At 43.4% G+C, this 228,001-nt stretch overlaps 4 protein-coding genes and 1 long non-coding RNA gene across 11 annotated transcripts; 1 reads left to right on the forward strand and 4 right to left on the reverse strand.

The window, feature by feature from the left end:
- The first annotated feature begins 58,050 nt into the window (after positions 1-58,050).
- RD3 (RD3 regulator of GUCY2D) lies at positions 58,051-71,532 on the forward strand. Of its 2 annotated transcripts, none has more exons than XM_043567887.1 (4): positions 58,051-58,380; positions 67,020-67,062; positions 67,585-67,894; positions 69,713-71,532. In XM_043567887.1, exons 2-4 carry the CDS (start codon positions 67,056-67,058, stop codon positions 70,008-70,010), a joined length of 615 nt encoding a protein of 204 aa, XP_043423822.1. In that variant the 5' UTR covers positions 58,051-58,380; positions 67,020-67,055; the 3' UTR covers positions 70,011-71,532. The 2 variants fall into 2 exon arrangements, with proteins under 2 accessions (XP_043423822.1, XP_043423821.1); XM_043567886.1 differs by having other exon boundaries at positions 58,052-58,380; positions 67,545-67,894.
- Positions 71,533-80,610: 9,078 nt separating this feature from the next.
- On the reverse strand, positions 80,611-93,590 carry LOC122475847. Its single transcript, XR_006295320.1, has 3 exons — positions 93,434-93,590; positions 86,667-86,764; positions 80,611-81,154 (listed from the first exon to the last, which is right to left on the reverse strand). It is a non-coding gene; the product is annotated as an uncharacterized LOC122475847 (long non-coding RNA).
- A 9,681-nt stretch (positions 93,591-103,271) lies between these two features.
- TRAF5 (TNF receptor associated factor 5) lies at positions 103,272-154,245 on the reverse strand. Of its 2 annotated transcripts, XM_043568952.1 has the most exons (11): positions 154,086-154,245; positions 125,415-125,633; positions 123,762-123,819; positions 120,850-120,951; positions 118,158-118,322; positions 117,370-117,447; positions 116,972-117,046; positions 112,092-112,184; positions 108,020-108,160; positions 105,719-105,887; positions 103,272-105,048 (listed from the first exon to the last, which is right to left on the reverse strand). In XM_043568952.1, the coding sequence occupies exons 2-11, from the start codon at positions 125,630-125,632 to the stop codon at positions 104,471-104,473; spliced, it is 1,677 nt and encodes a 558-aa protein (XP_043424887.1). In that variant the 5' UTR covers position 125,633; positions 154,086-154,245; the 3' UTR covers positions 103,272-104,470. The 2 variants fall into 2 exon arrangements, with proteins under 2 accessions (XP_043424887.1, XP_043424888.1); XM_043568953.1 differs by lacking the exon at positions 118,158-118,322 and having other exon boundaries at positions 154,086-154,229.
- An 11,233-nt stretch (positions 154,246-165,478) lies between these two features.
- Positions 165,479-219,207, reverse strand: RCOR3 (REST corepressor 3). 5 transcript variants are annotated; one of them, XM_043568749.1, is made up of 12 exons: positions 218,799-219,202; positions 218,343-218,399; positions 208,936-209,013; positions 206,263-206,315; positions 204,241-204,402; positions 202,698-202,822; positions 201,864-201,942; positions 191,524-191,742; positions 185,755-185,832; positions 177,195-177,252; positions 168,576-168,817; positions 165,479-168,110 (listed from the first exon to the last, which is right to left on the reverse strand). In XM_043568749.1, the coding sequence occupies exons 1-12, from the start codon at positions 218,971-218,973 to the stop codon at positions 167,766-167,768; spliced, it is 1,671 nt and encodes a 556-aa protein (XP_043424684.1). In that variant the 5' UTR covers positions 218,974-219,202; the 3' UTR covers positions 165,479-167,765. The 5 variants fall into 5 exon arrangements, with proteins under 5 accessions (XP_043424684.1, XP_043424683.1, XP_043424686.1 ...); XM_043568748.1 differs by having other exon boundaries at positions 218,796-219,202; XM_043568751.1 differs by lacking the exon at positions 168,576-168,817 and having other exon boundaries at positions 218,799-219,207.
- LOC122476269 (vesicle transport protein GOT1B-like) lies at positions 188,329-189,460 on the reverse strand. The gene is given in 3 exon segments (XM_043568753.1): positions 188,329-189,018; positions 189,020-189,043; positions 189,045-189,460. Coding segments are annotated over 3 exon segments (444 nt in total). The 5' UTR covers positions 189,297-189,460; the 3' UTR covers positions 188,329-188,850.
- Positions 219,208-228,001: the final 8,794 nt, after the last annotated feature.

Genomic DNA, 228,001 nt, shown 5'->3' on the forward strand with positions numbered 1-228,001 from the left:
GCTTAACCAACTGAGCCACCCAGGCATCCCAAAAATAAACTTATTCTTAATTATACAATTTATATCCAGATTCATTCTCCTAGTAAACAATTTAAGCGATACTGACAAGCTTCAAGGATGTTTCTCTGTTTTCTAGGAGATTTTGAAAAAATAGTGGATTTTGAATACCTCAAAGGTTTTCACTTTCTATTGCTCTAATCCTATGGTTTTGTTCTTTGATCTAATCACCATCCCCTTATGATCTTCAGTTTGGTGTGTGTCATTCAAGACATTTTGCTATGTGCACGTGTGTGTATGTACATATCTATGTGTTGATAACCTATGACTGTGTGTGTGTATACAGGTATTAAGTTAATATGAATACTATATTTACATAGGTATTCAAGCCCTATTCATATATATGTGTATGCATATATTACTAACATATAATTAATACCTTTATTAATTTATGCAAGATTATTTTCTGTGGAGATTGTTTCTCAACTGAATCAGTTTGCAACTTGCTTCTTTATGCAGCAAGATGCAGTTCATAGAGATTTACTTTTCCATTTGGAGCTACTGCATAGTTTCTGCTAGTGATCAGTTTATTTGGTCAGGCTTCTGCTGATGAGTATTGAAGGAGGTCTAGTTTTCCCCTCTTGGAGACAATGCTGCAATGAATTATCTTCATGGGTTTTTTTTTAATGTTTATTTATTTTGAGAGAGACAGAGACAGCACAAGTGGGGGAGAGGCAGAGAGAGAGGGAGAGAGAGAGATAGAATCCCAAGCAGGCCTCACGCTACCAGCGCAGAGCCCGACGCAGGGCTTGAACCCATGAAACTGTGAGATCATGAGCTGGAACCAAGAGTCGGATGCTCAACTGACTGAGCCACCCAGGTGCTCCTGCAATGAATTGTCTTTAATCGCATTTCCTTAAGCACATGCGTCTGCCTTTCTAGAAGGCTGATTTTAAGAAGTGTCATGGGGGGTATATACAGTTTAAACTTATTAGCTACTGCTGAATTGCCCTTCAAAGGGCCAATTTAAATCCCCACTGACACTGCATGAGAGTACTTGAAAAGTTTTCATATTATTAAACTAAGATTCTTGCCAAAACTTTGTGGTACTTCCAATTTGGCTTTAATTTGCATACATTTGAGAACCAGTAGATTGGAGTGTCTTTTCATGTCTTCATTGGCCACTGATATTTCCTCTTTAGTGAATTTCCTTTTCAAATTCTTTCCGTAGTTTTCTCATTTGAGTTGGTTATCTCTTTTATATGAATTTGTAAGAGTTTTTAAAATATATTCTTTTTGGGATGAGCACTGGGTGTTGTATGGAAACCAATTTGACAATAAATTTCATATATTGAAAAAAATAAAATAAAATAAAATAAAATAAAATATATTCTTTTTGGGGGCGCCTGGGTGGCTCAGTTGGTTGAGCGGCTGACTTCGGCTCAGGTCATGATCTCACAGTTCGTGAGTTTCAGCCCTGCAACAGGCTCTGTGCTGACAGCTCAGAGCCTGGAGCCTGTTTCAGATTCTGTGTCTCCCTCTCTCTCTGCTCCTCCCTGCTCACACTCTGTCTGTCTGCCTCTCTCTCTCTCTCACAAATAAACATTAAAAAAAAATTAAAAATAAATAAATAAAATAAAATATATCTTTTTTTTAAAAAAGCATATTCTTGATATTATTTGTTTCTCCTAGGCTGTTGCTTATTCTTAAATTTTGATATTCTTGTGGTATCTCTTCGTACACAAAGCATTTATATTTTTGAAGCAGACAAATTACATTTTTCTTTTACAGTTTTTGCTTTTTAAATCTAGTTTCAGTAGACATTCCAAGCCCCATGTAATGAAAATTTGTTATCATGTTTTATTTTAATATATAGGCATATAATTCACACATACATACACATATGTAATTCACATGGCATTTATTTTCAGGTATAAAATGTATTTTTTTAAATGGGTAGCGTTCAAATATATATTATGCACACATTCAATTATATATATATTCAATTTTGATCAAGTATTTTAAAGCAACTCACAGATACATTACTCATTATTATATATTATTTTTTAAAGCCTCATCAGTTCAAAATTTAAATAGAAGTATTTATATATTCCTACCTCACAAGGCTTCTTAAAAAAACATAACAACATATAATAATCATACCTGACAAAATTAGGAAAAATGTCTCATATGTCATCTAATACCCAGTTTAGGTTAAATTTTCCTTGATTGTTTAAAGATATATTTTCATGTTTGAACTGGGATCTAAACAGATTGGTGGGTATGTTTCTTGATTTTCTTCTAACCTGTAGGAGTTCTGTCTTCCCTCACCATTTTTATTTTTTATGAGTGGTAAGGAGATATTTTATGTGTGATATTCTTGGCTTCTATATTTTTTATTTATTCATATCACAATACAGATTGCTAGGGTTTTTTGTTTGTGTGTTGGTTTTGTTTTTGAGGTCTTGACTTTTCTTTAAAGGCTTAAGTTTTTTGTGTGTTTTTAAAAAAATTTTTTTTAATGTTTATTTTTGAGAGAGAGAGAGACAGAGTGGCAGAGAGAGGGAGACACAGAATCCAAAGCAGGCTCCAGGGTCCAAGCTGTCAGCACAGAGCCTGATGCGGGGCTCAAACTCACCCAGTGTGAGATCATGACTTAAGCCAAAGTCAGACGCTTAACTGACTGAGCCACCCAGGCGCCCCGTTAAAGACAAGTTTTTAAGTTTTAGGTTCACAGCAAGTTAAGAGGAATGTGCAGATTCCCTGTCTACTCCCCACCCCCAAGGCACAGCCTCCCCCATTATCAACACCTCACCCCAGAGTACATTTGTTACCATCAGTGAATGTATATTGAAAGATCATAATTACCCACAGTCCATAGTTGATCTTAGGGTTCATTCTTGGTGTTGTACATTTTATGGGTTTGGACAAATATATAATGACATGTATCCATCATTATCCCTTCACTTTTTCATGCGATTAATTTATTAAAAAAACTGATCATTTGTCCTGAAGAGTTACCTGTGTTCAAGGTGTGTGTCTGCTTCCTCACAATGTCATTTAATGTCCCCAGTATTTCCTGAAAAACGGTAGCTAAAGTCTTCATTAGATTCAGGTTCAAATGTTTTGGCATGTATACCATGACATTTTTTTTTTAAATGTTTATTTATTTATTTTGACAACGGGCCGGGGGGCAGAGAGACAGGGAGAGAGAGAATTCCAAGCAGTCTCCACACTCAGAGTGGACCCTGACGCGGGGCTGGACCTCACCACTATGAGATCCTGACTTGGGCCGAATCAAGAGTCAGAGGCTTAACTGACTGAGCCCCCCAGGCACTTCTATCATGACATTAAAAAATTTTTTTTAATGTTTATTTATTTTTGAAAGAGAGAGCAAGAGAGACAGAGCATGAGCAGAGGAGGGGCAGAGAGAGAGGGAGACCCAGAATCCAAAGCAGGCTCCAGGCTCTGAGCTGTCAGCATTGAGCCTGACGTAGGGCTTGAACCCACGAACTGTGAGATCATGAGCTGAGCCAAAGTCGGATGCTTAACCAACTGAGCCACCCAGGCTCCCCTATCGTGACATTTTTTAAATGGGGTAACTGGTGTATATGAAAGGAAGTGGGTTTTCTGTTTTGCTTTGTTTATATCCTAATTTTGTATTTGGCTATCTTGCTAAGTTCTGTGAGCAGTTATAATCATCTGTCAATTTTTTTATATTCTTTAGACAAATGACTATATTATCTGTTAATAATGGCATATTTTTCTTTTCCAGCATTTATACATTTTATATATTTATTGCATTGGTCAGAACATCCCATAAAATGTTGAAGCGTGGGGCACCTGGGTGACTCAGTTGGTTAAGTGTCCGAGTCTTGGTTTTGGCTCAGGTCATGACCTCACGGTTCCTGAGTTTGAGCCCTGCATTGGGCTCCACTCTTGATGGTGCAGAACCTGCTTAGGATTCTCTCTTTCTCTCTCTCTCTCTCTCTCTCTGTCCCTCTCCAGCTCATGCTCTTTCTCTCTCTCTCAAAATAAATAAATAAACTTTAAAAATAAATAATTAAATAAAATGTTGAAGCAGAGGTAATACTTAGTCTTTACTGACTTTAGTGGGATTGCTTTAGTGCTTTACAAAAATATGCCACCTTTGTTAAGTATTTTGGTTAATGCCTTTTAACAAGTTTATAAAGTTTTGTTAGTTTTCTAGGAGTTTGTTAAAAAATCATGAATGGACTTGAATTTATCAAAGGCTATTGTTTATTGTCTATTGAAGTGGTCATCTGATTTTCTTCTTTAATTTTATTAATATAGGAAATTATACTAATAGATTCTGTATGTGAACTATCTTTGAGTTCTCAGTTCAATCCTCACATGGTCTTCTAATACAATGCTGATCACAATGTTGGTTTCCCAACATTTTCTTTAAGACTTTTGCATCTATCTCATAAGTTATATTGGCCTTTAAATTTCTTTTCTTGTGATATCCTGTTTGGTTTAAGAATCAAAGTCAAGCTAGCATCTTAAAATGAGTGAGTGGTTTCCCACCATTTTTCCAAGCTGTGGAAGAGGTTATATCAGGAATATTCATCTCTTGAAGGTCTGCTAGAGTTGTCCCTCATAATTATTAAATATATTTTCTATCTATAGTCACATGTCTTTCATTTTTCTTAATGTTTAGTTTACTTTTTCTTTTTGTTATATTTGCCAAAATATCCATTACATTGAGCTTTGCAAATAAATCATTTAGTTTTAGACACAAGTGCAAATTTTAGACACAAGTTTTTAAATTATTAATTTTTAGTTTCAATCTTATTTTATTCCTTTTTTCTATTTCAGTTGAGTTTACTTTGTTTCTCTTTTATTAGCTTAGTTTTTTTAAGTTTAACTCACTTGTTTTTGAACTTTATAATTACTTAATGTGTATTTAAGATTATAAATGTTCTGACTACTGGTTTGGCTGAATCCTTGAAGATTTCAATATGCACTACTCTTATTCTGTATCATTTCCACGTTATATGTTATCACTATTTTGACTTCCTGTTTAATCCGAAGGTAAGTAGAATTGGGGAAGCTATATTTTTGTATGGTTTCAGATTTATTTTATTATAGTTACTGAATGAGACGTATGAAGTCAACATTTTAGAATTTGCTGAAATTTCTTTTGTGGTCATGATCATGAAATTATCAAGTTCTGCAAATTTCATGTGTATTCCATTTGTTTGTTGAGAGAAATTTGAGTTGTGTTATTAAAACCCTCCCCATACCTGTAATTACTTTTTGTCTGCTTGATTAGTCATTTTATGAAAGAAATGTGTAAAACTCTCCCACTATCACAAATATTTGTCACTTTCAGTTTTACTTTATATATTTCAATCTTGTGTTTTAAGCATATCAATAATCATCATTATATCTTCCTGAGAGATTGCTCCTTTTATTAATATAAAACATTTCTTTTTATCACTTTTAATGCTTTGAATTCTAGGTAGTCTGACATTTATGTTGTTACAACTACTTTCATCCTCTTTCTATTTGCTTGATATATCTTCTTCTATTTCTTTATTTTTTCATTTTCCTGTGTCATTTTTTTAAGTGCATCTCTAGTTTAAAGTCTATGGCTAGATACTTTCTAAAAATCCAGTTCTAGATTCCTTTTTTTAATGGGCAAATTTAATCTGTTCATATTTATTGAGACTACTGATGTATTTACAGTTAGGCATGCCATTTTGTGTATGTTTTGTATTTCCATACATTATAGTTTTGGTTTTGCTTTCTGCTTTTTGTTCCATTTAATTTCCTTTACTTGTTAGAAAGTTTTACCTTCTACTTATATTTTTGTAGGTACTTCAGTCCCTTTAAATATTTAACACATAATATTAAGCATACTTAAAATATTTTTTTCAACGTTTATTTATTTTTGAGAGAGAAAGACAGAGCATGAGCAGGGGAGGGGGCAGATAGTGAGGGAGACACAGTATCTGAAACAGGCTCCAGGCTCTGAGCTGTCAGGACAGAGCTGGACACGGGACTCAAACTCACGAACCGTGAGATCATGATCTGAGCCAAAGTTGGGCACTCAATCGACTGAGCCACCCATGCGCCCCAGCATATTTTATTTAACCATGGCTAGAGTTCAATCTTTTTAATTGAAATACAGTTGACATAAAATATTACATTAGTTTCAGGTGTACCTCATAGTGATTTGACAATTATATACATTACAAAATACTCACTGTGATAAGTGTAGTTACCATCCATCACCATACAGAGTTATTACATTATTTTTAAAAAAAATTTTAATGTTTATTTTTGAAAGACAGAGACAGAGACAGAGTGCGAGCAGGGGAGGGGCAGAGAGAGAGAGAGGAAGACACAGACTCTGAAACAGGCTCCAGGCTCCAAGCTGTCAGCACAGAGCCCAACATAGGGCTCCAACTCAGGAACTGCGAGATCATGACCTGAGCTGTTGTCAGTTGTTTAACCTACTGAGCCACCCGGGCGCCCTGAGTTACCACCACATTATTGACTGTATTCCCTATGCTGTACTTTTCATTCCCATACAGTTCAATTTGTCTCTAGTAAGTCCCTTGAACAGGAAACTTAGCACGTCTTTACTTTTCTCCTCTCTCATTCCACTGCAAAACCATCCAAGCTAATATTTTTTACAGTGTATTTCTTTATTTTGATAAAATATATATACCATAAATTTTACCATTTAACCGTTTTAAATGTTCAATTCAGCAGCATTAAGTACATTCACGTTGTTATGCAACCATCACTACTCTCCATTTCCAGAAATTTTCCATCATTCCAAACAAAAACTCTGTACCCATAAGACCATAATTCCTCTTCACCATTTTCCTCCAGATCTTGGTAACCTCTATTATATTTTATGTCTGCATGTATTTACATATTCTAGGTCCCTTATATACATGGAATCATATAGTATGTTCTTTTGTGTCTGGCTTATCTCACTTAGCATTATGTTTTCCAGACTCATCTGTGTTGTAACAGATATCAGAATTTCACTTTTTTAAAGGCTAAATAATATTCCATTGTATGAATATACCACATTTTGTTTATCTACTCCTTTGTTCATGAACATTTGGGTCATTTTCACCTTTTGTCTGTTGTGAATAATGCTGCTATGAATATTGATGTGCAAGTATATGTTTGAGTCTCTGATTTCAGTACTTTGGTGTATACACCTAGAAGTAAATGCAGGATCATGGTAATTTTGTGTTTAATCACCAAAATTGGGGAAATCACCAAAATATTTCCCATAGTGGTTGCACCATTTTACATTCTCACTAGCAATCCTCCAGGATATCAGATTCTCCATACAATCCCCAACACTTGGTATTTTCCATTGTTTTGATGATGTGCATCCTAACGGATATGAAGCAGTATCTCATTGTGATTTTGATTTGCATTTCCATAGTGGCTAGTGATAGTGAGCATCTTTTCATGTGCATATTGGAATTGGCATATCTTTTTTGGAGAAACGTCATTTTTCATTTTTTGTATTTTTGTTGTTGAGTTCTAGGAATTTGTATATATATGATTTTCTCCCATTTCATGGTTGCCTTTTACTCTTGATAAGTGTCCTTTGATGCACAAAAGTTTTTAATTTTGATGAAATCCAAGTTATCTATTTTTTCTCTTGGTGCCTGTGCTTTTACTGTCTATCCAACAAATCATCACCAAATTCCGTGTCATGAGGGTTTTCCCTATATTTTCTTCTCTACTAATTTTGGCTTTCACATTTAAGTCTTTGATTCATTTTGAGTTAATTTTTGTATACGATGTGAAATAAGGGTCCAATTTCATTCTTTTGCATGTGGATAGCCAGTTTTCCTAATACTATTTGTGGAAAAGACTGTCCTTTCCCCACTGAATAATGCTATGGCCTGAATTGTGGTCCCCCACTTCATATGTTGAAGTCCTAACACCCAGTACCTCAGAAAGTGAAAATATGTGGACAAAGGACCCTTATGCATTATTTATTTTTATAAATATTTTTATGTTTGTTTATTTATTATTATTTATTAATGTATTATTTATTTATTTATTTTTGAAAGAGAGAGAGAGTACAGGTAGGGGAGGGACAGAGAGAGGGACACAGAATGTGAAACAGGCTCCAAGCTCTGCACTATCAGCACAGAGTCCAACGTGGGACTCAAACCCTCAAACCCATGAACCATGAGATCATGACTTGAGTTGAAGTTGGACACTTAGCCAACTGAGCCATCCAGGTGCCCCTGGACAAAGGAACTTTAAAGAGGTAATTTAGGTTAAATGAGGTCATATGTATGGACCTTAGTCTGTAAGACTGCGTTTGGAGGTAAGGTCTTCAAAGAAATGATCTAGTTGAAATAAGGCTGATAGGGTGAGTCCTTAATCAATATAATGGATCAGATGTCCTCATAAGAAGAAAAAGAGACATTAGGAATATGTTCTCAACAGAGAAAAGGCCATTTGAGAAGATAACAAGGAGATAGCCACTTGTAGGCCAAGACAGAAGACTTAGGAGAAATCAAACCAAATTTAGTAATATTAAATCTTCCTATCCATAAACATGGGATGTCTTCCCATACCATCACCAAGGGTAACTATTCATGTTACCAGGCATAATTACCAAACTTATCAAGAGCTTAGTTCTAAAATTTTTTTTATTTTTGTTTTTGTTTCACTGTAAACATTTATATACACTTAAATATATATATAAAATACACAAAATACACATATATATGTACATGTACTTTTGGTGTGTACATACACATAAACACATGTATTTCACCTCACTACTTTTTTAAAAATATTTATTTTTGAGAGACAAAGTGTGAGTGGGGGAGGGGCCAAGAGAGATAGAGACAGAATCTGAAGCAGGCTCCAGGCTCTGAGTTGTCAGCACAGAGCCTGATGTGGAGCTCGAACCCACAAACTGTGAGATCATGACCTGAGCCGAAGTCAGAGGCTTAACCAACTGAGCAACCTAGGCACCCCTTACCTCACTACTTTTTGAAACTCATTCATCATGGATTCATATTTCTTCTTGTTGGAATATATCTGTAATTGTTTTAGAGAGAGTCTACTTTGGCTGGACATGGAATTTTCTGTTATTTCCCCTTAACATTTATAGAGGTATTGCTTGTTTTATATCCAATGTAGCTGATGAGGGCTCATGTCAATCTGAGTTTCTTTCCTTTGTAGGTAATCCTTTTTTCTCTCTGGAAGGATTTAAGATTTTCTCTTTGGTGCTCTGAAATTTTGCTACCATGTATCTAGATAGAGTTGGCTGAGAGTCAGGGCACAGGGTACAGAGGGGTTCAAGCCCCTATATGTCTTAGCTGCTTTCAGTATCCACCTCCTCTGAGGGTGGGGTCCTCTTGGTAGCACCCTCTCCTTTTTGAGAACAATGACCTTCTCTATAATCTCGTGTGCTTTCTGCCTTTTAGGGACTCCACACAATTTCTGGCCCAGAAGAGTTTCCTCTTCTTGTTTCTGAGTTTGATTATAGATTTATTTCATTTTTATTTTTTAATTTTATTATTATTAATATTATTTTTGAGAGAGAGAGAGAGCAGGGGAAAGGGGCAGAGGAAGAGAGAATCTTAAGCAGCCTCCATGCTCAGCATAGAGCCAGATGCAGGACTCAATCCCACCACCCTGGGATCACGACCTGAGCCAAAATCAAGAGTCGGATGCTCAACCGACTGAGCCACCCAGGTGCCCCAAAGTTACTTCATTTTTAAATTGTATTTTTCAAATATAAAAGCTAAAGCAATAAAACTTTTGGAAGAGAACATAAACTATCTTTACCATCTTAGGCTAAGTAAAGATTTCTTAAATAAGACACAAAAAGCACAAACTAAAAAAATTGATAAATTTTACTCCATCAAAATGAAAATCTTTTGTTCTTTGGAAGACATTCTCAAAAAAATGAAGAAACAAGCCACAGACAAGGAGAAGATATTTGCAAAACAAATACCCGATAAAGGACTTATGAGCAGAATATGTAAAGAAGTCTTAAAATACAATGATTAGAATCAAAGAGCCCCCCTTTTTTAAAAAGTGGGGAAAAGACATGAGCAGGCCCTTCATCAGAGGAGTATGAATGGCAAAGAGACATGTGAAAAGATGTCTAACGTCATTAGAATTAGGGAAACACAAGTTAGAACTACAGTGAGGTACCCCTACACATTGGCTGAAATGGCTAAAATTAAAAAGTGCTGGTGAGAGTCTAGAGCAACTGGAATTCCCCTTCACTGCTGATAAGAATGCAAAATTGTACAGTCACTTTGAAAAACAGTTTGGCAATTTTTTTAGTTTTTTTTTTTTTTTAATGTTTATTTATTTTTGAGAGACAGAGAGAGACAGAGCCTGAGCAGGGGAGGGGAAGAGAGGGAGAGGGAGGCACAGAATGCCAAGCAGGCTCCAGGCTCTGAGCTGTCAGCACAGAGCCCGATGCGGGGCTCGAACCCATGAGCCGTGAGATCGTGACCTGAGCCGAAGTTGGATGCCCAGTCAACTGAGCCACCCAGGCACCCCAACAGTGAGATTTTTAATATTCATACTACCAGCAGCCCTACCCTAGGGTGGTCTCCCAGGAGAAATCAAAATTTATGTTCGTGCAAGATCTGTGTGTGAATGTTTATAGCTGTCTTATAAGTAACTGTCCAAAGCTGGAAGCAGGCAGTTGGTGAATAGATGGACAAGTTCCGACACGTTTGTGTGGTGGGCTACTTCTCAGAAATCAAAAAAGAGCTTCTGACTCACACAACACAGAGGAATCTCACACACATTAAGCCAGATACAGAAGGTTCACATTGTCTAATTCCCATCAAATGACATTTTGGAAAAGCCAAGCTGCGAGGACAAACATCAGATTTGTGGTTGCCAGTGGCTGAGGGTTGGAGGAAGGGGAGGACCGTAAAGAGCACCACAGGACTTTGGCGGGGGGGCGGGGGGCATGAATGTTTTACATCTTGATTGTGGTGGTGATAACATACCTGCACGCACTTGTCAGAAGTCGCAAACTATACGCTTTGAGAAGTGTCATTTTTCTATGCAAATGATGCCTCAGTAAATACTGACGTTTAAAAAAGTTCGGTTTTTTTTTTCTGTGATTTTTAGAACTTGAGCCAAAAGGGAGAGTGGTAGCTTGTGCTCAGTTGGTCGTCTTGAAATGACACTCAGCCCACGATTTTTAAGCGGCACAAACATCAGCATCCACATCAGAGCTACCTGGGTCAGTGTTGCTTTCTGTTGGTGGTTGCCTGGACCAGGGTGACCAGCCGTCCTGGTTTGCCCAGAACTGAAAAGGTGTTTCTTGGGACATGAGACTTGAGTGCTAACATTGAAAGGCCTGCCTGGGCACAGGGGGAGGAGTTGGTCACCCAGCCAAGGCCTGTTTTTCATTCCTTTTTTAATCCACCTATGGTACCGGGCAGGGGAAGAGGCCCAAACTCGTTGACTGATGTGTTGTGGAAGAGGTGTTCAACAGGCTGGTGACCAGGTCCAGGTGCCGTACAAGCTGTGCGGCCCTCAAGGTCATCACGAGTCAGAACCGACCTTGGCAAACCCCAAATTCCTGCATCCTGCTTAGAGAACCATTGCTCCCAACAGGCTCAGTCTGGGGGTCCCGTGTCAGCCCCAAGACATTTCCTCTGTTGGCATATAACCCAACCTCTTAGCAGTTCAGTTTCTCCATTTATTAACTCAAGTTGGAGTTAAGAGTTAAGTTTGCTGCATGTTCGTTAGTCTTTGCAAAAGCCGTGGGAGGAAGGTACTGTTACCCTTGTTTTACAGAAGTAGTTACAGAGGCTCCGGGAAGCTAAGTACCTTGCCCAGAGCCACACAGTTATACAAGGCAAGTTGGGATCCGAACCCTGCCCTGCTTGTTCTAAGCTCAGATACTGAGGCACTTTCCATAATACCAGGCTAACATCCGGAAGTGGACAGAAGGCACTCAAGCGTCAGTTTTCTGTCTCACCTTCCTCCAAAAGGGAAGGAAACTTTTCTCCCCACAGGTGACTCTATCAATCAACAATTATGGTTCACTGTATTTAGACTTTCCTGAGTGAGAACTAGGGAAAAAGGAACTTTCCTGGGGGCAGGAGAGAGGAGAAATGGTGGATGGTTGTGACCGCCGGGGCAGGAGACAGAGGGTCCCGAAGAGGGGTTGCTCTTGGTCTGCGAGGGCTGATTCTCTAGTCTGGCCCGTGATCTTTCCGGAAGCTCTCTCCTCTCTGGTTCCCCTCTGCCACCAACAACCGTGCATTTGCAGGATGCCTCTGACCCGGGATCGGCCTGTGACCTGTGGTTAGTGACAAAGCAAACTTGGCTACACAGGCTCAGCCTGGCGCTCTCCCTAAGGCCCTGTGGCCTCATTAGGTGGTATGTGCCTGGCAGGCACTAGAGCAGGACATGGGAGGTCAGCAGCTGGCAAGAATCCTGCAACCCAGCACACGAGAAGGTAGGAAAGAATCCCAAACTCCTGAGCGCCTGGGGAGGGAACATTCTGCCTTGCTGGCTGTGATTTTCCTCCCCCCTTCCTTGGCAAAGTGAAGGAATTAGGTGCATCTCGGCAGCAAAGTCAAAATTAATTTTGCTTCCCTCTGCAATGAGAGTCCAGCTGAGCTGGACAGGGAGGGGCCCTAGAAAGGTATTTCCACCTTGGCCTGACATTAGGTTAGTAGAAACGGACTTTTTGTTCTTACTGGTAGGTTATTAAAACCCTCAAGGAATGTGCAGAAGGCAAATTTAGTTTGAGGAGCCCAGCAGGCCAGGGAAATGCTGAATAAATAGTGCAGCTGTTTGGGTGACGGCAGTGTTGGTGACAGGGAGCATTTGAGTGAGGGCTGCCCCAGGGCCACACCTCACGGCAAGGGGGGGCGGGGGGGGGGGGCTCCACCCCAAGAGGGTCTGCAGGCTGCTTCTGCTCAGCCCCAGTCCCTTCCCACAGTTCCTCCCCTACTCTCTGGGGGCCTGAGAAGCTCACTAGCCTCTTGTCCTTGGACTTGATCTCCACTGAAATCTCTCCGGGTTGAGTGCAGGAGGAAAAGGGAAGTTGATGCGGGGTGACAAGGGAGGTGGCAGAATGCCACATCCACTACGTTCTGATACTCTCTGGAGCAGTGAGCCTTTGTAGGCCCCCCAGTGCAGGAGGGCCTGTTGCTTGTAAAGGGTTTTACTGAGCTGCTGACTCAGAGGTACAGGGTTGATTACCCATAATCACAGCCCCGTGTGGTATTGCGTCTTGTCCTGTCCAAATGCAGAGATCTCTTTAGCCCCACATTCCCCTTGCCCCTTCTAAGTTAGAGTAGCATCTTCTAAAATGCAAATCCCCCTATCTCCCTACGCTCAATTCCACAAAGGCAAGAATCACCTTTCTAGAGGAAGTGTTCTCCCTCTTGGAGCCCAGGGGAGCTTTTCCAAGCACAACTATGATCATGTCAGCCCTCCCCCAGATCTTTAGCAAGACCTAAAAGCCCTGCTGATCTGGCTCCTGCCCACCTCTCAGCCCCACCTAACAGCCATGACCTCCACACCTACTCATTCAATTAATGCAACAAATAGTATTGAATGCCTACTGTGTGCTAGGCGTGGATATATGCATTGAGGATACTCACGTGACCCAAATAAAGTCCCTGCTTTTGTGGCATTTATATTCTAGAGTCAGGAAAAATTTATAGCAAGTTGGCTGGCAATAAAGCATTAAGGAGAAAAACAGAACAGGGAGGGGAAAAGGGGGTCCTACTTCAAAAGGATGATCAAGGAGGGGTGCCTGGGTGGCTCAGTTGGTTAAGTGTTGGACTTTGGCTCAGGTCATGATCTCACTGTTCGTGAGTTCAAGCCCCACATCAGGCTCTGTGCTGACAGCTCAGAGCCTGGAGCTTGCTTCAGATTCTGTGTCCCCCCCAATCCCTCCCTTGCTTGTGCTATCTCTCTCTCTCAAAAATAAATAAACATTTCAACAATAGCCAAACTATGGGAAGAGCTTAAATGTCCATCAACCAATGAATGGATAAAGAAATTGCGGTTTATATACACAATGGAATACTACTTGGCAATGAGAAAGAATGAAATATGGCCTTTTGTAGCAACGTGGATGGAACTGGAGAGTGTTATGCTAAGTGCAATAAGTCACACAGAGAAAGACGGATACCATATGTTTTCATTCTTATGTGGATCCTGAGAAACTTAATAGAAGACCATGGGGGAAGGGAAGGAAAAAAAAAGAGAGGGAGGGAGCCAAACCACAAGAGACTCTTAAAAACTGAGAATAAACTGAGGGTTGATGGGGGGTGGGAGGGAGGGGAAAGTGGGTGATGGGCATTGAGGAGGCACCTGTTGGGATGAGCACTGGGTGTTGTATGGAAACCAATTTGACAATAAATTTCATATAAATAAATAAACATTAAAAAAAAAAGAAAGAAAAGAGAAGAAAGGCCTTGAAGGAAGGATGGCCAGGATTTTAAAAGGATGGTCAAGGAAAGTCTCGCTTACAATGTGTCATTGTAACAAAGGCCTAAAAAGAAGGCAAGCCAGACATATGAGGCAAGCACATGCCAGGCAGAGACCAGCACATACAAAGGCCCGGAGGTGGGAGCATGCTTTCCATGCTCAAGAACAAGGAGGACAGTGTGGCTGTACAGAAGGGGATAGAAGACGGGATCAAAGAAGAACCCAGGCATTTGCACTTTGGTTTTATTCTGAGTGAGATGGCAGGTTTTGAGCTGAGAAATGGCATGACTTTGACTTAGGTTTTAAATGGATCCCCGCCTGCTTTTTTGACAATAAAATGAAGGAGGGAAGGGACAGGATTGGGGAGACCAGTTAGGAAGCTCTTGTCAGAATCCAGGAGAGGGATGAGGGAGGCTTGAACACAGTCCCTGTGGTGGAGGTGCTGAGTGGTGGCCAGAATCTAGATGCTTGGCAGGGCTTTCAGGACTGGGTGTGATGGGAACTGAGGAGTCAGAGATGACTCCAAGCTTTTGGCCCAAACAGCTGGAAAGATGGATTGACCACATACAGAGATGAGAAGACTATAGGAGAACAGGCTTTGCAGGTAAGAGCAGGAGTTTGGTGTTGGACGTGTTTAATTTGAGATAAATATTAAACATCCCAGAGAAGGTATCAAATAGGCATTTGGATGTTCAAGAATGGAATTCAGGAAACAGATCTAGCTGGAAATGTGTATTTAAGAGTCATCAGCTATAGAAGGTGTTTAAAACCATGAGCATGGCTGAGAATTGTCCTTATTTAAATTCGGGACCACCCACCTCAATGGGCTCTTAAGAAGACCAAGGAGTCCAAGGACAGAGCCCTGGGGCACTTCAATGATTTGGGGTCAGGAAGATGAAAAAGAGTCAGCAAAGGACACAGAGAAGGAGCAGCCAGTGAGGTAGGAGGAAAAACCAGGAGAGGGTGGGGTCCTGGATGCCAGGGAAAGAAAATGTTTCAAGGAACATGTGACCAGCTCAGTTAAAAAGTCCGGAGGGGCCAAGTGAGATGGGAATTGGGTATGTTCAATTCATACCCAGTTCAAGTTCAATGAGAATCAATGTGTTGGCCAGTAATTGGTCACCTTGAGGTGATGTGTTCTGTGGAGAAGTAAGAGGAAAAGACTGATGGAAGTGGGGTCAAGAGAGAATGGAGGATAGGAATTGAAGACACTGAGTACAGGTACATCTTTTGAAGAGTTTTGCTGTAAAGAAGTAGAGAAATGGGGTCAGTAGCTGGTATGGGACATGGAATTAGGAGAGGACTATTTTGTTTTTAAGGATTTATTTATTTATTTATTTATTTATTTTGAGAGAGAAGAGAGAGAGAGAGACAAAGCCAGGGAGGGGCAGAGAGAGGGAGAGAATCTCAAGCAGGCTCGGTGCTGTCAGCACAGAGCCCGACGGGAGGCTCAAACTTGCTAACCGTGAGATCATGACCTGAGCTGGAATCAACCAACTGAGCCACCCAGCACCCCGAAGACTATTTTTGAAAGATAAGGGAAATAGCATTATGTCCGTAGGCTAATGGGAGTGACATGATAGAGGGTGAAAATGTGATGATGAAGGAGAGAGACACTGTTGGAATAAAGTCCTTGGGTAGATGACAGGATGGGCTCTAGTTTCTAAGGAGAGGGTTTGGCTTCAGCAAGGAGCACTAACAGTGTCCAGAGTAACAGGGGGAAAGTGTAATATCTGGATACAGACTTAAGTTGGCAGATGTGGTGGGAGCATATGAAAGTTCTCTGGCAAGTCTTCTTAGAGAGTGGGAGGGCAAATGAACAAGAGAAATTAGGTAGGATTCCTGGGGAGCCCTAAGTGTCCACCTGACCTCAGTTGGCTGTGAATTTACAGTAAGGTCAGTTACCATCGTTGATGTTTTCTAGACACGTTTAGCTGTTGTGGTACAGGTGTTAAGTAGGTGGAGAGCTAGATTTAGCCAAAGCTGGCATTTTTCTAGAAGAATACAGTGAAGGAAGAGGGGGCAGGGAGTTGAGGGTATTAAAATGAGTGTCTATAGTGATTGACTAGATCATCTAATCGGGGTGAGACGGGCACTGGGGAGATGGAGGGAAAAGGAAGGATGGGTAAGTCTCAGGAGATAGAAGAATTATTGGAATTCAGGTACCAGAGGGAGTGAATTGGGAAGACAGGAGACACGACACTGAGATTATGGGGCATGATCACAGGGTGAGCAGCTGAAGTGAAATGGAAGACAAGATGACCAGAAGTGATGAAGGCGATGAAGGAGAGGTCAGTCGTGCCTTGTGTGCTGGATCGCCCATTGACCTCAGTCCCCCTTCCCCTCTGCGCTCTCCCCAGTGCTGCCGGAGCCAGAAGCCCAGAAACCACATTTCCCAGAATCCTCAGCCAATAAGCTTCTAGGTTTGTTTCCACAAATGAGAGTCACTTATGATAGACTTGGAAGTAGAAGAGAAGCAGAAATATTACTGTGTCTCTAGCAGGGCAGTGGTGGACAATTACATGAGCTTTGGGTTCATAGATAGAAGATTTGTAGCCGCCTGTAGGTGCTTTCTGTCACATCACCTGCCTTCCTAATAGAGTCAGATCACTGTGGAAGGTTTCCTGTGTTTCTTGAAACTTCCTGAATCTTGAAAGCTGGTATTAAATTTGAATTCTATGGCAGCTTCTCTGACTTGTCTTTCAGCCCTAGCGATTTGTTGTTTTTAAACATTTAACTTCCTGTATTAAATAGTTAATGCTGGAAATACCTAGAGGGGTTCTGCTTGCTTGCTTTCTTTATTGTTTTTTAATATACCAGATTCCTCCCACCAGAGAGCTTTTGTACCTGCTGTCTTTCCCAAACCCCTATTCAAAATGCTCTGCTCCAGTGCCCCTCTCTTTACCTACTTACTTTCAGCTCTGGGCTCAGTTGATCCTTCCTAATGGACATTGTTCCAATTACCTATTGCTGCATCATGAACCACCCCAAAATATATAAACAACAATCGTTTTACTATGGTCAGGAATTTGGAAAGGGCACAGTGAGGATGAATTGTCTCTTGTCCACATGTCTGAGGCCTCAGGGTGGAAGACATGAACAGGTGGCTGGTTGAGGGCTGGAATCATCTGGAAACATCTTAACTCACATGTTGGACACATCTTAACTCACATGTTTGGTGCCCGGACCGGGATGGCTCAAAGGCTGGGCTCAGTTGGGACTGCCAACTGGAGTCCCCATATATGGCCTCTTCATGTGGCTTGGAAGTATGTGGGTTGGATATCCTTACAGTATGGTGGCCCCAGGGCAATTGGACTTCTTACATGGTAGTTTGGGACTCTGGAAGACAGAGTTCCAGTGAACAGAGCGGAAGGGCTTTTATGTTCTAGACTCTGACATATTGGTACTTCCACTGGACTCTGTTGGCTGAAGCAAGCACGAGTCACCCGAATTCAAGGGGAGGGACATAGACTCTTCTCCATGGGAGGAATGTCAAAACCTGATATGTTTCTGTCAGTATTCTTCCCTTAGTTTGTATGTATTCATTATGATGAGCACATAAGTCAGGCGAGCAAAGCTGGCCGTGTGTAAGAGACTTTAAGGGCTAGTGAGCCAGAGAACGTTCACGCTCTCGAAAGTAACCAGCCACCTCTTGGCACTGGCTACTTGTTGCCCCAAGGGAAGGCATGCCCAGTGCTGCTAGAGTCCCAATTTTTCAAGAGGATCCAGAACTCAGGGTGTTTATGTAAAAGTTTCCAATTTTAAAAAGGCTGTGCAGGCCAACTGCCTGGAACGTAGTAGGCTCAGTAAAGAGAAGAAATAGAAAAGTATCTCACACGCCCACCACCATGCCCACTGCCATTCCTATCCTGAGTTTCTGCTGATAAAGAGAAAAAATAAAAATACCTCATAATGTGGAGTGTGGGTGGGACGTTCCCACCCCTTGGTCAGGGTGCTGTAGGAGATGACGGAGTGAGACAAGGAAACCAGGCTCCTACGTGGGCCTGACATGTGGTACGATCCACACAACAGCTCAAGGGGCAGGTAGGTCACCGTGCTCTTCCTTTGCTTCGTTTTTCTTCTAAATGCTGAAAATGATCTGAGGTGCATAACTAGTTGTCTGGCTCCTCTCACACAACAGGTTTAATCTCCTTTGTTTTGCTCACTCTGTGTCCAGGGCTTGGAGAAGGTCTTGCCATAGAAGGTGCTCAGTGGATTCCTCCTGGAGGAATGTCATGCGGGTGTTACAGGTGAGGCTCAGGGGGCCAAACACCTGGGGACAGGTCCCAAGGTAAGTGAGGAAGATGGGATTAAAAAATACACATACACACACACACACACACACACACAACTTGGTGCAAACTAAGACTACCATTGATGCCTCAATATGGAAGCTGTTCCTGATACTCTAGAGCCATGTGTTTGAAAACGTTTGAGCAATTTAAAAATGCATTTGTTAAAATCAGTTTCCCTACAGGATATTACAGGAAAGAAGGGGATTAAGAGATTTTGGTAATCCTTGGGAAACATTGCAAGCTTCATGATTCTCATCTATTTCAGGCAAAACTGTGAATATTTAAAAAAATTTTTTTAACGTTTATTCATCTTTGAGAGACAGAGAGAGACAGAGCATGAGCAGGGAAAGGGCAGAGAGAGGGAGACACAGAATCCGAAGCAAGCTCCAGGCTCTGAGCTGTCAGCACAGAGCCCCAAGCAGGGCTCGAACTCACAAACTGCAAGATCATGACCTGAGCCCAAGTCAGATGCTCAACCGACTGAACCACCCAGGTGCCCCCAAAACTGTGAATATTTAAATATGTGATGTAAATGCAGAGCCTGGGAATGGAGAGAGGGAGGAGCAGGGTTTTGGAAACTAAGCAGGGGTGCAGAAGGGCAGCTTGGCTTCCCTAAATTTGCCTAGAGGTTCATAGCAGCAGCAGCAGCAACTACTCTGTTTTCCATTCTTTTGTTCATTTTAAAGACATTTGTGGGGTGCCTGGGTGGCTCAGTCGGTTAAGCATCTGACTTCGGCTCAGGTCATGATCTCATAGCTAGTGAGTGTGAGCCCCGCATCAGGCTCTGTGCTGACAGCTCAGAGCCTGGAGCCTCCTTCAGATTCTGTGTCTCCCTCTCTCTCTCTCTCTCTGCCCCTCCCCTGCTCATGCTCTGTCCGTCTGTCTCTCTCTCTCAAAAATATATAAACAGAAAGAAAGAAAGAAAGAAAGAAAGAAAGAAAGAAAGAAGAAAGAAGGAAGAAAGGAAGAAAAAAAGAAAGAAAGAAAGAGAAAAGGGTCTCTCTTTCTTTGTTCCTTCCTTCCTTCCTTTCTTTCTTTTCAGGGGGAGCTCACCTGGCTCAGCCAGCCGGAAAGGCAGAAGTTTTGCAGTGTAACAGAGGTGCGGGGTGTGGTGCCAGCCAGGACAGATACAGCACAATGTCACCTCTGGAGAAGATGGCCTCAATAAGCAGCTGGTCGCCGGTGACCCGCCGTCCTCCCACACTGCCCACTGATGTCAGAGACGCTGAGGACGCAGTGGTGGTAGACGGTTTTGACATCACTGCCGACAGCATGCTCACAAGAGACCTGGAGAGAGAAAGTGAGCCCTACGCAGAGAAGAGAATATCCTTCCAGCCTTTTTTCTGCGGAACTGGGCTTTGAGCCAGACTTGCCTGACCCCAAGCCCTTTCACCCTCCGTGAGTTTTGCAGATGAGCCTCAAGTCCTTTTGCAACACCAGTGGATATTTTTCCCCGATAAACGTTGCTCCTTTCTCAGACAGCAAGAAGTTAGGACAGTTTCTGGGGCGCCCCCCACCCCCACCCTGCCCCAAGTCACACGCACCGTGTCTTCTATCTGCTTGCAATCCAAGGCAGAATTCCAGTAGCAATTCCGGGCGGCAACACTTCATCTCAACGCCCGTCCATTAAGAAGGACGCTGTCCCCTCCCCCCACCCACCACGCACCGGACGGCCGCCTGCACCTTTAACAGTGCTTGGCACACGGTGGGCCCTCAAGAAGTGGGAGTTCATGGAGCAGTAACCATGATTCAGCACCCACTGGGCCCCAGGTGCATCACTAGATTCTCTGTGAATAGATTCTCTGACAGCAACCCTCAAAGGCAGCCACAGGTCCTACTTTACAGATGAGGAAATTAAGGTTTGGGGAGCACAGTAGACTTGTCCACACTCACAAAGCTGGTTAGCAGTGGCGCTTGCATTTGAATGGAAGTAGCCTGCCTCCATAGCAGCTCCTGTGGTATAAACCACCCTGGGGGTGTACGTGTTGGGGGCGGCAGTATTTAAGTTGCTTGTATCCAGTGCTGAGGGCGTCCAGATCCATGCAAACATCTTTTGGTCCATGTGGGAGTGGAACTGGGAGGCAGCTTCCCCCGGCAGGGAGGGGTTTGGAGAAGCTGTGAGGAGGAGGAGTGAATGAGAGAAAACAGGTCAGGGCGGTAGGTGGGGCACATTGCAGGCTAGGTGACACGGGCTCAGCTGGGCCCCTTGGGTTTGGAATGGGAGGGCGATGAGGGAGGCGCCATATGCACAGGTCACGGCTGGGCTCAGCCCAACCCAAGCAGTTGTTGTTGTTGTTGTTGTTGTTTGATGGACCAGCCAAACTTGTCCTAGCAGCTTCCTGGCTTTCTAAGGCCTCCCCTGCCTTGTTCCTAAGTTACTGGGTTAAGAAAATAGGACATGTCCACCTGGCCAGCTTCTTAGCTGGAGCCTCAAGAAGTTCTAGCACACAGACAAGCAAAAGAGGAGAAAGGGATAATCTGTTCATTAAGTCATGGAATATTTATTGAGTGCCTACTATGTGCCAGGCGCCACTATTGGTACTTGAGATACAGCAGCAAACCAAAAAGATTGACGCCTCTGCCCTCGGGTTGCTTCTCGTGGGGAATGGGGAGACAGTCCATAATCACTGTAAGAGATAAGTAAATTAGATCTTAAAGACAGTGAAATAACGATTAAGTGAAGCAGAAAAACGGGGACCAGTAGTGTGTGTGACTGGGGCTGAGGTTGATTCTGGCTGCAATCCTAACACGGTGGTCAGGGCAAGTGAAGGAGTTATCCATGTAGTTCCACAGGAAGAGTATTCCAGGCAGAGGGAACAGCCAGGTCAAAGTGCAGAGGCAGGAAAGTGCAGGCTTTTGTGTTTGAGAGCAAGAGCTAGAGAGAAGGGGGTGGGGCAGGGAGGCAGAAAGAGATGGGGATTGGCAGGGTCCAGAGCAGAGAATGGAGGCCAGCTCTGAGCACAGACGTGATGCCATCTGACTTCTATGTGTAAAGGACACTCCCACTGCTGGGCAGGTAGAAGGTGGAAACAGAGACCAACTAGGGCCTGGTGGGACCCGAAGGTCACAGGGGAGGGCAACTTGGAGCAAGGGAGATACCGTGGTGGGGGGGGAAGAGGTTGATTTTGGGTATAGATGAGGGAAGAGCCAGTGGGATCGCCTGCAGATTGGATTTGGAAAGAAAGAGAGGAAGCAAAGAAAGCCTCCGGGTATTTGACAAGAGAAGTTGCAGTTTCCAGGGGCTGAAACCGGGAAGGACAGAATGGAGCAGGTTTTTTCTCTTTCTTTCTTTCTTTCTTTCTTTCTTTCTTCTTTCTTCTCTTTTTAAATGTTTATTTATTTTTGAGAGAGAGAGAAAGCACAGGTGGGAGAAGGGCAGAGATAGAGGGAGACACAGAATCCCAAGCAGGCTCTGGGCTCTCAGCTGTCAGCCTAGGGTTCCATGTGGGGCTCAAGCTCACAAGCCATGAGATTGTGACCTGAGCCAAAGTCTGTTGCTTAACGGACTGAGCCACCCATGTGCCCCATGGTGCAGGTTCCAGAGAGGCCTGGGGAGAACTGGAGTAGCCTCAGATCTACTTCATCTGAGATGTCTGTCACTCCAGCTGGGCATGTCGGGTAGGCAGGTAGACAAGAGAAAGGTCTGGACTAGAACTGTGTTTGAGGTGTCGTCCTTTAGACATTGGCCATGAGCCTGAATGAGGTCATGAAGAGTATAAGTGCGGACAGAGAAAAGGAAAAGGGCTGGGCCTTGGGGACTCTGAGAAGCCCAGGAGAAGAGAAGGAGCAACCAGGAAGGCAAGAGGAGAGCCAGGAAGGCTGGTGTCCTTGAGGCCAAGTGAAGAGAGAGCTTTCAGGAGGAGGGAAGGTCCAGTTGTACAGGGTGGCGCTGAATCCAGTCTTTCTGTCTTCGCAGGGCCCTGAGCTCCCTTCCCCTCCCCTATTCAATGGGAGCTACAATGTCCACTCCTGAGGGGTGCAGTGAAGATGAAATGAAATCGTGTCCTGGAAGCAAAGGGCATTTTGAAAGCTTTTATCAAATGGGAGTTTCTTTCTGGAGGAGAATTCAACCATACGATGATGATAAGAGAAATGAACTCATAATGACCATAATGCTGCTGCTGCTTATTTGTGTCTCAGAAAAACATGTCTAAGGCATTGCCCTTGTCATCGGGCAGCAGAGCGGCAGTCGGGAGGACCCCCGCGGAACAACGGGCAACAAATAGCGCCTGCTGGGCACAGGCTGGAATTAAGAGACAGAAAGGCCAAGGGAGGGTTTCCCACGGTCTTGGACTTCACAGAGGGTAGGCCCTGGGATGTGGAGATTTGGGTGGGCGGAAGGGAAAAGATGTCCACGTGAAGGGCAGGGTGTCCCGGAGGTACAGAGCAGGAACTGATGGGGGCCCTCAGCACAGCACTGCACCCAGCTCCCCTCGGGCACGCAGCCACTGGGAATGGCATAAGCAACCCCAGTCCTGATGTTGTAAGACCTGCCTCAGTGTCTTTGTGCCTGTCACCAGTTCTCAAAACCCCACAGTAGGAGCAGTGAGGCCAGGTGCCTGGGAGGTCCCACTGCTCTGGTGGCCAGTGGCACATCCTGGCATGGGAAGACCAGGGGCACCCTGCAGACACTTCAGGCACAGACACTATCACAGGTGCCGGTTTCTTGGTCCTTTGTCCTCTCCACTGGGCTTGGAAACCTTGCAGCTCCTCCCCTGCTCTGACTTCCCTCAGGCTCAGATAAGGAGCTATTTTTGCTATCCACCCCTCCCCCACCTGCCCCTCGGGTCCCCTGAGGCCTGATCAGAGCTCTCAGAAGGGAATTCCTGAAAGGCCCTGCACTTCAGGGGACAGGGAGGGGCCACCGGCTATCAGTTAAGGAGAGGATGGTGTGGAAGCAAGTGACTCAGAGGAGCCAACAAGATGGAGAGGGAGAAAGAGGAAGAAACAGGTGCAGGGGAGAGAAGGAATGGGGGTGGGGGAGCAAAATGGGACCCGCAGGGGCCTGGGCAGGGATGAGGAGAAAGCGGAAGAGGGCTGGAGAGGAGAGACGAGGAGGGAGGCAGAGTGCAGGCCCCCAGCAGCACCCAGGCTGAGCCCGGAACTGAGAGATCACTGCATGTGTGGGTGGCTGAGGCCAGACGGCAAGCCGCCCAGATGCCCAGAACAGAGGGTGTCCTCAGCCCTGCCCCTGAGCACGAGGCCCTCTGATGCCCTCCCCTGGGGGCCCCAGGCTCACAAGCCCAGCAAAGTATCCGGAGATAGCAGGGGTCATGCAGAGGCTTTCTGTCCCTCCCCAGCTTGCCCTCCGCGGGGCTGGGCCTCCCTAGCTCTGGATCTTTAGGGGTGTTGATGGGGAGCAACAAGCAAGAAGTTCTGGGCCGAGAGAGAGGGAGCAGAAGGGATGCAGAGGTCTAGAAGAAGGGGATGTAGAGGGATTCTGAAAAAGTGCTAATTTTGAAAAAAATGAAAATAGAGATTTTTAAAACATCGCGTCCCCCGCTAACTGGGGCTCCTAAGTACTAAACGGGGTTTACGACAGCAGCGTGTGTTTTGTGGGTTAGTCACATCGTAGCTTATCTGTGGAGCTGCTGACAGTAGAGGCGATCAGGAGGGGTGAGGGCGTGAGTGTATGAGAGTGTGCAGGAGGGTGTGTATGTGATGGTGAGTGTGTGGGGGTGAGGGTGAGTGTGTGTGCCTATGACTCCTCGGACTAGCAGGGTCTCTCACAGGCCTGAGACAGGGTTAGATGTGTCTGGCCGGGGGGCTGTCCTACAGAAGTCTTGCTCCCCAGTCCCTGCAGCCGCTGAGGAGGACTCGCCCCGGGAAGGAGGTGGGTAACTGCACTCCCGACGTTAGGGGGAGAAGTGACCCGCAGCCCATCAGGGGAGGGGACAGACAGCCCAGCCTGATACTCTCCAAGCACTAGAAAGAGGACTGCAAATAAAACAGAAAGATGTTCCCTCAAAGACTCTGACCCCATCCACCGTCGCCCCAGTCCAGGGCCCCTGACACCCCCGCTCCAAGCCGTTGGCAGCAGTGGCTGGTGGCGCCCAGTGGGGAGCACTGGGGAGGCGAAAACCCTGGTGGAAGCATCTAGGGGTGGGGACAGGCAATGGGGGTGTGAAGAGTTGGAGAGGTTTGAGGCCTTGTGGAAAGGAGGCACGGCAAAAATAGAAGCCAGGGACGGTTTATCGTGGTCCGTGTACACGTAGCACGGAGACACTGGGGGAAAGTCAGGGACATGCAAACGGGAACAATTAAACGCTATCCATTGTTTTCACTAGACTAACATTTACTGAACACATATTTGTCTGTGCCAGGCGCCGGGACCACTAAAATGAGCGAAACACAGGCCTGCCCAGTCCTTCGGAATTCACCATGCAGTGAGTAAGATGGGCGTAAAAATGTCGTCATGTATCATTCTTAAGTAGTGATGATGATGATAAAAGCAGTAGCGTGCTGAGCACTAGCACGTCCCGGGCACTGATGCAAGCATTCTACACATACTCGGTGTTAGGACTGAGGTACGAACGAGATACAGATACGGGAGGCGTCCAGAGCAGAGGCCTTTCTGCAGCCTGGGGCCCAGGGGTAGAAGTTCATTGTCCTCACTCTTCACCTCAGTCCTGAGGAGAAGCTCCTCCAGGGGAGAGAACAGCATTTTCCGCAGGGTTCTAGAATGGGTCAAGGAGGGCATCTGAATTCCCAGCAGCCCTCACCCCCACCTCCACCCAGACCCGCTGCTCTCCCCGCTGGCCAGTCTCTGACCTTCCTCCTGTGGGGCTGGCTGGGTCAGACTTGTCTAGACCAGAACACCCATTACCCAATCTCTCCAACCCATCTCTTCAACTGACGCCCTCGGGGCCTTGTGGGGAGAGCAAACCTTGGGAGGACTGGGGAGGCCGCAGAGATAGTGACAGATAGAGGCTTGAGGGTAGGGATGGAGGGGCTGCGGGGCTGGTGTCCAAGGCTGGGGGGCTGGACAGAGGACGAGCCAGCCAGCTCCCTGGTGCCCCACTCAAGAGCAGTCCCTTTGGGGAAGGCAGGGCTGGTAGCTCAGAGGTGGGTGGGGACAGCAGAGAGAAGTGGGAGGTGCTGGTATTTGCAGGGCTCAGCGTAGGAGAACAAATGTGTTCCCAGACGGTGGCCCACCCACCTTTTCTTCCCATTTCTGGTTCCATCCTGTATCTTGGGGGGCCACCAGTATCACCAGTGCCTATGTAGACAGCCCCACCCGCACACTGACACATCGCCAAACAGCAATGGGCGTCCTTGGGCCCAGGAAAAGGTTGTCAAGTTTGGGACATACTTGTATTAAAACAGTATTCCTTGTGTGCCTGAAATTCAAATGTAACTAGGCTCCCTGTATTTTATCGGGCAGTCCTAATCAGGGGTGTCCCCACCAGCCATGAGGTCGGCCCTCAGGAGGCCCAGGGTAGACATCCTCACAAGCCCTGCAAGCTGGCTCAGGGCCCATTGGGCAGTGACTTTCGGGTCCTCGTGCTAGAGCACGGCTGGGGGACACAGGCTCTGGGTGGGTACTTCTTGGCCCTGTAGTCTTTTTTGGCCATTGAAGAGTCATGTCCGGGCCTCCTAAAGCTCAGGAGCTAGATCAGGGGCCCCTCTCTGCCTGCTTACTGGCTGTATGGGATGAGCCTCAACCCACCTTCAAGTGAGAGCTCACTTCAAGCAAGGGGCGTGCCAGGACCTTTACTGGCCTCCTCGGTGGGTGCCTTTACGTCTAGATCCTCTAGATTTTCCAAGTCCCCGGGAGGCAGTGACTTCCGATGTTGGGAGACCTATGTGATAGATCCGCTGAAAGCCTGGGTAAAACACAGGCCACCCAGTTATATTTGAATTTCACACGAACAATGTAATAATTTACTATAAGTATGTCCCGTTCAATATTTGGGACAGACTTATACTAAAAAACGATTTCTTGATTATCTGAAACTCAAATTTAATCCGGTGTTCTGGTTTTGATTTCATCTTTCTTTCTGGTAAATCTGAGAGCTGGGACATTGGAGTGCCACAGCTAGGATCTGGCCCTAGCTTCTCTGCTTCTTGCCCGGTGAACCTCCCCAAGGGTCACTTTTCCTGTCCGCCCCCCAGGGCTGATGGAAGGATAAAATGAATAAGTGCCTGGCATAAGTGACAGTTGTTATTGTTGTCCCTGGCCAAGGTCCCACCGCTAGAAGGCTGCGGGGCTGGTAGCTGCCCTCCGGCCTCCAGGCTCAGGTTCTCAGTCTTCTTGAGACCACTCCGCAGCCCGCTGCACGCTCCTCGGACCTGAGACCACCCTGCCTGCAAGGACCCAGGCAAGGGTGCCAAGAGAGGCTCGAGAAGGAAGCATGTTCTGGTTGGGAGATCTCAAATTCCCTGATGACTGGAGAGGAGTCGTTGGGGACAAAAGGGAAAGGGAGGAGCTGACATTTATTCTGGGCTCAGTGTATGCCTGGCGTTTTGTAGTTTCTAATTTAATCCTCACATTCCTGGTCATTTCTCTTTTGCAACTAAAGATGTATTCATAGGACCAGAGGAGACGGCCCCTGATGCTACTCTGCTTGTACCCTGGCTCTTCTGGTGGATGTCCCCTTCCCAGTGAGCCCTTCTCTGACCACCATGCTTAAAATGGAAACCCGCCCCCATGGCTTGGAACTCTATTCCCCTTCTCTCCTTCCTTCTTTTCCAAAGCACCCTCATCAAATACAGTAAAATATTGGTTTGCAAGCATAAGTCGCTCCAGAAACATGCTTGTAATCCAAAGCACTTATATATCAAAGGAAATTTCAAGAATCATTGTTGTGATCGCATACTACTCATATGGCAAGACATCGCTTGTTTATCAAGTTAAAATTTATTAGAAATGTGTGTTTGTCTTGCAGAACATTCGCAGACCAAGTTACTCGAAAGCCAAGGTTTTACTGTGTATTAAATAGGTCTCCCTCCCCTCCCAGAATGTAAGCTCCACGAGAGCAGATTTTTCCAGTCTGTTCTGTTTACTGACATGTTCCCTGTGCCTGAAACAGAGCCTTGTACATATTGGTTGAATGAATTAAAGATAATAAGAATAACAGCTAACATTTATTTTGTGCCTACTTTGCCCCTGGAACTGTTCTAAGTACTTTACGTAAGTTCATTTACAAAAGTTCATTTATGTATCCTCATCCTCATATCACCTCTATGAGGCACAGAGCAGGCACAGAGAGGCTAAGTAACTTGCCCAAGGTCACACAGCCAGAGGGCAAGAGTTATGATCTGGTTGGCCTGAGTTCCTGGTGGAGGATCTTTTACATGCTCCACAGGTGTCCATCACCCTGGCATCTGCTCCTCTTGTGTGGCCCATTGGTGGCACCCCTCCCACTCCTCTGTCACGCTGGATTGTGAATGTTTGTTTACTGCTGACGTGGCCTCTTCGAGGGCAGGGGCCACTCTCCTTCATGTTTGTTTCCTCAATGTTCTGTACGGTGGCCGGCCCGTTGCAGGGCCTTCTCTCCATTCTCCCAGCTGGGGTTGGTTTGTACTATAAGCCTGGGGGGTGGGACGCACAGGTATGGTCACTCCCCACCCCCATTTTGCCACTGAGGAAACAGGCTCAGAGCAATACAGTGATTTGTTGCAGCAGGAAGAACAGACAGTAACCAGACTGCAGGCCACCTGCGTCAGTGCTTTCCTGGCCCCCGCCCCCTGGGGTGGGGATCCGCACTCTACAGCCCCACGGATTCTGGCTGCTGCCCAAGGCTTTGGTGGGCACCTGTCTAACCACATGTCAGAACTGGGCAAAGGCAAAATATTGGCGTGGCGTGGGGTGGAGTGGGGTGTGGTGGGGGTATGGGTGGGTGGGGTGGTAGGGCAGGGGTGGGGGTGGGGGGTGGGAGTGGGGGTGAAGTGGGGTGGGGGTAGACCAGAGGATCCAGCCAGGTTCTTTCAGTGGGGCTGTGGGAGCAGTGGGGGCTGTGGGGCTATGGGGGCAGCCTCTTGGAGCTGGAGCAGGTGAGCGGGTGAGGTATGCTTCCAAGCCTGTGATGCGTGCCTACCAGGTGTGCTTTCAAGCACACAGGATGCAAAGCAGGGTATATTTAGCCCGTGGTCGCTGCCGTGGTATGAGCTTGCTGCCCCGTCCCCCCTGTTGGGGAAAACCCTTTGGAAGCTTTTCTTCTGACTGAGGAATGTGTGACCACTTCAGTGTTGGTGGCACAGGGTGTGTACGGGGTGGGGGTGGGGGGTGTTGTCCAGAAAACCTGAAGACTCATGGCTCAACTGGGAAAAAAGGTAACAAGTTCCCAGGAAGAAATAAATATACCTCAGCTAGAAGCAGATGACGGTCCTTATATCTGTCCTTTTCCTTGGCACCTGAGGGGTGTTGTATGGACAGATGCATGCTAAGACCTGGGAATGGTGAGGAGAGGCTATATTTATTCATTCACTCACTCACTCATTCACTCATTCACTCATTCATTCAAAGAGTGTTTATTGCACTTCTGTTACGCACCCACCAAACACTGAACTAAGTAAGTGCTGAGACTATACTAGGGAAAACAATGTACCTATTCTCATTGAACTTGCAACATTTAAAGGAGTCTTGCTGGTATGTAATTATTCTTGGCTGTCAGTGCTCTGAAGGAGAATTACTGGATGCCTTGAGAGGGTAAAATAAGGAATTTCAGTCCAGGAGTCAAGGAGGGCTTCCTGAAGGAAGTGGTGTTTAAGCGGAGTCCTGGAGGGTATCTAAGAGTTCATTTGGCAACTTGCTGAGAGAAGGGAGAGAAAGAAGCAGAGCAGCAAGCATCCCAGGTCCTGGCCGGGACACGTGCTAAGACCTTGAGGTGGAATCAGGTGTGGCTTCTGCAGGCCATGAGTCAAGGACTCCATAGTGGCTGGTGTCAGAACTCTCATCTGATCAGGGGACACAGCCCCTGCCCACAAGCATCTCCTTGTCTGATGGAAAAACAAGGGGAGTTCAATCATGAGAACAGCTTTCCTGGCAGCAGAGATGTGAGGTCTGAAGCAGGGGTATTTGCCACGGAGGAACAAGTGAGTTTGGGAAGCCTTGCTGAAGATGGCATGTTTCTGGTTTTGAAGGTGGGAAGTTTCCTGATTTGGCAGAGGGTGTAGGAGTTTGAAGAGCTGTGTGCAAGGCTGAGGAGTGGGAACAGGCATTCTTTAGATTCGAGTGGGAGGTGAGTGAACGTTTTCAGTTTGGATGTGTATATTCTGTCTCTCCAATTAATTTCAATAACTACTACATATTTCCCAATGACTGTGTGCCACGGAAGCGCTGATCTAGCTTATTTTGCCCATACAAATAGCCCTTTGAGGTAGACATGACCATCCTATTTTACCGATGAGAAAAAAGGCTCAGAGGATTAAGTGACCTGTCCACAGTGACCCAGAGAGGAGGCGGCAGGACCAGGAACCAAAGTGTGTCTGTGCTTGCCCTTCCTAATGACCTGACACTTTAGTGATTGTCCCTGACTGCTTTGGGGGGTCCTTCATATTAGCTAAAACCACATTAGTCATTTGCAGGCTTTGACTGGTGGCATAACTGTGGTACTCTGACCTGTTGGCTCACACCCCACCCCTCTTTCCAGCCTGCAGAGGAGCAACTTAGAGTTCTTTATTGGAAAAGGCAAAATGCTGGAGGATGTGAGGCCTGCCCCAGATCCCAAAGGAAGTTGGAAAGAATCTGAAACCGATCTTTCCTCCACCCTATAACCACTGCCGACCAATCTTGATTGGTATCACCAAAACTAGTCGCTTTTTTTTTTGTTTTATTGCTATATCCCCAGTCCCCAGCATAGAGTATGGCACCTAGTAGACATACAATAAATTTTGTTGAAATCAATCTCTGTGGGTGGTGCGGGTGTTAAGGGGAATTTGACACACACAATCTCTGACCCCTGGCAGATCATCATCTAACTGAACATCATGCGACACACACATGCACATGCAGACACACACACACACACACACACACACACTCACATGCTCACAGGAAACCAGTCTCGGACCCAGCTAAGACACGGGGAACAGCTGTTCTCTCCCTGGCCATATACATTTAAATAGTATTTACCTATAATACGATGGACTTAAGTGAGACTTGAGCCTGCCCACTAATTTTTCCCAGCAGTGAAATTAATCAGAAACAAAACACAAACCAAATAAACCAAAACAATATCATCTGAAATTTTTGTTGCCTTCTTTTTTGGCAGGGAGCAGGAAGGGTAGGTGGTGAGTGTAACTTACCTAATGAAGTTGGCAAATCTTGAGTATACAGCCAGATGGATTTTGAAATACGTGATGTATACATACACGTGTGGAACCTCAGCCTGGATACTTGTATAGAACATTTCCAGCACCCCAGAACTTCCTCATGCACTCTCCCAGAAAACACCCCGCTCCCGGGCAGAGGTTACTGCTAAATTTCACTTTGCCTATTCCTGACCTTCACAGAAATGGAATCATATGGTTAGAGTCTGGCTTCTTTTGCTCAACAGAATGTCTGTGAGGCTCGCGCTTGATGCTATATGTAGTGGTTTCCTCTTTTTAACTGCTGTATGGCATATGTAATGCTGCATAGCAAATGTAATATATAGAAATCATATATGTAGGTAATATAAAACAAATATATAAAATTATATACAAATTGATTATATAACCCATTCATTTATCCATTCTCCTATTGATGGACATCTGGGTTGCTTCCAGTTTGGAACTATTACAAATAGAATTATAATGGACATTTCTGTGCATGTTTTTGGTGAGCATAACCACTAATCTCTATTGCTTATATACAAGGGGTGGCACTGCTAGGCTTATGTTTAACTGTAGTGTGTTTGTCAGCAAGTTTTCCAGGTTGTACCAATTTATACTTCCACCAGCAGTATGTGAGAGATTGGAGGGTTTTTAAGGTCAGGAATGGGATCCTTCTTCCCATCTAACTATCCTGGCCATTTCCCACAAGACAGGACTAAAAGATTGGGTAGGATTTTAGAGCCAGGATCTCCATGTTCTGGTGAAGCTCTCACCAGAACCTTAGGGGAATCAAGGCTTCCTTGTGGAGCCAGGGAGTCTGGGGGTGGGAGGCTGAGGGTGGCCAGTGGGCTGGGTGGGGATCTGTTGGGTAGGGTTTCTCCATAGTTAGCCCATGAGACAGTCCACATGTTCTGAGAGCTGCTGTGAGATGCCCCAGTGGATTGGGCTGGTGTCCAGGTGACATCTGTTAGTGGCGACATCTCCAATCTGCCTACAAATAAAAGGTGAGTGGTTCTATTTATTCTGGAATAAATTTATGGCTGGAGATTCACCTACCGCAGTAGGTCGTCTGCAGTCTTGTTCCTTCTTTCCCAATTTTCTACTCAGCTCCCTACTTCCTCCCTTCTACAAGAATTTAATAGCTGCATCAAGGAAATGGGTCAAGCACTCTGGTCCCAGGGAGAAGGGAGAGGTGGGCAAGATATTCCCTGATGTCTGTTGCCCCATTGAAGAGGCTGAAGGACTAAAAGCCTTCGACTCCTGTGAGAGGAAGCAGTGACTAGACCTGGAAGGATTATGTAGAGGGCTGAACAGAAGATGGGCTTGTCCTAATTAACTTCAAGAGGTGCTTTCCAGGGACACTTACCCTCTTGTCGCCACTGAGTCAGTGTGGCATGGTGTTGCCCATAAAGTGTCCAGAGTCAAAAAAAAAAACCAAAAAAACAAAAAGAAAGAAAAAGTCAGGAGGTCCTCACTTGGTGGCTCACTTCTGCCACTATGACTTAAGAGCACTTGGGAGAATGAAGTAAAAGGTCCCTAAGGAGTCAGTCAAACCTGGATTCTTGTCCTGGTTCTGTCCTTTACTAACAGCATTGAGGCCTTGAGAGCGACACTGGAGCTTTCAGGCCTTAGCTTCCTGGCTGGTCTGCTGATTTAACAGAGGAGGCACATACAACATTAGCAAAAGGCACAGGGTGGGTGCTCGCCAGGGCCTCCTTCTCAAGGGGCGAGGAGAAGTCAGGTGTGGGGAGGAAGTTGGTTTCCCAGGGAGCCCCTGCCTGGGCTGATCCAGGAGGCTGCCAGTGTGGGGCTGGGGAGACCATCTGCCTGACTTTATGCAGACACCTTTTTGACTCAGAATTCTCTTTCCTGAGAACAAACAGATAAAGGGACTTGGAGGTCAGCGAATGGACCAGAGTTAGATGTGAATTGGAGGGGTGGACGCCAAGCTAAGTTGCAAAAGTCTTTGCAAGGAAGAGAGAATTTCATCACTTGGTGTTTGGGCATCTATTTGTTGCCGTAGGAATGACATGCCAGGGGGAGGGCCACTTAGGCCCACTTGTCTCCCACCCCTGGAGGCCAGGCCATGAAGAAGGTGCGGCTGGTGTGGAAGCCACAGGTTCAGTCCTCTATAAGCACTGCATTTAGGGGGCAGATCTGAGTCCTGCTCACTGGTCACTGTGAACTTTGTAGCCCAGCCAGGCACAGGGCATGCAACCTTTTCCCCAAGGCTCCAAGCCTGGCATTCTTATTTATTCCACCTTCTAGAAAGCCTTGGTCTGTCCTGGGGACCCACCTCAAGTGGCTTCCTTCCCTTGGCTACAGAGCCTTTGAAACTGGCTGAAGCATTTCCTGTCCCAGGCTGAGTCAGGCTAACGGGTGGGCCAAGCTTCCTCCCTGCCCCGCTGCTGTCTCAGGCCTGGCTTGAGTCAGGGCCAAGCTTGGGAAGGCAGTAGGTGCGGGGGCCTTCCTTCCAGTTCAGGGAAGGGGCTGGGGACGAGGAAAGGGCTGGGGACGAGGCAGGGCCTGGCTGAGCACGTACCGCTGGGGTCAGGCGTGGACCAAGTATGGGGGCAGAGGCACGCAGCCAGGCACTTGGAGAACCGGGGCGCAGAGCTCCATATCTGTCCCTCCAAAGCAGCCTGAGATAGCTCCCTGTGGGCGCAGGACCCACGGCAGCTCACTAAAAGAGCCAGTGTAGGTAGCTTTCAGCAATTGCTTTCCATTTAATTCTCCATATGCTAAGTTCTAAATTTGGCTGACTATCAGCTCAAAGCTGATACCCACTTGGCTTTTGCTTCCTGTTTTGTTTTGCGTTTTGTTTTTCAACAAATAAAAATCGTAAATGATTAAGGTGTACAACGTGATGTTTTGATATGTGTATCCATTGTGAAATGATCATCACAATTAAATGCCACTCGGCTTCTTTATCAGGAATCCCACTCTCTGGGCTCCAGGGGCCCCTACCTTAATGATAATATCGCAATGGCAGTCGTAATCATAGTAACAGGGGTTCAGCCAGGCCATCCCACCGGAAGCAGAGAACACTCTTACCCCTTCCTGTCTGGACAGTCTTTGGGCTTTCTGGCAAAGTGCCAAGGGGTCTAAGGCTTGGGATGGATTCCCAGGCCAGGCCTGTCCTCTTCCATTGTCCCCATCACTGTTTTAGGGTCTGAGCCCACAGAGAAGTCCCTCCTGAAGATGCTGCAGCCAAAGTAGCAAACATCTTGTTTGACAAACTACCAGATGTCAGGCAGTGCACTGGGAGGGGAGTGGCGAGGATGAGGGAGGGTGAGGGGTGAGGGGAGAGCAAGCAGTAGAAAGGTTGCTGAGGCTGTTGGGTGAGGAGAGTAAGTAACCTTCCACTTCAGGGCCTGAAGGATCGTGGGACCCTGGGGTGGGGGTGGAGGGACAGAGGATGAATAGGCGGGAGATGTACTGATTTGCATGCTATTTTTGCCGGGCATTTGCATGCTCTTCATGGACTGTCTAGAGCACAGCACAGGGAGGTTCCCAGGGGCCCCATTCTCTCTCCTCCCTCCTTCTCTGAGGTGCTGGGGTCTGCAAGCCCTGGATGGGGAGAAGTGGACTGCGGTCCCCCTGGGCCACATCCCTGTCTGGGCAGGGGTTGCAGGGGTGGGGACCATGTCAGGAGCCCTGAGTCTGAGCAGAAGATGGGACCCCCATGGTGGGGAAGCCGGGGTTAGGAGACGGTGTGTGGGAGAAGGGGAGCGTCCCTACTAGGAGCAGCCGGGTGCAGGGATGCAGGGTGTCTCAGGATGAGGAGCTTTCTGGCTCCAGGCTTGTTCCTAGACCAGGGCCCCAAAGGAAGGAAGCCAGATGAGGCGTCTCCTCCCCAATCCTTATGAAGTTTTGTTTCCTGCAGCAAAGCCGGCTTTGACATCAAACGCCTTTCTTTCCCTGTGGTCCTGCGCACCCACCAGCCTGCCCTGCTCCAGCCTCCTCCCTAGACCACCTCTGTATTCACTCCTGGGGGTTCCAGGCGGGAGGGAGGGACCAGCAGGGAGTGGGCCCTGAGTCCCTTCCTTGTGCCTTCACAGTGGCTGGCTGGGCCCAGGATCAAACAAGAACAGGGGTCCTGGGCAGGCTTTTGGGTGGACCTGGGGTGCCTGAGCCCTAGCTGGCTTCTGACTGGTCAAGGGTGGTTAGTTCCGGAGGGCCCTGGGGCAGGACTCTAGGTAACCTGGGAGGAATTCATCCCCACCCTGGGCTGTGAAGATCCTACCTCTTTGTACTTTTTCCTTTCTGGCTCTCAGTTTTCTTTGCTCACTCTCTTGCCAGCTATTTGATTTTTAAATCATGAACATATGATTAGCACCCTGTAGCCCCGTTAGCCTTTCCAGAGCACTTTTCTCACTGATAATCCCGGCCTGTGCAACTGCTGCCGACAGGCCCACTCCATTTGGGGGTGGGGAGGGGGAGCTTCTATCTCAGCTCCTGGAAACAAGTCTCCGCCCGCTGAGGAGCAGACAGGGGGCAGCAGGGCAGCTGGAGGGCAGCAGGAAAAAGCACTTAGGGCTGGGGAAGGCTTGGCGCCCTGGTGAGGCCTCCTCCGGCCCCAGAAAGCAGGATGGTCAAGCCACACCTGGGGAGAGCCTCTCCTGGCTGTTGACTCAGCTCCCGGGGAACGGCTTCAGTTCATCTCTCCTGAGGGGAGGCCGGCCTAGAAGAGGCAGGAGACAATTTATTCCACAAAAGAAACAACCTCGCTGCCCGGCATGCCCGCAGGGTTGGCGGACCCAGGCGCTCTTTGCACACGCATGGGCTGGAACATGCCCAGGCAATGTGCACGCTCACAGAGGCTGGAAGGCATGTGTGGGATCTGTCCACACTCACAGAGGCTCTGTGCGTGCCCAGTTTAGGAAACACCGGCAGACTCTAGCTAGGTCGTGCTCCGGTGTTGTTTGGCTTCAGGTGAAGTTCCATCTTGTCCTCATTGGCGCGAGCAGGACACCGCTCTGCTATCGTGCACCGTGGGGCTCACGTGACCCACCCCTCTTCCATTTTGCACCTGACAAAACTGAGACCAAGTGGGGTGAAGCGACTCATCTAAGGCCATACAGCTGAGAAGCAAATTTTATTTTGAGTTACAGAGTTTAGAGTTTGGAGGTGACAGAGATTTGGGGGGTGACTTGAAGCCGGAGCTTGCAGGAAAGGGACACAGGCTTTTCAGTTCTAAAGTCCTGAGCTCACGTCCAGCTCCAAACGTGTGTCCTTTGACGAGTTACTGAACTCCTCTGAGCTCCAGCTCCCTTTTCTTTATCTTTTTATTTTTTTCTCAAAAATGTTTTAATGTTTATTTATTTTGAGACAGAGAAATTGGGGGGGGGCAGAGAGAGGGGGAGAGGGAGAGAGTCCCAAGCAGGCTCCAAACTGTCAGCACAGAGCCCTACACGGGGCTCAAACTCACAAACTGTCAGATCGTGACCTGAGCCGAAGTCAAGAGTCAGAGATGCTCGACCATCTGAGCCACCCAGGCACCCCTCCCTTTTCTTTGAAGTAGGAGTCATCAAACCTACCCTGCAAGGTTGTTGCAAGGCTTGGGAACCATGTGGATTAGGAGCCTGGCACACAGCAGGAAAGCAATCGACCACAATACTATTTCATGCTACCTAGCATGGGCCGGGCTCTAGACTGGGGTTGCTGGGGAGGCTAGGGTGTCTGGGTGGGTAGAATGTGGGGTAAAGACAAGAAAAAACCGGTATGTTATGGGACTGGTGTTATAGGGAATACTGAACAGAGACACATGGGTGGTGGTGGTGGGGTCTGGGTGGGGCCACTAAAGATTTCCTGAATTTTAAGGATGAATATAACTTACCTAGGCAAGGAAAAAAGGAAAGGACATTCAATTCCATTGAGGGAACCCTAAGGACAAAACCCTAAGGACAAAGGCCAGGGAGAGTCTGATGTGGTTGATATGGCTGGAGGGGCCTGGAGGGTCCACAAGGAGGTGTGGACAGAGGAAGGTGGCTTTGGCCTGAAGGGCTGGGGAGTCTCTGAAAACAGACATATGCCAACACCAAGAGCTCTCAACAGAAAAGCAAATTTAGAAAATAATGAACTTGGCTTCGATTTACTCTTTTTTTAAAAAAAAACATTTATTTATTTTTGAGAGACAGAAACAGAGTGTGAGCAGGGGAGGGGCAGAGAGAGAGACGGAATCAGAAGCAGGCTCCAGGCTCTGAGCTGTCAGCACAGAGCCCAACGCGGGGCTCGAACTCAGGAACTGAGAGATCATGACCTGAGCCAAGTCAGACATTTAACTGAATGAGCCACCCAAGCGCCCCTCGATTTACTCTTTTCTTCTCAAAGAGTTGCTTCATTGTTTGCTACAAACCTTTCACTTTTAATACCGGTGACTGGCAAATGACAGTGTGGGCACCGAACTAGTTTCCTTGGGTAAAAAGAAGAAATTCAAACCTACCTGAGAAATGCAAGTACCTACCCATTTATCAATGGCTTCATAAACCACTGCTTTGGGTCTTTAGCCTGGAGAGCCCCCTGAGCCCCACAGCTAGAGATTTGCTCTCCTGATGTTACCAATGTATTGTACACATGGAGGCTGGTGCTTGTCAAAGCTGTGTTGGGTGAGGGACACCTGGGTGGCTCAGTCGGTTAAGCGTCTGACTTCAGCTCAGGTCATGATCTCACGGTTCTTGAGTTTGAGCCCCGTGTGGGGCTCTGTGCTGTCAGCACAGAGCCTGCTTTGGATCCTCTGTCTTCCTTTCTCTCTGCCTCTCCCCCGCTGGTTCTCTCTCTGTGTCTCTCAAAATAAATAAATAAACTTAAAAAAAAACTGTGCTGGATGATAGTGGGTGTGGGGGAAAGGCTTTTCAAAGTGTGTTGTTAATTCAAATTGATTCAACAAATATTTGCAGGGCCCTGTTCGAGATGTTTGGGGATGAGGGCTGAGATACAATGAGGTTCGCTCCCACATTCTAGGGGCCTACGGTGGAATCACACTGGCACTTTGTGGCTAACACCAAGTTTTCAGGTGAGAAACGCTCAGTCGTCCCGACAAAGCCGGCAGAGTAACGAAAGCCTGGCATTTTCTTTTTTTTTTTTTTTTAATTTTTTTTTTCAAAGTTTATTTTATTTTTGGGACAGAGAGAGACAGAGCATGAATAGGGGAGGGGCAGAGAGAGAGGGAGACACAGAATCGGAAACAGGCTCCAGGCTCCGAGCCATCAGCCCAGAGCCATCAGCCCAGAGCCTGACGCGGGGCTCGAACTCCCGGACCGCGAGATCGTGACCTGGCTGAAGTCGGACGCTTAACCGACTGCACCACCCAGGCGCCCCAAGCCTGGCATTTTCAAGTCAGACTACACCTGGGCGTAAAGCTGGGCTATTTGAAATCAGGCAAGTGACTTTGTCTCTTTCACGCCATCACGAGTAAAGTGGAGGGCCAGAACCTACTTCACAGGTTGTTTTCCGGGATTAAACGGGATGACGAATGTGAAGTGCTTGCCATCAGGACATACACAATAAGCCCTCAGTAAATAGTTACCACTGGTATCAGTGATCTTTGGGACAAACTCAAAAGCTGAGTGAGGGAGCAGAAAAGAGGCTTTCCTATGGTGAGGAGGCTGGTAATGAGTTTAAGGGGAAATAGTCCAGATCATACTTCAAAACCATTGGAGGGAAGGTTTCTCCAAGGCCAGGATTGGGCTTTGTTCATTTTGTATCTCCGGTGTCTACACACATAATAGACATTAATAGTGAGCCCTGAATGAATGGTTCTTAGCTCTTGGTCAGGATCCAGGAGAGACAGTTGGGTGGCACACTGTTCCAGGAAGATACTGTTTCCATGGCCAAGGAAGGTCAGTGGAACCTGGGACATCATCAGGAACTGGGTCATTTGTGAAATAAGCAAACAGCATGGAAGCCCAGTAACACATTTCTGGAAAGAGTGCAGAGAGCAGAGAGTTCAGGAGATACCAGTCTGGGGGCAGGGAAGGAGAGGAAAACCTTGAGGCAAGTACCCTGGAGGGTCTGTGGCAAGAAAAACATCCTTGTTCCACAGTTCACACCTTTGACCTTAACCTTCATCAGAGAATCTGCCTGACTGTGTACCAGCAGCTTATGCAGTTCACTCTTGCATTCAAAGAATGGTGAGGGGCCTCAGTTTCCCACTCAAGAATAGGAATCTAGGGTGCTCAGGACGGTCTTCGATCTGACCAGGGAAGAGGCAGCCAAGGTCACAACAAGAACTTCCCAACGGCCAGTCTAACAGAGCTGGGAACACTCCCAAAATTGGGATGCTTCTTTCTCTGGTTTTGTTGGGGGGGGGGGTGGACAGGGAGGATTCTGGGATGTTTGGGCAATGCTTCATCCTCATATGCTCACAGATTCAGAGAATCTTATAGCTGGACAGAGCTTTGGTCCATGCCCCATAAAACACTGAGGACAGAGTCCCAGGGGCAGGCAGTGATTTGATCAATGAAGCTGGGACCAGAACCCACACCAGCTGGTTGTTTCATGGGTCGGTGCACACAGTTTGCAAATGACTCACACATATTATCTCCGAGCTCCTAACTGAAACAGCCAACTGCCTACTTGACATCTCTTTCTGAATGTCTTAAAGGTTCCTCCAGCTCAGTGTGTCTAAGAGTGAACACTTAATCTTCTCATTCTGGTTCCTGGCTCCATGACTGGTGGCTCCACCTACCCAGTTGAGCAAGCCAGAAAGAAACCCACACACACTCTCTTTCTCACACCTTCCGTATCCAATTGGTTACCGAGTTCTGCTGATTTTATCTCCCAAATACTTCTTTAACCACCCTCTCCTTTTCTCTACTTTCTACATCATTACCCTAATGTAAGCTACCCTGACCTTTCACGTCTTAACCACCGCAATAGCCATCTACCTGCTAAGGGCACCCGAGCCCATTTTAGACCATCCCTCACAAGGCCATCACATGACCTTCACAGAGCACAGATCTAGATGTGTCACGCACACATACACTAACTTGGGGGAACTTCAGTGGCTTCCTTTCATCTTTAAGATAAAGCCACAATTTATTAACATGACTTCCAGAGCCCTACATCGTCTGGCTCCTGCTTGGCTCTGCCACCCGCTCGCATGTCATATGACACATGCTCCTCCTTCCTCCACACTAGCTACACTGACTTCCCACAGTCCCACGCCATAGCCTCTCCAGCTTTCCTGTTCCTCTGCAGGAACAGTACTTTCTTGTTCCTCTGCATCAAATGCTCTCCTCCCTCCCTTGGCCTGGGTAATGCCTTTTCATCCTTGAGATTTCCAGCCCAAACTCCATTTTGTCAGGAAAACCTTCCTGAGTGGGTCAGAACCCTTCTCGGTCACGTTCATGTAGCAATTGTCACAGCTCACGTTTTACATTAGCTTGGTGAGTATTTGATGAATGACTTCTCCTCACTATTCCATAAGCTCCATGAAAAGAAAGACCGTGTCTAGTCGTAACTCAAGCACATTGCTTAGTGCCTTGCACATGGGAGGCACCTAAATATTTGCTCACTGAACAAGTGAATTAATGAATGCTCCATTTTTTCAGACTTTCTCCAAAGATGACACGATGAAGAAAAATCACCACTTTTTGTCCACAGATGGCCTCCTGTGCCTCTTTCTGAAACAGGATGGGGGGTTCGACAGTGAGGTACACATGAATTTGGTTGTGCCGTGAAACTTACATCCTAGTAGTTTCTTTTGTACTTTCCTAAAGAAGATCACCATGTTCTGGTAAGTGTGAAGAAAAACAGACTCAAGTGACATGTAAAATATGACCCTACTGCCATTTTTAAATGCATTGAAAATGAGTAACAGCAAATAGTAGGATACAAGTGACCTTCCTTTCTTTTTTTTTTTCCATTAAGTATTATTACTTGGTAGAGAAATAAAAAGTATAAGCACTTTTCTGAATGTATTCACACACACAGACACACACACACACACACACACACACACACACACACACTGGTTTAAAAAATGGAAGGTCATGTGTTCAGATACCCAAGAATGGAAACCATATTTCCCCTCAGCCTGGGACCTTTCTGAAAGCAGAAACCATTTCACTTCCCCTGCCCCACCCTCTCCCCATTTCGTCCAGCACTCTTAGTTTCAAGTGATGGAAAACCAACTCAAATTAATTTAGGCAAAAAAAAAAAAAAAAAAAAGAAAGAAATGTAGATGCCTCCATAGCTGGACAATTCCAGGCATGATGGCTCTCAGAGCTCAAGGGATTGGTCTTTCTCTGTTCTTTGCCCTGGCTCTCCTCCCAGGGTGGCAAGATGCCACCTGTAGTCCCAGACTCCTATGTTGTACCAGAAGAGACTGTTCTCCCCCAGGAAAAGTCTTGATGCTGATCCCTGCACCAAGAGCTGTGGCCAGAGTGGGGGTGGGGTGAAACCTCTTACTGGCCAGGCAATAGCTTTTGGCGATGGGACCTGCAGGAATCTTATAGGCTACAGGTGGGTGCTTCAGAACTGGAACACCTTTGCCAGAATAAGGGAGAAGGGATGATGGACAAGCAAAACAAAAAGCAACTAGCACACCCTGAGCACCCAGCTCTGCCCACGGTACGTGCTTGACCCATAGCACTGACTGGCTGGAACCATCTGGGGAGGAGACATGAGGAGGGTCGGACAGCAGGACCTCGCTGGGTCCCACACCAGCTGCTGAACTTCCATCTACTTCCATCTACTTCCATCTGTGCCAACAGTCTCTTCTGAACAACCAGAGAGAAATTCTGAGTCTATGCACGTCCCAGAAACTGATGAGGAGGTGGAAAGCAATGTTTGCCAAGTTGCATGGAAAATTGCCCTTGAGCTTCTCCAAACACTGTATGCCCAGGAGGCCGAGCTTGATAACCGGTAGGACTGGGGCCCAGACTGGCTAAGCGGGCCACTCAGGATGGCCGGGAATAGCTGGTGCCCTGCTTCCCTCCCAGCAAGCAGGGCCCGCGGGCTGGCAGGTGCTCTGTAAGTGCGGATTGAGCTCTCAGGGATAAACCTCTTATGCAACACGTTGAGGGTGTAAGATGAAGAGGAAACATGATTTACGTGTTTGGGAAGTTCCTGGCCAGACGAAAGGAAAGTAACAAGACAAGATCGAGTCTGTACTTTGGGGCAGAGACACTGCGTGCTAGCCACCTCTGCCAGGGACTAGGTCTGCCCCACACCGTCTTTGCTTGCCTTGTCCTTTCTATTATTTCTGCCCTTGTGGTCCCAGCCCCTTTTGACCACACAGCCTGGTTCACTACCCAGGGCACCCAGGAGCCCCGGGCACAGCGCCTGCCCCTGATAAGAGAACCCCGCCTTCTCACGCTGGCCCAGCCCCACATCTGCCTGGAAGGTATCATCAGGCAAGGCTGGTACAGGCTCTCTTGGCAGAACCTCTGCTGGAGGGAAAGGTCCAAAGGTCATTTTTCCTGGGCCAAAATGTGGAATGAGATTGATTCCTGCAGGTGCCACATAGGGGAGCCTTCTGCAGGCTTCACCATTTCCAAATACTCATCACTGAGGCCTGGAGAAGGCAGGCACAGGAGAAAGTTAACAGAGAGGCGGGGGTGAGGAAGCAAGAGCAGATGGAGGCGAGACCCTAAGACAGTGCCAAGACCCTTGAGCTGGCCGGGCAGACTTGGGGCTACCAAGTCATACCCTGCTCACCAGTTCCCGGCAGCTTCCACGGGAGACTGGGCCTGGCACTGTCTGAAGTCACAGCTTGCCGGTGAGCTCCAGGGCCCTGATGAGGCCCTCCGGGTGAGCCACCCTCCTCTGCCTCACCCCTCTTCCTGTGTCCCCCACCCTGTAGCACACTCCTCTCTGCTCCCTCCTGTGTTATTCTTCCTCCTCCTCCTACTCCTCCCCTGAGCTGGCCTCCTCTCACACAGGTCAGGAGAGGCTGGTGCCAAGCCCGTCTGAGCAATTAATTGCCAGTGTTTGGTGTTTAAGACCGGCAGGCACTCCCACAGGGGTCCTTCTTGATCTTTCTGCTGCCACTGAGAAGACGGATTGTCCTGTTCCAGGCAAGTGCTTAATAAACATTTAATGAATGAATGAACACCTGTTATCTGATTTGAACCCCACAGCAACCCTTTAAGGCAGCCCAGACAGTTACCATGAGTGCCATCTACAGCTGGGGAAACTGAGGCACAGAGAAATTATATGCCACACATAGGTATGCAGTGGCCAACTGGGGTCAGAATCGTGTTCTCTCAGCACCCACAACTGCACTACTGCCCACTGCCTGTCCCTGTCACCCCCCTGCACCCTCTCAGCCACTCCTTGGGCAGAGAGCCTGACAGGAGAAGGCACAGGGACCCTGTGGACTGATTTGCACCCCAGTGGCTCTGGGCTGTGGGGACAGTCTGGGCTGCTCTCTCTGCTTCCTGTTAAGGTCTCCTCCCTGGGTCCACAGCATTCTCAGCTCCTCTCCCCCTTCACCCCACACCACTCGGTGCAGGGACAGCACCCGGGATCAGCTTGCCCAGCACAGTCCCATCAGAGCCTCCACTGCAGTTCAAGCGAAACCTGGATGGACATGGCAGTGATCTTTGACCTGTTGGCCGGCAGCGCCAGATTAAAATGTTAAGTGACCTCCTTGACTTCAAATCTATGGGGGAATCAGATAAAGTAGGATTTCCTGGGACTTGGAGGTGGGAAACGCTAGAACACTTTTGCATCTCCACTGGTGGCCCTATGGCCCCCACAGCAGAATGGGGGAACTCTTCTGGGGCCCAAGAAGACTTTAACCTTGGGAGTGGATGTCACAGAAGACCATCTCCAGGTGCTGGGGCTCCTCTGCCCCTCCAAAACCTACTACCAGTTCTTGTGTGCCAGTTTCTTTGCCAGGAGGCCCTGAATCTGGTGGAGGAGGGGTAATGATGTGAACTACATGCTTCTCATTGTCCACTAACTTGTCTGGTCTTTTCCAGGACAATTGGGGGGGTGGTGGTTGATAAAGGAGCTACTAGCCACATGTGGGTATTTAAATTCAAATCCATAAAAATGAAACAAAAAATTCCCCAGTTGCACATTCAGAGCACCTGGAGCGCTCAGCGGCTCCTGGGTTGGACAGCACAGATACTGGACATTTCCATAACTGCAGAAAGTTCCACTGGACAGGGCTGGGCAAGAGGCTGACCTTGGCTCCCTGAATAACTTCACAGGCCCCTTTTTGAAACTGGGCCTGTCCAGCGTAGGGGTGGGGTGTTGGGGGATAGGGCTCAGCCCACCCAGTCATCGCTGTGAGAGTGTTCAGGCTTTGTGGGAAGGCACCACCTCCCCCACTCAAGGTCACGCCCTCGGGGCGGTCCCGGCGGGCGCCCCTGCCGGCTGGGAGCCGCAGGGCCAGTGCGGAGGGCCAGGGGGCGCGTTGCCCTGACGAGCAAAGGAGGCTGGCTGGCCGAGCGCTCGGTGAGCCGGGGAGGCCCTCCTCCCCGGGGAGGTCAGCGCTGCAGGGAGCTGGCCGAGGCCGAGCACAGCGCAGGGTGACCGCACACCTGCGGAGGGCGGCCTGCGCCCCTTTCCCCCCACCCTCCCACCCCCGGGGCCATCCGGACTGGGGGCAAGCACCCTGCTCCCTCCGAGCCCCAGCCGTCCCCGTTAACCTGGAAGTTATTAATTTTTTTCTCCCAGCTAGAGGCGAAAGTTCCACGGGACTCAGATGGGGTGAGAGCCTCGGAAGCGCACTCGGAAGCGTTTTACCGCGGGAGGCGGAGGCCCGGGCGGGATGAGGTCACGGGCACGCGGCTGGGGTGGGGGGTGGAGGGAACTCCGGAGGAGGTGGAATGGAACCGTTAAGTTCTTTCCTCTCTTGCTCCTCGCACACCGCCCCCTCCTCGGCGCCCTCCTCCCGGGCCAGCCCCCCTCGGGGCGCCATACGGCCGGCTTCATCTTACCAATTGTCCATCCAGCTCCCGCCTCCCCGTGCCCCCCGCAGGGCGCTTCCTCTAAATGGCTGATTTCGTCTTCCCCATTTGCTGGATGAACAAGTTCAGAATGCTGGGGTGAGGTGCCCAAGGTGTCACAGCTCAGAGGCAAACCAAAGGTCTTGTAGACCCAGGCCCACTGTCGCTTTCTGTCCCCACACCTGCCCAACTCGCGTCTACACCCCAGTCTACCAAGTGAGGAACTACAGGAGTAGAGGAAATAAGGGTCAGCACCTGCTCAGGAGCCATCACTACAACCTTAATCAGTCAGAAAATCCTGCCAAGGATTCATGTCAAGCTACATTATAAAATGCTCCTTTGGGCTGAAAGCAATTGTTAAGTGAGGCGCTCCGTCCCAGAAATCCCTCTCCCGACCCTGGAGCCATCCCATCTGTGGCTGAGACCTTAAGCTATTGGTTCGCAGGCCTTGCCTTTGCGGGGGTGGAAAGACCAGGGAAGGAACCCATTCACAGAAATGAGGATAAAAGCTTCTGAAATGAAGCTGAACGTTCCGAGAAGTAAGATGAGGTTTCCCAATCCCTAGGGTAAAATGAGGCACGCAGGCGCCTGCGCACTCCGAGACAAGACTGGGCCGATTCCATTCTATGTGGGAGGTGCTGCCCTGATCCAGCATCATCCTGGACCCCTGGGCACAGCCTGCACGGAGGTTCGCGGGGAACCCAAGGTTCGTCCCCCTCCTCGCCACGAGATGTCGCTGCTGCTCACAGTTAGAGGGCATTGGGCTGGACCAACTCCGGATCTGACTTCTGGGATCAGAAACTCTGGGGGTGGACCCAGCCATCTGTGTTTCTAACGGACCCTCCAGGGGATTTTGCTGCACACTCATGATTGAGAAGCACTGATATAGGTCATCCTGCAGGCCCCGCTGCCTCTGAGGTCTTGCCCCTCTGCAGGTGGTCAGCCTGTCACTAACCTGCAGTCCCCATCTTGCTACCTAACCTGGGCAGGACCTACGTTCTCAGAGCTTCCATTTCCTCTTTGGCAACCGGACAGGGCTTTTAAGAGGCCAGAACGAGACAGCGTCTGACAATGTGTTTGCAGCGGCAGAGCACTATGCGGTAAGGGTGCGTCGTGGCCGGTGCTGTTTTATTCCCTTCATGACAAGCTCCAAACAATTGAATGCAGCTGGTTCTGACGATTCCATCCTCTCTTTTGCCTTCTCTCAACACCCCTATTTCTCTCCCCACCCAGTATCCCCATTCAGGGACCCAGGGAAAGCCATGCTCAATGCAGCATACAGCCTGCTAATAAAAGCTCAACTTTCATTGAGCACTCCCCATGTTCTAGATCCTGAGTTACCTGTTTTCTCTATTTTCTTTTGTTTAATCCTCACACAGCCCTATGAAGTAGGTGCTGTGAGGGACAATGACAAGGACACTAAGGCACAGAGAGATTACATCATTTTCACAAAACCATCTAGCTAGCAAGTGGTAGGGCTCGACTTGAACTCAGGCAGCCCAACACAGTGCTCATGTTCTCAAGGTTGCTCCCAAAACATGGTTCCCAGGCCCCTGTGTGGTGAGCCGCGGTGTGGAGTGGTGGAAAGAACACTGGGTTTGGATTCACTTTCTAGCTCTGTGATCACGGGTGAATCACTGAACCTCTGGCCACATGCACCCCCTCAACAAGGCTGGGTCCTTCCTCAAACCAGCATTGACTTGGCATTGCCCTCAGATCTGTAGACCCTAGCAGTCTGCGATGGTTCCCTTGCTTTGCAATGTAAGAAGTTCCAGGTTTGTCTTGTACTTTTCCTGCCTGGACCTAGAATCAGCCTCTTCTCCAAGAAACCCTCATTAGTTTTGAGGATAAATGGCATTTCAAGATCACAGTCCAGGCCTTAGCATCCATTTTTTAAAAATTTAATTCGTGTGTTGCATGTGTGTAAATATATGTAAGTAGATAATTTTATTAACCAACGTTCTGAATGCTTCTGTGCATCAGGCAGTTTCTGAAAGAAGGCAGATTAGACTTTACTTTTTTTTTTTTTATGTAGGCTTTATGCCCAGCACAAGTGCAATGCACGGCTTGAACTCACAACACTGAGATCAAGACCTGAGCTGGGATCAAGAGTGGGATCTTAACCGACTGAGCCACCCAGTCACCCCTGGAAAGGGGGTGAATCATAAACAAACAAATTATTGCCACTAAATTTCAGGACCCTAGAAGAAGTGGAGGAAGCTATTCTAGGGCACTCATGCAATGAGGCCTCAGTAAACCCTTGGGGACAGAGTGGCATTGCACGTGATGGGTAGAATAACCCGGCCTCCCAGCTGGAGCCTAATGCTTGGCTGCCTCAGTGTCTATTTGGCTGGTGAGAGAGAGATGTTTGAGTTCAGGATGATGCCAGGTAATGAGGGCAGGTGACTCCTGTTGCCATGGTTACCGGCTCAGGTGGCCCTGGGGACTAAGGGTAGGGCAGGAGGAGTGCAGCTGGGTTTTCTGAGAAGCCTCTCTAAGTAGCCCCTTAGGTGTGGTGCCTGACTTCTGCATCAACAGGTAGAAGTCTCAGGGGCCAGCAGGGAATTCTGAGCACTGCCGTTGACCCTGCTCTGCCGCCACCCATCAGACAAGGGAGCTGGGGGCGGTGGAGTTTGCCCCAGTGAACGAGAGGACTGAGGAGGAATATGGGATAGGAGGTACAGCACCTATAGGTGAACAGCAGGGCTCTAGGCCAGGGTGCATGGGAGTGAGAAGGGTGTGCCTAGCATTGGCTCCATTTCTCAAAAGCCATGGTCCAGGCTCCATAAGAAACAGGTTCCTTCCCTGTTTCATCAGCCTGAGGGGGCCTCTGACCCTGTGCAGCCATCACCAGAACCACAAGTGACAGCTCCGACCTCTGGCATAATGCAAAGGGACTGGACGCCAGTTTAACTCTGAAACTTTCAACAATAACTGCCTGAGCCTCAGCTTATCACTGGCACAGGAAGACACTAAGAATGCCGTCGCGGGGCGGCTGTGGGACTTAGATGGGCTGATGTGTCAGCGGCCTTGAAGAGGCCTGGCTATGGTAGACTAGGCCCTTCCTCCTGTGTGCGAAGCAGCCACTATGAGAAGATAAGGAGGGAGAGAACTGGAGATAAGGTGCCCAACGGCATCTGAGGTATGGCTGCCAGTCTTACCCAATGCAGCCTTGACACTTGGGCTTGCACAAGCAAACAAGGGCCGGAGTGATGGTTTCCCCAAGTTTCAGGAGAACCCTGCGGTGAGTCTCAGCCTCCTCTGCCCCCATTCTCACAGAGTGCCCAGCCTGGGCCATGAAAACAGCATCTCTCCAGCCAGGGAGCAGACTTACTCTGTGGATACTCTGTCAGGAACCTCAGGGTTTGGTCTGAGAGGTGATGGTTCCTGGCAAGACAAGAGGAGACCCTGGCCGGGCCCCTCTTCACAGCCGGGACAGCCAGTTCACCGCCCTGCTGCCTCTCACAGAGGGAAGATCTGCTTTATTGAGGTGTCTTTTGTTAGAGAGAGCAAAGGAGTTTGGGGCCATGGGCTCTGCCTCTGAATGTGCCAGTGCAGTAACACAGAGAAACTGACTCTGGGGGTCCCCAAACCTGGAACTAGCTGCTGGCTTATTGAGGTGGCTAATCTCAGCGGTGCATCTCCTCTAATCCTTACAACTCTCCAAGGAAGGTATTATTGCCCCCAAATTATGGCTGAGGCTCAGAAAAGTTGGGACACAAAGCTAGGATCACACAGCAAACAGGTATTGAGTCTAGGTTTGAAACTAGAGAGACGTTAAGTCTTTGAAGAGCGCCCCTCCTCATCCATAAAGCCATCTGCCTCTATGCCAAGCTCCCACGAGGACAAGGATGGTTCTGGGTAACTCATCCCAGACACCAGAAAGCAAATGTTTTCTGAGGCTTCCTGAACTCAGAGAATGAGCGCTAGGATTCTCCACAGCCCCAACACTCAGGAACCTGCCTTGCCCTCCTCCCTGGACTCTGGAGGAGGAGGATGGTTATTTGTTAAGAAAATGAAACAAAGGAAGTCAAAGGGTTTTACAAATAGACTGGCCTGGTGGGGGGGGTGGCGGGGGGAGGGGAGTGGTATAGCTCAGAGGTAGAGTATTTGACTGCAAATGGACAGGCCACTATGCAAATACAACATGGTTGCAATTTACTTTCCCTGGTGGGCATAATGCCTCTCCAAGGAACTCTGAGGTTGGGTTTCTGTGGTTAATCCTTCTTTAGTGAAGTCCTAAAGTAGATTGATCAAGCCCCACAATCACAGTCTTACACAACTTTCCACCCAGTACAGTGTGCACCAAATAGTTTATTATTACACATTCCCTGAGAGATCTTTCCCAACTTTAGATCCAAAGGGACTCTTTTGTGTTGACAGATTTAACTGTTAGGTGCGTGTTGGTTTTTAGCCTGTTAAGAAAACCAGGACAGGCAGAGAGTCTGAATTCTCTTACCCTTTGAGGAAATGGGCAAGCTCAAAAGAAGCCCTACAGTTCCCTCTGGGTTTCACATACGTCAAGAAAATAGTGTGAACTTCATGGAAACTGAAAAGCTATTGGCTAGAAAATAAATGAATAAACTTCTTTTTTCCTTCAAGAGCCCTTTTTTAAAAAAATATTATACTCTAGGTTTAAAAAAATTTTTTTAACGTTTATTTATTTTTGAGAAGAGAGAGACAGAGCATGAGTGGGGTAGGAGAGAGAAAGAGGGAGACACAGAATCTGAAGCAGGCTCCAGGCTCTGAGCTGTCAGCCCAGAGCCCGACGCCAGGGCTCGAACTCACGGACCTCAAGATCATGACCTGAGCCAAAGTCGGACGCTCAACCTACTAAACCACTCAGGTGCCCCTATACCCTGGTTTTAAAGGGCAACGTAACCATTATTCAAACACCTTGGAAAGAATCCCTGCACATATGAAGTCATATTCTTCATCTAGGCTACTAAATTAATTCCAGCACAACACCAGGGGGTTCTTGGGTGCAATAAATTGGCCTTTATCCCCGCCTTTATCCACAAGTACACCCACCACGGTGGGCCCTGCTGTTTCTAGGCAAATTTTGGCATAATTATCGTCTTACGGCGGGATAAAGTCTGGGAGGTTGATGCAGCGTAATTTGTAAGTAGCCGCTCCATTGGTAGACAGCTAGATTGCTTCCAGTATGTGTCAGAACAAGCTTCAGAATCTTGGCTTTTCAATTCCTGTTCCCAATTTCCTCCCCAGGAGGTTTCCAGAGATCCCAGGCAGCTGGCACAAGGCACTCAGCTTCCACCCAGAAGTCAAAGGGGCCCCTTGCCCCAGTGAGAAGCATGTTGGGGCCTCAATACCGGCTTGTAGCCTCTCTGTGTTGTTGCCTGTCTGTGGTTGATTGGATGGCTCTGCTCTTCTTTCCTGACTGGTTGTTTGGCAGGAGGAAGTTAAATTAAGCTTGTACCTTATCTTCTGAGAACCAAGGGCACAGGTGAAAGGAACTCTGGGGAGCCTGCTGCCACCTTCGGGCAATTTCTAGCAGCCAGCACAGGGTCTTACACAGCACAGGGCTCAGCCTCAGCTGACATCCTGACTTCTTCACCAGCCCTGGATTTCAGATTCAATCCCCCACCCCTCCTTGTCCCTGGGGTCCCTCGTTCATCAACTCACCAAGTACATCTATCTATGTGGAAGACTGCTGAAGCACCTTTTCCAAGCAGCCTTCCAGGATTATGAGAAGAGCAAGTAACATGGAATTCTACACAACACACACACACACACACACACACACACACACACGCACATACACACACACACACACACACAGTACTTCCTTATCGCTCCAGATAAAATACTTGTAACACAGAGAAAATGAGATGTGTCTGGTGCTCACGACCAAGGCTTAGGGCGTACATGCCCATCTGATTTGTGGATGCCACAAAGGCAGCAACGGGCAGGGGAGTTTTGGAGAAAATGAGCAGAGATTATCATCCTGACTTTGTTACCCACTCACTGTGCTGTGAGAGCAAGTTGCTTGACCTTTCTGAACTCATCTCAGCAAGTGTGGGAGTAAAGGGCATCTAAGCCCCTGCTGCTTTGGGACCCTCAGTTGAGCAATCCGGGGGCAAGAGAGTACGGTGTGGGAGAGGGAGTGGGAGCTGGGGAGCCAGGGGCTACTCTCTGGGGGTGTCCTTGGATCTCTGCAGGCCATCAGCCCAGCGGCACACAGCCTTGCTCCCCTTCTCTGGCTGGAAGCCCCCGAGGGCACAGATGAGCCTGCCTTCTCCACCTTCACCCTCAGCACTGAGCCTGGGGCTGGCACAAAGTACCTGCTCAGCGAAGCTTTGTTGGGGAGATGAATGGGGGCCAGGACGCGCAGTGAAGGCCGGTTGTGGTAAATGAAACAATACACTTGGAGTTCCCAGAGGGCTCGTGTAAGCTCTAGCCATTTATGAGTCTATCGTAAAAGACCTTGAGGGAAAGACTTCCAGAGAGAATTGTTCTCGGGCCTCTGTGTGTGACAGTAAGGCATCGGCTCTGACTTACGGGGAAAGATTGTACTAGATCAGCCTCTCTGTTGTCCTTGGCAGGTCTTCTCTGTACAAAGCCACTGGAGGAGGAGACACTCTGCTGATGTGGGAACCCCACGGAGGACAGGGTCACTCAGACCTGAAACCTCTCTCTGTGGCTCACTGCTCAGTGTCACCGAATGGGCGAGCCCAGCCCTCAGGGAGGTGGCGGCAAGAGAGATAGCCACTTATATGGAGGACAGGTGTCCAGGAAGCAGCAGGGCAGAGGGCCCCAGGCATCAGAAAAGGGACCTGGTTGGTGCTGGCAGAGAAGAGTCAATGTCCAAAAGGGGGTTGACAGGGTTTGCAGTGCAGGGTGTAATACCCCCCACCCCCCACCGTTCAGCTTGTCCATAAACCCTTCAGTCAACTCTGGTTTAGGGAATAAGTATTTCCAGAGACTGAGGCTCAGCCCAGTGTTCAGGGTTGCAGAGACAAGAAGTGTCTACATGCTGGGGTGGCTGCCGCAGGGGTACTGGTCCTGCCCCCGTGCTCCAACAGCAGTGTCCCCACAATGACCTGCACCACCTCCCTGTTGCTAATGGTGTTTCCTGTGCATCATGCTACTGGACCTCTTGGTGGCATTTAATGTCACAAACGACCCCTACATTCTTGACTTTTCCCTTCTGTCTCTTCTAGAAGCAGAGCCCAGGACATGGGTGCAGATCCTGGGGCTTGGGAGGTAATGGAGGAGGCAGGAGTGAGGGCACAAGAGAGTGAGACAGGAAGAAAGGAAACCAGCCTAGGGTGTGTTAGCAAGGTCACTGCCGAGGGCAGCAAGGTATGATCCCTGGGGACCCCTTGGGAATTGTAACGTCATGCCTTCCAAGAACTGTCAACCTGATGGACGGGAGTCTGGAGCATTTATCTGCCAGCTCCAACCCCCTGTAGGTTGAAGATTGTCCCCAGTGACACTAAATGCCCCATGTTTGGGGACTACACTTGTATGTGGGCCCAGGGGGCCTCCTCGGTCTCAGGCGGTTGTGAGCTCGAGCTAGGATGTTGTCAGTTAAAGGAACATCTGACTTCAAACAGAACTGGACTCCAGAGCTGTGCTCAGAGCAGAAGAGGGGCAGGGGGATGCGCTGGGGGCACCGGAGGCATCGTTCCTGCTATCCCTGACCACCTTTCCCCCGTGTCTCTGGGGTGCTTCTCCGGACCTGTTGTCAATAAATATCTGCCAACTCTGCTTGATCTCCACTCCTTTTTCTAAACTTTTTTCTTTAAGTTTATTTATTTTTGAGAGAGAGAGAGACAGACAGAGCACGAGTGGGAAGGGGCAGAGAATAAGAGGGAGACACAGAATCTGAAGCTGGCTCCAGGCTCTGAGCTGTCAGCACAGAACCCGACGCCAGGCTCGAACCTACGAAATGAGAGATCATGACCTGAGACGCAGTCGGACACTGAACCGACTGAGCCACCCAGGCGCCACTCCACTCCCTTTTCTAAATGCTCACATACTATTTAATACAGCCCAGGGTTTTGCCAGGGCCCTGGGATGGTGTCAGAACAGTATGGAGACACATGGCCAAGGGACGCTTATATTAGTTTCCCTGTGTTCCTTTGTACGAGTTTAGGCAGGACATGTTGCCAGGCCTCCTGGCGCTTTCTCAGCCTGCTCCTCTGGGGCCCGGGGGTCCGTCCCAGGCGCTCTCCTCTTGTGGTCCCAGCCCCTGACAACCTCCCAGATCTGTATCTTCGACAATCACCCCATCTCTGTCTCTTCCACATCCACACAGCTAGAGCTGAGCCTGGCTTCCCCGTGGGTGTCATGTCTCACCACCATCCATCGAAGTCAGAGCTCCCAGACAATCCCCCATCCCTTGTTCTCCACGCCCAGTCCATGCAGCCTCCTGGTGGTCAGGCAGGGAGCTAATCACTGGGCTGCCACCATTGCTCCGGACTCACTGATGTCCTTCCTTGGGAACGGACTTCAGAATCCAGTAAGATCCACATGCGATGTTCAGGCCCACATGGGACAATCTGTCTCATCCTGCACAGTCATACCTTCTCCCAGGCCCCAGGGCACCCCTCCCCCATAGTCTCACGTGGTGCCTACCCCCAGGGCCCCCATCTGCTTGTGCCCCTTCAGGTTTGGTTCTCTCAAATGCAATGCCACATGGCAGGCCCCCTCTTCCCATTGATTTTCCATGACCTGGCCTCCTCCCAAAAACATTTCCAGGTTGAGAGGAAGGGGCTCTCTGGCTTTCTTAGGCCGACCCTGCCTGGACCTGGGAGTAGAATGGCCAGGCTCCCAGACCACCCTCCAGAGGCCCCCCGGCTTTACCCACCTTCCCTGGCATGTGCACCTGAGCTCCTCACAGTCCATTCCTGCCTGGCTTGTGCCTGGTGCCCGTGTGTCCTTGAGCCTGTGACAATTCATCTCTTGGGGCTCTTTCGGGTTCCAGAAAGCCCAGGGACAGGTCTGTGACATTTGCTTAGCACAGGCATCAGGCTCAGGGTGCTCTAATAATAATCTTTTTTCTTAAATGTTTATTTGTTTTTAAGAGAGAGAAAGAGAGCATACATAAGTGGGGGAGGAGTAGAGAAAGAGAGAGAGAATCCCAAGCAGGCTCTGCACTGTCAGCACAGAGGCTGATACAGGGCTTCATCCCATGAACTGTGAGATCATGACCTGAGCTGCAACCAAGAATCGGACGCTCAACTGACTGAGCCACCCAGGTGCCGCTCTAGCTATCATCTTTAAATCACATGTATAACAAACATGCAGTTAGCATGTGCTGGGGCTTGGGCTCCTTGCCCTTGAGGAACTTGGACTCTGCAGGGATGCTGAACCAAATGCTCAAGAAACAGTGTGAAGCACAGCTGATTCTCATTATTTGAGATAACGATAACGTTCTCAAAGTCACTGCAAATGCTGGAATAGCAAATACTGAACAATCGCTCCTGGGGAAATACAGGGTTAGTTTCCTAAAAGCCTCTGGTCATGACATCTTTGCCGATCAATCAATATATAACCTTGTTGCATGTGTATTACCGTTTAAAGACACTTTACTTATATATAATGTCGATTCATTAACATTGAACTCATGGCCAACAGTGCCATAACTCATGCTTGAACTAAGCTTACGTAATGTGTATTTTCTCTGTGAGGCACGTCACAGTGCTTAGGAACACTACAGAGCACTTCAGCACTGTACTTGGGGCCTTTTCAAGCAGAGAAATCACCAACAAAAGCCACCAAGTATGAAAAGTGTGGCACTAACTAGACCATGAAAGGGACACATGTTTATAGTAGGAGAGCTGAGACAAGAAGGCGGAGGGTGGCTTTGTTCAACCTCAGCTGGGAATGTGCTCACCAGGCAAGTCAAATTTTTCAATGCTTTGTATGGGTCCAGAATGACCACAAAAGTGCTGTGAGCATTGATTTGGGGATGACAGATTTTAGCAAGTAGGAACATTTGCAAATAGAGAATCCATGAGTAATGAAGATCCAGTGAAGTTTCAGGTTGTGGAGAGGATGGAGCAACCAGGAAGACAGGAAGGATTACTGGGGTTTACCACTGGAGCGAAATTTCAAGGGGAAGTGAGACTCCCCCAGGCGGGCACGTGTGGGGCAGAGGGTGCATTGTGCGCAAAGTCATGAAACAATGGGGAGTGAGGTAGTTAATTTCTTTGGGATGAAGATGGGAGACCTGGGAGGGGACATGTCGGGAAGAGCTCTGATCTCCAGGAACCAAGGGAAGGGCAGAAAGGTCCCACATCCGTTCCTTCTCCGTTAGGGTAGGGCCAACTGCTGTGGCAGAGACACTCCACATGGCTTGACCCAATGCATTTCTTGCGCTATTAGAGCTCAGCATAGGTGACTGGCAGGCGGCTTTCCACATAATTTTTACCTTGGCTCCTTCCAAACTGTGGCTCTGCCATCCTTCAGAGCCTGAGTCCTTGCTGTCCATCAGCAAGCGGGAAAAGATGGGAGGTGGAGAATTACACTGGAGACTTCCATAAGTCTTACAGTCGCACACATCCCTTCCACCCACATTCCGTCGTCATGTGGTGCTCCCTAGATGCCAGGGAGGCTGGGTAATGAAGTCCCTGGGTGGACAGCTGCTTCCCAGAAATGTGCCTACACTTGGAAAGGGGGCATGGATCTTTGGTGGGTAGCTAGATGTTTCTGCCACGGGCTCTCAGGTCAGTCTGTCAAAACACAGGGCAGAATCTAAAAGAAGTTGGTAGTGATTGGATTCTATGGAAATGAGCCATCTGTCTAGCACAGAGTAGATGGTCAGTTAACGCGGTGAATGAATGAATGAGAAATGCATTATGTCTCTCTCCTGAGTTCTGTTTAGCCTAATGTAGTTTAGCCTGAATGAAGCTAGAGGGAGGAGCAGGGGAGAAGGACAGAGAAAGGGAACAGGGGCTTAAGCCAGCCAGCTGGGAGGAGGAAGGCGAGCATTCACGTTTTTCCTGTAGTCAGATACAATGCTGCCTTTCCCTGGAGAAGGAAATGGGGCCACAGGAGTGGCAAGAGGGCTTCCTGGAGAGAAGAGGTGTGAGTAAACACGAGTGTGGTCTGTATCTATGAATATTATGTTAGTTTAATCCAATCTCATTCAGGATTTGGGCTACATGGACTTTCTGCAGGACTCTGAAAGCCCCATGCATGACCGAGCGGCTAGAAGTGGTTTGGAACACTCCTCACAGCCTGGAAGGAAGCCAGGGAGGAGGAAACAGGAGGAGAACCCCCATAAGGGCAGCCTGACATCTGGGATAGGGGATCTTCTCCAGTCTCCTCATGGTGTTTAATCTAGCCTTGCGCTCAACAGCTTCCTAAATCCACATCTCCAATTTATTAATCAAGCGCCATCTGTGAGGCAATGTCATGGGCCCCACTGGTGTTTCTCCATCTGAATGGCTGCTGAATATTTAACTACGCTTCAGCAACTTCCATTGATGTCAAATGAGAGAAAAAACAACCACCACCTTCTCTGTCTAGTACAAATTCACACTCAGCATGGATAATCACAAAGCCTCCACAGGCTAACAAATCAAAATAAATTAGCAGTCAACACAAACGCCAAGCCCTCTTTGAGCTACAGTGTTAAGGCAGCAGGCAAGGGAGGGACGGAGGGAGGGGATGACCGTCTCTCCTGGTCACAGACATCACTGAAAAGTGCAAGAAAGGAGCCAGCTGTGCCAGGAAGGAAGATACAAAAAAACCTGGTCATCTGTGTGCATGTTCTCCAGAGTCACAGGTCAGGGGTCCTGAAGCTCACCCCTCACCCCTTGCTGCAATGAGATCTTCCTTTTGATGGCTGACGACATTGACCTGTATAACCTCATTTACATTACTTGTGAGTGTGTGTGTGTGTGTGTGTGTGTGTGTGTATTTGAGGGTGAAGTATTAAGACTAATGTATGGCTCGGGGCACCTGGGTGGCTCAGTCGGTTAAGTGTCTGATTCTTGATTTTGGCTCAGGTCACAGTCTCACGGTTTGTGAGATCGAGCCCAGAGTCAGGCTCTGCTTGGGACTCTCTCTCCCTTCTCTGCCCCTGCCCAGTTTGTATGAGTACACGCATGCTCTGTCTCTCTCTCAAAGATAAATAAACTTTAAAAAAGAGAGAGAGAGAGAAGGAATGGCCCAGATCCTGACTTAAGACTCCTGCTTGAGAAGATGGATGAGGGAGGCAGACTCACCTAGGGGATGCAACCACAGAGCAAGCACCGAGTGGCACAGCACCCAGGGAGAAAGTCAAAACACGCAGGCAGGCAGGTGGACAAGCCGAGTCAGTTCATCATAGTGTAATTTCTCCTTGGCTATGCGTTCTGCTTTATTTTCAACACAGTTAGGACTAGATGTGTCCAGAAGGCACTCCATCAGCTGGTACTTGGCACAGCATCACCTGAGATCTATTATAACGCAGCTCGGTGCCCATCACTGGAGGTCGATGCCGCTCACAGGGCGACATGCCTGCGTGTCTGTGCCCACTAATGTCTGGGGGGGCGCACAGCCTGGATACACTGGGCCCCTAACCAAAATAGTCTGCAAGCGATAAAGCGTCCAGAGCCTGGAGACAGACGGGAGGCTCAGATGCAAGTATCAGATACGGGAGAAGGGCAACAGAAGACTCCTGCCAGTCCCGCATTTACCTCAAATACCTCAAAATCCATCCCCATGATCCATGTTCCCTCTTCTCCCCAGATTATTTCTCAGCCTCACCTCTCCTTGAGAAAGTCAGCAGAACTTCCTGCCCTTGAGCTTGCTTGAGGGAAAGAAAGAATTTCAATTAGCAAAGAGGAGGACAGGTGGTGAGGCAAAGGCGAGGACATGGCTCTTCAGGGACAGCCCCCAGAACGTCCCCTCTCCTGGTGGAGGGCAACACGTGGGAAGAGGGGAGCTTCACCAAGATGGAATCATCTGTCCCCAGCAGATGCGCCAGCCAGAGCGCAGTAAGGAATGCTATCTGGACACAGGTGCCCTGTCACCACCTGGGTCTTCCCAGGCATCTGTGGCAGGTCAGGCGGGCTCCCTCTACGGATAATACAGCTCCAGGTGAAAGAGGCTTAGGTGGGTCGCCATGGCAACGCAGATCAGAGGTTGGCCCGCCTCTGAGGTTCAGGAGGAGGAGCTGTGGTTCCAGCCTCCTGAGATACACACACACACACACACACACACACACACACACACACACGCTCCACTAACACCAGCCCGGGCTGGATCCCTCCTCTGGTCAGGATTGTTTTCTCTCTCAGCACAACTTCCGAGAGACAGAAAGAGGGAAGAGCATGAGGTAGCAGGCAGCAGCAGAAGAGAAAGAAAAAGAAGACGTTTAGAATATAGTCTTCCCTCCACCCCACCCTGCCCTGGACACTCTCTTCTCCCAGGCTGGGAAGCAGAAAGGCCCCCCACAAGAACTTTCACCTCCGGAGAGGGTGACCTCAAAACGCCAGGTAAGAGGGTGGTCTCCCCAGGAGACTGTGGTTTCCCCACCTGAAATCTGGAAGCAGGAACCCGGTCCCGAAACCTTTTAGACATGAGAGCAGAGGCTGAGAGCTGGGAGGGGTGGCTTCAGGGCTGCAGCAGGTTGGGGACAGCCTACCGAGCAGTCTGAGTCCAGGGTCCAGATGGCCTCAGGGAGGCCTCATCGGTCCTAATCTGTTCCACAAGGGTCGGTGGATTCCGCAGTATCTTTAGGGCCGTGGCCTGTCCCGTGGGAAGCCATAGGTTCATCTGCTCTGCAAGCCCCAGCATTTTCTCTCCTGCTTTGCTGGGGAGGACCCAGTCAGGGGGAAGAAAGGGGAAACCCGCCAGAGATTTCTCTCTTCAATTTGAGAACTGCGACTTGAGTACCCACGAAGTCGGTGGACCACCTCCTCCATGACTGTGGTCAGTAGTACCTGAGCATTTGACCCCTCCTGGTTGCACGTGTGCCTCAGAACAAGGAGGACTCACTGCCATTCATTCATTCATTCATTCATCCAGGAACCACTTATGAGTTGCCTCACATGCCAGCAGATACAAGAGATATAGCTCTTGCTCTCGACAGAGCTCATAGCTAGCTGGGGGAGAGAGAAAAAAACAATCAAAAAAGTGAGAAATGTATTTGTCACAGATGCCATGATATGATAGGCTCTCATGCCGGCACCAGCAGGCACCCAGTTTACCTCAGTGGGGTCGGTGAGGGGCAGGCTGCAGGGGGCCCACCCTGGAGGTGAGTCTTAAGAGATGAGCAGGTGTTTGTCAGGTGAACGGAAGCCCACAGATCAGCAAGTCAGCCCGAGTCACTCCTGGCTTGGTGGATTCCAGGTTATTTTTCTATGATGCCAAAAAGAAATAAGGTCAGTTTGTAATCTGTGAAGTTGGCCGTGGGCCTTGGCAAAAACAGGGCTGGAAGGAAGGTCACAGCGGGGAGCGTTTACTCTCTGCACCTGCTTCGAGGCCTCTGCCCAGATAGAGGGTCTGGCTTCAGCAGGGCCATCCTGCCTGCTCTGTGAAGCAGTGGGCGATTTGGGACAGCCCAGCAAATTACCGCTCCATGCCCATGGGCCTGGGGGACATGCGAGGCAGCCTCCGCCCTGAGCAGCAGACACCCAGTTCAGCTGTTGGAGCCCTGCATCGGAGGAGGGGCCTGGGCGTGGCTCCCTTTGTACTGAGACAGCTGCTTCCTGGCCAGGACTGCACGGCCCCTCCCTGGTTGGCCAGGGGGCTGGTGGCCTGATCTCAGCAGAAGCAGGTGAAGCTCTCATGCCTGCTGCCTGGGTATCGGAGGCTGGCTCCCAACTCCGAGGGCACACCCCTGAATGTTCCCACCAGAGACATCCCCGATCTCCTCTGGAACCAGACCCCTCCTCTTGCCCTTGAGCATGGGGATGGTTTTTCTAGACTATCTAACGAGCCACAGCTGGTGGTAGTGTCTCCCAGGGAGCCATGGAAAAGATTATCCTCAGGGATGTTCAAAAATAAGCTGAAGGAGGAGCTCAGAGAGTGTGGGGGTGGAAAGGGTAATGAAGGGGAAGGGAGGGAGGAGAGGGAAAAGCAGAGAATGAAAGGGAGAGGGCTTAGCTGAGTGATGCCAAAAGGCAGAGAGAGCATGGGAGGGCTTTCCTGCTGGTGGGGGTAAACTGAGGCCCCCCCGCCCGAGCTTTCCCTTCCTCCAGGGGGCTCAGCTCTCCCAATGTCATGACCAGAATTCAGGGTTAGGGCAAGGCCAGGAACAAGGTTGGAGTCAAGCTTGCACCAAAACCACGGACGGGATCCTTTAGTTTTTATGGTACAGACAGACCCTTTTGGAAATCTGTAAAGGCTTTGGACATATTCTTAGCAAAATGTTTCTAAATGCATAAAATTAAGTCCATAGTATTAGGAAAGAAACCAGCTATACTGAAATGTAGTTATATATATATATATATATATATATATATATATATATATAATTTTTTTAAATCAGTTTAAGATATGGTAATATATGTGCCTCTCTATCAACATGTAAAAGAATAAAATGTAGTGGCAGGGTTAATATCACGATTTCACAGTAGTGATAAACATAAGCCATATTTTAAGAATGACAGCTTTCAAATGTTACGAAAATACCTGTGATCCCTGCTGGAGATAAAGTCACCCATACAGCTCTGGCCGGTGGTGGCCTGCATTCATAACTGACAGAAATCCCACATTTCAGTTAAAGTTAGTGAAAGTAGAGATTTTTTTTTTCCTACCTGAATCCATAAACCTCGATGTCTCTTGTTAGTTTATAAAGCACTTACGTGAACATCCTTTTTTGCTCTTCACAGTACAGTGGAGTAGGTACTCGTACCACCCCATCTTACAGACAGGAAGACTGAGGCTGGGAGCAGTGAAAGGGACTTGGACACAGGAAGCCTCTGGCAGGGAGGAAAAGGCATAGGAACTCGGGCTGTCTCCGTGAGAGCCCCCAACCCCGGCCCCCAACCCCGGCCTGCTTCCTCTGAGCTGGCGATCACCCCATCACCGGAGGGCAGGGCGGGTACGCCCTCCATCGAGCTGTTCTGCCGGGTTACAGCAGTGCCCTCGCGGAGGGGGCTACACCGCCACCCGGCACGGCCCTCCGCAGTAAGGTCCTTGCCCCTTGCCCCTCTCCCTGTTTTCCTTCCCCTCCTGAACGGGCGCTCCCCTGATGGAGCCCCGAAGCAGGCACAGTGCAGGCCCCCTGCACACTCCCACCTGTGTGTGCGGGGCCTCATAGGTCAGAGACCGGCCTGGGCCTCGGTGTCCACACCGCAGACCGCGGCTCCCCACTGCCGCGCCCACGCCCCTCCGTGGAGAAACCCTGCAGCGCTTCAACAAATCTGACGGAAAGCGGGCAGAGGGGCTGAGAAGTCGTGCCCACCGGGTAGAACGAATTGGGAGGGCTTCCTACAGAAAGTGAGTTTTGAACTAGAGTTTTCCCCCAACTTTTAAATTGTGAATATGCTCCAAGATGCAGGAAAATTGAAAGACTAATGCAGTAAACACACATAAAATCCCCCTAGAAGACGGACCGTTACTACTTTGCCATAGTTGCCCTGTCTGTGTGTGTGTGCGCACATATATAGATGACATTTTTCTCAGGGACTGGAAGGGAGGACATTGCAGACATCAGGCATGGGCACATCAACATGGCCTCCTAAGTTGGGCTATTTGTCCACACTCCCCTACAACCATAACACCACTTTTATACTTAAGAAAATCAACACTCATTCCCTAACCTCCAGTTCATATTCAAATTTCCCCCAGAGTCCTGTTTTAAACAAGGATTCAATCAATGTTTGTGCATCAGAGGCAGGTGGTAGGTGCCGTTGACTGAATGGGAAGCAGGTATTCATGATGGGAAGGTTCTGGAGTCACCACGGTGCTGGCGAGGCCTGGCGGTGAGCGGGAGTGTGAGGGGACCTGAAGCTTACACTGAGGAGTTTGGCTTTGCCACAGAGGGAGGGGGGTTAATCCAGATTTGGGGGATAGGGAGGAGTCAAATCCACATTGTGCAAAGTGCCCAGAGAAGATGACTTTTGCCGTTCTGATGAACCCTCTGGGTGTCTTTGTCACACCACATTTGGCCATCACGTTCTTCCCCAGTCACAACACAAAGGGGGCTCGGCTGTGGGTCAGGTCCTGGGGTTGCTGTGAGCTAAGCCAATGACCTCTGGCATCTGGGTAGCCAGCCTGACTCTCTATCCTGGCTGTCCCTGCGTCTATCCCTCTTTCCCTCCTTTGCCCTTTTAAGAACCTAATCAGAGCTGCTGAAGAGCCTTCCGGGACAGCAGCTGGCACCAGAGACAGAAATAGCCCCGGCAGAAACCTGGTCTCTGTCAAAAGCTCCGGCCCCAGTGAGGGCTGGGGGAGGAGCATGGGGGGGGGGGGGGAGGAAGATTCAGAACCTGCCCCCTGCCCTCAGGGGCCCCCACCATCTGGACCAGAGACGCTGAGAGCCCACAGAACCCAGGACCTAGGTGAGGTCACCCCGCCCATCCCCTGCCATCTGCCGTGGGGTGAGCACCTGTCTTGAGAGGCCAGCTGGGGTCAGGGGCACAGCCTTGAAACCAGGGGAAAGGGACTCCACCCGGGGTTGTACTTTCGGCCGCATTTTGGCCTTCTTCTGGCCTCACCCACCTGGAGCAAGGAGTCTCGGGGTTAGGAAGACGTGCACATCTTGAGGTCACTTCCCTCCAGATCAGGCCTTAAGTTCTGAGACCCGGGACTCCCTGGCCAGACAGTCCCCAGCCTACTTCCAGAACGTGAGCAAGTCCCCTCCAGGGCCCCGTCCCCTCAGGGTGAGCCACACCACCAGTGTAAACAATCCCAGGTCTGTGGAAGTGGCAAAGAAGTGGTTGTTGGTAGGCGTGCGGATGGGCCTTGGACGTGAAGGCTGGGGTGTCCCCACACCTTTGCCAGGCCCCTCAGGGGGTGAGAAGAGAAGGGGTCAGGCTGGGAGCCAGAGCCGGCTCAACCCACGCCTCCGTGTTCTAGCAGAGCCCTCTCGGGAGCCCAAGATTTCTCAGTTTGAATCTGAGCCTCCAAGTTGTTATGAAGGTACGGTTGACAAGGAAGCAAAACATATTTTATTTAATAGTTCATTAGCCCAATTTGTAACTTACGGATATTTAGACGCATGGAATGTGAGGTTCCATCTGCGATACTGCCCGAGTCCCCTAGCAAATGCGTGGTGCCCTGGCCGGGCCTGGAGTGGCCTTGCTGCCGCATTCTGGAGACCAGTTTGGGGTGGAGAGGAAAGTCTTCAGTGCCTCCCAATCCCCTCTTTCTGTGGAAGGCCCTCCAGGCCAGGCCCTTCCTTCTCCTGCTGCCTCCTTCCAGCTCAGGTCAAATCCAGGCTAAGAAGAAAAAAGGCTCTTTGAGGGGGAAATGCTTGACCCTAAGGTGAGTCCCTCAGAATAGGTCTTAGGAAGGGTGAGAAGTTTTGGAGTAGAAAGGGGCTCCCAAGGGGGCAGGGTGGAGGGCCAGTGGGGAGAGAGAGAGAGAGAGAGAGAGAGAGAACAAGGACTAAAGCACCACAAGGCAACCCCATCCATCACTCTGGGATTAATCCAAGTAAGTACTGTACTCCATTTACTTATGGACACTCGCCATAGGCCAGACCCCTGCTGGGTGCTGGGTAGGATGATACCCAGGACCTGGTTTCTCACTCGGTCTGGACCGGTGCCAGAGATCTGTTGTGTAGCAATGTGCTTACAGTTCACACTCCGTACACTTAAAAATGTTTCAGGTGGTAAATGTTATGTTATTTGCTTTTTTTTAATTATTTTTTAATGTTTATTTTTGAGAGAGACAGAATATGAGCAGGGGAGGGGCAGAGAGGGAGACACCGAATCCAAAACAGGCTCCAGGCTCTGAGCTGTCAGCACAGAGCCCAACGTGGGGTTCAAACCCACAAGCCGTGAGATCGTGACCTGAGCCAGAGTCAGACACTTAAGCAACTGAGCCACCCAGATGCCCCTATATTATTTGTCTTTTTTTTTTTTTTAACCACAATTAAAGGAAAATGGAGTGGAGATTGGCTCAGAAGGACCAGCCCTGGGTTGCCAGGTAGGAGGCAGCAGCTATAATATATCTGGCAGATGGGCAAGGCCTGAACTAAAGGAGGGAGAGAGAGCGGACAGACTTAGGAGAATTGTAATATTTAAATTTGAGAGAATCAAAAGGAATTGGATGCAGGACTTGACAGATGAAGCAAAGGGATGAGGTGATGCCCACTGGCAAGCAGGGGCTACGGAGAAGCAGCAGCCAGTGGGGAGGGAAGTGGGTTACGGTGTGAGTGGAACCTGCAGGGGGAGGTGTCAGGAAGCATCTGGTCATCCTGACCTCAGGTTGAAGAGACAACTGGCGTATGGATTTTGATTTGGGAATTATCTCCACTGTCAGTGGAGACGTGTGAACGGATGAGGCAGGTTGAAATGAGATGGACAGCCTGAGATGGAGCGCCAGGGAACAGCAACAACCCAAGGAAGGCCAGGGGAGGAGTGCCCATAAGGGCTCTGAGAGGGAGTCCCACGAGGCAGACGGAGGCAGGATGTAGACCCAGGGTTGTGCTCTAATGGAAGCCAAGGAAAGATTATTTCCACAGGGAGGAGAGATCAGTGGGCTGGGCTGGGCAGCCTCAGGTGAGTTGGGACATGTGCTAACCAGTCGGCAGGGGTGTGGCGGTGGGGGGTTGTGGGGGTGAGGGTGTATGTGGCAGGTTGCACTAAGAGACCATTCAAGGGCGTCACATCCCTCTGCCTTGAGCCTCACCAGTCTCTTTCTCCTCCAATCATCTTCCAGGGATGGGTGCCCAGCATTCAGGTGCAGGTGCAGGTGCAGGTGCAGGATGAACTGGTGATAGCGGGGTGGGGGGGAATGTTGGGGTGCAGGGGTTGAGGGAGGTCAACCAAGGAAGTCTTCCTGGGGAAGGAGGGCCAGGGCCAGGTTTGGAAGCATCATTGGGTGAGGCTCCATGGGGCAGAGAGGGAACTATTCCATCAGGGGGTCCCCACATGACCTCTGACCCCACAGCTCAGCCAGTGTCTCATCCTCAGGAGGGATCTCTGAGCGACAGGAGAGTGTGGTGCCATGGGGGCCAGAGGAGACTGTCCTCCACGTGGCCGCTGACAAACGCCCCCTCACTTGGAGAAGGTCAGATCTGTGGGGACTTGCTCTTTCACCATCACGCATGCATGCATTCTTTAATCATTCATTCCTTTGTGCATGCATTTATTCACTCATTCATTCGCAGTACTACCCAGCACCAGGCATGGAAGGATGATTAAGGCACAGTCCTTGCCCCCATGTGACACAGAGCAGGGGGTGGTGGAAGGTAAATTGTCACACTCCATTAAGTGTCCCTGGTGCTATGAAAAATGTCTGTACAGGATGCTTTCAGAGTACCAGCTGGAAAGTGGTCACATCAGGAAACGCGTGTCAGAAGAGTTGCTGACCCTAGAGCTAAGTCCCCAGGCAGAGGAGGGAGGGACACTGGAGAGAGAGTATGGAGCTGTGGGTGGCCAGCATCTTCGGCAGCACCTACGGGACTGTTCGTCCATCTCTAGTTGGGGTGCCCTTCATGAGGCACCATGAAGACACCATTCACTCTTTTGATATTAAGCATCAACCTGACCCATGCACTTTTGAAAACACAAACACAGTTACAAGGTGTCCTTTTGCCTGATTCAATCAGATCCCTTGGCCTCAGACAGAGGATCCTGGTGCTCACGGCTCTCAGGACAGAACATAGCCCACCCCCCCACCCCCAAACCCATTTCCCCACACTACAACCCAGCCTCAATTATTCTGAACACACGAAGCAGTTAAGGGTGCAGAAGAAAAGATCCTAACTGTCCAGACCCCAAGGACAGGGTCTGATGGTCTGTCCTTCTCTCCCAACCTCCCAGGAAGGGATCAGGGTGTAATCTGAGGCCCCCACTCATGATAGACTTAGGCTGAGTGGAAGATGAAGGTTTTAAATTTCCTAAATATAATGGTTGCTAGGGATTGTTCATGAATAAAGAAGAGGTTTGATTTTGTGCCACCCCAGAAGGCTATTGTTACCCCATAATACTTTTCCTCTTTGTGTCTGATTCTCCAGCATTAACAATTCATTTCTCTGCAGGGTGGTGGGAGGGCTGCCTAAAAATGTGTGTGTGTCCATGCCTCATGGCCATGTTGTTGAGGCTGAGTTCATCAAATCACTTTCCTCGGCCTCTGGGGGGTCTGGGCAGGAAGAAGACCATTGGTGCATGGAACAGAGGGTCCCCCAGAGGGGGAAGGTCATTGAAAAGGCAGTTGGGGCATCTTAAAGACCCACTTCAGATTTGGGCCCAGGAATGGCCCTCACCTTCACTGCTATCAGAGGAACAAACCCACCTCTGACAGGCATTGCAGTGTGTCTGAGATGGCAGTTCATGTATCCATCCAATCATGTATCCATCCATCCACCCACCCACCCACCCACCCATCCACCCATCCACCCATCCACCCATCCACCCATCCATCCATCCATCCATCCACTCACCCACCCATCCACCCATCCACCCATCCATCCATCCATCCATCCATCCATCCATCCACTCACCCACCCACCCACCCATCCACCCATCCATTCATCCATCCATCCATCCATCCATCCATCCATCCATCCACTCACCCACCCACCCACCCATCCACCCATCCATTCATCCACTCATCCATCCATCCATCCATCCATCCACTCACTCATCCATCCATCCATCCATCCATCCATCCATCTATTCATCTAGTCAGTCAGTCACCAAACCTGTATTGCACAAGACCTTGTGGATATATGAGTTAGGGTTTCTGCTTCTGCACCCGACACTCCTTGTATCATGGCTGGGTTCGCCACCTGGGACACCTTCTCCATCAGTCCATGTGTCTGAAGCTCGCATTCCCTCTTCACCCTGCTCTCGTCCACAAGCTTTCCATGACCCCTGTCATCACCCAGAGTCACTCCTTCTGCTCCCCATCAATACTGATGCTATGCTTCATCAGTCACGTTTACCTCTTTCTATTGATATCTGCTGGAAAGCAGGGTCCCCGACATGCTTTCTTGCTTGTGTTCCTCCCACAGGTGTGCACACAGTACCTGATTAAGGCTTCTGAATAAATGAATGGTAAGTTGTGTCTTTTGCAGGGTGATGTCAACCCCATACAGTTCCAAGCTTCCTTCAGCAACAGGTTGGGGCATTAAGAAACTCAGGGTGTTTTCCTGTCAGGTTAACATAAGATGTAGATGTGTATTTTTCCCCCTTAAATCATAGTGATAAGACTGTGCTCAGCCATACACAGTATATTTCCTTCTTTGTTTGGAATTAGCAGAGATTCAGGAGGGCAGTGTCTCTGGGCTCAGCCATCTGCGTGCATTAGGGATCGTTATAACGTGAGACTACTTGTACGTGGTGTGCAGAGAGCCCCGAGTTTATTCACAACTGCTTCTCACGACAGCCCAATCTTGTCTTACAGAATTAGAAATGATTGCTCAGAGAGGTTAAGCAACTTACTTGAGGCCACCCAGCTGTGAGGGCGGAGCAGTTCTTCTCTCGCTGGGGTCCCAGCTGTCCTCCCTCCCCCTTGTTCTCCCCACCTTAACTGACAGAGGGGTCCAAGGAAGACGCACTCCTGCCCTGTCTCGGCAGGGCCTGGGGGGGCCATGTCCCTCATCCCGTGGCTTCGGTGGAATGAAGGCCCCCCGCGGCCGTCATCCCGGAGGCCGGCTGAGATGGTGCTGGACACGCTCATGATGGAGCTGGCGGGACAGATGCGAGAGGCGGAGAGGCAGCAATGGGAGCGCAGCAACGCGGTCAGGAAGATCTGCACCGGGGTGGACTACAGCTGGCTGGCCAGCACACCCCGGCCCACCTACGACCTCAGCCCTGGCGAGCGGCTGCAGCTGGAGGACGTCTGTGCCAAGATCCACCCGTCCTACTGCGGGCCCGCCATCCTCAGGTAACCCCTGCCGCTGGCACCGGGCCCAGCCATTGCACTGTGGGCTCCAGGGGTGTGGCTGCCGTGGCGGTGGCCTGAGGCCACTGGACCGGGAGCCGGGGCACCCAGATGACCCAGTTACCTGTTAAGAGGAGCAAGGCAGGAGGCCAACCCTGAAAGATCCCAGCCCAGAGCTGGGGGTTCAGAAGGAGGCAGGAGGCAGCTCCCGGAGGCACAGCAGTTTTGACGGGAGAGAACCCCGGGCCTTGGAGCTTTCTGTTCTCCCCGCCTGGCTTACATTTGCCCTGGATTTTAACGTAGCTGGCTCTTCCTCCTTCATCAGTTCATCTTCTATGTTACCTTCTTAGAAAGGCTTTCCAGGTAATCTCTCCAAAATTGAGTTTTCAATTATCCTATTTCAAGCCAGCTTTCATATTAGCTTGCCTAAGGGGGCTGTGCATGCACGCGTGAGTGCATGTGTGCGTGGGCTTGTGCTGTGTGTGTGCATGTGCGTGCGTGTGCATGCATGTTTGTACAGCGTCCGGAGGCCTGGGGCACTGAACATTTAGAGATTTAGAGCGTGGGTACCACAATGCTCATGAATATAAATGTAACCTTGCTAAAGCTTGGACCCACATGGCCCGGTCCTAGTTGGATTCATGTGATGTGGAAGAACTGTGGTCCCAACAACCAACAATAATTTCCAAAGTCACTCAAGTTCTTTAGCTGCACTTCCCCAAGCACTCGTAAAGGAATACAGATCCACGGGAAAGCATCTGAACACCCCACTTAGTCTCCCCACATCTTTAGTCCCCCGTCTCTTTAACCAACACAAGCATCTATTGTACACCTTTTTTTTCTTGAAAATTCTCCTTAAAACTCCTTCTTCTTCCGTCCTAGCTATACTCCTTTGGATTTTGTAGTCTTTTCCACCCCCGGCCCCCTTTCTTCCTCCAGGATGAGAATTCTGACCCTCTCCCGTTTCTCTTGTTCTGTACCAAGGAACCCCCCCTCCCCCGCCAAATGTACCTACTTCCAGAAGCACCTGGGGAAAGGGGTGGGGTGAGTCGTGGCGGGTGGGGGGGGTGCGGGGGGGGGGGGGTTGCTGACAGAATTCAGGCTGGTAAACCAAACCTCCTAAGTGAGGAGGAGGCTGGGGACACACATGTGTTCATGATTGTCCACTCACATTTCCTGTCTCACTGCTGAAAAGTTTGAGAGGTCCTGATTCTCGAGGTGGTGGAGGAAACTAGATGTTGAATGGACTCGCTAATAACTGTTATTCATTTTGAGCTCTAAGCAAAGACATTTGAGGCAGAGGAAAACCTCACCCGGTGGGTAGCATGGAGCTATGGAGGGAGTATCGCAGGCCGGTGCCATCATCAGATACACACTTGGGAGAGATCGCTCTGGCCAGGGGGCAGAGAAGGGTGGGAGAGGTTAGCCAGAAAGCCTCACATTGGTGAGGCCGGGCCATGCTAACACGGAAGTGGGCTACCCTTAATACTCTGGCACCGAGAACATGAGGTTAATGTCAGGATCTTCACCTATGGTAGCTCTTTAAACCCCACAGAAGGGTTTATGACCCCAGTTTACAGATGAGGAAGCTGAGGCCCACAGAAGCCAGAAATAGCCGAGCGGGGAGCTGAACTCAGGATAGGCTGGAGCAGTGGGGGAGGTGGGGTGGTTTCTGATTGACGTCAGAAGCGGGGAAGTGGCTGAACTGGGAACTGGCCCCTGGGCGTGCACGGGAAGCCCCCGGTGTTAGACCCCCCCCCCGCCACCTGCCACGGGCCACGCCTCGTGACTCACGCACAGCCCTGTCCGCTCTGCCCGCAGGTTCCGGCAGCTACTGGCCGAGCAGGAGCCTGAGGTGCGGGAGGTGTCCCAGCTCTTCCGCTCGGTGCTGCAGGAGGTCCTGGACAGAATGAAGCAGGAGGAGGAGGCCCGCAAGCTGACGCGCCAGTGGAGCCTGCGGCCCCGCAGCAACCTGGCGCTGGCCACCTTCAAGACCCGCGCGCGCATCTCTCCCTTCACCAGCGACATCCGGACCATCTCGGAGGACGTGGAGCGGGACACGCCGCCGCCGCTCCGGACCTGGAGCCTGCCCGAGTTCCGGGCGCCCAAAGAGGACTGACCCGTGCCCTACCCTGCCCGGGAGCCGAGAACACCTGTGGGAGGGCATGATAGGCCGGTGACCGGGTCCGAGTCCTGGAACCTCCCCACCTGCCCTCGACAAGGGGCCCAAGAGGTGGCCCCGTCCCAAGACAGCCCTGTAAGATGCAGCAACCCTCTGGCCCACACTCTGCCACCAGCCACACGGCTCAGGGTCAGGGCTTGGAGCCGCAGCGGGCCCCCCCTCCCTCCCTTGCGAAAGTCGAAAGTCCTCTGCAGCGTCCCCTTCCCTGCCTCGCAGAGATTCAGGGTTTTGGCAGACAGACCCCGGCCCCATCTGTCCGGAAGGGGAAGACTTGCCCTTTTTGCCAAGACCTGGGTTCTCACCCCCAATTCAAGGATGTCCTACTCACCCCCTCACCCTGGGTAATGTGGGACTTGTTGGGTGATGTCCATTCTTTGCTGTGACTGGCTGGTCTGGCCACTGCAGATGGGTCACAGCCCCATGGTCAGGCAGAGCTGAAAGGGACCACAAAGGCCAATAGGTCCACTGTCCTCAGCTAGTGAAATGCACAAACGGAGGCTCAGAGAGGGCCTCATTCTTACACCTTAAACTGCAGCCAGTGAGGTTGTTCCTGTAGGCATAGTCTCTGCCCCTGAGTCCTTGAGTGCTGGGCTATGATGGGACAGACCCAAGGGCCATGTCTCCACCTCCCTGTGGTCTGACACATCTCTTACCTTGGAATTGGCATGAGGGTCTAAGGTGGCTGGGATCAGAAGTAGGCTACCCTTGCCCCACCCCAGAGTGTCATCATGTAGGATGTAGCCAACACCTCGCAGCTCCTTCCAGAGGCAGAGCTTCAAGGCCTTCCTACTCACTGCTCTGAGAGCCCAGGTCTCTGATTCCAGGGCACCTTCTGTATCTGGTCACACATGCTCTTTGGCTGTCCTCAAGGAAAGTGATGCTTAAACCCCTAACTGGCCTCAAAGAACCAAGTGAAAGTTCTAGAAGAGCCTCCCTACAGGCTTCATTTGGTGTCCTTCCATTTCTAATACGGTTAAGACCTTTATAATGGACATGTGGTGCTCCGGTGTCTGGAAAGTCTAGTGGCTTCCCCACATACGCAGGGCTGAAGTGGGGTGTGGTGGGATGGTGGAGGAAGTGTCTGTCCCCAACTATCAGTGCATGCTCAGAAAATGCAAGTGGATCTTAATATTAGTCTAAATAAAATGCCAGGAGATCAGTCAACAGGGAAAAAAATCCATATATTCCCTGACCAAGCTCAGTAGAAAAAAACTTTTTTAATCATCTGGTTTGGGATTATTTTCATTCAAGTCTGGACAGAAAATCATAAGATGGTGGAAAACCCCTTATCGAACACTGTCAAGATGAAGGAGTTGTCTCATTACATAATTGGTGGCAGTTGAAAACCACTTAAATAGAGGCACTGGGGTGGCTCAGTCTGTTAGGCAGTCCAATTCTTGATTTCAGCTCAGGTCATGATCTCATGGTTTGTGGGTTCGAGCCCTGCATGGGGGTTCCATACTGAGTGTGGAACCTGCTTGGGATTCTCTCTCCTCTCTCTCTGCCCCTCCCCCTGCTCACACTCTCTTTCCCAAAATAAATAAAATAAACAAAAAAAAAAAAGAAGAAGAAAATCACCTAAATAAAAATATATACCTCAAACATCTTACATATTTTATGTTAAGACGTAAGAAAAAGTTCATTCAATTGCCAAGCTGTGTTCATTATTTTGTGACATGTGTGGATTGTCTGACGGGAGATCCACACTTCAGTTTTATTGGCCTGTGTGTACTTTAACCATACCAATAAGAATAATGGGCACAAACAAGTTTGGAACAAGCAGAAGTGACCCTTGGTGAGCAGACAACTCAGTTGGGAGGGGCGGGAGAGTTAGAATAGGATCGACTAGCTGTGAGCTTTCTGGATACACGGGATGTGGGTCAGGGTGTTTTTTCTGAGGGAAGGGAGTGTCAGGGTCAACCTGGTTGTGGAGGAGATAATTCAGAGGAGGTCAGTTAAGAGAATATCTACTGTTTTCCTCCTTTCCCACCACCTTACATGTCCCTATCCTCCCCAAAGAAAAAGAAGATCTGAGACTTTCAATGCTGTGTGCTTCTTTTTAATGTTTGTTTATTTTTTTTGGGGGGGGGAGGGGCAGAGAGAGGGAGAGAGAGAGAATCCCAAGCAGGCTGCCTGCTGTCAGCACAGAGCCTGATGCAGGGCTTGAACCCAGAAACCATGAGATCATGACCAGAGCAGAAACCAAGAGTCAGATGCCCAACCGACTGAGCCATCCAGGCGTCGCAACATCCTATTCTTTTTTAAGGTGAAGTAACGGGCCGTCCGTGAAAGCCTTTCCTGCCCACTTCGGTCAAGACAGAACCCACCAGCCTCAGACACCGGTTGTCCTGCAGTGGATTCCAATCGCTCCTCTGGATTCAAGTCATGAAAAGAGAGTAATGATCTCTGACTCAATTCCTATGTTTAAATCCCCAATAAGAACAAATAAAAGAACAGGGGCGCCTGGGTGGCTCAGTGGGTTGAGCATCGGACTTCAGTTCAGGTCATGATCACACAGTTCCTGAGTTTGAGGCCCACCTCTGGCTCTGTGCTGACAGCCCAGCCTGGGGTTCTGTGTCTCCCTCTCTGTCTCTGCCCCTCCCCCACTCGTGCCCTGTCTCTCTCAAAAACAAACATTAAAAAAACAAAAAGAACAAATAAAAGAACAAAACAGTTTGAGAGCCTCCTTGTGAGCGTGTGGTAGCGGCGGTCACAGTTGGGCAGGACGGGTAGAGCACGCTCAAGGCCCCGCAGGGCGGCCCTGGTCCCCTCAGCTCAACACCACCAGAGGGCGCCAGTGGGGGCTTGGAACCCTTGGTGATTAGATTTTATTTTACTTCGCGGAGTTTTTAAAAATCCTATTATGAAAATTTACAAACAGAAGAAAGGGATAGCGAAAGGTGTAAGAATCCCCCATATGCCTGTCACCAAGGCTTAGTAGTTATTAACATTTTGCCATATTTGCTTTAATCTATTTTTTGGTGAAGTATTTTCAAATAAATCCCAGGCAGGATGACATTTCACCCCTGAATACTTCGCTCTGCATAGCAAAGGAATAAGGGAAGTTTCCTGCGTGACTCCAGCACAGTACTATCGCTCCCAGCAACATTAACAGTAATTCCTTAATATCATCTAATAGCCAGTCCATATTCAATTTTCCCTAACCATGCCCAACAAGTGATTTTTGCAGTTTCATTTCTTTGAACTGAGGATCTAATCAAGCCTCACACATTGACACAAAATTTATAATTTGTTTTATACTTGGTCAGATAGCATTTATTTAATTTCACAATGAAGAATTGCTTAAACAAAGTGTTTATGGAACATTAGTGTTAATATGCAAGAAGTTAATGACTGCACATAAATGAGAACAACTCTGTAAATTAGCCTAAGGACGCTCTTTACTCAGATCCTTGTTATTTCCATTTGATTAAAATTCTTCCACAGCAACCAAGATTCTCTAATACCTTAAAAAGTAATGTTAAAATATGGATAGTGGCAATATATCTAATTTGACTTTTCATTGGATGAAAATGCTCTCCATGTCTGTGTACTTTATTTTCTGAGACATGTTTGCAAATAGCAACCTTAAAGCCTCCTCTTTTCTTTCCATACACTAAAATGTATCAAAATAACTCGGGGGGGGGAATCTCAAGACTTCTAATAGTAGGTAATAAAAATAGTTTTTATTGCCATTATTCAACATGTAGTGAAATTTTGGTCTGTCTTAATATTCATATGGCTCCCCAACATAACACAAAATGTTATTTCAAAATTTATTTATCGACAACTCATTTTTAGACAGTTATTTTAAAACAATTTAACACCTCACATCATTTGTTAAATGGGGAAATTGGCATCTGTTCCTTTTTACGAGTGTTATTGCACAGAGTATTAAATTAACATGATTCTATTTAGTCAGGTGTTAATCTAAAAATAAAAACATTGACTAAAAATCATGACTTTATCGTATTCAAGGCAAAAATAACAGAATGATTTTTTAAAGTTTCTAAAAATGTCTGAGAGTTTTTATATTCGTGAGAAAGGCATTCACAAGCCAGCAGAAGTTGGAGTGTTTTCTAGCACATTTGATTGTATTGCGTTCCAGTTATAATTCCCTTGCCAGAACAAATGCAACATGCCCAAAGCCCTGCAGTCAAACTTGGAAGTTCTCCAGCCCAGTCTCCCCTCCCAGCTAGGATTTGGTGTGGGGAGAACTCCATGCTGGGAACAAGCTGTCGGTCTCTGTGTAGCTGAGTCCTGAAGTTAACAGCTTTAGCATCTACTTCTGGTCCCTGCTCGGGACTGGGGGCCTCTGCTCGGCTCTCGGGCTCTCGCCAAGTGGTCCAGGCTCCAGAACACAGGACAGAGGGGATCTAGTTGAGGTTAGCCTGTCCTTAGTAGAAAAGAAATCAAGGTACCAGGCAAAGAAACCACCCTAATGTGCACAAGGGACGGGAGGAATACATCTTTTATCCAAATAAGCCAGTGCACCGATATTGCTAAGGATGGAAATGGCTCTGTCTTCAAGCAAATTCCTTTATTAACATTTGAATGGTCCTTTGCAGTTTACTTCCTTTATCTCCACTTGATCTTGACCATTGGGTGAGGTGTATTATGTTTTGTCTCAGGCTGTAGGCAAGTGGCCTGCCTAGACCTGGAAGCCACGGATCCTTCCGTTGTGTCACTGCTCCTCGGTGTTATAGAGCCTTACACCGTCTCAGTACAGCCTCCCAGATCCTGATCGCTGTACTTATCACACAGGGATGTAAGTGTATGTGGTGTTTCTGTTCACTGCTTCCCCTTCTGAGCCATTCCGCTGCCTCCAATACTCTGTGAAATGCTTAAGCGCAGGAACCGGGCCTTTCCTCTCTCGGGCTCTACCTTCTGGATGCAGGTAGGCACTTTACAAACGTGCTGAACAGATGGGTGCGTGTGGACACCAGCTTGGAGGGCTAGGACCCCGTAGAGCTGTGGATGAACACTAAGGCTTTTATGATGTATCCATATCATTCAGTGGATGAAGTTCTATGAGGCCAGGGTGCATGTCTGACTTGAGTGTGTATCTCCCAAAATATGCCTGGCACATAGTAGGTGGTGAATGAAATAAAGCAGCGACACTTCTCATAATCCCTGGATGAAGCCATGGGACATCCTTCCTCATCTGCTGAGGAACTTCTCATTTTGGTTGGTTTTCTCTCTACCACTCCATCTGCTCTTAAAAGGTTTCCTATCTTTTACTCATAAACAGATTTTGCCTTGCCTCGGGGACTGGAGGTGAGTTTAACAGTGCAGATAAAATTGTGGGGACTTTGGGGCTGCTGGAAATTCTGGGTTATAGTTCTCGCAAAACGGTTTTCCCCTTACATCTTTGCAAATCACTCACTTCTCTGAGGCTCCTGTTCCTCATCTATCAGATAAGCATAGCTATGCTGTCTACCTCCCGGGCTTGTGGTGAGGTTAAAATAAGATCAAATGCATTGCAAACTATAAAGGAACTTTCAAATTTAAGATCTGACCGTTGTTCGTGACAGTTTTCCTTTCAATTAGTATGGATAATGGAAAGTCGATGGGACACACTGAAGATCATTTGTCACCTTCCTTCCTCTGGGATATCCAGACTCAGCTCTTTAATCATTGCTCTTGAACCTGATTGCCCTAATCTTTTAGATCTGTGGTTCTCAGGCTTGGCTACACATTGGATCATCAGGAGAGCTTTTATTCCAGTGCCCAGCTGCAACCCAGACTCCATAAATCAGAAACTCAGGATGGGTCTCAGGCATCAGGTTTTCTAAAACTCTTCAGGCGATTCCATTGTGCAGCCAAGGCTGAGAACCACTGTTTTAGGTTACTCTCGAGGTGGGGGGAGGGGGGGAGCTCAGGAAATTCTCTGTTGTCACATCTGAATCTATCTGAATCTAATACGTGCCTAAATAACTTCATCTCAATAGGAGATGAGTGCACTTTGGAACTATTACATTGGCCTTATGTTAGGTTAGAGACAGATGATTGGAAGACTGTCACATAGATGTTTATCATCTTTGCTTAGCAATGTTCAGGAGATGCTTGGAGAGGACATGAGATATATCTTTTAAAGAATGCTGAAAAGACCAGTTTATAGCAACTGAAAAGATGGAGAGAATGACGGATTCTGAGTTGTTTCATATAAACCTGGAAGCATACAATCGGGTAGGATGACAATTATCTGGTGTGTGTTGTAGAAAACTATTCATGAGGCTGTGTGTATGTGTGTGTGTGTGTGTGTGTAAGAGAGAGACAGAGACAGAGAGTTGAAATCCAGTAGGTGGCAAGACCAGGAGGCAGCTGGCAACAGCCAGTGGGAGGGGGGAGGTGCCCTCGCTGGTGACACTCTGACCCATGAGGCTTTACAGCAGTCTTCAGACCCAAGTCGGTCTGGGAAACTGAGCTGGGTCTCACCTGCAGAAGACGCATGAAGGCCCCCTGGTGGTCATGGGAAGCTCAGCCAGAGAGTCTATCCTGTGGGCTGTGGGTCCCCATGGATGAGCTGGACACACAGGTCTCTCCCCTACCCCCCCCCCCCCCACCACCAACTGGCCACAGCCAGACCACCTCTCCTCTCCAACCACAAGGCTGCCTGGGATGGCTCTTGGCCTGGGCAGGGGCAGATGCTGCTCCAACATCATATCCTCTCCTTTTGTGTGACCTGGGCCCAGTTATTTAAACTTGTTGAGTCCTGGGGCGCCTGGGTGGCTCTGCCGGTTGAGTGTCCAACTTTGGGTCAGGTCATGATCTCACGGTTCGTGAGTTCGGGCCTCGTGTCGGGCTCTGTACTGATAGCACAGAGCCTGGAGCCTGCTTCGGATTCTGTGTCTCCCCCTCTGTCTGCTCCTCCCCTGCTCACACTCTTTCTCTCAAACATAAGTAAAGATTAAAAAAAAATTTAAACTTGTTGAGTCTGTTTTCTCATTTGAGTAATAGTTTTTACATGACCCTGTTGCTGTGGGGATTAACTGAGATTAAGGCACATAAAGCTCCTGGAACCAGAAGGGGATTACTCTGAGTCCCTCCCTCCATGCTAAGAGGCACCTTGCTTTCTACCCGTGGGCTCTTGCTTTCTACCCACTCACCTGCCCTCTGTGTCCTCAGGGCCCTGTCCCCAGGCTCCATTCTGGGCACCTCCTTCCCATCTAACAGCACATGATATTTCTGTCCTGTGATCCATTTTTTCATTGACCTCCACACTTCCCCTGGGAGGTAGGTGAGGCAGCAGCACCATTGCTAGTATGCCCAACACCAAAGAGCACATCATGGCAAGAACAGCAAGAAAACAACCTGCCATCTTGGGACACTTACTATGTGTGCTCAGCACAGTGCACAATTAGGTCATTTTATCCACACAAACAACATGGCGAGGCAGGTATTTTTATCCCACTCTACAGAGTTTAGGCAGTTTGTGAGTTTTCCAAAGTTGTACAGAGAGTAACTGCTATACCAGAATTTGAACCCCCTTCTCATCTGCTGTAAAGACCTCCCCACCTCTCCAGCAGCGACCTGGATTCCTGGAAAACTGCTTTTCTTCTAATAAAATCCTATCCTCTAGGAACAGCCTAGCACACTCACAGTTGCCACAAGCACAGTGCTGGGCATTTCAGTAACACCTTCTCTTTGCTTGGAAACATTTCTGCTTAGGATAACTAAATGTCTAATGCAGAATAACCCAGGATATGTACTCTCATGACTCAGTCCTTCCATGGCCAGAATCAGGTAATCCCCAGAAAAATATCAACCCTGGCTATTCTCCTAAGAGTGCTTCAAGGGGGAAGGAAAGCATAGATTCACTCTTTTTCTTCCCCTTTCCTGTTCACTTGGGTGGAAACAGTACTTGCTTAGCCCTGAAAATATGTATTTTTAAATGTTTTTCAAGTGGTTCTATGATAAACCTGGATTTTCAGACTTAAGGTCCTGACCTATTGAGTGGTTCATGAAATCAGTGTATTGAGTTGTGACTAGGAATTTGCTTTTCTTAGCAATAGAGTAGAAAATATCAGTGTGTACCTCACATAAGTATTACTTCATGAAACTTTTGCCTTGGTTATGTATCCGTGAATATGTATATATGCATATGTATATGTATGCTAGGTCACAATGTAAAATGTATTTCTAGGGGCACCTGGGTGGCTCAGTCGGTTGAGCATCCGACTTCGGCTCAGGTCATGATTTCACAGTTGGTGGGTTCAAGCCCCGCATTGGACTCTGCTGACAGCTCAGAGCCTGGAGCCTGCTTCAGATTCTGTGTCTCCCTCTCTCTCTCTCTCTCTTCCCCTCCCCACTCACGCTCTGTCTCTCAAAAGTAAATAAAAATGTTAAATTTTTTTTTCTGTGTCATTCCAATTTTATTTTTATTTATTTATTTTTTATTATGAAATTTATTGTCAAATTGTAAATTTTTTTAAATGTATTTCTATGAGTCTCAGAAAGGATTTGGAAAATGCCAACTGTTTGTTGTGTAGAATTGCCATTAGGATTTATTATATTAACAGTTCTTATGTTTTTTGTCTCAGGACACTTCATTCTCTTAAAATTTATTAAGAAGCCCAAAGAACTGTTGTTTATAAGGGTTATATCTATCAATATTTACTGTATTAGAAATTAAAATTGATAAATTCAATGTTTACTAACTTCATTTAAAATAACAACTAGAAACCCATTACACATTAACATATTTTTAATCCTATATATATATATACACACACACACAAATATACATATATATATATAGTATACACAGAGTATATACATAGTATATATGCATATACATAGTATACAATATGCATATTCTATAATATGCATATACTATTGCATATTAGTATATTAGTGAGAAGAGTGATGTTGTTTTTACGTTTATTGAATATCTGTAATGCCTGGAGTAAACACACTGACCCCAGTGAGCCAAGGGAGTGAGGGAGAACCGACAACTTGCTTCTGGCCAAAAGAATGTGGCGAAAGTGATGACAGAGTCACTCCTGTGACTGTATTAGGTTATATAAGACTCCATCATAGCAGACTGGAGTGAGATTTTCCTGCTGGCTTTGGAGAAGTAGTTACAATGTTGTGGGAAGCAAAGACCAATGTTGTCACATGGCAAGGACCTGTGAGCGGCCTCTGGTTGCCGAGAGCAGTCCCTGGCCAACAGCTGGCCAGAAAACAGGGACTCTGGCGCTACAACTCCAAGGCACTGAATTCTGCCAACAAGCAGTGCACTTGGACAAGGACCCCTGAGCCTCAGATGAAATTGTGCCCTCGGCCAACGTCTTAATTTTAGCCTTGCGAGACCTTGTACAAAGACCCTGAGGAGCCCATCTGAACCCAGACTCCTGACTCACAGAAACTGATATAAACGGGTGTTGTTTTCAGCTGCTTTGATTGTGGTTATTTTTCGCACAGTAATGGGAAACGAATACGTATGACTACTTATACCTGCTTCTGCATTCAACCTATTGTGATAAGACGTTTTAACTGAAGTATCTGAAGAAAATTCACCCTCTCACAGATACGCACTTAGAAGAGGGAAAAGTATTTTATTAGTTTTTTTTTTCAATCCTGCTGGGAGGGGGAACTAGGGTACTATTATAATGGGTACAGAATTTCAGTTGGGGATGATGAAAAATTCTGGAGATGTAATGGGTGGTGGTTGCACAACAATGTGAATACACCTAATGCCACTCAACGGTACACTTTAAAAAATGGTTAAGGGAGCCTTAAGAGGTGGCTCAGTTGGTTGAGTGTCCAACTTTGGCCCAGGTCATGATCCCGCAGTTTGAGCCCCCCATCGGGCCCTGTGCTGACAGCGCGGAGCCTGGAGCCTGCTTCAGAATCTGTGTTTCCCTTTCTCTCTGCCCCGCCCCAGCTCATGCACTCTCTCTCACCCTCTCTCTCTCTTTCTCAAAAATAAATACATTGAAAAAATTTTTTAAATGGTGAAAATGGTGAATTTTATATTATGTACATTTTACCACAATTAAAAAAAAAAACAAATTATCCACAGTTCAGAGACCAAAACAGTTAGTTGCAATGTGGAATATGAAATCATAGCAATGATTTTCATACTCTGTTCCACTAAAATCCATTAGTCAACTTCGTACTTCAAATGGCTTTTACTGGTCCATGATTCTGTAACATCGTGCATTGATTATCTGAGAAATATTGGTCTACTAAGTTATGCAGATCTTCTAAAAATTAACTCCCTTAGTTATACAATATAAAAAATACATATTCATTAACATCATTACTAATCTCATCAGAAAAGTCATTAAGTTTGGATAAACTGTTAACCTCATGATGTAAGACAAAGAGGGAAAATGAGTAGTGGATACAGATTTACCAGAATTCTGGTTTTTCCTTGAGAGCTCAACTTTTACCATTGGCAACAAGTACAGTACTGTTTGCTATGTGCTCTTACATAGAGATTTAAAGTGTGATTTTAAGGCCCTGACGGGGAAGAGCAGCTACTGCCTGAACTGTTCCACAGAAAATGGAAGACAAGATGAAAACCATCTTTGTTGCTTTGATCATATTTATTTTGAGAGTCATTGGACATTGTTTTGCTTTCAACAGATTCCTTTACTAAGGACTTGCAATTCTGTGTATCAATCACACTGAGTTTAGTATCATTATATGAAACTAGGTTAACACGTATTTTTAAAAATAAAATTTGAAAGGAGACAACTGTTTACTGAATGCCATCTTTCTCAAGGTACAGAGGTAAAAATAACCCAACTGGCATTGTCTGATGGTTTGAAGTAGGTGGGTCTGCTCTACTAATCTTGATAGAGATATTTAAGAGATGGCACTAGGAATCTAAATTTTAAAGTATATTTACATTGCATGCAATCAACAAGCAAAATTATACACAGTTTTTTCCTTAACAAATTGGACACTGTGACTGTAATCATGACAAACCAGTGAAAATGCAAACCAATCACAAAATAAACTCTTTAAACATGATGTGCACAATGCCTCGGAAAGGTTTAACATGTGGTTGTTTCCTCCTTTTGTTTCTACTTCTTTTTTTTTTCTTTTTTTATGATTCATCTTTTGTCCTAAAAAGAAAAAAATAATCATTTGCTTCAATAAAAGAGATACATAGACTTTCTTTATTTAAATTTATTTACTTTTGAGTAAGGATTATGTTCACATGGTTCAAAATTTAAAAGGTTAAAAAAGTCTCCTTTCCACACCTATCAACCATCCACCTAATTTTTCTCAAAGGCAACAAGTTTTGCAAATTTCTTGTGTATCAGAAACATTTGTATCCAGTTATAGGCCAATAGGTACAAATATTCTTTCCTCCACCACCATTTCCATAAACAGTAGCATATTTTATACACCAATCTGTGACTTAATAACTGGAAGGCCATTCCTAATCAGTAAGAAAAGGATTCCTTAATATTTTTTATGATTGCAATGTATCCCATTGTAAGGATATTCCAGGATCCCCAAGAGCACGCTCACTTCTGACATGGATTGAAAAGTTAGGGATTCCCAGCATGATGTGTGACAATATGCATGGAGTATTGCCAACTAGAGAAGCTCACCCAAGCCCTGGTACCCAGAGTTTTTATTAGTGCTCTGTTACATGGACATGACTGACTACCCACATGGCTGGTCTCAATCTCTAGCCCCTCTGGAGGTCCACCTGAAACTGACTATCAGCCTATGCCCCATCCTAAATCACATGATCCAAGGCCCCTAAGCAAACAAAGACACTACCAGGCAAGACATTCCAAAGGTTTCAATATTACCACCCAGAAGTCAAGGGCAAAGGTTAGACCTCTCTTTGGGCAAGGTTAAATTCTTTACTATACACCTGTATTATAATTTACGTATGTATTCTATTGTTGATTGATATTTGGGTTCTTTCTGTATTTTGACTGTTATGACCAAAACTGCCATAAACATTCTTGTACATGAAGGTATACTGGAATAAAAGTGCATGGATTTACCCAGAGAATATATCTAGGAGTATGACTGCTAGGTGTTTCATGTGTATTTGATATAATTTATCATTGTTTATTTCATGGCTTCTGGGTTTTGTGAGATATACACATCTCACAAAGACCTTCCTCTCTGATGAGGGACAGAAGCAGAAAAATGTTTACCCTTAGCCCAGAAGGCTGACCTAAAGCCTGCATACGTTCAATAAGGATCAAAAACGTGCTGCTTGCTCTGTTCTTTAAGGGTCTCCTGACTGCCTGTATATCTCACCGATAGTTAATACTGAAGAATGATAAGCACCAGAGGAATCTTGCAAAAGTAGTTTTACAAGTAGAAATTCAAAGAAATTTGAAGAAACTTTTGTAATCTGATACTCCCTGCATGGGCCCTTCCCTTTGATTACTGAGCACATAACCACCAGCCTCACACAGCACAAGTGCAGCTCTTTCTGCCCACAGGTCGTGTCCCCGTGCTGTTTAAATAAACTTAGTAAGTTGTGTCGTAAATGTCTCCAGAATTCTTTCTTGACTGTTGCACTCAATGACCCTGCATTACTCTCCAGTTGATTATTTTAATAATCTCCTAGTGGTTTCTTGCAACTCTTTTTGGTTTCTCTTTTTTTTCTTTTTTTCTTTCTTTTTTTCTTTTTTTTTTTTTTTTTTTTTTTTTTTTGCACTTAGATATTTGATCCATCTGGAATCTACCTGAATACAAGTTTGAAGTATGGACCTGGCTTTAATTTTTTTTCCAGATAGCTAGTTGTATCAACACTATTTCTTAAATAAGCCAACTTTTCCCTACTGATTTGAGGTGACTCATTTATCAGATATCAAATCTGTCTGTATTTTTTTTCTTGTGTTAGTTCATTGACCTGTCCATCTAGCCATGTGCCAATATTTTTTTCTCAGGTACAGAGGTAAACAGACAAAACTGTAAAATATTTAAAGGGTACAGTGTGATTATTAGATACATGTATACATTGTGAAAAGATTCCCACCATAGAGTTGATTAACACATCCATCAACTCTCAGGTTTACTTTTTCTTTTTTTTTTAAGTGAGAGCATTTAAGTTCAAACTTAATTATAGCCACAGTATCATCAACTGCAGTTACTATGTAATAGATTAGGTATTATTCTTACTGCAACTAAAAGTTTGTATCCTTTTACCAGCCTCTCTCTCTCTCTCTCTCTCTCCCCCAACACCTGGCCCCTGGCAACTATTTCTCTGTTTTTATGAGTTCAACGTTTCATTTTTTAGATTCCACACATAAGTAATACCATGCAGTATATGTCTTTCTCTGACTGGCTTATTTCATTTAGCATAATGCCCTCCAGCTTCACCCATATTGTCACAAAAGGTAAGATACACCCTGTATCTTGGCTATTGTGAATAATGCTCCAATAAATATGGGAGTGGGGCACCTGGGTGGCTAGTGTCTGACTTTTGATCTCGGCTCAGGTCTTGACCTCGGGGTTATGAGTTCGAACCCTGCACTGGGCTCTGTGCTGGGTGTGGCGTCTACTTAACAGAAACAAACAAACAGGGGCGCCTGGGTGGCTGAGTCAGTTAAGTGTTCCTCTTGATTTTAGCTCACATCATGATCTCACAGTCTGTGGGACTGAGCCCCGTGTCGGGCTTCCCACTGGCTGTCAGTGGAGTCTTCTTGGTTTTCTCTCTCTCCCTTTCTCCCTAACCCTCCCCTGCTCGTGCACGCTCTCTCTCTCTCTCTCTCTCAAAACAGATGAGCTTTAAAAAACAAAGAAACCTGGGAGTAGAGGTATGTCTTCAAGACAGTGATCTTGTTTCCTTTGTTTACATACCCAGAAATGAGATTGCTAGATCACATGATAGTTCTATTTGTAATTTCGTTAGGAACTTCGATACAGCTTTTCATAGTGGCTGTACCAGTTTACATTCTCATCAACAGTATACAAAGATTCCCTTTTCTCAACAACCTTGCCAGCATTTGTTATCTTATCTTTTTGATAACAGACATCCTAACAAGTAGGAGGGGATACCTCATTGTGATTTAGTGTTTTAAAAATATTTTTATTTTTTATTTTAGAGAGCACACGTGAGAGGGGGGAAAGGGACAGAGGGAGAGAAAGAGGGATTTTTTTTTTTTTTGAGAGGGAGGGAGAGAGAGAGAGAGAGAGAGAGAGAGAGAGAGAGAGAGAGAGAGAACAGGGGAGGGACAAAGTGAGAGGCAGAGAGAGAATCTTAAGCAGGCTTCATACCCAGTGCAGAGCCTGTGGGGCTTGATCCTATAACCCTGGGATAATGACCTGAGCCAAAATCAAGCCAGACGTTCAGCCGACTTAGCCACCCAGGCACCCCACTCTTGCATTGTGGTTTTGGTTTGTATTTCCTTGGTGAGGAGTGTTGCTGGACACCTTTTCATGTACCTGTTGGCCGTTTGCATGTCTTCTTTGGAGAAATGTCTATTCAAGTCCTCTGCCCATTTTCAAATTGGTTTTTTGGGGTGGGGTTTATTTTTTGGTTTGAATGTATGAATTCCTTTTATAAATGTTAAATATTAATACCGTATTGGACTGGATGTGTGGTTTGCAAATATTTTCTCCTCTAAAGGCTCGAGGAAAGAATCTTTCCTTTCCATTTCCAGTCTCTCCTGCCCCCAGATGGTCCTTGGCTTGTGGCACATAACTCCAGTTGCTGGCTTGATAGTCACATGATCCCCCTCGTTCATATCTTCTTACAACACCCTTCTTCTCTTCTTCTCTTCTCTTCTTACACCATCACCAGTCACTGGACTCAGGTTCCTCCCATCCCCCTGATTCCAGTGTGATCTAATCTTAACAAAATACACCTGGAAAGACTATTTCCAAATAAGGTCCCATTCTAAGGTTCTGGGTGGACATGAGTTTTGAAGGGGATACTGTTCAACACACTATAGTGTGTATACATTCCTGATATATTGACCCTATTATCATAATGAAATGTTCCTCTTGGTCTCTAGTAATACATCTCAAAATCTAATTTGTATGTGTTTCATTAGCTTCATAAAATCAATTAAAAGGTATTCTATATCCTTTCATATTCTGGAGGAGATTATCATATATAATATGGGACTCACCTATTCCCTGAAAATCTTAAAAGAACTAAGTGGAAAATCTGCCTATCAATTTCTGTTTTGGATAACATTTATGACTTCTCCCATGAAGAAGTTTTGTTTTGTTAACTCTTTGAGTCAATCTTGGCACTTCAGAGGTACTATACTGCAGTGTTTCTCAATGAGAGTTCTATTTACATTTTGGATGGGTCAATTCTTTATTTTTCAGGATCATCCTTCACATAACAGGACAATTATTTTGGGCCACTAACCACTAAATGCTAGTAACACTCCCCAGTCATTAGGAAAGCTAGATCCATACTCCCATGCATTTCCAAATAGCCCTTGGGAGAGGTCATTTGAGAATCAATGGCATGGTAGTTAAGAAGGTGGACTACAGAGCCAGACTTCTTGGGTTTGAACACAAGCTGGGACACTACTGAACAAAGCTTAGCTGAATTACTCAATCCATCTGGTATCTCGGCTTCCTTATTTGTAAAATCAGAATAGTAATGGCACCTATTTTTTTAAAATTTTTTAAATTTATTTTTGAGAAAGAGAGAGAGAGAGAGAGAGAGAGAGAGAGAGAGAGCAGGCAGGGGAGGGGCAGAGAGAGAGGGAGACACAGAATCTGAAGCAGGCTCCAGGCTCTGAGCTGTCAGCACAGAGACTGATGCAGGGCTTGAACCCACAAACTGCGAGATCATGACCTGAGCCAAAGTCGGACGGTTAACTGACTGAGCCACTCAGGTGCCCCAGTAATGGCACCTATTTAATTATTGTTATGATGATTAGTTAATACACCTAAAGTTCTTAAAATAATATCTGGTACATAGTACGTGTTTGATAAATATTAGCGAACATTTTTCTACCAATTTGTCATCTCAACATGTTTTTATGTGACTGGATAATATTTTGAAATGTCAACTTTTCTTCTCCTTTTGGCTCATCTTTTTCTTATCTCTCCTCCCTCTTATTCCTTCTCTTATTCCTTACTCCTTGTAGGCAGCTAGGCAGCTGTGAGCTCATTGTTTTAGGGAAGGGATAAAGCAGGGTAGTAAACAGAAAAAAAAGAATTCTTCCTGAATTTGATTTCTAAAACTGTAAGCCATTAGGAGAATAGAGAAGGTTCCATATATAGATACAATATTTGGGAGAAATATAACTGGAGAGAATTGGACTGAGTCTCACTTCCCCATACCCCCACCCCAAGCTGCAACAAGACTAGAAAGAAATTTTCAGACTAAGGAAGAAGAAAATAGATATTGTGGGGAAGTGATAGGAGTATACAAGTTGATAAGCCTCAAAAAGATAAACCCTGTACTCTGATTCATTGGACACCAGAGAAGTAGTAAGGATCCATGCAAATACGAGGAATCTAAGGCCAGGGGAAAGGGAGGCTATACTCTGAGCTGTGGGATAGTAACATGATACCAGAGAAAAAATGAGCAGGAGGACAGATTATGCTGACCAGGCTTTAAATCACCTTGCATTTGGTATCGCTGCATGGCGTGACATGGAAGTAACAGAGAGAGAGCCACCATACCTGATGGGACCAGGCAGACAGGAATGAAGACATCTCAGTAGCAAATGGCATGGATCAATGGCAGGACCAGACAGAACAAAGGACATCTCAAAAGGTACCTGAATGAACAGATAACGATGAAGTCTAGTTGAGTATCTTCCCCCAACCCATGCTGTGGAAACACAAAAACCACTCCCTGCTTCCTCATCTCTCTATCCCCATCCCTCAAACTCCAAATTGGCAGACAGCAGTTCATCCCTCTCCAGTTGAGTGAAGCCTTCGAAAAGAAAATGAGAAGAATTATAGAAAAATAAATTTGGATTTCTTGTATCACTGGATTGTAGACAGATTTATAGGTCTATGTAAGCAGAGTCATTCATATTTTCATGTTCTCTTTAAGTTTTTAGAGCAATATATCTGTTGATATATCCTTAATTTTTTAATTTTTATTATAATAAACTTTTTTTAGTCTTTGCATTTGCTTATATATTTTTTTCAAGTCAGTTTGTCAAAGGTTTGAATGGGAAAGCAAATGGGATGGAGACAATTGTTTTTCATCATAAACCGTCCACACTCCTTGATCTTTTAATCATGTGCATGCATTATGTTGCTGAAGGTTTTAAACTATGTTTTGAAAGAATGAATGGCAAGCAAGGAAACAGAGCCAAGAAATATAAACTATATTTTATGAAACACAGTTTTATGAAAGCAGAAAAATTGGCATTATGGCTGGAGGGACTGTCGAAGTCGAGGGTAGGATTTTAAGAGAGATTCTGGACAAACTACAGTGTTTTTAACTTAAAAAATCTACTTTTAAATTTGCATACAGTATGAGTGTGTGTGCACACAGTACTATGCATTTTAACACACGCATAAATTCTTTTAACAACCATTAACAGTATACAGAACAATTCCAGTATCTCAAAAAATTCCTTCATGTTACTCCTTTGCAGTCAGACCCTTTCTACCTTTAAACCTTAGCAACCACTGGTGTGCTCTCTGTCCCTTTAGTTTTGCCTTTTCCAGAATACCAAATAAATGGAATCATACAATATGTAACCATTTGAGATTGGCTTCCTTTGCTTAATAAACACATTTGAGTTGCTGCATGTATCAATAGTTTCTTCCTTTTTTTTTAATGTTTATTTATTTTTGAGAGAGAGAGAAAAGAGAGAAACAGAGCACGAGTGTGGCAGGAACAGAGAAATAGGGAGACACAGAATCCAAAGCAGGAGCCAGGCTCTGAGCTGCCAGCACAGAATCTGATGTGGGGCTCGAACCCACAAACTGCGAGATCATGACGTGAGCTGAAGTCGATGCTTAACCGACTGAGCCGCCCAGGCGCCCCATTAGTTTGTTCCTTTTTATTTCTGTATACTATTCCATTGTATGGATGAATCACAATGTATTTATCCATTTACACGCTGAAGAGCATTTAGTTCATGTAGTTTTTCTTGTTTAGTGTGCTAACATGGTGAATTACACTGACTGATGTTCAAATGTTGAACCAGCTTTGCTTTGGGACATTTTGGACAATTACTAAAAATGCTGCTATAAACATTTATGTACATATTTTTGTGTTAACATATGCTTTCATTTCTCTGAGACAAACATACAGAAGTGGAATTGTTGGATTATATGGTAAATGTATGTTTAACTTCATTATAAGAAACTGAACAACTGCTTTCCAAAGTGGCTATACTATTTTGCATTCCTGTAGCAATTGTTCTGGTTTCTCCACATATTTGCTGGCACTTAGTCCTGTTACTTATTTTATCCATTTTAATAGATGTGTAATATTTCTTGTGGTTTTAATCTACATTTCCCTAATGATTAATGATGCTGAACATCTTTTCATGTGCTTATTTGCATCTGTGTATCTTTAGTGAAGTGTCTGTTCAAACTTTGCCCATTTTTTATGGAGTTGTTTTCTTGTTAGGTTTTGAAAATTCTTTAAATATTTTGGACACAAGTCTTTTGTGACATTTAGCCATACCTTTCATCTTCTTTTTCTTTTTCATACCTTTCATTTCTTTGTAGTATCCTTCATGTAGCAAAATATTTTAATTTTGGTAAAGTCCAATTTATCAATCTTTTCTTTAAAAAAAATTTTTTTTAATGTTTATCCATTTTTTGAGAGATGGAGAGAGAGCATGACTGAGGAAGGGGCAGAGAGAGAGGGAGACACAGAACCTGAAGCAGGCTCTAAGCTCTGAGCTGTCAGCATGGAGCCCAACACGGGGCTTGAACCCATGGACCGTGAGATCATGACCTGAAGTCAGACACTTAACCAACTGAGCCACCTAGGCACCCCAAATCAGTCTTCTCCTTTAAATATGGTGCTTTCGGAATTGTATCTAAGAACTCTTTGCCTAATCCAAAGTCACAAAAATTTTTTTCTCTTATGTTTTCCTCAAGAGTTTCATATTTTAACTTTTACTTTTAGGTCTATGATCCAGCTTTGATTTAATATTTATATGTGGTGTGAGATGTAGGTCAAGGTTCATTTTTTCACATGTGGATATCCAGTTTTTCCAGCACCATGTATAGAAAGGGCTGTGCTTTCTTCATTGAATTGCATTTGCACCTCTGTCAAAAATGAGTTGGCCAATGTTTGTGGGTCTATTTCTGGACTCTATTCTATTCCATTGGTCTATGTGTCTATCCTTTCACCAACACCATATTGTCTTGATTACTATAGCTTCATAGTATGCCATACAACTAGATTGTGTGGATTCTTCAACTTTGCTCTTCACTTGTAAAGTTGTTTTTGCTATTCTAGTTCCTTTATCTTTCCTTATAACTTTTAGATTCAACTAATTTATACGTACAAAAATCCTGATAGGATTTTTATTGCAGTTGTATTAAATGCATAGATCAATTTGGGAAGAACTGACATCTTAACTATACTGTCTTTTAATCCATGAACACTGTATGGGTGTCCATTGCTTTCTTCCATTGGCATTTTGTACTTTTCGGCATAAAGATTCTGCACATATTTTGTTAGATTTATACCTATTTCATTTGTGGGAGAGAGGAGTGGGTCACCTTTCAATTGTTCATTGCTACTGTAGAAACACAATTAGTTCACCTTTTACCCGACACCCTACTAAATTCATTTCTTAACATTAGGACCTTTATGTAGATTTTTGAGCTTTACTACATAGACAGTTATGTCATCTGAAAATCAAGATAAATTTATTTCTTCCTTTCCAATCAGAATGCCTTTTTTTTTCTTCCTTACTGCAATTGCTTGGACTTCACCAAAATATTGGGTATGAGTAGGGAAAATGTACATCCTTGTCGGGTTCCCAATCTTGGGAGGAGGGAACATTCAGTCTTTCCCCCATTAAGTGTGATGTAACTCTAGGTTTTGTGGATGCCTTTAATCAGAGTCCTTCTATTCCTAGATTGCTGTTTGTTTTTTTTTTAACATTGAGATATGAAGACAGCTACATACGTTATAAATGTTATGGTTATATTCTATTTGTTTGCTGAAGTAAAAATGCACAATTTTTTTTTAATTTTTTTTTCAACGTTTATTTATTTTTGGGACAGAGAGAGACAGAGCATGAACGGGGGAGGGGCAGAGAGAGAGGGAGACACAGAATCGGAAACAGGTTCCAGGCTCTGAGCCATCAGCCCAGAGCCTGGCGCGGGGCTCGAACTCACGGACCGCAAGATCGTGACCTGGCTGAAGTCGGACGCTTAACCGACTGCGCCACCCAGGTGCCCCAAAATGCACAATTTTTAAGATAGAAACAAATGCATAGAAAAGTAGTGAATACCATCTCTTGAAGAGACTACTAAGACCATGTCAAATGCTACCACCCCTCCTCATTCTTCATTATCTCTCTGCCATTTTACCAATGTGGTCTCTTTGATGGAGTAGGAGTTGGGATGCTGAATTGCCAGAGCAGTTTTGCTTGGAAAGCCAGAATCTGGCCAGGCACATCTCAACTGCTCAAGGAGTCCCAGCCTGAGAGTCCTCTTGTGAAGTCCTCAGACGATGGTCATTACCATAGCTATTAAAGAACCAATGACCTCTAGATGGGTTGGATTCTTTTTTGGGGCTCCAGACATGAATTTGACCTCATCTTGGATGAACCAAATTTATTTATTTATTTATTTATTTTTATTTATTTATTTATTTATTTATTTATTTATTTATTTATTTATTTTTAGGAGCACAGATGAAACCTCTTGGGTTTGTGATGCTGAGTTTTAAAAAATCATGGATGTTGAATTTTGTTTAGTAGTTTTGTTTTTGTTTTGTTTTTTGCATCTATTCAGAGGATCATGTAGTTTTTCCTGTTTAGTCTGTTAATGTGGTAGATTATACTGATTTCTGAATGTTGAGCCAGACTTGAATTCTTAGGATAAATGACACATGGTCACAAAGCATTTTTCTTCTAACATGTTGGATTCAATCTGCTAAATTTCTTGAGGATTCTTACATCTTTGTTCATGAGAAATATAGATTTGGTTTTGTCTATATTGGTTTTATCTGATTTTGGTCTCAGATAATTTTGATTTCATAAAAATGAGTTGGAAAGTCTTCCTTCTTCTATCTGCTGGAAGAGCTTGTGTAGAACTATTATTTTGTCTTTCAATGTTTGGTAAAATTCACCAGTGAAGCCATCTGGACTTTTACATACAAATTTGATTTCTTTAATAGTTACAGTACTATTCAGCTTATCTGTTTCTTCTTGGGTACATTTTGGTAGCTTTGATAGTGGTCTATTTCATCTGAGTTGTTGAATTTGTGAGTATATAGTTGTTCACATTATTCCCTTATTATCCACTGGGTCAGTAATGATACTCTCTTTGAACACGTATACATCAGGAATGACACAGTACGATCAAAAACAGATAAAAAAAGAGAAAGTATGTAACTACGGCTGCAGAGGCCTCAAGCCTTGTTATCATTGACTCCTTCCTGTCTTTAAATTCTATATCCAGTCAGGTACCACATCCTTTTGATTTGTCCTTGCCAGTATTTCTTGTAGTTTCCCTCCATTTCCATTACTGCTTGGCACAGCCCTGTAATATCTCCTAAACTATCTACCTAAATTATTCCACTGCCTGCCTAACCAGTCTCACTGCCTTTTCCCACTTTAATTCACCCTTCATACTTCTGCCAGGCTTTATTTCTTAACTTCCAATGGTTCCACTCTGCCTACAAGATAAGGATCCTCTACGTCTGGTTTAGTCTTGCCTTTTGAATTGCAGTCCATTGTATCCTCCTAAATCAGGGGGGTCTTTAACATGCAAGCTTTGGAAGGGAGGGATGGGTCATGAATCTCCTAAAATTAGAGTATAAAATGTGATATGAATGTGAACTTTATTTCCAAGGCAAGGTTCCAACCATTATCAGATGTTCAAAATGAAAAAGAAAAAAAAAGTGCTAGGAAAAGCCTTCAACCTAATCTTTGTTTCTATAATGTCTCAAGAATACACTATTAAAAAAAAAACAACATAATACAGCCTCTCCAACAGTTCCCACATCAGTAGCAATCACTCATTTCTCTGAACTTAAGAGTCACATAGCTTTAATGATCTAGCCTAACCTTAACATTTTACAGATGAGGACCTAATCTAGCACTTAACAAATTTGTCCAAAGTGGCTCCTGTAGAACTTTTCTGTGCAACTGAGTGCTGGTGTGCTATTTTGTTGGTCTTTTTTTATGAATAAATTTCATATTTCTCCTTGAGGTCAGGAACTAAACCTCAGAGTTCTTTATAACTCCAATTATCTTTACTGTCTTACATAAACTAGCTGCTCAAATGTTTGCTGAGAACAGTGATAATGAAAAAGTCATACTGAGGCAAAGGAAGAGGGCTGGTTAGCAAGTACTGGGTTAGGAATGCATTTTTAAGAAGCATAATAAGCACATTTGGAGGACACAAAATATTAGTAAGCTCAGATCTTAGCCTCTGATACAATGTGAACTCTCAAGAGTCTGCGCGAGGAGAGCTCTGACAGTTCCTAGACAGAGGCCAAATTTCCACAAACAGGGATGCTCAAGACAGCATTCAGAAACAATTCCTCAGAAGCAACTGACAGGGGGATGTCCAGGTATTGTTAAAGAGAAAGGATTACAGCACCTGCTTTTGAGTGAGCTACACAATGGATTCGAATTTCAACTCCACCTTGAACAAATTATTGTCATTATTGCTATGTCACCTTGAACAAATTATTGAACTTTCCTGTGCTTCGGTTTACTCATTTGTATCTCCCTAAAGATTGTTGCAGTGATTAAAATAATGCCTGTGAAGTGCTTAGGTCAGGGTCTTAACGCCTAAGGCACTCCTTCATTAATTGTTGCTATTATTTAATGAGAAGAAGGGTTTGGGGACGGAAGGAGAGCGCTGTGCGGAGAGGGACGGTCCGTTCCGTCGGAAGCGGGAAGATTCCGTAGCAGACAGGTAAGGTATATTCAAAGAAGGGCGAGGAGTCGCGTTTCCACGGTGTGTACCCGCAGGACCCCTCAGTGGCAGCGAGAGGAAGAGCTGGGAGAAGTGTCAGACCAAGAACACACCCTCCACAATATATATACGAGAAACCAGAGATCGGCTAAGATGAATGCAGCTTAGGAGAAAGGTCTCATCTTTTAGGGAAACCTGGAGCTTTGGAAGCGGCCTCATTTGGGAAGAGGAGGAGGGCAGCCCAGGGCGTGGCCGAGAGGTCGGGAGAGACGTTGAGGGGGGTGGGGGAAGCGGGAAGGGGAAGAAAACGCCAATGCGGCCCTTTTCCAGTCACTGGACTGACTGCGACCGTCACTTACAGGAAACTGTAGGGGAAACGACCATTTTGGGCGGGCTCGACACTCTCTGCACGACGATGCCTAGGAAACACCGAAGCAAAAGCCACGGAGCCGGATATTCTACCACGCGGTCGTCGCGCGACTGGAACGCGCTGGGGCAGCAGCCCAGGAGGCGCCCCGCCCACGCCGCAGAGGGGGGCGTGGCCACAGGCCACTTCCGGCCGCGAGTCCTTCAGCCGGGGCTGCGGGCGCGGGGGCGGTTCTGCACTGGCTGTCACGCTCTTCAGGGGGCGTTTCCGCACGCCACGTCGGGAGCCTGGAGCCGTTAGGCAGATTGTCGCCAAATGCAGCCTTTTTCCGGCATTTGTTTGGGATTCCATTTCAAATTCTATAGTGGATTGCTGCCAAATGGCAGAGGTTTCCTGGGATTTGGTTTTCCATAGATTCGTTTGCCCAGATTTGATACCAGTACAATATTGAGATTTCTCATCCAGCACTGTGGATATTTCTCCGTTAATTCAAGTCTTCCCTCGTTATTCCGCTGGAGTCTTCCAGTTTCCTTGGTGTTTTGCACATGTCTTTTTAGGTTTTTTTTCCTGGAAGTTTTTGTTGCTGCTTTGGTTTATTTGCTCTTCCTAATGGACTATTATTGTACCCTAGGATACTTTGGGGTTTGGTGTGTGGATCTATGTGGTCACTTCGCTGAACCTTTATTTTCTAATAATCCTCTTGGATTTTGTAGGTAAGATTTCATCTGTAAATAACAATTTTGCATTTTCTGAAGAATCCAGCACAACGCTGTTTACTAGCCTCAGGGCTTGCTTACCTCTTTCCGAAGTTACTTGGATTGCATCTTAAAGTTACTTGGATTGCATCTTACCTTTCGTTCATGATGGGTTTTTGAAGGTTTCTGGCACTTACCTTTTTAAAAAATTAATTGCACTTTGTTCTTTTTCTAGTTTACCAATTCGTTTTATTGCTTCCTAAAATCAGAAATGGGTATTTATTACCAAATACTTTCAGTATTAGTCTTACAGATGATCATATAGCTTTTCTCCATTACCCTACAGTAATAGAAACTACAATAATAGATTTTCTAATGTTGAGCCATCCTTACAGTCCTGGTATGTATTCTTCCAGTACATTGCTGGATGAAATTGTTGTGTATTTCATATAGGACTTTTGTGTCTAGGTTCATAAGTGAAATTGGCTTATGGTTTTCTTTAGTTGTCCTTGTCTAGTTTTGATATTAGTTTAGGGTAGGTCTCAAAACGACGCAGATTAGTTTCTTTTTATATGACCTGGAATAGACCTAGTGTGTGAATGATCTATTCCTTAGGTTTGAGGAACTCATCTTCAAAGCCACCTGGGTGTGGTGCCTTTTTAAGAGATAAATATTTTTTTCCTAGAAGAGTATCGATTTCATTTACGTTTTCAATTTTTTTGGCATTAAACTATCCTTGTGTCATGAGCATGCTATGAAGGCACACACCCGGGTTGTGTCTTTCCACAGTGTTCACTTTATTCAGTCATAAATCAAGGTTAACAATTATAATGCAGGTTCAGAATTTCAAACTCAATGACATTTCACCAAGTGATTAACCTGGCTTCTTACCGGTACACAGAGCAGAACTACATAAGACAAGCTACACGGTAAACAAGATAACACAAAGGATAGGATGTTAAAGAACCAAACACGAAGTCAGTCTGGGGCACGCAGTTGAGATGAGCCTTGGTCAGGTCTGGGTCAGCAGCTCTTAGCACTTACTGCTTATGTTCAAGCAGTGAGGGCTCTCAGTTTATTGGGAAATCAATTGGGCAATCTTCAATGGCAGCTGCCTTTTTTAAATGGTCAGACATAGAGGGGTCAGTGTCTGGAAAGTCTGACATTTTGCTGCAAAATTCCTCCCTTTTTAAAGGGATTTAAGGGGAGCCTGGGTGGCTCAGTTGGTTAAGCGTCTGACTTCAGCTCAGGTCATGATCTCATGGTTCTTGAGTTCGAACCCCATGTTGGGCTCTGTGCTGACAGCTCAGAACCTGGAGCCTGCTTCAGATTCCGTGTGTTCCTCTCTCTCTGCCTCTCCTCCACTCATTCTCTGTCTCTCAAAAATGAATAAGTTAAAAAAAAATTTTTAAGAATAATAAAGGAATTTAATCAGTCTGGGGCCCCTGCAGACCTCTGCTTCTGCCTCTTACCAGTTCTGGGGTGTCAGCTGGTGGTGGTCACCATGATACCTGTTAGCTGCAGTACCTTTAACTGCTCGTGTCATTGCTTGACATAGGTTCCTGCTTGACATGAGTGACTCCATCCCATTCTCTACACTCTGGGATTAGCATTTTTTGATTTCACATTGTTCTTATTCATTCTTACATAGTCAATTGAAGTCTTTTTTCTTTTTCTTGATCAGATTTTTTGAACCACGTTTTGGTTTTTGACTGATTTTGATTTTTTATAGATAACCTTTATCTAGAAGTTTTTTCTCTTTCATTAATGTGTGCCTTTATTAATTTCTTATTTCTTTGGTTTTTTTTGTGTGTTTTGTTTTTGTAGAATCTTGAGTTGAAAGCTTATTTTCTTTAAAATATTTAATAGGAAAGGGGCACCTGGGTGGCTCAGTCGGTTAAGCATCTGACTTCGGCTCAGGTCATGATCTTGTGGTTCTTGAGTTTGAGCCCCGAATGGGCTCTGTGCTGACAGCTCAAAGCCTAGAGCCTACTTCAGATTCTGTGTCTCCCTCTCTCTCTGCCCCTCCCCACTCGCACTCTGCCTGTCTCTCTCTCAAAAATAAACACACACACACAAATGAAATATTCAATAGGAAATATTACAAGCATAACATTAGAGAATAATATGAACACCTATATACCAACCACTTCACTTTATCACATTTTAACATTTTTCCATATTTTCTTCACAATTTACTGTTATTCAGTTATAGCCTCTTGTGAACACTTCTGCAATCTTTCTCCCTCTCTTCTTCCCTAAAATGAACTCCTTCCCATGAAAGCTTTTATACATACATACATACATATATATGTGTGTGTGTGCATGTGTGTGTATAATGTATATATAGCTATATAAGTACCTGTAGTATTATTTTGTAGGTTTTTAAACCTAATATTAATGTTACCATTGTGTAACTTGCTTTTGTCATTCAAAGTTATGTTTGTGAAAGCTATCCATATCATTTCATGTACTTCTTACTTTATCATCTTAACTGCTGATCTTTACATACATTCCATTGTATGACTAGGAAGCAATTTATCCATTCTCCTGTTGCTAGTAATTTAATTACTCCTGGCATTTGCCGTTACAACACAGTTAACGGACATTCTTTAACGTATCTTATTAGGCACATCACAAGAATTTTCCAGTGTATGTCTAGAAGTGGAACAACAAGGTTTGCACAATCCAACTTTATTTTTAATGCCAGAGTCTTCTCTAGTGTTTGTGCCAGTTTACCCTGCCCCCAACAGTGTAGGAGTTTCTGTTGCCTCATGATGTTGCTTCACATCCATGCCATCCCTTGTTTGTTGTTTCCCAGGGTTTTTTGTTTTGTTTTGTTTTGCTATTGTAAACAATGCTGGTAGTAAACTTCATTGTATGTGTCTCCTGGTACACATGCGCAAAAGTATCCCTGATACATAACTAACAATGGAGTTGTTAGCTCTGTTTTGTTACAGATATATGTTTAAAAAGCATATACAGGGGCGCCTGGGTGGCGCAGTCGGTTAAGCGTCCGACTTCAGCCAGGTCACGATCTCGCAGTCCGGGAGTTCGAGCCCCGCGTCAGGCTCTGGGCTGATGGCTCAGAGCCTGGAGCCTGTTTCCGATTCTGTGTCTCCCTCTCTCTCTGCCCCTCCCCCGTTCATGCTCTGTCTCTCTCTGTCCCAAAAATGAATAAACGTTGAAAAAAAAAATTAAAAAAAAAATAAAATAAAATAAAATAAAATAAAAAGCATATACATATGCCCCCATATTGGAGATATTTCCTCTTTTAATAGTAAAACTTAAACCATTCATATTTATGTGCTTAGATTTAATTCTAACTTGTTTTTCTATATGTTGTGCTTCCTGTTGTTTTCTTCGTTTTTCTGTCTTTGGTTTGATAAAGTTCCTTTTTCCAGATTTTTTTTTCTTTAGTAGTTTGAAAATTTTATGTTCAATTTTTATCTAGTGGCTACTTTTACTGTATTTTAGCTTATTTAAATTTGTACTTTTATATAGTCATGTGGAGTTTATCAGCATTTTTATGAGGCAATCTTATACAGTGTTAAGAGTAGAGACTCCCGGGGCGCCTGGGTGGCGCAGTCGGTTAAGCATCCGACTTCAGCCAGGTCACGATCTCGCAGTCCGGGAGTTCGAGCCCCGCATCAGGCTCTGGGCTGATGGCTCAGAGCCTGGAGCCTGTTTCCAATTCTGTGTCTCCCTCTCTCTCTGCCCCTCCCCCGTTCATGCTCTGTCTCTCTCTGTCCCAAAAATAAATAAACGTTGAAAAAAAAATTAAAAAAAAAAAAAAAAAAAAGAGTAGAGACTCTGAGGCCAGAATGCCTAGATTCAAATCCTGGCTTTCCCATCTATTAGCTGTGTAACCTAGAGCTTATTACACAACCTCTCTGTGCTTCAATTGCCTCATCTGTAAAATGGGGATAAAATAGCATATACCTGATAAGATTATTGAGAGGATTAGTGTGTTAATGTATAATAAGTATGTAAAATTCTTAGGACAATGCCTAGCATGCAGGGCATAGATCTGATCACTACTTTTCTCATTTATGTAATGGACATAATACCTGATTTGTTATAAAAATAATGCATTATTGCATATATACTATGCAGTTTGTTTGTTTATTTATTTATTTATTTATTTATTTATTTATTTTTAATATGAAATTTATTGTCAAATTAGTTTCCATACAACACCCAGTGCTCATCCCAACAGGCACCCTCCTCAGTACCCATCACCCACCCTCCTCTCCCTCCCACCCCCAATCAACCCTCAGTTCTGTTTTTAAGAGTCTCTTATGTTTTGTCTCCCTCCCTCTCTAACCTTTTTTTTTTCCTTCCCCTCCCCCATGGTCTTCTGTTTATTCAGTTTAATATAATGAGTACCTTCTATGCACTTGAACTAGTATGCTTTTTGGCTTCAAGGAGTTCATGATCTAGTAAAGACACAGACCTAGAAACACAGGTGCATTATGACATAACCTTAATACTGTTTCCATGTCCTCTCTTGTCCCCTTCTTATCTATGTTCCATACAGAGCAGTTTTAGAACACATTAATCAAATCGTGTATTCCCCTGCCAAAATCATGTCCACTTTCATTACACTTTACATAAACCACAGTCTCCTCGCTATGACTTTAACATTAGACTCTGGGCCCTGCCTCCCTGTCTAATTTCATCAAGTCCCACTCTCCTCCCTTCTGGTGGCCCCTGCCACACAGGCCTCTTTTCAGCTCCTTAAACCAACTCTCTTTTTCCTCAGTGCCCTCTGCCCAGAATTTTCATCCCACCTGCTCTGACTCATCATGGCTGACTCATCTTTCAGGTCTCGGCTTGATTCAGTCAGGTTCTTAGTTACAGACAACAGAATCCAATCTGGCGAAGATTGGGACTTTGTTAGTATTATGTAGCCCCCGAGTCTCCAGGAAGACCAGAAGCCAGATGCAGGTGCAGCACAGCTGGGTCCGATACCCAAACACGCTAGAGGCTCTAGTGAAAATCCACTGCTGCCACCACCACCTGCACCAAAATCACAACTTCTCCCAACACAGGCTCTGAAAGTAAGGATGAGGGAACCAGTCCCTTCGGTACACTCATCACCCTCACCACTGGGTAGCCGGAGTGGCACATTTCTTTGTTCACCTTTTTTTCCCCTAATGTGTTTATTTATTTGTTTTGAGAGAGAGCACCTGCCCTAGCGGGGGCTGGGGGCCAAAAGAGACGGAAATAGAGAAAGAATGCCAAGCAGGCTCCAAGCTGCCAATGCAGAGTTGGACGTGGGGCTCGAACTCACGAACAATGAGATCATGACCTGAGCTGAAACCAAGAGTCGGAGGCTTAACTGATCCAGCCCCCCCAGGCACTCCTCCTTTTTCATCTTGCAAATGTTTCTTGCAACAAAAAAGTTGAATCTTTCCAACTTTATCGTTCAAGTTTAAGTTTTGCCAGACCATGCCTGATTGGTAGGGCCTAGGTCACATATGCCTGTGCTGCAGAGGGGGTCAAGGAGGCGAGTCTTGTCACATTAAATTCCTCAGGTATTATAAGCGTGTCCAAAGGGGCTGGACAGTCAGAAAACATGTCATGTGAACACTAAATAGCATGTTACCTCAGCAAAAGGCACTCCCCAATAACCCTAAGTATGCACATACTCTCTCCAGCCCAGTCCTATTATTCTTTCCCTGTACTCTGTCATTTTCTTCAAGGCTTTTATCACAACTTGTATTGTATATTTGTTCAAATGCCTTATGAATCCTGGAGCCAGAGTCTAGTCTCCATGTGGAGTTTCACTCGTAAACGTATGACTCAAGCAGCCAAAAATAATTTAAAAATGTATTTCAGTCTTCAACATGGATCTCTTAGAAGAAAAAAACATCAAGGGGGCTCCAGTCACAATTCCCAAAGGTTCTCATAGGTTCATATTCCCTTTTCTCTCTTCTTTCACTTTCCTCCAGTCCTTGTGTGCGTTGGTTTATCATTTCTTCATAAATTTTGCCCCTAGGGCTCTGTCTTCAAATGTTTTCTGCCTGCTCTCATCTTGCATCACAAACATGCAGCACTGGTCTGTGAGATACATTTTTCTCAGAGCACAGGGTGAAGAAGTGGAGAGGCAAAGTCCTTATCGGACAGAGAAGGCTGAGAGTATTTACACATTGAACATTCTGGCTCACCATTTGTGACTGACCTCCAGATTATAAATTTTATGAAGACAGGGACAAGATCTGTTCTATTTGTGCCTAACACAAAAATGTGACAAATACATAGCCAACTAATGCTTGTTTTCTAGAAAAGACAGAAGTCCAGGGGCGCCTGGGTGGCTCAGTCAGTTAAGCTTTAAGCGTCCAGCTCTTGATTTCGGCTCAGGTCATGATCTCACAGTTCATGAGATCGAGCCCCGTGTGGGGCTGGCTCTGCACTGGACAGCATTGAGCCTGCTTGGAATTCTTTCTTTCCTGCTCTCTCTGCCCCTCTCCTGCTCTCTCTCTCTCTCTCTCCCTCCCTCTCAAATAATAAACATTTTTTGAAAAAAGAGAAGTCCAACAACTGGAGTATAGACCAGGAAGTCTACAGCACAGAGCCGGAGCTCTCGGCCTAGCGAAGGGTCGAAGGTGGTGAGTGGGATGTACAGTAAGTGAGGACTAGTTTGGGAAGACATCCTGGAGATGAAACCAAAGAATCTTAAACAGAAAGACTTCATCATGCAAAGAAAGAGGTAAGGATAGTGAAGAGTATTCCAGTTAGAAGTGCAGCACCAGCACACAGAAATGTCCAATGGCTTGGGGTGCTATTGCTAAATATGAACTAGGAGGACTGTCAGGAGGTGGGTTGGGGGGGTGGGGCATGCAGAGGCAGGCATGCAGAGCCTTGGCTTTGGCCTTTGGGTGATGTGGCCACAGTGGGTGTTGCGAGGAGTCATTCTCAGATTTTCATTTCAGAGAGATTACTGGGTGGCAGCGTGAGGTTAGATGCAAAGAGGTGAAAGGAAAAAGTGTAGCCAAAAACGTGGGCCTGCAAACAGGACAGTAGTGGGCAGTAGAAACAGGTAGTAGGAATAGTTTCAAGAAATTACTTGGAAGTCAAATTGGCAGTACTGGGTGGGTGACTGGATGGGGAAGGGGAGGGAGGAATCTAGAATAGTGTCCAAACTTCTGGCTTGGATGATGAGGTCATTAGCCGGTGTAGAATAAACAGGAAGCATCACAGGTGGGCAGTGGCGGGGAGAGTGGGAAGATCTCCAGTTCAGTTATGGTGAAGTGTACTTTAAGGTACCTGTGGGACTTGAAAGATCAGATGTGCAGCAGGTACTTGGTATTTGAGCCTGCAGCTTAAGGCAAAGGCTGAGGAGGGAGTGGCATGGAGGGAGTGGACTGTGAGCTTAAGAGTTGGCTGTGGGGTACGCTGCGAGGGGCCACCGTTGGCAGGGTGGCCCTGCTGACATTCTTTGCCTTCCTACCTCCCTTGGTACTTCTCTTCATCTCCTCTCCCTCCTCCCCTAAAATGTGGTGTTCTCAGGGGATTGCACCACCTGGGTCCCCTACTATGCATCCATCAAGGCTTTCTCTCCAGCCCAGAATTCTTAGGTACAATTAAGACCCATGTCTCCAACCACTTTCTAAGAGAAAAGAGGTAGTTGGCAGTGTGGACCGATTGCCCAAAGCACCACACAAAGGCTTTGTGCTCTCTGTTCTGTTTAGTTGTGCTCAAGATTGGCACTGTGAATTGGAACTGGCTGTGACTATCTCTTGTTTCTCTGAAAAATCAAATTTGGATATCAGGGGTCAGAGTTCAGATCTGTTAATATGCATTCATATGTAGAGTACCTCCCCACCCTACCTTAATCCTGTACATGCCTTTCTTAACTTCCCTCTTACACCTATTTTTTTCATCAGGAATTGAAATCTAACCAAAATAGAATAAATTTAAATATTTGTGATATAGAGGCACCCCGCTGGCTCGGTCAGTAGAGCATGGGACTCTTGATCTTGGGGTTGTGATTTTGAGCCCTATATTGAGTGTAGAGATTACTTAAAAAATAAAATCTTTAAATATTTCTGACATAGAATAAAAATAACTGCTCAGATCGTAAAAGAGGAAAAACCGTTTACATGGATCCACTTCTATAAAACAAAAATCACAACTCTTATTTTTGAGAAAGAGTCCTTTTTACTCTGTAATACCTTGTTTCATGATCACTGTTTCAATGATGAAGGGACTCTGAACTCATAAGCAAACCATGCCATGATTGAAGCTTTTTATGTAGAGAAGCTGGTTAGAACACAAAACCAGTATTGGGGCGCCTGGGTGGCGCAGTCGGTTAAGCGTCCGACTTCAGCCAGGTCACGATCTCGCGGCCCGTGAGTTCGAGCCCCACGTCAGGCTCTGGGCTGATGGCTCAGAGCCTGGAGCCTGTTTCCGATTCTGTGTCTCCCTCTCTCTCTGCCCCTCCCCCGTTCATGCTCTGTCTCTCTCTGTCCCAAAAATAAAATAAAAACGTTGAAAAAAAAAAAAAAAAAGAACACAAAACCAGTATTTTGATAAATTCACTTTAAAATGTTTTTCATACCCACTTAAAACTAATTACAACAATATGATCTTCTACTCCCAAGGACTTGGACTGGATTAGGAACATTGAAAACAAACACACAGAACCACTGGGTCTGGCTGTGTGATCTACAGAAATGCTTCCTGAGTGTGTGTGAGGTCAATCTGTTGACCATCAATTGTGCCAGAGTTCACCAGCAGCTACAGTGTTGTTCTTTAGTATGTTTCCATTGTGAACTTATTTCTTTAAGTTTAAGTCTTTGGGATGATTTCTGCAAGATGAGTCTTTAGCATCTTGAAATTTTTCAGAGAAGAGATTAAGAAAGTCTCAATTATTTCCAGAAGCCACTGGTATAAAAATCATGTTTCTTCTATCAGATCGACTGCTCAAAAGCTAAAGGTACACGGTCCTCATTCGGGTAAGCTGCATTAAGTGGCCCTCAGCCCAGGGCACTTTATCCCCACACACTCAAGGGAGTCGGCTTGAATGTCAGGAAACACTGAGTTGCATAACAACAAAGGAGGGCTCAGGAAAACTGGGATTCACTCGACTGGTACACACAGCCTCGTAGATAGACCCACACAGACAGATGCGTAAGAATAGAATCATTTCTGTTCCTCACAAAGTACTCACAACTTCAACAAGAAAAGTCACAGGTTTATATAAATGCCCATTTTCATATCAGTTTATGAATTCAGAAGTTCTTTCAAAAAGAATAGGAGATACTGCTTTTAGCAATCAGTTTGGGATGAGAATACTTCTGACACCATAGGAATAATAATGGTGTTCTCCCTAGGTTTAAATTCCTCTTATCCATTTATGACATTTTTCTCCAACATGTACTAAATTCTACCCATCCTCACAGTAACTTACTATTATTACCAACATATTTTTAAACTAGGTGTATACATACATATACATGTACATACATATCTACTAAATTGAACCTTATGAAACTGTTAATACTTGACCTTTTCTGACCTATGAAAACAGCTTTTTTTCACATGGTTGTACCTAATAAAATATGAGCTTTAGTTGGATGACTATATCTCCATATATATGTATAAACTATCTCTCCCTCTCTCTCTGCACACACACACACACACACACACACACAGAGTGCAGTACTTTCTGTTTACTTCAACAGGAAGAATGAAAATGCTTCCTCTATTCACCAGTTCTAACACAGCCTTGCAAAACTGTACTTGGTGACTACTGGTAATTTTTAATGAAAATATTTAGAGGTGTAGTAATTTCCACAAATTTTGTATTTGACCAAATAAAGTCTGGTCCAAACTGGGCTTATGGTCTTTGAAAGTACATCACCCAACTACTTAACTGGAATAGTCTACCCTGGAAGATGGCTTTTGCAGGCTTATGGTCAGGTCTAGAATCAGCAGGCCAAATAATAAAATACCAAAGCATTTTCAATTCTTCCTTTGTGTCCTCAGTAACATTTCACATAGTGCCTACCATGAGACGCTATGCTAAGCACCAGTAAAACAGATATGCCCCAGACCTCGCTTTCAAGAAACTTAACATCTTTCAAGAAATATAAAAATATAAATAATGAGAGAATATTCTAAGGTTTTAAGTTTCAAACTGGGATAGAGTAAAACGTAAAAAGAAGATAGCACTTGAGAAGTTTTAAACTGCCTTCAAACACCAAGTGCCAAGAAGCCAAATACAAATGTGTACCAAGTTCAATGTCAGTCCATATGATAATCACAGGTGTCCTCCTCCATGGTTCTGGACCCAACAAGTCCTTCATCACCCCCAGAAACAGGGACTAGAGATCCTCTAGGTCAGTTAAATCCACGGCCACTTTCAGGAACACGGTGTCATCTTTAATGTAGGTGTTCTTGGCGCTCTCCAAAGTGGAATGAGCCACGAAGCGGGGGCAGCCAGACGCAATGTTCATCTCTCCATCAGGTCTTTTAAAGCTACTGCTATTGGGGTCAGCCTTGAAGGTCTCCATAATGTGGTTCTTTTTGCCACTCTGGTCCAAAAGCATCAGGGTCACCCTCTGCCTGAATGGCCACTGCAACAGTGAGTCAAACTCCCCTCGCATCACCACGAAGTACAGTGACAGGTGTGTCCCCTTCCCGGACCCATCCCCGTTTAGGTATGCTCTAGCACAGAGCCGGTAGCCGCACCGGCTGGTGTAGAAGGGCTGGCTGAAGATGGACACCGTGTGCCCATCGAGTGCCTCCCTCTTCTTCGTCTTATAGTCTGTCACCTTCCAGATGAGCTTTCCGTTATAGCAGGCACCTTCTAGCAGTTTAAATCGCTCTTCGTTTTTATTCAGCTGTGCTTTATGAATATTAATGTGGGCATCATGTTTGTTAGTCTCCCCTTCCAAAACAACTGCAAAGAAAGAAAGAAAGAAAAAAAAAAGATTCCATAGGCCTTAAAGTTGTCTTTAGAATTTGCCCAAAGTGGAATTGTGTTATCTGAAGAGAAAAATAAAATTCTGACATCCTAAAGATGAACTGAACTCAATGTCCACCAATGGATCATTTATATGAATAATTAACTCAGTGACTCTCATGTCTTGGCAAAAGTAGCACCAAGGAAACCCAAATACACACTCTTGAACTGAAGCTCACCAAAGCATATAGAAGACACACAGCATTTGACTCATGTGCATTAGCATGGTGAGGCCCATTATTTAATAACTGGGATGCTTTTAAATAGCCAAACCCTTTCAGATTTTCCTATACTTCAAACAATATTTCCACCACATCTCTCCCTTAGTTTTTTCATTATTTTCCACTCTTCTTCAAAACCACCACTCCCTGTGTTTGGAATTTCCTGGCCCATTTCTACCCTTTGCCTGTTCCAGCCCCTGCTCATCGCCGTCCATCATTTTCCCCCGAGTGGCCAGAATCTCATGCTGTTCTGTTTCACAAATACCAGATTCGACCATTGTTTATCCTGGACAGCTGCGACTCTCCATCTGGCCAGGTGTTTGCTTGTTCCAGAAACATATGCAGACAACAGAGTCATCCAAAGAGAAGTAAAATACGTGCCATACCTAGTCTTTGATCATTGGTTTCTAGCAGAGTAATTTTCTGCTTCACTGTATCAATCGCTTCCACCAAAGGCCTCAGATCAAATTTATTTTGTTGCTGGTTAGCCACTTGTAATAACTGACGCACTTGAGCTTCTAGCCAAGCGGACTTGTCAATGAGACTGGCAAGAGCCTTTCAGTACAACATGGATCATAATGTAAAAAAGAAAAAAAAGTTAATATCTTAGTAATTCATTGATATTGAATTTTTTCAACCCAAACATTTCACATTTAATTAATCAATTGATGCAATGAAAAATGCACAGTCTGGAAGAGAAAATTCAGTGAGGTTCACAGAGAGATGAACTACCTAGTATCTTCCTCCTCCTTCCGGTCACAGCTCCTGTTCCAAATTTTTGAACTTCTCTTCATCTGACTTATACTCCTCCCTCAATTTCTATCCATTTGGTGCTCTAACCTATCGTTATATCTTTGTTCTCCTGTTGTCTCTCCTCTTGCCTTAATCACTTCCTTCCTTCTCAGGCTATTCTGATCCACGCCTGCTCTGTTAGAAGGCAGAGAATGAGCTGGAAATAGACCCATCCATTCTGGCCTGAGCCCTACAAGTGGTCCAGAAGTGCAATGAGGTAAGGCTTGAACTTTAGATTCTCTGCCTGGGTAGAAGAGAGTAAATAAAACTAGACCCATACTTCTCTTCCACACTTGCCCTTCAGGACCTTAACTCTGACTGGTTTTGTGTTAGAAAAAGGTCAGAATTGAGATAATAACAAATAAAGATATCCTTTTTTTCTACACACACACACACACACACACACACACAGTGTGCTGACAAAGTATGGGGAAATTACATGGCCTGCATTTTTCTGGGATAGTCCACATTTCAAAACTGCTACCCATACCACAGGTCTTAAGATCCTTTTCACCACAGGGGCGCCCGAGTGGCTTAGTCGGCTGAGCGTCCAACTTTGGCTCAGGTCATGATCTCGAGGTTTGTGAAATCAAAGCACATCCCCCCTCCCCCCATCAGGCTGACATGATGACAGTGCAGAGCCTGCTTGGGATTCTCTCTCTCTCTCTCTCTCTCTCTCTCTCTCTCTCTCTCTCCTTCTCTCTGCCCTTGCCCCACTCATACTGTCCTTCTCTCTCAAAAATAAACATTAAAAATTTTTTTTACCATAAATTTTATAACTACAGTAAAGATACTACTCATTAGAAATTTGTTTATGGTTACTTAACATTCATGATTTGCAAGTAATTTTTGATATATTTTAGTGTTTAAAGCATTTTATTCCCAGGGCACCTGGGTGGCCCAGTGGGTTAAGAGTCCTACTTTGGCTCAGGTCATGATCTCACAGCTCATGAGTTTGAGCCTTGCATCAGGTTCTGTGCTGACAGCTCACAGCCTGGAGCCTGCTTCAGATTCTGTGTCTCCCTCTCTCTCTGCTCCTCCCCTGCTCATGCTGTTGCTCTCTCAAAAATAAACATTAAAAAAATTTTTTTAAATAAATAAAGCATTTTATTCCCAAGGGAATTAATATTTCACTTTGTTGACTATGGATACACTCAATGAATCTTACATAAAGGAACTAATATTGGCCCAACATCAATTATAACCCTAATTGCCATAAATTATATAAAGTATTATGTCAATTCTGTTAATACCTTAGTTATATTATTATAATTAAATATAACATAAATAAATATAATATTATAATTACATAATTATATTAGTTAACTTACTGACATTGTTAAATGTACTGGGGTTATGTAAAAGAAGATCTTTATTCTTATGAAATACATAGTGAAGTGTGTACAGGTACAGGGCCATAATATATACAGCTTACTCTCAAATGCTTCAGAAAGTGCATACACATACAGCAACAGAGATGTAGAGAGATATGGGACAAAATACTAACAATGGGTGAATTTGGGCGGAGAATGCACAGATTTTTTTTTTTTTTTTTTTTTTTTTTGAGAGAGAGACAGAGAGAGAGAGAGAGAGAGAGCATGTGCACAAGCAGGGGAGGGGCAGAGGATCCAAAGCAGGCTCCATGCTGACAGCAGAGAACCCAATATGGGGCTCAAACTCACCAACTATGAGATCATGACCTGAGCCGAAGTCTGACACTTAACTGACTGAGCCACCCAGGCACCCCAAGAATACATGGGTATTTTTAAGCACTATCTTATTCTTACAGCTTTTCTTTACATTTGAAATTATCTCCACTTAAGAAGTTATAAGAAAAACCCTGACTGCCAATTGAAGGTCAAATCTTGGCTATGAATAGAGAGGCCATTTCTCACCTGGATGTTTGAGAGGAAGCTTCCATTTTTGCCGAGTAGCTGTGCAAACTGCTTGAACTCCTTTTCGAATTTCTTTACTGTTTCTGCTAACTGCTGGATTTTACTTTCTTTCTGTTCTAGGCTCTTATATAAATCAGAAATCTAATAACAGAAATGGGAATGAGATCATTTAAGTGTATGTATACAAGTTCAAATAATTTAAATACAAGTCTAGAAAAATATTGTAGGTAAGAAAGTGTTTCTAGAAAAATAAATATACATGTAAGTAATGAGTCACTAAATTCTACTCCTGAAAGCATTACTACACTATATGTTAACTAACTTGAATTTAAATAAATTTCAATAAATAAATAAATTAAATTTTAAAAAAGAAAAATACATACATGTATTTCTAGGAAAATATTTACAGGTAGATTTCTATATAATATTTGTAGGTGCTTCAAAAAAACCAGATCCACAGATTTCTCATCAGTCTTTTTCATAGCTTAACCAGCTATGATGGTTCATCTAATGATAGTGACATCACTTGACAAAATTTACTGAACTAGTTCTCTTCATTCATTCAGTATGCACTTATTAAACAACCACACAGTACTGATCATCACAGCACAGCAGATGCTATCTGCACAGTATCAATAGTAATAGCTGACATTTGCTGAATGTCTGTCATACCCTTGTATTCATTAGCTCTCTTAATTCTCAAAAAACCCTATGAGTTGGGTATGATGATCAGTTCCGTTTTATAGATAGGGAAACAGAGGTGGAGAGTTTAAGTGACCTGCCCAGCAGACAGCTAGCTTAGCAAGTGGTAGGCAAAACATGATATGCTCTTAGAATCTGTAATTATTTCAGGGAAATAACCAAAAGCTTTCGTGTGAGCCTAGACAACCCTCCTCCTATCGCCTCATCCATTCAATCAGCAATACTTACCAACTTTAAACTCCCGACACACAACAAAACAAACAATTCTTATATCTACTTCTCATTTCATCTCATTTCGTTTCACACTCACTGTAGCCTTATTTCTCACCTGGGCTGCTACAATAGCTTCCCACCTGGTCCTACACCATCCCTCGCACTCCCGCCAGATGGGAAGCTCTATGGGAATTGGGATGCATGTCCCACAGTCTGCTGTAATCTTGGCAACTGGTCTAGTGCCTGGCATCAGCAGGTATTTGATAAATATTTTTAGTATGAACGAATGATGCTCTCCCTTTCTTTACACTTGTTTTTCTCCAATTCATCCTTCATGCTGTAACCAGAGACAAATCTGTCTTGTCACTCCCCCCCCCCCCCCCCCCTTAACCATCCTTAGTGGCCTTCTTTTACAGACCCTACAGGGTCCTACATGATCTGCCCCTGGCTACTTTCTCAGCCTGCTGCCTATTCCCATCCCACCTGTGCCCTGCCCTGCAAGCCTACACACTTCTATTGTCCATTGAGTCCTGGTCTCTCACACACTTCCTCCTCCATCTAGAAACTACCACTTTTTAAGCCTCTACTCAAGGACACTTTCTCTCAGAAACACTTCTTCACTAGTATCACCTACCTAGGTCATCTCTCAAGTTCTAAGACCCCCTGACTACACTCTAGCATTTAACTTACCTTCATTACTCTTATTGCTTTTTTGGGTTGTTTTGGTCTTTTCCTCCACTAAACTATTGAGGCTACATCTCCCTTATTTCTTCATCCCCAAAGCCTTGCACAGTGCCTGGCACACAGAGGACATTGGATATGTGTTTTATAAATGAACAAATGGTTGCAACAACCATCTGCTCTCTGGCCCCAGAATCTTCCATTTAGATCCTGAGAGCTGATTTCCACCTACATGGTAGACATATCTCCTTGATAAGTGTCTTCTCCCTCTACTTGTCCTGCAGTGTCCATCTCAGATAATAATTCCATGTTCTCTGCCTTCTAAACTTACAGCTTGCCATTGTGACCTTGGAGTGTCTCTCAATGCCCTTCCCATCCCCAGACACAGCCTTGGCTGAGCCACCAGCACCATCACTTCCAGTATCTTGCCTTCACCTAGTACTGAACTGCTTATTACATTGCCACTGTGCTAAGAGCTTAAATATATTAGCTCATTTAACCCTTCCAACAACCCCATTTTATGAATGAGGAAATTGGGGAAGAGCGGAGTTAAGTAGCTTGTCCAAACTCATACGGCAAGTGTGGGGCCAGGTCTCAAAACCAGGCATTCTGGCTCCAGAGCCCTCACTGTTCAATTGCCAGGCTCTACTGCTACATTGCCTAGTTCGTGACAACATCCTTCTGCTTGGTCCCCCTGTCCTCATGCTCTCCTCTCCCTCTATCCATCTTCTGTGCTACCACCAGCTATCTTACTGTTTAAAGCCAAACAATTAGCAGCCAAGTAGTGGTCTTCGCCTGCCCCCACCATCCAAAACTTTGCTTCACGCCACTTTGCTTTCATGAAAGACCTGCGTTAGTGCCTGTTTCACTAACCGAAAGAAATCAAAGAGGATCTTCGCTTTTATGAAATGGTAGTTGCTTCTTTGCTTTACACGACATTGGCTTATGAAAGGTTCCATAGGATTGCTCTGTTTCCCATTGTGTGGGAAACCTGTATTTTCTTATCTCGAAACCTCCATTAGCTCCCCTATTACTGACAAACATTAGTTCAAACTTTGGCCCTTAAATCCTTTCTGAAACAAAGCAGATATGAATGAATAAAAAATAATAATTGAATGTACAGTATCTGCAACCTCTTAGCTTACGTGGAAGGCCACTGCAATCTGCACCCAGCACACCAGTCTCCAGCTCTTTCTGGCTCATGTTCAGGAGCCTCACCACCCCAAAACCCCCGTTCCCTGAACCATCAGCCTCTCTCATAACTCCTGGTCTTGGCACAAGATTTCCTTTTCTGGAACGTTCTTTCCCCACAACATTTAAGTTGACAAATCTTTTCTTCCTTCAAAATGAAGCTCGGATGTGCTACCTTGAAGAGCTTTCCCCAAATCCCACAGAGCAAACTGCTGCAGCCTCTGTAGTCCAGACTGAGTAACAGCATATCCTATGGCATGGCAACTTATCTATTTGCATTTTTGCGTTGTGAGTCCTTCAAGGGCAGAAGCTGTGTGTTTCTTGACTCAGAGCCCCTAGCAATGCACCTCATAGCTGATGTATGGCAGGTGTTTGTTGAATGAGTGGATGGATGGATGGATGAGGCAAGTGGTACAGAAAGAACTTAGGAATGGTTATCAGGCAGTGTGCCCTCTACCAAAGTCACGGTCTGAGTGGTCTTCGCACTTTTCTCCAGGGTCTGACCTTGGAACTCACATACCTACTTTAATATGGAATTAGACACCATAAACTAATTGGCAATAATAGAATTCAGCTCCCTCTCTTCCTGACATGGGCTTGAGAAGTCTGATCCTCTGAGATGTTCTAACAAAATAATTAACTTTTATAATAATTACTCAATAGAATCAGCATTTGGAGTCCATTATGAATATTCCAGGGACTGTGGCAGGCATTTGCACACATAATTTCACTTGGTAATCACAACTCAGTGAAATACATATGTATGTATGCATTTATCAGGCTGCAAAGCTTTTCATAGGCAGGAGTTAAGACTTACTACAAAATATATAAAACCCAAAATGCCTAGAACAGATAGTTAACTATTGCTTCATGGTAAGATTGGTCTAATTAAAAAACATCAAGCGCCTGCTAGTCACCTACTAGGTGCCAGATATTAACCAAAAGGCGTGTGGATAGGCTGCAGAGACAGTGTGGTATTTCTAGACTAAGAATCAGGGGACATGGGTTTGAGAGTAAATTCTACCACTTACAAGTTACAAACACATCAAAATTTCTTTGAGCTTAGTTATTTCATCTGCTGAATGAAAGGGTTGGGTCCAGAGATCTCAAAGGCACCTTCCAGTTCTAATATTCTATAATCCTATGGGTCTGCCTGGCCACTTAGTAGAAAACCATCTACCTCCAGTAGACATGTACTCAAACAGAGGAGACGATAAAAAGCCAACGATTACCAGCCCCAGTGGTTGTGATGCCTCCCCTTATATCTGAATTCTTGAATATTTACCTGCTCTTCTAACTGGAAGTTCTTTTCTAAAACCAGAAGCATGTGGTCCCGTAAGGCTGAATGCTCATGCTCCAGCAGGTTCCCCCGTTTATCCTTCAATGTGAAAAGGAAAGGAAGTCAGGCTGCTGAAAAGCTCCAAACATGAAGGTGGTGGCGAGATATTCTGCTAAAGCAGACCTTCACAATTTTGCTTGCTTGTCCGAAGGTGAGTTGCAGAAGAAACAGTCCCTCCAGGTCCCTTTCCCAGCCACAGGATTCTACAGTGCCCATGAGACAATTTTAAACTTACAGAAACAGAGAATCGGGCCACTGTCAAAATTTCAATGTGGATTTCCTTCCTTGTGCTGGGAATGTGTGACCGTGGGTCAAGTGTAGTTATCCTCTGTCAACTACTCCCACACAAAACCTATCTCTTTGGCGGGTTAGCTTCAGATCAGTTTCAAGCCTAGGTTAGTTCTCTCTCCTACCAAGCACACATTTTCATGCTGTCTTCTATCAAAGGCCACAGGCATGCAACCTGATTGTAATTTCAGCCCAGGCAAATTTGTTGCCCTCAAAATCAAATAACAGGTTTATAAGAATAAAGGGTTACTTCTTCCCTGATGATTAAAATACCGAATTGCAAACTGCCTATATTACTAGTAAAAGCAAATGGTAGATGTTCTGGGTGATCTGTGGACCAAAGCATACACTTATCAACAATTTTCCTTCAGTTTAGGATTGGCCCCTTTTCCAGAGAATACCTTTCCTCCTCCTTTTCTTCCTTTTCATCCTGGAAGGTCTAGACTACAGCCCAACTGGGAGTTTAGGCCTAACTATTAGGAAGATTCCTTTCAGAGCTGCAAAGCAATGCCATATTTCATGCACTAAAAAGATAAACCTTATCCTTTTTGTAGCCAAGACTGTCACTGGTTTGATATGTGAAAGTCTGTGGACTCCAATGATTTTTTTTAAAGGGTCCCACAATATGCATTTTTTAAAATAGGTTCTTAAGGTAAGAGAAATGTAGGGGCACCTGGGTGGCTCAGTCAGTTGGGCATTTGACTTCAGCTCAGGTCATGATCTCACAGTCCGTGAGTTCGAGCCCCGCGTCAGGCTCTGTGCTGACAGCTCAGAACCTGGAGCCTGTTTCAGATTCTGTGTCTCCCTCTCTCTTCCCCTTCCCTTCTCATGATATGTCTCTCTCTGTCTCTCAAAAATGAATAAACGTTAAAACAAAATACTACATGGCAATGAGAAAGAATGAAATATGGCCTTTTGTAGCAACGTGGATGGAACTGGAGAGTGTTATGCTAAGTGAAATAAGTCATACAGAGAAAGACGTACACCATATGTTTTAATTCTTATGTGGGTCCTGAGAAACTTAACAGAAGACCATGGGGGAGGGGAAGGAAAAAAAAGGGGGGGTTAGAGAGGGAGGGAGCCAAAATATGAGACTCTTAAAAACCGAGAATAAACTGAGGGTTGATGGGGGGTGGGAGGAAGGGGAGAGTGGGTGATGGGCATTGAGGAGGGCACCTGTTGAGATGAGTACTGGGTGTTGTATGGAAACCAATTGGACAATAAATTTCGTATTAAAAAATTTTTTTTTAATAAAATTAAAAAAAAGAGAAATGGATGCTCATGTGAAACAATACAGCAAGATATAGAATGAAAAGCAAAAGTCCTCTTCTTTCCAGCACCGCATCCAATTTGCTAAGTCTCTCACTCACCAGAGTCAGTGAAGATATATACACATTTTTAACTCAATGAGATCATAACCATATTTAATTTTTAAAAATACATACCTCATTCTTTTTATCAGATGCATGGTATTCCAAAATATAAATAATATATTATAACATATAATAAAAATTATATAGCCAGTACTTTAGTGATGGACTTAGAGGTTTTTAGTTTTTTGTTGTCTTTTGCTACATAAACAGCTTCGTGTGAGGGTTTGTATATGCGTGTAATCATTGCATACTTAGGAAAGAATTTCTGAGATAAATTCCTAGCAATAGAATTACAAAGCCACTGTATGGGCTCACTATTTTTTTTTTAACAAAAAATTTATTTTATTGTATTTTATTTTTTTTATTAAAAAAATTTTTTTAACATTTATTTATTATTGAGAGACAGAGCATGAGCATGGGAGGGGCAGAGAGAGGGGGAGGCACAGAATCTGAAGCAGGCTCCAGGCTCTGAGCTGTCAGCACAGAGCCCGACGCAGGGCTCGAACTCACAAACCATGAGATCATAACCTGAGTGGAAGTCGGATGCTTTACCGACTGAGCCACCTAGGTGCTCCTGTATTTTATTTTTTTTAATTAAGCTCTGGGTGCCTGGATGGCTCAGTTGTTAAGCATCTGACTTCCACTCAGGTCATTATCTCATGGTTCATGAGTTCAAGTCCCACGTCAGGTGATCTCATGCCCCGCTTTGGGTGACCCCTGCTTCTCTCTCTCTCTCTGCCTTTTGCTCACTTTCACCCTCTCTCTCTCTCAAAAAAGAAAAGAAAAGAGAAAAGAAAAGAAAAGAAAAGAAAAGAAAAGAAAAGAAGTAAGTTCTATGCCCAACATGGGGCTTGAACTCACAACCGTGAGATCAAGAGTCACATACTCTACCAACTAAGGTAGCCAAGTGCCCCTCACTTTTCATAGATATAACTAAACTATCCTCAGAAAAAGTTGGGATATTGTAAGTTGTTTTAATCTTTGTCAATTTGATGGTGAAAGTTATATTTCTTGTTATAATATACATTTAGGAGTGAGATTGAGTGCCTTTTCTTACATCTGTTAGTCAATTGAATTTTTTTCTGAAACTACTCATATATTCCTATGCCTACTGTAATGATTCTTAATATATTAAGGAAAATATCCTTTTTTGTCTTGTCATATGTTGTAAATATTTACTTCCAGTTTGTGGTTTACCATTTGATTTTATTTATGGTATTTTTAAAAATCATATAAAAGTTTAAAATATTTGTGGTTAAACATCAAAATTATAGCTCCTGGTTTTGTGTTAGTCATCTAAGAAAGACTTTTATATCAAGAATAAAAAAATCGGGGCGCCTGGGTGGCTCAGTCGGTTAAGCGTCCGACTTCAGCTCAGGTCACGATCTCGCGGTCTGTGAGTTCAAGTCCCGCGTCGGGCTCTGGGCTGATGGCTCAGAGCCTGGAGCCTGCTTCTGATTCTGTGTCTCCCTCTCTCTCTGCCCCTCCCCCATTCATACTCTGTCTCTCTCTGTCTCAAAAATAAATAAACGTTAAAAAATTAAAAAAAAAAAGAATAAAAAAATCCACTCACCTTTTCTTCTAGTATTTTTTATGATTTTTAAAATAAACTTTTTTTAAAGTTTATTTACTTATTTTGAGAGACAGAGTAAGTGGGGGAGGGGCAGAGAGAGAGAAAGAGAGAGAGTCTCAAGCAGACTCTGTGTTGTCAGTGTGAGGCTCCATGCAGGGCTTGAACCCACAAGACCATGAGACCATGACCTGAGTCAAAACCAAGAGTTGGGTGCTCAACCGAGTGAGCCACCCAGGTGCCCCTAAAATAAACTTTTAATTTGGAGTAATTTTAGATGTACACAAAGTATGAAACAATACAGTGCATGGTATATCTTAATGCCTAAAAGTTTGATCCATCAAGAATCTGTTAAAATGAGGTAGAAAGCAAACTTTCTTTTCTTTGTATATTTTATAAATTTATTAAATAACATTTTTAAAGGTGTTTAACAGGTAATAAAATACATTTTATTTTTTTATTTAAAAAATATTTTTTTTAACATTTATTCATTTTTTGAGAGATAGCACAAGCAGGGGAGGGGCAGAGAGAGGGGGAGACACAGAATCCAAAGCAGGCTCCAGGCTCTGAGTTGTCAGCACAGAGCCTGACTGCAGGGCTCCAACTCATGAAATGCGAGAACATGACCTGAGCCGAAGTCGGACGCTTAACCGACTGAGCCACCCAGGCGCCCCAATACATTTCAAAACATGATTTCAAATCAATTCCATCTCAAAATATGTGGTAATAGAAGGGGTACCATAAAACCAAGATTTATAATCATCAGAAGGATGACTCCAGAAAGTCTCAAAATCTGGTAGAGGCAGTGGAGTCTGAATTAGAAATAATTACCATGATGGTTAATTTTATGTGTCAGCTTGGCTAGGCTACGGTGCCCAGTTGTTTGGTCAAAACTAATCTAGATGTTACTGTGAGGAACTTTTGTAGCTGAGATTAACATTTACAAATCAGTTGACTTTAAGTAAAGCAGATTACTCTACGTAATGTGGGAAGTCCTCATCCAACCACCTTTTAAGAGCAAAGAATAAGGTTTCCTCAAGAAGCACTTCTCCTCGGGGCGCCCGGGTGGCTCAGTCGGTTAAGCGTCCGACTTCAGCTCAGGTCACGATCTCGCGGTCCGTGAGTTCGAGCCCCGCGTCGGGCTCTGGGCTCAGAGCCTAGAGCCTGCTTCCGATTCTGTGTCTCCCTCTCTCTCTGCCCCTCCCCCGTTCATGCTCTCTCTCTCTCTCTTTCTGTCTCAAAAATAAATAAACGTTAAAAAAAAAAAAAAAAAAAGAAGCACTTCTCCTTAAGACTGCAACATAGAAACTCCAGCCTGAGTTTCCACAGTGTTGGTCTGCTCTGCAAATAATCAGATTCACCAGTTCCCACAGTCACATAAGCTAATTTCTTAAAATAAGTCTCTATATGTATATGTAGGTATGTATCTCCCATTAGTTCTGTTTCTTTGGAGAACCCTGACTGAAATGGCCAGTCTAAAAGTTCTCCAAAGTGAATGTCCTTCTGCACCCTGAATGGAATCAAAGAGTGAAATAAGCCCGCCAAATAAACGATACAGTAGAAGGCAGGGGCAGAAACAAAACGGCATTCCATACCTTTACAGTACAGCCATAGTGCTTAAAAGGACAGTCTTGTTCAGCTTCAGGACACACAGCGAGGTGTTCATCCACCTACGAAACAGACAGCCTCACGCCACAGAAATTCATCACCAATTCTCCAACTGCCTGATAGAACGGCAGCGTGCAGGGGACCAAGGGTGGCTTGGGAAAAAGGGAGGGAACAGAACGGGAAAAGCCACGCTGAGGCCTGGCAGAAGGAGAGCTGTGGTAAAAACCAAGAATTCTCAGGGAAAAGGGAAGGGAACACAGAGATACGGCTGTCGTGGGGTTATTTAAACCTTGGGCGTCTGCCTGTGGGATTTTATCAAACACATACCACATTGGTTACTAAAACTTTACCTTACGTAAAATCTAAGAGAATCATTTACAGTTACCTCAGATCTTGGAATCATCTGCAAACACTTGTTAGGACAAGATACTGGGTACTCAGGACACAAGTTTTCCTCATGATTCTGAAACAGAGAAAGTGTGATGAAACAGAGCCAAACTGTACTTCCCAGGGTTCCCTACTATGGCCTCACAGGGTTTATGCATAGGTCTCTGGGGATCTGTGTTATGTGGCTTGCCCTCTACAGGAAGGTACAGCCTAGTTCCAAAAAGGACTAAAAAAAGATGGCCGCTTTCTTCACGTAAATTAATTCAATTTTCCAATTATTCCAAAAGGTCAGAGGGCACAGGACTCACTGAGGGCAAACTTTGTGAGTCATCAGTATGGCTCCTCTGGTACATGTGAAAAGTACAGCAGACTCTCTTTTTCTGCCTACGTCCTGCCACTCCAGATGGACTGAAGCACCCTGAGGACACAATATCGTCACCTCCTCATGACCCAGCACCTAGCACTGCTCCTTGCACAATCACACTTAGTAGGTGTTCAAACAGTGCTATCACCAATGATAAATGAGTAGTGTCCTACCAGCAAGGCTTTCGGCTTTTTACAGAACTCTAAGATAATTCTTTGCACCTATTTCTGTACAAAAATAAATTCACTGTGACCACTCAGGTAGAATTTAGTCCCATAAAAGACAATCTTTCTTTCTTTCCCTTTCTTTCTTTCTTTCTTTCTTTCTTTCTTTCTTTCTTTCTTTCTTTTTTCTTCCTTTCTTCCTTCCTTTCTCTTTCTCTCTTTCTTCCTCTGTCTCTTTCTTTCTCTTTCTTTCTTTACCTGTAGATTGATTACTACCACATCTTTTTTGCAATAAAGGCATTTTTCCTCTCGAAACTGGCAATATGCGCTCAAATGTTCTTTCAGATCTTTCCGAAGGACTGGCTTCTGACAGTTCTCATTAGAACACTGCACGGCTTGAAACGGGCATTGCTGGAGGTGGTCCTGCAACAGATAACACAGGCCAGTGGGCCCCGCTGACCAGGGCGGCGGGAGGGGAGCCAGCTGGAAGCCTAGAGAGGGAGGGAGGACACTGGGGGCAGCTGGGCAGACAGGGCTGCAGAGGAGAGGGCACGGATGGGGCTGCCCAGACGGAGGCTGTGATGGCTAGCCTTGTTTGGTAGGAGTTAGGAGGACAGGGAAGATGGCTGAAGAAGGAAGCACGCTGAGTCTATTTCAGATTATCTAGTAACATGCCCGAATTTGCAGGGCAGTTCCTAAACACTTTCCTTAGGCTTGCTGAGTAATTTACCAGTCCTGCAAGGGCATTTTTAATTTCTTCTGTGCACCCTCCATCCCCACTGCCAGCACCAAGTACTAATCTCTGCATGGCAGATGGTAAAAGCTGGGACGGAGGGAAAGAGCAAATAAGAGTGGGGCATATCCTAAGTACATGAAGGAAGGAAAAGGATTAAAGGAAGAAAGGGGAGGGAGAGAGAGCTGTTCCAGAGTGGTCAAAAAAAGCAGATGGGGAAAAAAAACCAAAACCAGAATCACAGGCCCAAGAGAAGCTGGGAGCGGTCAAGCTTGTTAGTCAGGAAATGTTCTTAATCAGAATACGAGACAACAATAACATGGACAGTGTTCGTTCCAGTATTCTTTATGGTATCAATTTTGAAAAGCAGGTGGTATATCTTTTTTTTTCTTTTTGAATGTTTATTTATTTTTGAGAGTGAGAAAGGAAAAGGGAGCTAGTAGGGGAGGGGCAGACAGACAGCGAAACAGAGGATCTGAAGCGGGATCTGAGCTGACCCTGACATGGGGCTCAAACTCAGGAACTGTAAGATCATGACCTGAGCCAAAGTTGGACACCTAACACACTTAGCCATCCAGGCGCCCCCAGCAGGAGATATATCTTAATAAACGCTTTGGATCACTGCAAGTTATTGTGATGCTAACAAGTTATCAAAACCCTATTGATGTTATTCCCGGCAAGACCCCTTACAATACTGTTGGCAAGCTCCGGCCTGTGGGCCAAATCTGGCCTGTTACTTGCTTTTGTAAATAAAGTTTTTCTGGAGAACAGCCATACTTATTTGTTCACATACAGCCAGAGGCTGCTTTCCATCTGAAATGGAAGAGGTGAGTGGCTGATACACAGATTGTATGGCCTGCAAAGCCTAAAAAATCTACCGACTGGCTTTTGACAGAAACACTTTGCTGACCCCCTTCCTAAAGGAGAAAAACCAACCAGTTTTTCTACAGGAGGTAAATAAATATTACAGCTACTCTCCTTTACCTTTAGTAATAAGAAACAAATAGTGACCGTTGAAATCCGTATCTTCTCCAAAATTCACTGCTGCTACCCCTCCACTCTCACCAAAATAGTGAACATCCATCAGGATTCTCCTGCCTGAGAACCTTCACCTCACCTTTGGAAGCCAGGGTGGTGGTGGGGGGAGGCAGGAATGAGGGGAAATACAAAAGAAACAGGTGAAAAGACACCAGCCACTCTTCTCTAGAAAGTGTGGATCTGGTCACAAAAGCTGATGGATGGATGGTCCATTTGAGCCTCATTTCCTTTTCAGCCTTAGTGACAACAAAGCTGGAAAAGAGGCCTTGCTCCAGGGCCTATCAACCCAGGAGAAGTTCAGTGAACCTCCAAAGAAATCCTGGGGTTAACAAGGAAATCATTTACTCATTTATAAGCTCAGTGCCCGGGGGGTTCGGAGGCAAGGTGGAGAAAAGGCTGAATCACCTGAAATGTGTTCCAAAAGATGTGGGTGGGAGAGCAAAATTTCAGCAGCCCCCAAGCAATTCTCTGGAAGCTAGAGATGCCCGCTTCTTATTCCTGCACAGTGTGATCAAACCTGATACGGGCCTGCCGTGGCACAGCCACATTTCCAGCTTCCCATTTATCGAGCTTCCCCAGCTGGCTGGAAGAACCAGGTAGGGCAGTTCCATGTGAGAGAAACTCCCCTTCGCTACCCCTACACCTTGTGTGTTTGCAGCTCACACCAACGCTTTCCCTTTAAATCACATCCTAGTTCTGCTCTGCTCTGTTATATGCCTTGGATCATAAACCAACGGGCTGGGACCCACAGCTGCTGGAAACACCCACCAGCATCTGCCAATGCTTTGGGGCAGGGACCCTTGCAAATGTGTCTTTGTGCAGACTGCCCTGGCTCCCACCCTGGGGACCCCAAATCTTTTACAGTTCCCCAAAACTGGCATGTCCTTTTGCTCAGCATGTCCCACAGCTTCTCTTTTGGGTCAATGACCCCTAACCCACAGTGTAGGTCTAGCCCATATAGTATGCCCTCCATGCAGTCCATATGAGATGGACCTCTTCACCCACACTTAGCTCTTGGAGTGCTGCACTGTAGCCAACTGTATTGCTAGACAGGAATTCTCTGAGGGCAACCCAATGAACCCCCTATCATGCTTTGCCCAGTAACTGTCATATAAAGGTGTTCAATACATGCCACTGGAAAGATAGCCAAAGCAAGTATTGGTCATGAGTAACACCCACCTGGTATCGCCCCAGAATAATCTTGGCATTACATGAAGGAGCATTTTTGCAATACACATATAAGTTCAGGACTTCTCTTTTGCAGCAATTGTCTTTAAACACCTAAAAGAGAAACACAACAGGTCTCATACACTCCAAAGCTTCAGAGCAATGTGAATGAAACTATTATTAATTTGGTCTTCAGATACATCTCAAAAGTCAGGTGAAGGGGTGCCTGGGGGGGGGGCTCAGTCAGTTAAGCATCCAACTTTGGCTCAGGTTATGATCTCACTGTTCATGGGTTCAAGCCCCATGTTGGGTTCTGTGCTAACAGCTGGGAGCCTGGAGCCTGCTTCAGATTCTGTGTCTCCCTCTCCTCTCTGCCCCTCCCCAGTTCACACTCTGTCTCTCTCTCTCTCTCTCTCAAAAATAAATAAACATTAAAAAAAAAAAAAGTCAGGTGGAAACTTCCAGACAGTGGTTGGAATGGAAAGATCAGATTCGCCACCATAAAAGAAAAGGCTTTCTCAGATACGTATTTCCAACAGGCCACTGAACATACAGGCCAGGAAATTCAATGCTCAGCACAGTAGGCTGCAAGAGAATCTCATGGTGCACTTGACCTCATATGCTCAAAGGTCAGAAGGTGGGCTGCGGATGAGGGTGACGCTTTCAGCTTCCTGTCACAGTATAAAAGTTTGTATTAGTCATCAGGTACTGTCACTGAAGCTGTGAGGACTTGCTATTTCAGCACACACCAGGGGTTGGCAAACTTTCTCCATAAAGGATCAGATAGTCAGTATTTTCAGCTTTGCAGGCCACAATGCAATGTTTTCTTTTGCAACTATTCAACTCTGCTGCATACAATACTTAAATGGATGAGCTTGGCTGTGTTCCAATAAAACATTATTTATGGACACTGAAATGTAAATTTCATGTAATTTTCACATGTCACAAAACGTTATTCTTCTTTTGACTTTTAAAATAAATTTTTTGTTGGGGTTTCTGGGTGGCTCAGTCGGTTAAGCATCCGACGTTGGCTCAGGTCATGATCTCACGGTTTGTGAGTTCGAGCCCCATGTTGGGCTCTGTGCTGACAGGTCTGAGCCTGGAGCCTGCTTCAGATTCTGTGTCTCCCTCTCTCTGTTCCTCCCCCGCTCAAACTCTCACTCTCTCTGTCTCTGTCTCTGTCTCTGTCTCTCTCTCAAAAATAAACATTAAAAAATTTTTTTAATGAAATATTTTTTTGTTTTGAAATAGTTTACACACTCATGAGATGTGCAAAAGTAGCACAGAGTTCCTGTGTACACTTTTTTGGATTTTTTTCAATGACTTATGTGAAAACCATTCTCAGCTCATGGGCCAGACAAAAACAGGTGGAATGCTAGATTCGCCTCAACATATCTCATGTTGTAGTATGTCAACCCCTGGTCTAGTGCGTGAGGCAAACACAAGCATGGCACTGTCCTCTACTAGGCATTTGGAAAACACAACATAAGAGCATAGACAAGGAGCATGTACATTAGACATGCTCAGGGAGCTTCCTGGAGGATGTGATGCTTGAACGTCCTGTAACAGAATTGTAGAGGAAGAAAACTGAGCTTAAAAGAAGTTTTTTTTTTAATTTTTTAATGTTTATTTATTTTTGAGAGGGAGAGGGAGAGAGAGAGAGAGAGAGAGAGAGAGAGAGCGCACACGTGCACAAGTGGGGGAGGGGCAGAGAGAGAGGGAGACAGAATCTGAAGCAGCTCCAGGCTCTGAGCTGTCAGCACAGAGCCCGATATGGGTCTCGAACTCACAGACTGTGAGATCATGACCTGAGCCAAAGTCAGATGCTCAACTGACTGAGCCACCTTAAAAGGAAGTTTTAAGGGAGAAAATCTTCATGATCAGGGGTTAGGTAATGGTTTCTTAGATGCAACTAAAAGAACAAGTGACCAAAAGAAACAAAAGACAAGTAAGAACTCATCAAAATGAAAAGCTTTCATGCTTCAAAGGATACCACCAAGAGTGAAAAGACAGCTCACAGAATGGGAGAATATTTGCAAATCATACATTCGATAGGAGCCTTGTATCCAGAATATATAAAGAACTCTTAGAACTCGACAATAAAAGACCAATAATCCACTAAAAAATGGGCAAAGAAATTGAGAAGGCATTTCTCCCAGAAGATACACAAATAGACAAAAAATGAAAAGATGCTTAATATCATTAATCATTAGAGAAATGCAAAGCAAAGGTACCCACTAGAAAGACTTAATCAAAATGATGGCCATTAACAACTTTCGGCAAGGATCTAGAGACATTAGAACTCTCACAGTCTGCTGGTAGGAAGGTAAAATGGTGCAGTTGCTTTGAAAAATCGTCTGAAGAAGCTCCTCAGAATGTTACACATAAAGTTACCATTATGGCCCTAAACAAAATTACCATGCAACCCAGCAATTCCACTCCGAAGTATACATCCAAGAAACATGTACACTTTACTTTGTGTTATTATTTTCCAGGAAACACATACACTTTAAAGGTAAATTTTATGGCATATGAATTATACTTCAATAAAGCTATTGTTAGACATAATAATAAAAGGAAGTTTTAGAAATTAACTAGAGGAGAAAGTGAATTCCAAGAAACAGGATGTTTAATTTCTCCAAGCAACTTAATGTACCTGGAGCTGGTGTTGGAAGGGGGTAAGGAGGGAGCAGAGTAGAAATTTGGTTGGGGGCAGGGGGAGAGGCATCAATAAAGACCCAAACAAGCCTCTGAAACAGTGGTAGGAGTAGGGTTTGGCCTGACCCCACACCAGAGGAAAGTGGACTCTAAGAAAGGCCCCCCTCTCCCGCTCTACTGCTCCAACCTCTATATCCAGTTCAACCCAGGACACTGGTTTCTCCATCACTCAGAGAGCCGCTAAACCAAAGCGGTGATTTTCTTACCTCCTGAGATTTGATAACCTCCTTATCTACAGGGCAGAGTGGGACTGCATTTAATTCTCTGGAGAGAAAAATAAAAATAGAGCTGGAATTAAGAGTTGACCTCAAACGCTCTTCCAAGAGCAGCCCCAGCACTCCAGCCATGCTTGACCCCTTTCAGCTCCCCTGAACAGACCTGGCCCTATCTTCCCTCCTTCCCTCCTGCTCCCTCCCCCAAGAAGGGTTGTGTCTCTCCCCCACCTCCCACTGCAGTTTCAGCACCTTCCCAGTCTGCCAAAAAACTCCCATTCATTCTCCAAGATGCAGGTCAAATAGTCAGTCCCCCAGACAGAGTTAAATGTCCCCTGCCGGTGCTCCCACGGCAGTCTTTTGCTTATCACACTGTGCCACAACCTGTCTCTTCACTAGACTGGAGCGTTCTGGAGGGCAGAGAGTGGGTCCTGTTCCACACTGACCTCCAGCTCTTCCTCTCTGTACACTGAAGCTTAGTTTAGCAAGGTGCCTGGAACACACAGGTGCTGAATAGACAAACCCATGAATAAACGAGAATGTGCTGTAATAACCCTCTTTCCAAGCTTGGTAGGAAACAACTTACTTAGTGCCCTAAAAAAAACCCCAAAGCCTGCTTCCATAGCTTCCCTGGTCTTCTCCCTCAAAATGGTATGACCCAGGTTTTCCCACTGCCCTAAGTGGACAGCATCCATCGCAGAGAGGTCCATTCTGGATGCGACACCACCTCTGCCTTAAGGCAAGGAAAAGTCGGAGCAACAACTACACAGACCCCTGTGAGATGCAGGTCCTTCCCAACACAGACTGTGCATCAAGGTTTGCCTCGCATGTGGTCTGAATGTCAAGAAAAGGTGACTATCATGAGCCCTGAGTAATGTAGAGGATTGTTGAATCATTACATTGTACACTTGAAACTAACAGAACACTGTACGTTAATTATGCTTGAATTTTTTTTATCTTTTTACTTATCGTTCATTTTTTATTATTTTTTCACACCATCAGACTTATTATTCTTGCTGATTTAAGCAGAACATAAAACAAATATGGATCCCAAGGCTTACTTTCAGAGCTACCAGCATAGATAAATTACTACAGCGATCCAATCTGGAAATCCCTAGTTACCAGTAAATCACTGCATGAAAGAGTAAATGAGGCCCTCTTTCCTCATGGGTAGGATTATAATGTTTCTTAGATTTTCTTGAAAAAGACTTCACATTTTCTCAAATATACAGGAGAAGTATACTTCCTCTTTAAGCCCTACAGTACCATTTATGTGCTTTCGTCTTAAATATAGAAAAATTACAAATTTTGAAATTGATTTTATGAATGTCCACATTCTAGATAGAACTCTCCAACCTGTACAATATTAGATATTAAACATGGATTCAAAAGAAGTTACTAGGAATTGAATTTCTTTTTAAAGGGAAAAAAAAGGTGACTATCAATAAGTGAGAGGCCAAAAAAAAAGGTTATTCCTCAGGCTCTCAGAGAGAGCCCCTGGGAGAGCCCCTCCTCGAGTTCGCGGTTCTGCGGCCAACCACAGCAATTCCAAAAACCACAATGACAGCCGAGTGGCCACGTTCGACACTTCCATCCCAGGAACAGCCACGCCTGGTCTGGCCAGAGCTGCAGGCCCTGCCCACTCACCTCAGGGACAGGATGCAGTGCTGACAGAAGCGGTGCCCGCACCCCGTCTGGTGCGGGTTGTGAAGCACTGAGTGGCAGAAGGCACATTTGTAACGTTCTTCCAGCTGTTCCACAAACCGGTACTCCGTGTTGGGCTCAAAGTCCAGGGAAATGGAGTTGCCGGAATTCTGGCGGATGAAACCACAGGGGACCCCTCCTTGCTCCTCAGAATAAGCCATTCTGGGGGAGGGGGGTCGAGAGAAGGAAAGTTAAGTGTGCAAATACCAAAACAACTACAGCCATCAGGTGTTGTAGTGGTTGGTTTCCTAACTAGTGCACTGTCACCCACATGGTCATTCTGTTATGACTTTGTAGCAACAGTGACGACCTCCAGCCACTGGAGGGCTCCTGCACAGGGGAGATGTCTCCGGGGGTGGTCAGGAGGGAGGCTGGACCAAAAGACTTGTAGCAAGATTTTATGAGACTTCAGCCCCTCGTCCATCAACCTTTTACAGATGTTAAATTATCCTGTCAGTTTGGCCACATGCTCGGACCAAATAACTATGTTCTAAGCAAACCCTTATTATGGAATTTTCTTCCGTTCAGTTGAGAGAATTGAAACAAATACTTTGTCAACATTTTTCAGAAGCAGGAACCTTTTATACCAATACATTTCTTGCAATATATGTAGCCACATCATTTCTCACCTGCACTAAATAAGCACATTAACTGCTCTCTCGTCCAATCCATTCTCCATACTATAGCCAGAATAGCATTTTCAAAATGCAAGTATGATTGAAGGTTCTCTCCTCTCATCATTCAGTGGCTTCCCAGGATCTTAGGGGAAAGTCCACAATGCTAAGAGAGCTACAAGACTGCATGCTCCCCACCCAGCATCATCCCAGGCCTCTCCTCCCCTTGCTTTCTGCACTCCAGCCATATAGGCTTTCTTTTCATTTTTCTAATACATCAAGCTGTCTCCTGCTACAGGGCCTTTGCATAAGCTATTGCCTCTATCTAAATGCTTCCCCTAACCCTTTGCAGTCTTCTTCCCTTCACATTCATGCTTCAAACTTCAAGCATCATATCCCCAGGTAAGTTTTCTCCTTTCCGCCCTCCTCTCCCCTCCCTCCGTCTAACAGCAGAACACCCCCTCATCAGTCTATAAAACATGCATGGCCTCCAGGGAGAGGCTAGGGAATAATGGTAGGTGGGTGGCCAGCGGTGAGTGTGTTTCATTGTATAATTCTTTTGAATTTTTGAACATGAGTATATTACCTCTTCAGAAATAAACATTCAAAAACAAAAACTAAACATCCACTGTTCTATCTGTCATAGAATCAAGTTCTGAAATTCAGAACCGCATTTGATTTTAAATTAGACATGCAGGTCACCTGGGTGGCTCAATTGGTTAAGCGTCTGACTCTTGATTTTGGCTAAGGTCATGATCTCATGGCTTGTGGCTGTAAGCCCCGCATGGGGCTCTGCGCTGACAGTGTGGAGCCTGCTTGGATTCTCTCTCTCCCTCTCTCTCTGCCCCTCCCCTGCTTGCACTCTCTCTCTCTCTCTCTTTCTCAAAATAAATAAACTTTTTAAAATAATAAATTAATAAAGAAACAAGTAAATGAATTAGACATGCATTTGTGTATTTCATTTATATCTGTGCCCTTCAATGACACATAGGTCACATCCGATCTTACTCATTGTTGTGTCTCCAGCCCTTAGCACTGAGCCAGGCATGGAGAACTCAACTCTTTGTTGAATTATTATCATTGGAAGGACTCTTTGAAACTCTTCAGCAGGACAGTTATAACTAGTGTTGCTCTCTAGCACAGTGATCCTTTTAACTTTTTATAAGGATTTTCTCTACTTTTGAAATCTGATGAAAACTCTAGACCTTCCCCCCAGAAAAGAGCACACATACCTGGTCTCGGGACCTTTAAGGACCCTCTGAACCCACCAGTGGTCCCCAGGTTAACAACAGCCTTGCCTCCCCTCAAGGCAAGCCTTGCCTCCCCTGGAGTAAGAATACTGTCACTTTTGGCACAGTGCGGGGAGTGGTGCTTCCAGGGTGTCTGGCAGTTGGCTAAAGGATGGGAGGCAATCGAGGGTGGTCCCTGGAGGTGACAGCCTTCCACATGGCTAGGGAACAGGAAGGCTTGGCCTTCAGGCTTGCTTGCTTTGGCTTGCTCTTGAGATCCCTCAAGATTTCCCTGCAGCTGATGAAGTCAACTGGGCCTGAGAGCAGCTGCGCGGCCTGACGGTGCGGGTGGGAGATGGGTGCCGTCCAACACCCAGCTCGGCTTGAGTCAGCTGCGGGTCTCTCCCCCGGCTGGAGCGGGCTGATATGGGGTGTGGCCGCCACGAATGGAGCAGAGTAAGCAACTGGCCTCTTTCAGCAAATAAAGCTTTCTCTTTGGAGGAGCCCCGTTCAGCAGAACAGGGGATTTTTTTATTTTAATCCTGGGGTTTGAGACCAAAGCCCCACCTTTTCCTCTCTACGTTTCCTGCAGAACTTCAAGGGTGGTAGGTAAACAGCACAAGATGTGATTGTTTCCCTTTTAACAGGGCTTACTCTTGAGATTTCACAAGCCTTAATTATGAAGGTGAAAAGGCATAGTACTTGATTTACATGCACAACCCTAATCCCCAAGATTCACCTTTCTCTCAGAGAAATGGAAAAACCAACTCCAAACCTCCCTAATCTGCCCTGAGTTCTCTGGTCCCAAGGGAAGACAACAACTCATGTCCCACGCCCATCTAGGATTCTCTCCTAAGACCAGGCTCATGTCTGTGTCACAAAGCATCTAAATTTGGACTCTCAGAGATGTACCCTAAAGCAACGGGCTTGCTCAGCTCCCAAAAGAGGGCAGTTAAGATGTAGTCTGAGTTCAGTCTGAGTTCCCTTCCACCACATTCTATCCTCTTTCCTAACAAAAAATTTAATACACTCTTCTGTGTGTCCATCTTTCTCTACAATAGCAGTTCTCAAACTTTTTGGTCTCAGGACCCTCCCTTCCCACCCCCCCCCCACTTTAGACTCTTAAAAACTGAGGACCCAAAGACCCAGAATAGCCAACACAATACTGAAGGAGTAGAACAAAACTGGAGGATTGACACAACCCTACTTCAAGACTTACTCTAAAGCTGTAAAATCAGGATGGTGTAGTAGTTGTGAAAGAACAGACAGATAAGTGGAACAGAACAGAGAGCCCAAAAATAGACACACATAAATACAGTCGACTGATCTTTGACAAAGAAGCAAAGGCAATACAGTGGGGCAAAGACAGCTTTTTCACAAGTGGTGCCAGAACGACTGGACATCCACATGCAAAAAAAGAATCCAGGCACAGACTTTACGCCCTCACAAAAAGTAACTCAAAATGGATCACAGACTTAAATGTAAAATGCAAAACTTTTAAACTCCCAGGAGACAAGGGAGAAAACCTAGATGACCTTGGGTATGGCTGTGACTTTTTAGAGACAACACCAAAGATGCAAACCATAACAGAAAGAATTCATAAACTGGATTTCATTAAAGTTTCCTACTCTGTGAAAGACACTGTCAAGAAAACGAGAAGACAAGCCACAGACTGGGAGAAAATATTTTCAAAAGACACATCTGATAAAGGACTGTTTTCCAAAACGCACCTCACCCGGGAAGAAGACAAAGAAGCACATGAAAAGGCGCTGCACATCATATGTCATCAGGAAAATGCAAATTAAAACAACAATGAGAGGGGTGCCTGAACGGCTCAGTCCACTAACATGGTTAAGCATGTGACTCTTGATTTCGGCTCGGGTCATGATGCTGTGGTTTGTGGGATGAACCCTTGCATCAGGCTCTGCACTGACAGCATGGAGCCTGCTTGGGATTCTCTATCTCCCTCCCTCTCTGCCCCTCCCCCACTCGCCTCTCTTTCTCCCTCTCCCTCAAATAAATAAGTAAACATTAAAAAAGAAAAGCAATGAGATACCACTACTCAACTACTAGAATAGCCCCAAACCCCAACACTGTCGATCCCAAATAGTGGTGAGGATGTGGAGTAACAGGAACTCTCACTCGCTGCTGGTGGGGATGCAACACTTGGGAAGACAGCTTGGCAGATTCTTACTAAACATCTCTTACCATCCAGGAATCCCTCCTTGGTATTCACCCACAGGAGCTGGAAACTTATGTCCACATAAAACCCTGCACACGGATGTTTATAGGGACTTTATTCCTAACTGCCAAACCTTAAAAGCAATCGAGATATCCTACAGTAGGCAAATGGATAAATGGTGATACACCCAGACAACAGAATATTCTTTAGCACCAACAAGAAATGAGCTACAGCGGTGCCTGAGTGGCTCAGTTGGTTGAGCGTCTGACTTTGGCTCAGGTCATGATCTTGTGGTTTGTGAGTTCGAGCCCCACATCAGGCTCTGTGCTGACAGCTCAGAGCCTGGAGCCTGCCTCAGATTCTGTCTCCCTCTCTCTCTGCTCCTCCCCTCACTCACACTCTCCCTTTCTCAAGAATAAATAAACATAAATTTTTTTTTTAATGAGCTATTGAGCCATGAAAAGATGTGGAGGAATCTCAAATACATATTATTTAGTGAAAGAAGCCAATCTGAAGAGCCTACATACTGTAAGGTTCCAACTATACAACACTCTGGAAAAGGCAAAATTATGGAGGCAGTAAAAAGATCAGTGTTTGCCAGGGGGAGAATGGAGGCAGGGAGAGATGAATAAGTGGAGCACAGGATTTTTAGGGTAATGAAAACACTCAGTATGATACCATAATGGTAGATACATATTCTACATTTTTCCTAAAACAACACCTTATCTGACTAAGGACAAATCCTCCAAGAGAAACTTAATTATTATAAACCATCTCTCCAGAAGTTTCATCAACCAGGAAAGAGGAACTCATCACAGGAGAAGAAACTAGAAGGTGATACCCAGACAAACCTGGTCACAAACTATCACAACTCTTCTAAGGGATCATTCATCTTTTCCTAAAAATCACTCACTCCCCACTAAAAAGCCTTCTTCCCCCTCCCTTTTCCCTCTTACAATGAATCCTGAATTCCAAGCCACCTCAAAGAGCTATCCATTTTTCCCTGGGTATCTCCCATGCATGCATGAGTTATATATGTTAATAAACTTGTTTGTTTTTTCTCCTGCTAATCTGTCTTTTACCACAGGGGTCTCAACTAAGAACTCAGAAGAGTAGAGGGAAAATTGTTTTTCCTCCCCTAAACAATGTAGGTTCAGCAGCTGTGACAAATGCACCTCTCTGGTGGGGAATACATGCACAATGGGAAGGCTGTGCATGTGTGGGGCTGGGGGATCTGTAGGAAATCTCTGTACCTTCTGCTCAATTTTGCTGTGAATCTAAAACCACTCTAAAAAATAAAGCCTCTTAAAAAATTGAGGACCCCCAAGTTTTTGTTTATGTGGGTTCTCTCTGTTGATATTTACCACTTTGAGTTTAAAACTGAAAACTAAAAAAAATATATTTCTTGGGGGTTCCGGTTGGCATCTGACTCTTCATTTTGGCTCAAGTCATGATTCCAGGGTCCTGGGATCAAACCCTGCATCGGACTTTGTGCTAAGCATGGAGCTTGCTTAAGATTCTCTCTCTCTCTAAAATAAAAAAATAAAAAATAAAATAACATAACATAAAATAAAATAAATACATTTAAAAATAAATAAAGATTAAAAATGTCTACTTCTTTATTAACTCACTTTAAGATAATGAGCCAATTATATGTTAACATAAAACATTTTTATGAAAAATAGCCATTTTTCAAAACAAAAAAAAAGTGAGAAGAGTGGCATTGTTTTACATTTCCACGCATCTCTGGGCTTAACAGAAGATAGCTGGGCTCTCATATCCAATTCTCCCACGCGCAGTGTATTACAGAATCACACATCATGAAGCTTTTGCAAAACACCACTGTATGCTCAGGAAAGCAGAGTAAAGATGGCAAATGATATCTTAGTAGTATTATGAAAATAGTTTTGCTCATGCAGATCCCCGGAAAGGGTCTCAGGGAGGCCAGTTTGTACAATTTGCCAATTTCTGTGCCCGAACATACCTGAACTAAGTAAGAGCCCATTAGCTGCTTTCCTGCTAAGAATTGCCCCAGCACCCCCAGGGGCCCTTGCTCGATCAGGCTGCTGGGTGGGCCCATGTCTTGTCAGTCTTTGTGCTGGGTGGCCCAGCACAGTGACCTCACAGACCATCTCCTTGCTCCTGCTGATTGACCAGCAGAGTCCTGAGGACCCGATGCCCCACGCTCCCTCTTCCCACCTTTGTGTCTTGCTCAGCTGTAGTCAGCACGCAGAGGTCATCTACTGACCCTGTGCACTCTCTAATCTGTTATCTTGCCCAGTATTTGTTCTTATGAAATTGAGTTTTTATCTCATTAGATATTTTTTAAAAAATAAGCACTTATGTTTTGCTACACCATAGGCACTAGATGTTTTTGGACAGTATTCTTGTATATAAACTGAACTGTGGTATCTCCCAGGACGGGGTCTGTCTCCTGCCTCTGAAGCTTTTTCAGGTGCATGACCAGTCCCCAAAATGGAATCAATTCAAGGTGTTTGTTCACTGACACAAGACAGTCCCAATAATAGAACTATGAGGGCTGCTGTTTCTTTGTCTAACAAATATATTTCTCTAATTAATTGAACATTTCCAGTGAGTACTCTGTCATTTATTTAGTGGAAATAAATAAGAGTTACATTTTATTAAAATCTTTCCCCTTTGGGTATAATAGCTTATGTAACAGGAATAGTAAAAAGAGTTCAGTTCTCACAAATAAGAAAAGAAAAGTCATCAAAATCACTATCAGGGCTTGTATACCTCCTTATTGGAGTAAACAGTGCCTTTTTCCTTGGGAGAAGATATTTGCAAATGACATATCTGATAAAGGGTTAGTATCCAGAATCTATAAAGAACTTAGCAAACTCAATACCCAAAAACCAAATAACCCAGTGAACAAATGGGAAGAAGACATGAATAGACACTTTTTCAAAGAAGACATCCAGATGGTTAACAGACACATGAAAAGATGCTCAACATCAGTCATCATCAGGGAAATACAAATCACAACCACAATGAGATACCACCTCACACATGTCAGAATGGTTAAAATTAACAACATGAGAACAACAGGTGTTGGTGAAGATGTGCAAAAAGGGGAACCCTCTTGAACTGTTGGTGGGGTATTCTCTCTCTGGAGAATAGACTGGAGATTCCTCAAAAGACTATAAATAGAACTACACTATGATCCAGCAATGGCACTATTAGGCATTTACCCAAAGGATACAAAAACACAGATTCAAAGGGGTACATGCACCACAATAGCCAAACTGTGGAAAGAGCCCAAATGTTCACCAACTGATGAATGGATAAAGAAGGTGTGTGTGTGTGTGTGTGTGTGTGTGTGTGTGTGTGTGTGTGTTTGTGTGTGTATACATACAATGGAATATTACTCAACCATCAAAAAGAATGAAATTTTTGCAATGACACGGATAGAGCTAGAATGTATTATGCTAAGCAAAATAAGTCAGAGGAAGACAAATACCATATGATTTCACTCATATGTGGAATTTGAGAAACAAAACAGATGAACATATGGAAAGGTGGTGGGAAGAGGCCAGGGAAACAAACCACAAGAGACTCTTAACAACAGAGAACAAACCGAGGGCTGATGGAGGGAGGTGGGTGAGGGATGAGTGATAGGTATTAAAGAGGGCTTGTTATGATGAGCACTGGGTGTTGTACGTAAGTGATGAATTGTTGAATTCTACTCCTGAAACCAATATTGCACTATATGTTAACTAACTAAAATTTAAATATTAAAAAAAAAAAAACAACAGCAGTGTCTTTTTCCTGCCATTGATGGAACTCACAGTGTGGGCCTCCTGCTGAAAAGTTATTGACTCAAACCTAAAAATACAACAGAAAATCACATACAATATGCCTTATAAACCTCATTTTTTAGCTTCATAAATTACTGCATCTTTTTCTCAAGAATTTTCTAGATATTCCAAAGGCAAAACTGTAGATGTCAGGATTTAAGTTCTTTACTTACAAATTTCTTCTGATTCATTTTTGGGGAACACATAATGAGCAGTCTAGCATTCTGAAGCAACAGGAGTTTAGGCTTTAGTTACAAGAGAAAGGACACACATCTAGCAGAATTCAGTCTCAGGTTTAAAAAAGGAAAGTAGGTCCTTGTCTACTTTTCTTTAAAAAAGAAAAGTAGGTCTGTCTGTCTGTCCACACTACTTCCACAGGACCCCAGACATCTTGTTTAGATGAACGAAAGAGCGTTTTTATAAATCATTTCAGACTTTGTAAGATATAAGGCCAGGAGCTATGCCTCCAGAGTTTTCAAGATCTGATTCTTGGGAGTTACTAGTTACTACGGATGAAATTCCAGCGTGAAAATGGCACAGGCCCAGAGACCTGGGCTCCATCCCTGCTCTGCCACTCACCAGCTACGCAACCTTGAGCAAGACACCCTGCAAAGCAACCTCATTTACACATGCCTGCATGGACTCAGCATGCACATGTCCTGGTTTGGGTCCCAAGAGTGCAGAGATCTGTGATACTACATCTGCTGTTGGAGGGTCTCCAAGTCAAGCAGAGGCAAACAGACACAAGAATGATGCATTATAACACCCTTGTAGCAAGTACCACAAAAGAACTGTTTGAGCCCAGGTGAGGGGTAGCTAATGCTTTCTGGGGTGTCTGTGCTGCTTTCACAGAGAAGAAAACATCTCACCTGGTCTTGAAGAAGTGGGGAAACATTTTCTACATGAAGGAGATAAAAGAATTTTTCAGAGGATATCATAAAAGTTCTGGAATGGTTAATAATTAACTGTAGGTGAAGTGGAATTAAGGGAACATGCCAGTTATTTGCCTGTTGGTTCTCAGGTCCACTCTCTGCTCCCCTGCCCTGGTCTGCATCACCACGTGGGGTGAGGGTTGGCCCCCAATGCTCCCTGGCTTCTGGCTAGATTCGGATAATAAGAGACACTGTCAAGACATTGAAATGTGGAGGGAGAAGCCAGAGTATTTCTCTCCCATCTCTTGGAGTTGGGCAGCATCTCAACAGTGACTGGGTCTCCTCCATGGCTGAGGGTGGTCTCCAGCTCCTAAGCTCTAGAGGGGGTGGGCAGTCTCCCGCATGACTCATCTCCAAGTTCCCTCACCCCGAGTCTCCTGTTCGGCTTCCCAGCTTACCTGTATAAGTTGATTCCTGTGTAACTAAATTCCTGTCAGAAACCCCTAAAAAGGTCGCTGTGAGATGTAAGTGTGGAGAGAGAGGGAGAGAGAGGAGGAGCATGGCATGAAGAGCCCTTAATGAATGCCAGTCAGGAATTCCAAATTTTACCCCAAGGTTTAGATCTTTTTAGGGATGCTGAACATACAGGACAGGCCCAAACAGGGAGTTCAGGGGAAGAGGCTGATCTAACAGATGAAGAAGGATGACAATGGCCTGATCCAAGGCAGGGACAAAGAGAAGCCATGTTTGTGAGGCATTTCTGAGACAAAATGCAGAGAAATGGGTTAGAAATGGGTTCCGTGGAAGGGCCGAAGGAGAGGATGGTGGAGGATGACTCCCAGGTTCATCTGATAACACCAATGGGAGAGGATGAAGGAGAGAAGCAAAGAAGCAAGGATGTGGGTAGGGGGTATATCCAGGTTGAGGTCCCTTAGGGACAGTCTTTTTTAAAAAAACAATTTTTTTTAACATTTATTTATTTTTGAGACAGAGAGAGACAGAGCATGAACGGGGGGAGGGCCAGAGAGAGAGGGAGACACAGAATCTGAAGCAGGCTCCAGGCTCTGAGCTGTCAGCACAGAGCCTGGGGGGAGGGCCAGAGAGAGAGGGAGACACAGAATCTGAAGCAGGCTCCAGGCTCTGAGCTGTCAGCACAGAGCCTGATGCGGGGCTCAAACTCACGGACCGTGAGATCGTGACCTGAGCGAAGTCGGACGCTCAACCGACTGAGCCACCCAGGCGCCCCATAGGGACAGTCTTAAGAGAGTAGAGGTGAGTCAGAAGACAGGACAACTAACATCTCTTCCAGAATAAATGGCGTGATTCCTAGGAATGGCCACATTTCCTTTGTGGTATATCGATAAGTGGTTTTAAATTGCCCAGGGCATTAAATTTTTTTTTTTTTTTTACTTCACAAATAATTCAGTTGTCATTTTAGTGATGGCATTTGACATAATAGGTTTAGATCTATGTCAGGAAAATAAGATCTGGAGAGAGAAGACATCCCAGAGAGACAGCAATGGGAAAATTCCTTGGAGCCAGTATTGAAGTCTGCCCTTCCCACTTATACCTGTGGCTACAGCACAGACCTTTTTTCCTCCCTCCTTGGGATTGAATGGGTGCTACTTCCCCCAAAGTAACCCCTGTTCAGCCTCATGTGACCCTCCACACCTTACTAGGTCTGAGATCCTTTCTGCTAATGACTTTTGGGGTCCAGGGGCGTTGATAAGTGTCTAGCAGTGATGGGGAAGGGTTTGAGGACTGTGGGAGAGGCCTACAGCCTTCCCCAAGGCTCCTTTGTAAGGGAGGGTCCTGAGATCTGCAGAGTCAAGAGAGGCTGCCTTCTCTCACAGGTGGGACTTACAGGGCCAGGTAACAAGGTGGGGGCACAAAGTCTGGGCAGGAGCCTCAGGATGGTCCTTGAGCCATGGGCAATGGAGGGGTAACACTGCACTGGCCAATGAGACCTACCAGTCATAGGATGGGCTAATAGAAGGCAAACTGCCCATTTCTCAGCTCTGTTCAGGCTTCACCAGCATAAGGAGCCAGCTCCCTGATGGATGCTCACATTCAGCAAGAAGGGGCAGGTGCCAGGATGTTATTCCCCAAACCCACCCGAGAGCCAACAAAGTGTCCTGGGCTAAAATTAAAGGAGAAGAGATGTGGTTAGTAAGGAGGAAAAGTTAAAATGTCAAATCCCAAGACGCAGCAACCCGAGGAGACTCTGGAATCTGTGCCCTGGCTCAGACAGCCAGGTGCCCACCAGTTAGAAGGATAGGCAGCTCCCTCTCTCAGTTACCTGGCCTTTGAATTCTGAGATTCTGCTCTTCCAAGAAGAACAGCTACTACCAGGAAAGTGAAAAAAGAAGAAGAGGAGGAGGAGGAGGAGGAGGAGGAGGAGGAGGAGGAGGAGACCAAAGAGGAAGAAGAATAAAGGCATTTTATCTAGTACATTATCCTCATTGCACGAGGGAGAAGTGAGATGGATTTCAAGTGCTTACCAAAGCCTGCATCTTCAATGGCTCAGAAAGATCTTTCCTTGGAAGATGAAACCCCTCAAGAAAACTGCTCAGCCTCAGCTCCAACCCCTGATCTTCTCTTCCTCTCCACTGTTTCCATAGCTTAACACAACAACAGTACAACTGCACTGTGACCTCTGGGAGAAACTGGTTTTATTTTCATTGACCTTTCACCATGCAGGCTAGGCAAAGAGGAAGGGCCTTGGAGAAATACAGAAGTAATGAGGCCATTTTCCATCAGGCATAATGTGGGAGGGAGACCATGCAGAGGCCAGGTGACACCACAACAGCCAGATAATTTGTGACAACAGCTCACCAAACCCACCACCGATCCACGTGACGGCTGGCGTTGGTACTGCAGAAGCAGAAGCAGAAGCAGCGTGTATTTTCTTTTCCTTTTCTTTTCCTTATGCTTTCCCAGAAGAGGGTTTTCTTGGATACAGGATGAATGATGTGGGTAAGATTTTAATTCCTGTGAAGAGAAGTATGACTTCTCTCCAAGTTGTCAGGAAACTCCTGGTTCCTTGTTTTCCTGGGAGTGCAACAAAGCACCGCTGGTGAAGAAAAGGGGGTTCAAGGGCTGAAGGGCATCCCCGTGCCCTTCCTGGGGCACCCATCTGAAGGTACCCCATGGCAGCTGCTCCCTGAACATCAGTCTCACTCACAGGGAAGCCTCAGAACCCTCCAGAGTCCACCTGGCTCCAAATGATGCTGAAGCAGACCTTTCAGATTTGCTCTCAGAAACTTAGACCAAGAGAAAAAAAAAAAAAGAGAAAACACTACTGCACTTGCCACGTGAAAGTTTCTTCTTTAGGAAGCTTTGACTCTATCTCTCTGCCCCTAGCCTCAGCTCCCACTCTTTCAAAGCCCTCCCTGCTGTCGGGGTTCAGCTCCTGGGCGAGCTCCTAGGGAGAGCTGTGTTCATTGATCCCCAGATAGAGCCAGCCCTATGCCTGGCACACAGCACTCAGTGTTGGCTAAATAAGGGACATCTAAGATTAACGTGAGGCCTTATTGGAAAGGGGCTGTCAGAAGGAGGGCCACGAAGACAACCTAGGACAAATCTGAATGAGGTAGACAGAGGGCAAGGGGACAATATGAAAAGATATGAATGGGACCTAAGGGCTGGAATTGGATCTGGGTCAGGATTACACGCAGTGAGTCTATGTCTAGGCTCAGAGCCAGCTAATTTACATGCATAGTCTTGTTTTAATCTTGACAGCAGCCCTAAGATGTACGTACATCATTAGCATCCCCAATTTGTTGAATGAGGAAACTTGGAGAGGTCCTATGGCCAGGAAGCAGTGGAGGCCTTCAGGGGATAAGGAGGAGCTGGGGGTTCCTCTCTGCTTCTCCAAAGTCTGACAAGAGGCAGTGTGGTATGTTAGCTAGCACCATGGACTCTGGAGTCGACCTGCCTAGGCAAAAATCTTGATTCTATCCCTGAATAGCTGTATGACTTCGGGCAAGTTACTTGGTCTCTACACTTCACAGTTTCTTCATCTATAAAATAGTGATAATGATAATGATAATTACCTTGCAGAATCTTTAAAGATTAAATAAGTTAATACTATACATTAAGGATCAGCTGGCCCACCACTTGTTTTTGTGAATAAAGTTTTATCCGAACACAGCAATGCTCATTTGTTTACATATTGTTTATGGCTGGGGTTTTTGTTTGTTTGTTTGTTTGTTTGCTACCACAGTGGAATTGATCAGTTGTGCCACAGACCACATGGCCCAAAGCCTAAAATATTTACTATCTGGTTCTTTACAGAAAAAGTTTGCTGACCCCCCTCTGCATGAAGAGCTTATTAACGGTGGACACAGGAAATACTGTGATGACTATTATTATTATTAAGCATTTGTTCCCAGCCTCCATCAAGGTCCCCTACCCTGGGGATGACCTGACTGCCTGACATGTGGGGCATGGTATCAGGCTCTGGGGGCTGGGGAGGAACAAGACAGAAAGTGTTCAAGCCTGCTCCTGTGGGGCTTACAACCTAATGGAGGAGACAAGGGAGTAACAAACTACGGTGAGTCCTTTGAAGAAAATAAACAGGATGTTGAGATAGAGAAACAGGAGCAGCCACTTGGACAGGAAGGGCTCACGGAGGAGGGGATACCTGAACAGCGAGGGGAGGAAGGGGAGGAGCAAATGTGAGGAGTAGCAGGAAGGACTCTGCAGGCAGCCGGGACAGCAAGGGTTAACGATCGGTTCTGGGAAAGGCCTTGCCATGTTCAAGAAACAGAGAGGCCAGTGTTGCCTAATGTCAGGGACAAGAGGAAGAGCAGCAGGAGATAGGGCCGGAGCCAGATCACATGGGCCTGGTCGCCCACGGGAAGGAGTCGGGTATGTTCTAAGAACACAGCAATGGGAAGCAGCATGAGTACTTCAAGGAGCCAATGGCAGTGTCTGCTTTGGAGCCTAAAAAGACCATTCCAGATGCTGCACGGACAATAGACTTTGAGGCTGGGGACAGGGGTAAAGCAGTCAGGAGGCTGATCTCTATGTGGGGACACTGTAGCCATCAGGGAGAGATGACACAGAACTGAACTATGGTGGTGGCAGGGAAATGGAGCAAATAAATGACTGCATATGAAGCTTGGAGGCAGGGAGGACTGGAGGCTGATGCCAGGATTTGGACCTCAATACCTGGGGGGAGGTGGTTCTGTTCAAGGAGATGGGGAAGAATGAGGGCAAAAGGAGGGACATGAGGAGTTGTTTGGGACCAGAGGGAAAGAACCTCATCCCTTTCCTGAAGACAACCCTGCAGGTAGGAGACAATGACCTCAACCACTCCCCAACATCTCTTCCCCTCCCCTATGCAACCTGCCTAAATATTCCCATTTCCTTCCCACGTTTTTTCATGCTTGTGTGTGTTCCCTCACTCACTGCTTTTCTGTGAATGCACTTTGCTTTTGCTATATCCCTATATTCCTACCCCGCTCCGGTCCCCTTGTCTAGACACAGAAGTGATGGTGATAAATGACAGTTCTGATCACAGAGTTGAGTCTGGAGAGCCCATCCCCCCCACACACCCCACTGTCCCCTCACCTACAGTCAGCACTCCCATTAAGGCTTGAATCACAACTACTCCCTTGCAGGTGGGCACAGCACCTTGCTGATTCATCTTCACTTATATGCATAAGTTGAACCCATTTCCATGATTTCTTCAGATACCACGCCCTCCCCCAAACAGGGTGCTACTCCCCCTCATCGAGGACCCTTCACTAAGCTAACTGCTCTCTCTCCACCCAGAGCTGCCTTTCTGTTGTCATTTTTCTCACTTCTCTGTTTCCTCCTCCAAACACATTTTCCTCCTCACTTCACCCAGTGCGTTATTCTGAACTCATGCTTACACTGGACTATCTCCCACTAAATGTTCATTCATTCAATCACTTTGTGTAAATCTTTCCCTCGCTGAGGACCTACTGCATGCAGACACTGATGGGGAAGCAGAAATGCAGCACGGTGGGCCTGGATTCCCTCCACCCCCACTCCCACCAGGCAGCACCTGCATGGGCCACTTAGCCCCCTCCCCTCCCTTCCATTCCTGGCTGCAGCAGTGCCTGCAGACCTGTGTCCCTCCTAGGGTCCCATGGGCATGTCCCTGAAGCCTTGCCTGCTCTCCCAGTTCATCTGTACCCTGCCCTTGAACAAGGTGGGGTCCCCGAATCATCTGAGTGTTGGGCGGGGACTGGGGGAGTGGGTAGGTAGTTTGGAAAAGCATATTATATTCGTTCCATGACCTAAACTGTAATCACACAATCAGAGCTGCTGATTAGTCTGTTCTAAATCATGGCCGTCCTGCCCTTTATGTGGCATTTGGTACTTCCTCCTTGAAACCCCCTGATCCCTTGGCCCTGACCCCCCCACCGACCACACTTCTGCAGGGCTCCACGTGGGAGTCCCCTGAGACTGGATCAGCCTCTGTCCCTCATTCTTGCCAAACTCCCACCTCTCCTCATGGGAAAGGCCTCCTCATCCCAACCGGACTTACTTCCACATGTGGGTGGGGATCCCCACTTCATCACATGCTGGGGTGTCAGCTCAGCCTCACAGCTCTCTCGCCCTCTCCCTTCCCAACCATCCTATTTTCTCATAGACAGGGAGACCGCGATTCCAGGGGCCGGACAAGCAGAGCCGCATGGCAGTCTGGATACATGGCCAACAGACAATAGTTTAGATCAGGCTGGGAATTTAGAAACCTTCACCTGGCCTCACCCTTCTTAGCCCAAGGGTGCTCAGAGGAAAAGGGAGGGACCTGAGACCATCCTAGACAGGCTACAGAACAGACGTGCCAAGCCACCTTGGCTTGACCTTTTAGTGATTTTTAGCTACCAAAGGCCAACATCATTCTAGCCATGCCTCATCCCCCACACATGCTTGCGCACAACTGCCTCTGTGCTAGGTTCACATCTCCAAAGCTGACCACAGACGTGTGATGCACTGCCCACTGTCTGAGAGTTGGGTGAGGCTGTGGCCGGGACATGAGCTGATGTTCTGTGAGAGGCAGACAGAACAATCTCTCCTGATCAGCAGTGAGGCCAGCTCTGGCCCAGGCCCAGGGAGGAAGCAGATGGGACCAGAGATGGCCCTCTCGCCCAAGCTTGAGGGGAAAAGCTTCCTGAGGTCTGCTACCCCAGGTATACCCCAGTTGCCCCACCCACACATGGGTGGGCACCCTAGAGTCTTGGTCACAGAACGCTGTAGTCCCTAGTATAACACTGGACATCAGGTTCTTGAGATCAGGACCGCAGAAGAGGGAGAGAAGGAAAGGAGCCCAGGGAGGAGACCCAAGAGAAAGAGAAAGAATTTGAAAGAATGGCTTTCCCCCACAAAACCAAGCCAGTCAACTGTGACAGGGTTTAAGAGATGAGTTAGACAAGAGTGTCACAACCTTTTAAAAACAGTGAAACTCATCAAACCAAATCTTATGTAGAAATATCAGTAAATAAAAAAGTATACAGGGGCACCTAGGTGGCTCAGTTGGTTAAGCGTTAAACTCTCAATTTCAGCTCGGGTCGTGATATCCCAGAGTCGAAGACAGCCCCATGATGGGCTCTGCTTAAGATTCTCTCCCTCTCTCCCTCTGCCCCACTCCCCCACTTGCACTCTCTCTCTCTAAAATAAAAAATAAATAAATAAAAATTGTACAGAGGAACTATTTTGGTTGAAGCAAGGCCTGTGGGGTTTCCTGTGGTCTATACCCCTCTGGCAACTTTTTTTGGGCAATCTTAGGAGTTCCACAGTTTGATTTTTCAAGATGATAAAAATAACACCAGTTACACACACTCTGGTACTTAGCAGTTTCTACTTTTTTTTAAATTTTTTATTTTTGTAATGTTTATTTTTGAGAGAAAGTGGCAGGGAGGGGCAGAGAGAGAGGGAGACACAGAAGCCGAAGCAGGCTCCAGGCTCCAAGCTGTCAGCACAGAGCCTGACGCAGGGCTTGAACTCACGGACTGCAAGATCGTGACCTGAGTCGAAGTCGGAAGCTCAACCAACTGAGCCACCCAGGCGCCCCAGCAGTTTCTATTTTTACATACAACATCATACCCGGTCCTCACACTAACCCTGTGGCAATATCATCACATTTCTGATGAAGTTCCTGAGGTCCCAAGCTGTCAATCGAATTGCCCCAAATCACACGGCAGGCACATAGTGGTGCAGGAATGTGAACCTAGGCTTCCTGACACCAAGTCCAGTGCTCTTTGCTCTGTGTCATAGCTAGAGGGAAATGGACCACATCCCAACCAACACCAAGGTGGAGGTCTTGAGGAGAGGCAGGACAGCCTAGAGACCAGCTCTGGACCCAGACCGCTGGGTTCAATTCCTTCTGCCATTCACTTACCTGTGTCCTCTTTTCCTCATCTAGAAAATGGGAGAATAGTAGCTGCCTCTATGGCTTGGAGTTAAGATTGAAGGTGTTGATCCACGTAAATTACTAGCACACAGTGCCTGCCACGTAAATAAGCACTAAATATCCATGCATGTCCATCCTTCACTCCTAGTCAGCACTTATTCAGTGCCTGCTGTGTGCATAGGCCTGTGCCTCATTCTACTGCGGGAGAGGGTGGAGTGGGGGTCGACCCCCAGTTACCAGACAGTTCCTGTCCCCAAGAGGTTTTCAGTCTAGGTGGGGGCCATGCCTGTATACAAAGTACGCCAACAATGTGCTCTAAGAGTGTGCCCGGGAGCATGACAAAGATGCTGACTTGGATACTTTACCCCAGAGAAACAGACCTCTGTTTCAGAAGCCTATTTGTTACAATCTTTTAGCCTACCCTAGTTAACATATTTCAGAATCAGGATCTCTCAGTAGTAGCCAGATTCTACAGCCAGTACCGTGTGAGATGCACACAACTAGACCATTGGGCCAGCTTCTAGACTCCTCCTCCTCCTCCGCACTGGCTACTCCTCATGTCCCCATCTCTCAGAGGGCCCAGGCTGGTGCTGGACCTCTTCTCTCTGGTGAGCTCATCTTGGCTCCTCCCTGAGACGCCATCCCTGACAGTGCCCCGATGTCTACCTGCAATCTGGACCTCTCCTCATTCCAAGTGCCTAGTCCATACCTCTGTGTTTGTTTACCTGGCACCCCACCCAACCTGCTCCTCCCATGGCCTTCCTCCACCTCAGTAAAATGCTGTCACAATCACCCTTTTTTTGGGTCCAATTGCTTGGACCAAAACTTGGGAGTCACTCACCCTTGACTCTTCTTACTCTGCACCCCACAACACAAATCCTCTCGGCTCTTCTTCCAAACATATCAAACCCTGTTCCCTACTTTCAGCACAACCGCCCTGGTCTAAGCCAGTGTCATCTCCCTATGGGGAACAGCATTAATCTCTTAGCTGGCCTCCTGCCCCTGTCCTTCCCTGTACAGCCCAGTCATACTCCAGCAGCCAGAGCTATCCTTTTAAAAACAGAAGTTAGACATGCCACTCCTCTGGGCTCCAATGGCCCCCATGTCACTCAGGGTTAAAGCCAGTGTCCGTTGAGTCCAATGCAATCTGGCCTCATTTTCTAGCACTCTCCACCTGTTCACACACTCTAGTCTCATGGCCTCACTTTTTCTTGACTAGTGCAAGCGCCTTAACTTGCTGTCTGTCCCCCTGACACCTGAATGGCTTGTTCCTGCACTTCAGGTATCTGCGCAAACGCTCCCTCTCAAGTGAGGTCTCCACTGATCTCCCCAACTGCAAACACAACCATCCCTAACCACACTCCCCATCACCTGATGCATTCTTTTCCAGAGCACTCCCCACCATCAGGCATGTTGAGGTTTACTTCTTTACTGCCCCTCTTCCCCAGGCAGAGCGCAAGCTCTCCAGGAGGCAGAGGTGTCTCCTTTGTTTACTGAGGTGCTAATACTTAGAAGGGTGCCCATGACAGGCATACCATAAACACTCACAGAAAGACTGAATGACTGCCTTACCGTATTCTGCAAAAAGCAGGAAAGCTTCTCTCCTACCTATGCTGCTTCCCGGTACCTAAAACTTCCCATCTTAACTGTTTATCAGTCCTAAAATTCCACCAGTTACAGCTAGACAGAGGAAACTTGAGGGGAGCCTGGGTGGCTCAGTCAGTTAAGCATCTGACTCTCGGTTTCGGCTCAGGTCATGATCTCGCAGTTCGTGGGTTCGAGCCCCACATCGGGCTCTGCACTGGCAGTGTGGAGCTTGCTTAGGATTCTCTCTCTCCCCCTCTCCTACTCACGCTGCCTGTCTCTCTCAAAACAAATACATAAACTTTTAAAAGATTAAAAAAAAAAGGATGGCTGACTTGGGGAGAGGTAGTCAGTGTCAGGAGGGGAGGGTCTATCCATACAGGGCTGGAAGAGCCAAGTCTGAGCCATGGTCCTTAGTCCTACTAACATGAACCAGTCCCTGGTAAGATGTCATAGGGGAAGCCAGGTACCTGGGAAGGAGGGGAAAATGTTGAGGAGGATTTTTAAAGGTAGACAAGGCCAACAATTCAACTCAAGAAATATGTATAGGGCCCTCACCCAGGTGCCTCACAAGGTGCTAGACAGGTGAAATCACATTTGCCAGGGTCCTTTTCTGGAGGCTTCACCATGTGAACAGGTAACAGAGTTGGAGGCCAGGTTTTCCTTTTCAGCTCACTCTCTTGTTTTCACTATCTATTTCAAACCTTTCTCTTCTCTGCAAACCGTGACCACGCCCCCCCCCAGGCCTCACCCAGAAACTTCACTTCCTATTGCACACAAAAAATAGAAGTCTTCAGACCAGAAAGACCTCCACTTCCTGCCACCAGACCTATGTGTCTCCCTGCACGGGGGCCCCTGCTCTGCCCTCTCCCTCTCAGAGCGTGTTAGAGGTGACCTCTGAATGAAGCCAACTTCTCCACCTGTCCTGGACCCCTGCCTCCTCAGGGAGCTTCACATCCACTGTCACCCACCCCCCTTCCTCATCGCCAACCTCTCTCTTTCAGCTGGCTCCTTCCATCACTCTCACACAACCACGATCTCTCTAGAGATCAAGCAACACTAAAAATCCTCACTCTCACATTTCTCGAAAGTTCGAGCTCTCCTTCCTCTCACCACCAAACTTCTTCACTCACCCTCACCCTCAACACAGTGGAGGGACTGTCTCCCCTGGCCTCTCTTCAGTCCGGTCCTCAGCCGGCTCGGGCCTGGCTCACACCCTCACCAAGCCACCCAAATCGGTGACTGCTGGCTCACTAACGCCAATGGTCCGTTTTCAGTCTTCATCTTACCTGGCTTCTAAGCAACATCAGACATTGTTGCCCCCTCCATGCCCTTCCCCAAATACACACAGTCTCCCTTTAGCTTCCCTGAAACCACACTGTCCAAGAACAGAGACAATGTATGAACTAACAACTCCCAACTCTCTCTCTCTCTCTCCAGCCCAGACCTCCTCTGCATCTAGACCCACATGAAGGCTGCATGCTGAGTGCCTTCTTCCGATTGCCTTGCAGGAACTCCAAAGCCAAAGCATCTCAAACTGAACCGATTTCCCCTCTCCTAAGTTGCTCTCCCCAGAGCTACCTCTTGGTAAAGACCCAACTCTTTTATCTTCCTGCTGTTGCCAGATAACTGGCATCATCCGGGCGATGCCTTCTCTCTCCTCCCCCACATCCCATCAGTCACAGAGGCCCCCTGAGTGTACCTGACAGGTACACTCCGCCTCCTTCTCTCCACCCCCACGACCAACACCCTGATTCAAGCCACCATCCCTCTCACTTGGGCCACAGCACAGCCTCCTACAACTGGTCTCCCTCACCCACTCACTCCTCCAGAGCATTTTCCACACACCGCCTGACTGAGCTTCTGAAAACACCAAGCTGTGTCACTCACACGATCTTTTCACAGCCTCCCATTCCTCTTAACGTTCCAAAACCCTAATGCATGCTGCAATGGTCCCGTCCAAACTCTAGGGTCATCTGGAAGCCCCCCTCCTCCCCTACCTTTTATTCTCCATTCTCCCTGGTCTTTTTGCCATTCTTTTTTTTTTTTTTTAAGTTTTTATTTATTTATTTTGAGAGAGAGAGAGAGAGAGAGAGAGAGAGAGAGAGAGTGAGCAGGGGAGGGGCAGAGAGAGAGGGAGACAGCAAATCCCCAGCAGGCTCCTAACAGTCAACACAGAGCCCAACCCGGGGCTCGAAGTCACAAAATATGAACTCATGACCTGAGCTGAAATCAAGAGTCAGATGCTTAACCAACTGAGCCACCCAGGTGCCCCTGTTTGCCATTCTTCATACAAGTGGCAAAACTGCCCTCTTTACAGCGTTCACCCCTAAGGCCGGTCTCCCTTTGCTCAAGCTGCTGTCTCCACTGGAAACATCCTGTCCTCCCCTTCCCCTAACCTCTTTCTGAGCGAAACTCACTGAGGCCCAGCTTAAGCATCACATATTCAGCCAGGCCTTCACATGCCTCCTCAGCCACGCTAGGTCCCCTCTTCCAAATTGCATGCTATTTACCATGCTGTACTTCTCCTTCATAGCATTTACTATGACTGCAATTCATTTTTGTATGTCATTATCTGTTCACTATTAACCTGAACCAGCAAACAGAAAGCAGGCCTGGGGCCACGTATTTTTAAGTTGCTGGCACACAGCGAACGCTCAACTATCTGAGTGAATTAATAGCTGCCATTTTGGGGGCCTACAACGTGACAGATACTGTGGCTAGAAGCTTTACATGGGTTGTTCCACTGTGCACAGCAACCCATTGAGGTGTGGGCACCAGTTTTATTTTCCTATTCACATTCTACCAATCAGGATTATATAACGTGTTCAAGGTAACACAGCTGGTAAGTGCTGGGTTTAATATCAGACTGGTCTCCTCTCGAAGCCACTACACCACACTTCCCTCTGTACTCCCACAGTGTTCACTCAGTGCCTGACACACAGTAGGTGCTCAACCAAGAGGGATAGATAGAATAACCCACTATCAAGGGTGTAGGCCTCACCCTTGAGGTCTACAAAGAAGAATTACAATTCCCCTCTTCCACAGGAAAGAAGAAAATGGAGTGAGAGCTTCAAAGGGTCACCCAGCAGTAGGTGGCCATGCTGGGCTGGATCCTAGGTCTCCTGGCTCCTATCTAGAGTGATTTTCTCTACAGCATAAGCATAGCTAGGCACTATTGGGTGGAATTATGCAGGCAAGCTGTGCAGAAAAGAGGTAACATAGCAGGCCTGAGACTGACATCCTTGGGAAGTTCTGTTTCCAAGGATGGCCCTTGGTTAACATCTTAGAAGGTGGATTTGGGGCCAATTCTCCTAACTAATTAGGGTGGCTCACTGTCCCCAAACTGTTTTGCAAACAATGTGGTTATTCCTAAGCACCTGTTTTTCTTCTGGAAGTCTGGAATGTTGGTATACGTTAGGCAGAGGGTGCCTACATGACCAGTCCTCAATAGAAACCCTGGGCACCAAGTCTCTAATGAGCTTCTCTGGTAGACAACATTTCACATGTTGTCACTATTCAATGCTGGAGGAATAACGTGGCCCTATGTGATGTCAGTGGTGGAGAGGACTCTTGGAGCTTGCACCTGGCTTCTTCTGGACTTTGCCCCATGTGCCTTTTCCCTTTGCCAATTTTGCTTTGGATCCTTTCATTGTAATGAATCATATCTGTATAACTATACACTGAATCCTGTGAGCCCTCAGAGAAAATCATTGAAGCTGGGTATGGTCTTGGGGAAGCCTTCTTAACAAGAGATGAATTTGGGTTTTCCTTCAAAGGCAGGGGGCATGAATTAGTAGATTAATACAGGAGGCACTCTAGGCAGAAGAAATGATGTGAAGAAAGTTAGGAAGAGGGAAGTCAGGTGTAAAAGGCCTTACAGCTGTTTAACACAGCCTAAGCAGAGCTGACATTGAGAGAATCAAGCACTATGATTGTAAGGTGGAAGAAATGGATACTAGAGAAGTCACATTTGCTCCAATGATCCAGCATCAATGAGGTGAATCAAGTGAAGTCACACATATGGAATTAATACCAAGAAAAGAATGAAAGAAGGTAGTGTCTGTCTGTCCATGGCTAATATCCATGGCATTGGACATTTCTCAGAAAGGTCTGCCAGAAGTGTCACTGAGCAGTTGAAGTAACAATCCAAATTATTGGCTTTTCAAATAAACCACTTCAATATGGGGGCTCCAGGATAATCTACTTCCCATCCATTAAAGGCAACTATTCACTCCTTCCTTTATCCCTTTCAAATGCCTTTGCCCAGGGTCCAATATCCCCTCCCATCTCTCTGGCCCACTTCTCCTCACTCCTCAGGAGGGCTTCCTGGAATAACCCCACCCAACTGGTGAATCACTTCTTTTATTCTGCAACTACTGAGCACTTAGGCCTTCACTTTATGTTAAATTATTTGCCTTTAACCCAGGGAAGCAGGGTAAATTTGCTAGGTTGTAGCCTAGGTATCTGCCCAGCCTCTTCCTCAGAATCTTAATGTCATGAAGGCAGAAGAGGGACTTTCATGACTGTTTAGCTTCACTCCACCCACTTACCTCCATCCTCTGGCCTCAAGGGCCCTCTACAAATGCAAATGGAAGGCTCAGAACACAGCCTGGCTGTTCCCAGCCACCCTCCTTAGTAAGGGAGTGTGGAAAAGGCTCTGGCTGGCAGTTCTGTACCCAGTCAACCTCACTCCACATTTTGCTCTGCTTGCATAGTTGGATCCCATTAAAGGACTTCTCTGCTCCTGGTGATCAAGCCAGTGCCTGTATTTTCCTTCCCAAATCCATTGTATTTCTTCTGCTGGGTCCCTGTGTCACCTTATTACCAGCACAACTATCCCTCCAAGATGGCGGCTGCTGTACCCACACATTATTCTAAAGGCTGGAATCCTGCCCCTGAAACCCTCTCCCTGGGTCTGGGCCTCCATTATCTTATGCCTCCTGCCCTCCTCTCTGCCTTCTGCCTGCCAAGGGCTTGTCCCAGCTTATCCCCACCATGTCCAGTCCCATCCCAGCCCACCTACCTGGCTGCTGAGCTCTGCTCGGTCTAGATTGCCAAGTGTCAGCAACAGGCTAGTTTAAATGATGGGCTCCCTCGGAACTTGGCAGTTCTTTTGTTTGTCTGTTTTTAATTTAATGTGAATGCCTTTAGGCTCCACACACATTTTCCATCTCCCCAGAGACCCCACAACTCCCTATTGCTATCAAACACATAGAAGAAAAACAGCTTTACTGAGTACCCGCCAGACGCTAGGCTCTGTGTATATTGGCTCATTTAATCCTTCCAGCAACCCCAAGTGGGTGACATTACTATCTCTATTTACCATTGGAAACAGAGCCTCATGGAAGTTGGGCAACTTGCCCAGATCATGCAACTACAACCAGCAAGTCATAAATTCAGATTTGAACGCAGCTTCTGAAGTCCACACTATTTCCACTATGCATTTAGGCGGCCCCTCTGCAACAGTGCAGGAGAGGAAACGGAAAGGCAGGAAAGTGAGTGAATGCACAATCAAGGTAATACAGGAAAGAGGTCGAATGGATGTGTCGAATGGACGTGAACTCAGGGTGCCGCCCTGGGGACCAGAACCGGCCAGGGGAGACAGGCCAGAGGTGACTGTGGGAGAACAGTGATGTCTGCACAGGTGAGGGAGAACTCAGAGGAAGGCACGGCTTGGGATGCGTGTCTGAGGGGCTCCGGAAACATCATGGCGAAGATTCTGTGTGTCACAAATCAAACTGGCCAGGAACAGAGCTGGGTGAGAGACAGAGCCTTTCCTGAAGAGTGTTGGTTTGAGCCATGGGAGGACAGGAGGGCTCTAGGGAGAGGAGCACAGGGGTTAGAGGGCCAGCCTGAGGACACAGCCTGGTCCTCATATGGGCACTTGCAGGGAGGGAGGAGGATGAGAAGCTCAAGGTCAATGAAGGGAACGTCAGTGGGGACAGTGGGGCACCCTCCAAGGAGATGGGCAACAGCTGCAGAGCAGGCTGGCGACTGAGGATTACCAGGCCCCAGAAACCTTCGGGCAATCTGAGCGGCAGGGCAGGTGCACAGCGCAGAGCGAGGAATACATAAGTGCAAGTGCTGGCTGCTCTTTCCAGAAGCTTTTCAGTGAAAGGGAGAGAAGAGGGGTTGCAGAAACATGGGCTGTTCCTGTTTAACAGAGGCTGAGCTAGTGGGGCAGAGGAAGAGTTCAGTGGTAAGGGAACGATGGATGGAGCCCGTCAGAGGGAGAAGAGGGCTGCATCAGGGGCATAGGTGGAGAAGGTGCTCTCCCTCCCATGGGTCAGGAGAGTACCTCTTCCCTGAGAGGAAACAGACCATGGGGGAAATCCCAGGGATGTTCTGGACTGGAGAGGAGAGAAGCTGGTGGAGCGCATGTCCAGCAATGAGGCATGGGCAGCTGCTGAAGGTGAATGGGTCCCCCTTCCCTGTTCACACACTCCGGAAGGGGCGCTCCCTGGGCTCTGTCATTCAACATGGGGTTCACAGACCCTGCAGGTATCTGCAGAGGTACCCAGTTCTGGCCATGGCACCATCTAATCATGTGTCTGTTTTTCTTCTGGAAAACAGACTCCTGCCTCCAGATAACAATACGGAGAATATACTCCTCACTGCCGCTTCAAGCTGACTTTGAATTTTTCTGTCAGGACTGGTAAGTATTTTCACTTTTATTTCCTCTCTGGTCCTCCAGTCCACTTCCTCACAAGACAGGGCCTGCCAGGGACCATGTGGGTCAACTACTGTCTGACCCTCCAAATAAAGCTTTCCTCTGGGCAAAGCAACAAGCTCAGTGGGGCCCAACCCTGGCCTCAGCAGGGGCAGGAACCCTCCAGCCCTGAAGATCACTTCTGCCCTGGTGCCCTCTACCCTCAGCACACACACAGATGCCCACCTCGATCTGCTGGGGTGATGACTCCTGCCCCAGAGTAGCCCCAGTAAAAGCCACCATCTGCACAGAAAAAGCTCTTCTGAGACTGGGTCTGCCACAGCTCCCCTCTTCCCTTGGTCTATTAGCCCTTAAAGACCCCCAATCAGTGACAAAGGTGTCAGGTGGCCTTTGATGAATGCCTTTCTGGTTCCCTCACGTTCCTCCTGCCCAGAATTCTGGCTTCCTCTAGCCAAAATACCAGGAGAAGAGCACAGGAATTAGAGTCAGGCGACTTGGGCTGGGGTCCTGGGTGGTCCCTACATTCTGTGAGATCTTTCCGGTCACTTCTGTGCCCTAGCTTGCAACCAGGGAAGTGGAAGGAACAGCAACCTCCCTTTCCCTTCTCTCAGGGAGGCCATGAGAAGTTAATCAGGTCAGAAAGGCTATTTTCAAACCGCACAGGGCTGTTCTGATTCCTGGGGTCTAAGCAAGTCCTGCTGACAGCTCAGCCTCTCTGTCCAGAGCCCCACCAAGCACATGTTCCCCAGCCATCAGTCCCAAGGGAGACACATCTCAAATGAATTCGACACAGACATTTGTTTAGGCCTACTCTGTCAGATTCCAGGACCCAAACCAGAATAGACACAGGTCTTGCCCCGAGTTCACTGAGTTGGGGTAGAGCTAACAGAGCAGATGTCTGTCCATGTGGCGCCCCAGGCAGAGCCTCCAGGGGACTCTGCTCTGTGTGGTTGGGAGCACACCAGACATGTGTTACCAGAGTCCAGACTGAGGAGGAGGTGGGTAGATTTAGTTGTCTGAGAAACCAGGGTGGGGGCCTGGAGCAGAGGAACCAGGCACCTTAGAGACCCAGGCCCGGCCCAGCAGTGGAACCTAAAGGGTTATTACACTCGGGACTTCACCCTCACCATCTGGGAGATGAGGAGAATAATCCTGCATTGGCCTGACTCACTAGAATATCAGGGAGAACAAAATGAGAACAGCAATGAGAAGACGCTTTAAAAAGGAAAGAGCTTTATAAACATGGAATTATTTTTTCTTCGGGGTCCTCTGCTGAGAAGCTGAGATAATCACAGAAGGTCTGATTGCCTAAAGGCTGACGAGCCTAACGGGGCTGACTCAGAGGCATCCAGCTCCCTCGCTCTGCAGATCGCCCCCAATGAAATATCCCAGTTACAGACTTAGTACTTCCAGTGGACGGGGCCTCCTTCTCCTTTCCGTACTCTTTCCGCTGCCCTGCCACCCATAGCCAATGGGTACTCAGGTGATGCTTGCTGACAGATGGAAACGCTGCCCATCCTACCCTCAGGGCCACGGACCTCAGCCCAGAGGACCTGAGAAAGTCACCTCCTCCATCACTGCCCCTCCAGCAGGTCGTCCAGAGCTGGGCTCACACAGGTGACTTTCTCCTGCCTGTGTCCAGGATCTGAGGGCCTACCCATCCCACACAGTTCAAAACAGAATGGTAACGAAAACAAGAAAGCCTCGACAGGGGCTAGATATTTTCTGCTTCCATCTCACAACCAGCTTTCCTGCAGCAGTGACCTTACTATGCAAATCAGAGCAGACCACAGGGAGGAGTGGTCAAATAGTTTTCACCCGACCATCAACTGCACGAACTCCCTTTCATCGGCCATGTGACAAGGGCAGACAGCCAGCAGCAGCACCCTGGGTTTGAGAGGCCCTACCGAGCCTCTCCCGGCCTAAAATTCTCTCTCACACACGTAACTGTTCTATTCCCAGAAGCACCTCCATTTTTTTGCATTTTGTCTTCCAGAGCCCTTTTAAACCGTGAACATCTCTAGAGGAAGAAACCGTATTCCACTGGCCTTAGTCACACAGCACCTGTGCCCAATAAATATTTACTGAATTAAATTGGTTACTAGATGCCTGTCCTCAGGGACACGGGTCACGGCCCAGGGCTGTGGAGGGTGGGGCTGCAGGGGCAGCCTTTTCCCAACCTCACCGCTGGCCTAGAGCGGCCCTGCCAGCCACGGGGGCGATAACTGAGTTCGAGAAAGTAAATCTGAAATAGCCAAATATGGAAACTCTGCAGGAGGGGGCAGAACCAGCCGAGAAAGTCGGCAGCGGGCAGAGCAGCCCAGTGGAGTCAGCGACAAGAGCGAGGCCTCGGTATTCACAGAAAACCTTCAGAACTGCCAAAACCCTGCAGAGCGGCGGCAAGGGGGAAGCGATCTGTTCTGGAAAACCCAGATTCCACCAATCCTCTGGGTGTCCCAGGGCAACTCACCTCCCTGAACCTTGGTATCTTCCAAGACCCCTCCGAGCTCGGTTTTGGGTGTGTGTGTGTGTGTGTGTGTGTGTGTGTGTGTGTGTGTGCTGTGTTGTGTGTGTGTGTGCTGTGTTGTGTGCTGTGTGGTGTTTCTAAATGAGCACGCTCAATCGAACAGTTCGTGGAGGTTTCCATTCATTCCAATATTAAAGTTTCATTCCAGAGGGCTCCGGTTGGAGAAGTCCTGCAGAAGTGGAGGGGGCGCTGAAGGGTGCGAACGGAGAGCCTGGGGTTTGCAGTGCGTGCGTGCAGGGCACGCCTGGAAATCACCCCTCAACCTGAACCTGGTCCCTCCAGGCCACAGCCGCGCTCTGTAGCAGCTCCCCAGCCCAGACCCCCGGTCTCCGTCCACGACACACCCTTCTCCTGCAAAGAAAACCCGCTCGGAGCCGCGGAGCCTGGCTCTGACCCTCAACACCCAATTGCACCCCCTCGCCCGCAGCAGCGGCCACCAACCCAGCAGGCTCCCCCGGTCCCCCAACCCCCACCCCGCGGCCGCCCGGCGCTGGTCCGGGACGCGCTAGACGCGAGCGCGGCGGGCGGCCAGGCCCGGGACCCCCACAGCCGAGCGCCAGGCGCCAGGAGGTGGTTGCGGGGCCCGTGCCGCTGTGGCGCTTTCGGTTTCAAAGCAAACGGGACGAGCCGAAGAACGCTCCTCGGTCCCCTCACTCCAGCTCTACAGCCTCGGGGCTTATCACCGCGGCGCGGCCACCGCCCCGGAGGCGACCTGCCGGGACTCACGTGTGGCTCGGCGCGGGGGTGCTCAGCCGGCGCTAGTCCGCAGGCTCGCGGCTACTCCAGACAGCGACCGGCGACGAGGCGGGGGCCAGGCTCTCAGCCCCCCAGCCCTGCTCGCGGAGCCAGACCGGGGGAGGAAGGAGGGCGGGCCCGGGACCCGGGAAGGGCGGGGCCTGGGGCGGGGCCCGGAGCAGTCCTGGCGAGGGGCGCTGGCCCCAGGAGAAGGGCGGACGCGCAGGAAGGTGTGGGGTAGGACGCGGAGAATTACTGAGCAGTTAGAAATCTAACCTAACCACACTGGAATCACAAGTACCTACAAATAAAAAGCATCTCAGATTTTCCTCAAGTGCCTTTGAACTGTACATATCTTACCCTTCAACCTGGGACAACCAAGCTGAGCCAGTCCTTTCCTGCTTTGACTCCCTTAGCTCAAGGTCTGGTTGGAACCAGTCCTTCCCCATCTTCCTCAGCAGTAGCACAAATTTGTCCGCCCTCCTCCTTGCTGCGTGTCTAGCAATCCTTTAGAATTGTTGAGGTTGACCTTGGACCAAGGGCTCCCCAGACATCTCTTTGGATCTTCAAAACAACCTTGTGAAGTAGGCCTGTTCCTCCTCATTTTACCTATGAGCTGAGGTCCAGAGAAGTGACCTGAAGTGAGGTGCCCGAAGGTGGACACTCAGCAAGGGCTGTAGCTACAACTTAAATCCAGCTCTCCTGACTCCTAGACACAGGCCTCTTAGAATACTTCTCTCCAGGAGTGTTCTGAATGGTATTTGTATGTTGTATGTTCTGAATGGTATTTGTAGGCTATATAAATCTGAATTTGTATTGGTATGTTCTGAATGGTATTTGTAGGCTATATAAATCTCTGTGGAGGTTGATGGAGCATGAAGAGCGAGATTTTGGAATGAAATAGATCAGAAGTCCAATTCTAGCTTCCTCACTTTCAGTTAGGCAACCGTGGGCAAGTACTTGATTGCCCTGAGCTTTGATTACTCATCAGTAAAAGGGGAGAATTAGTAAAATGCACAACCCAGAGATGCGTGGGAGCCAGGCAGAAAGAGACAGGAAGGAGGCCCAAGGCTGCAGTCACGGAGGAGGGGGAGGGACACTGGTGCACTACAGAGCTTGTGTGGGATCTGGAGGAGCAGCCAGGCTCCGGCTCAGGCTCAGGTTCCATGCCATCCTGTCCTCCCATGGTCTCCATTTTTCAACAAGAGCCAGAAATCCAGATTCCAACTTTTGGGTTGGTGAGCCAGATTAACCACTCCAGTGGGCATTGCTTTGGAACTCTAGACCCACCTCACAATCCTGTGTGAAATAAATGAGATAGCATTCCTATATTCCTGACACAGAGTAGGCGCTCCATAAACCTTACTGTCTCTCCCTGTTCCCTTATACATCTTCTCTTATCGTTGCCTACTTCCTGACTCGTTACCCACCACCCCCCCATACCCTGACCAGCATCTACAAGTCATTGTTGATATGTTTTGTAAGGGTATATCTCCTTTCACTGGCTAGAAACATTTGCAGGTGTGCACTGGGCTCCTTGTACTGTCATTGACTATGATTCCATGGTTTCTCCCCCCTCTTCTTCCCTATCAACTGAATAAAGCAGGCAATTTGTCCCTAGAATCATATCTGAGTTTTAAATACAATGAAATCAGATGCTGGGACAGATAGAGAATCTTTAGTTGTGGGGAGTGGGGGCTGCATGACTTCAGGGCTAGGAAGTTGAGAGAGAGGAATTTTCAATAGGTGTTACTGTTAGAACTAAAGGTCATGTTCCCAGCTCCCCATGTTGATCACAGAATCCTGGGCAGAGTGTCTGGGAGAATAGAGAAGACAGACCCTGGGAATAGACCAGTCTGATGGAAGAGATATGATCCCTTTCTTCAAGGATCTTGAAGATGGAGGGGAAGGACAGAATGTAAATGTACATAGAAAACCAATATTAAATACTTGCAGGTTATAGCTAACATTTATTGTCTTATTATACACCAGGTACTGTGCTCAGTGCTTTGTTGATATCAACCCATTTAATCATCAGCCCTATTTTATAGATAAGAAAACGCATGTCTTGAATAATTTGCTCAATTGCAAAATTCTTAGTTTGGGAAAGGTGGGATTTTAACGTTGGAAGTCTCGTTCTAGGGCTCATAACCACTACACTGCATGTAAATTCAAACAGAACAACTTTAAGAAGGAGATGAATGTTAGCAATTTTATGTTCTGAAAATATTTGCAATGTTACAAACAGAATCCAGTCTTCAAACTAAATCCATCTAATAAAAATAAGGGCAAGATTGGTATATACCAACTTTTTACACCGAATAAAAGAGCTAAACTTTTTATCTATCTCATATAAACACTCTAAATTTACCCCCAAACTTCAGAAAGACATGGCTTTCAGCTGTTTAATTTGCTGGATAAATTAATAGGGTAGGTGATTGTAGCCCTGGTTGTCAATGGAAAGATTGTGTTGATGGAGAGGGGAGGACGCCACCTACTGGAACAATAGATGGATGTATTACCTTCCTCAAGCTGCCCTTGTGTGACAAGACTGATCCATACAAGCAGTTAGAGCAGAGTAAAAGGTCATACCTTCCAACACCTAGAGATCAGTGAGATGAGAAAAAAGGAAAAAAATTCTTCTTGAGACCTAGATTGCATCTTTAACTTCCATTGTAAGTTACAATGGAAATTCTTTGCCCATAATGGAACCACACGCGGAAAGTGTGATATAGCAGCAAACCACTCTCAGGCAAAAAGCAAAACCTCAGGGTGCTGAGCACATAGAACGCTCACTTGCTCGCTAAGTAGGTCCTGCATCGAGGCAATAAATGAATGAATATCTGTGGGTTTTCTGAATTTAAATTCTTGACCCAGTGATATGTGGTCCCTTTGCTTTCATCAAATAACCTTTACCTCAGTTCTGCCTGTCAGTGAGCCCAGCAAACACCACAAGAGAGGCAGGAAGTGCTGGGAACAGGGAGCTTCTCCCAGGATGGATATAATTTTAAAAAACAAAACAAAACAAAAGACTTGTTTTCCAGATACTGTTTTTCCAGAGGTATATCCATTATCTGGTAGTACCAGAATTTACTTATCCATTCACCTAATGAAGATCATCTTGGTTGTTTCCCATTATGAAGTAGAATTAATTGGCAGTTATGAATAAAGCTGCTATAAATTAGTATGCAGGTTTCGGTGGGATATAGATCTCCATATAGTCTGTATTTGTTCCAGAGGATCACTCTCTCAATATACACATTCCTCCCTCTCCTTCTCTGTTCGTGGTTTGATTGTGTGATTGTCAGCTCTTTTGTTGCAACAATTAGATTTTTATTGTTTTAAAATTAGGCCTGCCAGGGGCGCCTGGGTGGCGCAGTCGGTTAAGCATCTGACTTCAGCCAGGTCACGATCTCGCGGTCCGTGAGTTCGAGCCCTGCGTCAGGCTCTGGGCTGATGGCTCAGAGCCTGGAGCCTGTTTCCGATTCTGTGTCTCCCTCTCTCTCTGCCCCTCCCCCGTTCATGCTCTGTCTCTCTCTGTCCCAAAAAAATAAATAAACGTTGAAAAAAATAAAAAAAAAAAAATTAGGTCTGCTGTCTTCACTGTTTGCTTGGCCAAATGTGGATTCTGTCCATTTTGACAGTTCCTTTAATAAGATTCACACATGCAATTCCCATCAGTGCTTGGAAAAACATTTTAACATGTTAACTCTGCATAGTCACTGTAAAGTATACTAAAATAAAATAAAATAAAAGTAAAATAAAGTAAAATATATCTATATATGTGTGTGTGTGTGTATATATATATATATATATATATGTATATATATATATACATATATATATATATATATTAAGGTTATTATTTAGCCTTAGGAACCATGAAGTAAGATTGTGGGTTTGATTGGCACAATCTGGTTTTGTTAGACCTTGTAGTAGGTTGGTAACAAGGAAGACCATTCATTATTTGATATTTCTCTCTCTCTCTTTTTTTTTTTTTTGGAGAATGGCGCCTACTCTATATGGAGAGATTTTAAACAATGCTCTTGTAACCCTGGTTATCCACATCCTCTGTTTTACAAACAGGACAGAAGCATTAAGAAGGAAAGGCATATGCTCAGAAAGGGTTTAACATGGGGAAAACTGACAAATTTCAAATATCTTTGACTCTTACAACACCTCTGTAGTCCATGACCTTGCCTCTCTATCCTGAGAAGTTCCATATGATCCTCAGCAGTCACAATAAGGGCCTCTCATTACGGTACACCATTCTGGGGCTGCTGCAATCACTGCACACACTTTGGTTACGTTTCCCCCCCCCCCCCTTTTAAACAAATTTACTGTCATACTTTCAATACCACAAAATCCACCCAATCAATGAATTTTAGTAAATGCATACAGTTATGCAACCATAAAATTTTAGAACCAACCCATCACCCTATGTGTCCTTTTGCGTTCCATCCCTACTCCCAGCCCTGGACTCAGGCAAGAGGGGATCTGCTTTCTGTTTCTATAATTTTGCAGTTTCTGGAAAATTTATTTAAATAACTACACAGTATTTTGTGTCAACTGGCATAGTGGTTTTGAGATTCATCTAGTTTGTTGCATATACCAATAGTTTCTCCCTTTTCGTTGCTGTTTAGTATGTCATTGTATGGATACACCACATTTTCTTTATCTCTTCACCATCTGATGGGCATTTGGATTATGTTCGGTATTGGGATATGAATAGCGCTGCCATGAAGATTTAAGCACAAGTTTTTGTATGCACATACATTTTCATTTCTCTTTCGGTAGATACTGAGGAGTAAAATTACTGGATTGTATTGTATGTGTACCTTTATTTATTTCTCTTTTTTTTTAATGTTTATTTTTGAGAGAGTGAGAGACAGAGCACGAGTGGGGGAGGAACAGTGAGAGAGGGGGACACAGAATCTGAAGCAGGCTCCAGGCTCTGAGCTGTCAGCACAGAGCCCAACGCAGGGCTTGAACCCACGAACAGTGAGATCATGACCTGAGCCGAAGTCGGACGCTTAACCAACTGAGCCACCCATGTGTCCCTGTATGTGTACCTTTAATCTGTTAGAAATTGCCAGCTTTCCAAAGGGGTTGTATCACCGCATCATACTGCATTTCTACCAGCCATATGAGAAATTTTCGGCTTCTCTGCAAACCTGGCAATGGTTAGTACATATTGTCAATCTTTTTAATATTAGCCATTCTAGTGGGTATTCTAGGTACCTTATTGTGGCTTTACTTTGCATTTCCTTTATGACTAATGGTGTGACATCTTTCCATGGACTCATTTGTTATTTGCATAACTTCTCTATCCAAATGTCTATCCAAATTTTCCGCCCATTTGATTTTTGTTGTTCTTGTCTTCTTATTGTTGTAAGAGTTCTTATTATTGGGTTCTTAAGAGTTCATTATACGTTCTGGATACAAATCTTTTATCAGATACATGTTTTATAAGTATTTTCTCCCTGCCTTTTTATTCTCTTAGTTGTATCTTTTTGAAAAGATGTTATTAAATTTTGAAGAAATCCAATTTATCATTAATTTTTTCTTTTATGGATCATTCTTTTGATAATGTATTTTATTCCAGGAGTTTATAGTTTCAGTTCTTACATCTAGGCCTATGATCCATTTCAAGTTAATTTTTTTGTGCACAGTGTGAAGTAAGGATCAAGGTTTTTTGTTTTGGGGGCGGGGTTCTTTTTGGCATACAGACATCCTATCCTTTCTGCCATTGAATTACTCTGGCACCTTCACTGAAAATCAATTAACCATATATGCGTGAGTGTACTTCTGGACTCTATTCTGTTCCATTGATCTATATGTCCATCTTTACACCAATATCACAGTGTCTCTATTACTGCAGCTTTATAACAAGTAATCAGTTAGTGTAAGTCCCCAGTTTTGTTCTTCTTTTTCAAAATTGTTTTGGTTAATCTAAGTTTCAGGTTGGCATTTGTTTGTATAAATAAAGTTTTGTTGATAAATAGCCATGTCTGTTGATCTATATATTTTCTTTAAAAATTTTTTCTTCTTATTATTATTTTTTTTTATTTTTAAGAGAGAGACAGAGCTTGAGCTGGGAAGGGTCAGAGAGAGGTGGGAACACAGAATCCGAAGCAAGCTCCAGGCTCTGAGCTGTCAGCACAGAGCCTGACATGGGGCTTGAACCCACAGACCACAAGATCATGACCTGAGCCAAAGTCAGATGCTTAACCAACTGAGCCACCCAGGCACTCCTGATTTATATATTTCCTATAGCTGGTTTTGAACTACATGGGTAGAGATGAGTAGTTGCATGCAACAGGTGTGGACTGCAAAGCCTAAAATAGTTACTGTCTGGCCATTTATAGAAAAAGTTTGCTGACCCCTGGTCTAGAGCCTTTACATCACCATGTAAATTTTGGAAATAATCTGACAATTTGTACAAAACAAACTTGCTAAGATTTCAATAGAGATTGGGTTGAATCTATGAATTTGAGGAGAATTACCATCTTAACAATATTAAGACTTCCAATCCATAAACATGGTGTATCCCTCAATTTATTTAGGTCTTCTTTAATTTGCCTCAGCAATATTTTATAGATTTCAATGAATAGGTCTTCATGTCTTTATTAAATTTATTCCTATTTTACTTTTTGATACTATTGTCAACAAAATTGCTTTCTTAATTCTATTTTTATTTTTTATTTTTTTTTTTCAACGTTTATTTATTTTTGGGACAGAGAGAGACAGAGCATGAACGGGGGAGGGGCAGAAAGAGAGGGAGACACAGAATCGGAAACAGGCTCCAGGCTCCGAGCCATCAGCCCAGAGCCCAACGCGGGGCTCGAACTCACGGACCGCGAGATCATGACCTGGCTGAAGTCGGACGCCTAACCGACTGCGCCACCCAGGCGCCCCAATTCTATTTTTAGATAATTCATTGCTAATATATATGTAATTGATTTTATATCGAGCTTGTATCCCATGACCTTCTTAAACTCATTTATTATTCTAGTAGGTTTTTGGAGATTTATTTTTTACATGCCATCGTCCACAAATAGACAATTTTTAAAAATAAATTTTTGTTCTTCCAATCCGTATGCCTTTATTTTTCTCACCTTTTTGCATTGCTAGAAGCTCCAGTAAAATGTTGAGTAGAAGTGGTGAGAACAGACATCCTTCCCTTGGTTTCAATCCAAGGAAAAGCCTTCAGTTAAGTGTGATGTTATTTACAGGCTTCTTGTGGATGGGTGCTCTTTATCAGGTTGAGGAAGTTCTCTTGTATTACTAGTTTTCTGAAAGTTCTTATCATGAATGGGTGTAGGGTTTTGTCAAATGTCTTTTTGTGTCTACTGACATGATCCAATGGTTTTTTTTTCCCTTTATTAATATGATATACTACAGTGATTCTCAGCAGAGGGTGATTTTGCTCTCTGGGGGGCATTGGGTAATGGCTGGAGACATTTATGATTGTCGAACTGTGGAGGGGGCTGGTGCTACCGACACCTGCTGGATAGAGGCTGAGGATTCTGCTATACATCCTACAGTGCATAACAAAGAATTATCTAGCCCCAAATGTCAATAGTACTGAGGTTGAAAACCCCATTACATTAATTGATTTCTGACTGTTAAATGAGATTTGCATTCCTGGGATACACAGGAATGGGTTATGTCATGCAATTCTTTTAGGATACTGGTGATTTTATTTAATATTTTCCTAAGGATTTTTGCATTTCTGTTCACTAGAGATATTAGTCTGAAGTTTTCTTATCTTCATTTGGCTTTGAATCAGAATAATAATGCTCTTATAGAATGAGCCCTGTATTTTCTGAGTTTGTGTGGGTTTGATATTATGTCTTTAAGGGTTTTATAGAATTCATCAGTAAAGCCATCTGGGACAAGACTTCTCTATGTGTGAAGATTTTTAAGTTACAAATTCAGTTTCTTTACTTAATTTAGATTTTCTCTATCTTCTGAGACAGTTCTGGTAAGAATGTGTCCATTTCATTAACCTTTCCAAATTTGTTGGCATAAAGTGGTCATAATATCCCTTTACTAGTTCTTTTAGTTTCTGTAGGTTATACAATGATGACCCCTCTTCCAGTTTAGATTTTGGTAATTTGTGCACTTTTTATTCTTGATCTAATGTATTTTGTTGATCTTTTTGAGAACTACTGGTTTCAGAGATTTTTCTCTATTATTATCTCATTTATTTCAACCATCTATTTACTCTTTTCTATTTCAGTTGAGTTTACTGCTTTTTCCCCCGAGCTTTCAAGGTAGAAGAAAGCTTAGATGACTTATTCTTTCTTCCTATGTAAAATAAATACTTAAAGATATAAATTTTCTCCTAGGCACAGCTTTGTTGCATCCAAAAGATTTTTAGATACTATGTTTTTACTTATTTTCGGTTCAAGATATTTTCTAATTTCTCTTGTAGTTTATTTTCTGACCCATAGCATATTTAGAAATGTGTTTAATTTCCAGACATTTGGGAATTTCAGAGATTTGTTGCTTTTTTAAAGAATGTTTTCAAAAGTTTACTTATTTATTTTGAGAAAGAGAGACAGAGTGTGAGTGAGGTAAGGGCAGAGAGAGATGGAGAGGGAGAATCCCAAGCAGGCTCCACACTGTCAGCGCAGAGCCTGATGAGGGGCTTGAACTCATAAACCATGAGATCATGACCTGAACTGAAACCGAGTCAGAGGCTTAATGGACTGAGCCACCCAGGCCCCCTCTGTTGCTTATTTATAATTCCATTGTACTTAGAGGACATTCTCTGGATGATCTGAATCCTTGTCCACTTATTAACACTTGTTCATGGCACAGAGCATGGTCTATCTTGGAAATATTTCATGTTTATTCTGTTGCTGGGTAGAATGACCTATGAATTTCAATTAAAGGTAAAGATGTTGATAGTGTTGTTCAAGTCTTCTATATTCTTACTCATTTTTGGTTTTCATGTTGTCAATTTATGAGAGATGGTTATTGAAATCATGGACTTTAATGAGGATTTGCTTATTTCTTCTTGCAGCTCTAAGAGGGATCCTCTGATGAATGGGCACCTTTTCATTATTAAATGACCATCCTTGATAATATTCTTTCCTTTGAAATCTTTGACATTAGTCATTCCAATTTTCTTTTGTTAAGATGGGAGATAGTCATCTATTTCATTAGTTTTCTATTGCTGCATAACAAGTATTGCCCCCAAACCTAGCAGCTCCAAACAATACGAATTCAGTTTCTGTTGTAAGAAATTAGGGCACAGCTTGGCTGAATTCTCTGCTTCAGAGTCTCTCATAGGAGGCAATGCAATCATCTGTTAACAAGACATAAATCACAATCTTTTAGCCTAACCATAGAAGTGACATCATCACCTTTGCCATTTCTTATTGGTCAGAAGCAAGTCACTACATCCAACCCACACACAAGGGCATGAATACTAGGAAGGAAATCTTTGGGGGCTGTTCCACATCTGTGCCTCTAATCTGAGGTTATTATGGGATACTTCTGAGAATGTTTTCCTGTACTTTTGCCTTCATGGAGTTGGGAAGTTCCTTAATTCTATGAGGTTTTGTCATAATCTGTCTCCATCTGCTGGTCGTACCTCCCCTGGCTTTCTAGCACTGCTAAGTGTTATTTTGATTTTTGTTATTTCCTGTCAGTTCAGTAAGATTTTGGAAGGGAAGAAAAATAAACTGAGGATTGTAGAGGTGAAGTAACTTGTTCAACAGAGTTGGAAAAGAGTCATCACAGTAGAGGGAGGATTTTTTTTTTTTTTTTTTTTTAATGTAAGTCAAGCAACAAGCCCTTCAACGATTGTTTTAAAACTCTTGGAAAAGCTACAGCATGTGAAAAAAAATGGTCTCGGGAGTAGAGGCCTCTTGAAGCCAAATCCTGCCAATCATGAAAGCTGTTCTGGGCAGTAAGCTAGGTAGGTACTTCAAGAAGTAACTTTTGTTGTGGTGTTAATTCAGGACCTCCTTAGTTTTGGTAACTGCACCCCATATATTTAAATAAGATTAGACCATATAACAGAGAAAAAAGACATTATATAAAGCATCCTGGGAGGTTAGCCTTTCTGCCATTTATATTGTGAAGACTGCTCCTAGATCTCTCCAGTTCGCATTCCCAGCATCTTTTCCTTAGAGACTCTGCTCACCCAAATTCCAACTTTAGGATTCTGAAGTTTCTATTAACCACATTGTAAACACCCATTCCCTTATCAGTAAACAATGGTCTACTTTAAATCTGGAAAACATCTCAACCCAACACCAATTCCTGGTCTTCATCATTCTCCCTTAGGTGTGCCAGACTTTTGCAAGTAAAGGAAGGGCAAATAAAGCCACATGGCCTTTTGATACAAACACACATCCAGGAGCAATTCAGTAATTTACTTCCCAACTCCATTGCTACTAAAATTTACTGCTGCAGAACATTCCTTCACTGAGGTAAAGTTATGATACGGATTGAAGTTAGGAGGGGTTATAGGTGACCTATTTTGTCCTAGGAGAAGGCAGTTATGTACTCCCAGTAATGCTGCGAGAAAATGAGGTCGCTTCTTACATTTTATATCACGTGGTTTCTCAGACTTGATTATTGGATTCTTTCTGCATTTACTTATTCAGTTATCTTCTTATGGATATCTATAATGAATGCCTAAGTTAAAAAACTAACAGATGTTAATTTCTTTTTCTTATGTTTCCTAGTCCAGATGTATTCATCATTTTGGAGAAACACAAAGAGAAACATAGATCTTGCTCTGAGTTCTAAGTTGGATTATTAGTAGCTTTGAGGAGACCATGATACTCTAGTGTTAAGTGAGCAGCCATTATTAACATGTCTGAGTAATATTCCTTGGATAGCAGGAAGAAACATTAAAATACTATAACATATTTACCAACTAAACTTGGTGCTTCAACAAAAAACTTGCAATATTATTTTTTTTAAATCATGACTGTTACTTTTTGCTTATTCCCTACATTTATTCCTAAAAAGAATGCTGGCCTATATTAATACAGAATTTTATATTCTTTCATCTTTATTCTACATTTTTACTCACTTAATTGTAAAATTATTAAGGAAAAGTTATGATCAAAACTTACCTTTACCTCCATCCATATTACACTGCAATTAAAGAATATATAAAAAATATTTTTTCATTAATATTACCAGGCATATCAATAGTGTGATTTATTTTTAGTTATGTAATGAAAAAAAATACTTGGGTGTAGATTTTTCAAAAATGATAACCTTGACATTATGAAATGGTCATTAAAATATTTCTAGATTTTGCTTTTTTATAAAAATCAATAGAATTTCACAGTGAAGAGGTCCTAAATTCCTCATACAGCATGAAATTATATAAAAATAGAAGACATAGACACCTTTAACTCTTTAATCCTTTGATTAAGCAGCAAGCATATCACTCTTCCAGGCCAAACACTGCTTAAACAAAAAAGAAAATTAATGGCGTGCAAAATATTTACAAAATATGCAAAGCACACAATAAGACATCTCACTATATACATGTGTCATATTACTAATGAAGCTCAGATTTTTCTACTGTGTGCTCTAGTGTATGTAAATAAAATCACAGCACATCCCTCAGATACAGCATCTTGGCCCACAGGTGGGATAGAACAGATTTTTAAATGAATCATAATATACTTAACAGCTGGACAGATGCTGGTGCTGACCAACGTGACTGACATGTCCCACACACTGTATACTGAAGGTCTACTGACGAGAGACAAGACAATAAGAGCTGTATAATATGCACATATGCAAGACAATCTTTAGAAAAATGCTTTAGATATTTTCTTTTAAGATATATAACTGCCCCCCCCCTCCCCTCGTGGCTTTTAAAGTAAAAATAAGTATAAATTCTTGAATATTAAGGATTTTAAATCAGATTTTTATCTAGTTACAATCCAGGGGCAGGAACTATTTAAGATGATCCAATGAGAAAGAAAAGACACACCCTGGAAAAAGTTTGTGCCAGAACTTAAGGTCCTTCTGAAGAAGAGTGATCTAAAACTTCAAAATTGAAACTAAACAATGAATTTAAATCTACAGCTCTTTTAAGGCTTTAGAGCCAATGGTAAGGATTATTTTTCCAATATTGAGAATATATGACTTCTCAAAACATAAATTAGGGCCTTAGATGTTGTCAAGTAGTTTTAAATATGAGAATGTAAATGTGCAAACATTTAGCCTTATGTTTCACTAGGATAGTAATCTAAGTGATCTGTCCCTTTGCACAAGTCATGATTCCAATATGAAATCACTGTATCAAAAATATTAGTAACACATTGTTGAAATACTATTACTTGCAAAATATTCTTTGTAGGTACTTAATGATTTATGAGTTCAATTAAGACTTGAAATGTTTTTGCTTCTTTATAAAAAGGGGTCTCAGCATTTTAAGTTAACAGCACAATTGTTGACAATATACTGATACATCTTTAGATGACACAGAACAAATTCTTAAATTTATTTTATGAAATAATGTTGATGATTTAACCCTAAACCAAACCCACAAGCACAGGTCGGCTGCAAGGAATACACAAATGTATCCAAATAGTACAATAGAGATTTATCAAGAAAACACCCTTTATATTAAATGCAGACCATATTAATAAGTATGAGGGCAATTTTAAGTCGGAACCTAAACACAAAAAGGGTACTGTAAATAAATGCTTCCATAACCACTATCTCCACGTTACTGACAAAATATAATTCTCTTCTAACGTCCCCGAATATAGGCAACTAGTTAAAAGCAGATAGCATTTAGAAACATTAAAAAAAAAAAAAAAAAAGTCAAAATTAACTCCATCTTCAAGGAACTTAAAGACACCGTACTTCAACAAATTAAGTCCTCATTTGTACGTAAAATTATTATTCCGATCCTCTTATTACTGATAGATGATGGGTCAATGACCTTTAAGCAAGGACTTTGTACTAGGACCCTGAAGTGTATGTTAAAGGGTTAGTAGGTTCAGTACATTCTTTGTGGTTTCATATAATTGCTTTGCAATTGATTAAATTGCTTTCTTTTAAAGGAATATATTAAAATTCCTTTGGAAAAAAAAGCAAGATTTTTTGAAAAAAGGGATATGCACTATAATTTCTTAAATATGCATTAAATGAACATATGTCAAAATCTGAAATGCAGGCTATTTATTCTTGCACTCCTAACATAGGAAAATGTTGTTAAAAATTAAATTAAGGAAGAAAGAAAAAAGTCAAACATCCTTAAGAAACTTAAGGAGTTTTCACAATTCCTAAGTCAATATTCCTGTACTAAGAGCCTTGACTATGAAGAGGCAGAAATATAAAGAATCTCAATAAAATAAATACAGTAAAAATAAAACAAGAAAACCTTGGTATATAGAATACTTAATCTTTTTTTTTCTTTTAATGAGATCATGTCACTGAACGTATACTCTACAAAGGAGGCTAACCGTAGGCTTTTTATCGTATAACATTTAGTTCAGTTGCATGAACTAAAAAATTTCTTAGACATCCACTTATGCTAGCCCACTGCCACAGAACTAGTTCGCAGCCTCAGTATCTAGGAAGGATTATTCTGTCCTCTTTTGCATCAGTCTGATGAGCACTGGTATAACGGTAGGGTGAAAAGTTACTGTAGCTCTGTCCAATTTAACTCTAGTGCAGTGAGGACTGTGAATCTGTCTGAATTCCGATAAGTGACGGTGGCTGTTGACCACCGACCGTGGACAACACTGGTCTTGGGTTTAGACGGGGTGGCATAGAATTAGCAGGGCGAATGAGAGGTGGTGGAGGCTGATTTAAAGTTGGCCGGGGCTGGATGAACCGAGCCTGCTGCTGGAGTGGAGGAGGCTGCCGGTGAAGAGCAGGGGCAGCAGGCAGTGTTGGACGAAGAAGTGGTGGAGGCTGGTTCAGAGTGGCAATGGGGGCTGTTGGTGTTGGAGTGGATGATGGGGCAGGAGGTGATGGACCCAGAGTCCGAGGAGCCTGTGGGGTCTGTGCCTAGAGGTGAGGAAACAAAAATACATGTATGAGATGATAGTTCCTAATGAACTTAATACAACATAGTTTGGGCTGTCACAGGAAAAACAAAACAAATCAAAACAAAACAAAAACGTAACACCAGTGTTTTTTGGAAGCACAAGCTTCTTTTATTTTAAACAAAACAAAACAAAAACCAAAAACCAAAAAAGCAACGAAGCTACCAAACAGGCATCTTTATTAGTAAACAGCTTAACACTGGAAATAAAAATAAGACTATGAAAGAACAATACACTCTCCATTCTTCTGGGATCAGAACTTAGCATGTCATTAGGACTTAAGAGTCACGAGAGAGGCACCACTGAGTAAGTGTATTGTCAACCTTTCATGCTCATTTAGCTAGTCCTCTGACAAATTAACCTTACAGAACACCACACAAAATGATTCCTCAACTCATATGAGCTCAAATTCCATACACAAACACACCTCCTCTTCTTCATCAGTGCTCTTCCCTGATGGCACATTAGAAGCACTTTTTGTCTCCTCCCCTAAAGCAGAAGCATCACCATTAGAAGCCTGGGTTCCTTGTTCTGCTTCCCACTCCTGCAATACCTCCTCTAAGTTAAACCGACGCCTGTAGTTTACAAAGAAGTTCTTCACTTGGCCAACAGTCTTGTTGCCAATTACATCTGCAATAGCTTGAAAATCTTTACCATATTTGCGGACACCTGGAAGGCAAAGTAAATAATACACCTGTGAAGGATCAATAAGGAGAGCTGTGTGTACTACACATCATGCACACACAAAAGATACCAGCAATGAAAATCCTTTCTCATAAACTCTGCTCATTTCTCAATTCTGAGATAGAGACTAAGATATCAGGGTCACAGATGAAAACTATCAATTATGTCATTTCATCGAGCCAGCCACTTGCCTTCAACTGAACAATCAGGAACTTACCATTTTTTACATACTCAGTTATTTTCTCCAATCCTTTCTTGAACTCTCAAATACAGTCCATTTATTGTAAAGCATTGAATTCTTTGTTCCATCCTCAATTCCACATTCATTTATTTCCCTAGTAGCCAGTCACCTAAATTTGAGCAACACCGTTTGTAAACAAAACTGGATGGGAATAAGCCATCTCTTTTATCCCCTCAATGGACTGAGTGAGTAGTCTTAGAGTTCCCCCATTAAGAAAAGCGTTATAATTTGGTTTTAATATAGGCTTCACTATGATTACTTGCCTAATCTCACCAGGGTACCAACGTATAGAAATAAGAATTTAAACACACACAAAAAAGAACCATCACAGTGTGACGGACAAAAACAAGGGAAGCTATTTTTTGGAGGTAGCTGGATTTCAACTCCTCTAACAGTTGCAAAAGCTGTGCATGTGGAGGAGTCCCAGCGGCACTGCAGAGAGGGCTTGTTGGGCTTATCGTCACTACTGTAAATTTCGGAAGGACTGCACATTCAGTTATTTGAGAACTTAACTTTTCACTATGGAAGTTTTACTATAACAAAAGATTACATTTGATTTGTGAACTTGAGATAGTCAATTATACTACAGAATTTGAAATGACTTTCTGTAATCAGATGGGTAATAAATTGCTCTTAAGGGAATTGTAAAAGGAGGTTCACTGACTCATTCTAGAAAGAGATGCACTTAGCTCAAAAGATAAAAGCTGTCAAAAATTTTGATTTTACAATTTGATAACTACTGTTTAAAATACAGAAACAGTAACTCATTAATTAGACATAAGAAAGGAGGAAAAAATGATACTTATGATATTAAAGTCCGTAATTTAACCTAAGCAACCAGAATCATGGGGCTTTAAATAAATTCAACATGTATACAATCACAGATGAGAGAATAATATGAGGATATGTTAACACCCCAGGAAAAACGCTAGGCACGTTCTTAGTGGTACCTATTGGTATCATCTCCCCAATTATCTTCTTAAAGCAGCATCATGATATGACAAAATTCTTGCTTTTAATTTCTGCCCTTCTTTTATATGGAGAACTTGGGAATGAGTATCTCCTGCTTACATTCAACTAGCTAGGCTTGACTCCATGGTGCGTTCCTTTATCTTAAAGGGCATTCTGGGCAAGAAGTTTGAGATTATTAAGCTATAGTGATTTTTAATATAGAGTTCTGGGTTTATAAACTATGTTCATTTCCTCTGTTCTCAAAGGCAAAGACATATGCATGATAATAAATTATGACACTTGACGTTCTTTACAGCATTTAGCAATATAAATTCTCTTTAAATCCATGAGCTAATGTCCAGTTTAAACTCTGGAGTTGAGTATAAATTCTAATGGTGACTAGGTTCCACTGAGGGCTTATTTGGCAATAGAAATCCAAGGTTATTTAATATTAGAAATTACTTCTATATATTCAAGTACTTCTCTATTACTTATACTTTGAAAATAAATTATTTGAGATTGCTGCACTTGAAAATAACTACTCTTTAGAAATCAGACACAGTGTTCTATCGATGTACTAATTTTCAAGGGATATTTAGTTTACATTTTAGAAATGACCAAATCTACTGAATACATGAGTTTAGAAATGAAAACTTCAAATAAATCTAAGATTAGTTCTTCTGTATTCTAGCAAGAAGTCACATTAAAATTAACTGAGTCCAAGTATGAAGATATTATAATGCTCAGAACACCTATTTCTTTAGCAAAATATATTCCAAAATCTACCAGTAAGTTGTCCCCATGTCTGATTCCATTTTATAGCTGTCCCCTTTTTTGATTTCCCATTTTCTCTTGCTCAATGGACTTTACCGTGTCACCAACATTGTCGCACTTCCAGAGTTACAGACCCCTCAAAGCAAAACTACTTCCTATAGGAGCCTTAGTTTTCCCAGATACTCTGGATATCAAGGACCTTTTCCAAGTCACCTAGGTTCTGAGTCACCCAGGTATGTTTATTATTAACTCATGGATGCCAGTCTTATATAAACTACTTTGCAAAATTTTAAGGCTCAGATCAGACCTCTGGAGTCTGGATGAGGATCCCACTCATGTCCGGAGAACAAGTGGGCCTTCAGGGATATTAATCCCCTCAGCCTGCAGGACAGCTGGGCAGGTTCTGGAACAGCCAGAGCTCTTTGGCAGTCCCTTCTGGACAACAGTAGTCTCATCTGTTTTCCCCAGTGTGTTGTGACAAATTTTGTATTTTTTTTTTTTGTATGCCATGATGTGAGAAAGGTTAGGAAGTACTGTTCAATGAAATATAAGTACACAGAAAGTGTTCAGGAAATAGAATTGATTTTTCTTCCCCAAACAAGAGTCACATATAGCTAATTTCTTTATCACCTTTACACTCCCCATGATGCCGGCTCAACAGCCTATTTTGGTTAGAAGGTGGAATTCTTAAGTTTATACCGTAGCTGATTAACTAGGTAAACTCTAGTGAAACACCAACTGAAGACTTAATGGGGCAGCTCCTTCAGAAGAATCCCCAGCTAGCCTTCTGGAGGAAAACCTAGCAGGGGCAGTCAAAGCAGAGGAACTAACTTTAACAACACAGGACATCAGAGCTACTGTTGTGCCGATTTGTACCTTGAAGAAGGGTGATCCATTCTTTTTTCATAATTTATAATAGGCAAGGCCATCTGATTGATTTATCAGCAAGGGAATTAAACACAGTGATTAAATCTCTCTCTTTCTATAGATGAAAAAGGCTTATTAGGTCCATCTGAACCATGGTTTTAAATTAAACTTCTCACCTTTAGGGCAAAAAGTCAGTTTTTAGTTTTTTTTTTTTAACGTTTATTTATTTTTGAGACAGAGAGAGACAGAGCATGAACAGGGGAGGGTCAGAGAGAGAAGGAGACACAGAATCCGAAACAGGCTCCAGGCTCTGAGCTGTCAGCAGAGCCCGACGCGGGGCTCGAACTCATGGACCGTGAGATTGTGACCTGAGCTGAAGTCGGACGCTTAACCGACTGAGCCACCCAGGCGCCCCCCCCCTTTTTTTTTTAACGTTTAAAAAAGTCAGTTTTTAAAGGTTACTAGAATGAAATTTTAGAAAATCCTGGAAGATGTAAATTGTAAATTTCCCAGGAAGACAAAGAAAAGCATTTTCAGTCAAATTTCTAAAGTTCATTTGAAAGTTACAGTGAACAACTTGGCTTCCTATGCTGGCAAATGATACTTTAGAATCTTTAACATACACTTTTAAAGTTCTGTTTGGGAATTAATATAAAAATATGACTGATATTACATTTTATAAAAACCCACATTTTCCAAACAGTATTCTTCATTCCACCCTCCAAAAACCATATTCGTATATATTTTTTAATTTGGCTAGTAAGATTGTAACTTCAGAAGCATTTGTAGCATGGTGTTTCCCAGCTTTGGACATGAAATTACAGACTTTTTTTTTCTTCCTGAGACAGAAGGGATATCCCGAAAGGATATCCCGAAGGGATATACCCATTTGGTACGTTTAAAAAGTTATTTTTTAAAATCTGATTTTGGACTACAAAAAAATAAATCAAAACATTACAGTGGCAAGCTGCTTCTGGGTAGTAAAATTTGGGGGAGGCAGGATATTGTTTCCTGCTTCTTAAGTAACAAAATTTCTTAAAGGGAGCATATACTTAGTATAACCAGGAAATCCATTTTGAAATAAGAACATAGTGACATCCAGAAACTCCAGGGATACAGCTCTTTCCTATCAAAAAAAAGATTAATTTTAAACTCAAACCATTTGGGAACATGCACTTCTTTCTATCTCCTGCAAATCTCTTCAAGAATTCATATTAAGGTGAAAAAAAAAAAGATATCAATAGCAGTAGGACAGTGAATGGTGCCATGTAGGTGATGGCTAAAAGTCAAAATCATATATTCTCTTTCTAATGTCTACCCTTTCTCTTCTGAGTCTTGTGTTCCAATCTTCCCTGTTATAAGTTAAATTCTATCACAAAAATGCTGGAGATTTTGAATCAATTATTTGAAGTGCATGCATCAGAGGGCTGATACTTTTGGGTCTCCACTCTTATGATACCTTTTGAAAGAAGAAACTCTCTAAAGCAAACAGGTGTTTTTTAGATGGAAAAATATGAATCACTTATTTCCATTTCCTTTTGATCATTCATGTACTGGGTTACAATCCCTATGTTTTAATCAAGTGCCGAATCTGTTTTCCCCTCCTTTAGGAACCATTCTAGCTTTTTAAAAACATATGAGATAAAATTAGAAAGACAATTTCTAGACTTGCTACTTAATTTCTCCTAAAAACAAATGAAACATACAAACTACAGGAAGAGAAGGTAACATTTAAGTGTAAAAGCATAACTGACTTGAACAGTTTTGTCGTTTCCTGTTTTAGAAGAGAAGGCAGGCAATATGGAAAAAAACAACTAAAAATTGAAGTTGACATCTTGATAAAACTGGAAAAATTTCTTGTCGTTTACCTTAAAATAGCACTAATATTTTAGGTGGGGGATGTATTATTTTTTAGCACTAATGATTAACACAGTTAAGAGAAGGTCTAAAATAAATATTGAATACCATGCTCTGCCTCTACACACTTTAAAGAGTCAATGGTTTGTACTATCATTTAAACGTATTATTTTCTGAAAACAGCTAATAATTGTTCCATTTTACATGAAAAAAAAATACACCGAGAATCTAATTCCTTTCTTAATTCTTGTTATGAAATGTTTATCATATGAATATCAAGATTGATTTTAGGATAATTCTAAAAGCACTATAGATTAGAAAAAATATTTATATGTAGATGACACAAGCCATAAACAGAGATATTTCCATTAACACAAACTGCGAAGACCATAATTAATTTCACTGTTAACTAATTTGTTATAGTAAGAAAACACAGACACATAAGGCTGGAACAGATTACAGAAAATGTAGAAATGCCATTCTAAGCAAGTACTTTTAGAGGTTTAAATTAGTTGGTGTTTATAATATCCTACCTGTGGACTCTTGAAGAATGTTACTCAAGTTTTAACATAGCTAGAACTAAAATTAACATTTAGTAAAGTGATAGATTACACAAGTATAAACAGATATTCTTGTTTGGTCTGAGCATGACTTCCCCCCTTCCAAATAAGGGAGAAAGAAGGAAAAATAGTTTATTATTTATTTAAATATTTATTATTTAAATGGTAGTATTTAGTTAACAACAATATGAGTATTGTTGTTATTGAGTATTGAGCATATTGAGTATATGAGTATTGTTGTTAACAACAATATGAGTATTGGTAAAAAGAAAAAAGTGGGAAATATACGTTTAAGCCCTAGGAAATGATCTTAATATATTTATGTGGTTTTAAAAGAGTTACAACAAAAAAGTTTATTTAATAGAATTATAAATCTCACTAAATGACACTAGAATTTACAAATTTCTCTTTCCAAGTCACTCTAATAGTCAACTATGAGCAAGATTTAAAAAAGCATTTAACAAATGAGTATCCAATCAGAATATACACACAGAATGTCTTAAAAATAAAGTGCTTATAAACTATTAATATCAAAATATAAATGATTTACTTTGTGAAACTGAAACAGTCATAAGAATAATATCATCTAAAGGTTTATCACAAATAAAGATTAAAGAGAAAAAAACCCCAAACAACTGCCCGCTAAGACAGGTACTTCTGAATAGCAAACTCTAAAGTTAAAAAAAAAAACTGCAGTTATGTACCTTACCTACACTGAGACTCAGGTTCGGGTGACATTACTATGTGATTGCACTGTTTATAAGACATACTTCTAAGAATTTTATAAATGTGTGGGCTCATTAGCAAAAAAGGCACTTTTTAATTTTCCCTAAAATAACTATTTTGGACACAAATAGCTCTATATTATTTTATTTTATGAAACAAAAACCACCCAAAATGAAAAAAAACAAAAACAAAAAAACCCTTAACAAACCCAAAGAGAAACAAAAATTCCACATACAGAGTTAAAATAAATAAAACGATGACATTAACATATTAAGAGAGTACCTTCAAAATCCTAAGACATGCATTATTTCTGTACAAATTGCTACATCAGTATGATTTATTTAAGGATTACTTTTTAAATGGGCATAAGAATACAATACTGAATATATCTCAGCAGAGGGGAAATGTTTGATTATATTCATAACTATTCTTTTAATATATATAAGCTGAGATAATGTCCACATAAATATATAGCTTAAACTATAAATGTAAACCTTGCCATTGTCCCTCTCCTTGAATGCAGCTCTGCATCACATCCAGCCCAGCCATAAGACTCAATGGTCTCTACCACTTAAAAACAGTGCTGCAGAACAGTATCAAATCCTGAATGCTTTGGAAACATCAGCCCAGATTTTCCCAAATAAGTCTCTTCAGAAAATCCTTTACTGGGATAATTTTCTTATACTAGAGTACAGGATTAATATACTAACCTTTAAGCAACTGAAATACTGGAAATCAGGGTTAAATTCTCCAAGCTTTATACACACACACACACGCACGCACACGCACGCGTGCACACACACACGCACACACACACACACACACACAAGGACGGACAGAGAACACAGGCTTTACATCAATAAAAGCAATGCCTCCTCAAATAACTATGTTAGAGCTATTAAGTCACAGATCCAAATCAGTATGAAGCAGCCTCTGGGGAAAAAAAATTTTTTTGTTAAAGTAAGCTCTACGCCCAACATGGGGTTTGAACTCATGACTGTGAGATCAAGAGTCACATAACCTACCAAATGGGCTAGCCAGGTGCTCCTACTAATTTTTTAATCTGAATTTTAAATAGTTTCTAATTTAAAACTGGCTACTACTGAACATTGTAAACTAATTAAGCTTTGTTCTGACTCATTCAGAAACTTAGTTCCACAATTATAGATGTGCTCAATGCACGTCCAGTACCCTGCCTCCGTAGGATCAAGCATTCTGTTTATGAAATGACTATTTTGTGCTGTATAGGCCAAAGAGAAGGATGACATCACCGTGTTGGCGCCGTCCTGTGACAGTTTCTAATCACAGTGGCCAGGTAATTCTTACTCACTCTAATCCAAACTGCAGAGTTGTCTATTAATCAGTTTTTAATTACATTATTCTCATATCCAAATGATACCTGCAGATCATTTTTGAGTTAAATATGTTCTCTATGCTTGAATACCTAGAAATATTTTTTAAAGTACTTATATGTTTCACGGGGGCCCAACTTTCTTAGATAAAAAAAAAAAAATTGCTAGTAGCTACTGACCTAGCAGCTATTAGCGCTCAACACAAAGAGGGCTCAGCCAGGAAAACGAAATTATAGACCAAACTTACAATTACACAATCAGTCCTGCAGACAGTTTATCTTGAAGGGAAAAGAAAAAAAAAAAAAAAAAAACACACAGCTACAACACTGAATAAAAAATATACAGTTTGCCCTTCCTTAATTCAAACATGGGAAAATCCAAGTTTATAATGCTTCCAATTTGCCGACAGGCATTCATAATACAAAAAGTGTTCTGTCATATAATTCAACAAAGCATTCTTATAAATAGTGCATTTAAAATGCTTTATGTATATTTTTAAAAGCATCTCTTAACTCTCTCTTTTGTTTTACATATATATGTATTTTTTTAAAATTGGGTTTCTAATCATTCAGTGTCACATATCTCAAGTTACAATACGTTGAAAGTGTATCACTAATATTTTCAGTACCTGACATTTATCAAGAGAAACACTATTATACAGAGTAATTAGAAAAACCAGAAACATAATAGTTTATGCTCTTAATGATGAATTATCAATGACTAATATAAAGAATGAACCCAACTGCAGGAACACAGAAGTAAAGGCACAGAGAAACCATATGACTTGCTTGAGCTTGTCATCACCGTCATGGTTAAGGCTGAGAATGTGTCACACGCTGTACAGGACCCAAAATGCATATAGGCTCAGTAAGTCACATCCACAAGAACAAAACAGAATTCCTGATTATCAGGACTTTGTGGTAAACACAAGAGCTCTTTCTTGATCCATTTCTAAAGAAAGGGAAGAACTATGGTCGTCACCTTTCATGACAGGTTAAATAGTTAACAACAATAACTGCTTATCTTTAATATACCTTGCACTGCTAGAAGCTGCTCCTCTGTGGTCCAACGGGCATTAATTTTCTGATTTGACTACAAAATTAAAGAGAAGTTTCCTAATGAGGATATGAAGACAGACATTTTTCCAAAGTGCTTATTTTTTTTTTAACTTTTCACCAAATCACAGACATGAGATTACTAAAACTCTGATTTACGTAGATTCTGTTTTTATAAGGATTAAAAAAATATATTCTGAGTTATCTTTTACCCACACAAAAAGATAATGAAAGTGAAATGTACCAATTTGGGAGCATGAACAACATTCACATTTATACTCTAGTCAGAGGCATTAAAACTGAGAAAATCTATTAGTCACCCATTTTCCAACTACAATGTTCCTACCACACATGGCAAGTGTTAATTTTAGCTTGGTTTTAAACATTTAAGAGAATTAATCTTCTTTAGAGAAGATCTGTGACTCTCTTTAAAATTTTTTCTCTTCATATTTAGAATAAACCTAACCTTGCTCCACCAAAACCAGTGTTACAAATGAATATAGAACTAGAGACGAGGCCTAACTCCTAAAATATTTCTTTTAATTTCTGAAGCAGAGAGTGACGCACTATAAGAACAGATTTTTCCCCCATGACCTCCCCACATTTCTCCCAATATTTTTGTTAAAAAAAAAAAATCCAAGTTTAGGATTTTTATTATGACAAAATTACAACATTAAACACCTAATCGAATTTCTTTTTTTTTTCAACGTTTATTTATTTTTGGGACAGAGAGAGACAGAGCATGAACGGGGGAGGGGCAGAGAGAGAGGGAGACACAGAATCGGAAACAGGCTCCAGGCTCTGAGCCATCATCCCAGAGCCTGACGCAGGGCTCGAACTCCCGGACCGCGAGATCGTGACCTGGCTTAAGTCGGACGCTTAACCGACTGCGCCACCCAGGCGCCCCTCAAATTTCATTAGTGTATACTCACTGATTAGTACAAGGACTTCTGGCAGAAGAAGGAGGGACAGAAATAAGTACACCAGCCTACAGAGGTTTGCAGAAGAAACTACCAGATAAATTGTCCTGGTGTAATACATGGATGGATAGGCTGGAATACATGGATGGATAGCAAAACAGAAAGAAATGCTTTCTTTGAGAACAAGTGTTTAGGTCTTATCTCACTCAAGGTCTTAGCAATAAGAGTTTCTACAGTACAAACAGGTTCTGGGTACATCTACTTTCTCACCATGAGGAAGATGTATAAAAAGCAAGCATTCAGAAGAAAGACTAAAAGAAAAAATTTAAATTAGAAAAAAAAATTATTAGAGAAGAAAGGAAAAAAGTTTAAAAAAAGACTGAATAAAGGAGGGACAAACCTAAACCAGAGAGCACTGAATACCAGGTGATGAGATTAAAAGAGATAGCAAGGCAAGGCCAGACAGACAGTGGATAAGCCTCAAGGTTAGGACACTGGCAATGAAACAAAAGAACAGCAAAAAGGTCAAGAAAAAGAGGGGGCTATAGCATAAAGAAGCAGTAATAAGAGTGAACCAAAGTTTAAAAGCGTAAAAACGAAAGAAGGAAGGAAGGAATGGAAGAGCAAAAGGAGACAACAAAAGAAAAATTCAAAATTTTAAACATATGTTCCCCCAAAAGAGGGCTAACAAGAATGGAATAGGAGCTAATATTTGAGGTGGCAATCTGAAATTGGGCTGTGAAAGGTAGATAAAAGAGGTCCTTGGTACCCAAGGATAATTGTTCTAGAACCTTTTTAAAAGGTCCAGGTATTTCAGAATAAATGGTGTAAAAAAGAATAAAGGGTTGACTGACTACAACTTAATCTGAAATATGAAACTAAAACTTACGAAAATTATTTTTTAAATAGTTAATGATTTCACTCATATGCTTTTATTCATTTTTTTATTTTTGGCATATAATAGTATAATGGCACAACATTCACCAGCTTTGAAATTTGTAACATGAGCATATAATAGGTAATTCTGTTTTGAAAACTTCCAACAATTTTTTCAAGGGCCTCCCTTAATTCTTTGCTACTCAAATTGTTCTTTGAAATGCGTATGAGTCATCAACCTTTTTTCAATTGTTAACTCTGCTAAATACCCATCTGTCAACAATTTTGCAAGTGATTAAAGCCATTCTCTTGTACTTTCATAGACTTTATGAAGTTTTGCATCTTTTGCAAGGTTTATAATTTCATTTTGGTTTGTGCTGTATTTGCATTAGATTAGCAAGGAAGTAATAGAGAAGGATGCTGATGTGATGGATGGGAAAGATAACAGCCAGAGTTAATGAGGGATAGCTGGTGAGCAGAGCCTAATTTTAGAAGTGCTTAGTTCATCAGTGAATATTCTCTTGTTTGGCAAATTTGCTTATCCATGAATCCTTTAGATTAATGAACATTGGATACTGAAGATCTCCTGTAATACTACATTACAAGTGTTCTGAAGATTAAATTTAGGATAAATGTAAAATTTTTGTAAAGCTACGTTTAGAACATATGTTAAAAACCTCTAGCACAATGCCTGAGCCAACTGAAGTTGAAGTTGATTAACTGATGTTTGTTAAACCTGAAAGGCAGAAACTGGGAGAAAAGGTACCATTAATGAAAAGGGAACAAAAAATAAAAGAGCAGTAACACGCACTATGAAAACTTATTTTCAGCTTATAAGCAAATCAGGACACAGGAAAAACACAAATAGCTATTAATAAAATTAAAAGTTCAGAGTATATGGGGAATTTAAAGCTGAGAGGGAAAAGTCACAATGACTAGAACAAAAAAGAAGGAAAGTTGGAAGGGCTGGACATTGAGGTGGGTTTAAGAACAGGATAAGTTTCTGAAAGGCAAAGATGAGGAGAAGGCATATCATGTATAGGCAACAACAGATCAACAATTAGGAAGAACTAATAAGTAATCCTAGAAAGTTGGTGATATTTAACTAAACTAAAATATGGTAAGGATCATTTATGGAAGGGCAGTAAATATCAAGGTTAATGAGTTCACACTAAATTTAATAAGCAATCGTTTCTTGGGGGAGAGGGAACAAGGGGAGAGAAAGAGGATTCTAAGCAGAATAAGACTTTAAGCCCACAAAGCTGGGAGAAGGGTGGTGCTGTTAAGGACCTAAGAAGTTCTGAATTGCTGACTGGGGAGGTGTGGGAAGGCAAGGCTAAGATGGTGACAGTAACTGGGGATTCACTGACAATGAGGTAATTAAGCAGGACATTCAGGTGGAGCTCAGGATCCACTTGAGGCTAAAACAGGTTCATCCATGTAAACACAGTTTTTTTTTTTTTTTTTTCAACGTTTTTTAATTTATTTATTTGGGACAGAGAGAGACAGAGCATGAACGGGGGAGGGGCAGAGAGAGAGGGAGACACAGAATCGGAAACAGGCTCCAGGCTCCGAGCCATCAACCCAGAGCCCGACGCGGGGCTCGAACTCACGGACCGCGAGATCGTGACCTGGCTGAAGTCGGACGCTTAACCGACTGCGCCACCCAGGCGCCCCTAAACACAGTTTTTAAGGGTATGGAAAAAGTTTGAGGGAAAACAATGGAGCCATAGCTTACTTAGATGAAGGTTCTAGAATCAGCCCATGAATTAAAGAAAGATTTTTACTTTTAATTCCAAATTACTCTTGAAATATTCTTAAAGGTGGTAATGGAGACAGGCACACAATCTCTCAGTAAGTCCACATGGCCAGGTATTCCTCCAGCACTGAAATGGACCATTAGTTTTTCAGTGAATCCTAGATGAAGCCTTTGGTTGAAATTTAGGGTAGTAACGAATGAACAACATGAATACATACATAAATACTAGAATTTCAAGTCAAGGAAACTGCTCACACAGGAGGCACATGGAAGCTGAAGCTGACTCAAGAAACAGTGGATTCACAGTTCCACCTCCTAACTGCTCACTCTGGGGGAGACGCTTGATAAATGGAGTCCAGGCAGGACTGCCAGCATTACTCTACTTGCTATTATTAAACATTCTTTTTCATTTGGCTGAGTATCTGTGGTTGAGTTTGTGTCATTTGCATGTACATATGATGTAATTTTAATATATTGAAGTGATGAGCTTGTATGCTGTCTCCAAAGAGAAGAGAAATGAATGAGGATAAAAACTTGGGAGAATGCTTATATTTATGTACAGAAAGGAAATTATAGCTGAGATGGGAACATAATAGTTATAAAAGACAACATCACCTCTCAGAAGTTAAAGGGAGAAAGAGAGGCTGTCATCTATGTCAAGGGCTCAGAAAAAGGCCAGGGAAAGGAGTGAGAGCTGTGGAATTCGGTCACTAGCACCAGTGTTAGCCTTTAAGCAGCAGCTTCAGTTGAAAAATGTAGGGAGGGGGATTGAAACTGCATGAATTAGAAAGTCTGTGTATGACAGAAGGGAAGCAGTGGAAGAAAGGGAAGACAAGGAGAAACAGGGTCAAAATTTTTTAAATATACAGGATTCCTTTAAGTTATTGATTTTCCTGTTCTCTTTTAAACTCAAGAAACTTTGGTAGAGATTTAACTTAAGGAAAGGACAACTAGAATGTATCTAGCAATCTAAAACTGTGTAGTAATTGTGGCTAGCTAGGTAGTAGCACAGAGAACATACTTCTACAGCAAAGCCCCAACTGAAATGCTGTTGTTTTAAAAATAACACATTACTCTAAACTAAAATAATCCAATGTATAATGTCATTAAACTAATAAAAGGCCTAAAGAGCCTTCTAGTAGAATCTATGACATCCTTAGAAGATCCTTCAGAAGCTTCACTGCATCCTTTCCCTGTTAAATCAGTCTTCACATCTTTCCCATTTTTGTCAGTAGCAGATTCATACTATCTCTGACTTGAAAGAATTAGGAAAGGTCACCAAGTTAAACCTTTCATCCAATGCTGAAAACTCCATCCAATATCTGTAATGAAAGGAGGTCACCCACTTATGCATGAAAATATCCACAGATGGGGAAATTTCTAGCTTCAAAAAGCACTTTTTTAAGTTTCTTCCTTCCTGGATTCATTAATCTCCTTGTCCCCACACACCTACCTCCAACTAAAACAAGTCAAAGCATAACCCCACATGTCACCACTCCTCCCAACACTCTTACACGGTTTCAAATAGATACATTAATTTCTACTTGGCAATGTTCTTTGGATTTATCACTTGCTGGCCACTCCTACAATTAATACCTGACCCTACCCAAAACTCCTTTTACCATTTACTTTATCACTCACGTGCTTAGTATTTTAGCAGCTATAAAGATTCCAACTTAGCCTATGCAATACTACCAATATAATCTTCCTAAAATTAAAAATTCCCATTACATCCTTCCTATAGGAGGAACTTATAGGTCTTCCCATTTGACTTAATTTAAAAGGCAAACTTCTCTTCCCACCTCTCAGACTTTTATACTCCTGCCCTTGCCCACTGCTCTCTATCATAAAGAAGTCCCTGTGAAACCCAATCTTGTTAATATCTCTCTCATACACCATGTTTACTCATCCTCTGCATCCAACTTTGCCTTCCTAAGTAGACAACATGCTTCATGAGAAAAAAACTGTTTTATGTTTTACACTTCCACTGGATTCTGAATAGTAATCAGCACTACAATGAGCACATCCTAAGTGCTCTGGGAATACCTGTTGACTGGTTTTTCCCCACTGGATTTATACATAGTTTGAATGTACTGTTCAACACCAAGCCAGTGTTCATACTATTCCCTCCATCTGTCCTTTCTTTATGTGTAAAACTCCTATTCATCCTTCAAACTTCAGCTAAAACATCTCCCGTTAGGAAGTCTTTCCTGATTATCCTAGCAAGAATGAATATTACCACTTGTTTTCCTGTAGCATTTTACTTGTAAATCTATCACACAACTTCAGTCATTTCGTCTGATAACATCTAGATGGTAAGGTGGTGTTTTTTGTTTTTTTTTAAAGCAGATGAAAAAATCCATCTCTTCCTCATTTTAATGTGTCCCCTCTTTCCCTTACGCACTTCCCCCAGTGCCTAAAACAGTGCCTTACATGAAATAGGTGATCAACAAATACTTATGGGAGTGAATGGACTTTCTTCACCAAATATTTTCCTAAATGAAAACAACAAATACAACCAAATGAGTAAGTAAAGCATCTTAATAACTGTTTACTTCCCGTTGAGGTACATCATTTAGTAGCCTACTGTTCCAATGGTTAATGAAATTCTTTTGTTAGGTATTAGGTAGAAATCCTATTAACTAACCTAAAGAAAAGGGGATAGATTAATTTTTCAAGGTGTTTACTGTGACTGTTAATCTAGTATTTTGAAATGTATCTATTCAGGTTATTCTCCCCTGTAAAGCAACAGAAATTATATGATAAATATAAATATATCCTGGGTATTTTCTAGATAATAAAATACACATATTTTTCCAAGTCATCTGAGTTCAATAAATCAATCTCAAAGTAATATTCAAACTTCACTCTGTGGATAATAGAATGTTAAGATTTTGGTAGTTTCATTTTATCATTATTTTTACCAAAAAACCCCAAAAGATGTAATAAATGTTTGATAACTTCTAACCCCAAAACTGCATTTAAATGTGAGAATCAATATACAATTTTGGTATTAAATGAAAACTTTCAAAAGTAAGAGGGAGCATGATATTAATCTAGGACTTCAACTGAACTCTAAGATTCTGAAATATAGCCAAAATTTGACTATTTATTAGATGTGTGGCTTTGATCGAGCCAATTAACCTCTTTGAGGCCCAGTTTTATCGTGTAAAATAATAGTATTTGCTTCATCTATTCTTGGGATTGATATGAGCATCAAATGAGATGGCATAAAGTTGTAAGTGCTATTGCATTTTCATGTCTTACTTTATATAATGTTCATGAGTGAGGGTTATCCTTCAATTTTCTGGAAATACTGAGGTCAGAATCAGTTTCCTTGAAAATTTGGTAGATGTTTTCTATAAAACTGTCTGGGCCTGGTGTTTTCTTATGAAAAAAAATGTTAATTGTTCCTTTATCACATTTTCTTTTTAAAACAATTTGGTGAGATAGATTTTCCTATGAATTTCTAAGTTTTATTTAAATTTTCAAATTTATTGACAAAGTTCTTTAAGGTACTCCCATGTTTTCAGTATCTGCTATTTTTTTAAGTTATTTTCAGAGAGACAGAGAGAGAGAGCGCGCATGAGCATGTGCACAAGTAGGGGATGGGCAGAGAGAGAGGAAGACAGAGAATCCCAAGCAGGGCTGGAACCCACGAAACCATGAGATCATGACCTGAGCCAAGATCAACAGTTAGACATCCAACTGACTGAGCCACCCAGGCACCCCTATCTACTGTATGTTTTAAATTTAAGTTTTAAGTTATGAAATTGTAGGTACTTAAAGTTTTTGGCTTTTATGCATTTAAAGGCATAAATATAAAATTAAAATAATTTCAGTGTAAAATTTAAAATAATTTTTGTTACAATAATATAAAGTAGTATTCTTTGTATTACTATTTCTAGATAAATAGAAATGTCACTAGAATGTTTGCCGGATAACCTGTGGTTTTGGAATGAGATATTTTATTAGTCTATATATATCTTATTCTTTTCCATTATCTAACCTTCTTGAAAGAGACCTTTGAAACAAAAATACAAAAACAATTTTATTCCTAATGATTCTTCCTTTCTAAAAGATTCAAATGAGACAGAATATGGTGCATTAGCTCTGAAGCACTGTTCTTCTGCCCTCCCCCCACCAGCCCCTCACACATATTTCATTTGTAGATATTTCAGGCAACCTGTGATGGGGCGTGGGGGTTGGGGTACGGGGCATCACATTAGGACCAAATAAGATTATTTGATTATTACATACATAGAAAGGCAAGTCCAGGATATGAAGCATAGCATAGGAGTCTTAAAAAGAGAGAATGGAGAAAAGATTTAAAATAGAAGCTTCTGTAGAAAGATTTGATTGGACTTTACGGGCATTTAAATACTCCTACAGTTGTCACAAATATCAAAAATATATTAGATTTCAGACGAAATACAAGAAAGGCTTGAGAAAAAGGTTAATCTATATCTTGTTTTTAGATTTCACATTTTCAGGGGTATGAGTACAAGAATGTTAATTAAGTCCACATACTAAAATCCTAACACAAAATCTGAATCAAAAGACAAATACCTTAAAATAAAAAATTAAAATTGCTAAATGAGCTCCTTTTATTGTAATCTTTTTCCTGTTGTATTACCAAGTCACACACCTCGAGCAAATACTGCTGTAGACCCAGAGATGTACTGGCTTGCTTCTCAATTACCTTCCACTCTCAGTGCACTGGGCCTATTTGTATAACTGTTTTTCCCTACTTCGCTTGACATGAATTGCTAAGGGCAGGAAAGAAATGAATTCACTTAAATCACTAGCCAAGTCTCAAAAGACTAACTATCTAAATGACAAAATAGAGACATGACAAATTACCCACATTATGACATCTTCAAAGTATTAACAACGCATGTGACCAAAATAGTAAATACTGGATAGATAATTCAAAGAATAAGGTTTCACCACACTTAGTCACATATATTCTTCAATAACATACCTCAGGAGGTTTGAATTCTTCAATTCCACCTTCCATTTTCTGTTTAAGTGCACTGTTTACTTGCTTAGCATTCTGAACCTTCAACAAAATAACCCAAAGTATGAATCAGATCACAGACTTAGGTAAATGTATGAATATTCAATAAATGAAAAGGATATAGGATATATACCAAAACCTGCTTAAATTTTATTTCAGGAGGACAAACACTTATACTTTATCACACTTGGGGCCATTCAACTAATACCCACATCAACTAATATATGTATCAACTAATTATCTATCTATCTATATATATATAAAAAACTAATAGTCTACAAATCATAGTATCTGAGTATCTTTTAACAATATCGCCTCATAAGAAAAATGGTATATAAAGGAATTAAATTCCATTACTATTTCTCATTACCATAATGTTTTGATCAAATAATTATTCCAATAAGAATGATAGTTTTAATAATTATAAGTATCACTGTTGGTGCCTCACATGTAATAAATCATTTAATTCTCAACTATTTTGTGAAGTATAATCAGTTCTGCTATAACCTGACATACGCATTCTCAAAAATCAGCCCACTACGCAAAGTTGCACAATAAAAAACCACAGGACTTATGGGGAAACAGAGTTAGGGACACAACACTGAAAAACCTCATCGATGACCAAAAAAAAAGGAACCTCATAAAAATAATAGCTTTATACATTCTAAATAAGAAAGAAATTCACAAATGCTACAATAAAGATGGTACTTCACCTTGGAAAAGACCTGAGGTTGCTTATAGAAGGTAGTGTCAAAACAGTTGCAGCTTGTGAGTTACTGGGAAGTGGTAGAAGGAGGTTATTTGAAATCAGATGCAAAGTTTTAATCCCACATGTGGATGTGTGTGGTTCGTAATATGCAGTGAACTGAGGGAGATAGTACACATCCGAAGTGTGTGGATATATACTCAGCTAGGTACAGTTTTTCACTGACAAAAATCAAACATAACCAAATGCAAAATGCACATTGTACTCAAATTGTTTCCTAGTGTTATCAGTTGTGTTAGAACAGATTCATGTTTTCAAAACAAGCTTTATAGCAGAACTGACTCTACTTTTACTGTAACCATTTTAGAGATGAGGAAGGTAGGGCACAGAGAAGTCAAGAAACTTTCCCTAGGCCACAGCTCTAGGAGGCAGAACATGAATTTGAACCATGCCAACTTTTTAACTACTATTCTACTAGAAATATTATTAACATTTACTAGATTATTAAGGGTTAGGATTTTTTTTGCTCATTTGGTTACATTTTTTCTTGGTTTGCTCTTTTTTTTTTAGTTTGGACAATATTTATAAAGTGATTTGTGGAAATTTTTTCCTCAGAGATCATTCAAATGTGGTCAGCCATGTTAGACATACAAAGATGAAATGTAAAAGTCTCAGTCTTTAAAGATTTCATAGATTAGTGGGGAGATAAATATAAAAGTATAGTAAATGCTAAAACACCCAACCTAGACTTGGAGGAAGAGAGAGAAGGGAGTAAGTGTTTTGTATATGTGTTAGTGGGTGTGGGTAGTGGGGAAAATAGGGTAAATTTTCCAAAGGAGATGACACCTAAATTTAGTTTTAAAGGATTAACAAGAATTAAGCAGGGAGATAAGGTTGGAGCAGGAAATGCCTTCCAGGCAGAACAGCAGGTAGAAAAGACGGGAAAGCAGTTAGGTTGGGCCAGAACAAAGAATTTGAATCTTGCCTAAAGACTAAAGGAAACTTTCTGAAGAACTTTTAAGTAAGGGAGTAAATGTAACCATATTTGTCTTTTTAGAGCAATAATTCCAGTTGTAATTTGGAGAAGGGGATAGAGTGAAGACGAAAATTAATCTAACAAGTCAGAGAAGAAATACTGAGGACTTCAATTACCACAGCAGGAAAGAAGGGGTGATGGTGGTGGCACACAGACGGATAAAATAAATAACTTGGAAACAAAATTAAGATGTGCTTGTGAAAAGCTGACAGGGGAGACTCAGGAATCAAGGGTAACTCCAGTCGCTGGCCTGAATAAGTGAGTGTATGTGGTGCTGAGAAAGGGAATGCAAAACGAACAGGTAACTGGAGTGGGTAAGGGAGAAGTCCGTTTGGACACTAGGAGATGGTTCTGGGATATAAAAGTAGTAGAATTTATAAACCCAAGAGTGCAAACCTTTACTACGTCACACATCAAAGGACTAACCGAGAAAGGAGTTTAAAGCTTTAAAGAAGGTCCTTCATAAAAATCAATAAATATAAGCTATAAGTGAAGTAGTAGTGTCAAGGATAAAGTATAAATACAGGTGACTGAGTACATTTTATCCCTTCATCATTTAAAACAATTTTGAGCACTTGGGCACCTGGGTAGCTCAGTCAGTTAAGCATCTGACTCTTGATCTCGGCTCAGGTCATGAACTCATGGTTCGTGGTTCAAGTCCACATCAGGCTCTGTGCTGGCCGTGCAGAGCCTGCTTAGGATTCTCTCTCTCCCTCTCTCTCTCTCTCTCAAACTAAATAAAAATAAACTTAAAAAAAATAAAACAAAAAATAAAAAAACAAAAAATTTTGAGCACTTTTTAAAAATGTTAACCATGTTACCAAAAAAAAAAAAGTCGAACGACTTTCATACATCAAAACTGGGTTTTCCTTGGCTTTAATACATTAAAATGACATAATCCAATCTAACTCATGTTATCACTTTCAGAGACACAATGCAACTGGAAATACTTTTGCCATTCCAGTGGATATTTCCAAAAAGCAAATGCCTATGGGTACTCCTGCATCTTCAAAAGAAAAAGAAAAGAAACAGAACCATATTTCTCCAATGATGGCTGTATTTCCCACACTGCAGAAAAACAATAAAAATCATCCTCAAGAGTTTCAATATGTATTGTAACAAAGATTTCACTCCTTCAGTTTCCTTGCTGACTTCTTAGATCACTTGATTAGAAGACTGCTTTCATTGCTTTTTAACTGCTATTGGTACTTGGTGGGATCTAAGTTTTAAACTTCTGTAAAAAACATTACAAGCTATTTCATGTAATTTAATTTTGGGCTGAATATTCTTCAAAGGACTTTACAAATAATACAACATTTTAAATGAATCCCCAATTCACTTGTCTTTCTACCATACTGTTGCTTTCTCCAACTTTATCAACAAATGATCTAATTCCATGTAAATTCAAGAGGAACCCAAGGACTGGCACTCTTCTAATAAAGCCAGTGACCATAGGAAAGAAGTCCCTGAAAACAAGAAAAAAATCAATAAATTTCAAAGATCATGCCTACCGAAGGGCCAACCAACAAGGACAACAAATATACCACCCAGGAAAAATCCTGTAGCTTTCATGTTATGTTTTTGGAAGAAGACTCTGAATGTTCTTTGTAAACCAATTGCAAAAGCCAAGCTAGTCACAAATAAAACATTTCCAATAGCCAGTAGTGCTTTGTCAAATAAGAGAATCATTCCAAAGAACAGGAAAAATACTCCATATCCTGTTAATCCCACTCCAATTCTCTGGGTGTCCGGTAAGGAGATCATGGCTGCAATGGTGAGAGCAGTTGCAACAGAACCTCGGGGTGCCCAGGGCGTGAAGCAAAGTCAAGAGAAGCGCCAGGAAGCAGCCCAGGCAAGAACCACCACATCTTCTGGAAAGATGCAGCCACTCCTACCCCAGCTGTAAGACCACTCAAGCCATTTTTAAAAATATTACAGACAAAGTGTTTTAGAAGTTCTCTAAGGAGAAGGGGTGTTGTAGTTTGGGAGATGGGAATCTTACATACATTCACTGTTCAACTAAAGGCTAAGCATTCAGTCAAAAACATGCTACCTATATTAGAGAGTCCAGCGTCAGAGCAGTCAAAGGAAAGGAAGTCTAAGAAGGAAGAAGTGGTTGTCAGTGTCAAATATTATTGAGCAGTAACAGATTCAAGAGAAATAAGAACCAAGAAGAGGGCATGAGATCTGGCAACTTGTTAATAAATAAACTTGAGATTGCTTTTGCAGAGGTAGAATTAGGATAGTGTATGGGGCAGAAATTAGATTGGGATGGGTCAGAGAATATGTGATGATAAGAAAGCAGAGGAAGCTAATATGGTAGATATTTATTCAAGAAGTCTGTTGGAGAAGAGAAGAGGAATGTAAGAGCAGTTTGGGGAAATAACAAGGGTCAAAAGATAGAGAAATCTGAATGTTTGGGATACAGAAAAACGATCTTGCTCCCACACTATACTGCTGCAAGATTCTTACATTTTATATACAGTGGTATAATATTAACTCCAAGGAAGCATATTGTAATACTTAAGCAAGGACGATTATGGTAGGTTGAAGAGGCATACTGTAATCTCTAGGGCAACTACTTAAAAGATGTGAAGAGATATAGTTGAAAAATGTAAGTAAGATCATGTCACACTTCTCTTTAAAATCCTTCAGTGGTTTCCTAACTCATGATTAATTTTACATTTCTTAACATAAATTCCTGTCTGCCTGTGCTGTAACGTGAAGGCAAGTAGAAATTAACGAAGAGCTTTAAGATGAATGATTCTGATCATACGAGTATTTTAAGAAGATAACACTGACAGCAATGTATAACATGGAGCTGCAGAGAAGTGGATAGTAAGGACAATCAACAAGACAGTTAGGGTTGGATAAGAGGTGGTAAGGGCCTGAACAAAGGTAGTAGTGATGGGATTAAAAATGAGGGGACTGATTTAAAGAAAATTTCTCAGATAAAACTTACACAACTTGGTTACCACTTGGGTTTGTGTGTACTGGGGGATGTGATAATGGCAAGGGATAAATCAAAGATGATTCTCATGTTTCAGTAAGACAGAAAACAGAAAAGAAATCTTTAGGGGATAGATTAGATGCCTAGCAGGTAGCTAGAAATACAGCAATATAGAGCTTGGGAGAAAAGTCACAGCCTGAGAAGTAGATTCAGCTGTCACTGGCATGTAGTGTATGGTTGATACAGACCAAGAAAGTACAGACTTGGAAGAGTACCTAGATCTAAGAGACAGGGAAAACAACAGAGACAAATAAAAAGAGGAAAAGTTGACCAAGAAAGGCCAGAGACCTAATGACAACCATTAACTGAGTACATACTATGTGCGAGGCACTGCTGTAAGCATTATCATGTATTTTCTTATTTAATTCTTCCCAAGCATCATATTGTTATCCACATTTCAAGATGAAGAAACTGAGTTAAGAGTTAAACAGCTCCCCTAAGGTTACACAGGAAGTAGACGATGTAGGTGGGGTTAAAATTTAGGTTCACTGACCCTATATCCTTACTCTTAACCATGATTAACCTAATTATGATGAGAATACATTTATAATACCTCGGTTGCTACCACTGGTAATAATGATGAGGAGGTGAGAGCAGCCAGTACTCATTGAGCATTCAAAATGTGCCAGACGCTGCTCAACAACCTATGTGTAAAATCTCAAACAATTCCCAACAACTTGCAAGAGAAGTAGGATTATTACCCCCAATTTCATAGATATAAAATTGAAGCTCAGAGAGTCTATTATTTCCCAGTATCACAGAGCTAACAGGTAGTGATGCTGGGATTCAAATTTAGAATAGACAGAAGCATCTTTGAATTTGGAAACAAAGTAAATTTTAAAGACTGAAACTTATGTAGCTGAGAAACAGGTAGCTGAAACAGGTAGCTGAGAAAACGTGCAAAGAGCTGAAGTTCACTGAGGTTTCAAAAGGGGATAAACAAAATGGATAGGATCATTAAAAATGATTTTTATGAAATACCTGACGTTTTAAAGAGATCAGCTCCATGTCCAGTTGCCGCAGGATGGTGTTGGCTGCATTGGGACTACAGGAAACTGCTACCACATCCTCCTGGGTTAAATACATGCCCTTAGGTGGACGGCACTTGGAGCGCTGAGAGTGATGGCGGTGTTGTAAACTCTGATACTCTCTCCTTCCAAGTCCAATCTTGCTGGTTTGGACAGGCTGTTCAGTATTTCCCTAGAAGGATAAAGGTAGAGTAACAGGTTATTTCGTTTTCATGCACAAATAACCTGAAAACAGTCTATTACTAGAAGTATCTGCTGCACTAAGTACACCTAAAAAAGACTTCTAACCCATTACATCACGTATGAGTACACACGCAGCACTTACCAACGGGGGAAAAAAGTATACAACATAATGCATCCCTGACCCAATCTACTCAATAAAATGTGTGGTTTCCAGCCCAGAGGCCTATAGAGGACTATGAACAAATGAAAAAATAAGTTGGACTCTAAACTAGTCTTGTTTGCTTCAAAATAGAATACCATTTCCCTCAGCAATAAAGGGCCAAAAAAGCTATAACTTACTAAGTGCAAAAGTATTTTAAGAAATTAAAAAGAAGTTAGGAATTATGACAAGTGGCCAATAACATTTCATTCTCACTTTAAAGTTGTTGAAAGAGAAGTAGGCCCCTAAAGATTAAAAAGGACACAGAATTATCTTTTTATTTTTTTATTTAAAAAAATTTTTTTAATGTTTATTTTATTTTTGAGAGAGAGAGAGACAGAGCATGAGTGGGGGAGGAGCAGAGAGAGAGGGAGACACAGAATCCAAAGTAGGCTCCAGGCTCTGAGCCATCAGCACAGAGCTCGACACGGGGCTCGAACCCATGAACCATGAGATCATGACCTGAGCCGAAGTCGGATGCTTAACCGACAGAGCCACCCAGGCACCCCTCTTATTTTTTTAAATGTTTATTTTTGAGAGAGCGAGCGAGTGAGCATAAGTGGGGGAGTGGCAGAGAGAGAGAAGGAGACACAGGATCTGAAGTAGGCTCCGGGCTCTGAGCTGTCAGCACAGAGCCCAACGCAGGACTCGAACTCAGAACCGTGAGATCATGACCTGAGCCAAAGTCGGACACTTAACTGACTAAGCCACCCAGGTGCCCCGACACAGAATTATCTTAAACTTGACATTTCTAAACTCTAAATCTATTTATCTGTGAATAAAATATGATGTGAATTTGTATTTTGGAAGAGGTTAAGACAGTCCTAATAATAATGACCATGAAATGTTAAGTAGGATTTCATTGTTACTTTCAATATTCTTAAAGTGTGACATAAAAATACAATGTTATTCTGTGCTTCTGAGACAGAAATCCATTTGAAACTGCCCATTAGGTTGAATGGCACCTAATTTCAACTGAACAGATTTAATGCTCCAATTCTTTAGAAAAGGAATCCAAGGGGATAAGTGAGTATGCAGGAGCTGGCACTTGCCTAACACCCATGTTTCAATGGACAACAGGTGTCTCACACTGGGGGACATCTATGTGGCTCAGTTGGTTAAGGGTCAGACTTCAGCTCAGGTAATGATCTCACTGTGAGTTTGAGCCCTGATCCGACTATGTGCTCTCGGTGCAGACCCTGCTTTGGATCCTCTGTCTCCCTCTCTCTCTGCCCCTCCCTTACACTCTCTCTCTCTTAAAAATAAATAAATTAGAAAGAGAGAGAGAGAAAGAAAGAGAGAAAGAAAGAAAGGGCCTCAGGTTGGTAGGGCCTTCAGATATTTAGCAAAAACAAATGCAAAGTGTCTCTAGAAGAATGCATTTTATTTATTTTTTCTTGAAGTTTATTTATTTTGAGAGAAAGAGACCATCCATGTGCATGTGGGGGAAGGGCAGAGAGAGAGAGAAAGAGAATCCCAAGTGGGCTCCGTGCTGTGGAGCTTGAACTCACAAATCCATGAGATCATGACCTGAGCTGAAACCAAGAGTCGGATGCTTAACCAACTGAGCCAACCAGGTACCCCTTAGAAGAATGAATTTTAAACCCACGTCTCAAAAGTTTTCCACAAGTATGTTCCAAGGAAAATGAGCTCCCAACCACAAACTGCAAACAAGTCCCATGAGTGACAGACAGCAGAACAACAGAATTAGATTGGCAAAGATTGAAGATATTAGAATTATTGGATAAAGAAAATACAACGTATTACATGTGCGTAAAGAAATAAATGACAGAATTGAAAATATGGAACATTCTTTTATGAGTCTATCAGAACTGACTAAGCAGATATGCAAAAGAACTGAATAGAACATCTAGAAATAAAAAAAAAATAGTATAAAGAAGATTAGAAATTCCGTGATTAGAAACTCAGAAAATTAGAGCTCAGAACAGCAGCAACTGCACACATGTAAAAATGACCATAATGCAGTACAGAAATATGGAAAGACAAAAAGATGGAAAATGAGATGGTTAAGAGACATGTTAAAGTCCATTAAAATGATTCCCAAAGGAAAGAATAGGGAGAATGAGGAAGACATAATATTCAAAGAGGCAACCAGTGAGAATTTTACAGAACTTAAGACATAGGATTCAGGAAATACAATGAATCCAAAACAAGTTTACAAAAAACAAAACAAAACAAAACAAAAACAAACAAAACAAAACACAACAAAAACACCAACAACAAAAAACCCCAGCTCCACACAGATACATTAAAGTGAAACACCACTGGGGTGCCTGGGTGGCTCAGTTGGTTAAGTGTCTGACTTCAGCTCAGGTCATGATCACCCGGTTGACAAGTTCGAGCCCCGCGTCAAGCTCTGTGCTGACAGCTCAGAGCCTGGAGCCTGCTTTGGATCTATGTCTCCCTCTCTCTGTCTGACCCTCCCTGCTCACACTCTGTCTCTCTCTCAAAAATAAACATAAAAAAAAAAAAGTGAAACACCGTTAAAGACAAAGTAGACATGTGCCTGTGTGGCTCAGTCAGTTAAGCATCCGACTTCAGCTCAGGTCATGATCTCACAGTGTGAGTTTGAGCCCCACATCAGGCTCCGTACTCCTGGTGGTGTGGAGCCTGCTTGGGATTTCTCTCTCTGCCGTCTCCCATACCACACACGTGCCCGTGTTCTCTCTCTCTCAAAATAAACTTAAAAAAAAAAAAAAAAAAGACAAAGAAGAGACCATAAAAACAGAGAAAAAGACAAATTACCTCCAAAGGAATGATAATTAGCCTGACAGCAGACTTCTTTGCAGCAACAATAGAAATGAGAAGCAGTAGAATATTATATTCAAATAATTGTCAACCTAGGAGTCTAATCCCAGCAAAACCAGGGTTTCAAGAACAAGAGAGATATAGACATTGTAGACATACCAAAACTAACTGTGTTTATAAGTAACAGATTCTCACAAATTTAACTTGTAGAAGATACATACACTTCAGGACAAGGGGAAATGATTTTTGAAGAAATGTCTAAAATTCAAGAAAGAATAATGAGTAAATTTTAAACACGTGTATAAATGTAAATAAAGAACAACTATATGAGATTTTAAAAAACAAGATGTAACTTAAATTAGACAAAAATAGCATATAAATGAGGAGGGTAGTGAATAAAGTCAACACATTCTAAGGGCCTTGTATTAATCAGAAAGTCATTAATTTAGATTTTAAGTTAAATATGCAGGAGAGTGTCTGGGTGGCTCAGTCAGTTAAGCGTCTGACTCTTGGTCTCAGCCCAGGTCTTGATCTCAGGGTCTTGAGTTCAAGCCCTGCATTGGGCTTCACATTGGGTGTGTAGCCTATTTCAAAAAACAAAAACCAAAAAAGGCTCCACCAAGTTAAACATGCAGGAAAATTTTCCAGGGTACACAATAAGAATAGAAATATAGAAACATCCCAAACTAGCAGAGACTAAAAAAATGGAACAGGAATTGCAGTCTTAATGCCAAAAAAAAAAAAAAAAAAAAAAAAGCGAGCCATGAAGGAAGAGAAACAAAACTAGAAAAAACAAGTCAAAAGGTAAGAACAAGAAAGAACAAAAATACACATAGATCAGTGATTCACAGAGAACACTGTTGAAATGCTGAAAGAAAATAATAGAGAGATACCAGGTAAATACTTAATAAATGAAAGATACCAGGCAAAATAATCTTTAAAGCAGAACACATTACAAGAGATGAAAGGGTCATTACATATTGATAAAAGGTTCAATTCAACAGCAAGATAAAATAATTCTAGACTTCTATGCACCTAATAATAGCTTCAAAACATAAAATATCACAAAAACATCACTTCTCAATTAATTGATCAGTAAGCAGATAACAAAAACCATGCTAGCAAGGAAGCAAGCAGTAAGAGAACACAGACTTCAAGCACAGAACGGACAAGCTACAATTAATAGACACAGACAGAATCCTGTAACCAAAAGGGCATATATTCTTCTCAAGCACATAAGGAAAAAAATTTCTGAATATTCCATATTCTAAACCTGGAGGTTTCAAAACGTCATCAAAATCCTCAACATTCCAGTCACTGAGAAGTGGGGATCTATATCCTCTCCCCTCGATTCTGGATCAACTTCAGTAACTCACTTATAACCCACAGAAGTGATGCTGAATAACTTCCAAGGCTAGGCCAGAAATGGCTGGGTAGTTTCCACTTAGTGCTTTTGGGATGAATGCTTTGGAGAAAACCAGCCCATGGTAAAAAGCCAGATCACTCAGATCACTCACGGGCCATCAGGCTAGAGAGGAATGCCAGCTGACAGCTAGCATATCAACTACCAGTCATGTGAGCAAGTTGAAAACCTTCAATTATACTCTAGTCGATGCTGAAACATAAAAACCATGCCCTCTACAATTAGGAATAAGGTAAAAACATTTGTTATCATAATGTTCTTTTCAACATAATAATGGTGAACCTAGCCAGTTCAATAAGGGAAGAAATTAAAAGGTAGGTAAGAATTGAAAAGAAATAAAACTGCTATTATTTTCAGATAACATAAATACCTTTGTAGGAAATGTAAACTTATCTACAAATAAATTACACAAAAGTTTCATCTCTCCCTATTTGTATATCTCCACTTCTATATGTAGATTCAAAGGAATATCTAATATGGCTTTTCTAGGAATTGTTAAGCCTCAAGAGCAAAAGTCAAAAGAACTTACTCTTTTTGTTTTATTTAGTTTTGAGAGAGATTGAGATCGTGCACAAAAGCAGGGGAGAGGCAAAAAGAGAGAGAGGAACACAGAGGATCTGAACAGCAAGCAGTGGGACTTAACCTATCAGCTAACAAGACTTATTATAAAGATATAGTAATTAAGACATTGTGGGACAGGGGATATTTAAGTGACAAGCAGACTAGATAGCCATGTATATACAAAACCTCATATATGATAAAGCTGACACTGCAGACCAATTAAAAGAGATAAACTCACTTCCATTTTAGAAAACAAAAATAACAATGGATTTCTACCTCACAACATGAACAAAACTAAATTACTAACAGATCAAGGACTTAAGTGTAAAAAGCAAAACTTTAAAATTTGAAGAATATAAAAGAACATTGAAATTTGAATATTTACATGCTTCTGACAAAATAGGTGTTCACCAAAACACGTAAAGAGAGTTAAAAGATAAACCACAAACTGCTAAAAGATATTGCAACATGCTTAACTAAAGGATTAGTATCCAAAATACATAAAGAATTCAATATGAAAGAAAACTTTTATATTCTGTCTTAAAAGACAAAAACCCAACAGAAAAGAAGATAAAAAACAAACACAAATAGCATTTTTTCTAAAAAAGACACAATAGACAGAAAAATATTCAGCGTCATTAGTAACCTGATGAAATTGAGAAGACAACACCATTTCATATTACCATATCTGTAACATTTTATAAGTGATTATGTCACATATTGGCAAGTGGCTAATAAGTACCCTATGGCCCAAAAGAAATACAACTGAACTTGAACAATGTAGGGGATGGGTGCACTGACCTTCCTTGTAGTCGAAAATCTGTATGTAACCTTTAACTCCCCCAAAACTTAACTACTACTAATAGCCTACTGTTGACCAGAGCCTTATTGACAATACAATTAACACATGTTTTGTATGTTGTATATATTATACACTGCATTCTTAAAATAAACTTGGCTAGAAAAAAGAAAATGTTATGAAGAAAATAAACCTTACAGTACTGGATTTATTGAAAACATCTGCATGTAAGTGGACCCACAGAGTTCAAAACCCATGTTGTTCAAGGGTTGACTGTACATCAAATGTGGAAAATGGTTTGCCATTACCCAGTAAAGCTGAACATGGTTATACCCTAGAATAATTCCATTCCAAATACTGCTAGGGTATTACTTACTCCGTCAAGTCACTGGTAGCATTTTGGTGGGAAAAATCTGTGCTGTGCATTGCAGGAGAGCTGGTGGGCATGCCTTTCCCACCACATACCGGCAGTGCTCTACAATCATCGTAATAACGAAAACCCCTCCATAATTTCTACATGCCCCTTATGGGTGCAATATTAAAACCTGCTAAACCTGAGAAGCTCTGTTCCAAAAAACGCTTAAAAAAATTTTTTTTAAGTGTTTATTTATTTTTTGAGAGAGACAGAGCATGTGGGGGGGAGGGGCAGAGAGAGAGGGAGACACAGATCCTGAAACAGGTTCCAGGCTCTGAGCTGTCAGCACAGCTAGGCAGGTTTGGGAAGAAAGAGAATTCCAGAAAAAGAGAAAACCAACATAACCACAGGACAAAAGCCAGGGAACTAAAAAACTTATCTAAAACACTGCTAGTAATTTGAAATATGTGGGGTGGGGTAGGGAATGCCTCACTAGAGAGCTTTGTGTTTTATCCTAATCCTACAAAGCCATGAAAAGGTTGCCAGCAGTAAATTTGGTTTTCAAAAGATGCTTCAGTAATAGGGTTAAAGAACAGACTGGAAGGGGTGGTGGGAAGAGTCTGGAAGCAAGGAGAGAAGACAGAACATTCCAGTAATTCAAAGAGATGAAAACCTGAAAATAAGGCAATGGCATACAACATAAAGAAAAGGACAAAATTTATACTTGAGAGAAAAAATTAAAAACAATGACAAAACAAACAGAATTGAGAAAGTATAGAATAGTATAGTTTAAAATAGTAACTGAAAAAGAAAAAAAGTCACCAAAATTGAGACACAACAGTTTAAAAAGTAGACAAGAATCGCGGAATCGTGTTACAAAAATCAAAGAACAGATTTTCAGGAAGAAGGGAGGGGTGAGTTACTTGAAATGATAAAGAAAGCACAGGTAGAATACAATGAACAATCAATCACTGGATATGGCAGTTAGGTCACTGATGACCTCTGTCCATAGTTTCAGTGAAGTGAAAAGATAGAAGCCTGACTGAAGCAAAGTCAAGAGTGAAGTAGTACTAAGGAGGAGAGTTTCTTCTAGACTGGTAGAGAGATACTTATGCTTTTCTATTATTTTTTACTTGAGTGAGAGCGAGCGAGCGAGCGAGTGCACACAAGCAGGGAAGAAGAGCAGGAGAGAGAGAGAGAGAGAGAGAGAGAGAGAGAGAGAGAGAGACAGAGAGAGAGAGAGAGAGAGAGAGAGAGAGAGAGAGAGAGAGAATCCAAAGCAGGCTCCACACTCAGTATAGAGTCTGATGTGGGGCTCGGTTGTGGTGGGGCTCGATCTCATGACCTCAAAATTGTGACCTGAGCTGAAATCAAGAGTCAGATTCTTAACCAACCAACAGAGTCACCCAGGCACCCCAAGATAGTTATGCTTTTAAACAGAAGACCTGGACATACTTTTCAGCTGCAATGAAAAAGCTGAGGGGCATCTGGGTGGCTCAGTTGGTTGAGCATCAGAGTTCAGCTCAGGTCATGATCTCACAGCTCGTGAGTTCGAGCCCCACATTGGGCTCTGTGTTGACAGCTCAGAGCCTGGAGCCTGCTTCAGATTCTGTGTCTCCCTCTCTCTCTGCCTCTTCTCCACTCATGCTCTCTCAAAAATAAACATTAAAAAAAATTAAAAAAAAAAAAAGAAAAGGCTGAAAATATGGCATAGAGAGGGATAACTAATGGGAAAAGTTCTAGATGTGACATGAAAGGATAGACGGGATCAAACAAGCAATGGAATTATATAGCACAAGGGAAGGGACCTTTGTTACTGTGTGAGACAGGCATTTAGGCAGACTTCGTTCAGTAAATGTTCCTGATATCATTTCATACTGACAGATCTGTAACATTTTTTGAAAGTCTGATCACCTCAAATACTGACAAAGAAGTGGACAATGAGTACTGTGTAACGTGCTAGGAGATACAAGATACACAATGTAACTCAGTCCCTGACTTCAAAAACTTTGCTGGAATGTAAGGGAGCTCCTGCTTGATATTTTTTTTCTCTGTGGAGTAGATGAAGTTCTCTGCTGAGATTTTGGGCAGGGGAGAAGCGGTAGATGATGTATACAGAAAACCAGCAACTTTTATTCAGGATTTATTATGTCCTGGGTACTCTAAGTGATTCTATACATATTACCTCTCTGATTCCCAGAACAATTCTTTTTCATTTTACCAATGGAAAACCTGGAGGCTGAGAGGTTAATTAAGGACTACACAGAGACCTGAAGCTATTTTTTCTAAGTAGCAACAATTTACATGATTGTGCCATGTTCTCCTGCTGTGCCTCTCAGACCAAGAACAGCAACTGAAGAAGCAGTGTGGGTTTACAGGGTTAGGGAAGGTATGCAAAATAGGGACATGGGGACTTAAAGATACCAGGAAGAGAGCAATTTAAGTAGTTGATCCTTGGGTCTATAGCTCAGGGAAACAAGGCAGACTTGGAAAAAAATTAAGGAATCAAGTAATTTGAAAACATTTAGCAGTAGTAAGAAAATTAGTTACATATCAAATTGAGGCAAGAGTAGGATCCTTAAGTTGTCACTGATGAGAATTTAAGATGATGGCCAAGGGCCAGGACAGGCCACGGCAGTGAGTTCCTTAAGAGGAATAGGGGTCATTAAACAGGATGAGGTCACATTCTGTCTCCCAATTTCAATATTCACCATTCCACAGCTGTCTATAACACAATCTTTTACCCTTCAATATTGGGTCTATTTTGTACAATTACATAATTCCTTGCTTTTATAAATGAGTGTGTATAACAATTTAGCCTTTGCTTAGTAACTTTAAGTCATCATTATTATCATTTTGAGGAATATGGGTGCTTTTCTAGCTGGGGATTCTTCCATCTCTTCCTTTGAGGCTGCTTTTAATTTTCACTGCTATCAGTATACCACTACTACAGACAGTCCCCAATTTATGATGGTTCCAGTTACAATTTTTCAACTTTATGATGGTGTGAAAGCCACAGGCATTCAACAAAAACTGGACTTCGAATGCTCCTTTTCCCGAGCTAGTAATACGCAGTATGATGCTATCTTGTGATGCCGGGCAGTGGCAGCGAGCTGCAGCTCCCAGCCAGCCACGCAATCATGAGGGTAAACAACTGATTCACTGACAGCCATTCTATTTTGTCCTTTTGGTACAGTATTCAATTACATGAAATATTCAACACTATATTATAAAATAGGCTCTGTACTAGATAATTTTGCCCAACTGTAGGCTAATGTATGTTCTGAGCATGTTTAAGTTAGGCTAGGCTAAGGGATACTGTTCGCTAGATCAGGTGTATTAAATTTCATTTTTGACTTCAATATTTTCAACTTACAATGAGTTTATTGGGATGTAACCCCATTACAGACTGAGAAAGATCTGTAATTTCTAATTTGCTATAACATGGAACAAAAAAAGTATTTTCAAGAAAAACTGTGTAACAAAACCAGAAAGCGTAATTTTACACTATACTATACTCATATTATATCATCTGAGGGTGGTTTTCTTTTCTCTGGATTAAAGACTAGGGATTGTGGCAGGGCTTTTATACTTCTACGTGGATGAGGTAACCCAGCAATTCTTTTTTTTTTTAATTTACTTATTTTAAGAGAGTGTGCACAGAGGAGGGGCAGAGAGCAGGAGAGAGAGAATCCCAAGCAGGCTCCTTGCTGCCAGCACAGAGCTTGATTTCACCACCACAAGATCATGACCTGAGCCAAAACCAAGAGTGGCATGCTTAACTGACCGAGCCACAAGGTGTCCCCCCCTGCCAACAATTATTTAAACTATTGGCTAACTAGGAGTTCTAGATATTACTTTTTTTTTTTCAAAAACCTCTAACACTGAAACTTACTACTTCCTATGCCATTATATAAAAATGTTTTCCTTAACATGAAATACGATTCATTCTTTTTTGCATGGATTTATAGAACAACTATAAGCACTCTAATGATCATCATTACCTCTTTCTTGGCTTCTTTTTTTGGATCATAATCACTATCATTTCCATCCATTGGGTGTGTTTCTTCCACATCATCATCGCTGAGAAGAAACAAAGATCAGTAAACTTAATTCCATTTTTATTCTATTCCAGGGCTCTTATCAAATTGCAATACACCTTGCCAATAATTTCACTAAATATTCCCCAACAAAACATGAGCTGTCTTTGGGAAGACGAGCTTCTATAATTTAAATTTCTGTAGTATTTGGAAACATTGATCCTTTTGGGCACATATAATCATTTTAGCAAACATTTCTACCTAAAAAGCAGAGACCCAATAGGAAAAATATTTAGAAAGAGTATCATTGGGAAAGAGAACACATATATTAATTTGATATAATACTCATGATTTCAGTTCTCCAGTTGGAGGATAAAGACAAACACCAGGAAGCAAAATGATTTTATATCACCAGAAAGTGGTGAAATAATGTGGATTTCAATTACTCAGGTTACTGTACTCAGGCAAGCCATGTTCTAGAGAATATACTTCTTAATGTATTCTAAAATATGTATTGAATACAGCAATACTAAAAGAAAGCCACCATGAGTACAGTTAAACACAGCTCCAATATAACTCAGCTGCAAGTTTGCTGGCTATGACTAACAGTGAAAGAGTTGCAGAAAGTTCTTGCTCTTAAGACTTCTGATCACTCAACTCTTCCTGTCAGAGCAGAAACATGAATGTAAGGTTAAAAAGTATTTACAATGTGTTGTGATAATTTTTCTTCCTTGGGAAATGTAAGCAATCCAATCCAATGTCCCTAACAATATAACTATATAAAAGCATCCAACCTACCTGTCACCCTGATTATGTCTATTGGCTAGTTTACGAGCCTGGCGATCCATCAAGCTTGTCCTAGATCGAGTTTTTTTCCAGGAATAGTAATATTTTACAAGGCTAGCAATTGTCTTATCTGGAAGCTTGAAAAAAAATGTCAATATCAGCAAGTTTAATTCATAAACTGATTAACAGAATGAATAATATTTTTGATATTATTCTTTGATACTTAAAGTGATAGATGAAAAATATTTTCATGGGTACCTTTATGAATTATAGAACTAAAAAGTGCTGTTACAGTCACAGGAAACCGTCACACCTGTGTCACTGACATTTCTGAATGACTATTCCTATTTGTTCTGGGGGGGAGGGGAGAGAAGAAGGTCACAAACTAACATGGTAACAATGCACCTAGATGTCCCTCAGTATGATGTTAGCATTTCATACATATTTTCCTTAAAGAGTTACTTTTTCCCTCCTCTATAAATTGGAATTTTTAAATTTATACATAATTAATATACCAGGAAAGTCACCCATTTAAAGTTTACAATTCAGTGGTTTCTAGTATATTTGCTAAGTTATGCAACCATCACTCTTTAATTCCAGACATTTCCATAACTTCAAAAAGAAACCCCATACCCATTAGCAGTTACTCCTTGGTCTTCTCTTATCCCAGTCTCTGGCAACTAGTAATCTACTTCCCGTCTCTATGGATTTTCCTATTTTGGACCTTTCATATAAATGGAATCATACAATATGTGACCTTTTATATCTGGCTTCTGTCACTTATCATAATGTTTTCAAGAAAAGCTATTCAATTCTTAACAATGAATTCTTTTAATCATTTTGTTTTAAATCCAGGTTTTAAGATGATAAATAATACAAACAGACTTTAGCTACCAAATAAAGTCTTTGGGTATTAAAATGACTAATGATCATGCACTGATTTGTCATCCTAGCAAACAAGGATACGCACTCCCAATCAAAAAAGGCTCTCTTCAGTTAATGGAACACACTTATATATATTTGTAAACATTATATAATTTTTCATCCATTCATCCATTAATGCAGCAACTTCTCAGGTTTATATTATTTTGACACCATACTAAAAATTTAAAAAATAGAAATAAAGGGTTTTTCTCCTTAAAAAAAGGCAACAGCACCTGTGCAATATTGAAATCAGAACTTTAAAAATTGATTTTCATATCCAAAGGAATATAAATTAGAAAATAAAATCCTAATGTTAAAAAATGAAACATTTAAAAATAAAATTGAAATTATGATTTTTTCCCTAGAACAAGCACATTTAATAACTCTATTACACATACATTTAAGCCAAAACAAAACATGACTTATAATGAAATAGGACATTAACTGTCATGCTTTAGAATGGCTGTAGAAAATAGGACCATAAGCAAGTATATAGGTATTTTAAATGTCAAATATTTTTAAAAATGGAAATTAGACTGAAAACTTTTTGTATTTAATAATCAGAAAGTGTTTAATGATAGCATAAGATATCTTTCAGGTATGAAACACAGTAAAACCAAAATTACCATACCATTTGCTGAATCCTGTGAAAGCTTTTCCCATGAAAACTAAAGGCTTGTTCAAACAGGACTTTATCTTCCACTGTCCACTCATCCGGAAAGGGAGTGAAATTAGGGAGATCAGCAAGGGACTTCTCAATGTTATGTTTATGCCAGAACAACATGCCAAGTGCCTTTGAAGAGAAATCATTCCCCTTTGGTTTTAATGGACTTATGTTCCATCACACTTAAGAGAGTTAAACACAAATTAGGTTAAAATCTTAAGTAAGCCTAAGACTTCAACTGAAAATACACTCACAGTTTGGGGCTTTTAATCAAGGGTGCCCAGGTAGCAGACCTCATTTATTTATTTCTTTTAAAACAGGGCCTCAGAACAGTGAATGTTCTTACATACCACATTTGCTGCATAATCTAGGAAAAACAGTGAGCTGAGGAGAGTGACTATAATTACTAAAGCAGGTTTGTAGGCTCATATCAAGACTCTGACCCACATTTACTCATTTGTTAATGTGTAGAGAAAAACATGCTATAAGGAAAAATATCTAGTAAATATGGGAATGAAACTATCAATCATAACACAAAACTAGAAGTGTTCAGTCAAAACATAGTCATGTTTTAAGTATTAACCTTTTAAAAGTATATCACCGGCTCAATAGTTCCAAGGAGTACCTCAATTGCAACCTTATTATTTACCATATATATTTCTTAAAGTTCTTCATTATCATAATATACACAAAAAAATTTTATGAGGCATATTAATAACTCCAATGACTTGTTTACCAAATCATAAGAAAGCATGAAATGGGTAATTTCTAACTATTGCACAACTTTCCCTTCTATGATTAAAGTAAGTCACAGACCTTTACCTTTACTATAAGGTACTAACACATTTCATTTTTTAAGAAGAGATATAGCAACTTTTTAAATAATGAGTTTTAAAATTAATTTTTGTACTTTGGTAATACTCCTTTAAAATGAATAAGAAAATTAACATATGTGCTGTCACATTTTCAAGGATTAATGCCTCAAACATTAAACAAAAAGTCAAGAATTAAAAACAAAATATATAATCAAAGGCTTCAAAATTCATAAAAAAGGTAACTACATTTAGATAAACATCTCGATTTCACAGAAATGATTTCTTAGTATTTAACCATGTTAGACTATAAAGTTAATTCTCAAATAATACAGGTTATCAATAATTTGTTTGTTTTACTATTAATTCTGATAAAGGTCATTCCAATAATTAGCTGAAGAGATTTAAAAACGTCTTATTTCATTTTTAATTTTTCATATTCTTCATTCCCTCATTATTAGAGATAATGAACCATCTGCTATATAGATCTTTTATTTTTTTAAATTTTCTTTAAAGTTTATTTCTTCATTTTGGGAGACAGACAGACAGAGAAAGCAGGAAAGGGGCAGAGAGAGAGGGAGAGATAATCCCAAGCAGGCCTCGAAATGTCAGTGTGGACCATGAGATCGTGAGATCTCATGAGATTGTGAGACCATGACCTGAGCCAAAACCAAGAGTCAGACGCTCAATCGACTGAGGTACCCAGGAGCCCTGTCATTTTAAAGCTATCTGATTTTTAAAAATGTTCTTTATGAATTATTTTATTCAAAATTTAAAAGTCTTAAACATTTCTTTCAATAAAAAGTTTAACTTGTAGGTCTTTTAGATTAAAAGATCACAGAAAATTACCTGTACTCAATAAATAAATAAATAAATAAACAATTCCATTTTTTGGTAAACATTTGTCAGGGTCATCCTAAAGGCTTTCAGATACTTTTAGAACTCACAGTAGAGTAACAAACAGAAACACTGAAAGAAAAATGTTCAAGTCCTTGAGACAGAAGTGTTTATAAAAGCAAAATCCTTTATTCTGAAAGGTCAGACTTTGCTAGGACTTTTGTGGTATCTACAAAATTGGTTGAACTACACTTTCTTAGGACAGAAACAACCAGGAGATATTCTTTGGATTCAGCAAGTATTGAGGCAAGCTTTAATATCAGAACATTTCTCTACACACCTGTTCCACGTTGTAGCCATGTTTCTCTTTTGCAATTGCAATATATTCATCCACTGCAATGAAACAATATTACATAATTAATTACTATTTACTTCATTTTCTCAGGTCTACATTTTTTAACAAAGTGAAAAAAAATAGCTGAATTCATTTTCCATGAAGTCATTACAAAAAAAAAAAAAAAAGACTTTTACTTCTAGGAACAGGATTAGAAGCTTACTTGGTTTAAAATTTTACCTACTATGATTTATAGCTATGATTATACAGCACATATGTACTAAATTCAATGACATTACACAAGTATTTTTGTGTACAAAAAAGACCAATTGGTATGTAGTCTATAGAGCCTAATACATGTAAAATATTGGATAATTTCTTCATTTTCTGTTGCAATCTTTATTTGAAGAGACTTAGCTGTTTCAGACCCCACCTCGTAGTAAGAGTTGGCCCAAGTCTTTACCTTCCCCTTTCTGATCGCTGTACGAAGGACAGTTTATCTATGGTTTTGCCAGCTATACATAATAACACATTTAAGTGTGCTTTAGTATCCCTAAATTTTCTTCAGCTCTTCCTGCAGGCCATATAGAAGGTGTCTAAGTATTCCATTTTCATTCAACTTCTATATGTAATCAAGCCAACAGAATTACTTAGATAAGCACAGCTTCAATGATTATGTACTAGGTATTTCAAGGCCTCATTGCTGAGACATCTGCCATTTCACATTCAGCAGGACTCGGTTTTATGTGAAATCCATATAGTCACTCCTGTTTGATCCTTTTTTAAGTATATTATATATTTTTTAATATATAAAATTCTCCTTTAGAATATTTGGAGAAGCAGAGGTTAAGAATTCTGATCCCAGAACAGCTAGTTTACCAGGGCTTGATTCTCAGCCTTGCTGCTAGTTTTTTGACTTTAGGCAATTAACTTGACCTTTTCGTACCTTAATTTCCTCACTTTAAGACAGTATCTTCTTCCTAGGATTAAATGAGCTAATATACATCAAGTGCTTAGAATAACAACTGACATAATTTTAGGTACTTTATATGAGTTTGCTATTATTAGTAGTCAATATAATATAGCTTAATATATAAATAAGATATTATAACAATAATGTTGTTAGAATAACAACTATTTTTTATGGATGCTACTATATAGTTCCCTAGTGCAGGGATCCAAATATTGGTGCAGAAAACCCGAATATTATATTTCATTTAGAACTTCACGTAGCATTAAAACACAAGACAGGTCTAAATACATGCTGATTAACTTTAACAAAAATGTCTTACAGTTCTATAAACAGAAGGCTAACCAATACCAGTTAACTTGTGGTTTTCAACCTGGGCTATGCATAGAATCAGTGAGGAAGCTTTTAAAAAGTAAGTCCAGACTCCACCCCTAAAGATTCTGATTTAATTGGTTTGAGATAGAGACTAGACATCAGTACTGTTTTTTAAAAGTTCCCCCAAACGACTCCAATGCACAGCCAGGGCTGAAAACCACTGCACTAGATGTTCAGTCTAGGACATTCTACATGAATACCACACAATCAGGAAATGGTGGCTTTCTGAATTTTGTTTTCCACTTTGCTAAGAAATGCACCATGGTATACAACACTGCTAAGACAGCAAAAGCCATTGATACCCTGATGCTCAGTTTATGAATGACAACCTTTGCTTGTAATGAGAACTGAACCAGAGAAACCTGATAATCTCCTTCAGGGTTCTCAGTATACAGTCCCAGGCCAAATGTACAATTTTGTGTTTTCTGTTAAGAATGCCTCAAGGGCATGTAATTCCTAGATTACCAGCTAGACCTTTTTGTTGGTATTCCAAAGCTCTCAAATAGGAATTATCAGGTATGCAACATAATACTCAATTTTCCATTTTTAGTTCTCTTATTGCATCAATAAGTATGCTTAGACTTATGCACATGATATATAAGACATCATTAATTTTCATGGGACTAAATAAACCATCATGGGACATCTTTAAGATTTAGCAAATATTTTTAAAAGACAAGCTTATTTTATAGCTGCAAGAATAATTGTGTGGTGGTTTTTGTTTGGGTTTTAACAAATTCAATGATAACTGAATGGAGGGGTGGGTATCTTAGTTTTGTTACCTGCACGTTTCCTATATCTGATGTGCCGCAAAGGATCAGGTCCGCTACATCACATTGAAGTCTAAAGCCACACCATGATTCAAGAAGTGCATGGTCAATGATCCAGAAGGTCTCCGTCCAGAAATGGAGAGCTCAAAGATGACCTGATTGATGGCTGCTGAAGTCAGTTCTTTCCCCTTTCCTCTTTAAAATGGTAATGATAGTGGGGTCTTTGAAGTTTGAAGGCATTTCTTTACAGCTCCATATACTGAGGAAAAGCCTGTGCAGATGTCTACATAGTAACTCCCTCCCCTGCTTGAGGATTTAAGCAGCAATGCCATCAGATCCTAGGTATTTTCAGTCTTCCTGGGACTGACACAAATTGGAATGATCAACCCACTATCTTTCAAAAGGAAAAACAGTCTAATATAACAACCTCCATCAAAACACAAAACAAAACAAAAGCAAACCATTTTCTTACGAGAATCTAAGCAACCCAAAACAAATATAGGTTGGATTTTGAATTGGTTGATAGATCCCTATGGACATAACATTCAATTTCAGAAAACTTACATTTGGTATCTGGGATACTGTGATACGGAGACCATACAAGCATTCCTCCATTGTCTTTATCTGTGTATTTTGTAGCACCTGGGGAAAAAATTGATTACTTTAAATATGATGGATTTTATTTACATTCAAAATAAATATAAACAAAGCAAGCTTTATTTATCTCTATTTTAGTATAGTACCTGCAAAAGGACAAAGAAAGTACAGGGAAACAGAGAAGGAAAACAGGCTCACATTAAATATACTAAATATTTCATTTATGTAATTGAAGAAAATTTCACAAACACTAAAATTTATCCCCAATAAAGTTTACACTCTTTAAATTTTTTTTTTCAACGTTTATTTATTTATTTGAGACAGAGAGAGACAGAGCATGAACGGGGGAGGGGCAGAGAGAGAGGGAGACACAGAATCGGAAGCAGGCTCCAGGCTCTGAGCCATCAGCCCAGAGCCTGATGCGGGGCTCGAACTCACAGACTGCGAGATCGTGACCTGGCTGAAGTGGGACGCTTAACCGACTGCGCCACCCAGGCGCCCCAAGTTTACACTCTTTAAATTAAAAAAAAAAAAACAAACTTTAAGTACATTATATAGCCCTAATTCTTGGCAGGTAATAAACCTGGTTTGATCTTCTGTACATTACTTAGGGGTCATTAAAAACTTTTTTTAAGTTTATTTATTTTTGAGAGAGAGCATGAGCGGGGAAGGGGCAGAGGGAGAGGGAGAGTATCCCAAGCAGGCTCCACAATGTCAGCAGACAGCCCAACAGGGGGCTGGATCCCACAAACTACAAGATTATGACCTGAGCTGAAATCAAGAATCGGGCACTCAACTGACTGAGCCACCCAGGTGCCCCAATTCTGACGTTAAAAACTAGAGAATACATCAGGTGGTAACTTATTTCTGTTTTGCCCCATATCTAAATGGGCCAAGATTACCATAATTTAAAAATACTTATGCCTGCTTTTTAAGGTTTTTATTTAGTCTTATTCCTTGTGAATCTGCCAGCTATTCTTTTTCGGCATTTTCATTTATTAGTTTATATTTATAAAAGTATGTACTCTGTGTAAGAGGAAAACAAAGTAAAAAACTGTAAAAGTTAATAATGTTGTTGAAATGTAACCTGAGAGTCTACCTCTAACGTAGATGCACGCCATTACTGTTTCTTATTTCTGTTATAATCTAAAAAGTCAGAAAAATCAAGCTCCATTGGAACTGCATGTAAATTAAGCACAGAACGGATGTAAGGCTGACACAGCTATCCCAATGCCAAGTACACGCCCGTGGGTTCTGTCTTTTAATTACTTGGTGGTCTTTTTCTGGCTTCTAATTCCTAGGTGCATTCAAGTTAATTAAAACCATCAAGAAATGAAGCATTGTTGCCATCTACTCACTTGAAGACTTGTGTATGAATATGTCATAACTGACTTTTATGAGGTGTTGATAGCTACCACCACTAATGGCAAGAATTCCAAAATTGTTCACATAAAACATTAACAGAATTCTCAGGTTCAACTGTAATCATTCATAAAGTTATAAGATATTTGGAATAAACAACATTCACTTCCAGGGGTAACTACTACCACAATCTCAAACTAGAGAAGTTATCTATCCAACAATAATTTAATATAGTTCAGTAGTTTTTAATTTTTGGAGAATCATTACACATCACTACTGTATATGTATAATCAACAAATTATAGTTAGAGAATGATATATGTGATATATATGAAGCTAAAATTGTTGAAAAAATATATGTGTTTTACTATAAGGAAAAATTAAGGATAGAGAAATCTGAAATGAGGGAACATTACCAAAGTAGTAGAAAAACCATAATTACAAGTGAATCGAAAAGCAAAACCTATTGCAAGTTGTCATAAAGGTCTTCAAAAAAAGGTTTTTTTTAAAATCTTTATTCATTTTTGAGAGAGAGACACACACACACAGAGTGCAAGCAGGGGAAGAGCACAGAGACAGGGAGACACAGAATCCAAAGTAGGTTCCAGGTTCTGAGCTGTCAGCACAGAGCCTGACGCGGGGCTCAATCCCACGAATTGTGAGATCATGACGTGAGCCAAAGTTGGATGCTTACCCAACTGAGCCACCCAGGCATCCCTGTCAGAAGTATCTTTAATAAAAGAGGACAAAAATAAAAGCTGAAAATTTACAAAAATGCAAGTTAGGAGTACATTATGAAAAATTCATATTCAATGAAAACAAATTCCAGGTTTTAAAAAAAAAAAAAACTTCAAAAGTAAGATCTAAATTAAATTTCTAACCACATAAAATACAAACACAAAAGCAAAACAGGCAGCCACTTGATGGAAATAAAACAGACATGCTATCTAAGTGTTAGAAACCTTTTATCTACTGCTATATCTAGTGAGTATTCTAAATTTCAAATCTTTAACATGGCACTGATCCTTTTTCACAATGGATTATGACAATAAGATAATTTAAAACCTACTTAATAGAATAAGGAATGCAACAAAGGTTTCCATAAGTCTCAAGTCTTAAGAGCACATCATGCTTAATATTTAAACATATTTCCTTGCATTTGATTCTTGCATTAAAGAAAATCTTAATTAAAATATCTTCCTGAAATGTCTCTCCTTACACAGATATAAACTTTTTTTTTTGTATTTTTCCCTATGAAGAATAACAGTTAAGTTTCCAAAAAAATTCTTAGCACTGTAATTAAGGGCCTGATCTGACAAAAACTGACATCCAAACTGTGGGGACTAACAGCTCTTCTAATATGGGGGTACGGGGGGTGGTGCTAATAAGGGAGAGTAATCATGTCTGGTAGTAAAGAATGCCTAATTAGGCATTCACAATGTTCTTTTCCTAACCCTTGAACTAGACTTCACCATTTTCAATCATGTATGTGTCAACTAGGCTTAAGAGATGATTGATGTTCATAGGAAACGAGATATTTTAGCATAATGGTTAAGAGTGTAACCATTATACAGCCAGACTCCAAGTTTGAATCCAACCTCTGCCACTTCCTAGCTTTATCATCTTGGGGAAATTTATCTATGCTGTCTGTGCCTCAGTTTAAATTCTTCTTTAAAACATGGATAATGAGGGTTGCCTGGGTGACTCAGTGAGTTAAGTGTCCGACATTGGCTCAGATCATTATCCCGTGGTTTGAGTTCAAGCCCTACATCAGGCTCTGTGCTGACAGTGCAGAGCCTGGAGCCTGCTTCATATTCTGTGTCTCCTTCTCTCTCTGCCTCTCCCTCCCCCTGCACTCTCTCTCTCTGTCTCTCAAAAATAAATAAAACATAAAAAAAAAAAAAAGCCACAATGATGAGAGTACCTACTTCACAGTATTATTTAAACATTAATGAATTATGGGGCACTTAAGTGGCTAAGTCAGTTAACCGTCTGACTTTGGCTCAGGTCATGATGTCACGGCTTGTGGGTTCAAGCCCCCATGTTGGGCTCTGTGCTGACAGCCCAGAACCTGGAGCTTACTTTGGATTCTGTACCTCTCCTTCTCTTTCCCTGCCCCTCCACTGCTAGTGTTCTCTCTCTCTCTCTCTCAAAAATAAATAAACTTAAAAAAAAATTACAAATTAATGTATGCAAAGTACCCAGCATCTAGTAAGCTTTACCCAGGACATTTCTAAGCATAAGTATATGCTTATTGAAAACAGTTCTTTCTTGAGTTCCCTTCTATCTCTGAAACGGCTTCTAGTCACCGTATCAATCAGATAACAACATAAATGAACACAAACAGCTGATGCCTCCTCTCACCAACCCCTTGAAAATGAGATTGGATAGCTGAAGTGACTAGCAACTCAGACCTGACTCCTCTCCTACAAAAGAAGAGGAGAAAGTAACTTGTATTATTAAAAACAATGTACCCCTCAGGATGCTTTGCATCCCATAAAGTTTTATCCTTTCCATTATAAAAGTTGAACAAAAATATTAAAAGGACATAAACTCAATGGTTATTTTTCTTTTATGTGTACTAATATTTAACATTATATCCCCAAACTGTCTGGTACTCAGAAATAATACTGACAATCAAACTTGACTCACCACAAAATAATCCAGTCTTAGAAGTATCCTATATTCTAAAGAGATGAAAAAACAAATAGAAACCTAGACAGCAAGCTACCATCATGTAAAAAAACTATATAGTAGCAGGACAGTTTTGAAAACAAAATTATTAAACGGTTTTTAAAAGCATGAAACACTTAAAAACTTAATCCTTTTGAAATGTTTTAGATATCCTTAACTGCAGTTGATAAAGTACATTTATGAGACCAACTAGGAAAAACCAACAACTAAAAACCAAAGGTATAATTCTGATAAGCCAGGATTTTGACATCTATAGGAAATTTCAAAATAGGTACAAAAAAATCTTCTATTTCTTCTCAGATTTAAGACATTTAAAATAAGGATTTTGACTGAAATCCTGGGATAAATAGTCTATATAAAGAACTTAAATCCTGGGGTGCCTGGGTGGCTCAGTTGATTGAGCATCCAACTCTTGATTTCAGCTCAGGTCATGACCCCAGGATTGTGGGATTGAGCCTCACGTCAGGCTTCATGTTAAGCATGGAGCCTGCTTAAGATTCTCTCTCTCTCTCTTTAGGGGTGCCTGGGTGGCTCAGTTGGTTAAGTGTCCAACTTCAGCTCAGGTCATGATCTCATGGCTTGTGGGTTTGAGCCCTGCATCAGGCTCTGCGCTGACAGCTCGGAGCCCGGAGCCTGCTTCAGATTCTGTGTCTCCCCCTCTCTCTGCCCCTCCCCCGCTCATGCTTTCTCCCTCAAAAATAACCATTAAAAAAAATTTTTTTTAAAGATTCTCTCTCTCCCTCTCTCTCTCCCTTTGCCACTCCTCCCCATTCTCTCTCTCTCTAAAATAAGAATTTGGGGCGCCTGGGTGGAGCAGTCGGTTAAGCGTCCGACTTCAGCCAGGTCACGATCTCGCGGTCCGTGAGTTCGAGCCCCGCGTCAGGCTCTGGGCTGATGGCTCGGAGCCTGGAGCCTGCTTCCGATTCTGTGTCTCCCTCTCTCTCTGCCCCTCCCCCGTTCATGCTCTGTCTCTCTCTGTCCCAAAAATAAATAAACGTTGAAAAAACATTTAAAAAATAAAATAAAATAAAATAAGAATTTAAATACTGAGAATATTATGACATACCAAATATATGTTTTTAAGAATTTTTTAACGTTTATTTATTTCTGAGACAAAGAGAGAGACAGAGCATGAGCAGGGGAGGGGCAGAGAGAGAGGGAGACACAGAATCTGAAACAGGCTCCAGTCTCTGAGCTGTCTGCACAGAGCCCGACGCGGGGCTCGAACTCACGGACCGCAAGATCATGACCTGAGCCGAAGTCGGACACTTAACCGACTGAGCCACCCAGGTGCCCCCATACCAAATATTTTTTAACATTCTGCAGTTTATAGATTTAATTCACCACCTTCAAACTGGGATAAACAAAGACTTTCCAAGGAGTACATGAGCATAAATATCAATTTTCCCTTTAACTTCCCTATGTTCCCTTTCCCACAAAATCTGCCTAAGAACTCACCTGCAGTCTAAGCTGTATACTCATTCTACTCTGACCCTCTTCACAAATACCTTCTCTCACTTAAAAAAGCAGCTCTCACCCCCTCCCACATCTGACAAGAGTACACTGCCTAAAATCTTAAACCTCCGTAGTGCCAAACAAAGGGTGTTTGCAAGGCTCTCCTTTACTCAAGGCACCATAGCTATTACAATTTCAATCAATTACACAATAATTGTAATCATTCAAATCAGAAGAGACTTAACACTTACAACCTTAGGTTCACAAGAATATATATTACAGTGGTAGAGATCAATAAAGCACTTCAAGCAAAAAAATATAAAATCCTGTGGGGAAAATGCACGGAAATGATGTAAAAGATAAAAAGGAAAAATGTAAACTTTCAGACTGTGAGCCTATTCATTCTTTTTTTTTTTTTTTTTAAAGTAGGCTCCTCACCAAGTGCAGAGCCTAATGCGGGGCTTGAACTCATGACACAGAGATCTAGATCTGGGCTGAGGTCAATTGGAAGATTAACTGCGCCACACAGGTGCCCCATTTCATACTTTTTATAAATAGATATTATCATATTACTGCAGTAAATTTAATCTCATACACTTAAAATAAGGATATAACAATTTTATTTCAAAGTGTTAATATTTTCAATACACTGGAGATAATGTTTTTCAACTATTTAAACACAGCAACAAGTGATAGATGTCAAAAATATGTAAGAAAATCTTTTTTTTGAAAATTCTTTTATGGATATACAAGCAAAACATCTGTAGACCGCTGCTTTATAGACATTAATTTTCACCTAATCTTATGATATAGTTAACATTATCTCCCATTGACACATGAGAAAACAAAGGTCTGGATACATCAGATGGGTCATCGAGGTCACTAGGCCCTATTAACTAAGAGGCATACAATACGATTTGAGGCTACAAATCACCACAGGAAACTGCTCCTCCTTGACTGATGAATAGTCAGGAGGCACTAAATAAAAGTTGGGAAGACCTAGCGAAAAATCTAAAAAAAAAAAAAAAAAAAAAAGGGCACCTAAGAAAATAATCAAATCCAATTAGTAAATTTTTATAAAGGTCTTTTTAGCAATGATCTGTTAATTAACATAAACTATTCCTAATCTCCTATATTCAGTAATTCCAACTTAAATCACACTTCTCATATTTTTTAAAATACCCATTTTGGTAAGTCATTCTGTGTTTGATTTCTACCATCACTATCATCTCCCCCAATAAAAATATCCTCCAGACACACACGAATCCTCTTTTAATTTTCCTATATTCTGATCATAATAATCTTGGTAGCTAAGGAATTTTTCTTCCAAATAGCTTGCATGGTTACTGGTGAATAAACTCTATGAAGTGGTTAACAAGACTAAAGATGATGTCTCTGAAGAAGAGAAAAGGAGACAGGAAATGACCATTTCTCAATTTCTATCATTAATTAATGAAGATCTCTTTTCCTTTTTCCAATGAAATGTTTTAATTTCTCAGCGAATTACATTGAATTGATATGAAGTAGAAACTTCACACAACAGTACAACACTCAGAATAAAATAGACAATGGTACTACGTTGAAAGGTGTAGAGGTTCAATACTTCCTCGTAAAAAGTATCTAACAACTGATAATCTTCATTTGTTTGACAAGATTTGCTTACGATGGCTATAGAAAAGTCCACCTAGGTTTAAAAGATAACTGGTTTTAGTTGTGTCCTTGGGCTCAGTATTCTTCTGCAGATGATTAAGGAGAAAACTTCTAGATGAGGTTTTAAAATAGGACATATATCCTTATTGTAATAAAGAGTATCGATTGTAACCTAAGTAAATTGAAAATATGACTAAAAAGCAAAAAACAAAAGAAAAACCTTTACAGTGGTCTATGCCATGGCATGTATAAATGGGTTCCAGCAAGAAGCCTGGGTTTTACACACAAGACCACCTAATCTACCTGTGTACAGCTGTCTATGAAATATAAACCTAATGAATGGAGCAAAAAGATAAATGTTTATTAACATATGAACAGTTCTGACTGTTGAGTTCTAATTTGTAAGTAAGTTTATCATTTCCCCAAAAAGCAGAGTACCAACGAAAGCCCCAAATCAGAAAGGTATAAGTGTATGCAGAATCATTCTTCCTAATTATTTCTTCCTAACCTTTACTGAGTAACTTCCACATGCCCAGTCATGTATTCCTTATAAGAATTCCATGAAGTTTTTTTATTTCCATTTTACAGCTAGGAAACTAAGGAACAGGGAAGGCCACTGGCTTGCTCAGAGTGCAAAAATTAAACAGCTGGGAACTGAAATCAATGTATCTTAAGCCAAAGCATGCTTTTTCCAAATATAAATACCTGAGGCAGCATAGTAATGTGAAAATGTCATCCACCTACTAGTTGCATCAATAAACAAAATTAATTTCACAAAACATTTAAAATTATTTAAGCCCACCAGCACACACATTTGATAGCTTCTGAATAAAATCTATTAACAGCTATGTCATTTAGAAGGCAACCCAGATCTAGTGAGGGCTCTTGTATCATTGTTTTTACCTACTGAAAAACAGACTGCTTTGACAATCCTTTTAACACTCATTATTTTATCCTCTCCCCTGGGACAGGAGGAGCTGCTATCTAAAACTCTTCAAATGGTTGGTAAATAGCTCGCATTGCCGTAATGGGCAGGGGAAGAACGATAATATCCATCCACACCCTATAATGAAGCAAACAAGCTATGCCCCTTCCCCAAAATACAAGTAAGCCATATTAATTAATATCTAATACAGAACTCGAGAGAGTTCGACACAATGTTATTATAAGCGGGCAATGGGCAAAAAACTGATCAACTGTAAGGGAGAAGGGAAGAAAAACAAAAAAGAAAAACAAAAAAATGGGGGAGCTCCTTCAAAGTCTGTCCAAAGCCTGCACTGAAGAGGGTCTGGGGTGGGGGGGAAGGAAACCCGCTCCACTCCGGGAGGCTCCAGCAAGGGCGCCTCCATATGCGGAACTCTCGCCCAATCCCCGTCCAGACTGAAATCCCGTGACCGCCAGAGAGCCTGTTTGGAGAAAAGTAGACAGGGAGCCCGCAAGCTGGGTTGGCAGAGGACGCTGGAACCTGGCTGCTCGGGAGAAAATGTCTCCTTGGCAGCTGCAGCCACTGTCCTGTGGTCTGACTTCCTAGGGCTGGCTCGAGGGCGAGGTGTGCCTCTGGCTTCTCCCCACCCCCTTCCCCCATCCCTTTCTCTCCGCGGCTCCTACACTCCGCAGAGCTGTCTCGACCAAAGCTACACCACCTAGCCAAAAAGAAAAAAAAAAAAAAAAAAAGAAAAGAAAAGAAAATCCCGTGTGCGCGCGGGTCGGGCAGGGCTCGCCCTCGGCTTCGGCCGATGACAGCAGCCCCCGGCATCCGCCGCCCTTGCGGAGCGCGGCCCTCCGCTCCCCGGGGCCGGCGGTGTGGCAATTGACATTTGCATGGCTCTTCCACACGCAGCCCGCACACCCTCTCTTCCAGCCCTCGGCCCAGGAGCCGCTCCTTTCCCAGCCCCGGACCCCCGAATCCGACGAGGGCCGCCTCCCTCTGCTCTCTCCGACCTCGCCCCAGGCTCATGGGGGCAGAAAGGCGATGCCACCAGCGGGCAAGTGGCCTCCAAAGGAACCATGTTAACCTTGCAATGCACACATCTGCCCACACGCCCTGTGTCACAGCCCTGCCAAGCCTGACAGCCTCCCCGCCAGATGCCTGCCCATCCCAGCCCCGCATCCCCTCCCAACCGCACACCCGGACCCCTACCTCGCCCGCCCTTCCACCCTAAGCCATTCCCAGAAAAGGGGAGAAAGGATTTTGCTTAAAACAAATATATCTACCTGGATCAAATTCAGGGATCCGAGCTTGGTATTCAGCTCCGACTCTCATCCCAACATCTGCAAAGCAATGCCAAAAAGAAAAAAAAAGAGAGAGAGAAAAAGAAAAAGAAAAGAAAGAAAAGAAGAAAAACGAAGAGACACTTAATAAAATATAAAAATTGCTGGAGGGAGGAAAGAAGAGGCGGGTGGATGGGAAGATATTAACTCCGGGCACTCCGGGAGATGGCAGCGGATGGGGGCGGGGAGCGGGGGGGGGGGCGAGGGCGGAGGATTGGTCGAGGGAGGAGGGACGGGGGTCGTGGGGGGTGCTGCTGCACTGCACCGGGAGTTCGAGGCTACCGCAGCGCCCGGGCTCCGAGGGGAGGGAGGGCGGGAGCGCGGCGAGGGGAGGGGGCTGGGGGAGGGGAGGAGGGAGAGGGGCAGGCGGGCTGGCGGGGAGGAGTTCGAGGCTACCACCGTGCTCGTCGTCGCTGCTGCAGCCGCTCTCGGGCTCCGAGTAGTGCAGCCCGCCGTTGGTGGACGAGACGCCGCCGCCGCCGCCGCCGCCGCCGCCCGCCGGGCTCTTGGCGCTGCCGTTGGCCGATCGGTTCTTCCCCAGTAACTCGGGCCCTTTCTCCATCATGCCGGGCATGGTAGAAGAGGGGAGGGGGAAAGGTGAGGGGAAGGGGTAGGCGTCAGGGTGAAGGGGGAGATGGCTTACGAGTGAGGGCGGGAGGGAGAGGAGGAGGAGGAGGAGGAGGAGAAGGAGGAGACGGCGGCGGCGGCGGCGGCGGCGGAGGCGGAGGAGGAGGGTGTTAATACGGAGCCGCCATAACCGCCCCGGTCCGGCAGTAGCGCAGTCGCCTCACAACAACCCGCCCCGGCCCCGCCTCTCTCCCCTCCTCCCTCCGCCCGCCCCGCGCAGTCCCGGGCGCCCCTGTCGGCCGCGCCGCGCTCTACGCCGCCGCCGGTATCACTCCGCCCCGCAGGGAGGTTCCGGCCGCGGGGCGGGGAGGGGCGGAGGGGAAGAGGGGGAGGGGCGGGGAAGCCCGGCTCGTCGACTGCCCGGGCAACCCCAACCGTGCGCTAATAAAATCGCCGCAGAGGCGCGGCCGCCTCTCGGGCTTCCTTCCTAGGGGGCGCTCTGGCGCGCGGGCGCAGGCAAACGCGAGGGCGTGGGACTCTTTGCCCTCTTAGGGCGGAAGGAACGTGTCCAGTCTGAGAAAGGGCGGCCGCGACCCGAGGCGCCCGAGTCAAAGGAGCGGCCCCCCTCTCTCCGAGGGGTTTGGGGGTCCGGACGGCCGGGCGGGTCCCCTTGAGAGACTGTGGCGGTGCGGCTGCTCGGTTTCGCGGCTTCTCCGCCGCCGTCGAGCTGGTGTCGCGCCCTTCCCCGCCCTGGAGTCGGACTGTGTAGCGGGGCGCCCTGCGAGTTCCAGGCCCAGTGGGCCTGAGTAGCAGACGCGGTCATGGTTATCTGGACGCTGCTGTTATTGTTTCTGAATCCCGGAACTGGGGCATGACTCCCTAGAGAGACTGAGGGTGCCGAGATGAGTTTCCAGTGCTGACCAGTGCAGCTATATTTTGCTAAAAGGTGTTTTGGGGTGTTTTTTTCCTAACCTTTCCCCCGTTTTCTCTTCTCACCTTTTTATTTTTACCCATTTTTCGTCTTGCTGTTTTTTCAGTTAGAAGTGGGTGCTGTCAGTGGTGAAATAAAATTAGGACCGAGGCCTTGTCCAGTTGGTGCTTACTCAGTCCGTGCTGACCCGTGGTCAGGGCTTGGAGCAGAGCTGTAAGGGAGGGCGGAGTCCTACAGTAGAGGTGAGGCAAGAGCTGCATTCTGGCAGGGTTTCCAGCCTGGCAGACGACGTGCTCTGTAATGCTTTTCTGAATTGCCTTAGCCAGAAGGAATAGGGAACTGCATATTTGGTTTACTAGATTTGAGGATGTCTGCTATGTGCCACGCTGTCTGGCATTGGGAGCGATTTATGATTTGCTTCTCTATCATTTACTTACTGTTTTTGCTCAGCAGTAAGAATTGAGGACTAACTGTGAACATCTAGCATGCAAACCTATGCAAAGCAGTATTTGGGATCCATAGGTAAGGTCTTCTCCAAATCCTTAAAGATTGTCTTGTATGAATTCTGTTATAGGTCAGTGCGGAGTGGATCAAAGCAGAAATAAGCCTCTCTGGCCAGCCCAAGACTTCACTGAAAGCAGTAACATACCTAAAGCAGGAATGCCTCAATCAGGAATTTAGCCAAGAAACAAACAAACAAACAAAAGCCTGGGAAGTAAATAATTTGGCAAGATCCCTGTCTAAAGGGAAAGTCTCCTGAGCAGGTACAAAACCTATCTTGTTCTGATAGTGGAGGTAGTTTGGTCTATCAAAGTTTTATGTGATTCTATTAAGTCATACAACTAAACCTATTATTCCTTTACTTTTCTCAATAAGTGCAGTTCTGAATATTATTTTAATTTCCATATGGTTTTTCTACAATGAGAGAACGGCTTGGCCAAATGAAATAAATAGCCATTTCCTATGACAATTACATTTTTCACTGTAAATGAATACATTGGTATTTTTATTTTTATACACAAGCTTCTAATGAACATGATTCAGCATGTCTGGTCCAGTAATGCAAAGGCTGGACCCTAAACTAAGTGAATTCACAAAAGATAAATACTGCTCTGAGGCCTTTTGGCCAGCATGTTTTCTAACTCCCCAATTTTGCAACACCTTCCAACCTCTTTTGTGCTGAAAGGAATTTCTGCATACAGTCAAGGATTAAAACATGGTGAAGAGGGGCACTTGGGTGGCTCAGTCGGTTGAGCGTCGGACTTCAGCTCAGGTCATGATCTCATAGTCCATGAGTTCGAGCCCCATGTTGGCTTCTGTGCTGACAGCTCAGAGCCTGGAGCCTGTTTCAGATTCTGTGTCTCCCTCTCTCTGCCCCTTCCCTGCTCATGCTCTGTCTCTCTCTGTCTCTCAAAAATGAATAAACACTAAAAAAAATTTAAAAAGAAAAAACATGGCGAAAATTTGGGGACTTTTGTAACTTATTTCTAATTATTAGTAAAACCCTTAAAGAAGATTCTACACTTTGAGTAAAGCAAAGAGGGCAGAACAAGGGCATCCCACTCTTAGGAAAAGAACCTCAGGGATGGGGGCTTTTCTTTCTATTCTGCCCCTGAAGAAAAGGAAAGCACCTGAAGCTGGCCTGGTTCTGAAGAATAATATTAAGCCCTAAAATGATTTCCCAACAGTTAACAAGAACAGTATTTTTAAAAAAGGAAAAACCTAAGAAGAAAATCTTGGGGATGTCTGTATCATCAAGGAAGAAAAAAGCTTTAAGAAAGCATTAATAAGGGGCACCTGGGTGGCACAGTCGGTTGGGCGTCCGACTTCAGCCAGGTCACGATCTCGCGGTCCGTGGGTTCGAGCCCCGCGTCGGGCTCTGGGCTGATGGCTCAGAGCCTGGAGCCTGTTTCAGATTCTGTGTCTCCCTCTCTCTCTGCCCCTCCCCCGTTCATGTTCTGTCTCTCTCTGTCCCAAAAATAAATAAAACTTTGAAAGAAAAAAAAAAAAATTAAAAAAAAAAAAAAAGAAAGCATTAATAAATAAGGCCCAATGATGCAGAATCATGAGAAGGGTTTAAGAAAAGGCCTCTCGATTTGTTAACTAGAATAATGTTAGTTATTTTGTTTGGCTGCTTTTTATTTAAAAAATTTTTCTTTTTCTTTTTTTTTTTTTTTTTTTTACTATTTTCATTGTAGTTTAAATTTGGAAGAGATGATACATTCTCATACTTCCAAAACCAAAAATTGTAAGAGGAGGGGCGGCTGGGTGGTTCAGTTGGTTGAGCATCCAACTCTTGATTTTGGCTCAGGTCATGATCTCACAGTTCCTGAGACCAATCCCTGAGTTGGGCTCTGCACTGACAGCTTGGAGCCTGCTTGGGATTCTCTGTCCCTCTTTCTCTGCCCCCACCTGCTTGCGCTCTGTCTTTTCTCTCTCTTTCTCTCTCTCTCTCTCTCTCAAAAACAGACATTAAGAAAACAAAAGATATAAGAGGAAATACTGAACTATTGTACTGGACATCCAGCAATTGTAAAAAGGCAAGGGAAAAATCTATAAAGATAGGAAAGAAATACATAAATCTGTTATTTGGAGAAATCTTGATAGTCTGTAAATAAAGTTATAATCTATAAACCTTTAGTATTAATAATGAATTTAGTGAATTGCTGGATAGTATATAAGTCAACTATATATATATATTTTTAATGTTTTTTTAAATTTATTTTTGAGAGAGAAAGGAAGGGACAGAACGCAAAGTAGGCTGCAGGCCCTGAGCTGTTGGCACAGAGCCCAACACGGGGCTTGAACTCAAACCCTGAGATCATGACCTGAGCCGAAGTCAGATGCTTAACTGACTGAGCCACCCAGACACCCCATAGATCAATTATATTTTTAAATACTAGCACTAAGCAATTAGAAAATGAAATCTTAAAAAAGTGGTTAACATACAAATGCATCAAAGATATCAAATACCTAGTGTATTAGCTTCCTATGACAGCTGTAACAAATTACCACAAACTCAGTGGCTTAAAACAAACTCCTGTCATATTTCTGGAGACCAGAAGTCTGAAATCAAGGTGTCAGCAAGGCTGCACTCCCTACAGAGGCTTTAGGGAGAATCTGTTCCCTGCCTTTTCCAGTTTCTGATTTCTGCTGGCATTCCTTGGTTTGAAGCCACATCACTCCAATCTCTGCCTCTATCTTCACATTGCCTTCTCTTCTGCGTGTGTCGTGAATTTTCCTCTTCTATTACATAAAGACACTGATAGCATTAGGACCCATCTGGATAATCCAGGATCATCTTCTTGTATCAGGAGCCTTAACTTGATCACATCTGCAGAGACCCTTCTTCTAAATAAGGTAACATTTACAGGTTCCACAGATTAGGACCTGATATTTTGGGGGCACCATTTAACCCATGACACCAAGGAATAAATCCTAATGAAAGACATATAAGAACTATACACAGTAAAACCTTAGTTTGCGAGCATAATTCATTCCAGAAACATGCTTGTAATCCAAAGCACTTGTATATAACAGCGAATTTCCCCATGAGAAATAGTGGAAACTCAGATGATTAAATCCACAACTTAAAAATGTTCATATTAAAATGATTATAATACTCTAATATAATACAAAATAAAGAAAATGCAAAATGTAAAGGAAAATAAAATTAACCTGTACTTACCTTTGAAAATCTTCATGGCTGGTGTGAGGGAGAAGAGAGAGGAAGGTTATCGTGTAGGACAACTTTCCCTGTCACTAACGGATCACTGCTGTCTGTTGGCTCAATGGAATCTTCTTTTTGTGCAGCTAAAATGAAGAACCTATCCAATGACACTTGCTTTTGACTCCTTTGGAGGATTTCGTGGAAATGTGACATCACATTGTTGTTAAACAGTACCATCACTAACTGCTACAGCCTTATTCGGGTGGTGCTTTTCTACAAAATTTTGCACTGTTTCACACATTTTACACATCTCCCTAATCTCATTTGAAGTGAGGGATTCTTCTGCCTTTTTCTCCTCCTCTGCAGACATAGACTTCTTATAAAATCTTACAGTTTCAGCCATTCACATACCTCATTCATATTTCTCAATGATTTCCTTCTTCCACTGTAATCATCCCTTTCTTACCGCCTTACTTTTGAACCTTTTTCTGCAGGGGGGTGGGCATTGTAAACACTCGCATGGATGTTGACTACAGTACAGTATTAATAAACTCTTGTCATATACTGTATTTAATGTAACTGACAAGCAGAGAAAAGGGTCTATATCTGCAGGCAGCCTGACCTAGAAAAAAGCATTCCTAAGCTTACTCTTATATAGAAAAGCAAAGGACTATCCATAGGTGATTTGGAGTGACAAAAAATTCACTAGTGCCAGTTGTGACAACATTCTGAAAAATCACTGATTTCTGCCAAACACCACGTCTCGTGTGACCAAGCATGGGAGATGGTCACCCACAATCTCGCAGAGAGAGGGAGGGAGAAAAGAACCATTGGCTCAGTTGTGAACATGTGACATTTGGTGTCTCATACTACTCATATTGCAAGACATCGCTTGTTTATCAAGTTAAAATTTATTAGAAATGTTTGCCTTGTGGAACACTCACAGAACAAGTTATTCTCAATCCAGGGTTTTAATGTACTGAAAATTATAGTATTGAGAGAAATTGGAGGAGGCCCAAGTAACTGGTTAGATACAGTATGCTCATGGATTGCAAGACTCAATATAAAAATGTCAGTCACTCCAACTGATCAATAGATTTAGTCTGATCCTTATTAGAATCCCAGCAGATTGTGTGTATGTCATTTGACAAGTTGAAACTTCTATGAAAATTCAGAAGATCAAGAGCAGCCAAGACAATCTGGAGGAAGAACAAAGTTGGAGGATTTATGCTACCAGGTGTTAGAAAGTAGATGGATGGAACTAAATAGAACTCGTGAACATTTTATGCAAAGGTGACCCTACTAATGTGGAGAAAACAATGGATGCTTTAATAAATACTGCCAGGTCAATTGACTATGTGGAAAACAAAAAACCTTGATGCCTACTCATACTAAAATAAAAAACAAAACTCAATAGATTGTGGGCCTAAAATAAAAGGTCCTAAATAAGGACCTAAAATAAAAGGTGAAACAATAGTGCTTTTAGAAAATACCATAGGTTATTGTCTTCATAACTTTGGGTAGTCAAATTATTTCCTAAGCAGGACATAAAAAACATGAAAATGTTGAGGATTCCAGAAAATAGTATGGGGATTGCCTAGCTGGCTCAGTTGGTAGAGCATATGACTAAATCTCAGGGTTGTGAGTTTGAGCCCCACATTTGGGTGTGGAGATTGCTTTAAAAAAATCTTAGTATAGGAAATGTAAAGGATCTTGAATTATGTCAGGAAACTACAAATAATTTTGTATTCCTGGAGCATGGAGTGAACTCAGAATGAGCCTAGAGAGGCAAGGACTGAACCACATAAACCCTGATAGTATTCAAAGGGTTAAGCAATTTATAGACAATGGAAAAGTATCAGAGGGATCTAAGCAAGAGAGTGATTTAGTTCAGTTGGTATTCTAGGTGAAAATTAAATGTGGCAAAGAAATCAATTAGGCTGTTGAATTAGGAAATTATGAGGCTTCAAATTATGGCAGTGATAGCATGAATAGAAGTGGGGACTGATGAAAATAGGAAGTAAAATTAGCAAAATTTGGGGATTGGTTGAATATGGAAATAAAAAGGGGATAGAGGAGTCTAAGCTGATGCCAGGATTTTGGCTTCAGTGTCTGGGTGGATTGTGTCAACAACAGAGTTGATGGATACTGAAGGCTTTATCAATTTGACAGACAAGGAAAATAAATTCATTTCCAGATATGTTGGGTTTTCAATGGGGAGATATCCAGCATGCAGTTAGATATATAATTAAGATCAGGAGTGCAGAAAGTGTTTTATTACCAATTGATTGTAGCTAACTGAGGTCATGAGACCTAACTAGATCTCACAAGAAGAGGATGTAAAATGAAAAGTATGAAGAGCTGAGAATGAAAGCAAATGAGCACCAATGTTGAAGGGCTATAAAGAGGAAAAGAAATCCATAAAAGAGACTAAGCATAAATACAGAAATAAGAGAACTCGGAGAGTATAACTTCCTGAAAGCAAAAGTATAGAGAGATCTGAATAGAAACAGGATCACCAGGACAGCAGAGAAGTCAGTTAAGATAAGGCAACAGTGTGTACAATGCTTCAACAAGTAAGAGAACATGAATGATTTTGGAGAGCAGTTTTACTGGGATCATGAGCAGAAGAACCAAACTGCAGTGGTTTGAGAAGTAAAGAGGTCCTTTAAGGAAATGGGAACAAGTAATATGATCCTACTCCAGAAAAGTACTCATATGGAAAAGAAAAACACGGAACTACACTTAGCGTCTTAAAGCCAAGTAGCTATAGAGTTATAGGCAAGAGTATGTATATATGTAATATTTCAAAAGTTGAAGTACCAGGGATGCCTGGGTGGCTCAGTCAGTTGAGCGTCCAACTTTATCTCAGGTCATGATCTCAGGGTTCGAGCCCTACATTGAGCTCTGGGCTGACAGCTGAGAGCCTAGAGCCTGCTTGGGATTCTGTGTCACCCTCCCTCTCTGCCCCTCCCCTTCTCACATTCTGTCTCTGTCTGTCTCTCAAAAATGAATAAACATTAAAAAAAATTTTTTTTTAAGTTGAAGTACCAAATGCTATTTCTTCCCTGTTATCAGATGGATATACACAGCTGGAACTTTATGCTAAGGAAAAGAGAGAATAAAGGTTATCTAGGTCTCTGTACATAGTAGATGCTTAATACATGTTTGCTGAATTGAATAAAACTATCCAGACCATAGCAGTATGTATCTCCTTTCTAATAAACACACAAGTAAATATAGCTGCCTTTATATGCTGAGAATATTTCTGAAAGTATATATAAAGAAACTTTACTGTTGGGGAAGGGGTGTCACAGTCTGAGATGGAAGGGGGATTTTATTGTTTGTATATTCCAGTCACAGTTGGTCTCTTTTGCCATGTATATGTATTACTGTTCTGAGGAAATAAATGTTTAAAGAATCAATAGACAAAACAAAGATAAGTATAATTTTTAAAATAATGTAAAAGTAAAGTTCCACCTAATAGAAGTTGAAAAGTAGAACGGAAGAGGAAAGATGGAAAGAGGATAGACATGTTATCTTCATTTTACAAAAAGAAAAAAAAAATTAAGCAGGGAAGTAATTGTGGACTACACCTTAATTCACCAACTAAACTAGGCACACAGGAAGGACATCAACAGATGTCCTATTTTATTCATATTATCAAGGCTTATAATGATTTTCTTTATGACACCAACTTTGCTGAAAAGTTTATTGGTTTTTGTACTCTTTCACTATTACTTTAGAAGTGCCTGTCTCAGAATAAGTTTAATGCCAAAAAGGAGTGAGATAATGCTGTGCAGCATTGGCCCAATGGTGGGGAGAGCCCAAACATTTACATATTTACCACAGGAAGGAGCTTTATGTTTTTGTTTTGTTTTGTTTTTTGAGAGCCATAGATTCCTAAGGTGGGATGGGGGTGGGATCATATAATCTTAAAGAGCTGACAGGACATTTAGAGGTCTGGCAATGCCCTTTTTTTTTTCTTCACCGCCAGGAATACTTACCATTTCTGAAGCTGCTCCTACAAACTCCATTTAAACAGATACAGAGACAGTAAACTGCAACACAAAGTAGATTATTCATTTTTTAAGATGTTTGAATCTTAGAAAACCTCTTATTTCTCTTTTCTTTTTTTTTTTTTTTTACCCAAAGTTTAACTATATCTAGAAAACCCCCAAACAACTGTCTTAAACAAAATGAAAATTTACTTTTCATAAAAAAGATATCCAGAAGTAGGCAGTCCTGGGCTGAAATGACAACTTCAATGAAGGTGTCAGCGATCCACTTTCCTTTTATCTCAGCCCTCCACCTTTCCTAGAGTATCACTTTTTCCCTTGTGATCCAAGATGGCTGTTAGACTCCAGGAAGGAGGAAGAAAGGCAGAAGGGCATACCCCTTAGCTTTAAGGAGATTTTCTAGAAGGACCGCATA

This window comes from Prionailurus bengalensis, chromosome E4, assembly GCF_016509475.1.
Source record: "Prionailurus bengalensis isolate Pbe53 chromosome E4, Fcat_Pben_1.1_paternal_pri, whole genome shotgun sequence".
NCBI classification, from domain to species: domain Eukaryota; kingdom Metazoa; phylum Chordata; class Mammalia; order Carnivora; family Felidae; genus Prionailurus; species Prionailurus bengalensis.

Bases quoted from the DNA above. Each gene is read 5' to 3' on its own strand.
- RCOR3 (XM_043568748.1), bottom strand. From the start codon at position 218,973: ATGCCCGGCATGATGGAGAAAGGGCCCGAGTTACTGGGGAAGAACCGA. The intron at 209,014-218,342 runs GTAGATATATTT...TTTTTTCCCCAG, and splicing joins GATCCCTGAATTTGATCCAG to GTGCTACAAAATACACAGAT. The intron at 168,818-177,194 runs GTATATTAAAGA...TTTGCCTTCCAG, and splicing joins GCAGCTTCTAGCAGTGCAAG to GTGTCCGCAAATATGGTAAA.
- RD3 (XM_043567886.1), top strand. The intron at 67,895-69,712 runs GTAACCCCTGCC...CTCTGCCCGCAG, and splicing joins TGCGGGCCCGCCATCCTCAG to GTTCCGGCAGCTACTGGCCG.
- TRAF5 (XM_043568952.1), bottom strand. From the start codon at position 125,632: ATGGCTTATTCTGAGGAGCAAGGAGGGGTCCCCTGTGGTTTCATCCGC. The intron at 117,047-117,369 runs GTAACTGTAAAT...TCTGTTTCGTAG, and splicing joins AGATGATTCCAAGATCTGAG to GTGGATGAACACCTCGCTGT. The intron at 112,185-116,971 runs GTATGGAATGCC...TTCACATTGAAG, and splicing joins ACTATGGCTGTACTGTAAAG to GATAAACGGGGGAACCTGCT.